Below are 284,400 nucleotides of genomic sequence, written 5' to 3'. Positions count from 1 at the left end.
ACTACACAGTAAGCTCGGCTAGCCTCGTGGTAACTGAGCCAAGTAGCTAATTCTAGTGAGGGCCATAGACTACACAGTAAGCTCGGCTAGCCTCGTGGTAACTGAGGCAAGCAGTTAATGCTAGTGAGGGCCATATACTACACAGTAAGCTCGGCTAGCCTCGTGGTAACTGAGGAGTTAGCAAATGCTAACGGGAGTCATATAATACACAGTAAACATGGCTAGCCTCATGGTAACTGAGAGGAGGTAGCTAATGCTAGCGGGAGAATAGACTAGGGCACTTTGTCATAAAGCTGGGGGGTTAGCTAAATGCTATCCGGAGAAATTAGCAAACAATAGCGGTGGCCAGGCGCCGAGTTAATTAGCCGCGGTAGCTAACACTAACACGATACCGGGGCGGCTCATATTACACACAACACACTTATACCCATATCAACACTCTTATACCCATATCACATTATACACTTCAACATTTACTTATTTCCCACCTGGATAAAAGGATGAAGAAAGACGCGTTCAGCAATCATCTGACAGGCAGTACCTGTTATCCCAGAGCCACACTCTAGCGCCCCGCATTAAGTTGGGGCGTGTCTAACGTCTGACGTCACACGAGCGTTCTTTTGGCAACATTTTACTTGAATTTCTTTAGTTAATGTAATGATGACAACATTTCAGTAATTTTTACTACAGTTACTACAGTTAAATTTACTGAATGTATTTAACTAAATGGGAAGACACACAATTACGCAGAAACTCCAAGTATTACACTGAATTATACATTACATTTTTGAGTAATTCTCAGAATTGATGTTTTCATGTAGAAATTACTTTAATTGTCCTTGTTGTATTTACAAAGTCAAAAAATCATTTTTTACAGTGTACTAAAAACATATAAACGTTTATGGATCAATATTATGAATAATCATTTAGATGTTGCATAAATAAAACTTTTACATCAGCACATATTTTTTAAATTTAAATATAAAAAATCTGTTTTATGTAACTAGGATACCTATAAAGTGAAGCAAACATATCAATCAGGGTACAGCACAATTATTATTCCCCTTCAATGTTTTGTGTTAATTTTTAATAATTTTAACATACATCAGTGTCAGACTATAATTAATAATTAATGACATTCTATAGTCTTTCTACCTAAAATGATTCATTGTCATGTTACAGAAATGATAATAGGACATTAGAGGACATTAGATAACCTTCTCTTTTTCAATGCGTTTTCTTTATTTTCATGATTATTTACATTGTAGATTCTCACTGATGGCATCAAAACTATGAATGAACATATGAAAGTTATGTACTTAACAAAAAAAGGTATAATAACTGAAAACATGTTTTATATTCTAGTTTCTTCAAAATAGCCACCCTTTGCTCTGATTACTGGTTTGCACATTCTTGGCATTGTCTTCAAGAGGTAGTCACTTGAAATGGTTTTCCATGCAACAGTCTTGAAGGAGTTCCCAGAGGTGTTTAGCACTTGTTGGTCCTTTTAACTTCACTCTGTGGTCCAGCTCTCCCTAAACCATCTGGATTGGGTTCAGGTCCAGTGACTGTGGAGGCCAGGTCATTTTTTGATAAGTACATAACTCCACATAGTTTTCAAGCTTTTAGTGAGAAACAATAACACATCTTATTTATTTATTAACCATTTTAATGCCTCATTGTACCTTACAGCCAATATTGTTTTTACATTTAAGAGACCCAATAAATAGATTAAATTCAACAAAGCAAAATTTAAAGCGCGATTTCTTTAACATTCTTTTAATTGGTTTAACATTCTTTGAGCGTGGTTTCTTTAACATTTTTTTAACTGGAAGCCCACTTTGTGGACCTGTGGCCCCCAATTTTATATTTGTATTAATGAGCACCACATTTTAAGATATGACCCAATCAAATAATGATAAATGAACACAACTGAAAATTAAATATAGAAAGCAAGATCTGATATTTTTCTATGGCGCCCCCAGCGCCCCCAGTTTGAGAACCGCTGTCTAAAAAATGCTAGCAAAAAAAATAGCTAGCTAGTGTGTGATTTTGGACGCAGCCATATACATTGTATATGTCTCAAGGGCTGGACGATATTGTAAAACAAAATAAGCAATTCTGGATTTTCATTTAAATATTTAACAACTTTAAAGAGTATGATTTAATGTGATGCACAAACTATTGTTTAATTTGTTTTATTTTGTTTATTTTATAATTGTTTTACTAATAGTAAGATTCCTGCCACATAAGACTGTCGGGTAGCCTCTTTATGTAAAGATGCAAAATCAAGATTATTTTTTGAGCGCATTAAAACAATAAATCGATTAAATAACTTATTTTGATTTACTTCCCAGGACTGTATGTGTTCTCGGTCGGGGAATTAACAGTTTTATTTCGGAATGGTAAGAAGCGGCGTGTTTTTTAGGAGTCTCGAGCGCATCCTCGTGTCTCTAGCTCAGCGCTCGCTCACAGTGGAAGAGAGAGAGAGAGAGGGAGCTGAAGGCAGAGGACTGGAGTCACCTAAAGACCAAACTCACTAAAAACAGGAAAATTACCCCGCAGAAGAAGCGCAGTGTAAAGTGTGCTGAGAGGTCAGTGGTCTGTGTGTGAGGGGTTTAAACTGGTAAAACTCTGTCTCTCGGTCTGAGCGGGAACACCTGACCGCGCCGGACATGCTGCAGGAGAACCTGCTGCTGCTGCTGCTGTGAGTTCAGCACCACGCGGAGTTTAGAAGTGAAGCGAGAGAAAAAAAACAGACTTTTATCATAATAAACAAGAAAACTAATATTAGGAAGCTTCTGGTGAGGAACAATGAGTGAGTTAGGTTAGCTGTAGCTGTGAGAGCTCTGAGAGCGAAGGTGGTCTGTGTGTGTGTGTGTGTGTGTGCGAGAGAGAGAGAGAGAGAGAGAGCAGTCCCTGAGGAGCGGACGGACTGAGCGATACAGGAGTGTGAAGGCGGAATACTGGATGAATGTTTGAGAGGCTGTCGACCCCCGCCACGTCCACCGGCCGGAGGGATCCGTACATGGAGTTTTTAACCTGGACCCGCTAGGATGGACGTGGTTGATGAAACGGAAGCCCTACAGAGATTTTTTGAAGGTAAGAGACTTGAAAAAAGGTCCACAGAAGTGTGTGTAAAGGCATGACACGATGGAAATACATTGGTAGAAACTACTGGAAAAGTTGTTAAGCAGTGTTAAGTTGTTCGTCTGTGCACTTGATTTTGGCTAATTAAAAAAACATGATAAAACTGAAATTTAACACAGAACGAGTTTGTTTGTTGCTTGATATTTTTTAAATTTTAATTTGAATTGTATATGGTCTTGTTGAAACTGGTTAGCAGCTTAATCCTCTAAACTAGGGGTGGGCAATGTATAGGGCTGGACAATATGGTATATAAAAATATGTTTCTTAAGTGTAAAAAAATCAATATGATAAAATTCCGATAACAATATATACAATAAAAAGCCACAGAAAGACTGCCAAGTATCTGTGCCTGCAAACCTCTTTAAATCAATGCACCCTGTAATGGATTCTGTTGTAAATATTGAAGATGTATTGAAAAATCAAACCACTGTTAATTATATATTTTTTCATTATATACAGTTCTGGAAAAATTAAGAGTTTTGAAAACCTCTGGAATATAATAAGATGGATGATCACTAGGAGTGGCATAAAATTATCCAAAAGCAGTGTGTAAAACTGGTGGAGGAGATGCATGAAAACTATGATTTAAAACCAGGGTTATTCTGACATATATTGATTTCTAAACTCTACTTTATTAATATGAAATTGTTTTCTTTGCATTATTTGAGGTCTGAAAGTTCTGCTTCTTTTTGTTATTTCAGCCATTTCTCATTTTCTGCCAATAAATGCTCCAAATGACAATATTTTTAGTTGGAACTTGGTAGAAATTTTGTCCGTAGTTTATAGAATAAAACAGCAATGTTCATTTTACTCAGACATATACCTATAAATAGCAAAATCAAAGTGGTCTCTTACTTTTTCCAGAGCTGTGATATTGATATTTAAATATTGTCAAATCTTGGCAATATTGAAAAAAAAATATTATTTTGCGATTTAAAAAAATTTACTTTGATTCATGATAATGCTATACATGTGATACACATGGCTGATGACAAAATCATGACACAATGACAATCTGACAGTTGAAATCTATACATCAGTATAGTGACATATTCCACCCAACACTTCATCTAGTAAACAGGACTAATTACTCTCTGTAATGAAGTGTGTTGGTCAGTTGGTGAGTGTTCCTTCCGCACTAAGGATATCCTTAACCCGCTTGGAAAAGTATATTTTGTATTACACTAACAAAACATATCACAATACGAAAAAGTATTGTCATATTGCCCATCCCTACTCTGAACCTCTACTCTAAACCAGAACGTGTTTTTCCCCTTTAGGCCACAAATCTGGTGCTTCGTTTGAGTCACAGATTTGACTGCTGAAGGTCATAAAACGCTGCTGATCAATGCTTTTGTTTTGTGCTCATGTTTAGACATTCAGCTTTCCCAGCATTAAGACTTTCCATCAGGGCCCTTGACTTTCAGCCTCCGCTGCCATAAAAGTGATGAAGGGGTTTGCTTCAAGGCGATGGAGGTTAGGGGGGGCTGGTTTGGATGGGGGGATTTTGGAGAGGGGGTGGTTGCAGGAGGGTTATGGTAGGGTGGCTGTTGTAAGATGTGCCATGAGGGGATTTTTGGGGCCCTGAGTCTGGACAGATTCACAGATGGCCAGTGGTTATGCGTCCCAGGGAAAGGTTAAGGTGAATGTGTTTGTGAAAGGATAAGGCTTAAAGTAAAAGGTTAGTGCTGAGATGGGCAGCAGAAGTGGAGAGATGCTGGAATAGCTGGATAGAGCAGAGGGGAGGGGGAATGAGAAGGATATGCTATAGGAATGTACACAGAAAAAAAATCCGGAAAGATAAATGGTGTGTTTGTTAAATCTGAGGCCTTAAAGGGCTTAAGCAGACTGAGAAGAGCGGGAGATGCTTTGCGACTAATGCTTTAAAATAATCTGACAAAATAGAGGACAAAGATAAAAAAAAACAGATCTTGTAATGGAGGAGAGGTCTTTCGTTCCTGTTTGTAACTACTACCACCACTTATGTGAGTATGCACCACTTAGTGCACATGCTGTTGGTTGTGTGCCATTTTACACTTTTAACTGTAAAGACCCAGATATACTCATTAGCGTAATCAGTAGAGTACTGACAATGTTGTTTTTTCAACCTCTTCTGTTTTTTTGCCTTAGTGGTTGTAAAAAGCAAGACCACCCCAGTGTTTTACTCTTTACTGTAACAGACAGATGTTTTACCAGGATATGGTGCATGATAACAGACCTGTGGTTAGATTTAGGGGTCATTCCCAGTGATAATGCATCATGGTCTGAGTACAGGTGTGATGAGGTGTTTATTTGACGGTGATCCGCTGTAAACATTGTTGACTGGCCGTGGAGTTCATGGCTGTCAAGTGCTGCTCTTGACTTTAACAGGAATTTTATGTGTTTACATTCCTACATGGGGAGTGAGAGAGATGCTCAGGCTCTGGGTTTCACTGCAGCCTCTCAGCATGGCAGGCTCTGGGCATGTGTACAGCTTAATAGCCATGAGTTTTGTGTATTTTAAGATTTAGTATAACATTGATTTAGTTTGTCCAGAGGTTTAACATGAAAAATTACCTTAGTGACGGTCTGGAATGGATTTAGCTTATCTGAGCATTTCACACTTGTAAAAGTAGTCCTGCCATGATGAACTATTTTTGTTTGGACAATTCATTCATTTGTATGCCACGGATATAATAATAATAACTTAATAATGCAATTACATTGAAGTCTTTTAACCCTCTATTGCATGATTTCTTTTTTTCGGGAGAATATGTGGATATAGCAAACTTCAATTTAGATATTGACTATTGATGTTATAGAGCAAGGAAACACCCAAACATACAAGGTAGGAGATCTCCAGAGGCAAAGATGAGAACCACTGCTTTATTATGGTTAGACTTAACAAAAGTGGTCTAACCTCACACAGCAATTAATAAAAAAAACACTGTTTTTGAATGTTTATAACAAAAATGTAAGAATGTAGAGTGAATATAAACAGTCAAATATTCTAAATATTCTATAAAATTGGATTTGATGCCTGAGGGCAATACTAGGCCGTAGAGGGTTAAGTAAAAAGAGCATTGGTGGTGCAGTGTCCTGTGCTCACTAGTGTGTTTGTGTGGGTTTGCTGCTCTGATGGGTTAAAGGCGGAGACCATGTTACATCTGTGTGTCAAACGTTAATATGGTTGTTTTAAAAAAGCAATACATTTTTAAGAATAAAAAATATTGGAATGCAATTCTTTAAAAATATCCTTAAAAAATAAAACATGAGAAAAATAAAAACAAATCAATATACCAGCTCATTAACATTAAAGGCTGTCATTGGTAGGGATATCGAGGACAGCAAAATGATAAAGGTTATGTCCATATGTTGCATGCTAAGTCAATAACAAAATTATTGTGACAGGCTAGAGCTGGGCAATATGACATCTGTTTATTGTATTGTGATACATTTTTGTATGGTTTCAACAGTATGCTTTTCTCAACAAAATGAGGATATAATTAGTACATTGTACATTTAATTTCAGAGAGTGTAAATTGAATGATGAGAATTAGAACAGCATATTTTGTTCACAACTAATCCATTTTGTCATTTTGAATGACAAAACATATAATAAATAAATATTGTGCATCATGAAAATATCATGATTTATTATTTGTGCCATATCGCCCAGATCTATGACAGACCTTTGTGAAATATCAGGCCAAAACTGCATTAATAATTGTAAAACAACTGTTTTTTGAAAAATATGCAGTGTGTGTTTAGTGTTGCTTCATTAGAACCAGATTTTTCTTTACTTTTGCCTTTTAATTTCTGTAACCACTCAATTATTAAACTTTACAATAGGTTAGCATTTGTTCACCCCTTGATGTGTCTTCTATATAGATGTTTTTTACTCATAGAGTACGATGTGTCCAGTAGAGTGATGATAGTTCTCTGATGTCTTACTCTAGTGTGAGCATGCCTGAAGCTGTAGAGTGTGCCAAAATATTAAACGCTGTAAGCTGTGTGGCCAATTGAGAAAGTCACCATACAACCTGTATCCGAGTTGTTCAGTAATAAATAACGATACGGATATGTTTTAATGTCGGACAACAGAGTCTAGAACAGGTGCTTAAAGACCATGTAATATTGGAGTCTGTTTATTGTTCTTAACAGGAAAGCATTATTCGGACATGGTTGAACTAGTCATTTTTCAAGCCACAATTTCCATATTCATGTGTGTGTGTGTGTGTGTGTGTTTGTGAATGTGTGTGTATCTTTGGGAGAGTGTGCTAGTGTTATTGGAAAGAACGCTGGACAACCATTGTGGTGTTCTGGCAGACAAAGGACAAAAGAAGGGGTGAAAAGCTGTTTGTTGATAAAGCTGATGTGACCTCCAGCTGAAAGAGTCTCGATCTCATTTCACTCAATGTGAGTGATCAACTTGTTACTCTTTTTATTAGTTACTCTTACACAAATCTATACATTTAAAACAATCTGAAGTTTATTAGTTTTGCAATTGAGTGTAGTAATACCATAAGCTTAAAAGAAGAACTTTTGCCTAAAATGTGTTTATTATTAGGATTATTAGGTTGAGATCTAGTAATGCAAGGCAATTTTTCCAAAAGCATCCTAATCATTTTAACTAGTAGAGCGAGTGTTCAGTGGGAGGCTACCTCCACCATTTAAAAATAATTATGTTACGCTAAGATGCTTTTGGGAAACCCAGCCCAATTGTGTTATCCAAAAATGATATTTTATAATAGTTAATTGAAACAATGTGAAATCTCAGTACATAAACTAGGGGTGCAACAGTTAGTTGACAAAACATTTGGTGCAGAATTTGATTGTTTTAGGTTAATATAGGTATGTCAAACTATCAAAATGTCCTGCAAAATCAGTCTAGGACCCTAAAAGTTTAGCTGTCAACATAAAGTAATGCATGACTTGACTCAGAAGCCTTACCAATAGGAAGCACAGGTGGGGGGCATAAAAATGATTTGTGAATAATCGATTCTTAAAAAAAAACAAACAAAAAAACAGCTTATTCGACTTAATATAGAATATATATATAAGTCATTAGTTACAGCTCTAACATGAACATGTCTATCTCTATATTCTGAAAAAAAGTTTTATCCATTTGTATTGTTTGAACACTAACCTACAAACAACTAATCTGCAAACAACCAGCAGCAATAAACTTGTCATGCAGGACACTTCACTTGAATTTAATCAAATCGAATCATATGCTATAGTTATAGTTGTACATATAGGCATATAACTATATCCCTATTCGATTATAAATATTAGATATAGATATTAGATCATTTAAAGTTGTTTGTGTGACCTAAGCGTGGGCGATATTTAAACATGATTTTTTGGAGACTACTAGATCTACTATAATGTTTTTTATATAATACTTTTAAAAATGCTGCACAAAATCTGGCATGCTGTTGTCAGTGCTTTTAGGCACTGTCAACAATTACAATATACTTAGAAAATGATTGTGTTTTGTGTGTCACAATGATAATAACATTTTGTTATATGGTCCACATGTATTGTGACTATAGTCTGTAGTCCTGAAATGATTTTGTTGTGATCTCATTTATTGTGAGCCAGAGTCATCATTTATTCTTTTTAATGAACTCAGGGGTATTAAAAAGATTGTTTACTGTACTGAAAAGGCTTTTCTACTAGATTTTGAAGCATTTCTGTTCCTGTATTCAATGACAGTTGCATTTGTAAGGTCAGGATATTAGATGATCACCCACCTCATCATCCCCAACTCCCTAACTCATCACAGAAAGTACCAGATGGACCACCATCATTTCAGAGGGCACTGGCTCACAGCTCAGTGCTGGAGGGCTTTTTATCCCTCTAGCCCGTTAGTATAGTGTCAATAGTTTCATGTCTGTTTATCTGCAACTACGTCTTATTCTAATGGCAAAACTTCAGTGCACGGACTAGACAGTGTGTGAGTGTGTGCATTAGTCAAGACTGGGTGAACTTAATGTGACTAAATGTATTCATTAGAAGGTCCACAAAGATTTGGACGTATTGTGTATATGTTGTTTGAACAAAAGTATGTGCACAAAAGTAAATAGAGATTGTGTCAAACATTTGACACAGTTACTTGAAGTAGTAAAGTAACTATTGCCTTCATATAAGTTGCCATTTTTAATTTGTATGGCATTTATATTAGCTTTTATTTGTTTTTAATAAATGGGGTTTTTAAATCTGTCAATGCACCAGTCCAAAATATTACTTATGTGGGGAGGATATGGAATGCTCCCACTGTTTACATTGGAAGGCTTAGTTGGAACACCATGTTGTACCAACTGTAACTAACCCCTATGTGTAAAGGCTGTTCTTGACAAAGAGATTGTAAAGAACCTCTGAATGCAAAAAATATATATTTTAGGTTATTTCAGACATGGTTCTTTATGAAACCAAAAGTATTTTTCTGTGGCGTTGTTGAAAAACCTCTGTAGCACCATTGTAGTCTGGCTAGCTCTCACTCATTAAAATATACATGCTTTAAAATTATATTATTACATCCATCAAAGCATGACTGCAGTGTAAAATTGTTAAACATGCTTAAACATAAAAATAAGATTTACTTGAATCTGGTATCAATTATTCACTTTTATACACTATACAGACAAAAGTATTGGAACACCTACTAATCCATTGTTTCTTATGAAATCATGATTATTGAAAAAGAATTCAACAAAATAGTTTATTTTCTGTACTGCCCAGGGAAGGCTTTCTACTAGATTTTAGAGAAGTTCTCTGTTGATTTAATTATATAATTATAGAGCTTTAGTGAGGTCAGGACATTTATATTCATCACCCTACCTCATCATCCTCCAACTCCTTAACTTATGTCAAATGTTTTGGATGGAGCACCATTATTGCTGAGAATACAGTTCCACTGCTCCACAGCTCAATGCTGGGGTCTCTATGGTCCTCAAGTTCATGCTGGCATGGCATTAGGCATGGTGGTAGTAGGTGCCTGTATATCTGCTTCTATTCGATTGGCAGTACTTCTCTACAGGAACTAGACAAGCTGTGTGTGTTAATTTGCAAATCTTCAGAAATGTGAGCAACTTTATATTGTATCAAACACAATAATATCGCCAAAAGTTTTGAATAACGTTATTGCTGTAACGATTTCGATGCAGGATGCAAATGCAAGTTGGCTTTATTTTTAGACATTACAAAAACAATAAACAAAAACAAAGACTATAAAACAAATGACTAACCAGGTCTTAGAAAAGCAAAGAAGTGAAATAAACCAACAAGCAGTAAAAAGAAAACAACCCAGAACTCAGCAGACAAAAACACAGCAGTTCAGTGGCTCAACAAACAGCAATAAATAAAAAAACAAACATCTGGACAGAGTCTAACAGGACAGGGCCAAACAAAATGCAAGACAGAGAACAAAGGAACACATGGGGATTTATAAACAGGCAAAAACAAGGGACACCTGGGGAAGTAACAAGGGGGTGGGGTTACAAATAAGACAGACAGGGCAGAGACAGAATAATAACAAAACAAGGCCATGTGCTTACAGAACACATGGAACACAAGACAGGAGAACAGAGAAAAAGAGCAGAAAGGACCAAAAAAAAAGAAAAAAACACAAGACTAAGAGATCTAAGGTGTGACAATTGGACAAGGACCCTGAAATATCGTGATATTATTTTAGGGCCCCCAGAGTACAACCTCAGTGTACAGTTTTTCTGTTTTTAGCCAAAGGAATATTTTACACTGTTCTTATTTCCTATTAAATATCTAAAAGAGACTACTAGTTTATATCTGTCCAGTATCATTTCATTTACTTTAATCCTGGATATATGAAGTGCATTATTAGCATCATGTTGGTTAATTAGGGGTGTGCCATATATAGCATGCAATAATATCACCAAATAAAATTTGATATTAATATTTTTTCAATAGAGTATTCTTAAAATATTGTGATATTATTTTAGGGCCAAATCGCCCACCTCTAGTATTCACTAAGATTTGGACATATAGATTACTTAAAGCAGTGAATCCTTTGTCTTGCACTTCATATCCTTAAGATGAATGCTCTTTGCATAGAATATATGATTCACGTCTTGTTTAAAAGTGGCTCTAAGAGGCTTATTGGGTTATGTACACTCGCACCCTAATGGACTGGACCATTCCTGGCATACCTTAGTGACCTCTGAAAAACAGAACGAGGTGAGAGTAATGCTTTTCACTTCGCTCTTCCAGTCCTTCCCTCGCTCAGACGCCATTAGAGTGACAGTGTGCAGACAATGTGAGGGAGATAGATAACAGACTTATACAGACAAACACATACATAGCCATGCAGTTCAACACACACACTTACGCATGCATTAAGCATGCACCCTCTGATTAGGGTGGAACAGGGCTACCGAGTAGTTCAGACACACACATTCATATAAAAATACACAGCATTATTGACACATTATGTTAGAAGAAAACTATACCCACTGAAACACAAACACTTACTGACACACACACTATCTGAAAACACACATGCAGAGGCAAACACACAGTAGGGAGTATCAAATGATAGCAGAACAGATCAGTCAATAGAGCAGTGTGGGAGTCAATGTTTTGGATGGGGGCCCATCTGTGTGCTTTATATCACTGTTTAACTTTAGTCTGGAGAGACTCACCTTGTCAACACTCTGCTTGGAACCCAACACGACTGTTTGTCCTTCACAGAGAAGGCTAGGAGGAACGCTTTCAGACTTCGAAGCACACTGAAGTAACGATCTTGCCAAGGGTGGGGCCAACAGCTCAGGTTGGGTGAGGTTGTGCATTGCAAAAGTATGTTTTTGGTCAGTCTGAAAATGCATGAATATGATGTACTAGAAGTAATCATGCCATCCATTTCTACACTGGTTTTAACAAGCCCTCATCCACTTGGCCTCATTCTTTTTCTGTGAGGGAATCCCTGATGCCATCTTAAACCCTATCCGGAGGAGATTAGTTTCTCAGGAGGTCCTGGGATAATTTTCTCTTTTATAGGGGGTCCTTAGTGATTTTATTCCCGCCCGGAATGACAAATGTATGTGTTTTTCTCAGACGTCCTCTGAGAAAATTACAGGCTAAGTTACCTACTGATTTCTGCTGAACTCTGTGGTCCTACAGTAAAGTTAGTCCCTTCCGGACACAAATCTCAGAGTTTCATCACCTTATGTTTAATAAAATAGCTATTTGTTCACTGCCACGCATCGTAATTACACTTTAGCCGCTTGTTTCCATGGAGACCCACGTAAACACTACAGCGAGTGGAAATGCTACTGAACACAATGTCATGTGACCGAGTAAGCCAAAAACCTCACTGGTTCTCCTGTTTTTTTAAATGTGCAGTCTGGATGGGCCACATGTTGTAGCAGTGTAAACACATCTGTCTCTCCAAGACAACTGTAACTCCCAGTATAACTAAAACACCAGTAATAATTATTGTTCAATGAGCAAATATGCAAATCTCATCCCACAAAGCAATCTGATGCTTGTATGGCTATTTGAGCAACAAGTGTAAATTCTTGTATCCATATCTTGTCAGGATACAATTCAGATATTAGTTTAATGAAGTGACCAGGTGTAAACAGGGTCTTAGGGGCCACCATGGGGTCACCTTTTGTGTCTTCAGTATGAGGATTATATCTGGATAAGGCCAAACCACATACACATTTAAGTGTAATCCCACCCCATTCCTATACATTTAAAACAGAAACCAATCCAATCACTCAAACTACTTCAGGAGGTGATCTCTCACACATTTGAGGCATGCTATAGCACTGTAAATAAATCTGTCCCTAAAAGATGCATTCAACAACTAAAACACCTTCCAGTTCTTACAACATGAGCAGTGCAATGAGCAAATTTGCATATTCCATCCCATACAGCAGGGGTCGGCAATTAAGTTTGGCCGCGGGCCAGATTTTTTCCAAGCCATTACATGGCGGGCCACAAGCACTTGGGGGGGGGGATTGGCGGGCGCGGTGGCGGGAGGGCGCTCTTAAAATGACAAGCAGACATTCAAGTGGGCTGATGTGGGTGAAATCTGTGGACTGACCATTGGGGGCGCTATTAATGATATACCTGTTTGTTAAATAAAAAAAACAAACGAATAAAAAAAAAATAACAGAATAAAGAAGCTAGCAGTTATCTAACAGCCCGTGGCTCTATCAAAAAATCTTTGATAAATTTTTCTGTTTTGGAAAATTAAGTTTCTAAATAAAGAGCATTTTTGAGACGGACAGTCCGATTTTTTTTTTCATTATAGTTCAACCTCACGGGCCAGATGTTTCTTGCTTGCGGGCCGCATCTGGCCCGTGGGCCGCCTATTGCCGACCTATGCCATACAGCAATCTGATTTAAGTCTGGCCAACTGGAGATGCATTTGCTTATCAATTGTATTTTTTTGTGTCTAAAACCCTGTCAGGATACAAATCAGATCCTAGTCACATGAAGTTACAGGTTGTCAACAGAGTTTTATGGACCACTTATTGAGTCTTGAGTATCATTATTATATTTGGATACAAAACCATTTTAAAACAGATATATTCAGTCACTCAAAACACTTCATGAGATGGATTAACACCAGTAAAATCTGCCATTCATTGAGTGAATTTGCAAATTCTGTCCCACACAGCAATCAAATCCAGTCTGACTAAACAAAGTGCATGAGACAACAACTATAATACATGTGGTTAAAGGAAACAATTCAGATTCTAGTCATGTGAGTTGACCAGAAATTAAACAGGGTCTTCGGGGCCGCTCTGACCCTGTTTACATCTGGTTATGTAATGGGTCTTGATTTTCAGGATTATAATTAGATAAGAAAAGTCCAAATAAACATAAACATGCAAACATACCCAAGACTTTAGCCATATTTTATGGCAATGTAAACACGTGTATCTCTCCAAAACACATATCTCCTTCCATTACAACCAAAATACTAGTAATAGTTCCTTCACAACAAGCAAATTTGCATATTCTGTCCCATACTGTATTGAGTTATTACAGATCACAGTCTAGATACTAATCACATTATGTGAACCATTGTAAGCGGGGTTTTAGTGGCAGATGTTTCAGAGGCAGCTTTGAAGGCTGTTGATCTCTGTCATTGCTACTCTGTCTACTCAGCTGCACAAGACCTCTTCTGAGAACTGTTTAGCCCTACATAATTTGTCATATCGGTCATATTTGTGTAAAATCTGTATTATAACTCTGCCCCTGCCTACATTCTATATCCCTACACATGATAAATGCATGTGTTGTATGGTGATTTGTGTTTACTACTACTTGTATGGCCCTGCTAAGTTTGAGATAGGATTAAAACAATAATAAATATGGCCAGACCATGCAATTATCCACAGGCTTTATGCATATTATAATGAAGGTGATCAGCATGATGACACTAGCCTAGCAGAGGGCAAGTCTGTTCTTGATTCTCACTCCTCCAAGGAGCCATTGTGCCATGTAGATATCAGAGGTACGCTGAAATGAAAGTTTTTAGTCTAAACTAAAAATTAACCATTTAGCCGAAGTCCAAATACCATTTTTATTTTTGCATGTGTTCATTACTAATGGCACCTTTTTACAGCTGCATAAATGCAAAAACCATAACTGTTTTTTTTTTCTTGTTTTTGTATTGTTTTTAACGTCCTAGCTAGTTAGATTGCATCATCAAAAATGTCAGTATTCTCCATAACTCGACACTCTTTCACTTGTTTGGTCAAAAGTTTAGATATACCTTCTCATTCAGTGTTTTTATGTATTTTTTGTGTGTCCTTTATTGTAAATTAATACTAAAATCAGAGGTGCTAAACAAAGGCCTTCCTTTCCTGGGCCAGTCCTAATGAGAGACAATTTCATCATAATGTTTTTGATTATTTTTGTGACTTCCCTTGAGGTTCTTGTTTTTTTTTATTAACTGACCTTTTTTTCTCTACTTAGTTAAGTAGTTCTTGTCATAAAATGAATTAGACCATTACTCAAACAGAGCTATTTACTGTATATCAACTCTACCTCTTTACAATTTTACAACTGATGCTCTCAAACACATTAAAACAGCAAGAAATTCAAGTAATTTACTCTTGGTAAGTTCAGCAACTCTGTTAACTGAAAGCCATTTCAGGTGACTCTACTTCATAAATCTGACTAAGAAAATATAACCAAGATGTGCAAAGCTGTCATCTAAGAGGTTCTACTTTGAACAATCTAAAGTATTACATATTCTGGTTGGTTTAACACTTATTTGTTTACTAAATTATTTCAAGACTTTAGTCTACAATGGAGACAATTTTTAAATTATAAAACAATACGGAATTTAAGGTATGTCCAAATTTTGACTGGAACTTTATGTATTTAAACATTTTTTTTCATCCATTATGGTTGGTTGCCATATATTTGGTTCATGCCTAGTAGATGTGATGTGACGCACTTCTGTGAGGTCCTCCTAAGGTAGTCAAGCACATCATGCCAGATCACTGTAGAACCACTCATCCTAGAATCACCGCTGCCCTCCTCAACCTGTTTGAAGTTTTGAAGTTGAACTTTTTAGAGTGGGTCAGGAATCTGAGCTACTTTTATGGAAGAACTTAACCCGCTTAGTTTATGTTAGGTTTCACCCTGCCCCAATAAGTCACTGAGCACGGCTAAAGGGAAGGTACAGGTGGTTCCTAATGTTTGAGATTTGGTGGGGGGTTTGGGGGAGGGTTGGTGTTGGCTGTGGCGTGTGCTCTCGCTCGTGTAACGGTGTATTGCTGTGACTGGAATGCATTGTTTATGACTAGCCAGGCATATGATTTGGTAGGAGCATTTTTCTTATTATAAAACAGAGCCAGTGAGTAATTTTCACATGGATTTATAGCAATAGTTTGTGACTAATCATTAAATTAATACTATTAATTACTTATGAATTCTTATATAAAAAGGATAAAAGGCCTTTTTTGATTATAATCACTAAAGTTGGGTCATGTTAAAGGTCCCACACAGGTATCGCCGTCTACAGTGTCTGGAATTAGTGTCGAACTGCTAATAAGGGCTGTGACTGGCCATATTCAAAGTGACTGGACTGGACAGGGGTTAAATAAGGGTGGGTGGTTGTTAGGTCTGATGTATCACTGGGGCTGCAGCCCCTTCCCTTCATGTATGTGGGTATGTGGGTCATTCCTGACATTTTACATACTTACTTTCATTACTTTTCTTATTCACAAACTCCTTTCTTTCTTTTCTTAATCCAGCTCTCATTGTCTCTCCATCTGTCCATTCCTCCCATTCAACTTTAACCTCTCTCTCACACACATACACAGTTTTTCCTTCTCTGTCTCTATTCTTTAGTTCTCTCTCTGTTGTGGTGTGTAGGTAAGCTGCTCAGGTTGGATGGTGTACTCAGTGCTGGTGGGCGACAAGAGCTCTGTGTGGTGGCCTGGTACAGCCCTGTCTCATGACTGGGGCCTAATCCCCCATTTCAACACACACACACACACACACACACACACTCAAAAATGTGCACACACACAAAGGATCGTAACCCCAAATCCTAGCACTATGGTCTGATGTGGAAAGCAGTTTGGAGTTTTCGGGGAAAAGATGTGACAGACGAGTGTGTATGTGTATATTTGCGAGTGTGTGTGAGTGCGTGTGTGTGTGTCACGTTTCAGCTCATCTTCAACTGTAGGTGTTTTACTGAGATCAGCTCACCATGCTGTGGCTACGAGCAGGTACCTGTCATTTTCTGTGTCTTCTTTTCCTGTCCTTCACACTCCCTCTCCTTCTTCCTGTCATTCAGTTCCTTATTTGCTTTTTACTAAGCTTTTGTTTGAGTAATTGTTTACTATTCTTCCGTCTTTAGATTTTTGTTGGTCCATAAGCCGTCGTGTTTCGGATTAGACTTGCATTAAAACGTGTGAACACTTCAATTATTTATCATCACTATCGCACAAAAATGTTTTGAAATATGGTTTTAGAACTTTACAGAAGAGAAGGAGAAGAGAAGGAAAAAAGTTAATTGGGTTAAGGTGAGAATAAAAAGATTGAAGGGGTTTAAGAGTATTTCTATTGGTCCATTCTTCATGAAATTTTGAGACAATATAATGAACAACTGCAAAAAGTGTTTTAAAAAGCAAAAATGGAAAAAGAGGAGATACAAGATTTTGAGTGACAGAGCCAAAATTTAGTACGCTGAAGTCTGCGTGTTGATTTATTAGTTTCATACACCACCATTATCCACTGTACTACACTCTAAGCAATAGGGGCTTTATAGTTTGTGTTTTTTGGTGCTATTTACAGACATTGTTAAAATATTATAAAATGAACCATCTATAAGAGTTCTCTGAAGTAGGGAAAATATTAAAATATCAAAGAATCACAATAGAAAGTTATTCACAAGATATGAATGAACACAGAGCAGTGTTGTACGCTGTTATTACATCCCAATGTTCTGATTGAATAAACAGTGAACTTTTATAAACATTATGTTTTTAATAATAGGGTAGTATTCCTAAAAATAGATTTAAACAGTTACAATATATCGCTTTGCTTACAGAATCTCAATATGTCGTAAAATATTAAATTGTAACCCCTGTATCATAATACAACCTAAACTGAAGAACAATTTAACCCTTTAAAAACAAGTACCAGTGAGTTCTCAACAGTCTAATTAAGGATACTATACTTATAGGTGAGAAGTTCTTACTTAGTTCTTGATGCAGGGAGCTTGGTATTGGTATGTTTGAGGTCAGAGCAGTTTGTGCTGTTCAGAGGTTTAAAACCAAAAGTGAGATAAGTTGTTATAAAAATTGTTTTAAATACCTTAGTATACGTTTTTACAATTAATTATTTCCTGTATTAGAAGCATATTATTGTGTGTGTGTGTGTGTGTGCTTCTCTGTCCAAGAAATGAATTGCATGCTGGGAAGTGCTAAGTGTTTACTGTTTGATAATGATATGGACTTTGCTCGATCATTCAGCATTCTGGTGTGAATTAGGCATTAATGATTAACACATACAAACACACACATTGTAATACTGTATTTAGAGTTTTTTCCATTTGACTGTGACTCTCTTTGTTTTTTCTCTGTTTGTTTTTAAAGTGAAAAGTTAATCTTGTGTAGAAATATAGCCTATTTTTGAAAGAAACAATTTTCTCATATATCCATCATTCTTTCCTATTACCACACAAATATACATTTTCACTCATACACAGTTCATTTTGTTACACGTCATACTGTGTGATAGCTTATTATCTGACAAACATTTTATTTAAAGAAAAATGAATGGATTTTAACAGAACTCTCCCAAATAGTGTGGGTGAAAGAGAAGAGGTATGGAAAAAGAAGAAAAAAGACATATGAATGTGTGCAGGAAGTAAAGAAGAGAGGAAGAGAAAGAGATGTACAGGGATACAGTGCAGAGAATATATGCCTTTGTATGTTGCTGACAAAGAGTAATGAAGTCAGTGGGGTAAAACACACTCTTTCCACTGTCTCGGGCATCATGAACTGTAAAAAAAAAAAAGATATAACTGAGATTCTAATTTTTACTTACAGCTACAGTTGAACAGTTGTGCACTTTTAACAAAATGTACCAATGGCATCCATTAGTGACACTGTAGAAGAACCACTTTTAAATTAATAAAGAATCACCATTAAAAAGTAAAAGGGAGAAAATTGATTGAAATAAAATGATAAGCTAGAATTGTGTCTCATAACTTTTGCCATGTACGTTTGCTATCCTGAACATAGATAGGGTGGATGTGATTTCTGCCAGAGTCGCTTATCTGTTCACACCAACAATTTTAACCAGATGCTGCCACTCATGATCATTACCACCCACTGTTCTGTCCACTGTAGGTGGTAATGTCTTTAATGATGTATTCCTGGTACACAAGTAATGCCTTGTGTTTAGGGATGTTACATGCCCGCACCAAGTTTCTAATATTTTGTTACTTTTTGAGATTATAATAGAAATGCTTCAAAATGACTAAAAAAAAAAATCATATTAATTTTTATAAAAAGTTGACAATTATTTTGTCCTACAGCAACTTATATATACAGGGAGAGTCAAAAGTAGTAGGAGACACTTTTACATCAGCAATGAAATATGACAGCTTTCAAGATGGCGGACATGTTCGGGACATAAGCCTAAAAGATAGGCCCCCTCACCCATTACTTGCTGATATATTCACATACTGTATTTCATTTTCCCTTTCGTTTCCTTTTCATTTTGTTTCCCTTTTGTCTCTGAAATAAAACTTTTGATTCACCCTGTGTATATATACAGCTCTGGAAAAAATGAAGAGGCCACTTTAGTTTCTGAATCTGATTCTCTGATTTCGCTATTTATAAGTTTATGTTTGAGTAAAATAAACATTGTTGTTTTATTCTATAAACTACGGACAACATTTCTCCCAAGTTCCAAATAAAAAAATATTGCCATTTAAAACATTTATTTGCAGAAAATGAGAAAATATGTGCAAGGAAACATTGATATATTTGTTTTGAATACAGTATCTATTTATCTATATGTGTACATACACTATGTCGCTCACACTCCAGCTCTGTTTCTGTTTATCTTGCGTTGTTGTCCACCAGACAACTCCAGCATTGAGATGCAGCTCTGATCCCGCACCCCCAATCGACCCCTCCAGCGGTGAAAAGAGCAGTGTGTGTGTGTGAATGTGCTTCATGAGGCCTTTGCTGACAATCAAGCCTCTGTCTGGTCAGCACCACAGCTGGTCACAGCCCCCTTCAGCCACACGCAGTCCCACTAACTCAAACACTAATTAAACAGCTGATTTAGCCTCCAGACCTTTACAGGCTTTGCCTTAAGTGCACAGATTACCTGTGCCAAATAAGACTAGATAATGGATTGGGTTTGATTAAAGACTTTACTGGACTTGGCTTCTATGATTGCAATTTCTTTTCATAGTGAATTTATAATTTTCATACAACTGGAGAAGTTCTAGTTCCAGTTCCAGACATAGTCCAAGCTTCAAAATCTAACTGGTTTTTAAAACATGAATAATTTCGGTTATAACAGCTGATAAAGCTGAGTAGACCTCACACTAACAACGATTTCCAGTATAATTAGCTGATCAATTATGATGTTGATTAATCAATCAAAAAAATAAAAAAGTTCCATTATTATTTGTCAGTAACTCAATAAACAAAATATTCAAATGTTTGTGAGAACTCCTTCTAATTAATGCATTCAGCTATTTTTAAGTAAATTTTTAATTTTAAGGCCAGATTCTCTAAAATAATGGTGTTCCATCCAAAACCTTTGGGATGAGTTGGCGATAAAGTGGGGTAATAATAATTTAACATTGTGACCTCCATAACACTCATGTTACTTAATACAATCAAATCCACAGACAATTACTACAAAAGCTAGTAGAACGCTTTCCTTGAATTTTTAGTACAAAATATTTCTGTACAGGTTGAAACAAATGTGGAGCCAGTTAGAAGATCCCTGAGCCCCCTGTGCAATTCTGTGGCCCCATGTTAGCCAACAGTGCTGAGAAAGCCACTCAATATTTGTTCTTTCAGATGGCTTGATTTTTTTACCAAACTGATTTCTTCAAAAATTAAACAATTTAAAAAAACTAAATATAACAAATAATGAAAATGCTACACAGTGGCAGTGTAACAAAGCTTCGCCGCACGATGCCTCACAATAGAAAAATTTGATGATGTGCATCGTAGGAACAAACGATTCCATGTTCTGTTTATGAAATGATATGCAGTCACACAGTCACCAAAAACACAGTCCCGCTAGTGCAGGCCAGAACCAGCGGGCATAAGCAAAGGGAGGAGGATATGTCAGTCTTTTTGACTGAAGCCAATCACACAAGTGTTTTTTTTCTGTTATGTGGGGGAAGGGGGGGCTCTGCAAAAGTTTTGTCTCTCTAGGATTTGACTCTTGTATGCTGTAAGAGATGACTGATCCTCCACCCAGCCTTCACAGGCCAAAAGGAATGACATATTTCCAATAATTTAGTGGAATGAAAAGTAAGATTTTTTTTTTAATGCAGCCGAATTCTAGTAAAAATTCACAAAAACAGAAATACTTTAGTAAACATACACATATACCAATTTAAGTAGACTAATGAATAATATTTTCTTTGTTACTTCGCTTAGACAATTATACTGTCACTCTAGATTGTCTAGATAAACAAATGATTAATTGAGAAATAAAACAGCGCAGTAGTTTGTGTACGCTGAGAACATTACAGGGATTTATACAAGGTGCATTTTTCATTGTTTATAAGGAGAAAAATTCTCCTTAATTTTTGTCATTTAAAAAATTTTAAAATCCAGAATTGTGATATATGGAAATTATGAAATTGTGAGCATAGTACATCATTACACTCCTAAACAGACATTCACAACTGTTGCAGTTTAAGGGAGGATCAGCATTAAGAGACAGAAACTGCCACATACTGATTACGCCTCACATCCGTATCGCACACAACTATTTACCCATTTTTTCTTTACTATGTCCCTCCATGTTTGTTTTGCAACCTTTATGAACTAGTAACTGGAGAGGGCGTGTTTCTGTACATGTTAAGTGAGTTTAGCTCACTTCAGCAACAACTTACTGTTTGGCATAAAAAATCCTGTAAGCATCAGTCATAAATTGGGTGACAGCAAGTCTTTTATAATTTATTTGGACTTTTATAGCCATATAGATCATGCTTAGGTAGTGCTACTTGTACTACATTAACTTGGAGTTAATTTTGTATAGGCTAGTGAACGTTAGCATAATCAGTAATCTGTAAAGCGGAGGCATCTGAACTAAATATTATGCTATATTTAGGCAGCTGAATTCATGATTACATAAGTTAGAAGGTTAATGACGTAACTGGGGTGATTATGGAGTTAACTCCTGCACTTACCTTTTACTTTCTCTTCACCATGTTTTCACATCACCATGTTTGCTGCCCTTTTACATCCTCCTCTTCTCATTGCCCAATCACCTTCTAATCTTTTTTTTCTGCTCTGGAACATCTATTTCACCTCACTCTCCTCCTTGGACTACACCAACTCTTACAGCCACCCCCCAACCCCCCTTCCTTTCAGCCGTTATCAGTGCTGGCAGTGCAGATTTACTGGTTCTGATGGGTGGGGTGAACATCTGGGTCTTATTAAAGAGCAGTCATCCCTCTCCTGCCCTCACTGCCCCCTGGCATACAGTCAGTGCTGTCTTACCCAGCCAGTGAGTTATACTCAGTGAGTTCTGTGTGGGAATTCGTAGAGATAAGGCCTTCTGTTGTGATGACGAAGTTCGGACTTCCTGGCAGCTGGTTATGGGCAACATTTTGAATAATAGTTCTGAGTTTTATTCGGTTTAAAACTAATGGAGACTGTCAGCAAACTGAATGGATTTACGCAAAGGCAGCGAAGCAATGAAGGCAGTGAGACATTTGTTATTATACAGATAGTTCAGTAACTATATACCTTATTTGAACCACTAAACATTTCATTTCATTTGTGCAGTTCTAATTACTTTTAGGTGTGTTTGCTTCAGTTATAAAACAATAATAGGTAGTTTCTGGTGTGCTGAAGTTGGTAGAGAAGATGCAGGTTCAGTACTTGATCTAGCTAGATTTACAGAGTCTATTTACACTTGGCATCAACATCCACTTTTAATGTTCAGATTACATTTGGATTTTATTAATTGCATAAAAAAACTGGTGTAAATATCCCCAAGATGCATTTTGATTAGATTCAGCAAACCACGCTCGGACATGGTCAAATATATCTCATCTATATTATATCTATATATAAGTGTGAATGAAATGTGTTTTCTGTGATTGGACTCTGTTAGGCAGAAATACAACAAAAACAAAAAAATCCTAATACAAGTAGTCATAACTGTGGATCTCTTGTTTGCTCTCTCTTTCCCCCTTTTACTGTGTTTGTATGTGCATAGAGCTGTTGTGGGAATATCAGAACATTTATCGTTCCACCACTTTCTAAAACCTCCACAGTTCCTATAAACCAGTTTTTCTCAACATTTGCCATTCTTTGGATGGAAAACATTATTTTCTGCCCCCAAAATAGCTTTCAAAATGAGGCAAGTTTAACTTTGTTGACCATTTTTATTTCCGTTATTCTTCAATGTTTATCTAATTTATTCCACTTTATTAAACTTTCTTTTCTGAAATTTGTCACTAGACTTCAGATGTAAATAAAAATAAAAATTAAATTGGCAATCACTGCAAGAACAATAAGCTAAAAAGTTGATTCTGTGCAGAAAAAAAACAAATACATACAGGTTTTTCTGGTATGGTAAACATGAGCTGGTCAGTTTGTGAGTGCTACCCTGCATTAAGGCTGCCATGATAATATTTTGCAGTGCATATCTTTGCATAACAGTCTGCATTAATGCTCTGCTTTCACAAAGCCCTAATGAATACTGCTATACTGTCATCTAAATTTGGTATGTTTTATACTGTCAGCTCCCAGTGTTAATACATTAAATGCAAGTTGATCTCCAAATCTCCTTAAAGCACTGTTTTTTTCTTTTGTCTCTGTTCAATATTTCTCCATTCTAGGCTTTCTTAGATACTGCAAGTTAAATGCTCTGTGATTAAAACCAATCAGCATGAAAGCGCAGTGTGAAAGCAGCATAATGTGAGCAGTTTTTTTACTGTTCCATTATCTAGGCACTGTCAAAATACAAATTAGTTCATGTCCTCTCGTCATGCCTCTGCACCCCCCAGGGGCTCCAACCTGCTCAGAGTCTCCTGAAGTGGGAACAATTTGATGCGAAACAGTTGTTTACCTGAGATTAAATGGAAATGATGCAAGTGTTTGTTGTGTTTTTATGTGGGAAAGTTAAATTTGATCTTTTTGGTCACACTGGGGACATATTTTAGTCATAAGTGTAAACATAATCTAGTCAGAGTATATCTAGGTACTACTTGGATACAAAACACATGTTAATTCCAGATGTAAACAGGCTCATAGAGAGATTATGAACCTGTATTTGAGAATGAAAATGAGAGCATTGAGGGATAAAAGAGAAGTGAGAGAGAGACAAGAGAGAGAGAGATATAGAGAGAAACAGATTTTTTTTCCAAACACTAACACTGAAATTCTTTGCATACTCGGCTGGGTAGAAGCTTAATCTATCAAAGACGAGAGTGCTGGGTTTTAGGGGATGCCTGCCCACCCACTCCATGACTCCCCCTGATTCTTTCTGACCCTCTGCAAACCCCCTCAATCCCTCTCGCTCCCTTCCTCCATCGTCCCACTACAACCTTATCCCTCACTACCTTGCTTTTTTCTTTCTTAAATAAGTTGTATTTTCTGCTCTTGTTTTAGATTGCTTTATTTTTATACATTTTAATGTAAATTATCCGTATAGATTTGTTGTGGTACAGAGCAGTGTGTCCTATATGGCTATTTCTGTGCCAGTTACTTAAGATGTGTTTTGAAATTGAGTGATTATTGGACACGGTCATGCGTTGAGGATTTGGGGGGAGATTGGGTATAAATGTAGGCAGGGGATTGAGGGGGGTGAGGTTGAGAATAACATGGCGGTGTTTAAATTGATTTAACTGATTATAGTACGATTTGAAAAGACTATAATACAGAATTGTGACATTAAGCGGACAGGTTAAAGAGATGTATGACTGAGTATGAATAATCAGTTAATTGCACTGAAATATGAATTCCCCCTCTTTTAAACTGACATCATATCTGACTTACTCATGTCCTGTGCTCATGAATCAGCCTTTGATGCCCTTCCACCTCGTCTGACTCAGATCACTGTAGTCCAGTTTCTATAAAGGGATGAACAGGGAAACCTGAGTGAACTTGTGTAAAAATGTGTGGGACATAAATACATGGATATTTTCCAACATTTTCTTTCTGATTAAAAATGAATTGCTTAAGGGCTCGATAAGTTTTACATTCTTGCCACATTATTCATTTTGTGGAAATGAGAGAATTTCTTTCCACATCATTATTTAATTCTTGTTCTTTCATGATCAGTAAAGGTCCAGAACCACATCCTGAACTATTTGTATCCATCAAAACCATAACAATGTCTCCTTTGCTAAAGTTCATTGGTTGTTCAGCTCTTTGTCCACACTTTTTCTTGTGATCACTGAGGGTGCTATCACACTTACCTTGTTTTTTCTGGACTTTTGGACGTTTTAGTTTGGTTGGAAGCAAAGTAGCAGGTGTGAATGGGGCCATAAACCACGGTCCAGACCAAAGGACCAGAGTTTGGTCTGAACAAAAGAAGTTATCTTGATCCAGATCTTCTGAACCATGGTCTGGTTAACTTGCAGTGTGAAAACAATGTTCTACTTTGTTTAGACGTTTTGACCAATTTTAGAAAGCTAAATTATTCTTTAAACAGAGCAGAGGAAAAAAGAATTGATATTGTGGCGAAACCTGAATCCAATTAGTGTGCAAGTGCCTAACACAAACTCTTAGACTGATAATTGATTTATTCACAGTATCAGTAGATTAACCCTTATTTATAAACAGAAATAAATAGAAGCTGAAGATAAGGGGTGGGGGGGGTGGGGGGGGGAGTAAACAAAGGGCAGTCCGACTCTTACGGAGAGATAAAATTTGTCACAACACCTGGCAAAGCAACTTGCCGAACTCATAACTAACATTCTACAAAACCAATTAAAATTAAGTATAGAGAAACGCAGCCCACAAAGATGATGACAACAGGATGTAGTATAGTTCTTTAGTCTGCTCACTAAACTGCAGTGTGAAACTAAAACTAATCGGACCAAATATACACAATATAACAAACCCACAAACCTTGGTGCAGATTCTGGTCCAGTTTTTTGGGTGTGAAAGCGCCCTTAAATACTGGTGTATAGAAATTTGGCAGTAGTGTAGGAAAAGTTCAGGTATGTAGGTTAAAAAAAAATCTGAAAAAAAAAGAACAAAAAAAGGACAATTAAGACTGGGTTTAGATTCAGAGCAGACTCTGCACAGTAGAACAGCTGCCAACTACTGTGGACAATTGTGACTTTTTTCTTTTTAATTATTTTTATATTTTTACTTCACTTATTTTTTGACAGAAGTAACCCTTTCTTTTACTTTTGTAGTCTACTATACTCAAGGCTGAAAAGAAGTTTATCGTGACCTGATGTGGCCATGAAAATATTTAATCCTTGCTGATGTTTTAAAATTCCTGGATATTATTTCTCATTAGTGCTGATGAAAGGCTTGTGTTATGTGAATTATGTACTGTAGGAGTTTCACCCCAACACTCTTTGGAATTAAGATTTTCTAATGTGTTTTGTTTTAAGCTTGAACGACTTGGTTGTCACAAAATATCTAATGTAACAGTAATTTCATAATTTTGCAAGATATCGGATTTTCTTTCGAATCTATCGAATTCCCGGTCTGACAGCAGTGATTTTAAGCAGCATTTGTCTTTAGGTTTTACACCTGCACTTTGTAATATATTTGGACAGGTGTGAATACGTAGAATGTGTATTCTATGAGAACATGATCTCATGACAATTGAAATCCAACTACCATGTACTCTCCACGTTTGAGCTAAATGTCTTCATGTAGCCATGTAACCTTAACATCTCTGCTGTTGCTTCATCTGTTGACTTTATGTATATTAAAAAGTTTATACTACCAATTCTATACATCCACACCTTTATGCATGTACAATTAAGGCAACATGAAACATTTGAGCTGTTAGAAATGTTTCAGTTTGATAAATCAGTTCTGTAACAGAAATAATCCATTCTACTGATTTACTTTACTCACGTTTCTCACTGCCTAATGAGATGTTATATCAAGGAGAAATAATTTATCCTTAAATCTACTCTACATTAGATGAACAAATGTTCTAAATTTGATGCCACTAATTTAAAGCATATAATTTGGTGATATATATTTACTCTCTTCTGTTCTTATCTCTAGGTCATGATATTAACAGCTCTTTGGAGCCAGCAAACATTGACACCAGTATCCTGGAGGAATACATCAGCAAAGAGGACGACAGCACAGACATGTGAGAAGCTCTGTCTCTTACAGCACAGTCACACACAACCAGACCAACACATACAATATATAGTGCATAAAAATATAACAAACAGCCTACTGTTTACAAATGGTCAGCACATTAACTGTAATCCTTCACTGCTAGAGTTTAGACTCTGCCCGAGGCATCAAGTAAATTATGCATAAAATTATCTTTTAAAAAAGTTTTTGTTTAGAAAGTCTTCTATATTCCTAAACATTGTTTATTATATAATAGTAGATGGAAGTAATTGCAAATTATGTTATTGTTCTTGGTCTATTTTGGTTTAATGATTGTGCAGTGCATAGCCTTATAATAAATATTAAAATGTTAATATGTGCAGAAAGTGTTTTATATTCTTAAACCATGTTAAATAATACTAGATTAGAGGAGAGTAATTCAGACATCATTCCGATGTTTAGGCTGTGAATTCTTGTTTGCATGGTTCATGTTTTATCTTTCAGAGATCTGTTCTTAATAAACATTGCTCTTAAATAATAGGTCTATGTTTCTTCAGAGTTGCAGTGTTAATTAACATAATTCTGAACAGATTTGCTCATTAAAACAGCCTTAAAATGTTTTTAAAAAGCTCAGTTTTAACACTCTACTTACTAAAAAAACGTTGGGTTTAAATGAGGCTCGAGTTAATCATGACAGTTTATGGGGCGGGGTGGTCTGGCTCAGGCAGAACGTGCCAGGTCTGTCTCGATTTTTTTGGGCCGGATCTAAACTCTTTTCGCTGCCCCACCATTATCATAAATAATTAATAATTAAATATAGCTATTTTAAGAGAATACTTAAGAAAATGAAACTATGATAATATTTTGTTTTGATTCACTGTATCAGTTCTTCATAATACAGTATTGTTTTTTAATGTTCAGTTTACATGTACAAATAGGAGGCAGACAGTGGTTCAATCTTTGATTGCACTGTTCTAATTGCTTATAAATGTGTCTTTTACTAAAATTTCTTAAGAATGTAGTGCCTTGGTTACAGTATATTACAATATACTGGACCATAACTCCTATATTGTACAGAGCCTTTATTAAATATTTGACAGAATACTCCAGGATTAATCAGCCTAACTTCTTCTTTATTCCTACCTTATGCAAGTGCTTCCTGCTCTTTTCTAAGCACAGACAAATGATTGGTTAAAAAAATGGTGCAGTATTTCCATAGCAAGAACTATTACAAATTACTTTAGCGCCCCTGTAGAAACACACTACAACATGTGATGTTGATATGGTCCATTGCCTGGCCATACGCTCATTACTCAGCTCCCTTTAGTCATGAAGAAAATCATAGGCACTGTGTTTACTTTACATCACGTCATACCTAATGTTTTGGCTCTTGGTTTGTTTGTAGAACGATTACGATAACATAGGTATGTATAAAATTGTTTCTCCCGCAGCTGTTTTTCGGAGGTCCACAGCAACCCAGGGCCTAACTACTCATCCCCTCAAGCCGGAACGTCCTCATCTGGGGGGGTAGTGTGTGGAGTGAGCCCCCCCATTGCCCAACGTCAAGGCACTGCACCATCTCTGCACCCACCCTGCCAGAACCCATATCCCCCTCCTCCCCCACTCGGCCTCCTCAGACACAACCACCCCTGCCTGGGGCAACAGCAGGGCCAGCCCCATCAGCACCACCAGCAGATCCAGCAGCAGCAGCAACAGCACATCAAACCAGAACACTGCGCTCACTACGCACCTGGGTGAGAAAGAAAGAGAGTGAAAGAGATATTAGACTGCAAAAGTGTGGTATTTAAACACACACTGATAAAGGGAAGGAGAAGTACGATAAGGGAAAGAAAGAACAGAGCAACTGAGTAGTTTAAGGGCTGTTTGTGGGCAGTTAATATTACAAAGTAATGACAAATTTCACTGTATTGACCAAACCTAGCTTATAATACACTGTGAAATTAGGCTTCAGCACATTAGTAAACAAATCTACAAACTATTACACTTTAATCACTAATACACTTTAATTACACTAATCAAGCAACATTTGATGCCTTTATTTTTTTTCTATTTCAGATTTACTTAAAATGATGTGTTTTCGCCAGTTTAGTCATTTCTCTCGCACTAAATTAGTTAGGACCATAGACTGTGTATAGCTGGACAGAGCATCATCTCTCAAAAGTGAAGCCACCACAGGTCGGGCGCCCCCTGCTGTTCGGTTTCAGAAAGCTGTGTAACCCCACCCATCCCCATAGGTTTCAATGGCAAAACAGAAAACTTTCAATCACGTTTTTTTCTAATATACTGTAATTCTACCTCCATTATTTAAATGCAACAGCTAGTGTAACCTCTGCTTATATTGTCAAATTTTTATATCCCCACAGAATTAGTTTTTTAAAAACGTCATTCAGCTCTATTAAAAAAAGGTGTGGTTATTGTAAAAGGGCTGGTTATGAGCGGGACCAATAACAGACCGTCAGCTCAGCTCTGCTCCGCTCTGCAGCCTGTGACCGTGAGGCAGCCCTCAGGGGCGGAGTTATTTAAATGAGTTGGCTGTCTCCACAGTCTTTCTCGCTCCTCTGGTCTCTACTGCGCAGACTCGGGAATCAGGATCGCCAACATGGAGGAAGATTTTGGATTCATTTTCATTGAATGAATGGGAACGGCGACACGGCATCCATCTTTTTTTACAGTCTCTAGTTAGGACTCATTTATGCATAAAATTAAATATGGAAAGCGTTCATGATTTAATGTGAAGTTTTTTGACTGTGCCATAGAGCCCAGTGTAATGTCTACTTTTGTGTTTTATAAGCAAACTTTTAAAGAACATTCGGTTTCAATCGCATTTTTCAAATACTAGTTGTTAGACTGACAGCAAAAGGTGGTACAAAAAGATTTGCGAAAAACAGAGCGCCACTATAAGCCACTACGAGCATAATGATTCTTAAACAGTCCTGTAATTCAGGGTATCCAGAGAAAAATGTACACATAACAAAATACACAGGGTTCTAAACATATTTATTTAATACAGTAGAGGCTTTTCGTGAACCCCTTTCAGTTCTGTCCCTTAAAAAAATACATTAGACCAGTCCCACATATACGCGTAAGGATGACAGAATGATACACAAATTTAGTGGCCTATTTTTAGAAAAAGGTCAACGACTAAACAGAGAGGATCACAGACATACATAGGGCAATAGGAAAATTGCCACCTGGCATTTGTACTCGGCCAACTGCTCCATCTACCACACAGGTTTCTGGTTATCCAGCCAGCTTAAGTTAGTAGCCATCTCTCAGTTCAGTTTTTAGTGAGGACTTTCACAAGATCTGATTAATAAAGGAAAGCTGACTGCAGTCACTGCATCTGAGTCAAAAGTACATCACTACTGTTTTCAGTAGTGTAGAATGTAAAGTCAATGTCTAATGTTAATGTTAGTCTTGTTTCGAGCTCAAACATTTTCTGTGTTAATCTAAACATTATTTGTTTTGTCCCTACACTTGCAGTGTTTTACTGCCTTAGGTACATTTTAACTGTCATAACCGCACCTCCAACTCTCCGACTAGTGGTCCTGCCTCCTACAACATGCCCCACCCAGTTTGCAAAATGACCTGAGCTAAACTTCAACAAATAAAGCTTAGGCAAATCTCAGGCAGGGAGCGGAGGGAGTGAGCCATGAGCAAACTGTGAGGAATAAGACAAATGGACCTGTGCTGATAACTTCCTGTGAATTATGTTTTTGACTGATTTATTGCACCTTTGCAGTCAATAATTGGATTTTTTTTTGTTGCATGGAAAAATGGAAACAGCAGGTAGGGTTTGTGTAGAGAAATCTTTGCTTAGGGTTTTCAATCAGGGTTTAATGCTCTGCACAATGTAATTTATTGTTATGTTCCCCAGATACTTCTAACAACCACCTCTTTTTATTACAGAACATTACCAGAGTCTCCACCAGACTCTAGCTCAGAGCCATACTCCCCCCAGCAAGTGAATGGTAAGTTCCAAAGAAATAGTATTGTGAAATGACTGATTATAAATAGAATATTACATCATAGTGAATAGCCTAATGGAATTACACTGACAAAGAAAGAAGGCTGAAATCAGTCTATTTTATCTGAAATCAACAAATAAAGTCCAGACCTGGACAGATTACTACAAAGATCTGTATTAAAGCTTTGAGTATATAATGTACACTATATGGACTCTTAATAATATACAGATGGGTGAAGATGACATAGCAAATAGAGACAACAAAAAAAGTTAAATAAATTATGACTATGAAAATATGATAATAGAATAGCCAAGGTGAGACACAGAAAGAAACAGACACTAGAGAGAAGTAGATGAGGTACCACCCACTTAGAGAACTTTGTGTACCAGTTTTGAATTAGCATGATGCTATATTATTAACGTAATACTATATAGTGTTTATCATCTAATAAATGTGCTTTATTTGTTGTATAATTCAGTTGTGCAATGTTACTGTTACATCCCACTAAGTCAAACACATTTGCGCTGCTCCCTGCACACCTGTGTTGGTCTTTCCCATCAAGGAGAAAGGTGTGGAATATTCTAATCTGATTGGCAGAAATCCAGACGCTTAATAATGGACCTACTATTAGCCATGCCTGGGAGAACTGAAACTGTCAAAACACTTCAGCTTTAATATAAATTTGACATTAGAATGACAAATGACTTGAGTAAAATATGAATTGTGCAAATAATACTATATTAAGTAATAATGAGAACATGCAGTGAGTGTAAAATTTCTCTCGCTCAGACCCGCACATGCTGAGGGCCATGACACCTGAAAACATGTGTCACATGACCACCCCGCCTCCCATGCCCCCTCATGGTCACTATCCCAGCATGCATCGGGACATGTACCTGAAACCAGAGCCCCTGATTTCACAGTATCCAATTGGGCCGGCAACCACTGGAGGTGGAGACATACAACAGAGTCAGATGCTCCATCAGCTGCTACAACATCCACAAGGACAAGAGTAAGAAAGAAAGTTAAAGAGACAGAAGAATAAGAATAATAGACAAAAGAGCTTAGAAGAAACTAATTTTCCTTTACCTGCTTTTTGTCTGTATAGCAGCATTCCCGCTCACCAAGCAAAGAAGAGGAAGCACTCAGATTCTCCCAACAGCACTCTCAATGCGCAAATACTTAGCGGCATTATTAAACAAGAACCAGGTACACAAACACTATCTCTCTCACATACACACACACACACACACTAACAGAAACACAAAGAGAAGACACATAAAAAAACAATCCACAAATATAGAGTTCCAGCCTGACCATTCACAACAGTGTTATAACACAGTGACTAAAAAAAGGATTTACCCCATCACCACTGAGTTTGTCTAAAGGGACTATAATACAAAGACACCTCCCTAGAAGTTACTCTCACTGGTTCAATTAGTATTCCTGGCTAAAAATACACCATAAGAACAAAATAACCCAACACACAACTCTGGGAAAATGTTATGGATAAGTATAAGTCAGAGGTTGTATACATAAAAATCCAAATTACTGAACATCCTCTGAATTCCAGTTAAATGCATCATTAAGAAATTTAAGTAGTGTAACACTTGTAAATCTGTCTATAGCAAGCTGTCTAGTGAGGGAGAACACCAACACACCTACTTACTCTTAAATAAGAGTTGTGTGCAGTGTTTTTTGCCCTCATGTCCACTTTAGTGGATAAAACAAATTATGCAGCCACTTTACATTACATGTTTTTATTATAATTGCTGTTATTTTGTAGAAAACTGTTTTACATTGTTATAAGTTTGGTAAATTATTGTAAAAAAAGGCAATTTATATTGAACACAATTCCATTTATAAAAGGAATAAAATTGGAAAACATTAAAAGGGGTGAATACTTTTGTAGGCACTGTAGCAAAAACATAGTTTGTCCAAATAGCACTGCAATATCTTCTGTGTGTAAAGTTCACTCTCAACACCTTACTACACAAGAAAAAAACTCAAAATGATGAAATGCTTGTTGCTAAACCCTTGATTAATGGTGTTATTTTCTTTAAACAGATTGTACTGTCATCTGTTTTGAAGGTTTGATGCAGGACGCAGAAAACTCATATTTGGACCCAAACTATCAGTGCATTAAATGGCAGCCACACCAACAGAACAAATGGACTCAGCTCTACGACGCCAATGGCAAAGAACTGTGCGTGATATCTCTGCTTCTCTTACAAAGAATGTGGCACTGTGTGACCTCCTACATGCTTTTAGAGTTAGCTGTATTATTACATGTTGAAATAGAGAGATGGGACGAAAGAAGAAAGTGCTTATGTGCGTAAGGGGTTTATATGAGATGGATGGATTTAATGGGGTGTAGGGAGGTATCAGGCAAAAAAACTGAAGGAGAGAGTGAGCGAGAGTGAGAAGGAGAGGATGGAGGGATCTGAGAATTCCAATGAGGTGAGCTGTGCGTAGGAGTAAGTGTAAGACTAGTTTCGACCGACTAGAAAAAGGGGGAGAGATGGAAAGGAGAGAAAGCTGATGGAGGGAGTGGTTTAAAGGTTTGCGTTTAACATGAAAGTGCAATAACAATGAAAAAGCCTCACACTGTTAAACAAAGAGACTTTTTATTTATTCATAATCAAATAGTTTATTCATAGTTTTAACCCATAGGGCGGTCATCAGGCAAAACTCACATGAGGGGAAAAAATAGCTTTGTGTCAAGCGACTATTGGGTCAGCACAATTTACCTTCGCACCACCCCCAGCACACACTGAACTACAAAGGTCCAACACAAAGTCTACACCTTTATATAATAAAATAAATACATAAATAAACAAAATCATTAGTGTACAGCTGAACCATAAAGAGCATATCATAAAAAAAGCCTAAGCCAATACGGAGACATAGTATTAAATAAAATTATAATAGGGCTCATGTTAAAAGCATTATTTTTAAATATCACCACCCTAAAGAGATTTCTCAGTGTATGTCAGTGTATCTGAGCACACTAAAACTGATCTAAATGCTTAAAATTAGCTGCATTCTGTTTTGATATTACTGCGATAATCACTTTTCTGGCATGCAATGCCAGTTTAAATATCTTACCCATATATGTAAATTGCATGGGCAGTAAATTAAATAAGTAACATGATAGAACTATAACTTTTGGCTTTTTTTTTTATTAATATTTTGTTTATGTTTTGTACTTGTGTTTCAGTATAGATGGATGTGCAAACCTTTCCTATTTTTTACATGAAAGTGAAATAAAACATCTGTGTCTTTCTTTCTCCTCACTTTTTCACTTTCTCTCTCTCCAGCCCGATGCCCACATACAGAGTAGATGCGGACAAAGGTTTTAATTTCTCCTTGGCTGATGATGCCTTCGTGTGTCAAAAGAAGAACCACTTCCAGGTCACTGTGTACATCGGCATGCTTGGAGATCCAAAATATGTGAAGACCAGCGAAGGACTGCAGCCAATAGACTGTTTTTACCTAAAACTCAATGGAGTCAAGGTGAAGAGTGAAGCTTTAATTAAGGCTTTATCAGATAAACTAGGTGTTACTAGATGATAGCGGTTATGCAAGTATCCTGATATATATATATGGAATTACTGTGTATGAAATTGAAGTTTGAGAGAAAGAATAGATAGATAATTAATGAATGATCAAGTCTAAGGTTGTTATAAAAAAATCAATTCATTTAATCGATTCTTTAAATGTTCTGGCTGCACAGTTGGAAGCAATGAACCAGACCATTAATGTGGAGCAGTCCCAGTCTGACCGCAGCAAGAGACCGTTTAAGCCTGTTCTGTGAGTTTCACATCACATATTACCACTGATTACAAACCATCAGAAAATGTATAGAATTTACTAGAATGTATTTAAAAAGTGTTATATATATATATATATATATATATGCCATGGTCACTGCCATCTATTATTGCCTTGGAATACCTGAAGAATGATTTCATTATTTTGATTTGTTGTAGGGTGACTCTGCCCCCAGAACAGGTGACAAAAGTAACAGTGGGTCGACTGCACTTTAGTGAGACCACAGCTAATAATATGAGGAAGAAAGGCAAGCCGAACCCTGACCAGAGGTAAGATTCCAGGCTCAAGCACATGGCAACATCTGTCCTTTTTATTGTGTAAACAATATATGATGAATGTACCAAAAATGGTCCATTACTTGGAATACAATCCATTAAAATGCTATTTTTATTAATAATAATAAAACTCCAACTTTTGCTAAAGTTACCATTTTGGACACACATCCGTCCATACATACATTCATTCATTCATTCATTTCTTCATCTATTTATTTATGGTATGGTTGTTTGTTTGGACATTGTATTTCATTGCCTTAGAAAATAGAATGTACATTTTTACTGTTACTATATGACACTGTAAAACCAAAAAACACCTCACCCACCATTTTAGAGGCCTAAATGTGTGCATGTGTGTGTGTAGGTACTTCATGCTGGTGGTGGCTCTCCAGGCTCAGTCCCACAGCCAGAGTTACACAGTGGCGGCGCAGGTGTCTGAGAGGATTATCGTCAGGGTAACCGCTGTCAGTCTGGCTGTGTCTGTCTGATCAACCTCCTCCAATCACTGTCTGTCTTTGTGTTTCAGTCATTTGACCCTGACCAATCACCTTCTCTCTGTCTAAAACGGTCATACAGTTCTGACACTCTTTCATGTTTTTATTTGCTTTAACTCCATTTTTATCTCTTTTTTCCATGTGTCTATTTCATATGCATTAAGAACTAGTTGGATGAATTGATGGTGAATAGATTTGTGATGTGATTTTCTGTATATTATACACTGTTCTGTGGTAGTAATGCTGTAGTATGTACCTGTGAATAACTGTGTTAGAAGTTATAGCTTATGATCCTCTCTTTGTTTTTCTGTGTTCTTCATCTCTATCTGTCACTCTTTCTTTTCTCTTGCCTCTCTCTCTCATTCTCTCTCTCTGTCTATCACACACTCTCGCACACTCCCAGGCATCCAACCCAGGTCAGTTTGAGAGTGATAGTGAGGTGTTGTGGCAGAGAGGTCAGCTGCCGGACTCTGTCTACCACCACGGCCGAGTGGGCATCAACACTGACCGACCTGATGAGGCCCTGGTAGTCCACGGCAATGTAAAGGTCATGGGTTCCCTTGTTCATCCCTCTGACATCCGTGCCAAAGAGAACGTGAAAGAGGTGGGTGTGTGTGTGCTCATATACCGGTCAGTATTCTGTTTTACAAAATGTTCTCAGAGGCACATCTTAAATGCACTACCCCAATGCAATCAGCAAATCATCTGAAGTGTCTTTCTGTAGGTGGACACCACAGATAACCTGAAGCGGATCTCTCAAATGCGACTGGTGCATTACCAGTACAAGCCTGAGTTTGCTGCCACTGTGGGTATAGATAACACTGCAGAAACTGGTAACCACCTCCACCTTTCAATCTCTTTTTATGATCTTAATATATGTCCTATGTGTATGAGGGAGTTTTTGATTAACATGGTAGTTAAGCTTGTTTTTTATTATACCATTTGTCTTTTCTTTATATAGAACCTAAAATCCAAAGAAGCTGGGACTTCTTTTTTACTTCTATTTTTACATTTTCTGCATTGTAGATTAATACTAAAGTTATCCAAACATATTAAATTGTTTAGTTAAACAAACCAGATTGTGTTTTATATTTTAGATTATTCAAAGTAGCACCTCTTGCTTGGATGACAATTTTGCACATCTTGCCACTTTCTCAGTAAGCTTTGTGAGATATTCACCTATGATTGCTTTCACTTAGCAGCTGTGCTGAACTTGTTAAGAGTTAATTACTTAAACTTCTGGCTCTCTTAATGTATTTGCAAGCATCAGTTGTAAAGTTGTGAAGAGTTAGAGTTGGTATACAGTGAACAGCTCTGTTTGAGCTCAACCGCTTTGTCCATTAAGGGTTATGGGGGGTGGGGGGGGGTGGGGTGCTGGAGCCTATCCCAACCTGGACAGGCCGCCAATCCGTCGCAGGACAGACAGACACAGAAAGACAAACAGACACATTCACACACACTAAGGGGCAGTTTCAATCAAGTTCCAATTAGCCCGGAGGACACCCACGCAGACACGGGGAGAACGTGCAAACTCCACACAGAAAGACCCGGGTCGCCCCAGCTGGGAATCGAACACAGGCCCTCTTGCTGTGAGGCAGAAGTGCTACCCACTGCACCACCGTACCGCCCACTACCCAACTAAATAAAGAAAAAAATGTAACCAATCTGGAAAAAAATCAAGAATTTTAAAAGTAAAGACCATCAAAAACTGGCTCTCACCAGGACTTCCCCACAAAAGGATTACCAAGAGTTACCTCTGTTGCACAGGATGATTTCATCAGAGTGACCAGTCTCAGAAACAGCAACCCAGATAAGAGCTTACCTAAATGCTTCTTTAAGACATTAAGAGAGAGCAAAGAATGGTTGGAAAATTACATGGTAATAATAAAAAAACAGCTTAGGAGCAGCAATTTGCAGCTAATTCACATGCCTGGATATAAGAAACAACCAATGTTAGATTTTAAACAGCGCACCAACTTTTTGGAATTTAGGTTGTAGAACAGTGTAGACGTATCAGGTCTTTGTAACACTGAATGAATTCACTTGAATGAATAACACTGCTGTATATTTTTGCTTCTTTTGTCTGTATCAGGAGTGATAGCCCAAGAGGTTCAGAAGATTCTTCCAGAAGCTGTGAAAGAGGGGGGAGATGTAGTTTGTGCCAATGGAGAGACCATCCCTAATTTATTGGTGGTGAACAAGGTATGCATTCCCACATTTACTTATCCTTACCAAAAACACACATATCTAGATATCCATACACATGTCTTTATTACACAATGTATAAAATAGTCTGCATTTTTCCATTTTCCATTTAACAATCAGCAGCACATATTATTTTGCACACAATTGCATTTCTATATAATGTATATTCAGTTGTATGACACAGATAAATGTATCGAATATTTATTTCATTTAGAGATATTAGTTACTTTCTCACAGAATTAAGGGTATGTTGGCCTGGGTCTGTTTCACAGGAGCGTATCTTTATGGAGAATGTGGGGGCAGTAAAAGAACTGTGTAAACTGACTGATAATCTGGAGACTCGTATCGATGAGCTTGAGCGCTGGAGCCGCAAACTTGCTAAACTACGACGCCTTGACAGCATGAAGAGCACAGTTAGCGGCAGCACAGTCAGGTAGATATGCAAGCACACTCACTGCGTGCCTACAGATTGCTACAATAGGGCTCTACGTCTTTTAAAATATGTTATAACTTCATTATGGGCCTCATTAGCAAACCTATTATGAATACCACTGCCAGAGTGCTTGTCCAGCGTGAGAAGAAGCAATTTCAACAGGTGTGTTATTTTGTGATTTCAGTCAGTCAGGTAGTCACTTTAGCAGAAATGGGAGTGGACCACTTAAGAAGAAATCCGTCAAACCAGGAAGTAAGGTATGCACTTTCTGCACTACATTTTTATAGCAAAGGGTGACATTGTTTTAGCTACAGTGAGGTTTCTTTTGGTAGTGCATGGGAAGTGGGGAGGGATAAAATGGAATGTATTTTGTGATTCACTCTGTACAAACATTTACAGTGCCAGAAAGCAGCTTTTAATAGTGCAGTAAGAGTTTTTGCCCACAATCAATAGAAACAAACTTTTCTTGACTTGACTTAAATAAAGTCAATGATTATATTTTGTGTCATTTTGTCCATCTTCTATGTATTATCAATTTAGACACAATTGGAAACAAAAACTACATTTATTCAGGACTGGGCATGTTTTTGTGACAAAGTAGTTCAGTTTTATGTCATTTGTTTATGATTTATCTAAACTGTTAGACAGCATTTGCTTGAGATGATAATTATTGTCCTCTCAGCCAATAAGCCTCATCAAAAATACCCAATATTGTGATGTTTTAGCTGGAGTATTACAGTTATAACTGTATTAAATCTAATACGAATATCAGTGGAGATCTTCAGACATGGTCAGCCTAACTGAAACTGACTTTACTGAATAAATCAGAATAGTAATTTATAGGTGTGTTTACAGAGTGTGATTCCAGAGCAGAACTGCTTGAGTCACAAGTTCATGCAGGGCACCATCCTAGCCCTGGTCATCATCATGGCCTTCAGGTGAGAGACAAGAACCCCCTTCTGATTGATCACTCTGCTGAATGATCCTGCGTGCTGAACATGAAAATAATGAGGAATTTTCACTCTTAGCGTTGTGTCCTCTTTTTCTTTTTCTCTATCCAGTGTCATCTCAATGTCAATACTGTATGTGCTAAACATGCATCAACATGGAAACGTAGCTGAAGTTGATGGGTATGTATACACTAGTGCACCAGTTTTATCTCATAATCAAGATCTTAACCGTGTTAGGAATAATAGTTTTACATTTCTAGAGGGCTTTGTGGCACTTCTTGGTAATTGTCTTTTTGTTGTGCAATTGAGTTATTATGTGCAAAGTGTTGTGGTGGGATGGGCATATTAATGTCCACTCATCACTTGTAATTCCTGTTAAGAATTGCATGTATTATTAATAATCATTTTTAAAGTGGTTCCTCAAAAAGATTTGCTTCTGTGAAACAAACACATATTTACTCATACATAAATCTTAATTCTTATCCTTGTATTATGCTTTTGAATATACTTTTCATTTACATATTCCTCCAAAGACTTCCTGTCTGTTTTTGCTCTTTCTTGTTCTCTCAGTCTTTCTCTCTGTGATTTATTTATAGCTCTTTACATTCCTGTGTTCTCTACATCTCCTGGATGCCTTTCCTCACTGCTACTGTCACTTTCTGTCCGTCTGTGTGTCCATGGTATGCTTTGTGTTCCTCCTTCCTGTTGTTTAATCTTCATTTCTGCTTACATTCCCAATGTACACTATATAGACAAAAGTGAGACACCTGCTCTTTTAGTGTTTTTTGTAAAATAATGGTATTAAAAAATAGTCCTACCTATATTGTTCATGACAGGCTTTCTATTAGATTTTGGAGCACTGCTGCAAGGATTTGATTTTATTCAAGGACAAGAGTGTTAGTGAGGTCAGGATGTTGGATGATCACCACCTTACCTCATCCCTAACTCCCTGGTTCCCCACTGCATCCCAAAAGTATTGGATGGAGCACAATCATTCCAGAGAACACAGTTTCACTGCTCCACAGCTCAATGCTGGGGGCTTTGTACCCCTTTAGCCCATGCCTGGCATTAGACACGATGCCAATAGATTCATGTTTATGTGTGCATTTACACATCTGGTTCAACAATGGGTGCAACTCAACATGCTGAATGCAATAATTAAACCACAAACGTTTGAACATATAGTGTAGTAGTGTGTATTTGTTACTATCACAGCCACGGCTGATTTATACAGGTGGTAAAGAAAGGTTCCTCAGGTTTGTTTGTTACAGTCCCAGAGGAGTGTAATTCTAAGCATTTTAAAGCCGTTAGTCTGCAACATTTTAATATACCTCCCTGAACCAGCCTATATAATACACAACATGAATTTACCCTCCATATCTCTTCCAGGTCTCGCTCTGCTTTGGGCTCATCTCGCAAAGCTGTTTATTCATCTCCCAGAGAGGCCATGTCCACACTCCCTTCAGGTTCCAAAATACCCAATATGAATACAATAAAACCAATATAATTAACTGAAATACAGTATATAGTCATATAGTCATAGTAATTTATATTTACATGCAAGTATTTCTTAAAAAAATGTCCGTGTCCTGTTCCTTAAAATGCTAAAAAAGAATGTCTCTCATCATGACAGTCTCCGCCTCTCCAACTGTGCCTAATCATCCAGCTTGCTGCCCTCCAACTGCCACAACCAACCAGTCAGCAACTGTCAGCTTGATGTCGAGCACAAACCAGTCTACATCAGGTAACATCATGCTTACTAAATAGGAAACTGATTATCAAGTCAGTTTGCAAAGCTCTATTACATTTAGAAACTGGGTGTTTCATGCAAAGACAGATGCCCGACCAATATTTGTCAAGCCAAATATCTCATCCAGTCGACAACTAAGAGTCAGGAGCAGTATCTACCTATAAAAAATGGGATCACATACAAAGAGAGAACCACAGATCCAAAACGCATCTTCTGCACAGCCAGAGACATTTATGAAAAGTCTGAAAACTTTCTGTTTCCCCTGTTATATCAGGAAATTACTGTTAAACACTAAAGGGAGCCTGTAAGGTGAGTCCTCTTTAAATGTGGGTGAATGGAACTAAAAGCTAAAAATAGTTAATTAATTAATTAATTAATTAATTAATTAATTAATTAAATAGTTAATATTTTTATAAAGTAAAATAATGTATGTAATGGAGGAAGCAAAGAAAGCATCCCTGTACAGTTTCTACAGAAAACATGTCTCACACAGTAAAGATACTAGCATCTCTGCTAGTAAGCTAATACTGGAGTTACAGCTAGAGCAGGTTTTAAAGGCTTATAACTGAAGTTTAAAACCTTAAAAATTATGTTTGCCGTGATGAAACATATTGATATTGTTCTGTGTTGAGGACATAAGTACATTTTTCAGTATTAAAATAATCAGACATTTAAAAAACTCAACTGCTCAATAGTTCCATGTGAACCGATTGGATTCTCTTTTCTCGTCTCTAGAGATTCTCTGGCATTGCATCACTTGTTTTCGCATGCTTTTAGTTCTGGTGTGTTCTCATTACAAAATGTGTTTTTGAAGAGCAGCCAGGTCAGTCTGCGATTTCTTATGGTGAAAAATTGTGCAATTCATCACCCTCTGTCGCCGATCAGTCATGTAGTGTAAAAGCCACAACTACTGAAGAACAATTACAGCATAACAAGTCATGTAGTGTGAACAGCACAACAACTTGTCAACTCAAAAAGTTGTATAGTGTGAACCTGGCACCAACATATCAACATCAGATCCTTTGGCTCAGTTGTGATGTGGGTCCAGCACAGATCTTACACAAATCCCAGGCATTCCAAAGGATAGACAGTGACACTGGTACACATATACCAAGCCATCTAAATGATGAAAAGAAAACAGGACTCATCAGACCAGGACTTAACTTAATTTACCGCCTTGTTAAAGGTGCTCAAGTCTACATGCATGATTGTTTCTCCTGTATCCAACAAGTCAACTCTTCAGTTACTGTGTAACAGGCATCCCAGTTCTTGACATATGCGGCTGCTACAGGATAATCAACACATACTTTCTTTATCTATGAGGGGTCTTTATGTTTTGGCTTATCTGATTATATTTCAGTATAATGGAATGAGTGAATGAGAGATTGATGTGGAGCCTACAGCTGAGCGCTACACTCAGGGGCGTAGCAGCAAATTCGGGGCCCTGTACACTCTCAGTGACAGTGGGCCCCTATCCATGCCAGTACACAAGGAACGTGAGCAAAAATTTTCATGGGCCCCTCTCTCTACTTGGGCCCTGGGTGGTCAGGTCCACTTTTCCCCCCACTACCACGCCCATGGCTACACTCAGAGGAAATGTAGTGCTATATTCATTATGGTTATGGCCTGTGTTTGTTCTACAGTTCATACTCAGCTGCTTGTGTCATGAAGAAAAACACATTCATGCTTTCACCCTTCAGTGTTCTTTGAATACATGGCGTCTGTATAATTAGCTCTAACACAAAAAACTCTTCTTTTAAGTATATAATTGATTCTTATAGTACAAGATTACATAATCTATTTCTTTTTGGGCCTTTCTCCCTCTTTCTTTCAGAAGTTAGTCCTGCTCCCACCCCTGCAAGTATTAACAAAAAGGCAAAGTCTCGGGTGCTGGATAAGGAAAGCAGGAACAGAAACCGGCTTAGCCACACTTCAGCCCCTCTCTTCCTCAACAAGGTCAAGAAACCCCCTCAGCCTCCTGACATGGACACCAGCAACCGCCTGCCTGGGAGTCAGCAACCCCTGCCTCGTAGACAACGCAGCATACACACAGAAGGTACGCTATTTGATTTATGCTTATGGGTACACACATACAGTTGTGGTCAGAGGTTTACATAAGGTTTTTGATGAAAATATAAATATATATACTTACACACTGCACGGCCAAAAAAGATCATACACTCCAATATATGATTGTAATGTAACTCTAGCTTTGATTACAGCACACACTGGGAGTGGCATCATTTCCACAACCTTCTGCAATGTCACAAGATTTATTTCTGTCTATAGTTGCATTCATTTTTCCCCCCAGATCTTGTATAGATGATGGGAGATTTGGTCCACTGGGCAAATGTCTTCTCCAGCACAATATTCTCAATCAGGTTCAGATGTCGTGGCCAATCCATGTGTGAACAAGATGTCTCATGCCCCCTTTCACAATCTGACATCTTGGAATATTGTGGCGGCTCTGGGTTGTGTGTGTGGCTGCCTGTAGGCATGTTTCTGTTCTCCTGTGTGCGAGGATGACAGGGCATCTCCCTTGGGAGGAGTTATGCAGAGAGGGTGGGCACCACTCTGGATCTGCCATCTGGGAGACACACAGCTGGGTTGGTGGCCTTTGGGCTATTTTAGCTCTGTGGGGATGGTTTTAGCTCTCCTAGTCTTGTTAAAGACTGTAAGTGAGTGGCAAGCCTGTTCAATAAAGGGGCTGTTGAGCATTCATCATGAGTCTCACGGGTCTTCCTTCCTCTTCCACGCCACATTTGGTGTCAGAAGTGACCCTGCTGGAAGATATTGAGCTGCTGGCAGGGGAAATCGAACGGCTGAGGAGGAAGACAGCGGACCAACGCACTAGAGGCAAGGCTCTCCAGCGGAGTGGACTCGGACCTGACGGCGCCAGCGGGCTGTTCGGAGGTCGTGTCCGGGAAGAGGACGACGCGAGCACGGCGGCGCTGGCTCCCAGAGCGGATGGCGCGAGGACGGCGGCGCTGACTCCCAGAGCGGATGGCGCAAGGACGGCGGCGCTGGCTCCCAGAGCGGATGGCGCGAGGACGGCGGCACTGGCTCACGGAGCGGATGGCGCAAGGACAGCGGCGCCGACTCGCGGAACGGACGGCGCGATGATGGCGGCGCAAGCCTCCGGGATGGCGGGCTTGACGGCTCAACCCCGCCTTACCCCCTACGACGGCAGCGCTGACTGGACAGCCTTCGAAGCTCAGCTTGAGATCGTGGCGGGCGGTGCGGGCTGGACGGACGCCGAGACGGCAGCCAACCTCTGCCTGGCGCTGCGGGGCGACGCGCTGAGGGTACTGATCGAGCTCCCCGCCGAGTGCCGCTGCGAGCTGCCTGAACTGACGCGGGCGCTGAGAACACGTTTCAGCCGCCAACCGTCGGAGGCGGCCTCCAAAATGCTAGTGGCGGACAGACGCCGACAGCAGGGAGAGACACTGGGCGTGCTGGCATCGGAGATGGCCCTGCTAACCCGCCAAGATTACCCAACGTTTCCGCGAGCGGCCCAGAGGAGGCTCGCGTTGGATCACTTTCTGCGCGCCCTCGAGCCGAGCGAGCTGCGCAAACACGTGAGGCTGGCCGACCCGCAGACCCTGGAGTCCACGGTGGTCCGAACTCATCCTCTCAAGCCATCCTGGACCGTGGGGGGCGTCGCCGGTTGCCCCTGATTCGCAGAGGTGGGGTCGGAGCCGGTCTGATGCCCAACTGGAGTGCTGAGTGATCGACGATACGCTGGACCAGCTGTCAGGCTCAGCCTGGTTCAGCTCGTTAGACCTGAGGAGCGGATATTGGCAGGTGCCCCTCGCGGCGGGGGATAGGGAGAAAACCGCTTTCTCGCTCGGCTCAGCCCTATGGCATTTCACGGTGCTTCCGTTCGGATTGTGTAACTCGCCGGCTACTTTTGAGCGTCTTATGGAGCGTGTTTTATGCGGGGTTTCGCGGTCGTGCTGCGTCGTTTATTTGGATGATGTCTTGGCGCACGGAACCGACTTCGACTCCGCACTGTCTCACCTTGAAATGGTGCTCGGCGCGATTCAGGCGGCTAACCTGAAGCTCAATCCGGCAAAGTGTAATCTGCTAAGGCAGCGCGTGAGCTTCCTGGGACACGTAGTGAGCGGTGCTGGTGTGGAAACCGATCCCAAAAAGACGGAGGCGGTCCGTGACTGGCCCACACCGCGAGACGCAAAAATGGTTCGCAGCTTCGTGGGGCTCGCCTCGTATTACAGGCGGTTTATTAGGGGGTTCGCGGACGTGGCAGCGCCGCTTCATGCTCTGACTAAGCCTAGTGTGAAATTCCGCTGGTCTGACGAGGCGGAGCGGGCATTCGAGGAGCTAAAAAGCCGCCTGTGCAATGCTCCGATTCTAGCGTATCCGAAGGTGTCTGAGAGTTTCATTGTGGATACTGATGCGAGCGACCATGGCCTCGGAGCAGTCCTGTCGCAGGTTCAGGACGGCTCCGAGCGCGTAATAGCGTACTATAGCCGCCGCCTGGACAAGGCGGAGCGCAACTATTGCGTAACGCGCCGGGAACTACTCGCGGTGGTCGAAAGCCTTAAACATTTCCGAGCGTACGTGTATGGGGTGCCCTTTCTGCTGCGCACTGACCACGCCTTGCTACAGTGGCTCATGCGTTTCCGCAAGCCCGAGGGCCAACTCGCGCGCTGGTTATCTAGACTCCAGGAGTTTCGTTTTGAGGTTGTGCACCGCTCGGGCCGTGGCCACAGTAACGCGGATGCTTTGTCGCGCCGGCCGTGTGTGGCCGCCGACTGCAAACATTGTGCTCGTGCTGAGGAGAAATCTGCTGAGACCGCACGCTGCGCTGCAATCTCCGGGGATGTTACTGGCGCTGTCGGGGTGGCTCAGGTGTCCGTAGAGCAGCTCTGCGATGCGCAACGGGCGGATCGCGAATTATCGTGGGCAGTACACGCGCTCAGTGCGAACGTCACACCGTCGTGGGGGGAGGTGGTGCCGCTGGGCCCGATTGCTAAGGCGTTGCGCTCCAACTGGGCTAGTTTTAGTTTGTCCGACGGCGTGCTGTGCCATACCTGGGAGGATCCGGCGAACGGGCGGCGCGTTTTTCAGGTGGTGGTACCGCGGGCGCTTAGGGGCTCGGTCCTACGGGGAGTTCATGGGTCATCTGAGGCTGATCACTTTGGTGTCACCAAGACTCTGAAGCCCCTGAGGCAACGCTTCTATTGGCCTGGGTGTAGAACCGACGTGGAACTCTTCGTGCACTGCTGTGATGTGTGCGCTGCCAAGAAGGGCCCCTCGAGGGCGCCCCGCGCCCCACTTCACCCTTACCAGTGCGGCAGCCCAATGGAGCGGGTGGCCGTGGACGTGCCGGGCCCCTTTCCGGTGACGGACTCTGGAAATCGCTTTGTTCTGGTGGCGATGGACTATTTCACGAAGTGGCCAGAGGCCTACGCGGTGCCGGACCAAGGGGCGGTCAGTACTGCGGATATCCTGGTGCGGGAGTTCTTTTGCAGATTCGGGGTTCCGGAAGAACTGCACAGCGACCAGGGGAGAAATTTCGAGTCGGAGGTCATGGCGGAGGTCTGCCGCATCCTGGGAATCCATAAGACCAGGACGACGCCCCTTCATCCGCAGAGTGACGGACTGGTGGAACGTTTTAACCGCACGCTGGCGGCGCAGTTGGCCATGGTGTCGGACAAGAACCAGCGTGACTGGGACAGGCACCTGCCGGTAGTGCTGCTGGCCTGTCGCTCCGCTGTGCAGGAGACGACGGGATTCACGCCGGCTGCTGATTATGTTCGGGTGCGAACTGAGGACGCCGGTCTCCCTGGCTTTTGGGGCGCCTCCTGACGGGGGCGGGTATGCTTCGGACACGCCCACTTTTGTCTCGGACCTTATGTCTTCGCTGGAATTAGTACACCGTCTAGCGCGCTCCAACCAGTCTGCTGCCGGACAGAAGCAGAAGCGTGCGTACGACACGCGCTGCTTTGGGGACCCGTTGGCGGTGGGGGCGAGGGTTTGGCTATATAACCCTCAGCGGAAGAAGGGACTGTGCCCGAAGCTCCAGTCGGCCTGGCTGGGTCCGTGCTTGGTGCTGTCCAGGCTGGGGGAGGTGGTGTATAAGATCCGGTGGGGCAGACGCACTATGATTGTGCACCGTGATAGGCTGGCCCCCTATAGGCCGAGACTGTCGGACACTGTGGACGGTGGTGCGGAGCCTGCCGGCCTTGCACTCGTGCCTGACCTGAACTCTGGCTCTTCGGAGCCGCTGGCAGGCGGTGCCGTGCCCGGCCCCTCCAGGCTGCCGCGGGCACGGAGGCCGCCCGCCCGCCTTAATGACTTTGTTTGCGACTGATTGTAAAAAAAAAAAATGTTCTGTTGTACACGGGGTTTGTGTTGGGTTGGTGGGGTCGCCGGGACGGCTGACCCTTGGGAGGGGGGCTATGTGGCGGCTCTGGGTTGTGTGTGTGGCTGCCTGTAGGCATGTTTCTGTTCTCCTGTGTGCGAGGATGACAGGGGTGGGGCATCTCCCTTGGGAGGAGTTATGCAGAGAGGGTGGGCACCACTCTGGATCTGCCATCTGGGAGACACACAGCTGGGTTGGTGGCCTTTGGGCTATTTTAGCTCTGTGGGGATGGTTTTAGCTCTCCTAGTCTTGTTAAAGACTGTAAGTGAGTGGCAAGCCTGTTCAATAAAGGGGCTGTTGAGCATTCATCATGAGTCTCACGAGTCTTCCTTCCTCTTCCACGCCACAATATGCTCGTGTCATCAGAGAAGAGAAAATCCATTGATGATATTTAGTATATTCAGGTAGTCAGCTGACCTCATTCTTTCAGCACATACTGTTGCTAAACCTAGACCTGATGAACTGCAGCAACCCCAGATAATAGCACTGACAGGCATGATGGGGCATCACGTTTATGATGGGTGCATTACTGCCTCTCTTCTTACCTTGACGCTCCGATGATTCTGGAACAGGGTAAATCTGGACTCATGGTCCACATCACTGATAAGTGCTTTTCTTAAAGCCAGGCGAACACTGTGTGATTCAGGTGCATTGTGGAGAGCTCACACGTTTGAATCATTTGTCATGTACAAACAATGCCTGTGATTAATATGCTCAAACTGTACGGTCTTACTGACATGCTGCGTATAAGCAGAATATGCAGAACATGCCCTGCAATAAAAAGCCACAGTTTTGTGCTGAAGTTCCACATAAAGCTTTAGATGGTGTTTTAATTCCAAAAGCCTTCAACACTACCAGAAATATGTGGAATGTGCTTAAAAGTTTCATAACTCCCCAAGTCTGCCAAAAAGAGTATTCAAATATCCAACCAGAAATCTGCCAGAAGTCAAGGTGTAGGGATATTTCATGCAGATACGTGTATGTTTAATTTTGACCCTCCACCAATGGTTTCTTTATGTTAAGGTGTATGTTGTATCTTTTTCAACATTGAGCATGTTAGTGACTGATCCAGAAAAGAACAGTTTAAAGAGATCCAGTATGAATACCCATGACATAGTGGCATGCCATTCATGGCCATGATGATTGTGTGCACTTCCGAACATAACTTTGTCTTTCAGACTGTTTTAGAACATACAGTAATGCTTTGAGAGAAAGTTCTCTATAATTAATTTATTGATGTGGTACCGTTTCCTCTATACTTAGGTGGAAATGTCCGTCCGTCTCTAAATAAACTTTACATTCTGGAGTCCAATCAGGAGTTGAGGACATTGAATTGTGCCTCATCAGACAGTTGCAGGTATGGAAGAGTCTCTGTAAGATTTAACCAGTATTTAGTCTGAAAACAATTACTGTGTATTACTATTGTAATAAATGTTTTCATGTGCAGTCTTGGATATTATTTAATGTTAGAGCCTCATGAGCTTGCCGGTGACCTTGTTGAGCAGCTTTCATTACAAGGATTGCCAAAAGTTCATCATTACAGAGAGATTGTTTGAAATCTTATTTTTCACTGTAACATCAGCATTGCTTTGGACAACAGCTAACAAAATCCTGAATTTCTCTATTTTCTAGCACCCTCATAGATGATTATAAAATGGAACAATAAACACAATTGGATTATTTTTGCATTGTTATTGGGTAAAATATGTATTTTGGGTAAAAGATGATCTTTATTATAAGATTTAAATCTTATAAATATTTGTTTTTTTTTTTTTTCATTAAAAAGTAGTGTACACTGGATCCAAGAGGAGTGCACAGCATCTAGTTCAGATTTTGCCGATTCCATAGACATGTCTTAGGGTTTTTTCATAACCTGTATCTTTTAAATCTGTATTAAATTATGCGTCCAAGAATGGCTTTGGGCTATAGGGGTTAACAAATGATTATATGTAGCCTTTGCTTAATTGAATTACTTAAGTAATTATTACTAGATAAAAAGTAATTCAACACTACTTAATTGACCTCTTACTCTCTTATCTTTTACTGTTTGTAGCTACACAATATTTCTGCACAGAAGTGAAAATTCATCCATGTCTCATATCACTCTACACATGAGGTGAGTACACTCTGGAGTGTCAGAACATATAATGTGACGTTCACTAAAGGCCATCTTACTCATTAGATGTCATTCTTTTAGATCCTCTGAAATTGTGTGGGTGTGGCAGTGTAAAGTCACTAGGGGGCGCTCATGTCTAAACAACACAGTTTCAGAATCTGAATTCTCTGACCAGAAGATTGCCTTCACAAAGGTAAGGCATTCATAATCTGCCTATATTTTGTATCATATTTAAAAAAATATTTCCTTATTAAAATTCCTGTTTGCTGTGAAATGTTTTTCAGGGGAACACTCACTCATGGTCAGTTCCAGTGGCATCCTTTCAAGATATTGCCTACCATTTTCGGGTGTCTCTGTCTGTGAGTCCCAGTTACTTTAACCGTTAATATTTAAAAACATTTTTTTACTGCCCACATTGTGTACTCCTGCATTATTATTCTGCTTACCCTCCGCTCTTTCTTCTGCAGGGTGAGGTAAGCTGCTCTGGTGAAAAGGAGAGGAAGGACTCTGTGCAGTTCTCTGATTACTTTGTCCTCATTCAGAGCAGGTGTGCTTGAGAGGAAGTGTCCAGTGAACAGCTTCTTTGAATCCATTTTTAATCTTCACTCATTTGCAGTGTGCTCAAGGTTGACTGAAAGTAGCCATAACGATGGAACACCTTTGAAAAATGTGTGTGTTTTAGAAGAGAATGTGACACATCCCAGTGTTAAAACAAGCACAGCTTTTTACCTGTAGGGGAATCTACCAGTAAATTACACACCTGAGAGAGATAACAGACTCTAAGCTCCCAGATGTTTTTTTTTCGGGTTTCTGTCTTACTGTTATGCCGATAACACAGACAACTGTATGGTGTGTGAGAGTGTGTGTGTGTGTGAGTGAGAGTGTGTGTATTAGGCACTTACTTAGGGACATTTTCCCCATTGTTCATCTCCGTCCATGGGTAATTCTGGGTATATTATAAAGATATGCTTTGTGCTGGGACACTGTCAGACTCTTAAGATCTGGAGGTGAAGAGTCACCGGCCCACGTAAGCATTTACTGGAAAGTAAACATAATTGAACTAGCAACTGGAAGCAGTCATCCAATGACCTGAATTGCATTGTTTTGGATATATCACACGATTTTGTACTAGTTGTTAATAGTTATTAATATTATTAAAAGAAGGCCAGAGCCTAAGCCATGGTATTAAACCATCTCAAAAAGCAACCACTGGACCTTAATTAAAATCACTGGATTGAAGAAACTGGAAGACATTACAGAAATACACTGGAAGGAGGTATATTAAGTCTAACACTGACAAGTGTCAGAAACACTGGATTATAACTCCATATTAAAATGCTTTAATGATGACAGATGTTGACAATTGACTTTGTTAAAGAAACATTGCCTTCTTAAAAAAATACATTTACTATCAAATGAACATCATGCTTTAACAGGTTATTTTTCTCTACTGAAATGTATAGAAATTGTTGTGTTTATTAGATGTTACATTTCTCTACATGTATCAGTGTGCGTTATGTACCTACAGTAAGCACATAATCTCTGTTTCTTTTCTTCCTTTTTTGTTTCAAAAACTGATTCAGAATTTTTCATTTGATCCATTAGTCTTAAGTTTTCCAAGGGAAAAAATCATTTATCACTGAAACTTTTCTAAAGTGCAGCACAATGTTTATCTCAAACGCAGTACTTTACTGCCAAGTTTGTACTCTTTTTACATGTATACTGTTCACAATAATGTAAAGATTTCGTGATTCATACAGGTTCAGTGCATGGATATGGAACATGGATGCAATATTTCAAAGCAATAAAATAAGCTGAGGCTGTGGAAGGGGACATATGCAGTATGTTTGGTGATTATGTTTATTAGATTGCTAAAATGATTATCTGTTCATCTGAGTCCTGCATTAGAGACCAACAGCATGTTTATAAGTGCCTCAGATATGAAGCTTGCTCATTTTCAGCTGAACCAATAAATGAAAGACACAATGAGAGAGCTAGAGGGTAACAGAAGATCTGAAAATGAAATGTAAGAAAAGTGTAGTTTATTTTGTTTCTCCTGTTTCGAAGTAGCAGTCGCATGCATTACTCAGTGGCCTTTGATGGAAGATGCAACGGGCAGCTCCACACTATGCACTGTAAATATATTTCTAACGGCTTCTTGTGTAGGCTGAACTGCTTTATAATGCTCTGGGGAGAAGGCAGTGTGATTTTATTGTATTTTTTATGTTTTGTAGTAATTATTATTCATTGCATCACTTACTCTTCTTTTTTTATAACTTACTCTTTATTAAGTATGGTCATGCAGAATTGGTGTGCTTGTACAATTATCACAATTTATTCAAAACTGTTTTCTTCTTAATTCTTGCTATTTTATTTTTAGAGCATTAAAAATTAGCACAAAAATCACAGTTTCTGTATGCTGTTTGTATTTAATTCCTATAATCTCAGCAGTTTAAAACCTTGTGTGCACTAAAGTATGAAATAGCTTATTTAATCATATCTTACTATTGTTCACATGGACCTTAAAAATGTCAGTGTTTTTTCCTTTATTATGACCTACATAATAATTTGTGTTCATATCATGGAAGTGTACTGATCTTGTAATATGAATGTATGTCGATATAATGATTAAATTAACATTTTTGAAAACCTGCCTGTCTGTTTGTGTTTACACAGTTTTTTTCTACAAGAAAAAGTGTATTTAATTAATCTATTCAGTAGCACTGTAAACATTATTCATAACAAAATAATTAACAAAAGGTAAATGCTACTGAAACCTGGGACTATCGAAGCTTATTAAACAAGAAAAATAAGCATTAAACATTGTCAGCGGTTTGCTGCTTTGCTTTCCGATCTGCTGAACATTCAAAAAAGAAAATAAATTCCGGCTTTTAATCCGTTTTTTTTTTTACTTCCCATTTTGTTTGGAGCATCATTAAAAAATGTTGGCGATGGACTATGGAGCGAGGTGTGTGTGCTCTGACTGTGAGACTGACCCTGTCTACTGCTCTCACTAAGATGACTCAGGGATTATGTCACACACAGCACCGTGCGCAGTGCCAATATTAATTTCATGCTACCAATATTAATTTCATTACTTACTCTTTTTTATAACGTACCTTCTCATCAAGTGCATTCAACTGGATTGGTGTGCTTGTATAACAAATCTCATTTATTTAAAACTATTTTCTTCTTAATCCTTTTTTATTTTAGGCTACATTCACATAACAAGCCACACTGCACAAATCCGATTTTTTGCTTAGATCGGATTTGGCTTGACGGTTCACATTCACAAATGTAAGTGAGCTGCATCTGTGTGTAATGTGAATGAATCTGTCCCTGAAACGTCTCATGCGCACATTGATACATGTATAACTGCCGACGTCTTTACAAACAACAGAAAACAGTATATTTGAGATAAAATTTCAAATGTGGAGCATCTTTTACTCAAGTGGATAAGTAAACCCGTCTGAAGTACATGCTCAGGTTGAGAAGGCGAAAAAAGGCCAGGTGTATGGCATCACATCAGTGTCAAAAGTCAGGGGTGCAAAAATACCAGGTGGAAAAAATTAACCTTCGTTTTTTAACATTTCGTGTGTGTAAATTAACCCTGACCCCGCCCCCAAACTGTCAAAACCACCCCTTTCAAAACTCGAGTGCAAAAGCCTTGCTCGAGCAAAAACAAAAGCCGCAGGTATTTTGCATAGCGCGCGAGGAGAACTATGAGTTAAAAAAAATGAACACTTGAGAGGAGAAAAATGAAGCTTAAGAGCAATATTTTGTTTTGCGCGAACACAATTCACATTTACATACGCAAAATTTTAAAACACAATGGTTAATTTTTTTCACCTGTTAATTTTTTTCACTGTGTTTTTGGGCCCCTGACTTTTCACATGACGTGACGCCATACAGGTGGCATGCTTTTGCTGAGGAAGCTCCATTGATTTGGGGTGAATTGAGCAGAACCTGAAAGGTCTTTTAAAACTAATGTTGCTTGAAAATACAGTTTTGTGTTGCCTCTTTATTAAAATAATCTGATTAAAGACACATAAATCTTTAAAAAGAAATAGAATTAAAAAAAATTATGCAACATTAATGTCAGTACAGACATTACAGCTGGCCGCTGAAAACTACTGATTTTGTACATTCATCTGTTAGAAAAGATGGTCCTTTAGTGATGAAGACATTATTTTTTGCATTTGTTAAAGATTTACGTGTCCTGCATCAGATTATTTTATTAATGTGTAGCTGCAAACCCTTACTTTTCAGTCAGACTTTTGTCTAATTGTTGAAACGTTGTGCTAGTGGTTCAGAGGCCAATATTTTAATCAACAACAATATTAAAAAACAATATTGTATCTACAATTTGTGTTCTTAGTTTTAGTATTAGGATCATGCTATTTAGTTTTATTAATGTTATTTATCTTTGGGACATATTTTGAAAATCCACTCATGCTGATCCTTTATAGTGCCAGAGTTAAATATTTGTCAAGTGTGCGCTGAATGAATTTGTAATAATATAATGACAACAAAACGATATTACACATGGTGCCAGCGGTTTTACTAGCTGACTTTTATTTTGACAGTTAAGTGCTGCGATTTATATGGAGTTCTCGCTGAGCACCGAGTCGAGGCAGGACTTTTATTATGACAGCAGTCGGCCGCCTGTACCGCCGTTGGTTCTAGACTGAGTTTAGGAGATCTGCATCTGGAGATGTTATATTTTGGAGCTTTGTTCCACAGCTGTGTGTTCAGGAGACTGTTCTGCTGGTGGATCAGGATCAGCGGATCTACTGCAGGTAGTCTACCGCACTGATTAACATTTACTACTACATACACAGAAACGGGACCCGGTAAAAGCAGAATCCGACAACAGTAAACAGTGGGTAAATTGGCTAATTAATAAAAAATAAGAAATTCTCGTTATCTGAGTGTTTTATTATTATTTTCTCACAAAGACAATACATGGAGTTCTGTTTTACATTAGTTAACCTAGGGTAATATTGTGTAACTATCGAGATCACAACGCTGTTTTGCTACCCGTCAATATGTGCTTCGTAAGGGCAGTTCGCATGTGCAGACCCACACTTGTGTTCAAACTATAATTTAGTTTTCCTTGGGTGCGTTAAACCTGCTTGAGTGTCAAAAAATAAAAATACGATTTCTTCTCACCCACATGACCATAATTTACTTGATACAGTGATTTAGCCTATCGAAATATCCTGCCTAGACTTCTGCTCTGCCGGGAGCATTTTCTAATATGGTGCTTTTTTGTATTTATGCCTTTAAATATTCACTAGAGTATCACGGTTTGACAAGGTAGCACAACTTGTTGGAACACCGGATTCCGCATTTTATTGAATCCAGGCAGAATGAGCAGCAGCAGCTTCATTTAGGAGCAGTTCATCTTCTAGGTAACCTAGCTTTGCTCTACAGTCTGGCTGTGACCGACAGAGCTCCTGTTTGTTTTAGGCCACTAATCCCTATAGACATAACAGTACCAGTCAAAAGACCCCCTTTAATACAGCTGGAGAAACATTCCAGGTCCCACCTCATGAACTGACTGAGAAAAATAGTGCCAAGTGTGGTTTTTTAAAGAAATGTAAAAAAAACTCGCTTTAGTAAAGCATGAATTTGTATTGTTTTTAGTCATTACATGCTGAAACATCTCTTTATTATCTGAAGTGTGTAGACAGATTTCTTTTTTGGCTTCATTTTTACTGAAAGAATGGGAACAACAACATGGCGTCCATCTTTTTTACAGTCTCTGATCCAGATTAAATACTGAGAAAGTGGCAGTTAGTCTGCTTATAATTGTTTATAATAGTGGAAATAAAGATATACTTCAAGACAAGTAATAACAGACATTTATAAGAGACACACATATATTAATCCCAAGAGGTGTTAAAGCAGTAGATATGACATACAGTGGTGTAAAAGTGTTTGCCCCCTTCATGATTTCTTTTTTTGTGCATGTTTGTCACTCCTGAATGTTTTAGATCGTGAAACAAATTTAAATATTAGTCAAAGAAAACTCAAGTAAACAGGAAATGCAGTTTTGAAGGTTTTTCTAATTAGTGGAGAAAAAAATACAAAGATACATGGCCCTGCCTGCCTCAGTTTAGGTGAAAATTCATGACTCCATCATAGGAAAGAGACTGGGCAAAAATGGCCTGCATGGCAGAGTGCCAGGACACAAAAACACTGATGAGCAAAAAATTAAGTAATCTCAATTTTGCCAGAAAACATCTTGATGATTCCCCAAGACTTTTGGGAAAATACTTTGACTGATGAGGCAAAAGTTATTTTTTTTTTTAAAGTGTGTGTCCCATTACATCTGTTGTAAAAGTAACATTTCAGAGAAAAGAACATCAGAAAAAAATCATTTTAGAAAAAGAACATCGTACCTACAGTAAAATATGGTAGTGGTACCTGGAATGACCTGGAAGATCTGCGGTGACTTAAGCTGAAACAAACTTGGGTTATGCAGCAGGACAATGATCCAAATCAACTGGCTTGAATCCTATTGAGATACTGTGGCATGAACTTAAAAGGCTGTTCATGCTTGAAAATCTTCTTATGTGGTGAAATTTCACCAGTTCTGCAAAGAACAGTAAACCAGAATTCCTCCACAGCACTGTACAGGTAAACACTACCTGTAAACACTTGATGGCATAACCAGTTGTAAGGTTCAGGTTTTATATATTTTTTCGCCCTTAATAATGAGAACCTACACTTACAGTAACAACTGCATGTTGTGATTACTTGTGTTGGAATCTGACTAATATTTAAATTTGTTTGATGATCTGAAACAATTAAGAGTGACAAACATGCACAAAAATGAGAAATCATGAAGGGGCAAAGTAACACTTTTTCACACTACTGTACTTGATTATTATTTGTGAAAATAAAAAAATATATTTAGGAAGAGCTTGCCGATTGTTCTGGCAAAGTACATTCACAAGACCGATACATCTAGCTGGTGGATTTGCAACGTAGTTACATTAATAAAAGTAAAAGTCTAACTAAAACATTCTTTTATTCTAATGCAGAAGAATAAATGGTTAAAACTGAGTTTGTAACAGTCAAAGACAGAGAAAATTCAGCTATTATAACAGTAAAACGTGCATGTTATGGTAAAAATAGTACTAATATAGTACAGTATATTAGTACTATGGTATGTAAGGGTAATATAGTATGTAGTAGTAAACTAATATACAGTATAGTACAGCAGCACTGTTTCAGCTATAGATATTTTGCAGCAGCAGCCCACTGACAGCCAGCACTATAAAGAGCACCAACTCTATGGGCCAGTTGTTCAGAGGTAATCTGATCGGATTTTGGTTATCGGATTGGATCAAATCTGGAAAACGGGTTGTTCAAAAGGGAAAGAAGCATTCTGAAATCGGATCAGATCACGTAATCCAATCCTAGTTTGTAAATGGATCAAACCTTCAGTTTCTGTTGTTCAAAACTTTTCAGTAGGATTTGGATAACTTTGATCCAAAAAAACAGGATTACCCTGATCCCAACAAGGGGTAGGATTTCAAGGGGGATTTCAGGAAGTAAATGTGGTAAAACTTTAAAATCAAAGTTTTAAAGTAAAAAAAAATACATTTGTACAATTTAGTGTATATACATTTACTTCTATTTTGCACTTGGCCTGTTTAACCGTTACAGTAATAAAGTAGACATTGGCTACCAATTAAGCCTTTTACTATAGTAACGTAAAAATAAAAACAATCTTGACCCCATTAAATAAACCCCCCAAAAGATTTCAATAACAAACAAAAATAATATATTCATTTTTTCATCTACGTCACTGTCATTCATCACTGTATATTAATGTCAAAGAAACATTTATCAGATATGAAGCTGTCAAAAATAATTTCGAACAATTGGCTCAGGTGCATCATAAACATCACAGAGAGGGACATTGCGTCTGGTAGCAACATTGGGCAGGACAATACATGCAAGTGTTATGTTGCATGCTCCCTGTGGTTCGACTCGCAAATAGTTAAGGCATGCAAAGCGTCTCTGCAGAACACTCGATTGCTCGTATTGTTTTGCAATAAGCAGTATCTTGTTACTGCAAGAAAAGGAGTCATCAACCCCTGTTGGTTCTTCTATCTGTTTTTTACATAGCTGGTAATCCGGATTAGGTAATCTGAAAACTGTGTTTCTGGATCAGGTTGATCCAATCCAATATTGCTTTGAAAAACTGGCTTAAAAGTAAGACAGATCACCTGATCCTGGATAGCAAAAAATGTGATTACCAAATCTGGATAATTTGGATCCGGATTACATTTTTTGAACAACTGGCCCTATATTATAATGCTTATGGAATTTAGAAAAAGATAGATACAGGAGCTTTTGTATCAATAGTTCTGCCCATATTGCAAAACTTCCTTAAGTCAATCTTATCATTTAAATGACCTGTTTGTTTTTTATTATACATTTTAATTTAATTCATTTCTCTTTCAGAATGAAGATCTAAGTTCTAAGTCTGCTCCAGCTCCTCGTGTTAACTTTCCCTCTTGGCTAAAGTTTATCTCCACAAACAACCAATCAAAACACTTCCCAAAGATCAACATTAAGCTGATGTAATAGCAAAAGTCCTCCAGAAAGGGTTCCACAAAGTTGTTTGCTGCATCTGGCAGACAAATGAAGCCGAGCCCAGGCAATGAGAGTACTGACCTCTGTGGGAAGAGTTTTACTCAACTGGATAATCTCAAACAAGACAAGCATGTTTACACAGAAGAGAAACCGTTTTACTGTTCAGAGTGTGGAAAGAGTTTTACTACACAGACTAATATCGAAAAACACCAGCGAATTCACACAGGAGCGAAACCATATAGCTGCTCAGAGTGCGGGAAGAGTTTCAATCAACAGGATCATCTCCAACTCCACGAGCGCATTCACGCAGGAGAGAAACCGTATTGCTGCTCAGAGTGTGGAAAGAGTTTTGCAGTAGAGACTTCTCTAAAAACGCACCAGCGCATTCACACAGGAGGGAAACCATATTTCTGCTCAGACTGCGGAAAAAGTTTTAATCGACACAGTAACCTTCAACTACACCGGCGTGTTCATACAGGAGAGAAACCATATTACTGCCTAGAGTGTGGAACGAGTTTTGCTGCACAGGCTTCTCTCAAAATACACCAGCGCATTCACACAGGAGAAAAACCATATAGCTGCTCAGACTGTGGAAAGAGTTTTAATCGACAGAATTATCTCCAACAACACCAGCGCATTCACACAGGAGAAAAACCATACTGCTGCTCACAGTGTGGAAAGAGTTTTAATCGACAGAATCATCTCCAACAACACCAGCGCATTCACACTGGAGAGAAACCACATTGCTGCTCAGACTGTGGGAAAAGTTTTAAGGCACAGGGTGAACTCAGAAGACACCAGCGCATTCACACAGGAGAGAAACCATATTACTGCTCATACTGTGAGAGGAGCTTCAGGCATTCCAATACATTACAAAAACACAAATGTACTAAGAGCAGTTAGGGTATCAGACAGTAACGAGGAGAAAAACTAAAGCATATGCACATAAACAAAATAGACTATTGCGTGTTGAACAGCAGGTCCAGCAAAAGGCTCAATCATGGATGATGCTCTTCCAACTTCCAAAATAATAAAGTAGAGTAACGGGGGTAACTCCGAACAGCCCCTCCTCCCAAACATTCTTTATTATATTGATTGTTTTATAGTTGTATGTCCTTGAGGGGTATATATAATCTTGCAAGTTGGTTATTATGGTGGTTCTTAAGTGGACACTCGATGGGTGCTAAAGTGTGGTAAAGTAATTTCAATTGTATTGTGCTACAACTAAATGTTTTTAGAGGGTTGCTATGTCATCCTAGGGTGTTGCCAAGCGGTTGCTGTGGTTCCCTATATTATTGTTTGGGTCACAAGTGTGTTTGCATCATAAATGTCACCACCTGGATTTAACTAAGCAAATAGGTGAGACTCCTGGTTGGATAGTTACTGCATGTTTGAAGAATGTTGCTAAAACTACAAAAATATGGTTAAGAACTGTCCAATGCATTGTTAAAAAGTGGGATGACAATGGGGAGACATTATCTTTGAGGAAAAAATGTGGTTGGGAAAAAATCTTAAATGATTGTGATTTGCGATCACTTGACTGTCTGGCAAATCAAATTGTAGAATACCAATTTTAGAACTCAGGGATATTTTAACAATAAAGGAAGTGCATTTCCACACATACAAAGCAAGGGGAACACGAAGGAATTACTGAATCTCTGTGATTGTTGTATAGAAAATAAGCAGCAAATGTATTTGATCTTTTTGATCTACATATAGTGTGAATAAAGATGTTATTGCTTTGATCAAACCTAGGAAAAGTGGAACCCAACATAAACTTGCTCCTTCTCTGGGTTATTTTATTGTTTTTTTTAATGTTCCCAATATTCATTTTATCACTTACTCTTTCTTTTCTATAACATACTCTCTCATGAAGTAGGGTCATAATGGATTGGTATGCTTGTATAACTATTTTCTTCTTAATCCATTTCATGTTTAGATCATTGAAAATTATTTTTAGAAAAATCACAGTTTCTGTATGTTTTCTGTAAAGTTTCTCATTTATATATTCTTGGCAGTTTAAAGACCAGTGTGAACTAAAGTAAGAATAACCTTGCTGTTCATGCAGTATCAGAATAATTTGTACTTTAGACGTTTCACTTGTTTGCTGTGAGATCTGCTGTATTTCACATGGGGTAAAGGTGATGAGTGCCCAAACCAGTTTATGGAGAGCTTGTACACTTCCTATCTACCCAGTTATATCAGATATAATCTGATTAAAGACACATACATCTTTAATAAAAGTAGCATTTTAAAAATGTATGCTTCTTTTAGAAACACGTTTTCTACTCGACGAAAACACAAAATCAAAGGATTTCAGACACTTTGTAATATCTGTATTAAAACTAGTGTGGCTTAAAAATGCACTGTATGAATACGCATTTTATGAATATGACTCAGGACACTTAACTCTTTAATAAAAGCCACTATGGTTCCATTTAAGGACATTAGCAGTTTGTCAAAATATTTTAAGTGTTGAGGCAACATGTTTTTGGTGCTTTAATACTATTAATTTAATTTAGGACCTGGTATTTTTATATATTCCTACTGTAATCCAGTCATTAGTGTTCCAGTAGCTGCAATGTTCATCATATGTGGCCCCATTGTGGTCAGCGCTGAATGCCTGATATATAGTAAGTGTCACCAGTGTCAATTTAGGATGAAATGTAATATTTAGTTGTTGTGGTAGTTCTCTTCTTCTTCTTCTTCTTCTTCTTCAAATAAGCCGTTCAAATAAAATGCATTTACACTAATGAGGTATTTTTAATATGTATAGAGTATGATTACAGTGCAAAACTGTATTTCACAGAAACTCTAATTTTATGACGGACATTACAGCCAAAATCTACTGATTTCAAGCATTCGCCTTGTAGAAAAGACATTTTCTACTGTATAATGGCAAACTTTATTTAGACTTTCGTGTCCTGATTTAGACTGTTATGAATGTGTGAGCGCAAAACCTTACTTCTCAGTCAAAGTTTTTTGGTCCCCAGCTAACAAAAACAGGTCCCGTTCTTATAAGACGTTTCTAGCGCCACATTCAGAGGAATATTATTGGACGTTTATATAAATTGATTAAAGGTCTTTTTACGGTCTTCAATGACATTTGCAGGACTACCAGAAAACATTTAGAGGACTGTCATGTCACAGTTTTTAGAAATTGATTTATAGAAAAAGGTAATTTTCATGATTGGAGGACAAATGAATGAATAGGACGTCCTTTTAAAGTATTCAATAATGCTAAAACAATTTAAACACAATAATTTGGTATGTTTTTTATTAAATATGAAAATACAAAGTTTCGTGTTGTGATCTGTGATATGCACGCTTGCCCCAACGCAGATTCAGTGCGTCTCTTCATGCTTACTTATGGTAAAAGAGCGCAAAAGAATAATAGTTTAATTATATACATATATGGGTTTATCTGAGATTTAACAATTAGAAAGTCCCTCTGACTCCCCAACTGCGCGTTTTACCGGCGGCCTAAATACCGCTGACTTAAAACAGGGAAGCTGATAATGATCACTAGATGGCGCACGTGTCGTTCAGTTCCATAGATCTACTTAGAGATTATATTAACTGATTAAAAATCATATATATATATATATATATATATATATATATATATATATATATATATATATATATATATATATATATATATATATATATATATATATATATATTTGATATATATATTTGATATATCTATTTGATATATATATTTGATATATATATTTGAATTATGGTCTTACATATCAGGCAGTGGGGAATGTTCTGTAGGTCTGAAACATATTTCAGTTGCAGTTCATAAACAGTATAATAACAAAAGTATCCTACATTTAAAATGTTAAACATTGTCCCGAGGTCGTCCCCCGAACCAACACTGAACGTTTCCTGGAGGGGCTTTTTACAACAAACATTTAAATAGAAAAAAAAATTGGATGCAGGATAATAGTTTTAAAAAATAATGTTCCATTTTATTATTGTAAAGCTTAGCATTAACTGTTGAAAGCATGTATTTATTTATGTATTTATTCGTTTATTCATGTGTTTTTCATGTGTATATATGAAATACTTGCATTCCTGTGTTTGTCTTAATACATTCATATTAAATGTACTTATTAATGTCAATTTGGTTAGCTAACTAACATCATGTGTTAATCCTGGGTACAATTCATGTAATAGCATTTTTTAGTCTTCATAGTAGTAATTCCCACTCTACCATCTTTTGTGCACTTTTATTATATACTGCAACAAAATAAAAACTTGCTGCATTCATGATATAAAGCAAATAATCAACTGTATTTTTTCAAATTGCATTTTGTTACCACTTTATAAAAGCTATGAATTAAGGCTATTAGAGCAATGGCGAGATGAACAAAATAATTAGCAGACGCGTGGAATCGAGTTCACAGAAGACTTGACTACCCTATCTTTTTTTAATATAAATATTGTATTTCTTAGGGTGAAATAATACTGAATCACATAAATGTTTGATTTTTGTTAAAAAGTGATGCGCTTTTTTATGAAAACTGGAATCATTTTATTTTAGTTGGTCAACTACTTGAATCAAATAGTAGACCATACAGTTATATTGACCTAATTAATAAATACAAAATTGACAAATACTCTACAGTGATAATACTCTACAGTGATAAATGCTATATACCAGTTGGTGCAAATTTACTGCTGAGAGGTGTAAACTTTCCTTGTCACTCACTTGATTTACTGGATACTTATATTGGGAGTATGCTTTCAGCTAAACACCAGCAAAATAATAAGCTAATAAGAGAATTATTTCAGAAAGACATTGCTACAATTCCTTAAGTAAAATCATTTTGGAATAGTATTGTAGAGTGTATAGTGTGGTCTTTACCTTTAAAATATTTAATTTCTAACAAAGTGAGAGAAATTAGGCTGAAATTAATATATAACATTTTCTTTTAAAGATTTTCTTTTAAAATATAAGTGTGATATGGAAACTGACCGCTAATTTTGTAAACGTGCTTCTGAAGATGTTACTTACTCTTGTTGCTTGCTATGGATATTTCATATCCATAAATGATATGTAAAAAAAAGTTTGGGAGAAGGACCACACCCAAACTCCACCTCTTATCAATAAACCACCCTATACATACCTGCTCTAACTACCTCCTTTTCGTGACGAAAGTTTGCATCCCACCTCCGCCCCAACAACCTCCTGGTTGCTCATTATCAGCCTTTGTCTCAGCTTCTGTAGCAGTTACATCTTTTACCTTTGTTTCCTTCCTCTGTCTCTGCTAGGTCAGTGTCCAGTAGCAGGTTGGAAGCGTTTGATGCCTCATCCATAATGTGAGAGGCCTGATCTTCCTGAGGGCAGTGAACTCCTCCATCTTCCACCAGTGTTTGGCAGCTTCTGATGCCTCATCCACAATGAGAGTGGCCTGGTCTTCCTTTTGGGGGCAGTAAACTCCTCCGTCTTCCACCACCAACTACATCACAATCGCGCAGAGTACAGGCTCCACTATCACCTCAGCTTCAGCCAGGTTGTTATGGTTGTTTTTTATGTAAACCTTTTTCATTTATTTATTTTATTTAAGGGTATTTTTTTTTTTTTTTTTTTTGTGGTTGATTTTTTATGTAATATTTTTTTTGCTTGTTTTCTCATATTTAATTATTTTTGAGGTTGTTTTTTTTTATTTTTTTCTGGGGTGTGTTACTGTACTTCACATACAAGACTTCAAAAGGACTAACAGACCTAAAAAAAGACCCCTTACACTGTAAATTTTGATTTATGCAGATTTATTTCTATTTTGTGTTGACACAAAACCACTTAATCCTACACTGTCCTACTTATACAGCCTCTTTCCTTGTTTTCCTAGTCTTCCTCGTCTTCCTAGTCTTCGTAGTTTGCGTGATCTTCCTCGTCTCCCTCGTCTCTTCTGCATCTTTTTGGATTCAGCTTCGGGTCTGCATTCAGCCTCCGTCTCGGCTTCCTTAGTCTCTGCTGGGTCAGTGCCCTGTAGCAGGCTGAGAGCTTCTGGTGCCTCATCCATGATGAGAGTGGCCTGATCTTCCTCTTGTGGGCAGTCAACTCCTCCATCTTCCTCCAGTGTTTCCACCACACTCTCACAAAGCTCTGTATTAAGGGTCACCTCAGCTTCCTCTGACTCTGTTAAGTCAGTGCCCAGTAGCAGGCTGGGAGCTTCTGGTGCCTCATCCATGATGAGAGTGGCCTGATCTTCCTCTTGTGGGCAGTCAACTCCTCCATCTTCCTCCAGTGTTTCCACGACACTCTCACAAAGCTCTGTATTAAAGGTCACCTCAGCTTCCTCTGACTCTGTTAAGTCAGTGACCTGTAGCAGGCTGGGAGCTTCTGGTGATTCATCCATGATGAGAGTGGCCTGATCTTCCTCTTGTGGGCAGTCAACTCCTCCATCTTCCTCCAGTGTTTCCACCACACTCTCACAAAGCTCTGTATTAAGGGTCACCTCAGCTTCCTCTGACTCTGTTAAATCAGTGACCTGTAGCAGGCTGAGAACTTCTGGTGCCTCATCCATAATGAGAGTGACCTGATCTTCTTCCTTGGGGCAGTCAACTCCTCCATCTTCCTCCACCAACTCCATCACAGTCTCGGAGAGTACAGGTTCAACCATCGGCTCAGCCTGCCTCTCCTCCACCGTTTCAGGGTCTCCTTCCACTGGAGTGACCGTAGTCTCCTCCGTTGTCGTCGGCTTCTGTGTTCTGGATCGGTACAGGTAGTAAAGCGATCCACCGGCAGCTATAGCTAGAGCTGCAATGCTGGCTGCTCCTAGTATCCCTCGAACTGCACACATGTTGTCGCTGCGAAGATCCGTTGACGACTGAAGTTTTTCGTGCTGCTGAGCCTTTTATAGTGTTGAACAGTGACGTCATATTTATATCCACAGCAGTAAATTAAACTGTGATGTCATTGACATGAACGTTCCAAAGTTGGCAATAAGCCAACAAACAATAAATAAAAAAACACATCCAAGTCCAAAATCTGATTAAAAGTATCTACCAACTTTTTTTTATTGTAATCTTTTATTTTTTTGTTTTTAATATGTAAATATTTATGTGGTTATTTTTTTGAGGGGGTAGGTTTTTTTTATGGTTGTTTTTTATGTAAACTTTTTTTGGTCGTTTTTTTAATATTTATTTTTTGAGGATTTTTTTGAGGGTAGTTGTTTTATTTTTAGTTGTTTTGTGGATGATTTTTAATGTAATCTTCTTATTTTGCTTTTTTAATATTTGATTATTTTGTGGGGGGGTTTTTTTAGGTTTTTTTTATGGTTGTTTTTAACGTAGTAGACTGATGCCAACTATGTTTTATTTTTTTTATTTTTTTGTGGTTGCTAAAACTATCCGGTTTATTTGTATTTTTCATAATTTAATGTATTTTTTTATTTTGTTTAGATTTTTTTTAGAATCTTTTTATTTTTTTAATTTCAATTATTATTATTTTTTTTTAAAGCTCCAAATCTTTTTAACATAAACAGGACAATTCCGTTTCCATGTTGATTAGAATAAAAAAATAGATTGAATATTTTTATAGGTGATAAAAACTAAACAACAAACTGTGCTGAATTCTTCACTACTGCTGTAACGCGTTTTACTTCACACATGACAACAGTTTAGTTTTAACTATGTGTAACTATAAATAAATAAAATTTAAATAAAACAAAAGAAATGCTTTTCCCAGCTAACTAAAAAAGGGTCGCCAAAAAGTTGCAAGGGACGTTCTTATTGAGCGTTTGTAGGACCACCAATAAACATTTAGAAGACTATTATGCGACGTTTAAACAAACATATTTAAACGTCTTTTATGGTCTTCCGTCCTTTAAACGTCTCTAATAATGCTAAGTTAAATTCTATCGTTTATTAGATTGTGGCATATAATAAACACAAGTAGATGCTGCAATCTGCTGTTTTTTATTAAATATGAAAAGACATATTTCTCGTGTATTGCGATCAATGATTTTCACGCTTGTCCCAGCGCAGTTTCAGTGCTCCTGTGAAAGAGCCTAAAAGAATGTTAACATTCAATGTGTTAATCTCCAGCGAGTCAATACTTCAAGGCCGTTTTTTATTCATTTTAGTTTAATTATACACGTATATGAGCTTACCTGAGATTAATAAATCTATCTACAGCGCTGTAAAAGCGCAAAACTCCCCTGATCTCCCAGAGTCCTGAATCCGGTCTAAACAACGCTGCGTCTTCGTACAGGGAGGCTGTTTCTGGTAATGATCGCTAGATTGCGCTTCTTTAACGTGTCATTCCATAGATCTAAGGGATTATATTATATATTTAAGGGATAAGGGATTATATTTACTCATAAAACTTCTAACAGGTGTGAGCTGTGCTCTAGGCCTGAAATATATTTTAGTTTTAGTTTAACAGTATACTAACACAAGTATCCTACATTTTAAATGGTAAAAAGGTACACGAAGTAACTTTAAAATGCGTTTTATTTTTAAGCATAGTGTCTGCGTTAACCTAATTGCAAAAGTAAGATATGAAATTAAACATAGAACACTAAAAACTAAGCATTTGTTACCTGTCCCCTCTCTAACTATAAATTATACCATGAAATATTATTAAAATCCTTCAGACAAGTAATTTTTTGAATTGTGCATTGTTGTGTGAATGCAAATTTAAAAAATCATAATACATTCATAATAAATAAGTTAAAATACACATTTTAGTTGTGTTACCGGAACACATTACCCCATCTAAACAATCTGGAACATTCTACAAGTCACATCTACAACAGGAGGTCAACTCAGTTGGTTCTTCTGAAGATCATGAGAAGAACAACATTAAGTTCCCTTATTTGTTTTTCAGTATATTTGATCTAATTGACTATGACTAAGAAGGTCTATGTCACTGCTCTTACCTAAATTAATTCTTTAATATTACTTGTTTATTTTTAAAATAGAAATTTTGGCAAAATCAGTAGAATGTGCTCAGTGTCCTCATGCTATTAGCATAGCCACCATTTAGCTATTTTTCATGTTTTTGCTAATTCTATGCTAAAACTCAGTCATGTTACTTTCAGTCCTGTACTTTTAACATAATAACAAGACTGAGTGCCAGTAACAGGAGTGAGTTCCAGTGATAGGAATGAATGCCAGTAACAGAAGTTATTTTTAAATGTTTTTTGTTTTACTGTTTTATTTTTTTGTGTGCACATTTATGCATGTAATTTCCCGGGGACAAAAATATATATCGTCATTATAATCTTATGTATTGCAATTCAAATGTTTATTATGTAATTGTTTTATTCTTGTAAAGTGTCTGTGAGTCTGTATAATTATATAATTATATAATAATAATTATTGTTATTATTATTATTATTATTATTATTATTATTGTACAATATAATTATAGAGCATCAACCACACAGGATTTTTTTACAGCTTAATATTTTATACAAAAAACTATATATTTTTTATAATTTTAATAATTATTTTTAATTAACACTTTTAGGTATTATTTATCTGCTGAAAGGCAACAATTTAAAAACACCAACAATAAAAGTGTGTGGAAAAAAATACAATAAAAAGTCAGGTTACAAAAGTGATTTTATACATCCATATTTCTGGCGAGTAAATTACGTGTGATGAATAAAGTGTGAAATTAATATTTTTTCCTATAATCATACCATCAAAATGTATGATTGTTGCCTCCCAAATTGTCCCACTGTTCTTATGTCCTGCATCAATATATTTTTGTCAGGTGATAGTAGAGATGCAGAAGGAAATTTCTGTCTATAACAACTTTGTATAATACGAAGACCGGGGAGGGGGGCCGTGGATAAAAAAAATAAAATAATCGAGTGAACGATATAGCAGTCCGTTCTCAAGATTTCTGTAATTCGAGCGAACGATTTTTATGCGCACTAAGATAAGAAGCTTGGAGAGAAAGGAGCATTTTCCGCTCTTGAGCTGCTACAGGGGTGCGGTGATGATACAGTTATCCACACTTATAACCTGCTGACATTAATGATCTAATGTTACAGTTAGATAATACAGTGCGCAGATTTTGCGTGGTGGCGGCGTCTCCACAGCCCGTCCGCTCCCCGCCATGAGACGCCTGCCTTGTGGTTTGAGCACGCGCAGTCCTTCGCGAACTTATTAACCAACAATTTACGCAGTCAATTCCAGTCATGAATAAAGGAAACAAACATTTTACTGATGCAGGATGACTGTCTCTGTGTTATTAAAACCAGATCAAATCAAATTTATGATGCAATGTAGAATTGTGTTTATTAATTTCTTATTTTCAACAAAAATATCAGGTAAAGAGGTATTATTTTATAAATATACAGCTAAAAGATTTAGGTCCAAATGTACAATGTAAAAGGAAATAAAGATAATACATAATTAATGCAATGTGTGACAGTAGAGCTGCTTTAAATCTGTAACACTATATCAAATCAAAATAGCTGGTCTAAAGTCTAATACAATGTTTAAGATGTTTAGTGAATAGGCAGTTCATATAATAATTTGGATCAATTTGATCATTTATTCCAACAGTGGCGTGTACAGACATTTTGGGGGGCAAGTGCGCACACACACACACACACACACACAGCCCCCACCGTAGGGGCCCCCTGACTAGCTGCAAACTTCCCATAGGCCTACAGCTGGTAATTGGGGCCCTTTGGACAGTAATTCACAGATAGTTAGTTCATAAATGGTGATTCTTGTATGTTTAAAATGGAAACAACGACAACACAATAAATTACAAAGAAATACAGATTCCGTCCACACCCCCTCTCTTTCGCGTTAAAATGGAATATTCCATCCATGCCATGTGGCCATGCCATGAACCGCGAACGCGCTGCTTGTGAAAGACGGAAATAAGGTGAAATTAAGTGTACAAGTGGGATGTGAGCGAAAAAAGAAAAAAGAAGGAAGAGGCTAAACTAAAAACAGATGCTTCTCCAAAACTGATAAGCTTTTTTAGTGTGTCAGCACCACCGGACCCGAATGTTTTGGTGGAGGAGGAGGACGAGGAGGTGCCATATCGTCATTTATGACCCAACATCGCGATGGATGGTAACCATTGCGATGCCACGCCCACTTTTTTGTTTTTCCAGAAACATGCACTGACCTTCTTTGGGTCTCCTTCACCTAAAACTTTAGCAGGGATTGTATGGAAAAATATCAAATCAGGTATATAACTTAAATGAATTAGAGTCAGGGATGAAAATTAAAATACCCTACTGCTATAAATATGCCTAATTGGCAAATTATTATATTATTATTAAGATATTATTATTTATATCTAGGTTACAGCTTGTCTTCCTTTTTTTCTACATGTCTGTATTAATTTTAAACATTTCATGTTATTCAGGCAAATAGAATAAGCCTGCTCTTGTGCGTTGGGAAACTTGCTCATTGTCAACCATTGTTGGGCACCTTACTTTGAAAAAGTAATCAGTTATATTTACTAGTTACTAACGGAGTTACCCCACTATAAAAGTAACTAGTAAAAGTAATTGACTTACTTTAAATTATGTAAATTCTATTATTATTAGAAAAATAACAAACGAAAATAAACCCAAAATGTTGACAAAAATATAATCTAATGAATTTCAAAACATAGAAATGAAAAACTTTAAAATGGTATTGATATAACATAATATAATATAACAGCTGCATCAAACAGTTTAGCGTCAGTCACAAGGAAAGCGCGTGTGGCATTGCATGAAAAAAAAAGTTTTAATAAATAAGGTCCTATCAAGTGAAGTAAAATATATGGTAGTAAAAAATATTAAATTCACATATTTATTGATATTTAAACAGGAGAAATCAGGCAAAATGCGCCGCACCGCACTGCGCTGCGCGCGCTCTCTCTCTCTCTCTCTCTCTCTCTCTCTATCTTCCGCAGCAGAGCTGAATTCAGCCCGAGGCTAGAAATAATTTGAAAACTCAGTTTAGTTAAATAAATTAAGATGAGTGAGGACCTGTAAACTTAATCAAATATTGTCAAATATAAAGGATAGATTGAGGTTTTGGGGAGCTGTTTCAATTATTTGAAACTGAAACTAACTGAAACTGATATTATTCTGTGCACTATTAGAAAGCTTTTGATTGTGTTTTAAATGAGTTTTTACTTTATATTAATTATTTTTTATTCATTTTCAATATTTTTAGTATTTTATTGATCAATATTTGTTTTTTATTGATGGGCCCCCAAGCTAAATTTGCCTTGAGCCCCCAAATTGCTAAGTCCGCCACTGTGTGTGCGTGTGTGGGAAGCAGAACTATAACAGGCTGTGTGTGTGTGCGTGCGTGCGTGCGTGCGTGCGGGGGAAGCAGTACCATAACAGGCTGTGTGTGTGTGTGTGTATGTGGAGCATCTGTAACTGTACATAAAAAGAAAATGTACAAGTCAGCTTTGGTAGAAAAGTGCTAACAGTGGGGAACAGTCAGTTTTCCACTTTGTTAGTGCAGTGCTGGTACAGGGTCGTCTGCCGTATTTGAGTCAGTTCACACCTGTGTTCAGAGAATCAACAGGTCAGGTGCGTCAGTCGTTCACCAGCACCAAAACGACTGCTCAGTGACACTGATGTAGAACAGTCAGAAAGTGACACTGGGCCAGCTGTGGGCCAGAAGTATTTTTCTGCTTGCGACTCTAAACCAGCAGTGCCGACTTAGAAACGAGTCCGGGCCAAAGTCGCTGGCTATATGGGGCAGTAGCTTTACGGCGCTAAAGTGGGAGTAAATCATTTGATTATGTTAAAAATATTAAGGTGAAACAAGCCGACACATTTTCAGGAAGACTAGATTATTATTATCAGTTTGTTTATTAATTTAGTTTGTTGAGCAGCTTCTCTCAATTCGAATCGGGTGTTCTCTCATCCATCACTACAGTTTCTTGTAAAGTCGTGACGTTTAAGTGTGTTTGAGCCAAAGAGAGACTCAAAGAGAAAAACATTTTTAAAATACTGTAACTCTTTCATGTGAATTTTAAGTCACGGGTCATATATTATCAGTTTTGTGTTTTGGTTTTATTTAGTTTGGTTTTAATGTAAAAAAAAATACTGCGTGGTGTGCTGTGACGTGACGTGTTGAGCTGAAAAGGGTTTGACCACGTAACTGAATTCCTATGTAGAGTGTTTTGGTTTTCATAAGTATCAGTCATTCATACAAACAATAAAACTTACATTTATTACTACTACTATTGTGTAGATTATGACTGGATCGAAAATAAAATTGTAGATATATAAAATAAATTATCATGCACTATTTTAGTGTAAAAGTTGTTTTCTTTATTATTGATTCTTAGTTCTTCAGTAAAGACAGTTGTAATCTATAGTAACAATCATTTGCGTGCTCAAAAGGGTCTTTTGCAGTATTAAGCCGTTTATAGATTAATGGAGAATGTGTTGAACATTTTATACAGCACAATTTACGTTAAACGCAGAACTAATTTATTATTATTTATTTTAAGTACATAGGTATATTTTGTATTAATCAGCAAAAATGGCTTAACGGCAGCATGCTTTCAGTCAGAAATTATACATTTCCAGAATGCTAGGAATTATTTCCTTTTACTCTTATACCTTTATCTAGCCCGCAACTAGCAAATTACATATATGATAGTTGGGGTTCTCACCACAGTAATTTGCACTGGAACAGAAATTATTTTTTGGTGTGGTTTGGCTACTATTGAGGGGCTGCATGATGTCACTTATTAAATAATTTTCACCTAATAACTCAATAACTAAAATTGTACGAAAAAAATATTTTAACGGCAAACTAGCATTAACGCAGCACTAACGAACAAGGTGCGATTTGGCCACAGATGAGGGGCTGCGTTACACAACAGGCATGAAAATAAATGGTTTAAATACTCTTTTTGCAGGCCCAGGATTTGTTTGGTGTTTTAATAAATTCCATTAACAAAAAAGACTGCCCTAAAGTCTTACAAGCATTTTTAGCTCTGATAATAAAAACACACTACCCCGCAGAAAATTATTTAAACTTGATATTTATTTTGTCATAACTTGGAAACTAAGCACTGAAACACTTACATGCACAAGCCTCAGGACACTCACAAACAGAAGCAACAATTCCAATCAACTCATAAATAGGTGAGTTTCCCGCCTTTAGGAGTGGGACATACCATTCTGAGTTTAGGGAAAGGGGTATAATAGTGTAGCCTTATGTTTCTACCATATGTTTAATAGGATTTTTTTATTGGTTTATGCTCCAGTGTTTATCATATACTTTAATGTGTTTCTGTTATGGTTCAGTGTTCATACTGTTTGGGTATAGAGCCTTCAAGTTCATGTTAAATAATTTCCATTTAAGTTTTTAGATGGATTTGCCTGGAGGGAGGGGCTTAGACTTTATAAAGTGGAGGTAAAGCAAGTGTGGGATGTGGGAGAACATTTTCTTCCACCCGGAGAAGCTATGAAGCTATGAAGCTATGAAGCTATGAAGCTATGAAGCTATGAAGCTATGAAGCTATGAAGCTATGAAGCTATGAAGCTATGAAGCTATGAAGCTATGAAGCTATGAAGCTATGAAGCTATGAAGCTATGAAGCTATGAAGCTCTCCGTCCAAGTGGTTCAAAACAAATTTGTGCAAACAAGCCACCCTGCTTGTTGTGCTCATGACAAGCCACATATTTAAGGTAAGTGTGCTTTGATATTAAGCACAGTTTTCCAGTGTTTGTTTGGAAACTGTTTTGTATTTATTCCGTGCAGTTAGGGAATAACGTTCCTCAAGATTAAAAGTCTGTCTTCAAAACAAAAACGAGCTGTAAATTTAACCCCTAAAGATATGTACCCTATTAAATTAACCTAATTTACAAATTAGGTGATAAAATTACTAAAGAAATATGTATTTCCACTGGTGAAAGCCTAGTCAAATTATATTAAGATAAAGTAACTGAAACATAACTTTACAAATGGGAAATTTACATACAGAACCAAGATGCATGTAAAACTAGAGATGTGGGGTCTGTGGGGAAGAGCATGACTATGGGCAATGTGGAGAGGGTGTTAAACCTAAGTGCTGCAATTTTGGAGAGTAGCATAAGGCTGCATATGGGTGTTATGGGGGAAGACTAAGTTCCTTTTGTTTATAACTGATGTGGTCAACTGCACAGCCCAGCCAGCAATACAGGAAAAAAAAACATTGTTAGGTCTGCAGAAAAGTTTCTCTATATTAAAGGTATGACATCGAAATCTATCAGTAGGGGCCTAGCCGGGCCTCAACTTGCTGGAGAAGCTGAAGGAATAGGCCTGCATAGCTTTTCCTTCTGTGAAACTGTCCCAAAGTCAGTGATCCCACTGTGGATGTTTCCAGAGCCTAGCATGGGTTAAAGCCTGCATAACCAGCTGTCTGCAGATCTTGGAAGCATATTTAAATCTGTTATGGTTGAGCACTTCATAGCTCAGTGCTATTATGGTGTATAGCAGATTTACACTGATGGTTCTAAACTGCCCACTATAGGTTCTACAGCAGCAGCCTTTTTATCTCAGATTTCCAGGTTTTTATTGGAAAGAGATTGTGATAATGTATCAATGTCCACTACAGAAATTGTGGCTTTTCTGCTAACATTGAAGTGGGTTTAGGATGTTTGTCTCTTAAGCATAGTCATCTGTTCAGATTCATTAGCTGCTCTACAAAGTCTCAGAACTGGGCGGTTGTAGGCCAGATTTATTTCTAGAGGTTTATCAAACACTGTTTAGGCTCCAACTGCAGCGCGTGTGTGTTCAATTTATGTGGGTTCTTGCACATATTGAAGTAGAGGGGATTGAAATGGTGGATATAGTGGCTTTTTTATTTTACCATACCTTTGAGTTAAGCACAGACAAAAGTGCTTATTAAGAAGCATGTGCTGGCCTTTTGCCAGAGTGAGAGCAGGGGACAAAAAGGTAGACATCTTTTTAACATCCAGGCTACGGCAGGTTCAAGTTTTTATATGGCTCTGGATTAGGTTTAGTACATAAGCAGGTACTGTGGTAACACTTTATAATACTGTTCCATATTATAAAGTGTTACCGGTACTGTTGTTTTTGGAGAATGTTGGGACGTATAATTTTATTTAGTTTTTTTTTTGTTTTAGTCTTTTCAATGCAGATCATTATCCAACATTCTTGCTTTACACTCCAGCTCAGTAGGTGGCGGTAATGCACCTGTAGTTGGCCTGTGAACTGCCAAAAATCGAAAGAAGGACAAGACCGATTCGAGGCAGGACTTTTATTTTGACAGCAGTCGGTTGCCTTTACCGCCTTTGGCTCTTAGGCTGAGTTTAGCGGATCTGCATCTGGAGATGTTAGATTTTGGAGCTTTGTTCCACAGCTGTGTGTTCAGGAGGCTTTTCTGCTGGTGGAACAGGATCAGCGGATCTACTGCAGGTGGGGAGATTTTCACCGCACTGATCAACATTCACTCATACATACACAAACACCTCCAGGCAGAAGGAGCAGCAGCAGCTTCATCCAGGTGCAGCGGGCTTATCCTCCTTTTTTAAGTTAACCTACCTTTGCTCTACAGTCTGGCTGTGACCGAAAGAACTCCTGTTTAGGCCAAAGGCGTAGGAGCGCGTTTGAGACCCTATATTGACTTATAACAACATTTGTGGAATTACAGTTAATCACAAATATATATATATATATATATATATATATATATATATATATATATATATATATATATATATATATATATATATTTTTTTTTTGTGTACTTCTGTTTTATTAGTTACATCCAACCAAAGGTTACATACATATACATACATAAACAACGTAAACACGTTAACAAGTTACTCCTCAACAAGTATGCGTCTGAATTATATACAGATGACAAATACACATATGACAAAAACGAATCAGTTAACCTATCACCTATTATTTTAAATAATATAACAGTTTATTGTAATTATTATTATTATTATTATTATTATTATTATTATTATTATTATTATTATGTATTGTCATGTCAATTCTCTTGTGTATTTAAGCAATAATACATGAGAGTACTATACGTGTAATATTGGCACAGTTCCATTATCGCTGTTTATTGTAATATTTTGAGTTAAAGAGGACAAGAAATCTGTTTGGTTATGAACAAGCGTATTAAAATAGTTCCATTATTGCTCCGCTTGTAGCTGCGCTGTAAGCTCTGCATTGTAGTATATTGTCTGTGTTGCGATTCATTCTTCTAATCACTGAGCTCGCGCGTAAAGCTGCGTACACTCCCTGCCGCCCAATCTAAAAATTAAGCCTAAACAAACTGAAAGTCCACATAACAACCAGAGCCAGTTGCTAACAACAAACACAGCACGTGAAACGCGCTTTCAAAATAAAAGTTTATTTAAAACTAATTCAGCTTTTTCTGCGTTGGTACAATCCCCACCCCCACCCCCTGCGTCCAACGCCGTATTAGGTCACTAATCCTTATAGACATAGCATATATACATATATATACAGTACCAGTTAAAAGTTTTCATTCTCATTAGTATTGGTTCTTATTTGCAATATTCACTACTACTTACTACTATTAATATTACACTTAAAAGCTTAGGAACACATATGCGGTTAGGTAATAGACATAAAAGTGTATGAGTGGAGTGCAGAGAGAACGAAAAGCAGTTAAGAGCTCAGCACCTCTAGATCTCCTTTTAATACAGCTGGAGAACCATTTCAGAATCCACCTCATGAACTGACTGAGAGAATAGTGCCAAGAGCAAATCTGGGATCAAAGCAAAATATGTGTGCTTGTTTTGTTTTTAAACAGCACAATAACATTCACATTTCTCAACCCATTTATTTTTATATTAAATGGTTTTCACAAAACCCGGCTTAACTTTTAATGTTGACAGTGATGAGTAGGAGTGTGTATCAGGGTTGGCTTTAAGCTAACGTGGTGGAAAGTAGTTCAGTGTTTTAAAGAAATGTGATAAATATTGCATGAATTTTGATTATTTTTCGTAGTTATTACATGCTGAAACATCTCTTTGTTGTCTGAGGTGTGGAGGAAGATTTTATTTGTGCTTTTTCTGTTGATCTTCTAATCATTTTGTATTTTCTTTTGCTTCAGGTCAGAACAGTGCTTGTCTTAAAAACTGATGTCCACTGAGATAAATGTAACAAAACCAGCAAATACAGAGTAAATCCTTAGACAGTGGCAGTAAGTCTGCTTCCACATTTTGTAACAGAAAAAAATAGAGATAAACTTCAGGACAGGCAATCACACGGACAATTATAAGATTATAAGTAATACACATTTATTAATGCCTAGAGGAGACTTGTCCTTGATACTGTAAAAAAGTATAAATATAGTATAAATCATATGGAACATTAATGAAATTAGAGTAAAATTAGCTGTAATAGTACACATACAATAGTAAACTTGTGAGCAGTTCTTATTTTCTGTTTTACCAAGTTAAGATGTTACAAATAATATGGAAATGATTTGTGAAAATAAAACATTATATTTAGGATTTTCCTGGCATAGTACATTCACAAGACCCATACATTTAGCTGGTGGATTAGCTTCTAATCCTTCTTCTAATCCTGATGGATGAGTAGTTAAAAACAGGGTATTTTAAACAGGGTCTTTTAACAGTAGAAATCTTCAGACATCTCAAATCAATTTCTCCAGAGAGGTATTATAGCAGTGTAAAAAAGCTTACATGATATGGTAAAACTAGTACTAACATATATATAGTATTGTATTTTAAAATTTAGATTAAAGTGAACTATAGTAGTAAAGCAGTGTTTTAGCTACACATGTGACAGTCAGCTCTAGAAGGAACACCACCTAGTCATAATGCATATGAATGTAGAATAAGATGGATACAGAAGCTTTTCTATAAGATGTTTTGCTAATGTAGCAAGAATTTAAATGGCCTGCTTGTGTTTTAATATAATTTCTTTCTCTTTCAGAAATTAAGTTCTAAGTCTGGTACTGCTCCTCATTTTAAAGTTTATCTCCCCCAACAACCAATCAAGACATTTCACAAAGATCAATGTTAAGCTATTGTAAGAAAAAAAAGTCCTCCAGAAAAGTTTCTGAACCACAAAAGTTAGCTGTTTCTCAGAGACAAATGAAGCCAAGTCCAGGCAACGAGGGTACTGACCTCTGTGGGAAGAGTTTTACTCAACTGTGTAATCTCAAAGTACACCGGCGCATTCACACAGGAGAGAAACCGTATTACTGCTCAGAGTGTGGGACGAATTTTACTACATAGAGTGATCTCAAAAAACACCAGCTCATTCACACAGGAGAAAAAACTGTATTGCTGCTTAGACTGTGGCAGGAGTTTTAATCGACAGAGTAATCTTCTACAACACCGGCGCATTCACACAGGAGAGAAACCATATTACTGCTCAGAGTGTGGAAAGAATTTTAATCTACAGAGTCATCTCCAACAACACCAGCGCATTCACACAGGCGAGAAACCATATTACTGCCCAGACTGTGGAAAGAATTTTATTACACAGAGTGATCTCAAAAAACACTACTGCATTCACACAGGAGAGAAACCATTTTCCTGCTCAGACTGTGGGAAGAATTTTAATCGACAGAGTCATCTCCAACAACACCAGCGCATTCACACAGGAGAGAAACCGTATTACTGCTCAGAGTGCTGTAGGAATTTTACTACACAGAGTCATCTTCAACAACATCAGCGAATTCACACTGGAGAGAAACCGTATTGCTGCTCAGAGTGTGGGAAGAGTTTTAATCGACAGAGTCATCTCCAAATCCACCAGCGCATTCACACAGGAGAGAAACCATATTACTGCTCAGTGTGTGGAACGAGTTTTTCTGCACAGTCTTCTCTCAGAATACACAAGCGCATTCACACAGGAGAAAAAACATATTGCTGCTCAGACTGTGGGAAGAGTTTTAAACAAATAGGTAAACTTAAAATGCATCAACGCATTCATACAGGAGAGAAACCGTATTACTGCTCAGACTGTGAGAGAAGCTTCAGGCATTCCAATACATTTAAGAAACACAAGTGCACTAAGAGGAGTCACAGAAATTTATGATGGCACTCCTTCCACCACCACAGGCTCCAATCCAGATTTCAGAAATAAATGTCCTTGAGAGTTACATAATCTGCTAAGTTTTTCCCGGTGGTTATTATGATGTTCCTTAGTGTACTCTTAATGGGTGCTACAGCATGGCAAGTAATTTCTATTGTTTTGCAGGCAGGTAACTAGATGTTTCTAGGGGGTTGCTATGGCATCCTAAGGTGTTGCCAAGTGGGGTTGCTGTGTCTTCTTGCATCATCACTGTATTTAAAACGTTGCAAAAAAAAAAGTCTAAAAAATATTATACTACTGATTTGCTTTGCCATAGAAAATGAGCAGCAAATGTATTTAATCCTTTTAATAGACTTATAATTTGAATAATTTATTCAAAATAATCTCCTTAATACTTGCTGTTTTTATTTTATTTTTAGATAATTAAAAAGGATCACAAATCACAGTTTCTGTATGTTCATTTTTATAATCTGGGCAGTTTAAAGTCCATTTTTGCAATAAAGTAAAAGTAACCAAGCTGTTCATAAAATATCTGCATTATTAGAGGGATTGTAGATCATGTGGGCTACAGTGCAGAGCCCAAAGACTGTACAAAGATATCAGAGTATAATATACAGTCTAAAAATATAAGTATAATAAGGTCACTTGATGTTATCCTGCGGTTGCTGCTGATATTTGAAAAAGTTGACCTGAACCCCATTGAAAACCACTGGAATGCAAACAAGAGGAAGATGAATGGTTTTAAGTCATCAAACAAAGCTGAACTGATTGATTTTTTTTGTGCCAGGAATGGCATACGGTTACGCAAAAGCAGTGTAAAAGACACATGAAAGCTGTGATTTAAATATTATGGTTATTCCTCCAAATATTGATTTCTTCACTCTTCATGAGTTTAAACACTAGCATTGTTGTGTCTAAATTAATATACATTTGTTTTCTTTACATTATTTGAGGTATGAAAGCACTGCATATTTTTCATTATATTGACTATTTTTCATTTTCTGAAAATAAACGCTCTAAATGACAATATTTTTCTTTGGAATTCAGGAGAAATCAATTTTAATTAAATATTTTTATTTATTTTTTTATTTTTTAATCCAGAGCTGTATATTCATATTTTGTATTATAAATTATGTCTGTATATCATGCAATTTTCAAAACTGCTAGTCATTCTTTTAACTAAGAGGTCTATAAGAACAAGCATTAACAAACAAAAGTAGAATTTTACTGCTTTATTGTGCCCTGAATTGCCTTAACTGTGGCCTTAAAATTCCACTTGCATAAAAATGAAAAAATGTTAGAGTTTGAATGTTTTGTACAAATGCATAATTTAAAAGGGATCTGATTTTACGGTTTTCATTCTAAGACTCGAAGCGCAAAACTCTTGCTAGTATTTTGACTGGAAGGAGAAGGAAAGGGAGGGGGGGGGGGTAACACAGGATTTGGGCAGGAGTTCGGGGCAGTTTCGCTGGAAAAGCGTGAAGCTGACCCCCCACCCCTTCCCACACAACGAGATACGGGAAGAGAAAGGGAGATAATGAAAGAAGGAGGAAGATGGGGAGGAGGTGGGTGCGAGGTTGTTCTACACGCAGGTAGAAAGTGGGAGTTTATATAGGGCGGAGAGTGGGACGAGTAAGGGCGTCCATCAAACTCCCAAAATTAAGTTTTAACTCCACATATAGCTGGACCCTGCATGGACTAGTTTTTGGGATTTTTTTTTCCTGTTGTTAAATTCAGCCTTAAAACTTTCAGAAACCTCAACTGATATTCCCCCTGCCTCAGTGAGCGTTGAATCGGTGGGGAACAGTGGGGGGATGTCAGCTGACAGAGGTGAAGCTGAGTGGTTAAATATGAGGTGGGTTTCCCGGATCTGAGTCGGTTCTTAATGTAAATGAGTCACCACATCCCACAATAACAAAAACACTGCGCAGTAACTCGTGAGTCATACGAACAAGACACCACTTTAATTCAGGTCATGGTCAACCGCCAGCCCTGTATTTACCAGCAGGACTACTCTTTCACTTTCTCTCTCCCTCAGCACACACTCCCCTTTCTTCCATCACTCCACACACTCCCCTGACTTCACACACTCCTCTCACTCTCCTCTAGCCTTGTAATATGGCCGTAGCTACATGTTTCCGGTTTTTCTGTGAGCATTAACTCTGTGTTTCAATATACGGCGGAGTGACTCGTTAACTGGGTGATCCGGTTCACTTCGCCTGCGCACAGTTCTTGTTTCAGGAATTCGGATCATCTAGATCACACACCCACCCTGCGTTCTTCCTCCTCCTGCAGAGTCAATATGGTGAACTGCGGCTTGTTGACGGTGGAAAAAGAACCTGGTAAGTCAACAGCAGGATCCCCTTGTTGCTGAACGCGGGCAACTGTTTCACTGACAGCTCAGGGCTGCTGTCTCGCTTATTTTTACAGCCGACATGAGAGCCACCCTCATTAATTCACTTGGGGTTTCTCACCTCTAGTTTAACAGGTTAATTAGGTTAAAAAGCGCGCATTTTCTGTAGTCTTAAACCAGTTTTTGTGTGTTTTCTCCTCAGAGTTGTTACGCTCTGTACCGACTGCAGAAACAAGATACTTAACTACATACAAACTGTCTATGTGTTAACATAAAGTACTGCTGCAGTAAAAATAGATAGCCTGCAGGTGGTCCTGATGAGGCAGTTTTCTTCAATATTCTGTGGAGTCATTGTAAACAGAACTCTGTTGTCCTCTCTGGGGCTAAAACACCATGGTGTGGAAAGAATTCACATTCATTTATCGGGCTTAGGCCATGCCACAGGAGTCTATAGTGCACTATAGTGCAAGTTTGGGCACCTCTGGTTTCCTTTATAAATCATTGGTTGTTTGGATCATTAATTTCAGTTAAAGCAAAAGAATGCTCTTATTTAAGAAGTGAAATGAAGTTCATGGGATTTACAGAAAGTGTGCAATAATTCTTTAAACAAAAAGATAAGGCAGGTGCATAAATTTGGGCACCCTTGTCGTTTTATTGATTTGAATACCAAGTGAATCCAACTATGAGAAAGGGTTAAGGCCAATTGCAAGTTTTTCTCCTTTCTCTAAGTTTTCTTCTCTGAAGAGTGGCAACATGGGAGCCTCAAAACAACTCTCATATGACCTGAAAACGAAAGATTGTTCAACAACATGGTTTAGGGGAAGGATACAAGCTGTCCCAGTTTCCACTGTGAGCAACATAGTGAGGAAATGGAAGACCACAGGCACAGTTAAGGCCTGAAGTGGCAGGCCAAGAAAAATCTGGTGGTAAGAACAGTCGCACAAACAGAGTCGCTTGAGGTAGGCACAAGCCAACTTCATTGTGGAGTAAGGTGCTGTGGACTGATGACACTAAAATGGATTTATTTGGAGGGCGGTATGCATGGTGGAAAAAGAACACAGCATTCCAAGACAAACACTTGCTACGTCCAGTAAAATTTGGTAGCGGTTCCATCATGCTGTGGGGGCGTGTGGCCAGTGCAGGTACTGGGAATCTTTTTAAAGTTGAAGGTCGCATGGATTTCAGTCAATACCAGCAAATTCTTGAGAACAGTGTTCAAGAATCAGTGACAAACTTGAAGCATCCAGCCCAGACTTAACTTCAACTTTGTCACTGAACTCTGCTTGTAGCAGACCCTTTTGGGATTGGTTGAATATCTGATTTAACTTCAGGTCAAATGTATGCAGACATTTTGTTTTGCATTGTTTTTGCTTTATTTTACTAAAATTAGAATTTATATATATGGCTCTTATTCAGAGAGTGCATAAGTAAAACTGCTAAAGTATAAATTAACTAACCAAGCCTATCTTTTTCTACCTGTTTCCTGCTCAGTTCCTCTGAAGAGCATAGAGGTGGAACTGCAGGTTCAGGGCCATGTAGCCACTGTGAGCTCCACCCTGCAGTATAAAAATGAAGAACAGAGCCCCCTGGAGGCCCTTTTTGTCTTCCCCATTCCAGCAGATGCTGCTCTCTGCCACTTCAGTGCCAAAATTGGAGACCAGGAGATAGTATCGAAGCTGCAAGAGAAAGAGCAGGTGAGTGAGAGATACAACCTTAGCAAGACACCAGAAGACACGTCATCACGCCCCTGAGGGCTGCCTCGCGGTCACAGGCTGCAGAGCGGAACGGAGCGGACCTGAAAGTCTGTTATTGGTCCCGCCCATAACCAGCCCTTTTACAATAACCACACCTTTTTTAATAGAGCTGAATAACGTTTTTAAAAATTCTGTGGGGATATAAAAATTTGACAATATAAACAGAGGTTACACTAGCTGTTACATTTAAATAATGGAGGTAAAATTACAGTATATTAGAAAAAAAACGTGATTGAAAGTTGTCTGTTTTGCCATTGAAACCTATGGGGATGGGTGGGGTTACACAGCTTTCTGAAACCGAACAGCAGGGGGCGCCTGACCTGTGGTGGCTTCACTTTTGAGAGACAATGCTCTGTCCAGCTACATTATTTTTCACACAGTGACAATTATTTTCTCTCTTGTAAGAGGGGCTTATCACTGGTTTGCATTCAGGCTAAATAATTATATTCAAACTGTGTATTGATTGATTGCTTTTTTGTTTTTTAAATGGTTCATTTGTTTATTGCTTTACATTGTTTCTCTTGAATACAAAACACTTAAACAGTAAAGAACTTTGCTTTTGGAGGCATGACTTCACCATTCTGTAATGCTTAGGAAACATATGACACACCTCTTTGGTGCACTGAGCTACCTTGGCTATGATCTTACTTTGGGAAACGCCTTATCAGATGCCCCTTTGCTAAGCCCAAAAAGCTTTGTGGCAGAACTATCCATCTTGGTCTACAGTTGGCCACACCTCTTCTGACCCCACACCCCACGGATGTGAACATGACCATTGTGCACAGTATTTGCTGGTGTAGTAGATGACTGATTGATTGTTTTTTTAAAGCAGCTCAGGAACAAAAACGCCTTTTCAGATGTAGAAACCAATATCTGGTCCTCCTGGTTGCTTGCTGCTTTTTACTCAATTTATCATGCTTATCATACTCTATACACTCTCCAAGCTCCCACTCCCAAAATGCACCTGTTCAAATTTTCAGCAAGCAATTAGAACACATTCCCACACTCACCACACTCAGTATTAAACCTTTATACATTTTGTTTCTACAAAGTTTTATCTAGTTTTATTTCGGTTACACTTTCTCGCCTGTGCCCATGTCTAGGGTATTAATGCTCCTGGTTTTGACCTTGCTTATGGTCATAGTGTCTACAGGTATATACTTATTTTCTTCCAATTTCTTCTTTTTATATTTTCATCCAGATTTTCGGTGCGTAACTCATAACAGTTCTCGAGTTTTATATGTTCTTTTGGGTTAACTGATAAAAATAGTTTTTATAAGCCCTAGTTTCCCTTTTTTCTGACAGCCACTAAACTGCATGTTCTTCTTCAGAACAGCTGAAATCCACCAACAAGCTGATTGGCCCTTTTTTTGAAGGGCAGGACTTTAACCACAATTAACCACTATGTTGATAACTTTACCATTTTAAATGAACTGTTTTTAAGTATGCAGTTATTGATCAGCTAGTTAGTTGCACACTGCTGTCCATAAAGCATCTGCTATGTGTGAATCAGGCCCTCAACTTAAGTTTCACTGGTTTAGTAGAGTAACACAAGCTAGTTCTGTGGGACAGGACTTTTGGGGTGGGGTAGATATAAATAGTTTTTTTTGCTTTGCAAAAAATTAAAAGATTAAAATGAGATTAAAATATTTACACTCAGCGTCATAGTTACGTTCATCTGTAAAAAAAAAAAAAAACATCAAAACAACCCTCCCTTTTTAAAGAAAGATTTTTACTGTATATTTTTTTAGCATGTCCTTTTATACTTAAAACATGTAAACCGTACTTCAGCTGGAGTTTTTGACCTATGTTTGTCACTTGTGTACTTCTGAGGATGTTGTAATATGTGTTTGATATGTTTGATTTGTTCTGCCTGTTCGTCAGGCTCGGTACGAGTATGATGATGCGATCGCTTCAGGTCAGCAGGCCTTTCTGCTGGAAGAGAGTGACGAGAGTGAGGATGTGTTTAAGCTGAGTGTGGGCAGTCTGCCTCCAGGCCAGAGTGCTGCTGTGACCTTCATCTACGTTACTGAGCTTTCTGTGCAGGCTGACCACTCCCTGCGCTTCTGCCTGCCTGCAGTACTCAACCCTCGCTACTTACCACCAGGTACCAAACTGCCTCAGATCACTGAACGACACATGCTGCACCTTTCTATCATGTACTAACATAAGATAATGTTGGCACCTCACTTACAATTAGAGTATCAATCAGATCTGAAAATGTAATATAAAAAATAACATGCCTCAGATGATTCAACCCACATCAGCAAGACTTTTTAGTTGACTGAACCAAACATAGTGGTTTATGGTTATTTTATTAAGGATATTTTCACACCTCTGCTTTGTTTGCTCTCTACCAAATCAGTTGGCAAGTTTCCAGAGACCCCACCTATTACAGAAGTTTAGGGAATCTCCTGCATTTTTAATATGAGCTCCCTAATGCCCGTAAGCTATATACAAAATTCCGTAAATCATTTTTAGAGCGAGAGAGCAAGTGCAAGAGAGAGAGTAGGTGAGAGAGAAAGGCACACACACACACACACAGATTTCTGTGTGGGTGGGTTTCAGGTTTCAGTTTGGTTTGATGCAGCTTGTGAGAGAGTGTAAGAGAAAGACATACACAGTGCAGCACAGTGTCTATAAAAAAAAAATATATATATATATATATATGTTCACAACAGTGACTTTTGTATTACGTGCAGTGGGTTAAATCACAGCAGAAAGCATGATCATACATATGACCACATAACCAGCTAGATAACAAGGAGCTACTGTACACTGTCTACTTCATTATGTTATGTTATGTTATACATACATATACATATATAAAGATAAAACACTGCTTGTTTACAAACTCAGACATCATTAAGCCCCCCAACCCCAGACCTAAAGAAAAAAAAGATATATTATATAGCAAGTGCATCACACTAAACCATGTGAGATTGTTCTCGTTGTTTATTGGTAAAACCTGTTTGGGGCTCAGGCAGGAAAGCAAATACAGGAAGAAGGTCCTGCCTTCTGGACTATTGCATTTTTGTTATTGATTTTAGTATGGTCCTTCCTAGTGGTGTAAAAACATATCAGAGTTGTATCATATTGCAGTGTTTTTAAGAGTCTATTAAATGTGAATGACAACCAATGAGAAGCCTAAGCTTACACTTCTTACCTAATAAAGCTCTAGACAAATATTTTACCTAATTTAAACCCTAGACAAATATTTAAAGCTGTGTTACATATGAAAAACACTTACTGTATTCCTCCTCAGACATGGTTCTTTATTGTTTATCATAAATGTATTATACATCTTCATACTAAACCTTTATTCTAATTCTTTTTTCTTAGGTAGCGACAGTGGTATAGTGTCAGAGATAACAGTATCAGAAAGTATCCCTTATTCTCTCTCTTTCACTGCCACTGTGAGCTCTCCCAACCCTGTCGCTAAAGTAGAGTCCAAGTGTGCTCTTGATCCTCTGGTGTTCCTCAACGCAGAACGGACCAGTGCAAAGGTAGGCTTTTGTATATTTATTTTAGGAACAGTGAAAGTGCATGTATACAAGAACGATGATACCTCAAATAAATTCATTGATTCACAGATGGGAAGGATCTGCACAATATTGATTTTTCTGATTTTCAAACACCATCATAATAAAAAAAAAATTAGAACTTCAAATCCACACAGTCTATATTCTTAAACATGGGGATCTCAGACAATGTGCTGTCATGGTTCAGATCATACCTCACTGGGCGCTCGTTCAAGGTGTCGTGGCAAGGACAGCTGTCCTCAGCCCACTCCCTATCCACTGGGGTTCCCCAGGGTTCAGTAATGGGTCCCCTTCTCTTCTCAATTTACACTGCCTCTCTTGGTCAGGTTATCCACTCACATGGTTTTTCCTACCATTGCTTTGCTGATGACACCCAGCTCATTCTCACCAGAAGATCACTCAATCTCTGCACGGATATCGTCGTGTCTCTCTGACATATCCTCATGGATGAAGGAGCATCACCTTCAATTAAATCTCTCAAAGACTGAACTTCTGGTTATACCAGCAAAACCATCTTTTCAACACAACCTCTCTATAAGCATCGACTCTGAAAAAGGTTGCTAGGAACTTGGGTGTTCACCTTGGGTGCTCTCCTTCACGCACCATGTGGCCTCAGTTGCTCGATCCTGCTCCTTCGCGCTTTATAATAAAAAATTAGACCGTTTCTGACGCAACAGGCCACCCAACTCCTGGTGCAAGCGGTCGTCATCTCACGCCTCGACTACTGCAATGCCCTGCTAACTGGCCTCCCGGCCTGTGTAGTAAAACCACTCCAGATGATCCAGAACGCAGCAGCACGTCTGGTCTTCAACCAACCAAAACGGGCACATGTCACGCCGCTGCTCATTGAGCTCCATTGGCTACCAATTGATGCTCGCATCAAATTCAAAACTCTTACAATCGCCTACAAGGCTCCTTCCTACCTGCACTGATCACTCCTGAAGACTTACGCTACCTCCCGGCCGCTGCGCTCCTCCAATGAACGTCGCCTCGCTTTACCGAACAAACATTCACACAAAGCAATCCAGACTGTTCTCATACAGAGTTCCCCAATGGTGGAACAAACTACCTTCCACTACCAGATCAGGAGAATCTCTCGCTATCTTTAAGAGACTCCTGAAGACAGAGCTCTTCAAAGAGCACTTACTCTCCTAACACCTCTAACACAATAACTACTTCTAACCCCATTTCCTTCTTCCCCTCCTTCACTTCTCTATCCCTTTATTTCCCTTCGACCTCCTTTAAGCCCTATCTAAAAATGGTTTACCTTAATTCCCATTACTTTTGTACTTCATTATTGTACGTCGCTTTGGACAAAAGCATCTGCCAAATGAAATGTAATGTAATGTAATGTAATGTAATGTGGAAACTACGCTCTTCCAAAACACATTTACATATTACCAGTGTTTAGCCACTGAATGTTTGAGCTGTAAATGTTTTTTTTTTATATATAGGGCATCCCTTCAGAACAGAGCTCATTTTTATGTCCCTCTGAAACAGCCTGCCTCATTGGAATAAAAGTTGGCAAATAAACATGTGTAAAATGAACTATTAATACTTATGTAACGTAAAAAGCTCAAACATTACAAATAAAAAGCTGAAGAAAAAAAATAATGTGAGAAAATGTATCTTATGAGCCCTTTAAACACTGACAACATCCACAACATGAGCATAATAGCAATTTGTGATTCTGTGATGGAATAACCATAATGATAAATATTGTGTGTGTTTAGGTGAGTCTGTCTGTGGGTCATAAGTTTGACAAAGACGTGGAGCTGTATTTATATTATGAGAATGCCCACCAGCCCACTGCTATAGTGGAGGCAGCAGTGCCCACTGCAAAGCAAGGTAAGATAAAAACAACATCCCTCATTGTAATATTTAAACAAAGATTTAAAGCAACATTGTGTAACAACTGTACCATAAAATAACAGAATCACAATCATTTTAATAGAGAAATCTGGTGTAAACTGGACGTTGAGAGTAACAAAACATAGTATTGAGTACAAACTTTTGTTGATTAGCCCCCAACCCCCCACCCCCCCCCCCCAAAGCAATAACAAGTTCAAAGTAGCTCCACACCTTATTGGTAGAATTCCATAGGCCCTGACATTTAAACGAATAGGTAGGATAGGCGAATATACTGCAAAAAAATGTATTTCAAGATGGCTGCACCTGAAGAACTATCTGAAGGTACTGTGTGTATAAACAGACTTTTTCAAAAAACTACCGGTGCACTTTCAAAGTTCTCAGTGCCTCATTTTAAATGTCAGAGCCCTTTTCTACAAATTCTACAAATTAAGTGTGGCGCTACTTTGAGCTTGTTAAGGTCTCATTGAATCGTTTTTCATTAACAGTCTCTTGCATAAATTAATGCCTTATGACTCGGTTATTGTGAGAAAGTGCTCCCATGCTCCTGTTTTAGGCTTGTTTTAGGCTTTTAGTTTGGTGGAGGAGTGGGTGGGGAGGAATCAATATACATAAAATGCAAATGTCCTGCCTCTGATTGGCTAATATAGCACGATAAAGCTCTTCCTGTGGGTGGTCTCAAGCCAAGTTGGGCGAGGCCATGAGTCCTAATTTACGGGTTGACAGTCCGGGGGCTTTTCCTGACGTTTTTCTGTCTGTTTTCTTTTATTTGCTAATGCAGGCAATTGAGGTAGAAGAACAGTTTCACCTGCAAGTACTAGAGCAAGTACTAAATTTGTACACCTTTAATGGTGTAAAAATAGTAATTTATTTGCATGGGCAAAGCTATGCCCCTATCTCTAGCATTATAAGTTGTTGGGAGCATCAGATAAAAGTGCTGTATTTTGGAATGCTGGAGGTGGGCTATTCTACAAAAGTTTATACTCATTATCATGTTTCGCTACACCCCAAATCCAATTCACACTGTATTTTTTCTTTAAGGGTGTATTGACATATTGATGCTTTTTTAGAGTTTGCAAAAGAGTTTAATAGCCTGAAATTGAAGGAGACTAGAGAAGCATTTTATTTCAATATCTGGAAGTGTTATAAGTATTATAAAGCATCATTTGATTCTTTGCTCTGTTGTCCTGTCTTTGTTCCATTTTACTTTACACAGCATGTTGTCATTTTTTTTTTTTAAGGAACTCTAATGGGAGACCCTGTAGTCATGCTGAGTTTGTACCCAGACTTCCCTGAGGCAGTAATGTCATCCATGTCATCTCGTGGTGAGTTTGTGTTCGTAATGGACAGATCCGGCAGTATGGCCTGTCCAATGCATTTTGGAACTGGTGCACAGGAACGCATTGAGAGTGCCAGGGTAAGACTCAACACTGAACTGACTGTTGCTTTTTTTTTTTTTTTTTTTTTTAAATGCATTTGAACAACATTTATTAGTAGTCTTTCTAAATGTCTGTAGGACACTCTGCTCCTGCTGCTGAAGAGTCTTCCCTTGGGCTGCTACTTCAATATATATGGCTTTGGTTCAAGCTACGAGTCTTACTTTCCGTAAGATACATCACATTTTCTACTGAATATACTGTGCTGTACAACATGGTCAAAGTTAATGAATTAAACACTCAGATTATTAGATCATTTAGGATTGGTTTAACAGACAGATTTCAGGTGAATTTTTCTTCTTTATGTGCTTCAGGACGAGTGTGGAATACACTCAGAAGACAATGGACGAGGCTGTAAACAGAGTAAAGGACATGCATGCAGATTTGGGTGGCACTGAAATTCTAGAGCCTCTAAAACACATTTACAAGCAGAAGTGCATTCCTAACCACCCCAGACAGGTAAAATCATCACAACCGATACATTCATTATAATCTATGTCATTAACTTGCTAGTTAGCAACATAAATACAACAAGAAGTTTTCCTTTACCTATAAATCAATCATTCTTTTAAAAAAATCTGTATGAATGCCAATTTTGGTTCACTGTAAAACAGGAGCTTGTTTTTACTGAAAGCAAAACATGGTTGGATACCCCATTAAAATATTTTTCTTTGTATTTTAGGTTTAATATCTATATGCTTCTTATTTTTCTCTGCAGGTGTTCATTTTCACCGATGGAGAAGTGGGGAACACCAAACAAGTTATTTCCCTCGTGAAAAAAGAGGCCAAGTCCCACAGGCACGTGCAGTTGTGGTTACAGATAAATTCATATCTTGGTATTATTAACAAACCAGAATACATAGAAAACAGTAAACTTTCCACTGTTTCTGTCTAATAGAAGGGTGGTGTAAGGGCTTTATGGCCTAACTCTTCTGACAACCATTAGTGTGATTCTTACAAACACTCACACTCTTTGTCCGTGTATTATAAAATAACCACGCACATTTTTAAATTATTGTATGCATTTCAAAACAAAGCTCAGCAAGCCTCAAAAAGTAACTATTGCTAAAACCAAACAAAGGTCAAGTGTATTTCACTACTTTGGCCCGTTGCCTTAAGCTCCATTTAATGTGTGAAGCAAAAAGAAGAGCTTAAATCCTGCAAGGATTTTACATTTCATATTCTTATGAAAAGAAAAAAAAATCTGTTATCTGATGAAAATTATCTGATGGTATTTTAACAGGTGCTTCACATTTGGAATTGGAGAAGGTGCAAGCACCGCCCTCATAACAGGAATGGCCCAGAATGGACGCGGCCACGCCCAGTTTATAACAGGATCTGACCGCATGCAACCCAAAGTAAAGCTGGAGACTTAATAATATGAACAATTATTGCATGCATTTTTTAAGTTATTGATTTTTGTTTTAATGTAATATCTGTAATTGATTTTTTTAAAGAAAAAAATAGGGGTTGTCCTTGTTCTGTGCTCTCTGTCGATTCACCAAACACCTTAACAACACCACATTTAATGTTTATGCCTCTGTTTTACTAGGTAATGCAGTCTCTCCACTACGCTTTACACCCAGCTGTAGATGATATTACTGATGTGTGGACAGTTCCAGCAGGCATGTCCACCACCCGCCTAAGCCCACCACTTAGTGTTATCTTCCAGGGTCAGAGGGCACTAATTTATGCCCAGCTGAAAGGACAGGTGAGAGCTTACATTACACTTACATTTACATGAAAGCAAACTGTGGATTTTTCCACACTGCTAGTGCAGTAAAAGCATATTTACTTAGCTGGTCAAAAAACTCGTAAAACAATTATATATTTCATAATAATGCTTGCTGTTTGTAGTGATATATTTTATATTGAAGGGAAAGCATTCTCTCTCTAAAGCAAACAGCATAAATGGGCCTTCTGTATCTAACATAACCCAGTATTGTTTTCTAACATAACTACAGAATATATTTTATATTAAATTAAACCTCTCTCTCTCTCTCTCTCCCTCTCTCCCTCTCTCTCTCTCTCCCCCTCCCTCCCTTCAGTGTAAGAGCTCAGACTCAGAGGGCACAGTAACAGTGAAGTACCGACTAGCTGGTCAAGAAGTCTCCAACACTCTCAGCTTTTCCCTCAAACCTGCTGAGAATACCGGGTAACGTGTAGCACTGAGCACATTTCTCGATTACGATTTTGTTTTTTCTAGTTCCTACAAAACAACAAAAAAAATGGAGAAATATTTATTTCTAGGAGAATATTTTAAATTTTATATTCATTTTATCTATAATGCATACATCATACTCCAAAAAAAATGTTATTGTTGTAATTAGTGAACAGTTATATTGCACTTATTGAATTCATAAAGTCAATAGAAAGGAATTTTAGTCTTAGGTTAAAAAATAGCTTAAAAATTAATCAAAGTACTTCAAAGATTCTTTCTTTCCTTGTCCTCTTCCCCTTTGGGTTTCTCACCTGTGGATCACTTCCATATAAAGTGTTTTCCATTCAGTGTCTTTTGTCGCAGGCCCTGTGAAATAGCAATGGAGTTTATATGCAGTGTAGGTTCGGCCTATGTTTGATCCCAGGTCTCACCACATGTTTGAATTATTATTGTTCAACTTATCCTTCCATTAGTACATCAGCTTAGTACATGGCCCTGCCTTAAATAAACATGTGGTAGCACATTAGGTAGATCTCAGCGATAAATACGATATGGATAGCTTGTGCTTACATCCCCTGCTTAGTGAGCCACACCATTGAAATACTGAGACGTTGTCCTGTACGTTCTTATATGCTAAAATGCATAGACAAATCAGGTACATCTACTAGTACTAACATTTGTTAATTTGGATTAATTACACTCACACAATATAAACTCTCTGTGTTTGTGTGTGCAGACTCTCCATTCACAGACTGGCTGCCCGGTCTCTGATCCGCTCTCTGGAACGGCAGGAGCAGACTGAGGGACCAGAAGCTTTAAAGGCCAGAGTGGTGGAGCTCAGTGTGGAGGCTGGAGTGAGCTGCTCACATACTGCCTTCATCGCTGTTCATAAGAGCAGTGGAGAGGCTGTGAAAGGACCAATGTTGAAGAGGAACATCCCGACACCAGGTCAGAGCTGCTTCCACAAACCTTCAGCACTCAATACGCTTTTATCTTATACATTAACAATATAAGCCAGCACATGGAAAATATAGTATCCTGTTTTTGGGTCATTTGTGTGTAGGAATGGCGCTTTATGGTGCACAAATGTTTTCGGCAACGCCATTATGCGCTTATGGAGGTAAGTGAAAGTTAGTTATCAATGCTTGCTGATATTCATTGTTCATTAACAAAAACTATGACAAAAAATCTTTGTAGACGCCTATTTTTCATCATAAAAACGGGACGAGAACAAAATAAATATTAATACTTGAAAACGAAAACTGTGACAAAATTTTATCCAGTTTTCGTCAGCTAATAAAAACTAAACTAAGTTTGTGATCTTAAATAACTTTTTTTTACTCAGTAAATGGCAACATTTTTAGCAAATGCATTTCTTGGGTGATTTCTGTTTAGGACCTGTACCAAGATCCGCACCACGAATGAAGTGTTCGTCACCACTGGGAGGTAAGTTTTTGCACGTTTAAGGACCATGGCAAAGTAACACTTTTTTTACTAAATCAATAAATTAAATAAGTAAATCTAACAAATAATAATATTTCATAACATAATAAAACATAAATTAGACTCATTAGGTAGCTGAAAAAACAGCTTGCAATTTTTTTGTAATAGAAAAAAGTATTTCACTTCTTGTATTTGAAATATTTTCCCCACTCTTCTTTGCAGAAGACCTTTAGTTCTTGGGTTGTCTTGTATGCACAGCTTGTTTTAGGTCTGTTTGCACATAGTGCGTGTGAGCTCAGGGACTGTAAGGGACATTCCAGAAGCTTTAGTTTATGTTATTTTAGGTAGTTCCTTTTGGTTTTCAGGTATAATTTCAATCATCATCAACTTCAACTTTTTAACAGATGATTTGACATTTTTTTCCAGAAATGTATAAATGTAATATATATATATATATATATATATATATATATATATATATATATATATATATATACAGTTCTTTATTTTCATGACTATTTACATTTTAGATTCCCACTGAGGTTATCAAGACTATGAATGAACACATGTGGATCTTGGCCTTCTCTCAATGAGCTTCAAGAGGTGGTCACCTGAAATGGTTTTCCAAAAGTCTTGAAGGAGTTTCCGGAGGTGTTTAGCACTTGTTGCCCATTTGCCTTCACTCTGCGGTCCAGCTCACCCCAAACCATCTGGATTGGGTTCAGGTCCGGTGACTGTGGAGGCCAGGCTCTTTTTGTTAAGAACATAAAACTCCACATGTGTTCATTCATAGTTTTGATGCCTTCAGTGAGAATCTACAATGTAAATAGTCATGAAAATAAAGAAAGCACATTGAATGAGAAGGTGTGTCCAAACCTTTGGCCTGTACTTTGTGTGTGTGTGTGTGTATATATATATATATATATATATATGCATGTACAGGTTGCATGTGTACACTTCTAAGATGTCAGCTGTAATTCTGTTTAAACTTAGCTCACTGAGTACCATAAACATTTGCTATCACTGAAACCAAAACATTTTACTAAAATTTAAAATCACCAGTTTCAATAGATAAATACACTATATTGTATGCTTCAATTCTCAAATATTATATATACATAAAGTGTGATGCTTCATATGCTGGGACACTGACATTTGGAAATGACTAACTACTAAACATATGGTATACTTATTAACACTTTCTTTTTATGTTTTTATCAAAAAATTCTCCTGTAGCATTTGGAAGTCGACCGAAATTGTGTAAGTTTGTTTTATTCAATGTAAAATCTTATTGATCTTATATGAATATATGAATATATGAATCTTATATGAATCTTATTAATGATTAATAATTTATATACTACTCATATGTACATAAATAACATTCCAACATTTTACTTACAAAATAGAAATACATTATATATAAATGAATATATATGTTTTTAAATATGGCTTTTTATATTTATATTATATATATACCTTTTTTTCTTCTTTCTATACTTACAAAGTTGGTGGCGGTGGCAGTCTTTTCAAAAAGAAAAAAAAGCAGAGAAAAGGTGTGTAACTTTGTTTATTCCTGCTTTGTGTTTATACTTCTTTTTTACATCTACTGGACAATAAAATAAGATGGGACTGCTTAACTATTGTCAGCTTCCGGTTTTTAGGTTAACGTAAACTACTGCTAACTTTTAATTAGAACTGGAGAATATCAAGTCAAGTCAAGAAGTTTTATTGTCAACACTGCCTATGTACAGGACATACAGTGAATTAAAATTACGTTACTCTCCTTCCCAATAATTACAGCAAGTACAGAAAATAGATATATAATATAAAACAATGGGAGACACAAAACAACAAGGACAGAGTAGACATACAGGTGCTGGTCAACGAATTAGAATAATTTGAAATCATGAAATTCTTTGAATGCATTTTTTGTGCAGAAAGCAAATCAGGTGTTCACCGCACCTGTCCTACTCGTTAGACTAATCACAGAACTCGTTACCTGGAAAAAAAATTTGCTCAGCTGAGCTTTCCAAAAGGCCCATTTAGGCCATTTAACTGTGACACTGTTGTTTTATTGAATTAGAATAATGTAGAAACCGTGTCATTGAATTAGAATAATTTTTATTATAATTACAATCATCACTTTCTCAGTATTTTGTGGCTGCCCCCTTGGCTTGTATGACTGCCTAAAGTCTCCGCTGCATCGATTTGACCGGCTTGTCGCAAGTTTCCGCACTCACAGCTTCCCAGGCAGTGGCGATGTTCTGCTTCAGTTGGTCCAGCGTAGTAGGCTTTCTGTCGCGAATTTTCCGCTTGACGATGGCCCAAAGGTTTTCAATGACATTGAGGTCAGGCGAGTTGGCCGGCCATGCCAAAACTTCAAGCTGTTTTTTAGTGAACCAATCTTTGGTCGACTTTGCCGCATGTGCCGGTGCAAGATCCTGTTGAAATATGAAGTCTTCTTCGCCGAACTGTTCCTCAACAGTCGGAATCAGGAACGTTTCCAGAACATCTTGATATACGGCAGCATTGACAGTCTTCTTGAGGAAGCAGAGTTTCCCTACACCTCGAGCGGACATGCATCCCCAGACCATAACGCTCTGGGGAAACTTGACGGATCTTTTCACGCACTCGTGGTTGTAGGTTTCGCCACCACAACGCCAGACACGAGGACCTTGGTCACCGAAGGAGATGCAGAAGCGTGATTCGTCACTGAAGACCACTTTCTGCCAGTCTTCAGCAGTCCACTCGCCGTGTTCTTTGGCCCACTTCAGTCGTTTCTCCATTTGTTTCTTGTTCAGCATCGGTTTTACTGCTGGAACGCGAGATTTGAAGCCGAGTTCGCGCAGACGACGGTAAGTGGTTGATCTGGAGACGTCAGCGCCGGTCTGCTTGGTGAGCTCGGAAGTGGACTTGAACCGGTTGCTGACTGCGATCTTTCTCAGCTGCTTGTTGTCGCGAGCAGAAGTTTTTCGGACGCCGGAACAGTTGGTGCGCTTGCTGCAGTTTTTCTTGAGAGCTTTGCAGACGGAAGACTGGCTGATGCCGAGCTGCTCAGCAATTTTAGTTTGGGTCAAGCCTTGTTGGCGAAGGGCTTGAATTTGAGCCATTATTCCGGTTGAGAGGTCGCGCTGCTTACCCATGATTGATTTTACAACTTAGAAATTCTACTCAACCCTGACTTTATACTACACAGTGAACACTCTTAACAGAAAACAAAAATTCGAGCATTTATTCTAATTCAATGAAATGGTTTCTCCATTATTCTAATTCAATAAAACAACAGTGTCACAGTTGCTAATGGCCTAAATGGGCCTTTTGGAAAGCTCAGCTGAGCAAATTTTTTTCCAGGTAACGAGTTCTGTGATTAGTCTAACGAGTAGGACAGGTGCGGTGAACACCTGATTTGCTTTCTGCACAAAAAATGCATTCAAAGAATTTCATGATTGCACTATTTCAAATTATTCTAATTCGTTGACCAGCACCTGTACATGAGACAGAAGACAATAGTGATATATATATATATATATATATATATATATATATATATATATATATATATATATATATTGATATTATATTGATATATTGATATTTAATCGCATCATAATGCACTTTATCATATCAACAATAAACTTATTGAGGATATCATCACATAGCTTAAAGAACACTGACCCAACTGTACATTTAATTTCAGAGAGTGGAAACTATCCTGTTAAATTGGATAAGATGCAATGGATGAATGAAGAGGTAGAGGAGGCGTGCGCTTTGACACCTAGTAAAATATTTTTCTCACTCTTTCAAGGGTGTTTATTTACTTCTAGATTGTCATTCTTTTATTCTTTATTTTGTGTTTTACCATTTAATTGTACTTTACGTGTATATTTCTTTGTTAAATATGAAAATGAATGACTCCTGTACAAGTATAACCAAGGTTCTCTTGGTTAGAGATACAGCGGTTTCTTCACTGGTAGATGTTTCATCTAGTGTTTCATCTAGGTGTTACAGGGTGTTTTGTTGTCAAAGACCCTTTTTGGGAGCTATTTACGCATAATACAGGACAACCACTTCACTCAGACTCTAACTAATAACACAACTACCATGTTAATCTACTAGCTATAAATTACATTTGCTGAACTATCTGTATATTCAAAACAATTTTTACTTATTTTGACCTGTGTTCCCCTTGCAATACCTCTGGGCTGTGATATAATATTTTTATATTTACATCCCTATCAGTGTGTAATTATGACGGTTGCTTTAATACTGTTCATATTATACTGTTGATATTATATTCTGTTATTGGAATTGTATCACATCTACATTAAATTAATCATAACATTATTGCAGTCATTAATTTTAATTCAGTTTTTTATTCAAACTTTAACATGGATTTTTGGAGATCTAGCAAATCTGCAAATGTCCAATTATTTTTTTTCCTTTTTATTACTAGCAGGTGCATTGTATTATGAAGGCAAAGCTGACTTTTGTAATGCTGACATTTGTGAAGGTATTTCAATAATACTTGAGAAAGTCTCTTTCTTTCTTTCTTGCTCTCATTCTCTCATACACACATACACATTTTAGTACCATAAAAAGTGTACTGTAGTTATCTAGATCATAGTTTAGTTTAGGTTAAACATGACTTTATACATGATAATTGAGTGTTTCATGTTTTAATACGCTTTTTTGGCATATAGAACAGTCTGAACCAAGTTCAGATGTGCAAGAAATTGGAGACCCTTTGCTGCAACTCGTCTCCCTCCAAAAGGCTTCAGGCTGCTGGGAAATGAACGGCACTCTGGCGAAAGTGTTTGGAAAGACAGAAGGAGAGGTGGTCAAGCAGACCCCTGCACAGGTAGGTGGTGCATTGAATTTAAAGTGAATGTAAATAATATAGACTTTATACTGTTTTTCCAGTGGTAGAGAAAGCTACTATGGGGATAGCAATCCAGTTTGAGCTTAACAGGCCACTCCATATTTCATGACCCTGTTTTCTTTATAATTTATTTCAAATTTTATCTAATTTTCTCCCAAATTTGGAAGGCCAGCTACCCAATCTACTCGTTATGTTTCCCCTATTACTAGCAATGCTGCCACCAATAAGAGGGTGAAGACTAGCTCTTGCCTCTTCCAATAAATGTGAAGTCAGCCACCACCTCTTTTGGAACTGACGCTGATGCAGCATCTTTAGGTAGCCAGCTCACTCAGAGGAAGGCACAGCTCCCCAGGTTCTAGCTCTGACACATCAGCTAACAGACACATGTGCTGACCAACTTCGCACTAGGAGAGATGTGGGATGGAAATGCCATCTACCCACCCAGAGAGGACAAGGCCAATAGTACTCTCTCGGAATCCTGCTGCTGATGGCAAGTAGCATGATACAGGATTCAAACCAAAATTCAAAACATGTTTAAAACCTGAATCCAATAGAAATATTATTAAAGAACTGAAAAAGTACAGTTTGTGTTTAGAAACCCAACAGCAGTAACAAGTTAAAACTGCCTTCCAACCAGGACTGATCAATTGGAAACTATAAACTAATATATTCATAGTTATAGCTTCTCAAGGAGGTACATATGTACACATATTTTACAACAACAGTATTTAATATCAGATTTACTCAATAACATTCACAAATATTGTGTTTTTACATGATTTGTTTGGTTTGTCCTCCTGGGAAGAGGTTCAGATCATTTTATGTAATTTATTGGCAGAAGGTGAAAAAACTAAACTGACAACGTCTTTATCACAGAAGTGGCAAATGATTATTAATTTGCTAAATGATAATCAAGAAGTTATAGCATCTCTAAATAATTATTCTACAATTGCTACAATTGGATGTTTCTTACAATCAAGCCATAATTTTACCAAGTTAGCAATTCAAAATGTAAAATGTATTATTGTATTGTATTTTTGTATGCAGACTGCTGAACAATGCTGAACAAAGGTGACAAAAAAGCTAGTGTGCCCTTCATAAGCCAAGAGTCGGTCTTCACCACTTTCTTTTCTGGGAATACAACGACCCAAAATCTTTTGGCGTAAATGTGACGCAAACGTAGAGCCACTAAGCAGATCTCTACTGGCATTAAGCTGTCCCACCACATGGATAAATGCATTTAAGTGTACTAAGCTAACTGTGCCGAGAAAACCTGCTTTGCTTCTGTTTTATAAGCATTGTGTGCAGAACCATGTTCAGTCCTGAAGTATAAAAGAGGCCAAACATTCATGTGTATGTAATATGGCTTGTATGGTTTTATGTTCAGGTGGATAAGGGGGTCTGGGCTACAGTTCTGGCTCTGATCTGGTTACATGGCTTTAAGATGGACGATCAGATCGAGTGGCAGTTTGTTGCAAAAAAAGCAGCAGCCTGGATCCGTGACCAGAAAGGTGATCCCCCAACTTTTTAATTAAATTAATTAATCCCCACTCATATGTCAAGAGACTATAAATATTTTACACTAAGTTGCATCATGCACAGTAAATACCTCACTACAATGAAATGCTTTTCAGCCTACTGTACTGATTTCTGTGTCTGTTTCAGTGGCCAACCTTTCTGAGTGTGTTCGTGAGGGCAATGCTCTGCTGGGCTGCCAGGTTAAAGAAGAGGCTCTTGGGTTCTGAAGTCTTCAGAGTTCTTCTGCACACAAAAAATAACTTTCAACATGCACTTGATTTGCTTAATGCAGTATTGCTCTTTACAATTTTACTTACCCAATGCCACTGATAAATCGGTTTTATTATTCTTTACTTAAATCAGGCTCGTAGCCATGGGGGATCGAAGGGTTCGTTCGACCCCCCCCCCCATCCCCCCCTCAGCCACCAGAGTAGTGACGAGTAAGAAAAATTGTTAATGTTTCTCTTTACACATTTTGTTCAGACTGTTTTACACCAATCCAGTAGGTGGCGGCAATTCCCCCATTTCTGTTCTTAGCTTGTGGAAAGAATCAGGGGAAAGTTACTTGACAAAATGGGTAAAAAAGAAGACAAGGAGCGAAAACGGAAGAAAACGGCGGTAACATTGTCCCAAAATATTGGTGACTTGTTCAAAAAAAGGCCCAAAATCGGTAAGCTGCTGAGTGCAGGGCTTCTATTTCTTTACAACTCCCCTGCGTTAACAGTGCCGGGCTCGGCTAAGCCCAATAGTATAATTGTACATGTAACACCGGATTATTACTGTTATTATTGCGATAACTCCAAAGTCTGGATTTTAGTTGATTTTTAAGAAATGTAGGTTAAGTGACAATAACATTCAGTCACTCACTTTGCAATGCTGACGATCAAGCTAGGGTGTTTTTTACTCTCAACATGCCTGTTGCTCCTAAGGCCATATATAAAATACAGTATACAGGTGCTGGTCAACGAATTAGAATAATTTGAAATAGTGCAATCATGAAATTCTTTGAATGCATTTTTTGTGCAGAAAGCAAATCAGGTGTTCACCGCACCTGTCCTACTCGTTAGACTAATCACAGAACTCGTTACCTGGAAAAAAATTTGCTCAGCTGAGCTTTCCAAAAGGCCCATTTAGGCCATTTAACTGTGACACTGTTGTTTTATTGAATTAGAATAATGGAGAAACCGTGTCATTGAATTAGAATAATTTTTATTATAATTACAATCATCACTTTCTCAGTATTTTGTGGCTGCCCCCTTGGCTTGTATGACTGCCTGAAGTCTCCGCGGCATCGATTTGACCAGCTTGTCGCAAGTTTCCGCACTCACAGCTTCCCAGGCAGTGGCGATGTTCTGCTTCAGTTGGTCCAGCGTAGTAGGCTTTCTGTCGCGAATTTTCCGCTTGACGATGGCCCAAAGGTTTTCAATGACATTGAGGTCAGGCGAGTTGGCCGGCCATGCCAAAACTTCAAGCTGTTTTTTAGTGAACCAATCTTTGGTCGACTTTGCCGCATGTGCCGGTGCAAGATCCTGTTGAAATATGAAGTCTTCTTCGCCGAACTGTTCCTCAACAGTCGGAATCAGGAACGTTTCCAGAACATCTTGATATACGGCAGCATTGACAGTCTTCTTGAGGAAGCAGAGTTTCCCTACACCTCGAGCGGACATGCATCCCCAGACCATAACGCTCTGGGGAAACTTGACGGATCTTTTCACGCACTCGTGGTTGTAGGTTTCGCCACCACAACGCCAGACACAAGGACCTTGGTCACCGAAGGAGATGCAGAAGCGTGATTCGTCACTGAAGACCACTTTCTGCCAGTCTTCAGCAGTCCACTCGCCGTGTTCTTTGGCCCACTTCAGCCATTTGTTTCTTGTTCAGCATCGGTTTTACTGCTGGAACGCGAGATTTGAAGCCGAGTTCGCGCAGACGACGGTAAGTGGTTGATCTGGAGACGTCAGCGCCGGTCTGCTTGTTCCACAAGTCGGTGAGCTCGGAAGTGGACTTGAACTGGTTGCTGACTGCGATCTTTCTCAGCTGCTTGTTGTCGCGAGCAGAAGTTTTTCGGACGCCGGAACAGTTGGTGCGCTTGCTGCAGTTTTTCTTGAGAGCTTTGCAGACGGAAGACTGGCTGATGCCGAGCTGCTCAGCAATTTTAGTTTGGGTCAAGCCTTGTTGGCGAAGGGCTTGAATTTGAGCCATTATTCCGGTTGAGAGGTCGCGCTGCTTACCCATGATTGATTTTACAACTTAGAAATTCTACTCAACCCTGACTTTATACTGCACAGTGAACACTCTTCACAGAAAACAAAAATTCGAGCATTTATTCTAATTCAATGAAACGGTTTCTCCATTATTCTAATTCAATAAAACAACAGTGTCACAGTTAAATGGCCTAAATGGGCCTTTTGGAAAGCTCAGCTGAGCAAACTTTTTTCCAGGTAACGAGTTCTGTGATTAGTCTAACGAGTAGGACAGGTGCGGTGAACACCTGATTTGCTTTCTGCACAAAAAATGCATTCAAAGAATTTCATGATTGCACTATTTCAAATTATTCTAATTCGTTGACCAGCACCTGTAGAGGTGTAAAAAGGGGGTTAACCTCTTAACACGCCAAATATCATATTTAATATCTGGCTGTGTTTATGAATACTTATAGGTTCAATATAGACACCCAATATGCCATTTTAAAGCTTTTCAGTTATCTAGCCTATTTAACCGTATTTCCTTTCAGAAAATAAACATTTAGGGCGAAATATGCCTAGTTTATGAAAGTTATGAAATATTATTTTCATATTTGCGTTTTTCGTACGTCCATATTTGATCGAATGCGGACATGTTATACACCATTCGAACCGTCTGCCTCTCCGGATTACGGAACTGTGTTTAGAGTTTAAATCTGCTTGTGTTTCGCTTTGTGTTTAACGTTAAGTTACCTCAGGACACTCGAGACACACACCCAACCCCCTCCAGCGCTTCCCCCACACTCTTACCTTCAAAACGCAATCCAGTCACCAGTAATTCTCACATATATCCAAACAGTGCTTTAAATAATTTGAGGCAGAAAAAAACAATATCAACTTTAACGCGTTATTAAAAGCGGATTATCGCATATGTAATGAATCAGCAGACCCTCACAGACCAGACGGTATGCAAATGAGCTCTGTCAGCCAATCAGGCGCCGAGTTCAGCGAGCTGAAGGGAGGGGGGGAGGGACGGGGGGGGGGGGGGCAACTAAGTCCCAGCACAGTTGTAGGAAGATTAGAATAAGACAGAACACTTCAATTTATATTATTATTAATTCATGTTTAAGTTTTAATGACAATACCGATAGTGAAGTAATTCTTATCTATTTATGTCAATAGTAGAGAGATAGACAATAAAGGACAGCAACATCAGAGACAGACAATGGAGGGCAGCAACAGAGACAAGGGAACAAAGCAACAGACAACTGAGGTGAGAAACAGAGACAGACAATGAAGTCACATCACAGATGTAGGAAGTTTGAGTAACACTTACATTTATATCAAATTTATGTTAACAGTGGGGAGCAACAGATGAACAAATAAGGACAGCAACAACAGATTCACAACAAACTTATAATGAATAAAATATGTCTAAATTAAAAGGTTTGAAGTGTGCTCGTTAGGGGGCATTGGAGTAGAGAGCCAAATGAAGTCCACTTTTGGGGGAAAAAGATCCCCCCCATAACAATGCTGGCTACGGGCCTGTAAATAGTATTAATATTGGAGATACAACCTTTATATTTGTTATTTTATATTCGTTAAGAGCCTGGTTACTTTATTCCTAACCAGTTTGTGCCTTTTTTGCTGTACAAAAGATGAAAGAATGTAACTATTATATCAGTTATATGTTGCTTTTACGGTTTTGGGATGTGTGTTCATAGCATGCAGTTGTGCCTGTGAAAATAAAAATTCTGCAGCATATTGTTTGTTTTTTATATCTTTTTTTTATCCTAAATGAAATGGCGGTATACTAAATTAGTAGGTTATGGATGTTTTTGTTCGATTTTTTTTTTAATGCTCAACATGATATAATTTGTTATTATACATCCATTACTGCGTTTCAGGCCTGCAACACATTTAGTTGGACAGTAAATCATTTCTTTTTACAATACTTGAGATTTTGGCAACATGGTTATTAAGTGATGAAGTGTTTCAGGTGTTGTTTTGTCCCATTCTTTCTGCAAACATGTCTTAAGGAATATGAAAAAAAAAACATTTACATTACATTAGTTACATTTTTTATTCAAAATTCTCCACACATTTTCTATTGTGGAAAGATCAGAACTGCAGGCAGGCCAGTCCAGTACTGGTACCCTCTTCTTTCCTTGATGCAATACCATTTAATGGGTGTTCAGCTCAGACTGTTTCCGCTGACCTTTATACACTAAAATGCCTCCTCTACATGCATTGTAGAGGTAGGAACATTGTTTTTAAACATTTCAATAATTTTCTCATGTATTTTGTTACAAACTGGAGACCCTCTGCCTATTATTTATTTGTCAGTACTGTTTGTGCCAAAATGTTTAATCTTTTTATCTCAATACTAGCACTAAATGTTTAAAATGTGTTGCAGACCTAAATATAAAACAAAATAAATTATAAGATAAAACATTAAATATTTTGGGTATATATTGTTTGCAATACAATATGCACCAGAGTAGAGTTGCATAATAAGCATTTTTTCTAAAATGAAATTAAGTTTTGCATTTTAAGTGTTACAATACTTTTAAGAAATTCACACAAAAATAATTGTGAGGTAAATTTTCAGAATTATTTCTCACATATCAGTTACACTGATACCTTGTAGAAGAAGAACTACTACATTAATACATAAAAAATTCCTATGCAATTAAATTCCAACTTTTAATCATTTCACCTGGTCCATTAATCATAGAACTTTCAAACAATGTAGACAATGTTTTAGATCATGTAATAGTGGATATAGAAGGTTTTTGTGCAACAGCAATGACACAACACTTCTTAACGAATACCTGTCAGAAAGAGCTTAAGGGTTGTATATTTATTGTACATATTATCAGTCGGAAAGTCTGAGTACACACATATGGGAGGACAGTTTATGAAGTAAGACACACTAGCCCCACCCTAAGAACTAACATAACATGATTTAGATGGTCTGAGTCTGGATTTATGTTACACAAATAGTAAAGAATATGTCAGAGTGTATTGCGTAAATGACAGTGGTAGACAGTATGTGAGGCAGTATGTGAACTATTTTTTCCAGTGTGATAAAGTTAACCTAAACCACTAATGTCCTCTTAACCCAAAAGAGCCTATGGTGACATGTATCACATACCTTTTAAAAGCTGTCTAAAGTTCCTGACAGCACTCTGTCCTTCACGTTAACTCAGTAATTCTCCTGAGAGCATCACTACAGGACAGTGTGTGAATGTGTGTTCATTCATCTGACTTTATTTACAGAAGGTAAATGTCCTTTTAATAGTGAATTCTTTGCTTCTTCAGGTCCTAAATGCATTTTAACCAAAAGGTTAAAATGCATTTAAATATCTTAATCTTAAAACATTTACAGTCATGTTCCCACAATAGCTCACTGAATTTATCAGATTCAATCATAAATTTGGTGACGATATTCAGAAATAGGTCAGGGCTTTAATGGGTGAAGTAATTTGTGTGAATTTTGGTTAGTTGATGTGTTTATATAAAATATGGATTTACATATTTTATGGGAAGTGCTGTTTAAAAATGTGTTAATTTGGACTACAGGGCTGCCAAACTGCTTCAATTTGATGTACAATAAAAATTGACAATGACAGAACTTTCAAAGAAACTCAGCAACTGTATATTTTTATAGAAGAAAACACCACTGGAAATGTAAATATTTTACTGTGAGTGAAATAAAATTTCCATAAAGATTAAAAGATCTACAGAGATTAGGAAAATCTCTTTCTATTGAAGAAATCTGCCTGAATACAGTTTATGCACTATGTACTTGCCCTAAATGCCCCACCCCCAAGTGAAAACGGCCTTTGTTATCTGTTCACTTTGGAAACACTCATCAACCAGGTCCTAATCAGCTCAGGCTTTGTTATTGAATTTAGTGGTGCTCAGTGACCTAATTGTTGAATCTCTTACTGAAAGAGAGATTAAAGTTACAGCGGAGACCCTTATTTACCCTTGTGAAAAAAAGCCCCTTGTGAAAAAGAAGTATACTTAAGTTTTGCTATTTTGGAACCAATAATTTGTACTTAATTACTACTTAATTGTAATTAAAATGATATAAATTTGCACTAAATTCATATTGAGTATAGTAGTCGTATGTTATTTTCGCCATTATTTAATATAATTTAAGTATATTTGTGTGAGCTGTCTGACTGAACATTAAAAATCTATTTAATATGTGATTAAAATATAGATTTAACATCACATTCATTTTGAGGAGTGTATAAAAACTGGGGAAAACAAAAGCAATATATCTTTCTGCAACAAGTTTTTTTTAAGTTCTTTTACCGACACTGAAGTAACTTAAGTAAACTTTTTAGGTATAAATTTAACACATAGAAGTTCATTTTCTCAGTTTTAATTTGTCAACACAAAATTATTGTTTTGTAGCAAATTTGACTGAAGTAGAGTTTTGTCGCAGAAATATCAACTCCTTTAGACTTATTTAGTAAAAGTATAGTTTTATCATAAAAAGCACAGTTTCATAAAATAATACTAAGCATATATTTTTACTAAGTACATCACCAGTATAAAATAGTAGAAAAATGTAGACTGAATTTTTAATCATTTAAAGGACCAATATGTAACTCATTTTCAGTAGTAAATGATAAAATGATCCGTATTTATCATCAGATATTAAGGAAACATGTTGAGTGAAAGCACTGGCAGCTCTTGACAGCAGGCCTTCAGCAGTACATTCCTATTTCAACACAAAGTGAACACAGTCCTAGAGTTTTGTGTTTGTTTTGTCCTCCTGCTGCTAGTTCCCCAACATTTACCCCCACCCCCGAAGTTGTCAGCACCCACCCTACACTACAGCGATTGGTGCTGCAGGAAAGGAGCTAGCAGAGCTGGTTCAGTTAAACTTCAGCTGCTACACAGCTTAAAATAAAATTATTTTATTTTAATGTTAAAAAATTTAAAAGCAAAAATTTAAGTTTTAAAAAATCAATAAAAATAAATGCAGGTTGCTCAAATTCGACCTGTTAAATCCACTGCTAAAATACAACATTCAAAATTCACTGTCAACATCCGGGACACACAGGAAGAGCAATCGATTCAGTCTTCGATCAAGCCAACAACCAGCCAATCACATCACGCTCCGAAGACAGCGCTTCAAACTTGTGTCAACTTGAGGCCTACCAGCTTTTCTTAAGATGCTAATTTGAATATCTGTGCTTGATGTAAGCACTAAAACCCAGGGGCGTGCAGTGAATATAGTGGGTACCCCTTCTGCAACCACCCCCCATATCCCCCCACCCCGCCGCCGGCCGACCGACCGACACAGAGATAAATATTACAATATTACAATTTTACAAACTACATAATTTCTCTCTTGACTTAGTTATATTTACTTAATACAAATAAACAGCCCACAAATACAGCTACAAACTACAAAAGTATACAAAAGACCCAATAATAAATGCTTAATTTATCTACAAAATCGTTCAACAAAGATCACTCATTTGTATGTCAACAGTCCACCAGGGCAGCCAAAACATTAGGTACACACAAAAACTCACCAGTCAGGTGGCCTATTATTGTGAATTAGTTTCACATTGAAGGACAGCTTTTTAAAAAGGCTTTTTAATATAGTATGACACAATATCTGCCATTATAGTTAGCTAACTGTTGAATTAATCCAGCATGAGCTCCGTTTATGACTAAGCAACGCATAACCCCTTCTTCAACACAGCGCTGAGAAGGGGTTACACAGCCATGACCCCGCCCCCGGAGTGAAAATCATGAATCTGATTGGTTACACTGTCCTTCGACTTTGCTAATAGACTCATTACTACACCCTTCTCAAAATCATTGACAGTATATATTAGGCTTGTTCGACTTAACCCGGCGCTGCGCAGTCCGATCGCCGCCTGGCTCGGTATGGTGCATGCTGGTTAGTTTTTTTTGTCCGACTTGCGTCTGCGCCTTCATCACGTGACGATGACTTCCGGCGTTATAGTCCCGCGAGTGAAATCTGCCTGCAGCCGTCTGACCCAGGCGCTGCAGTTGCTTCCCACCAACTGCGGGAGCCTAGAGCCGCCCTGATGACGACAGAGCTTAATCCCTATTGGTTAGAAGATCCACCGACACCTATCACGTGTGAATCTTTTTATTTTAAAATATATATCTCCTCTAAAACCCCTTAAAAAACACAGTATTTACACTGTCATATCTAGTTGCAAGACAGTTCATTTTCATGCAGTATTCAAAAATATTTATTTGTTCATAATCTGCATTTTATATCATAATAAAACTCAACTGCTATCATTTTTACTGTTTTATAAAGCGCCCTGAACTGCTCTTATTAATTATCTTTAAACCTACATAACTATTATACTGAGATCTACTTTTCTTTTCTTCTATTGTTTTTGTGTTGTGAAATGCGCTAAACAATTAAAGCTGTGTAAATGAGCATGATGTATTTATTTCCAAGAACAAAGGACAGAAAAGCTGGTCTGCAAATAAAAATTTAATCCCATTATTAATTTAGTGCTACACAATACATCTGTAACATGACAGTATGTTTTGTGAATATTTATAACAAGTTTTTATCTCAATTTAATAACACTCATGTTATCTCTGTTTCACTTTACGATTTTATTCACACCAGAAGTAAACAAACAGCGCATTCATCGCGAGATCCTGTGTTGTTCACGTGGGCTGCAGGTGGAGACTGTCCGACCTGACTTCTCCGCTCCTCCACCCCGCCCACCTGCACGCGGCTGCTCTCGCTGACCAGCAAGGCGAGGCGCAGCCGCATCTCGAACAAGCCTATTAACTGGACCAAGCCATCCCGCTGATTTCAACGGAGCCAGGTGAGGCCAATCGTGTCACTTCCTGATTGGCTTCTCATGGGGCGTTAACCGGGAAAGTGAGAGATTGCGCAGGCGCCAGCATGACGCGAATCTTCCGCGTGCCGTGCAAACAGCTGTACTGTTTATAGGAGCTGCACAGAACTATTCACTCCACAGTGAGAAAAGCTCAATTCCGTCCCAGAATGAGGCTTTTATTCAATAAACAGCAGATAAAAACTAGAATTACTGATATCCAATATTAGTCCACGGATTTACTGAAGAATATTCATAGTTTGTCTATATAACAAGCATTTAGAAACTCAGTAATAAGAATAATAAATGTGTAATATAAATTACAGTTATATCTATACATTATAATTCTCATAGTCTATCTTATTTCTATTTACTACTATCTTACTATCTACAATGTATTATAACTGTTAGTAGTAGTATTATATTTGCATAATCAGAGGTTACTTTGACCCTGCTCTAATTCAATCAGCTCTGTACTTTTAAATTAAGAGGAGCAACTTCTCCAAACATTACAGCACGGTATTTTGGGTCGCTGTCTTTTTATGTCATCGTTAGCATAGTTGTATAAAAATGTTATTTTCTAAAGCCATGAACAGATTATTAATCTTATGGATCAAATTGCAGAAAATCCGTTCTTTGTAGAAAAGAACACGGGTCGTGTCATAATTGAAAACGGCTTGGAAATACATTTATTATTGGTTCAAAGACACCCCGAAATGAATGGAAGTGAATGGATAGCTTTGCTCTAATGGTCCTCTCATTCCTCAGCAGCACACTTCCGGTGGCACGTTTTGGAAGGGAAAAGCTGGGGGCCTGCTCAAAATCAGGAGAAGGGTCCACTCAGTCACGTGGGGGCAGAAGCCATTTTAAAAAGCTTTAATTGGTTAAAACAGCTGTCAGTCAGGGGTACGTTTCCCAAAAGCTCAGTTGCTAACTACGTTAGCAACTTACATAGTCTGGACGATGCAGCTGCGACGCAGGTGTTTCCCAAAAGCGTAGTTGGAACTATGGAGGTAACCACCTTAGTAACTTACATAGTGCGAACCTTAGTTAAGCTACTCAGGTGTTTCCCAGAACCGTAGTTCCAGCGAATGTTCGCAACTACCGTGGTTCAGCTGCGTCGTTCCAACTACAGCTCTAGACCTGTCGTTAGGAGCTTAGTTCCTGGTTATTAGTGCAGACGATGGACGGTAGGATTCAGAAAGCTGATAAATTACATTAATATTGCTGCACGAGGATTTAAGATGTCAAGTGTACCTAATTTTTTGATGTTTGTGTTAATTACATTAATTACATTAATTGAGCCACTTTTACCAATGTGCGCCCAGGGAAAATAATAAAATTCAGTACTCAAATGTATTTTGAAAATGTAAGTTAATTGCCCATTTTTTAATGTATGTCTTTAACATTTAGCTTTTTTTGGCAAACATGAATTCAGTGTAGTGAAAAAAGTGCACTGAAGTGCTCTTTAGCTAAAATGTATTTTACAGTCTTGGAAAGATGTATGTTAATTATTCAAGCAGGCATCTCTTGAGTAAAGGTAACTTGTGCTGTGCACATTTATGAATTAGTTAATAAATATTTTTTAAACACACTGTGCTATATGCACTCTCTGAATAAGGCTATTAAACTGTCACTGGGGTAATACTCTAAAATGGCTTTAACGTAAACACCTGTACCCTAAGGACCTTTGATGGTATATTTGCATTGTTTGTACCCAGTGAAACAAATTTATCCATACAGTAGGCAAGAAGGTGTCTTTTAATAATATATTCATAACAAGAAAAAACTAAGTAAAAAGTGTCTTAAAATAAATAGAGGCATGCAATAAGCAGGTGTTTTGAATTACCTAATCATCCTCTGAAGGTAACAGGGCCAGACAGAGTGTGAATAAAGAAAATGTATCATTTAGCCAATACAACGTGTGTTTCTAGGCCTATACAAATGTTATCAATTAGTATTTGTTAAATAATATATTACAGGAAATAAGTAGAAATATGTAGGCTACATTAATATATATGTAAAAAAATACTAACATTAATTGCCATTATGAAAAAAAAACATCAAGAGAATAAAACCACGACTGGGATTCGAACTAGGTTTCCATCCGGTGTTCTGTCGAGTTTTGCAACCATGTCAAACCGTACTACCCTAGTGCATATTTAATTTTTAAATATAAAATTGCTAGAAAAAGCCCCATATTTAAACATGCTTTCGGTAGAATATTTGGAAAGCCTGAATCAAAATATCAGGAGACAGTTTAGGGTTATTAGAGGTGATTATAAACCTTATGTTTTTTATTGCTAACTTATTATTACTTTCATTATCATCAGCTGTCATTTACGCATTTGTAATACTAAATAATAATAAAAAAAAATAATGGCAAGGGGTTTCTGGTTGTTTAATGCACCCAAAAAGAACAGAATTACCATAAAAAAAACCAATAAATAAATAAAAAATGTTTCCACGCATGGGCGCTGGTGTTGAGAAGCACATCTCGATCGGTTGCACAATTCGACAGAACACCGCGCGCTGCACCGTCGTAGGCGCTCTGCTGAACCACTGAGTAACACACATTTCTCAGGTCTCATTTGAATAAGACTCATTCAGAATGGTGATTATTTTATTTAAAAAAAATTTTGCAATAGCAAATATGTGTATGTTTTTTTAAGTAACACTGTCTGTTACAAATAATAATTAATATATAGCAATTATTGTGTACATTTTACTTGCAGTTCATTGTTATTTTATCAATAGTATTGTTGTCCGTTATGTTCTGGTGATAATTACAATATAAATAGCCTAAATGATACATTATTATTTTTTGCATAATATTTTAAAGATTGTGAGTTTTGCACGTTTTCTGCTGGGAAAGTCTGGCCGAACACATCTGGAAACACCTTAGTTAAGACCACGGTGGTTCAAACCAACATAGTTCAGACTTCTGTGGTACCAACAAAGTACGATGGTTTCGGGAAACTGTCGTACTTCAGATGTTAGTTAGTTTAACGATGCATCGTACCACGTTAGTTTAATGCTAGGCTCCGTCGTTGTACGGGAAACGCACCCCTGATAAGAGTCCTGTAGCAACTGAAAAACACAGACTAATGCTTATAACTATGATATATATTTCCTGATTAAAAATTATGTAATTATTTACATGCATTTATAGTCACCCCGTCTCTGAAGGGTTAGGAGGGCCTCACTGCACACCACTACTAAAACCACATCTGCTTCTCATGAACATACTTCTTAGGAAAATGAGTTTCACAAGATTTCCAAAGAACAGCTGCTGACACGTATTACAGAGCATGTTATAGAATGCACAGTACCACACTGAGTACTGAGTCATTGTGGTTTGAAGATATTTAGATTCTGATAGTGATTTAATTCCTTGCTGACTTAAAAATAGGAAGATTAAAACTAAATCAAAAACAGACTGCCTTTGCTTTTCCAATGAAAGGTGGTTCTCGATGCAGGAGTGTTTACATCGGCAAAATTCCTGCTGTGGATCTGCTGTGAGATGCAGGTGATGCCATCCGGAGCTAATGCTATAGTGCATGAGAAATAGCACTATTCTATATTAGGTAGGACAAATGTGAATGAACATTTACACTGGAAGAAATAAAATAGACAGTTTTGTGAGTTTACTTCAGCTGCATGAATGTAATACACCTTTCTTGTCTTTATTCATTTGTGGAGTGAATTAAAAGAATTAAGGTGGATTTTGTATGTGTGTATGTATATTTATATATATATATATATACATATACATTTTATATATTTTAAATATTTATATATATTTGATCCCTCACTGATTTGTAAGTTTGCCCACTGACAAAGACATAAACAGTCTATTGTCTATTATTTTAAGGGTAGGTTAATTTGAAGGATAGGATATCATAAATAAAATCCAGAAAATCACATTGTTTAGATTACATAAATTTATTACCATTTTACAGAGAGAAAAAAATATTTGATCCCTCTTGCAAACAAGACTTAATACTTGAAGGCAAAATCCTTGTTGGCAGGTACAGCAGAGGTTTGTGCACATGAGAGGAGGGATTTTGGTCACAGAGGACGTGTTTGTTGGATCATAATAAAAAACATTTTGTGCTTGTAGGTTTGTGCCTGTGAGAAACCAAAACAAACAGAGGCAGAAAACGCTCCAAACAAACTCTTGACCTGAGACACGAATTACAAGTAGTCTGGGTCCTGATCTAACTTGTTGAATTATGGTCGGATTCGTCTGCACTTTTCTAGATGGTTCTAAATGGAGTTGCCGACCATTAACAGGGCGTTGAGTCAGTGTCAGGATCGTTTAGCTTAATGATACAAACCGGCAGAGGTCAGGTCGTTTCTGTAACATCCAGGAAACCTTGCAGTAACGCTCCGGACAGTGTGTATAAATCCCAGTGAAAAGGTTTTACACTGAATCACTTACTGGCAGGAATCACGAAGGGGGCTATCTGTGTACAGCCGGGCTGGGCGGGGTCGAGGAGCGAGGGTGGGCGGAGGAATTTTTTTGTTTTCTATTTTTTTGGAGGCGAAGAGATTTTTTTCTTTTGTATTTTTGGGGCGGAGGGATTTGTGGTATTATTTGTGGCTTTATGCGTCGCTCCAAAAAACATTCTAATAAACAGCTCACAGCTTCTACTTCTTACATTTTTACACAATTATATGTACTTTTTACAACGTAGATTTTAAAAATAGCCTCGCTACTCCTATTTCATTTCTGCTTGTTTTCATTATGGTTTCTCATCATTAAAAAAACTATTCACTTAAATCTCTCCATCCATATAAAGAGAATTTGATTGTTATTTTTTGATAACACAACTAAAAGTATTTCCACACCCAACGCAATACAGCGCACCTGCATATGTAAGCTTTTTTGTTATATTTGCATTGCACTATTTTTTTTTATTTTCAATGGGCACAAATGCAGCTAAACAGGTAGCATAGTACACAACTTTAACATTGTATTATAATATTATAGTCATTGTTGTTTTAATAAAATATATATTTTTGGGGGTGTGTCATTATGTCCTTAATTACATCACTTTTATACTGTAATGGCTTTTACTTTTGTACTTTAAGAAGTTTATTTTAACCAGTACTTGAGTAAACAGCTTGAGTTGATAAGTTCTGCAGACGTTTTTTAAACCGTAATATCTTTACTTCTACCTAAGTAATGAATGTGAATACTTTTGACACATATAAAGCTGGAAATTCTGGACATCCAGCAGGAATACATAATACACAGACGTTGCAAAAAGGATAAGAAAGTATAGAATTATACAGATAAAAAAAATACAATAAAATATAAAGTATACAAGTAGACTCTTTTAGTGTGTGTATAATAGAGGTAGTGCATTTTATCCGAGCACTACGTGAGTCTATACCGTCCAGAATAGGTGTTGTTTAAAGCAGGGTAAAAATAAAACCTGCACTCACACTGAATACAGTAAATGAATGAAAGGGGCGGGTCCCTCTCTCAGCGCGCTCTTCCGTGTTGTCCCGTCTATAAGAAGAGCTGCTGAATCACGGTGCAGTGAATCGCCCGGACTGCGGAGCTGAAAACGACTTCACACAGCTTTAACTAAGCTCTTCTGCAGCTGTAAGAGGTACATTTAGAGCTATAGTTTCTCTTTCATCTTCACTCAGAGCGGACAAACACCCCACAACCCCCCGTCCTCTCCTTTGCTTGGGCTGCGCTCCGTTTAATTTGATCGCTGAACCGACTCTCGATTCGATTCACTTCACTGTTCCGAACAGTGTTTGTGTTTCAGGGATTCAGATCGTGCAGATCACACACCCACCCTGCGCTCCTCCGCCTGTAGAGAGGGAACAAGATGGTGAACTGCGGCTTGTTGACGGTGAAAAATGAACCAGGTAAGTTATGAACTCAGAAATAATCTCCCTCTGCTTCTCGCTTAGTCATGAGACAAAGCATAGGGTAAACATTAGAATGCAGGGATTTCTATTGCGGTTATGGGAGTAAATCTTCACAGACGCAGATCTAAACAAATCTGCTATCTGTTTTTTTAAAGTTTAAAGAGCAAGAAACACTCGGGAAAATGTAACTCATGCCATTAGATGTCACTATATTTTGATTATATGACCTTTAACCCCTGCTTTCCCCAGCTATTTGAGTCTAAAATTAAGTTAACCCAATGCTTACCCTCGTGACAAGATCTTTATGGCTGTGTCTAAAACGCAAGAAATATTCACTTGATGCCTTGCTGCCCACACTATCTCACTTAAGCTGTCCATACATTACACAACTCTGAAAAGACTTTGAACCGACTGAAGTCTGATACCCTCTCACATCTAAAGACTCGTCACGGACTTTTTAGTCGCAGGCTAAGATTTTGCAAAGACTGGGGATCAATAACTGCAAGACTGCAACTAGATTCTTTCTGAGATTATTTCCCATCATTCCCATCAAATAATTAAATTACAGTCAATTCTGTGATTTATCAGGGACTCACCACATTTGTCCCCATCAGTTTATTTTTTTCTGCCACACTGTTTGTTCTTGATATTTTTTTACAGAATACATTTTGTGTTCAACTCTGTCTATAAGCTTTCCCCCCTTTTTTTGCTCTACACTCTTGTATAGCAAAGAATCACAGTTTCACTGCTATACATTTGCCTTTGTGTTAGTGCAAAATTAATGCAATAAAGAACATAATTATTGCAAAATGAGTATTTATTAAAGTATTTATTAAGTGTTTATTGAAAATACCACTGAACATTAAGACAAAGTTGTGCAGTATAAAATAACTATAAATACAATGATTTAAAAGTGGTACCTGTGTTTAAAATACTATACACATTCAAATACGAACCATATAATACCTATTAACTGCAAATTATGTTATTTTTTTAATAGTTTGTATGTGGACAGTCACGTGAAATATAGTCTTGCCTCTTCCTGTAGATCTCCTCCTATTGGTTGTTGACATTGTTCATGTCACTATTTGCGTGAGCCGAGTCTCAAGACTTGGGGCTTGATTTAGGACACTTCAGTGTGTCTTTGCTATCATAATGTTGGGAAAAGTATGTCTTCTGCATCTCAAAACGTGCAAGAAGGGCATGTATTAATTCACCATGGTGTCTTTTGGGCGTGATGTGCAATGAACCAACCACTTACATTCCGTTTAAGAGCCAGATGTGCTCTGAGCACGGATTGCTGTTTTAGTGGCGCAGCTACCTGAATGTTTCCACTAATGTTTTCAGCAGAGGAACCAATCTGCTTGTTCACACTGTGACGTGCATGAGCAGGTCATTTACAGGAACAGCAGGAATGACAATGACCTATATTTTGTGTTGTTCTGTTCTGACAACATACACACGCTATGGATTTGTGCACTGCTGCGTGACCATGTGTACATAACAAGTGGGGGAATACACACGCACCTGTGTTGGCAATTTACTGCCAATATAGCAATGAACATCTGACTGTTAACATATGTCTAAGGTTGTTTTAGTCAGTGGTGCACCTGTGTATTTCGTCGCCAAGATAGCAGTGTAGCAATGTGGCAGAAATTTACCTGAACACACCTCATTTCGAGACCACCACATCCATTGGTGTAGATGTATTTAAAAGCACTGTTGCTATTGAAAGGTAGGCAGAGTACGGTGGCCGAGAAAGCCCAACGCAGTGCAAATTGAAAAGCGCTGCAAAAGCACAAAACACATCCATCAAAATTACAACACAGGCGCAGCAAATAGAAAAACGCGCTGCAACTAGAAAAACGCGCTGCAAATAGAACCACAACACAACGGAAGTGAGTCACAACACAATGGAATTTTCCCGGGGGACCTTAAAATATACTGTACCAGCTAAGCTGCGTCTTCAGTAACGTCTCGGACTTCACTATGTGTACAAAGGACAATAAGTGGCAAACAAGGCGTTTTGTGAAGCAGAACTTTTAATAATATGCACACAACCGTGGTAATCACAGGTAAACATAACTTGCTTTTCAGAAGCTTGTTTGCCACTTATTGTCCTTTGTATACAGCTGGTACAGCATCTTTTAAGGTCCCCCGGGAAAATTCTGTTGTGTTGTGACTCACTTCCGTTGTGTTGTGGTTCTATTTGCAGCGCGTTTTTCTTTTTGCAGCGCGTTTTTCTTTTTGCAGCGCGTTTTTCTATTTGCTGTGCCTGTGTTGTAATTTTGATGGATGTGTTTTGTGCTTTTGCAGCGCTTTTCAATTTGCACTGCGTTGGGCTTTCTCTGCCACCGTAGCAGAGACCTTGTCAGACATAGTGAAAATGCTAAATACAAATGTACTACATTTAAAAAGGGTCTGTGTGTGAAATGTAAGAAATGCTGCCTGCCAGAATTCTGAGGCAGGAATCAAAGTTCTAGCGTTCTAGTGTTCTGTTTTATTAGGCAACAATGCTAAAGACAACACAGCTAAGTGCATATCTTATCAGTGAGCTCTCCATATCTTGACATCGTCAGGACATATTGAAAACACTGCCTTCTAGCTAATTGAGACAGTGTGGACATAAAGTCATCAAGTCAGCATTTCTTGCAGGTCAGCCAGAGCCATAATTAGGTACATTTGCTGCATGTAGCTTCTGTTGGGTCGTTCTAGCACATTCACACCTGAACATTAGATTGTATGAAATAAAACATCTTCAGTTAAACATTTATTAACAGCAAAGTGAGCCACTGTATCTTCCTATTTTACTGAGCACAGGTTTGTGTCTCCTGTCAGTATGATGTACCTGTAGCAGGACAATCTTCTTATAATTAACTTATCAAAGGTGACATGTTTTAAATGTGTTAGTTCTAATCACATGCATATGTTTTCTTTTCCTTTTGTACAGTCCATCTCATTCAAATGCATGCTTGACATAGTTGACTCTGACTGTATGACTAGTTACACACCTACGCACAAGTGCCCATATGAAATCAGGTCAACCTAGATTGTTTTTCATATTACCTGCTGTTAAGCAGAAAACACATTTAAACAAACTCTTGTTCACATAGATAACTGTATTATAATTTTTTTTCTGAAGAAATGCTTCTTACACCCTAAATAGGTCAGTGTATCCAATCTTATTTCTTTTAAAACGACAAAGAGTAAAGTTGATTCCATTTGTTTAATCAGTTGGCCAGTTTTTAGACAACCTAAGACACACGCTGCTGCTTAGCTGGAATAAAAAAAAAACTGCAGTCACACTGGCCCTTTAGGGATGAGACTGGACAACCCTGCCCTACTAATTAAAGCAATGCAAACTGCCTAAGTTGGTCCTAAATTATAACAGTGGGAAAGCATATTTTATGAACTACCGAAAAATCTTTTTAGTGACAAAAACTCAGCCAGTTTTGGACAACTAGAGAATGAATGAATAACCAAGCCTATATATTTCTACTTGTTTCCTGCTCAGTTCCTCTGAAGAGCATAGAGGTGGAACTGCAGGTTCAGGGCCATGTAGCCACTGTGAGCTCCACCCTGCAGTATACAAATGAAGAACAGAGCCCCCTGGAGGCTCTTTTTGTCTTCCCTTTGCCAGCAGAATCTGCTCTCTGCCACTTCAGTGCCAAAATCGGAGACCAGGAGACAGTGGCAAAGGTGCAGGAGAAAGAGAAGGTGAGTGAGAGAGAGAAAGATTGGAATACTAGATCATTTACATATGACTTGATTGATTAGTGTACATTATATGTTTGTATGTACGTACATTTTTTTTTCTGCAGCTGGTGTTTGATTTACACCCAGTTTTACTGGTTACTTTCAAAAGCAGATTGCGCCAGCCCTACAATAGAACCCTTACATGTACATACGTGACATCTGTCACAGACACTTGTAATGAATAGGAAATGAGTATGTTTTTACTTAACCACACCTCTGGAGTTACCTTGGCGATTGAACATACCTGAAGTAACAAACCGGCATACACACTCCCACTTTCAGTCTCTTATTGTTATTACAATGTTATCTCTTTGAGGTACAGTGAATTGAACCTGTAGATCTCCAGTTTAACATGTTCTGTCTGTTTGTCAGGCAAAGGACGAGTATGATGATGCGATCGCTTCAGGTCAGCAGGCCTTTCTGCTGGAGGAGAGTGACGAGAGTGAGGATGTGTTTAAGCTGAGTGTGGGCAGTCTGCCTCCAGGCCAGAGTGCTGCTGTGACCTTCATCTACGTTACTGAGCTTTCTGTGCAGGCTGACCACTCCCTGCGCTTCTGCCTGCCTGCAGTACTCAACCCTCGCTACTCACCACCAGGTACCAAACTGCCTCAGATCACTGAACGACAAATGCTGCCCCTTTCTGTCATGTACCAACAAACACCTTCCTAAACAACCTTTAGACACCCCTGGCACATCGTAGAGTTTTGGTCCAAATTTAAATATAGCATTGTATTTTTCCCCACAGCACTAATGTCACCAACTACCCAGGTGTAACCTTATAAAGTTCTTTTTTTTTTTGCTTACATATCACATTCATGCTGACCTAATAGGTTTTAGCCTGTGCAGTATGATTCTTTTGTATTTTTATTGAGGTACATTAAGTAACAGCATGCCACAGTGGGCTTTTGTGAGCGTGTTGTAGATAGCATTAGCACTGAACAGCTACATACAGAGAGACACCTGTGGAATTACGCCTTACGTTAGTGCAGTGTGTAAAATTATAAAAATTATTTGTACTCCAGTTTTTTTTTTCAGTTTTTCACATCTGATCCATATTAGATGAAGAAAAAAGTCATAGCAATAAATTATTTATGATAAAAATTATGCTCAATAATACAGTCAAATAATTATACTACATGCTGTAGTAATTGTGATGCATATTGATTGTATTGCATGGAAATGATAATGGTAAAATTCGCTAAGTAAAGGTAATAAAAAAGTCATATTTGAGTTCAATGTCACCTAAGACAAATCAAATAATACATGCTTTAAATTGTTTGATACAAAAATTGTGTGAAAATTAGCTTATTTTTTAATATAATAATAAAATGTCAGTTTTTCTTCCAATGTCATGCAGTCCTAGTAATAAATACATTTTTTAATCATACTAATAAATAGCAATTGTAATGCAAATAGTAATTTGAATACATACAAACGTAACATAGTAATCATTGTAGTAGTAATTGTTCAACCTAGTAATAGTAATAATGCATAAATTAGTCCAAAAGTAAAAGCAATTAATTTATAGTAACAGTAATACAAATAGTAATACATAGTAACATTAAAGCATAGTCATTGTACTACATAATAATAATAATAATAATAATAATAATAATAATAATAATAATAATAATAATAATAATACAAATTAACTATCATAAAAGTAATTGTGATTATAGTAAAAAAAATAGTAATACATGAATTGCCACATCACCAAACCATTCAGCAGCAATTAATTGTTGTAATAATTGAGTGAAAATAAGTGAAAAACTGAACTAGATAATAACAATGTAAAGTTAACCTGAAACAGACAAGAGAAAGAGATGTGCAGACAAGATAAGAACAGTCAGGCCGGTCACATATTTTGCAGACACTTATTTCATGCTCTAGCACACGTGATTAGCATTCATTGCATATCTTTATTACATAACTTAGTTGAACATGAACAAACCAGTTATCTGAAAGCAAAACGTATTGTTTGCTCAAAAATGAATGGTAAACCTGACTTCTCTTTTTTCCACTCAGGAACACAAGCAGGTGTGGTATCTGAGATAACAACTTCAGCAAGTATCCCCTACTCTCTCTCCTTCACTGCCACTGTGAGCTCTCCCAATCCCATCGCTAAAATAGAGTCCAAATGTGCCCTTGAGCCTCTGGTGTTCAACACAGACCGTACAAATGCAAAGGTATTTGTGTGTTTGTTTAAAAAAAGAGCAATAATGTGAATGTAGCTTAATCCTATTATACACATAATTTTTTTTTTTTAAGTACCAGAGTGTACAGATTCAAATTCAGTTCTTATTTTTTGAAAGACAAAGCGTTAAATCCTTTGGTTATGAATTTTTTAATTGTAAGAGGCAGATATTTTATTTTAATATAATAATGATTAACAGTTTTCATTTTTATGATGTTATGTTAATTTATGTTCATTTAACATGGTACTACACTATTTGGTTTTTAGTCTTATGTAGTTTTCTAAGGCATTTAGATTAAGATATTACAATTTGAGTAATGCAAAGAGAAAGAGTTTTAATATCTGCTAGAAAATCTTTCTGAAAGTTTTTTGCAATATTTACACAACTTAATCTTGCAATCTTTCTGATTCTGTTTGTGTGTTTAGGTGAGTCTGTCAGCAGGTCATAAATTTGACAGAGATGTGGAGCTGTATCTGTACTATGAGAATGCCCACCAGCCCACTGCTATAGTAGAGGCAGGAGTGCCCACTGCAAAACCAGGTAAGCTAAATATAAAATCTATCAAAATATCAGTTACATAATCAATTTTTCAGGTTTAAATGAGAGGTGTGTTTAACAGAAAGAACGTATCACACAAGGTGTCACGGAGGATATATGCTGTACTTTAATATATTAAAAGACTGATAGTTATAATACCAATTCATTTTGAAGATCTACCTTTTTTAAGTGTGAATCACAAGGTGTCCTTGAACAACATCTAAATATAAATAAATAAATATAAACAACAATCTATTTTTTGTATCTAAGGGCTAAAGTAATGTATATTTAGTAAATAATAAAAGTAACCAAAATATATTTCATTACAATTTTAATAAATACGAATAAATAAATAAAGCAACTAGCTTTGTTTTAAAAAACATATTAACCACAGGAAAATTGTTTAAAAAAATATATAGAAGTAACATAGAAAAGTAATTTACCTTTATAAAAGGTGCTGTCAGTTCTCAGTGATCATTCTTTTTTTTGTCTTGATTTCTCTTTATTTCAGGAACTCTTATGGGAGACCCTGTAGTCATGCTGAGTTTGTACCCAGAGTTCCCTGAGGCAATAATGTCATCTATGTCAACTTGTGGTGAGTTTGTGTTCGTAATGGACCGATCTGGCAGTATGGGCTGCGCAATGCATAATGGACCTGGTGCGAAGATGCGTATCGAGAGTGCCAGGGTAAGACTCAACACTGAACTGATTTAATAACTACATATTCTTCAACCAGAGAACAACCAAAACAACACCAAAGAACTTGTGACATTATAATCCAAACATTACCCTTTGCATATTTGCAAACAGAAACATGTTGGCTAATGACATGCCTGCAAAGAATGTTTTGCAAGTTCTGACCATGCTTTCAGTATGTGGTTTCTGTTTGAGAAAAGACAGTATGACTGTGGGATGGGTAAAAACTTTGGCTGGAGTTAGAAGGACCTACCCTTGATAAGCAGATGTAGGGTTGAAAGATTTCAAAATACATTTTTTACAAGTGATTTCACAAAGCAGCTTTACAGAATTGCAGTAATAAGACAAAAGGAATCTGCAGCCTCTATGCAAGGGCAGAAATTAATAAACCAAAGACTAAACTGAGCTGAACTGAAGATTTCAGCTTAGACTAGGAGCCCTTCTGATCAATTTAAAAATATGAGAGTGCTTCTCTGTTTTGACAGATAGAAAATGCCTTCATGGTGCCAGAAATGTACCACTTATTTTTTTGAGACAGTACATTTTTGTTTTACATTTGTTTTCTTGCACATTTTCTTGAAATTATCACCTGTATTTCACAGTGACATATCAGCATAACAAGATTAACTTTGTGTAGAACTACAGAACAAAATGCTACTTTTTATTATTTTATTTTATGGTTAGGTTTGTTAACAACCAATTTAATCAAACTGCAGGAGGAAAATACTCTGTGAGAAACTGTTTATATAACATCGCATATAAAAGTGGTCCTACCAAGTACGAGACTAATTGTTTATGCAATTGGATCTTTTCAGTCCTATTTATTTAAGATCCCGATGACAGTTTTATTACTTTGCAAATAAAATTCCTACTGCATCAAGTCTCATTGGTAATGGCAAATCATTAAAGGCACTGATATATATATATATATGTATATATATATATATATATATATATATATATATATATATATATATATATATATATATATATATATATATATATATTTATATATATATATATATATTTCAACTTTATACATATTTTGTCTGATGTTTATAGGATACTCTTGTCCTGCTGCTAAAAAGTCTTCCGATGGGCTGCTACTTCAATATCTACAGTTTTGGATCACATTACAAATCATTATTTCCGTGAGTAAACATCTGTATACATCTGTTAACACTGTATTAATAAATGTTCTTGTGAGTGAAATAGTGGGTGTATGTGTGTTTTCTAATTTCAGGAAGAGCGTGGAGTACACTGAGGAGACAATGGACCAGGCTGTGAAGAGAGTAAAGGAAATGCAATCAGACATGGGTGGGACAGAGATTTTGGAACCTCTGAGAAACATCTACAGCCAGCAGTGCATCCCTAACCACCCTAGACAGGTAACATGATTACACCTGACACCTCCCTACTGCTGCTTTAACAGGTGCTTTTCTTTTGGTATTGGTGAAAGTGCAAGCACTGCCCTCATCAAAGGCATGGCTAATTAGGGAAGTGGCCAACCAGTGGTTCTATTCACTCAAATTTTGTTTTTCCAACATAAAAGTGTCTTTTTATCTACATAACCCCCCTTAAAGTAAATTAATCTCAAAATTAATGCATACACTCAAACACAACACTTAAATGACTTGAAAGTAACTGTGTAACTCAAAGTGCAATGAGATTAAAGCCTGCTTTAATGCAGGATAAATCAAGAATGGGTATTTCTTGGTCATGAGCTTCCCTATAGTCAGGAAATGAAATTGATATGATGAGCCACCACTAAAGGACAAGCTTTACACCAAATGTTAAGTGCACCCAGGGCTAAACAACTATTGATGACCTATTTTCCTAAAACCTGAACTAACAGACACTTGAATACCACAACAACCTGCTGCCTTGTATGCAAAATTTCCTTTATCAGTCTGGTTTGCTGAGCTATTGCGATGACTGCAGCCTTGCACCACAACAGAGCTACATAAATCTGTGGCTTAGCATAGCAGGACCTGTTGCTAATTCTCTCAACTACTAGTTGACTTAATCCAAAGCACCTGAGCCACTGCACCTGTAAGAAATCCCACCTGAAATGTCTCTGAAATGGGTATCAGGTGTAGACAGTCTTCAGGTAAATGGTTTCACTAACCAAAAAGCAGAAAATGTGACAAGAACAATTTTCCACAACTTGCAACAGCATTGTTCTTTAATGTTGTTACAGTGTCATCATTACAGTCCATCTCGCAGCCCTGATGGTTCTGTTTGTCTTTTCTGCAGGATTGTGTTTAGATTTTAATATGTAAATGTAGGGTAGTCAAGTGTTTCATCTGCTACTTCGGAGTATGTGTTTCTAACCAACCACAGCTTTGAGATTTGAAGTTTGTGTACTGAAAGTCATGCGTCATGTTCTTTGTCTACAGGTCTTCATTTTCACTGATGGTGAGGTGGGGAACACCAAAGATGTTCTTCAGCTTGTGAGAAACAATGCTGATCATCACAGGCATGTGCTGTTTATTAACTAGACATTTGTAAGGCATCTAAATGGTTTATAAAAATATTTAGTGAGCAAGTGTGTAATTACAACAAACCTAGAATTTAACTGACTGAATGTAACTTTTTATTTTTTTTTTTAACAGGTGCTTCTCTTTTGGGATTGGTGAAGGTGCAAGCACTGCCCTCATCAAAGGCATGGCTCAGGAGGGACGTGGCCACAACCAGTTTATCACAGGCTCCGACCGCATGCAACCCAAAGTAAAACTGTACACGATTATATCAAAAGGCAAAAAACTGTATTTACAGTCCCCTCCAAGCAAAGTATTTGCAACTAATTTTAAATCTTTATTCACTTTAATTTTCTTTAAGGTTTCAATACTTTATCACAAAAACAAATGGGCGGGTTCAGACAAAAAGGTTCTATCTTCTGAATTGTGTATTAGATCCAGTAGAAATAAAGGATTGGCCTCACTGTTCAAATACTTTTGGAGGGGAATGTATATATAAAAGTAGACAATATTCTTTCAAAATTGAATATATACAGTATTGTTGTGAAAATAAGAATAAATGAGAATTATAAATGTTTTTTTTTCAATCAAAAGTCAAAAGATCAAAGGAATATGACTTTCTTTAAAAAAAAAAAACTTTTTCTCAGTTGATCCTCTTATCTTCTACTATTTACCTTCCATGCCGTGGTCTATTTTTGTGGTTATACAATAGTTAGGTGTACTAAAACCTTCTACTCAGTAGTGACCTAGTATGTGCAAAAGAACTTCTGTACTTAAATGCAGAAAACTTACATGCTGATAAATGAGCTCTGATATGATTTAGAGCTTCTGTGATCCAGTAGCAAATATTTATTTATTCAGCTATGTGGATTCCTAAACATGTCACACTACCTTTACATTAAAATGAAACAGGGATTTACAAAACATTGTGTGAGCTCATTAGAAAGAACGTATTTGTAAGCCTTTTTAAGGTATGTTTCTTCTGTTTTTATTCCTAGGTAATGCAGTCTCTCCGCTATGCACTGCAGCCAGCTGTGATCGATATTACTGAAGTGTGGTCAGTTCCAGCAGGCATGTCCACCACCCACCTAAGCCCTCCACTTAATGTACTCTTCCATGGCCAGAGGGCACTGATTTATGCCCAGCTGAAAGGAGAGGTGAGAGCTTTTATGACACTGACATGAACATGAAAACAAACTGTTGCTTTGTCTGAATTCAGGGTGTGGCGTTTTAATAGCCTTCTCCCTGGTCCTGAAGCTTAAAAATTATTTCAAAAATAAAGAGGAAAATGAGAAGGTTCAGTGTTGCTGTGGGACAGTGCTGGTTAAACAGCTGCTTCAGTTATGAGTTTTAATAGAAGTTACACTAGAAAAGAGTGAACATTTTACCATTATTTCCTCTGTTTGTAGAATCAGACCCCGGACTCTCAGGGGACAATAACAGTGAAGTACCAACTAGCAGGTCAAGAAGTCACCAACACGCTCAACTACTCTCTCAAGCCGGCTGAAAATAGCGGGTAACTTTTAGACTTCATCCATTTTTATCTCCACTTTTTCTTCAGAGGACTTCTCTATAAATATTGTCTGTTTCTCTGCATATTCTATTTGCCTATGTTTACTCTGACCTTTAATGTTCAGGACCACACAGGACCACCACAAAGCAGCTATTATTTGGGTGGTGGATCATTCTCAACACTGCTGTGACTCTGACATGGTGGTGTGTGAGGTGTTTGTGTGGGTTGTGCTGGTACAAGTGAATCGGACACAACAGTGCTGCTGGAGTTTTTAAACACTCGTAGTCCACTTCTACCTACATGATCCACCTCACTACACAGTTTGTTTTGGTCATCCTCTGATACTTCAGTGGCCACATGGTGTAAATAGCAAATAACATCACCCAAATATCTGTATTACTCATAGTTATGAATTTGGCACAATTAATATTCATAAAAGAAATACATACTCACAGGATTCACATGTGTCCTGAAAAATCTGGAAAGCCATCCTAGTAATCACCCACCATCCAAATAATGTTGTATTGTGATCCCTGATGAATCGGTTGAGGGCTCCTGATAAAAACTTACATAGTACACCTTAAAGACTGCTAATCTGTTTATAATCAGTCAATAATCAAATCCATTTATAATCTTTATTGGCCAAGTACGAAAAGTACAAGGAATTTTTCTTGACGCAGAACATATAGAACAGAACATATTAATAGATGCTTCAGATGAGTCAAAGTATACACACAAAAGTCCAATGTAACATTATGTCAGGTGTAGGTGTTACAAGCAAGCAACAATACAAAATACAAATTTACCAAGTGCAAGTAAAATTTGCAAAAGTATATAATATATAATAGAGTACAAAGTGGAAAACAAGAGAATATACAGTAGTTTAGACAGATTATATAATATAGTGTAGTATAATATAAAATGGCATAACAAAGTGCAGATGCAGCAAATACAAGTAGTTGAAAGGTTTAAATGAGGTTAGATAGCGCACTTACTGTTTCCTAATTGCCCCGTAAGGCTTAAACTCAAACTCTGTGTTTTTGTGTGCGCAGACTCTCCATTCACAGACTGGCTGCCCGGTCTCTGATCCGCTCTCTGGAACGGCAGGAGCAGACTGAGGGAGCAGAGAAAGAGGCCTTGAAGGCCAGAGTGGTGGAGCTCAGTGTGGAGGCTGGAGTGAGCTGCTCACACACTGCTTTCATCGCTGTTCATAAGGGCAGTGGAGAGGCGGTGGAAGGACCAATGTTGAAGAGGAGAGTGCCCACAGCAAGTTAGTGATTTCATTGACTGTGTTTTTTTTTGTTTCATTGTACCTTTGTATTGTACATGAATACGTCATACACACAGAGAATATATATATATTTTTGTGTGTTTCTGTTTAGTGAGGTTTAGAAGTATGCCTATGGCAATGGCCTGTGCTGCTCCTCCAATGGGTAAGTTAATGCAGATTTTTACTTCTTTTGTAAATGTAGGAGTTATGATGAACATTTTCTTCTTGAAAAAAAAAAATATATATATATATATAGGTATCAGGCGTAGACAGTCTTCAGGTGAATGGTTTCATTGCCAAAAAGCAGAAAACATGACAAGCACAATTTTCCATATATTGCAACTGCATTGTTCTTTAATGTTGTTAGGTTTGTTTTTTAGGTTGTGTTTTTTGTATTTTTGTTTTAGAAAAGAGAAATAAAATGTACTGAAATGTTTTGTATGACTAAAAAACAAAGTCAAGCCTGGGATAAACTACCATGATAATTTGATATGTTTAAATAATCAATAAAATAACATAAAAAATGTAAGTGCTGTAGTGAACGCTGCTGATAAATAGATACATTGATTTGTTTGTGACCTAAATGTTTACCCTTGATAAGTAACTAAAAACTGTAAAAACAGTATTTTTTTTGTTTTTTTAAATCCTGAACCTTTCATGCTATGTTTTATTTTTCCTTTTTTTTTACATGTTTCAACAGCAAGGGTTTTGCGTAAGTATTCACACTTTAATTGAAATAAAGAAGTTATACAGTATACATGATTGTATAATTAAATGCTTATAAACTTATTACTGAGGTTTGTGAATAAGACATGGCCACAGCCCATGCGCACTTGCCCACTATTTGCAGTTAGATGATGCTCTGTTTATAAAAGCTTGTAATGCTGCTCTGTCAGGTGGACTAGTATGCTATACCCGCATCATGTCATACAGTGCTTAGTGAACTCCATAAGTCCCAACTTATAAAATAAAAAAAACAGGAGTCCCGTTTGTATTAGCAATCTGTTCTTGTTAATCCTCAGTTATTTTATTTTATCAGCAACTGTTCATAACTTTCTATCTGACTTGCACTTGCAGTTTTCTATAATGCCATTATTTATTTAAATCTCTTCACAAAATAACACTAGACTCCTAGGACAGTTCCAAAAACAACAAGTCTTACATTTAATAAAAGATTTATGCAACTTATGGCAGAGATTTGCATATTGTACTAGGTGATGTACGTCTTGTAAGTACATTTAATAATAGTGTAAATAAAACAGGATTTAGGCTTTGTATGTATGTTATCATGCATGAGAGTTCTATAATTTTTTTTTTTTACTAAAGAATAGTGGAAATCCTGACTTGTTACACATTCCTAAAAAGAAAAAAAAAAAAAAACTTTTTTTTTTCTTTAAATAGGTTCTGCACCAAGGAAGGCTTTACGTATGTAACCTATTTTGCACTGACTTTAGAGCTGCAACTAATGATTATTTTGGTAGTCGACTAATCTGACGATTATTTTTTCGATTAGTCGATTAGTCTACTGAACATGAAAATTTAAAAGGATTTTTAATGTCTAGATGTTGTTTAAACATGAGAACAACTGACATTTAGTGAATAATTATGTTCTGTTTATAATAAATTTGTTCTGTTTGGGCACATTTGGAGACAGAATAAATTCAGTGTAACCTGTGTGAGTGAGCCCTTTACCTATCTTCCATTGTGCTTTTGTTCCCAGCACTTTGTGTAATGCAGTACTGTTACAATTTAACGATTAGTCGACAATGAAATCCGTAGTAGACAAATTTAAATAATCGACATTGTCGATTATATAGACTAATCGTTGCAGCCCTTACTGAAGTAAAGTGAAGTTAAATTACAATTAAATATGATTAACAAGTAGTTAATTGACGTTTATAATGCTGTTCTGCTAGGAGGACTAATGTGCTACACTAGCATAATGACTTACAGTGCAAAATGTAAAAAAATTACATAATTCACTACTGATACAATACAAATATTTGTAATGGATGAACAGAACATTTGTAAATAGTCAGAATCTCACTTGTATTAGCAATCTTTCCTTGTTAATCATCTATTGTTTCTTTGTTTTCCTTTTTTTGGATTCTCTAATAGGTGCTGCACCAAGGATGGCTTCATGTATGTAACATATTTTGCATTAACTTAAAGTGGAGTAAAATTACAATTAAATATGATTAACAAGTAGTTCTGTTAATTGACGTTTTTAATGCTGCTCTGTTAGGTGGACTAATCTGCCACTCTGGCATCATGTCATATAGTGCATAATGTTAAAAACAGATACATTATTTAATACTGATACAAATATATGTAATGGATGAATAGAACATTTGTCAATAGTCAAAACCTTACTTATATTAGCAATCGTTCCTTGTTAATCATCTGTTTTTTCTTCAAACTAAAAAAAACATTTTTCCTTTTTTTTTATTCTTTAAATAGGTGGTGTAACACAGATGTATTTTGGTATGTAACATATTTAGCACTGTCTTGAAATGGAGTTGAATTACATTTAAATAATATGATTAACAAGTAGTTCTGTTAATTGATGTTTGTAATGCTGCTCTGTTAGGTGAACTAATGTGCTTCACTAGCATCATGTCTTGCAGTAAATAATGTAAAAACCAGATACATAATTCACTTGATACAATGCAAATATATGTAATGGATGAACAGAACATTTGTCAATAGTCAGAATCTCACTTGTATTAGCAATCTTTCCTTGTTAATCATCTATGTTTTCATCAAGCTGAAAAACATTTTCCTTTTTTTGGATTGTTTCCATAGATGTTCCACCACAGAGGAGTTTTGGTATGTAACATATTTGGCATTGTCTTGAAATGGAGTTAAATTACATTTAAATATGATTAACAATTTATTATTTTCTGCTAATATCAGAAGTCATATTTTTTAATAGGAGGAGACAGAACATCCTGAAATAATGTCTTATGTTACAGTGGGCATGAAACCAACAGAAAGCTTTAAACAACATTAATTATTAGGCTGCTACAGTTTAATGTAAAACACTAAAACTGACACATTGTGAAGCCGTTTTATAGTCTGTATAAAACAGATCTGACTGTGCAAACATATTATTATATACTAATAATTCTGTATTGTTTTCTTGATGGGCTACATGACTGCACTAAACATGGAAACTGTCATAACTGTCAAACAGTCATTATTATTAAGCATTTCATGCTACCGCATACAGATGATTATTGGGCTGCTGTAACTCTTTACCAAAAAGTATCTGGTTTATTGGGAAATCAGTTTGCAATTTGCTGTTTAAAAAAGCTTAGTATGGTCAGTCCTTGACTGTAAATACTTATATTAAGAATATATTTGTAATGAAGAAGTATAATCAATATTAAATTGCTTTCTAATGATCCTTTCTGGACCATTTTGTATTTGTAACACACTAGAAAACTATTTCTGGCGTGTTTCTGTGAGATCTTCTAGTATTAGTTAAACAGACTATATCGATATACATTCTGTAGAATTAATGCGGAGGCAACTTAGGTTAGAAATGTTTACAAATGATTTTGCTCTCTTTTTCTTTCTCACACATACACACACACACACAGACACACACACACACTCCACATGCTATTAAAATAATCTGTGTATATTTCTTTTGTAGTTAGTTACTATACCCACATATCCCTGTAGACATTGCTTTACAGGTTACTATTAATCGAACTAGTGTAAATAAAACTTTGGAAGTGCTGTAGTGAACTCTGCTGATAAATAGCTACATTGATTTGTTTGTGACCTAAGTGTTACTACTACTACTACTCTAGATGAGTAGTAGTGAGTACAGTATTTTTTTTTGTTTTTTAAATCCTGAACTTTTCGTGCTATGTATTATTTTTCCTTTTTTTAACATGTTTCAACAGGAGGGCATATGAGTAAGTATGCACACTTTTATTGAAGTTAAAAAGAAATACTCAGAAGTTACATTGTATACATAATTGTACAATGAATTAATTATAAACTTAGTACTAAGGTTTGTGAATAAGGCATGGCCAAAGACATTGCCAGTGCCAACTTGCCCACTATTTGCATTTAGATGATGCTCTGTTTATTACATTTTGTAATGCTGGTATAGCATACTAGTCCACCTGACAGAGCAGCATCATGTCGTACAGTACTTAGTGTTAAATCCAACTCCATAATTCCCAACTGATTCAATTCCGTAGATAGGAGTCCCGTTTGTATTAGCAATCTATCCTTGTTAATCCAGAGTTATTTTATTTTATCAGCATCTGTTCATAACTTTCTATCTGACCTGCACTTGCAGTTTTCTATAATGCTTCTGTTTAAATTCACAAAATAACACTAGAATCCCAGGACAGTTCTAAAAACAACAAGTCTTACATTTGATAAAATATTTTTGCAACTTATGGCAGAGATTTGCATATTGTAATAGGTGATGTACGTCTAGTAAGTTCATTTAGTAACCATGTACATAAAACAGGATTTAGGCTTTGTATGTATGTTATCATGCATTAGAGTTCTATAAAAATGTTTTCCTAAAAAATAGTGGAAATCCTGACTTGTTGCACATACCTGAAAAAAAAGATAGATCTGACTGTGCAAACATATTATTATATACTAATAATTCTGTATCATTTTGTTGATGGGCTACATGACTGCACTAAACATGGAAACTGTCATATTTAATAACAGTAATTATTATTAAGCATTTCATGCTACCACATATAGACGATTATTGGTCTGTTGTAACTCTTTTCTGAAAAGTATCTGGTTTATTGGGAAATCAGTTTGCAATTTGCTGTTTAAAAAATGGTAGTATGGTCAGTCCTCGATTGTGAAGAACATATTTTTGTTAAGAATATATTTGGAATAGAATAGTATAATCAGTGTAAAATTGCCTTTTAATGATCCTCTCTGTACCATTTTGTATTTGTTTCTGTGAGATCTTTTAGTATTAGTAGAAGACTATACACACTATACATTCTGTAGAATTAATGCACTCTTTCATTTCTTTTTCAAAGGTCTTGTATCCTCCTGTAACGATTGTGAAGACATCTCAGGTTAGAAACGTTTACAAATGATTTTGCTCTCTTTTTCTCTTATCACACACACACACACACACACACACACACACACACGCTAATAAAATAAACTATGCATATTTATTTTGTAGTTAGTTACTATACCCACATGTCCCTGTAGATATGCTTCCACCTGATGTTGTTGAGGACCACTTGCTGGAGCTCATTTCCCTTCAGAAGGCCTCAGGCTGCTGGGAAATGGGCAACGCTCTGGTGAAAGTGTTTGGGAAGCCAGAAGATGAGGTAGTCAAGCAGACCCCCGCACAGGTGAGTGGCGTATTGAAGTACTTGGTTGCAACTTGGCGTGCATTATACCTTACTAGTTGGACTACAAAAAAAAGATTTTACAGAGATCTTTTTGCAACAGTGAAGTAAACTTCTGTGAGCTTATTCTACACTTGTAGTGTAGGTGCAGATGTCTTATGCCCAAACATACGTTTTCTTGTTTCTAATCTTTTGTCTAATGTTCTGTGCAATACTGTGAGACCACCATAGACCATCATAATGTATATCATGATTTCCATTCAAAAACACCATTAGGTACCCACATATTCGTTTAATAGAAAAGAGCAGGGCATATGTATTTAGCATGTAATTAGCTGGAAATCTCAAGAGCTAAAGGTTTTAGTATTTAGTGAATTCACGCTTCATCTTTATTGCAGACAGTTTTTTTGGGAGGATGACTTTTTGAGTTTTCGTATTCCTTCAACGCATTTTGTGTTTCACACCCTGTGTAACCCAAACACAGATTAACAGAAACATCTGTGAAATTGTTCAGACATTAGGTCAGAATGCATTTTGATAACCTCACTCACAAAGATTAAAGTTTGAAGTGCATGATGTAGGTTGTTGCTGTGGGGGTAGTGGTAGTGGTTGACCATGACCATGATGTTTAACATTTCCATGCTTAAGTGAATTCTTATATCTCGCCAGAAGCACTGACTCCAAATTCAATCCATGAAAGGTGGTCTCTGACAGTACTGTATATTTAATGAGATATGCATATTATTTGTATTTATGTCTTATATGTTTTTATGTTCAGGTGGATAAGGGGGTCTGGGCTACAATTCTGGCTCTTATCTGGTTACATGGCTTTAAGATGGATGATCAGGCTGAATGGCAGTTTGTGGCCATGAAAGCAGTGACGTGGATCCAAAACCAGAAAGGTGATCTCTTGATTTTAACCAAAAAAAAATCTCTAATTGCAACAAAATAATTTTAAAATTTTATACTTATTCCACCCAAGACATTGTTTCAGTTGTTATATGATTTCTGAGCAAATTAAATAATACACTGAGGGATTATATTCCTGTTTAACTGTAATGGTGATATCTGTCTGTTTCAGTGGCCAACCTTTCTGAGTGTGTTCAGGCGGGTAATTCTCTGCTGGGCTGCCAGGTCAAAGAAGAAGCACTTGGACTCTAAAGTCTTCACTTCTCTGAACTCTGAATTCTCCTCTTGTGTCATGCTGCCAAATAAAACCAGCCTCAAAATGTTTACAGTTATTTTTTTGCTAGTAAATTCTGACTTGCACTAAACTATTCTAATACTCTGCTTCTAAAGATTATTTTATCTTCTGAATATGTTTTGATAATCTTGTAAAAGTAAAGGGCCTGTTCTTATTTTTCATGCCTTGTCTGTAACATTTAGAGCTGTTATCTAAACCACTGCAGCTATCTATAGTCATATTTCTAAAGTGATGTTATTAACCACATAAATCATACTTAAACAAATAAACTTAAATAAAAATCTATACCATGGTTTTTGGAAGTTCTTTCCTTTTAACCCATCTTTGTGTAGGCTATTTTAAAAAATGATCTTATAACAATATACAAGCAACTATATAAATTTAATAATTCCTTTTGGAATTCCCTGGATTTATGAATTGATTACTTAATCACAGTGGTCTAATTACAACTAAAGATAAACACAATCTAAGGCTAAATTCAGACTGCCAGCCAGATGATAACAAATAACAGCAGATTTTTGTAAATCTGATCATAGGTTTTGATCAGGTTAGAGGTGGAGGTGGTTACAAATGCAATTACAACCCGTATTTATACAGATCCATCTCAATCTGGATGCTTGGATCCTATAAATTAGATGTCAATGTGTATTTTTGTACTCAAAACGCAACAAACATCTTTAAATCCAAAGTGACAGAAGTACGGGGATCCATTGTTGTGGAATTTAATTAGACTAAATTCATACTTTGGCTCGAGCAGCATTAGCTGCAGCTCTCCATAGACTTTAGTATATGAAGTTTTCTTTGAGCTGTGAACTTTCACAAGGTTGGGGTCTGTACTCTTGCAGTTTTGCAGCTGCTGCTGCTATAATGTATAATATTTGTTGTTATTCTAAAGTTTTTTTTAAGAACAATGTACATTTATCAATATTAATGCTTCTATATCTGTATTCTACAGTCACCAACATTTTTCACAAAAATACCCTGAAATATTGTGATACTATTTTAAAGCCATATGGGCCATCAGGGTACAACTGTCCACTATCCACTTTACTTAACTTCAATCCTGGATATATTGGAGTGCATTACATTTTTTACAATCTTGTGATAATCCCAGTTAGGGGTGTGCTGTATTATATTGTATGCACTAACAGAGCCAAATATAATATTAATTTTGTTTCACTAGTGTATTCTTACAGATATAGCTTTTATATATATTTTTTAAATTAATTGTTTAATTAATTATTGTAACGTAAAAATACAACGCAATATCTTGATATTATTTTAGGGCCATATCGCCCACCCCTAGTGGAAACACATTTACCTATAGTTTTAAATGGGGGAGCACTGTCAATGTGTCAACATATTATAAGAAATTGTGTTTATTATTGTAAATATTGTGTTACAATATATAGTGAAAGCATAATACATAAAAAAACATATCAAAAAATCTGTACAAGGTTATATAACTCTCTAAATACTAAATACTTTTTTAAAGCTTTAAAATAAAAGTATCTATCTATCCATACACACACATTATCCTTTTTTAATTTGCTGCAGCAACTTTCTGGTGAGAGAGGTGTTTTTCATTAAGAGAAACAGTGCCAATTCTGTGCAATTATTCTGTCTTTTATTTATGGGTTATAAGGTAATATTAAAATTTCTTATTTTGTGGAAAGGCTTTATATATTTTTTTTCTTTACTTTTCTTCTTTTTTCTGTTTTGGTCCTTATTTTATTTGTGTGTTTTGTTGTATTTATCTGGGTAGTAGATCCAGGCAAAAATAAAAGCGAATTGAAATGGCTAAAATGAAAATGCAAATATCTTTTGACTTTTCTGTTTTACTTACATGTATGAAAATATCATGATGATATAAAATTACAAAAAAATACATATAAATCACTCAATTTGCAATTTACATATGAACTCGTTCTTTACCCAGTTTGCCCTAAATCGTTTGTTTTTCTCATTTTAGCAAATGTTATAAGAACAATAATAAATCTAACAAAGGACACATTTCTGAGGTTTCTTTAAAAGCGTTGATTTACTATCTGTTCAGTTCCACAAATATTAAAGTTTCACGCCTCCTGTTTAATCACACACAAAAGGCTGAAAGGCCCTGGTGGCAGAGGGAAAGGGCTATATATATAGGGTCCACCAGCACTTAGGGCCCAAAAGGGTCCATATCATGTCTCTGGCCTCTGGGAAATAAAATAGATAATAAAATAAAAATGTCAGTTTCTCTGTTCAGACAGACAATTAGTACAGAGTTTGTTCAGTTTGAGTAACACATAGCTAAGTGAACCATTTAGTGTAAAATTTTGGACATCAGTGAAAACTATAGACATAAATAAGATATAAAAGAAAGAATACAACATAAATTGGTAATTAGTTCTACACACGATTAGAGGATCACAAACTCAGCTGTGATTGGTGGAGCTGGTGTTGTGCAAAAAACAGCAGAGCAACACCACTCCAAAAACTGGATGATGAAAGAAAGACTCCCCTTCTTAAAGCATATAAATATTATAATAGTTCTATATGGGGGAAAGGACTTCATGCAGGAATATGTTTAAACCAATTTACTGACTGAAATACAAATTGGGCGTTTGCTTTGCTTAGACAGACTAGTTTGATTACTGATCTACATGTGTGACCTCTCATACTCCGTCCCGCCCCAAGGATGGACACCACATGGTTTGGATGATGGGTATTTTTATTCTGCAACGAGTTCAGCATTCACATAACACATCAGATCAGTTTCTGGTCAGCTTAGCCAGCCTAAACAGAGTTAGCTATTGTTAGCATAGACTGTCTATGATTGTTAGCAACAGAGACATGTGGCCTGTTAGCTAAATCAGCTATCTTAATTAGCTAGCTAATTGGCACACAAAAATGACTTAATCCATGTAACTAACACATGCACGTTCATTATATAGTCGTTTAGAGCTGTTAAGTATTAAAATATACTAGCGCTGAGTACTTATTTTATTGTTTTAGTGATTTTTACTGGAGCTCTGTAGAGAGCCAACTCACCCACAGCAGGGATATCTCAGACTGCTGGGGGTCTTCCAGCATGCACTCCTTTTATACTAAAAACTGGCAGCATTTGACCAGCAGGTGGTGCTGAACTCATTTGCAGTAATTTCATTAAACTATTTATATATACTTTTAACACTGTTACACATGTTTTGTATTGTATTATATCTTTAAGGGGTCTTCATTTACGGCCATCACTAGTTGAAACGTTATATATATATATATATATATATATATATATATATATATATATATATATATATATATATAAACGTTATATATATATATATATATATATGTATATAAACGTTTTATAAATATATATATATATATTATACTTCGTGTAAAATATAATTTTAAAGTCTATTATGCCATATGTACACTCTAAACTGGGGACGAAAACACAAAATGGCAGCGCCCTGAGTAGAAAGCTTTGATACGAACCAAGCACCCAGCTTTTGCCTTCCTAAAATGAGCTGCTGAGGCTCGAGAGGACCATTTGAGCGAAGCTGTCCGTTAACTTTCATTTCTTTCACGGTGTCTTCGGTAATAAAAGGTGTTTTCCTGCCGTTTTCAATAAACACACAACTCATGTTCTCTTCTACAGTAAAACGACTTTCTGTAATTTGATTCACAATTTATTAATCCTTTCCTTATATAGAAATCAACGTTTATCCACAACAGCGCTAAAGATGACGTAATAAACATGCGGCCCAAAACACTGTGCTGTAATGTCTGAAGAAGAAGCTCCTTAAAATCCAAAATCACAGAGCTGATTTACCCAGTGCTGCTCACTCAGAACCGTCTGACAGACACGTGCCAATAAAACGTCGCTTATTTTTAATCAGGTTAAAAATGTTGTAAAACTTCCAATTGTTTTGTTCATTTTTAAATGTAAACCTATTCATGTAAACCCATTCCTCAAAAAGATAGGTAATCATGATTATAATTAATATTTATTTATTTTTATTATTATCATTATTACAGATGGGCTGAAAAGTAAAAGATAAGAATCAATGTCTGGCTCAACGGAACTGTTCCATGCATAGATGCAGTCAAAATAAAGAATTCTCCAAGCCATGAGAAGAATAATAGTTTATGATTAAAACTTTCTTATATTGTCATATAGAATTATTATACAGCGTTTGAGAATGCATAGTATAGACTGTTTATAAAAAAATATATATATATTCACCAGTAAATATGTTATTGATGTCTGATGTCCATTACAGCTAGGTGCAGTTCCATATCCAACCACTAGTGCGCTAAGGAGGGATGTTTTGATGTTCTGAACTGACAGTATTTGGGAAAAAAGTAAAAAGGTTTTAAAAATAAACGAAAAGCTGGATTTTCCTCACAATTCAGAAGGTTCCAAAAGCAAAAAACTTTAGCACAAAAAAAAACAACAAAAAGAAAAATGCAAATAAAAGACTAGTATAACCGAGTTTTTTTTAACAATATATTTTAATTTTTTTCTGTTTTGAATTTGCAACATACACTTTTTCTAATTGCTTCTTAGTATGCTGATCACAGATTTTATATTTTTTGTGTAAAACGTTTGGCACAAAATTAACTAATTAATAGATTTTACTGTGTAGGCGTTTTAAAATTACATTCAAGTGTTTGAACATGGTGTGACATGGTCCATCAATGAATAATGAATATTACTTATTCAAAAAAATCCTAGATCCGTCTTTCAAACCGTGCTACCCTAGTGTATATTTAACTGTAAAAATGCAAAAGAAGCACCATGTTACAGCATGTTCTTAGTAAAAGTCACAGTATATGTAGCGTTAGTATAGTTAGACCAGTGTTTCTCAACCAGGGTGCCGCGGCACCCTGGGGTGCCGTCTGGCTTCATCGGGGGTGCCGTCAAAATATTGCGCCTCACGTGCATATTTCCTTTCCAGAGTCAGCTCGTGTCGGGGTGTGTCCCAATTCACAGGCAGCATACTCTGAAGGATGCGACCCACAGAGGCGGTGTATTACTGCGCAGCTGTGACGCAATCTGTCTTCGAATACAGCCTCTGAAGGATGCAGCCCCTAAATTGGGACACACTGTAAAGTTTTTGTCCCCCCACGCGATGCACGCGCTATTTTATTTCATATTCCGCCAGCAACACCCCTCGTTCTCACCTGAAGTACTGCGCCAGCACCCCCCCCCCGTCCGTAAACTGGGGTGCCTTGACATCTCGCATATATTTAAAGGGTGCCGTGATAGAAAAAAGGTTGAGAAACGCTGAGTTAGACAGCATAAATCACTGTATCATGATAAAGTTAAAGCAATGAGGGGTTATAACAAACTATACTTTTAGATTTTTAAAATATTAATTCTTGTATTTATTATTATTAATTTTCATTGACACTTTTGTGCAATTACAGCAAACCCTGGTTGTAACAGATTTATTATAAAAAAAAACGTGTGGGTCAGCGCATGCGCGGTGCCTTTAGGAAGCACGTATCGATGGGTAGCATGATTCGACAGAACACCGGACTGTGGATTATTCTCTCGGCGCTGTTCTGTTCAGCAGTTTTATGAGTTATAACGGTGCAGCTCCTATAAACAGTACGGCTGTTTGAAGCGCACGCCTGAGATTTGCGTCACACTGCGCATGCGCAGTCTCTCGCTTTCTCTTTTAACAGCCCGCGAGAAGTTGGTGAGGAAGTGAGACGGCTGTCCTCAACTGACCCTAACGAAAACTGCGGGATTACTGTCCCAGTTTACACCAGCCGCCAGTCTCTCCCGTTAACCTCTAGTTTGAGGGTCTGTGTTGGTGATTATAATCCACAGCGGTCTACAGTCTACGGCACCATGAGCGGAACTGCGCTGATCTACGATGAGGAGATGAGCCGCTACCAGCTGCTCTGGGACGAGTGAGTTCACCCCGTTTACATGAGGGGCGCGTTAATATAATCCACCTGCAGTGTGTAAAAGTGTGTAACAGTGGTGCAGCACTGTGGTGTAAATCTGACGGCCTGTTCTGTGTAGTCCTGTGTGCGCGATCGAGGTTCCGGAGCGCCTGACGAGGAGCTACGAAGCTGTGAAGAGCGCGGGGCTGGAGAAGCGCTGTGTGCCTGTCTCTGTCCGCGAGGGAACGGAGGAGGAGATTCTTCTGTATCACAGGTATAAAAAGACCACCTGGAACCAGGGTTGCCAGGTCCCAAAAAAATATCCAGCCCAAACTCAGTCTAAAACCCGCCCTTCAGAAGCTTAAACTAGCCCCACATTCTGTCACACGTTTGAAGCAAAAGGCAAAACAACTATGCGTGTATAACAGGAATTAACAGTATTGCTATTCATCTTAAATTCAGTAATAATATTTTAACGTTAGTGTTTTAGTTATTTTATAACAGTTTCATATCCCAGTCAAGAACACCCACGACTGGATTTTGAAACAAGCCCAATTTGGCGGGGAAAACCGCAAACTTGGCAACTCTGCCCGGAACAGTATCATCACTGCACTCTAGCTCTATAACTAGCCCACTGACTGAGACAAAAAAACAGTCCTGGTCTCTTCCCAGAAATAGGCCCTACATATCTCTGCATGTATCTACAGTATGTGACGAGATCTAGCAAAACTTAGTTGTTGAACATGGCTGGACTTTTCTAGTGGTGTGAGGACTAAGTTCAGCCCTGGATTTTTTTGACCAGCCCACTACAATCACAGCTCCCCTTTTAGCCCCACAAATATTCACATACACATGAAAATGAACTGACCAAGTTAATGGTTGTTGGGGGTTTCTCCGTCCCGTCTCAGTAAAATTCTAGAAGTAAAGACTTAGACAAATAAGTCTGCTGTATGTGATTGGCTAATGGTCGTGCACTGCAGGTACTGTTGAACAATGCACAAGTATAAGAATACTTTAATCAGATTTTATTTGTAGCTCTTTCAGCGGCCCACCAGGAATTGGCCTAAGGCCAGTTCATCCCTAGTGGTGTCCAAACCTTTTTCAAAGGGGGCCAGATTGCACCATATAACAGATAAAGGCCTGTCTATATTTCCAAAAATATTATACATAAATTATTCATAAATTTGTGTTCAAATTATGAATAAAGAAAAACATACAGAACAATTGTGTGTGTTAGTGTTAGGTTCAGTGTTTAACACTACATTTAATTTTACTACAATAACTGCAACAAGATACCAAAGAATAAAAAAATACCACAGCATACTGCAGCATTGTAAGACTGAACATTTTCTTTACAACCTTAATGCATAGCAATGCATCTTTAAAACAATACAAGTATGTTCTGTCAGTATTTTTCATGCAGATTAAATGTTATTTCTCGGTTGATGAATACATGTGGAACTTAATAACAAGTATTAAACCCAAACACCTGCATGAAAAGTGGGTTGTTTTGTTGTTAAAACATAAGATGATGGGTGCAGCTTTGCTGCATACTGCAAACAGCCAGTAGAGACACTACACTGGTTCAATTTTGAGAGATTTACTTCCGTACTTTCTAAAGTGATTGGTTCAGACTAACATAATCTCCTTGATGTTCTTAAGACCGACAGATACCATTGTTTAAGCTTAATACTCTTACTTTGGTGCATTCTGTTGTGTTTTCTGTGCAGCAAAGAATATCTAGAACAAGTAAAACAGACACCTTCCATGAGCGTGGAGGAACTGAAGACCTTCACTCAGCAATTTGGAGATGTCTACTTCCATCCTGTAAGAAACAGTATACAATGTAGGAAGTGACTTTATGTGCTCACTAACAATTATTTTGTTTGATTAAAACTCAAATACTGTGACTAAATGATTGAAAAATGTACAAATATATTAGAAAATCAAAAGCAACAATACATGGCATCAATCAAAGCTAATAAACACTATGCCCTTTTCTGTGTTTTACAGTATAGTTGTTTTGCAGTCCCAAACATGTCTTTTCATTTCAAACTTGTGTCATATTTGTAGAACATCTACAATTGTGCTAAGCTGGCTATTGGGGCCTCACTGCAGCTAGTGGACAGTGTAATGAAGGGGAAGGTGAGAAATGGAATGGCCCTTGTCAGGTGAGTGGAGAGAATTCCATCACTTTATGCTTTTTTTTTTATTATGGATTTTGAATCCGTGAGTGTTTAAAGATGCTTGCAACATAGTACTATAAAGACATGCAATAGTGTGTCTATTGGGTCTTTTCATTTAGGCCAGGTCCACACTACATGATTGGGGATCTTGGCCCTTACACAGTCATGTAGTGTGAACTGCTGAAAGACGCTCACCTATCTATCACGGACTGACTGACAGACCAGTTGCAGATGCCTATCAAATATTTGGCATGCTAGATATCTGACCCAGTCGGCGACTGGGAGTCAGGAGCAGTGGCTACATGCTGCCAATGGAATTAAGGAAAAAGAGCAAAAAAAGTGTAATTTGTGACCCCGTGTCATGTATTGTGAAACAACAAGGACTATTACAGCACAATGACTGACGACTGAAAAAGTGGTGTAGTTTGAACCTGGCATTAGTCACAAATTATGTTTTCTCATTCTCTGCTATTTGTTCTTTCTTAATTGATCCTTCTTAATTTTCCTCAGGCCCCCTGGTCATCACAGCCAGCGGAGCGCAGCCAATGGTTTCTGTGTGTTCAACAATGTGGCCATTGCAGCTCTCTATGCCAAGAAGCACTACAACCTAAACAGGTATAAGAATGGAGTGTTTAATAAGAGTACAGGGAGTGGACTGTTACTATTAACAGGACTAAACTGTTACTAGAAGAGATGTGTAGCCTGAGGTGACTCTTGTGTTTTCAGGGTGTTGATCGTGGATTGGGATGTTCACCATGGGCAAGGTGTCCAGTACTGCTTTGAAGAAGACCCTAGGTAAGCGTGTTCACAGCAAATCAGAGCAGCACAAAAGAAAACCACAAATAGAATGAATGAATATGACCACAATGAATATGAATATGAATATGAATCAATGAATATGTTTTACTCACCTAACTAAGCCTCTGCTTCCTCTCCCATCGGTCTCAGTGTGCTGTATTTCTCATGGCACCGCTATGAGCACAAGAGTTTCTGGCCCAATCTTGATGAGTCTGACTATAATACTGTGGGTAAAGGCAAGGGAACTGGCTTCAACATCAATGTGCCCTGGAACAAGGTACTTCCCTCAACTTCATACACACTTCCTCCTGACATCTTTAGCTTTATTCCAAGAATGATCTGAAAATCACTGGTAGCAGCCCTACAAAATAATATTAACCATTAGTGATGAGGGATATAACAAAAACTCATCTCAATATGCTTACGAGAAATGGTATGAACATTTTAATGAAGTCTTATATTGAAGTAACATTATTATGTAAACAGCAGAAACTATATAATATTAAACACATATATTTACTGTTTAAATATTTTTCTGTCATACATACTTTTTTCAGAATTACATCACATACAAATAGCAACCTTTTTAGCAGGTGTGGTATGAAATGTAATGTTTTTTATGGATATTTATGATATGTTACCCATGCCTGTTAACCATCCAAACACTAGTATTATTGGGCTTAGGTTTTTAATCAAGTCAATTTACTTAGTAACTACTATGGATTACGTGAACCTAATATATTTGTTAATACAGTAAATTATAAAGGAGTAAATTAAGTATGTTGTCATAAGAGTTAGTGCCCAGGAGTTAATTTTTGCAGTAGTATAATATTAGTCTGACTAGTGGCTTTTCAGTTATTATTCATAATCTGTACATAATTGTACATACACTATGTGGCAAAGATTTTTCATTTTAATTTAGTTGTAATTTGTCAGTAATTTGTCAGTTAATAAATAACATCAATATTTATATAATCGTATAGAAAGAAGAGTGATGTGTATTAAAGTCCTGTGCTTTAAAATAAACTTCACATTCTGCATTTAAATATAATGTGCTGAATTACAGGCATAAGCACTAAACATTTGAGCGTATTAATTGGTGATGTAATTAAGAGCACATTTATTTGCTTGGATGAATCAGTTTTGTTCATATTAAAAGTTTGTCACTTTTAAACAGGTGGGAATGACCAACAGTGACTACTTATCTGTATTCTTCCATGTCCTTTTGCCTGCTGCATATGAGGTAGGTAACTGGAAAAATCTAAAGTCTAATGATTAATAACTAGATGTTGCATTTGCGTTGTAGTGTTTATGTAAACGTGCAATGGTGTATTTACTGACCATAGTATTGACTATTGTTCCAGTTTGATCCTGAGCTGGTGCTGGTCTCTGCAGGATTTGATTCTGCCATAGGAGACCCAGAGGTGAGATACTGATGTTTCTAGAGCTTTTCAGACAATGTTTAGGCAGTATACAGAAAATATTATTTATACATATGTTTATACAGTACATATTAGGAAGATTGTGACTCCTTTTTTTTTCTTGACCAGGGTCACATGTGTGCCACTCCAGAGATCTTTGGACACCTCACTCACCTTCTCATGTCCTTGGCAAAGGGTAAATTGTGTGTTGTCCTTGAGGTGAGAGTAACATACAGTACACTGCTGTAAATCTTATTGTTTTCTAGATTATGTTAATGATTAACTAATGCATGTTTTTTTTATTTTGTTTGGTTGTTTTCTCCAGGGCGGATACAACCTAACCTCACTTACTCAGTCAGTTTGCCAGACAATGCATACCCTGCTTGGAGACCCCACACCTTTACTGAGTGGTATTGGCTCCCCATGTCACAGGTGGGTTTAAATAGTTGCTGCCCCAAGAAAAAAATTGAAAATTTAAAAAAATTAATTTGCCCATAAAAAATATCTTCATTTTTGTTGTTTTAAGTTCTATACCTCATTTAAACACATACAGCTGTATTTGACACCAATTAAAATACCACCTACAGGTGTAGGTGATACAAAACCCATATTCTCTGCAGTATTGCATAAATTATTTACCCTACTGAAAACGTTGAGGGATACAGGACACTTGGAAAAGCTGCCTGCTTCCTCTCTAATTCACTTAATAATTTCAGATCAATAACAGGAATAGGAATTAACCCAAATTCTGCGGGTTTGAAAAAAGACGTGAAAACTAGACAACCATAATGAAATGACAGGTTTGGAGGCCATTATTTTTTGTATTGAGGATTTGTATTGATTTCAAAATGAAGTCCAGGAAAGAGAAAATTGTATGATTTTATTCATTATATTTTGACAGTGGCAGATTTACTTGACTATTTTTCAATACATTCAATTACAATTTATGGGTGTAATGTCAGACAGACAATTAACAAAATTCCTGGCCTGTTAAGGGGTTAAGTAGAAGAAAGTTATTTGTTCTCCTGAAAATTCCTGTTTTTGGTAAATAAATGTTTTTTTAGACAGTGCTGATGTATAATATATATATATATATATATATATATATATATATATATATATATATATATATATATATATATATATATATATATATATATATAATATCTTATAATATATAATATATAATATTATATATATATATCTTTTTAGTAAATCAAACATGTTTAAACATGGTTAAGTCTTTGTAAAAGTATACTTAATATTTCTTAAATGTATGTAAATGATTTATTTAATTTGTTCCTGAACATTATTTACTGCTGTTCACAGACCTCCTATAGTGGTTACATCTTTGTATAAAGTAGGGATGTCCCGATCACATTTTTTCGCCATTTAATTTAATTAAAATTTTAGTCATTTAATTTTTAGTATATATACCAAGTCCCAGTTTGATATTTTGGCAATACAGAAAAAAATACATACATAGTTACGTTTTTCTTTAATTAATAATAAGAGTTTAGTGTTATAATATAATATAATATAATATAATATAATATAATATAATATAATAGGGTAGGTTTCATGATTTAAAAATAAGAATACTGTATTATGCTGAGTTACTGAGTTTAACTGAGTGTGGAAAGTGGAAACGTGCATGCGTGCGTGAGTGAGGGAGAGAGCATGAGACGGAGCCTTCGTCAACATGAAAGCGCAAGCATTCTCTGTGCGCTCGTGCAGTCTATGGCGTCTATAGTCTATGATGAACACGTGGAGTAGCAACATAACATTGCAGTTTTGATACATAAATGGTCTGAATCTTTTTCACCTAATTGCAGTCCTTTGAAAATTTTGATTTGCCCTGATTTCCAGTCATGTGATCAGATCAGCTTGGCTGAAGAATTAGCATCTTACCAGTACATTACAATGAGTGTACATAATGATATAATAATTATATTACACTTTAGTGCTCTGGAGTCTGTTGTGAATGTTCGAGCAGTTCACCGGAAGTACTGGAACTTTTTGAAGTATGCAGGTGAGTGTACACTGCCTTTTTAGTTTGAAAGACTCATGTTTGCATTAAACTTTATTGCATGCTAAGAAAACAAACAGTGAAACATAAGTGTGTCTCCCACAGACCTCGTAAATGTGTAAATAGCTTTTTAGCTCATTTTGTCATAGAGGATCAGATGATCAGTGTTCTTGTACACATGTTAACCTATACTAAACATAACCTAGATTGGTCTCAGTTGAGTAGCTCAATCTGACTTTTGCAAATAATCTGTTTTTCTAGCCGATCCCCAAATTTTAGAGCCAAGCACCAAGCGCCGCAGATTGGAGAACACGGCTGAAGAGAACAAGGAGGAGGAGAACACCGAGAAGGAAAAGGAGGAGAAAACCGAGGAGAAGCCTGAGGATATTAAATGGCCTGAGCCCTTACCCAGGCCTGCTCCTCCTGTGCAGACAGTTGTGGCAAGCTCCACAGAACTGGAGTCTCTCCCAAAGGGCTGCCAGATGCTGGGTAAAATCCCACAAAAGTGTATTGAGGAAGCAGAAAAAATCAGGTTAGCAACTCACCAATGCTGATAATTCCATTTACAACAAATTCAAAAGCCTCCAACTGACTTTACACAAAGGGTACGAATCACTGGGCATCTCACAATACAGTATAATCACGATAGATTGTCCATAATGATGATATCACAATACTGTGATTCTTTGAGGCTCGATATATCGCAAGACAATTCTCAACAATACTTCACAGCATCTTCGTTACTGAAGAATATAAAATACTCCTAAATAAGCAAATACCAGGAATTATGGATTTATTTCTGTATATTTCACAGAATTTGACAACTAATATTTTTCGCCACATGTTTACCCTATTTATTAAATTAGCTCCACCAGTAATGAAGCATTAACTTCAGTGAGTCAAAGTGGGGGGCAGCCTTTTTCAATAAAATATTGATGTTTGACGCCAATAATTGATGCGATTAAAGTAATACAATATATTGCAATATCAATATATTGTCCCACACCTACTGTACATGCTTTAAAAGATACAAATGTTTGTTCCTTTTTGCATATATACTATTTTGCAGTAAGCAAAGCCATGCGCAATTACAACATTAACAAAATTAACATGTTTAAATGCAGCAAAAGCATGGGAACAGATTTGAGCATTTAAGTCAATAAAAAAACTAATTCATAAATACACCAGATTTATTAGGCTATAGTTGTGGAATATATAAATATATATGTTTTTTTATGTTATCGTACTTTTGTTGACTGATAAAACAAAAACACTGGTCACTGATTGGTCCCCAACAGCGGTTTACTCACACAGAAAAAATAATTAAGTTATGAAATACAATTAAAGTTAATATTTCAGATAAAAATATAAACCTATTCTTTTCTTTAGGGGTTAACCTAAAATTTCAGGGAGCATCCCTGACAAAAATATAATGGTCATCACTAAGGAACTCATCACTACTACGTCAGTAAAAGCATAGGAATGTCTTCTCAGTAGTGATCCATTGATGATTCGTTCCAGTGATAAACAGGCTGTATTTCTTAAGACATTGGCATAGACAGAATCCCATAAAGAGATTTTTATGTATCGATAGCACTTCACAGATCAATATCACATCTAGATAAACAGTTAATGTTTTTTTAGAAACTATATCGAAGTAACCAGACTTTTTAAACTATATTTTCTCTCCCTAAAGGAAAGAACATTTTCAAGGTTTGACTGATAAGACGTCATCAGAGTGCTTCCAGCACATTGTTTCAATTTTGGAGAAAGTACAAAACAAAGAGGTATGTCTTTTGGATATTGTTTATTTGTTTATTCTGAATGCTAGATATGTTTATCATGATCAGGTTTGCACATAAGAATAGTTGGAGAAATTAAGTCGCCGGTTCGAACCCCCGCTCATGCAGCTTTGCCATCAAGCTGCTGGCGCTCAGAGGGAGCAAAACTGCTCACTCCGGGTGGATAGATGACGCTCTCTCCCCACATCACTCCTAGGGTGATGTCTGCAGCACAGGGCGTCTGTGAGCTGATGTATCAGAACCGAGTCGCTGCGCTTTCCTCCAAGTGCGCTGGCACTACCGAATGCTACCGATTCTACCGAAGCACATGCTTCAGAGGAAGCATGTGCTAGTCTTCACCCTCCTGGTGTGTTGGGGCATTACTAGTGATAGGGGGAGTCCTAATGAGTGGGTTGGGTAATTGGCCGTGTAAATTAGGGGGAAAATGGGTGAAAATTATAAGTAAATTATATATTAAAAAAAAAGAAGAAATGTGTTATATCATGATAACCTGGCTTGTAAAGCTTGTACGTAACTAATGTACAGTTATTGGCAGGTGCGTAATGGCATGGTTGTGGTGCCTGATGTGTGTGCTTCTGTGAGATTTGCTGTTCAGCATGCCTTGAACTCCCTCTCTAAGAGGTATGCACTTTGCTTTATATTCTTTCTTATTTATAAAGGGCCTTATTTACCAACCATTCTTAAGAGTAAATTTCTTCTTATAACCTGCTGACACCATTTTTACAAAGATCCTGACATTCACCAGCCATTTCTTATTAGGAATTTCTTCAGTTTAGGGCAATGGAATGTATCATAATAAAAGCACTGACAGAAACAATTCTGCAGTTCAATAACTTTTTGTTCTGGCTTTTACCAAAAACTAATTTAATAAATATTTTAGAAGGTATTGGTAAATAAGCCCCAGTGTTTTTAATGTAGAAATATATTGGTTTTAGATTAAATGCTTATAAAAATGGACACTACATGAATATTATACTGATACTAACATGTTTCAGGGTTTTGGTGGTGTTTGTGGGGGATGAGGATGTTCAAGTTGACACAGGCAGTGGGTGTGTATTTTGACTTCTATTCAAAACTCTTTTGGTGTTTATTTTAAAATGTACAATTTCTTATTTTATACAGATAATGTTTATATTTGTATTGTATTAATGCGTGAATGTATTGTTTTAAGTAGTTCATTCAACAGTATAGATCATCTGCACTAGACATTAGAATGTTTTTCTTTTTCTTTTTGTCAAATTCTAGACCTCAAGGCTTGTTAAGCACTTTTCAATTATTTTCTTTTAACATATTTAATAAAATTATTCCGGTAGGCATTTTAAAACCACATACATATTTGATAACAATTATTTGAACACTTAGTTTCATTTTGAACTGTTATCTAAAATAAAGTTTTATATGTCTAAGAAAGTACAGTTATACTGTGTGTGTGTGTGTGTGTGTGTGTGCAGGAAAGTGCTTTTGCTGCAGATCTGTAGTAAGGAGCCTGGAGTGGTGAAGTCAGACTACCATGTGCCTGTGTGTCTGAGCAAGGTGAGCTACAGAAAGGCATATTATTGAAGCTTGTTATTAAGTATCATAACTTTGTGTTAAGAAACTGTAAGTAAGGGGTGATGGGACTTTTTAACATAAAAGTTCAGCCGGTTTTCAATCATAATTTAGATTATTTTTGTTTGTGAAAATCTAGCAAATGAGCTAGATCACTTCTGAGAAATCTTTGCATGTCAAGTCAACCGAAAAGCTTGGAACTATGTGAAACTCTTTTTTTTATCTCATGTTAAAATATATATACAGTTCTGTAAACAGTTAAGAGAACACTTTAGTTTTTTAATCAGTTTTTCTGATTTTGCTTTTTATAGATATATGTTTAATTTTATATATGTTCGTATTCATAATGTTTTAAGAGTTCAGAAATCAATATTTGGTGAAATAACCCTTGTTTTTAATCCTTTCATTCATCTTGGCATGTTTTTCTCCACCAGTCTTACACACTGCTTTTGTATAACTCCTGGTGCAAAAATTCAAGCAGTTCAGCTTGGTTTGATGGCTTGTGATCTTCCATATGCCTCTTGATTATATTCCAGACATTATTTTTAAGTGGTCTCTTATGTTTTTCAGAGCTGTATACAATTATTATTATTAATATTCACATCATTTGATGAAAAATAAATCTATGGTCTCAGCTGGCCTTTTAAAAATTTTAATTGATTTTAATTTGTCTTCTAAAGCCTTGCTGTTTTCTCACTGCCTGTGTAGTATGGTCATTAAATAATGATGACAGGATGACCTTGCGTTATATCTCTTTCTCTCTATTTTTCACAGGCTGGGCACTCCAGGGCGAGTGTGATGCAGGCACTGATTGGTCTGCTCCTGCCCCTGGCTTACGAGTTTAGTCCTGACCTGGTGCTGCAGGTACTGACGAGCAGTTCTGGGTTGGAGATGCCTGTGTGGGCACAGGTCAGCTCCCTGCTGCAGGGATTAGCACAGGGCAGGACACTGGCCCTACTTCAGGTCAGTCAGTGCTTAACATTTTTAGGTTATTTCTATTTCCAATATTAAAACCTTTCCAATTTTAAAACTTTTTTTTTCTAAAAAAAAAAACAAACTAAGCTTTAACCTCCTAGGACCTGGCATCATCACATTTTTGTTTGTCTAGACCACAAAACTAAATTTTGCTCTACAAGGGCCTGGTGTCCCCTTATGAGGCCATTGTACTGTTACCTAGTGGTGGAAATAAAGTTTAACATGTTACAGAAATTTAATTGGACTGCAAAAACAGTGAAAACATTGTCTTTGTGTTGAAGCAGCACTTCACATAAGCCATGTGGCTCAAAGGGGCACAATTGTTATTTCTACTTTTATTTTGCAAAAAAATAAACGTTTTGCACATTATTACTAATTGCGACATCATTGTGTTCTATTGAAACATAAAACTAAAATCCTCATATGTGGACATCATTTTTCTCAGAAACTTTATTATGTAAAAAAAATATTCTTTGTTTTTACACAAATCAGGTACCAATTAACCAAAATAGCAAAGAGAAATAAAAAATGCACGCCATGCAAGAGTTCTTAGGAGGTTAAAATTTTTTATTAGGTTATTTTACTTATATATGAGCACCTAGAAGTAGACTTCATGCTATTCTAACACTCTGCTACCTCTCTGGACTGTATAGAATCAGTGCCAACTGTACTATGACTTGTATATAAAAGGTTTTCATATCCCTTGAACTTTTTCACATTTTATCTTCTTACAACCATAACCAAATGTAATTTATGGTGAAACCAACACAAAGTAGCACATAATTGTAGAGTGGAGTTAAAATGATGCATATTTTTCAAAATTGTAATCAAATAAAAATCTAATAAGCGTGACTTGCAAAAGTGTGGCTTAGTAGAGCCACCTTTCGCTTCAATTACAGCTGCAAGTCTTTTGAGATATATCTCTCTCAATTTCTAGCTACGCAAAGTTGGTAATCTATTTCCCAGTCTCAAGTGTTTAGCTTTTTGTTTTCCACAATTCAGTTCATGTTCTAGTTCACAATTATATGCTACTTTCTGTTTGTCTAGCACTTTAAAATCTCCTTAAAATAACATTTAAGTTTGTGGTTGTAAGGTGACCAAATGTGAAAAAAGTGAAAGAGGTAAAAATATTTTGCAAGCCACTTTAAAAGTAACTGCTTAAACTGAAGAGTAAAAATAATGTGTTTTCATGTTAGATTTTATTTTAGGTTTTTCACTCCTATTTCATTTTTTAAATACATTTTAACAGTTGCATTTTGATTGTTCCAGCTTGCTTACACTACTCAGAAGGACTAAGTCGTAGCTGTCCAAAGAAAAACACTCATCTCTAAAACAGCAACTTTACAGGAGAGAGAAAAAACCTTGTGAACTTTCAGTGGAAGTCAATGTAAAAAGAGTTTATTTCAGGTCATTTTGAAGAGTTTCTATTGGTCTGTTCATCAAGAAATTTTGGCACACTGTAAGGACATTTTGTCTGTTCAAATTATGCAGTAATCTACACATCGTCAAAAATGGAAAGGTTTTTAGGACAGCGACGAAATATTGTAATCAATAATTTAAGCAACAATGGAGTTACACTTTACATATTTTGCATTATTAAACAGGGCTGTGACAAAGACATGGTGGGAGCTACATGTTCCTCTCTGTCTGGTTCTCCTGCTCCTATTCTTGGTCCTCTGGGTCATCCTGTGGATAAAGATGTAGAATTTATTGAGAAACAGAGACAGAGACTGGAGAAAAAATGGGGCTTGCTGCGCAACTCTTGTAAGTTTCTTGTATTTTTAGGAGTAAAACAGTAACATTTAATTAAAGCTCACAAAATATTAATATGATTGTTTAAAAAATATGTTTTGATTTATTCCTTTGTTGGGTACAAAATGTACAATGTTAGTGTTTGTATGTGTGTAGTTTCAGAAAGCGGAACAAAGAATCAGGATGGATGAGCAATGAACAAGCACCAGTTGGTCACACCCAGATGACAAGACATTTTTTTATAGTGTGAGTGATGTTCCATAATAAAAATGACCTTTTAGTTTCTGTCATTTCTTAATCTATATTTTCCTCATTTGCTTTTGGTAGAAGGTATGTCTATGAATTTATTTCAGTGATTTAGTAAACTGGTTTGCTGTTACATACATTTTTTGAACAAAACTGTTTTTATTGAGCCTTACCCATTACTGTCAGTTCATAAGTATTATGAAACACTTCCTGATACAGAGGAAAATTACTGAACATCTGTCATCATCTCAATGTCTTTAGTGGTGGATATGTCCTTTAGGGACAAAAGTAAATTGTTTTAATTGCAATAAATAAAAGCACCTTAAGATCTTTTATTTACAATTTAAAGTAGTGTTGTTGTTGTAGTAATGTTATAATAAATGGCATCAGTGTGCTTCTGCCACTAGTCCTGTAAAGACAAATATTAATTCTAAAAAACAGCACTTGTGTTTTGTAATAGTTTTGTATTTTTGTATTGGAATAAGTAATAGATTTCATACAGTGATCCAACTAATCCAACTAAAAGAATGAGTTTTGCTCTGTAGTATATTGTGTTATTTCCGATAAAAAAAAATCTGTATTTTTTCTTAATCAATATTTAGCATGATCAGTAAGTTATCTATTTTTTTGCTATCAGTGATTCATATGTAACTATGGGTGAAATCCATATGCGCTTTGTGTCGAGATGGGCCCCAGGGTCTCTTCTTGGAATTGGTACAAAAAACGGTATATGTAATCAGTATTTTGACTGTTTGAGATATGTAGGTGCTTCATGATGACTGACTATGCATTTTAACAACTGATGGAAACCTATGCTGCTGTTTAAGATAATAACAGGCTTTTTAAACAAGTTTAAGGCCAGTGATTTTAGTTTTAGTTTGCTCAACCCTGAGGATGTACTGGTGGGTTGAGGTCTAACATAAAGACTTGTTAAAAACTATGGTGAGCTGAGCAGAACGGGAGTAGCTGGGAGATGCTGGCTGAGAGCTTCCAGCATGTGACTCAAGGGAAAACTGTTTGCTTTCTGACCAAACCGTGGAAGACAGACCATTAAGGTCATCATGCATAGTCAGAAACTCTTCACACAACTTTCTTTGTTTTGCTTCTTTCTTTAACTTTGATTTATATTTTCCTTATGTTTTTTATCCATTGCATTCAAATCCCTGTTTTTCCAGGACATTCTTTTAAATAAACTGGCAAAGCAATTTTTGGACTGAAACTCATTTTTGCTTATATTTTATCACACCAGATACAATATAAATTGCAATTTAATTTCAAAATACAACTTAATTTCATTATGGCTTTATAGTATTGTAAGATTTTTTAAATGAAATATAGCTTTTTATCTGGGAGGTAAGTTTCAATCTTCAAACATAATAGCAATGTTGAAAACAATACATTCTAATGGTATACTGTACAGCTCTGGAAAAAAATGAGACCACTTTAAAATAATGTTTTTTGATTTTACTAAATTCAAAACCTCTAGAATATAATCGAGAGGAAGATGGATGATCACAAGCCATCAAACCAAGCTGAACTGCTTCAATTTTTGCACCAGGAGTGGCATAATGTTATTCAAAAGCAGTGTGTAAGACTGGTGGAGGAGAACTTGCCAGGATGCATGAAGACTGTGATTAAAAACAAGGTTTATTCCACCAAATATTGATTGCTGAACTCTTAAAACTTTATGAATATGAACTTGTTTTCTTTGCATAATTTGAGTTCTAAAAGCTCTGTATCTTTTTTTTTGTTATTTCAGCCATTTCTCATTTTCTGCCAATTAATGCTTTGAATTGACTTTTTTTATTTGGAGGTTGGGAGAAACGTTGTCTGTAGTTTATAGAATAAAACAACAATGTTCATTTTACTCAAAAATATACCTACAAATAGAAAAATGGCAAAAACTGATTCAGAAACTGAAGTGGTCTCTTACTATTTTTCCAGAGCTGTACATCAACATAACACAGTGTTGAAATGAACAATAAGTATAAGAGATCACACACTGCATTCTTGAGCTTTATTGTGATGTTTTGCTCTTTTGTGGATGTTCTGAGGATCGTGTCAGCTGGAGGTTTCTCCGGGTCTGCAGGATTCATTAGGCGGTGCTGTGGGTGGGGGCAGTGAAGCATCTCCGGAGACTGGTCATCACCCCCCCCCCCCCCCCCCTCTTCTCCTCCTCCTTTTTCCAATCACTTACACGCGTCTGTCTATAGGAGCTCACTCAGGCCTCACCAGCCGGCCATTGTCTCCTCCACTGTCCTCCTCCTCCTCCTTTCCGCCGGAGTGAACTCAGCCCAGGCAGAGATGACCGCTAACCCGGCCCGGGCGAAGAAGGACGAGGGCTTTCTGGGGAAGCTGGGTGGGACGCTGGCTCGGAAGAAGAGGTCAAAAGAAGGTAAAGCGGCGGATTAACGAAGCCTGACAGCAGAGTCGCGAGCAAGCGAGGGTTTACTCCACGCATCCCCCAATACTGACCACTGAGCACGAGGCTGATATTACAGTCCGACAGCCCGAATCAGCTCCTACTGTTTAGAAACCTGTAGTGTAGTGAAGTGTGTGTGTGTGTGTGTGTGTGTGTGTGTGTGTTTTAGAGCCCTGGCTGGTCTTCATCACGGTGAAGCTGCAGCGGTTCCTTTAATATCAGTGAGAACTCTGGAGAATAGGAGGACAGGGTCTGTGTGTGTGTAGTTGTTTTAGTTGTTGTAGTTTTTGTGGTTGGTGTTTGTGGGTGTGTGTGATTTAGCCTGGTTAGCTTTCTGGCTCTGTGGTAAAGTAAAGCAGCTACATCATCACATGTAGCTACACCACTGATCCCAGAACCGCGCGCGTGACAGACACACACACAGACTGACACCGGCGTTGATGAAATGAACAGAAATAGACATGACACTATGTCAGGAATGCGAGACTGTCCAGACAAAAGCTGATCCTCTGTGTGTGTGTGTGTGTGTGTGTGTATGTATGTGTATATATATATATATATATATATATATATATATATATATATATATATATATATATATTATATATACATATTGCACCAGGAGTGGCAGAAAGTTATCCAAAAGCAGTGTGTTAGACTGGTGGAGGAGAACATGCCAAGATGCATGAAAACTGTGTTTAATTCCACCAAATATTGATTTTTGAATGAATATGAACTTGTTTTCTCTGCATTATTTGATTTATTTCAGCCATTTCTCAAATTCTGCAAATAAAAATGCTCTAAATGACAATATTTTAGTTTGGAATTTGGGAGAAATGTTGTCCGTAGTTTATAGAATAAAACTGCAATGTTCCTTTTACTCAAACATATACCTATAAATAGCAAAATCAGAAAAACTGATTCAGAAACTGAAGTGGTCTCTTGTTTTTTCCCAGAGCTGTGTGTATATATATATATATATATATCAAGTGACAGTGAGTTTACAGTGTTGTGGACATTTAATTCCGCACTCTCTTGGTGTGTGTGTTTTTGTTATGTGAACAGCTGCAAAGTGTGTGTGTGTGTGTGTGTGTGTTTTCTTTCTCACTTTGTCGCCCACCCCCCTCAGGCCCTGTATCTAACAGTAGTCTCAGTAAACTCAGGTCCCAGCAGTGCACTGCCTTACCACCTTATATAACTTAAATAGCTATAAAGTATACATAACTACACACTTTCTCATTTAGTGTTTTTATTTATATTTTTTATTTTTTTGAATACATCCACACTAAGTATGGGCCCTAAAATAATATTGCGATATTTCATGGTATTTTCGTGATAACGATATACTTGGTAATATGACAAAACATTGAATAAAAACATATTTAAAGAATATACTACTGCGACAAAATGAAGGTTTAATTTTATTATTATATACAATATGATATGGCACACTACTAACTGAGATTAAATTATATTAATGATATTAAAAACAATTTGGATATGGCACACCCCTAATCCACAGTATTCATCAAGACTGTGAAGAATCAAAGTGTTCTGTTTTATCTTGTAAAACAGAAGTAACTCTTGGTCTTCCTTCCTTCCTGGGGCAGTCCTGATAAGAGCCAGTTTCATCATAATGTTATTCACATTATTCACACATCAATGTCAAATATCAAGGGCGCAAAAATACCAGGTGAAAAAAGTTAAGCAGCGTGTTTTAACGTTTTGCGTGTGTAAATTAACTTCTTGTGAGTACAAATGTGAAACTAGCAAAAAAAGGGAAACGTGCATGCTTAAGAAAATGTTGCTCTCGAGCTTTATTTTTCTCCTCTCGAGTGCTTTTTTTCCTCGCGCTGTGTGAATTACCTGCGGCAACAGTTATTTCACACCCAGGCAAACAGCGCTGGAGAGCGGGTTGTTTGCATGTTAGCATAGCCAGTTATCTAACTCTCCTTTTGTCCTCCTTTCTTCTCCGGCTCCTGAAGGTAGGCGGTCCGTCACAAACCCTGGAGATATCAGCCAATAGCGTTTGCTGAGGGAGGTGACCCCAGCCCCGCCCCCAAACTGTCAAAACCACCCCTTTCAAAACTCGCGTGCAAAAAACTCAGTCGAGCAAAAACTGCCGCAGCAGGTAATTCACACAGCGCGCGAGGAAAAAAAAAGCACCCGAGAGCAGAAACATGAAGCTCAAAAGCAACATTTTCTTCAGCGTGCACACAATTCCCTTTTTTTTGCTCACTAGTTTCACATTTGTGCTCACAAGAAGTTAATTTACACACACAAAATGTTAAAACACGCTGGTTATTTTTTTCCACCTGGTATTTTTGCACCCTTTGACATTGATGGGACACCATAATTATTGTTTTTGCGACTGCACTTGAGGATAATTTAAGTTCTTTAAAGTATTTTTTTCTCTACTTAGTTGAGTAGCCATAATATGGATTAGAACATAACTCAAATAGGGCTATTCTACGGTGGTCGAGAAAGCCCAACGCAGTGCAAATTGAAAAGCGCTGCAAAAGCACAAAACACATCCATCAAAATTACAACACAGGCGCAGCAAATAGAAAAACGCGCTGCAAATAGAACCACAACACAACGGAAGTGAGTCACAACACAACAGAATTTTCCCGGGGGACCTTAAAAGATACTGTACCAGCTAAGCGTCTTCAGTAACGTCTCGGACTTCACTATGTGTACAAAGGACAATAAGTGGCAAACAAGGCGTTTTGTGAAGCAGAACTTTTAATAATATGCACACAACCGTGGTAATCACAGGTAATAAACATAACTTACTTTTCAGAAGCTTGTTTGCCACTTATTGTCCTTTGTATACAGCTGGTACAGCATCTTTTAAGGTCCCCCGGGAAAATTCCGTTGTGTTGTGACTCACTTCCGTTGTGTTGTGGTTCTATTTGCAGCGCGTTTTTCTATTTGCTGCGCCTGTGTTGTAATTTTGATGGATGTGTTTTGTGCTTTTGCAGTGCTTTTCAATTTGCACTGCGCTGGGCTTTCTCGGCCACCGTACTATTCACTGTATACCAACTCTACCTTTTTACAACTCAAGGTCTCAAGGAACAAAAAGGAAAGAAACAAACAAAAAAGGCTGTTAACTAAAAGCCATTCCAGGTGACTGTACCTTATAAAGATTATGAAGATTAACAGGTTTCACACAAGTTGGTCTTGAGCTGAATTTTTTTGTAGAGAACACACACAAAAATGTTGTAATAAAACATTTAAAACAGCAAAAACAATACAAACAACACCAATAATAACTACTACAACAATAAAATACTACTACTAATACTACTACTAGTAATAATAGACGTTTACTTGTAAATATAGACAGATATCATATTGAACAGCAGATGGCGCCAGAGCTCCATGCACATCAAAACAGTAACTTTTTAAAGTTCTCAAATGAGTACTTCAGTTGTTTTAAAGTTTTAGACGGCTTTTCTAGGGACAGGTTCAGGAAAGTATTCACACAGTGGGCTGGGGTTTCCCCAAACACATTATTAAATGGTTGAGTAAAGACAAGACAGTTAGGCACATTTAAGGCTTTAAAACCACTCACAGCCTTACTTAATAGTGTAAATACAAAACACATTCTGTACTGTTCTGTGCTTATATAGTAGTGAGTTTTCTGGACGCAGTCTGTGGCTTTCTGGCACATAATACTTAATTATGGCAGAACTTACGTTTAGTGCATAGAGAATGTGGTGATTAGATATACCAGTGAGCCCAGTTGGATAACACTGTGAGGACTAGATTTTAAATTTTGGGATTCTTGTGATTGTTAGATGGCAAATTCCTGGAGACACTGCCAGATCACTGACACGTGGCTGAGACAAATAAAACATGAGCTTGTTTGCAGAACCTTAAGAACTATATGGCTAAGTCTAAATTGTAGCTTTTAGGATCTCCCATATAACACTGGGGTGTTACACTGAAGGGTGCACCTTCATTATCTTGAATTGAATGTTTAAAACTATTTCAGAGTTTTACAGACTCAATATATATATATAGTGAGTCCAAGAAGTATTTGATCCCTTGCTGATTTTCTTCGTTGGCCCACTAATAAAGACATGATCATTCTATACTTTTAATGGTAGATGTATTCTTACATGGAGAGACAGAATATTAAAAAGAAAATCCAGAAAATAAATCTAAGGAATATATATTAATTGATTTGTATTTCATGGAGTGAAATAAGTATTTGATCCCTTAGTATTCATTAGCAGTTCTGGCTTTTACAGACCAGTTAGACACTCCCAATCAACTTGTTACCTGACCTGAAGCCACCTGTTCTCACTAATCACTTGTGTGAAAAACACCTGTCCACAGAATCAGACAGATCACACAGATTTCAAGTCTCAAACATGGGTAAAACCAAAGAGCTGTCACAGGACGCCTCAAGTATGCCAATGATCATTTGAAAGATGAACCAAGTTATTGGGAGAAGGTTTTGTGGTCAGACGAGACCAAAATTGAACTTTTTGGCCTCAACTCCACCCGCCATGTGTGGAGGAAGAAAAATGCTGCCTATGACCCCAAGAACACTGTGCCCACCGTCAAGCATGGAGGTGGAAGCATAATGTTTTGGGGGTGTTTCTCTGCCAAGGGTACAGGGCTACTTCACCGCATCACTGGGAAGATGGATGGAGCCATGTACCGCACAATCCTGAGGGACAACCTCCTCCCCTCTGCCAGGGATCTGAAAATGGGCCGTGGTTGGGTCTTCCAACATGATAACGACCCTAAACATACAGCAAAGGCAACAAAGGATTGGCTCAAGAAAAATCACATTAAGGTCATGGAGTGGCCCAGCCAGTCGCCAGACCTCAATCCGATCGAAAATCTATGGAGGGAGCTGAAGGTCAGAGTTGCCAAGCGACAGCCCAACAACCTTCATGATTTAGAGAGGATCTGCAAAGAAGAGTGGGCCAAAATTCCCCCTGGTGTGTGTGCTAAACTTGTGGTTAACTACAACAAACGTCTCACCGCTGTGCTTGCAAACAAAGGCTTTGCCACTAAGTATTGAGTGTGTTTGGCAAGAGGGATCAAATACTTATTTTCCTCATTGAAATACAAATTAATTAAAATATATTCTTTAAAATTATATTCTGGATTTTTGTCTTGATATTCTGTCTCTCCATGTTAGAATATATCTACCATTAAACGTGCAGAAGGATAGTGTCTTTATTAGTGGGCAAACAAAGAAAATCAGCAAGGGATCAAATACTTCTTGGACTCACTGTATATATATATATATATATATATATATATATATATATATATATATATATATATATATATATATATATATATATACACATATATATATATATATATATGTATTTGTAAAAAAATGCATAAAGTTTAGTTTCTAAAAATTTAGTTTCTTAAAAAATTGGTGTGCAGAAAAGAGATATTTTCTAATGTAAAAGCTGGCCATCCTGGTCCTCATAGATAAGCATGGAGGAAGTGTTTAAGTGTAAATGTCAATCAATGGCCAGAATAAATATATATGCAAAAACACAAGTCATTGCCTTCCACCTACTTTCAGTCGCTCATTCTGAATAGTTTGTCACAGTATTGTCGTCTAAAGTACCACTGTAAAAAGTAAGTCTACTGCTTTACTTTTTCTCATTGAATAAATATATTTAACTACATTCTTTTTGTTTAGAAACAGATGTTTCAATTACTTTATTGGAGAGATATATAGATTGACCTTTATTGACATTACCCAATATAAGGCAGATGTAGTTATCTTTTTACATTACAGACTTCTTAAAATTCTTTATTCATATTGAAGTAAAGTCTTTGTTCCAGTTAGATGCTTCTTAAACAATTTGTTTATCTGATGAACAGTAGGCTAGTTACATACAGTAATACAGGGCTGTTCATTCTTACGGACAAAGGGCCCTTTTAATGCAAAGAGGAAGCTCGCCTGATCATCTGAATTAAAGACTGAGACCAGTTGATTAAAAATATTGAAAAAAAAAAATCCCCCGAAGTAACAGATATTGGTGGTGGTAGTATGTTGGACTGGGTAATTTACAATCAATATATTCAAAACCATTTCATACCATATTGTAATATTGTATCTGTTATGCAGTGTACCATACTTATCTATTCAGAATAAATATTGTACATGGGTCTTTGTTTGGAAATGGTTTGGTATTTTGTGTGGAAATGGTTTAAAAATGACACTATTTGACTGTTTCATTTCATTGATCACTATTAGTAAGACAAATTGACGACTGATTAAACTGATGAAGTGTAGAGTGTTTTGTTTATAAGATTTGTGAATGAAATGACTGGCCAGTGTCATTTTAGGGTTATCATAGTTTCTACAGAGGATTTTTTTGGAGATTTTTTTGTAGGCTTAATTCAGTTTTTTGTCCGTTTTTTCTATCCTGCATTGACAACAGAATAATGTAAATACAAAACTGTGTAAATTATGTTGTAGAAACATCAGAAATAAAGAAACAGCATGATGACTTTTTTAATCTCAAACAACATAATTCAGTGTAACTTGCGGAGTAACCATACACAGAAAGCTAATTACTATTTAAACATACCATATGATTCATATATGTTTGTTAAAAATAAATACTGATACTTTAATGTTATACTTTCTTGAGGTTTCCATCATATCACATTGCATATTGCCATTTCTCTGAAATACATTGAGATATGAGCTTTTTTTGTCAGATACTAGATTATTCCACAATGTGCTTTTCTAATTACAATATTGTAATATATTACAATAACAATATATTACTTCTAGAACATTCAACTATAGCATGTATCATAAAAAGACCAATTATGTAAACGTATGCATTGCCTTCTTTTGGATCTACATATAGAAACATTGTCTTCCTGTATAACCAAAATAGTTTTTTTCAGACTGTACCCATTCTCCAGCCAATCCTAAACTAATCAGAATTGAAGTGCTCTGACTTTGACTAATTACTTCTGCTGCCTCCTTAGGCGTATAAGCATGTTCATTAGGATATGAAATGGCAAACACTGATCCTGGGTCAGCACTTTGGGACCACTGTTTGTTTGAATTACAGTCACTGTATTGATTTGGACTGGCGGTAAGTAATGTGCTGCTCTCTGTAGGCCTGTGACAGCACAGTCAGATTCAGCCACTTTCTTCTGACTGCAGTCATTGCTCAGCAGCACTCTGCTAATGGACTTGAACATGAAAGCGGTTTCAGATGATTATGCTTGCAGTGCTTTTTAGAGATTTATAGTACTTCATTAAACGCCTGAAGATACATGGAGATGCTAAATGAATAAGTGTGAGGCATAGCTAAATAGAATATGCTCTTAAAAGCAGATTAAGATTTTTGTCCTTTAGGTATAACACTAAAACACTTCATAACTGCATAATGTACAAATTAGGTTTTTGTTAGTTACTGAACAATTTATGTGATAATGAGCAAAATGTTTTCTCTTTAGATAAATAAAAACGTCTTTGCTTTACATGGCCGTAATCATAAAAAGAGCATTTCATTTGATTAATTTATAATGTAATTTTGACACACTGTAAAAAGCAACTTCCACAATATGTTAAAATGTGAAAAACAGCAAAGATTGTGAAATAAGTGTTTGTCTGACTGTGAACTAAACATAAGTTATTAATAATATAATAATATAATAACAGTATAAATAATATAATCCTGGACTTAAAAGGGATTGCTATTGATCTGCCCATTTTTTCCAAGTTTTACCTTTTTTCTAAGCTTACTTAGGATTTTTAAACAAACCCAAAACTCAGATTTATGAATTTGCTTCACAGTTTTATTAATAATTAGCAGCACTAGTCATACCTCTGGCCACTTAAATACCCACTTGTTGTATTATCATGCAGTCCATTTCCATGCACATTTCCAGATCAAAATTACTGATATTAGTGAGAAATAAAACGCTACCTGTGCAGAGATTTTCCTTTGTAAGTGTGCTGCAGCGTTCTTCAGGAGTCTTGCTTATTTTGGTCCGGTGTCTTCCTCTCCCCACCTCTCATCTCCTCTCGTTTCCCCTAGTGAAACAGGAGCTGTAAAGGGTGGAGGGTTGTGACATGGACAAAAATATCATACACTGCACTGGGTCCACTGCCATAGCCTCACATAGCAACCCACCACATGCACACACACACAGACACCTTCATACACGCACCCGTTCTCTCGTCAGTCTTTCTGAAAGGACCTGCTGGATCCAGGACAGTTGTGTGTGATATGGCTGGGCTGCTGTGTGGAACTAAAAGAAAGAAGCAAGGTAGAGTAGTGACAAAAAAGGGATTGGTTGTAATTCTAATTGTAAATATTTCTGTGAATGGATATCTAAATATGTGCTTGTTACAGTCTATACATAGCCAACTGCAGATGGAATGCTTGATGTATTTATGTATTTATTGATCGTGTGATCCATTAGCTGCACTGTGGGGACTGATATTGTACACCGTCTACACAGAATACACAAGTTTACTGTCACTTCTTCTTTTTATTCTGATTATTTTATGCTTAACAAGCTGTAATTGCCAGTAGTTGTCTGTTATGTTTCAAATGAGCTTCTACCCAGTACTCGAAGGTCCAGAAGTATTTATCTATGACAATCTCTTAGGGAGGAAATAGTATAATTAGGACGCCTGATTAGACTGTAATTATGAAGGAAATGCTGATTTGGTGCAAGATGCACACTCCCTCTGTAGACTGTTTACTATAAGGCTGTGATTAGATCTGAAATGTGTGAGAACAACGAAAGAATGTTATGTAGCGAGTCGTTATATGGGCATCAGCTAACACTCACTAGTTAAATCTCTGCAGTTTAATAGAATTAACCTGTTTTAGGTTCTGCTGTATGACCTCTCACCTGATAACCTAAAGGTGCCCTACAGTACTCCGATTAAGCACTAACAGCTGGTCAGGAATCAGGAGCTGGATTCACAAAAAAGTCTTAAGAAATAAATTGTGGTTATGTGCTTTTTTAAACAAAAAGCACAGAGTTAAGTATATAATTATTTATTTTTAAAATCTGCAAGCATATGGTATTTTCAAAATGTTGCCCTTAAATATTTAACCTATTCATTTTATTACTTGGTAACATTTTACAATAAAGGTACATTAATTAACAGTACTCATGACGGAATGTCTCAGCTAAATGTTAATTTACACTAGTAAAGACATTATTAATCATTACAACATTTTATAACTATTGTCTTAATTAATTATTATTTACATCATTCTTAAAGCATTACAGTTTAGTAATTTTATTGATGTCTTAGCAAGTGTTAATTAATAATTAGTTAATATATTAATTTCTTTAGAACAATTAATATACTGTTAATTGTCACCCCATATTGTAAGGCGTTACCCATTAATCACTATATATTATAGGGATTGATGTCTGATTTAACAGGAATTAATGTAAAGACTTTTTTCTTTTTTTTTTTAGTAGATTTTTGTAGGTTTTGTATGTTTTTCTTTATTTTTACATTAACTTAACAAAATAATGTAAATACTGTATCTGTAAATTAAAATGAAAATTTTGTCTTGAAAATCTTGCTTTATGATAAGTTGAAAAATACTAAATAGTGTACACAAAACAACTTAATAATAAGAAATAATGGCATTTTTCACGAACTTGTGTGGTAAATAATTTTTTATGAAAGCTTGAGTGAATTTGGATCTGGATTAGAGCATATAATAGTAGTACTGAATGAAGACACTGGGTTCTGTGTACAGTTGCTGGAGATTCTGTATCTCTGATGTCACTGTCTCATCAGAGAGGGGGTGTGTGTGTGTCTGTGAGTTTGGGGGTAATGAGAGCAGCAGCATTCTCTGATGTGTATCTGATACGTCACTGACTCCACTGCTCCATAAGAGGATCTGGCGGTAGCAGCAGATGAAATAGTTCCTGCTCACTGTGGCAGCCAGTGAGGAAATGAGTAATTGGATTACACCCTGTTGCTGTAGATAGATGTTAGTGACCCTTACAGAGAACGGGAAGAGAGAAATACGGGTTACTGAGGATGTAGCATGTAACTATTGGTTATTCTCAATCAGACACAAAATCGCTGCTCTGATCACGTTCACCATGTTCAGGCTGATAACTGGTGCTCTCTTCCTTTACTGCCAACTGTAGCTTTTTAGCCTCTGGGTCTCTATTACCCACCTAGCTGCTGAATAATGTGTAGAATATGAAGCTAAAACTCTGTCTCTGTTTCAATTTACCTCAAAAGCAAAACCAAATGTGCAGCAAAAAAGACTGAAGAAAGATTAAGAGCTTTTATACCTTTCTCACTTTGGAAATATCATTTATAATATGACTTCTTAAGTTTGCCTTACCAACATTAGCTTAGCTAGCATGCTATGTCACCATGCTACCTGCTCACTGTGGGGGTTTCTTCAGCGAACTCTTACTCTATTACAAAAAAAATCAATAGACATGGACATTCTCTTGTTTAGCAATAAAAAAGCTGAACAATGCCATCTTTCTGAATGCTAACACAGTTTAGTAAACTCTAGTTGTGTGGGTTTTGTGGGTTCAGCCACAATTTACACAGTTTCCTTAAGCTGCAACTGATAACACACGATTATAACACAATGGTATTAAAATATTAAAGCTGGAGTATTTATTCTATATAGTTTCTTGTTAGGAGAGGACAGAAATATGAAAAGTTAGGACTGACCCCCGAATCCCAATTCTAATCTTTTAATTACATATAGCTACTTTTTGAGTTCATTTTATACTTTGCCAACTGATTTGTTCGGTGATTCTGGACAGAATCTGGAACCAATCTTAACCATAAATAACTGAATAAGATGATAAATAAATAAATGAATGCATTATTATTACTGTTATTATTTTAAATATATAATTCTGTTTACCAAAAACATAGTGTAAATGCTGTAAACAATTTAGGAAACCTACTACTACTACTACAGCAATTACTACAACTAATATAACTAAGAATAATTATAAAACTAATACATTACTGTGGTAAAACTAATCCAGCAATCCTGTTAGTAATTTTACTCAGATATGGGCAGAAAATTCATCCCAGCATGCTAGGTAAAGTGACCAGCCCATTTTAAAACACAGCAGCTTGTGTGTTCTGTCCAATAGTGACCCAGTGACTGAAAAATGTCCAAATTAGGGTGTGAAAGAAACTGACACAAAAGCTTTTAAAAAAGTGGATCTGAGAAATGTTTAATAAATACAGAAGTAGTATAAGAGATCTGCATTTTACATGAGCTCAAACTCAGTGAGGTCTGCATGTTTTGATTTTATTTTATTTCTTTCTAACTGGAAAATCATGGCAATTAAAATGTCATACAGTTAGCAGTGCATGTGGTGAGAATGAGAAAAGTAGAATAATGACAAATAAACCCACAGAATTAACTTAATTACAGAACAGCGGTTCTCAAATTGTCTTAATTGAAGGCCCCCTTTTGTGGGTTGTAAGTACCACTGTGGATCCACCAACGCCTCACTCTACTCGGGACAAAAAACAAAACCTGCAGGCTTTGCAAGAGAAGAGACACAAACTGTAATGTTTTTCAGTGCACATCATTGCGACCCCCCCAGTTTAAAAAAAATGTTATTTGAACATATAACATAATCTAAGGTATAGTTCTCTCAGATTTCATGTCTCAGCCTAAATATGAAAACATTTGTGAGTATCATTTTACGACTCAAATTATTTATCACCCTAATTTGACTTCATATAATATAAATTTTAGACTGAACAGTAAACTAAACACTCAGTAAATCACACTTCACGTGTTTTAGTATATTTTATTTAGTTTGCTTTTTTCTTTTCAACATAATACACAATAGTAGAAAACATGTTGTCTTTGCTGTTTGTGTCTTGTCTTTAGTGAGTGACCTTCATGAAGAGGGTAAGAATGCCATCAACGCTCCGCTCCTCCCGTCTGGTGTTGACCTGCTCCCAGAGGACATGCTGCTAGGTAACACACTCCTCCTTCCCATCCCTCATTTACTGCCTTACTCTCTCTGTAGCAGAACCACATTCACTTATGCTATGTCCACAGGTTAGTGAATTCCCTGTAGAAACCTGGTTCCTATCACTCTGCTTTAGTGTGACACATTTCACATTGGATTAAAATGCATAACTTGAACTCGAAGAATCCATGCTACTGTAGTACGACTGCACATGCAGATTCATCAATTAATTTCCTTATGCCGATTTTACTCTGAAGTGCAACTTGTTGTCCTGTAATCATGAATCTTTTAGTGGTTGTGGTTTGTTGGTCTACACAACTGATCAATAACACAATCATGAATTACATGAGATCTTACAGGAGGAACCCATGAAGATCCTATCTGCTCTCTGAAATCATGTCCAAAAGGGATGTCAATAAGAATCAAGATATACATATATTGTCTGTGGACCGATTTGTAACTGGAGCTTGAGAGGCATTGGTGAGGACTTAACGATCACTCAGTTAAAGTTTTTTAGCCTTTACACATAGCAACTGATTCAGCGCAGAGCAAATGGAGATTTGCATTCAAACTGAGGCTTTTGTCTGCAATCACTCAATGGAAAATCAGTGGGAATCTAGTTACATTCTATTCCCACCCTAAATTACATTGCAAATTTTATAATCCAAAATTTTTTATAATCAAAAATCCAGTCCTTGAGTCTGTTATTCTTAAATGTTTAAACCAAAACAAAATAAAAGTATCAATCCTCAGTACATAGTCAACAAAAACATAACATGTATTTTTAACAGTTGGCATGCAATTTGACTGTACAGTGAGGAGCAGGTTTCTAAAGCAGAAAAGAAAACAGGTCACACTGCTTGTTTTAAGGACATTTTTGGTGGGCAGCAGCTGGATGACAGCGAGCAAGAACTACACCCACTGTTCCTCAGAATTACCTCTGAGTCACAATGCTATAATCCTTAAAACTGACTCATTAGCAAATTATTATTATTTTGGAGGGGGAGGGGTTGGATGTTATATTTTTGTGATGGAGCATGTGCTGTGAGAGTTTATAAAAGAACATTTGTGTGGTGTTGCTGTTTTTACAGAAGAGAACGCAGAGAGGAGCATGTTGGATCCCACATCTAGAGAGGATCCCAAATTTAAGGACCTGCAGAAGGTATGTTTGTTATTACCATCAGATGTTTATCATTTCATTTGGACTTTTGAATGTCTATAAAAGACTCGGCTAAATGAAATTTGGTAAAACCATATAAGCCAAACTAGCATTTTTCATAAATCAGGTACAGTTTAAGTTTTGCTTTACTGAAAAGATTACTGAGGCCACTAGAAGCCATATTATGACAAAGCTGCTTATTAAACACTTTAATCCTGTTCCTAGGTTCTAATTGACTGGATCAATAATGAGCTGGAAGAGGACAGGATTATTGTTAAAGATCTAGAAGAGGATCTCTATGATGGGCAGGTGCTACAGAAACTGTATGGTAAGAGAATATATAAAGCATTTTTTAGTAGGAGAAAATATTAAATGATCAGGCCATTCAAATAAAATAAGAATCATAAAGTTATTAGGGAATAAGGTAATATTAATCCTTTAAACCTTGATGAATGAATACATGAATAAATTCTTTAAAATAATATGTGCAACCCCAAGTCCAAAAAAGTTAAAGTAAAAAAAAGAACATGCTTTGTAAAATATTAATAATTGTGTAATTTTACATTTAGTATTACACAAGTTTAATAATAAGAATCCTACTGTTCCGTGACAGAGAAGTTGTCAGGCCGTAAGCTAAATGTAGCAGAGGTCACCCAGTCTGAGATTGGTCAGAAGCAGAAGCTGCAGACTGTTCTGGAAGCAGTGAACGAGCAGCTCAGGCCTCAGGGCTGGACAATCGAGTGGGGAGTTGACTGTGAGTAAGAATGCCACCTCTACCACATTTAGTCAGATCACTGCAGGAATAACTGACTCATCCTGGCCTCTCACCCTTCAGCAATCCACTCCAAAAACCTAGTGGCCATCGTGTTTCTGCTGGTGGCTCTGGCCATGCACTTCATGGCCCCCATCAGGATACCTGAGCATGTCTCTGTGCAGGTGGTGGTGGTAAAGGTATGTATATGTGTGTCTAAGGCAGATAGTAGCCTCATTCAACAGTACAGATTTTTCTATCTTTGATGTTCTTCATTTTCTTTAGAAAAGAGAGGGAATTTTACAGACGTCACATGTGACCAAAGAGCTCACCACCACTACAGAGTAAGTTTAGAGTTTGATTGTATGTAACACCATCTAGTGGTCAGTACAGACTTTAATTTTAAATTTGTACTTCCCTGCTTTTTCTTTTGCAGGATGATGCTGGGAAGATTTGGTGAGTAGATAGTTTTGTAATAAAAATACAGGACTGCTTCTGTTACGGGACAGACCGAACTCACTGCGGAAATAAGTGTTTTTCCAAAGTTTCACAGCCACCTGACACACACTCAGTACTGTATTGTAACATTTAATGCATCAATAATATGCAGTGCATTTATAAAGCATGTATATTGTTGTACCTACAGAGAGAGATGCCTTTGACACCTTACTGGACCATGCACCAGACAAGCTTAATGTAGTCAAGACGGTAAAAAAATAATTGTTTAAATAAAAAATATCTTAGACTAATATTGAATATATTCAATATGGAATTAAAAATGCATTTCTTGAATAATAAGTTGAGGATTTGTTTTATTTCTCTTTTAGTCTCTGATCACCTTTGTAAATAAACACCTGAACAAGCTGAATCTGGAAGTGACTGAGCTGGAGTCACAGGTGAGGCACTCCTCAGAAACATATTCATTTATTTATTTATGGTTTTTATTATTATAGTAGTATATTCTAATATACCTCTGACGTTTCAAGGCTGACATTTGCTGTAATTGTGTGTTTGTGTTTTTTAGTTTGCAGATGGTGTGTATTTGGTGCTGCTAATGGGTCTGTTGGAGGACTATTTTGTGCCACTGTATAACTTTTACCTCACGCCAGAGAGCTTTGAACAGAAGGTGAGTGTCTAGACATATATCCATATATTTATGTCCACATGTATCCTTTCTATAAAACAGAGATATGATCTTAACATGTCCACATTTGTATTGTGGAGTATGAAAATACATTTTTCTGTCTTTTAGGTACATAATGTGGCATTTGCATTTGAATTGATGCAAGATGGAGGACTGAAGAAACCCAAAGCTCGACCGGAAGGTACAGAAAAGTTGGAATATTTGGAGAAATTCTAGCTGTCAAAAGCATAGCTGTCCTGTAAATGGTTTTGCTTATTATTTTTTTTGTACAGTCAGTGAAACGGTGATGTTAAATTGAAGATATAACATATGCTTAGTGGAGCTTGAGGGTTATATAGGCTATAATAGTAGCATATATATTGCAGTGTCTGCTTTGTTCACTAGATGGCGACATTGATCTTATTTTACAAATAATACATCACGTTCACTTTTTCTGTTTTTTGTTTGAGAGTATAGTATATATGATTCTTAAGTAGGTGAAAACCCAGTGTCATTTTAAATATGAAGCATTCTGGATTTAATTATACAAATATCATTTTATTCATAGAAATATATACATTACACTTGTTAACTCTGGATATATTTAAAAAATATATTTTAAATTCCAATGGAAAATTTAGTCTATGTCAAATGGTATTAGTAAGCCTGCCATGATAACTGTTATTTTGAAGCTATATGTATTGTTTCAGAAATAATTGTGATAAACAATATTATTGTCATTAAGACTAAATTGTCATTAAGACACTGATATAATGATAACATAATAATAATAATAATAATAATAATAATAATAATAATAATAATAATAATAATAATAATAATGCAGTTACTTCCTTTTAAAGAGTAATATAGTTTAAAAAATAAGAATATTCATACATTTGATCCAGTGGTTAAATCTAACTGTTTTATTACAGTTTTTAACTGACATAAAATTCACAAAATGCACATTATTGGTGGTAAATAAACATATTTGCCAATATTAAGGTACATCAAAATGTATTGAGGACATGGCCAAATATTTCTGTATAGTACTGTAAGTAAATAATGTAATTAGGGTCTAGATTTTAAGGGTAGTATGTACCGTATTTTTCGGACTATAAGGCGCACTTAAAAACTTTTAATTTTCACAAAAATTGACAGTGCGTCTTATAATACGGTGCGCCTTTTGTATGGATTTTACTCGTCAGGTTGTAAGGAGCAGTAAACACACACTCCGTGCAGCGTTATAGAGAGTTTCAGTGCTATACAGAGTCCAGAGCCGTGCAGCTCCGAGGCTGGAGCAGCAATAGCATTAGCTAGATGCTAACCGCTAAGCTAGCTAGCTTATTCACTGAGATCAGTATTATCTAAATTTTACTCGTCAGGTTGTAAGGAGCAGTAAACACACACTCCGTGCAGCGTTATACAGAGTTTCAGTGCTATACAGAGTCCAGAGCCGTGCAGCTCCGAGGCTGGAGCAGCAAATAGCATTAGCTAGCTTATTCACTGTTCAGAGATCAGTATTATCTAAATTTTACCCGTCAGGTGTAAGGAGCAGTAAACACACACTCCGTGCAGAGCAGCAATAGCATTAGCTAGATGCTAACCGCTTAGCTAGCTAGCTTTTTCACTGTTCAGAGATCAGTATTTTCTAAATTTAGCACTTTTAATACTGCTGGAGCAGTATTATTAGAGTTAGATGCTAATCGCTAAGCGTTCACCGTTCAGAGGTGAGTTATCGGCCTGTAAATCTGTGCTGCTTTGCCTGGCTAGCATTAGCTAGATGCTAAGCGCTAACTCTCTCAGAGGTGAGTTTTATCAGCCTGTAATCTGCTTGTTTACAGTGTTAAAACAAGCTACGGGGGACGAATCGCTAGCTAATATCTCACAGTCTTACCAGAACACGCAGGATTACTCAGTGTAACGCTGTCGTTTAAGTTTGGGTTAACTTTACTAGTTTAGGTGACTAGCTAGCGTGCTAGCGGATAGCTATGCTAACGCTGGTGCAGCAAGCCTTAGTGGACATCTGGAAATCTAAGCTTACTGTAAATAAACTGAAGCACGTTACTCACCCAAATAAACAGTTTTCAGGAGAGGAATCTGTGTAGATTAATATCCAGCACTCGTTTGACTTTGAAAGAGCTAACGTTAGATTTGTATACTGAGACGCTCCACCGGCAAGCGACCACCCCTGGTGGGGGAAGGGAAACATGGCGCCACCCCTGTTCACTTTGATATAGGCACCCTTTCTAGTGTCACTTAACGCGCCTTATAATGCGATGCGCCCTATGTATGGAAAAATAGCAGAAAATAGGCGTTCTTTGATAGTGCGTCTTATAATACGGTGCGCCTTATAGTCCGAAAAATACGGTACATTTCAAATATTACAATTTTCTTCTAATTCTTCTGGTTTTGGTGTTTGTTGTAGATGTTGTGAATTTGAACTTGAAGTCGACTCTGAGGGTCCTGTATAACCTCTTCACCAACTACAAAAGTTCGGAGTGATGAAGAGAAGACAGGATAGGAAGTCTTGCCATGAACCCTTGAACCAGTGCCTCACTGATGCCATGCACACACACTTACACATGCGCACACACACACACACAGACACTGACACACACATACACATCTGCAAGTACACACACACACTCATGCATTTACTCAGTCACATGCTGCCTGTATTTAAGAAGTGAGTGCTTTATGTTGTATGTCTTTTTATGTGTTAAGACTCAACTGCTGTATCCTTTATGGACGCCACTGTGCAGAAGCTCCTAAAGGAGATTTAAATGCTGTACTGTACATAATTTATTTGAACAAGGCACTGCTGTGTACTATGCTACTAACTCCTTTAGTATGAATGTTTTATGGCCTGTACGCTCTGTGTATAATGTGAGAGATGTTATATCTTTATTACCACAATAATAACCATGAATGTTTTTATAGCCTATGTTTTTTGTACTGTCTTTACTTACATTGTAATTATTTCATTCAACTGGTCAGCCTCACTAGCTTCATAAGAGAATTTAAAAAAGCAGTCTTTTGTAAAAGTAAAAAGAATAACAATAACTTAAAATATTACAGTGATCATGCTTTTATCTGTGTTAGCAGTTACACATTTAACATTAAGTTTTTGACCTCGCATCTAATATGTTGTTTATAACTTTTGTCCAATGGACAATTTTGGACAATTTTTTTAGTTTTTCTAAGTAGACTGGCTATCGTGTTTCAGACTTACTAAAGCTTAATTTGTAAATAACCAGAACAATATGAAAACAGGGCATTGCTGCAGTAATCTAACTCTGATGTAATTATTGTATGAACCAACCTTTTTCATATGAGGAATGTGTGTTTCTTACTTTAACAAAAATTGAACATGAAGAAATGATTTTCTTCTGTTTTCTTTTGTCTGTATAGTGTACATATTTATATAGTGTACGACTGGTAACAACCAATTATAGTGCTAAAGTTTTCACAGTCGGCCCTGTTGCAGAGAAGTTATTAAGATTGAGCTTTAGGGCAGATCATCTAGCAGCTTTAAGCATCCTTTGGGCTAAGTAGAAAGTCTGATTTGTCAGGGTTCATCTTATTCCATTTTATTAATCTAGTTCCGATGATAAATATATAACTGTGCATGAGTTTCTACATAACAATGGAATCAGATGCCATGTTTGCGTATCACATAGCATATATAACATGAATTGGAGACATCCCAGTACAGAACCTGCTGTATGCTGTATTTTACTTGGGACACTATGGGACCCAGTCTCGGACTACACATAATCTGAATGAAGACTTGGCTAAATCACTGTCTGGTAAACTGACCCTATATGTACCATATGTGTTAGTATCAGTTTTACATTTCCAAACTAATATAAATCTGATCATTCTCTTTTTTTAGTTTTTTTTTTTTTAATGAGCAACTTAAGAAAACCAAATCGGACATTTTCCTTTAAGGTCATTAAAAGAGCAAATACAGCCTTGTTTTGTATTCTATCCACACACACATTTTATATTCCACGCAGAGACACATTAATAATTCACTTCAGTGTGTGGGGTCGGATGGGAGTAACATCATTAGAGAATTTGCTCACATCCTTTACGTTTACTGCCTCATCTCATTCAGACCGTATTTGTCAGGAATATAGATAGATAATTGATTAATCCAGTTTTATGTCTCAGATGCATTTTTACAGATGATAGCTCTTCATCATGCTGAGATTGCTGTCTATGATAAAACCGTTTAACTGTATGATGTATGTATGAGTGAGCTTCATAAGTAAATTACTGTAAATGTGCCGCCCAGCTTTAGGGCTTTAGGTTAGGTCAATATTGTGCTGTGGTATTATGTGGTTGGAAGCCTAGCTGCCTCTGAGTTTGCTTGGCTGACTCTGTAATATAAAATCAATAATGAACTTTAATGATGGAACAAGTAAGTAGTACAACAGGGTAGAAAAACACTACAAGGACAGAGTAACAAGCAAGGCCACAGATGGGCTACGTTACGACAGAATCCAGAAGACGATAGCACAAAAAAGCCCTCATAAACCAGTAGTAAACAAACAATACAAACAGTATTGAAGGGCAAATAAAAAAAGACAGTGTAAACATGGAGACAAAAAGATCATTTATAAACATACAGGAAATGCTTGTTACACAATTACAGATCTGTTGACAATACTTCGCAAAGTTGTTTTTGTTCAAAGACTAATGAGTATAAAACAGATGAATATAGTAGTCAATAGTCAGGTGAATGGAAACGCTGCATTCCAATGTGTGCAGTCGAGGTTTGACGGGTCCTGAGCAGCACTGTCCTGTAAAAAATCTTTCTTAGTATCCCGTCGGTCACACATTTGGAACAGTGTAACAAGGCTTAGTAGTGATGTCAAGTGAATGTTACAATGATTACACTGAGGCACAAGAGTGTGCTTTTTTATTTCTTTACAGAAATATTACATAAATTATTTTTACATTTTTACGTTTTAACCCAAAAGAACACAAAAGATTACTTTGCATCACAGACCCTTTAAAAGCTGTGTAAAATTTCTTACAAAACTTGTGTGAATGTGTATTTGTTAATTTCACCTTATTTAAAGAATGAAGGTGTACTGAATAAGTGCTGGAGATAAAATTAACGCTAGCTCCATTGAAAATGCTAGCTCCTTTTGCTTCTACAGCTCTGTTTTAACCATTTAACAATTTAAATGCTTTAATAATTAAAGAATGTTTTACATTCCATATAACTATATAGTTCTGACATGATTACTAGAACAATTTAAAAATACATGTTATAAAATTGTTTTACCATTTGTGTTTCATCAGGATTTTAAACTTAAAATATTAAGTTTTTCTGCAATGTTTTGCTCTTATTTTTTTATTTACATTTTGGATGTGGGCAGTAAATTTGTGGGCAACTGTGGGCTGCAAAGGATACATCAGATGCGTCCTTCAAAATCACATGAAGGATCCTTAAGTTTGCAACAGCCTTCAATTACATATTACTAGGATTTAACCGATGCTTTGGAACATCAATAACCTCTGAGTGTTTGGTGTGGAGCGTATGACAGTAAGGTGCATTATGGGAGTTGGAGTTCCTGGAATCAAAGGAGACGGAGATGAGGCCCAAGTGTGTGACAGGTGATCTTGTGATGCCACAAACATGAAAATGTTTACATATAATTGATAAATGATTTGTAATGTAGTTTTTTTAGAGATGATAACTGTTCATCAAGCTGTCTATGATAAAACGTGTATGATAAAACTCTAGAAGCATGTACGGCACCGCTGTGACTGAGCTTTATAACTGTAATAACTGTAAACATGCAGACCAGCTTTAGGGCTTTAACTGAGGTCAGTATTGTGCTGCAGGAGTGTGTGTGTGTGTGTGTGTGTGTGTGTGTGTGTGTGTGTGTGTAAGCCTGGCTCCCTCTTGGTTAAGGTGAAGACTGCAGCTCTAAACTCATGTTTATTTGAGGGCTTAATCGTGCCTTGTCTATTTGCTGAGTTACCATGGTAACCTCCCTGCCCAAATTACTGCTGCTTCCTCGTCTCGGGGACTCTGACTCTCCTCTCCTGACTTACTGCGAGCAGGAGAAGCAGTACTGTATTCTCTCATCAGTCTGAGACAATGAACAGTTAACAGCGAGCAATCGGAATAGTAATGTTATCTAAATATTTTGAGCGTTTCTACATTTGGAAAGAGAGAAAAGAAAAAAAAACTTCCCCAGAAACACACAGAGGATCTGACTCCTGAAACTGAGTGACGTAAATATAATAAAAGTGGGTTGCCAAGGAGCCAGAGACTATGCGAGCACTGCCATTTAAAGAAATCAGCCTCTTGGGCTGCAAGTAATGAAGACTGTGAGCGCAGTACCACGCTTTCTACGGTCAGAGCTGTCACTCACTGGAAAATGATTTATACCAGATTTATTCAACAGAGCTGCTTTTGATTAAAATAAGGTATAGCAAAGTAGCAGTTTGTGGATAAAAGCAATATTCTCAACCAATCCAAACCCCATTAACACTTCAAGTCAATCTCTTCGCTCTGTTCTGTTTTACACAGCATGTAAGGATCATGGATTCCCAGTAAAAAAGTCGATATCCTGAAAAACTTCCCTTTTCACACTTTATAAAAACACTACATTACTTTACTACATAAGGCTCATAATGTAATATAGAAACATCTGCAGGATATCATCTGCATCTTTATAAGTGGAGTTATGCTATAATTCAATTTTAAGCCCTTCTACTGCACTTAAATACTTAAATAACCCTTTCCTCTCACTTCACTTTTGTGTCAAAGAACTTCTCCTCCTCCACCTCTCAACTTCCCTCATATTTCACCTTTATCACTCCATACTAACAAAACAGAAGCTGGTGTCAGGTATCCTGGACAGGTCAGATGTTTGTTAATATAAAAACAATAATAATGAACTTTAACGTTGGATCTGGTAAGTAGTATAACAGAGTAGAACAAACACAACAAGGACTAGTACAAAACAAGGTTAAAGGGTCAATAACCAACCAGCAGAGACTCAACAGGACAGAACTGAAGGCTAAAGACAAAAAGAGAGAGTAAACCAAGAAATAAACAACACAAAATAAAAGTTGGCAATACTTCGCAATGAGGAAGTCAACCAAGGGTTTTAAAGACTATTGAGCAGGTAATAATCAGTGTAGAGCAAGCATCCTGGAATTAGAGGAGAAAGAAGTAAGGCTTAAAAATGGGACAGTTGCAAAATATGGAGCTTAAAAGTTTTGGATCCTTCTGAATTTTTTTATATTTCTGCATAAATTTGTTCAAAACTTCAGATCACATTTTCTTTAGGAGATCAGCATGAACCAAATAAAGTCTGTAATTTATTTATTGAGGAACATGAAGTTTGTAAATAGCAAACGTATGTAAACCTTTAGGATTCGCAGATTATTTGAAGATGAAATTGGAGTAAGGTGTTTTTTAAACATTGTGATGGTAATCAGGTGGGTGCTCTGTTTTAGGGATCTATCAAAGTCTGATTTTTTTCCAACATATGTTGGTTGAAGTGAATCATGGCATGAACAAAGGTAATTTCTAAAGACCTCAGAAGAAGAGCTGTTGATGCTCATCAGGTTGCATTTCAACATTTCATTCTTTACCCTGTAAAGTATCATGGTAGTATCATGGGTTGGGTCTGCTTTGCTGCATTGGGACAGGTTAGGTTGCCATTATGATGGAACCAATACATTTGAATTATACTAGCAAATTCTGAAGCAAAATCTGTCCATGGAACATCTGTCCATGAGTTGAAGCTCATAATAATGTGGATCATGCAGCAGGACAATGACCCTAAAATCAGAGGTAGTTCTACCATAGTTCTAAATGCTTAAAACAGAATAAAGTTAATGTCTTTACCTCAAGCCTTTTGAAATGTTGTGGGTACAGACCTGATGTAAGCAGCTCATGGAATGAAACCTACAAACATATCAGCTGTTTTATACAGAGGAAACAAATCAACATTTACTGAAAACGCCACAAGGGGGTCAGATACTGAAAGCAAAGGTTCACATACTTTTTGCCACTTTCATTTTCCTGCAAAATTATAGGCAACATTTATGCAAACTTTTCAGCACAACTGTTAATGAATCTTAAAAACATTTAAACACCATATAAAACTTAACTTGACATGTTCCTCTTTTTATTCTACTGAGTATGATTTTATTGTAAGCAGCTGCATTGCTAAAAGAGACACAAAATTTCACATTTAGTGAGTAGCTTCCGCTTAAACTTTACCACACAACTAAAAACAGGAAGCAGTATTTCTTCCCTGTCACTTCCTTACTCTGCTGTTTCAGCTAACCGAAACTTCAGACTTCAGTCCTTTCTTGTCTCTAAAACGATAAAAAATATTTATTTTCCTGGTGAGTGTGTGTGTGAGTGTGAGTGTGTGTGTGTGTGCTGTGGGATTTGATGGTGGCGGTGTTAGCTGGCAGACAGGAGGGACGGCTGAGGGCTCGGGGCAGGACCATCGTCTACACGCTGCTGCAGCAGTTCTCCACGGTAGGCTCGTTCATTCAGACGTGTGTTGAGACATGGACTGAAGGCTTCTGTCACCTAGTGGGAAATAGGCCTGACAGCCATCAACACACACACACAAATAAACATCCCTCTCTCCCTCTAACTTTTGCCCTCTCTATCTGTCTCTGTCTCTTGTTCCCTAATTCTCTCTCTCTCCCTCACTCACTGACTCTCTCACACTCACTTACACCATTCTTTCTCTTTATGGTCTTTCCATCCATCTGTCTCTTCTTTCTCTTTCAGTCTCTATCTTTTTTATTACCTTCCCCTCTCTTTTCTCCTGTCACTCTCTTTTCTATCTCTATCTTTTTTTCTGTTTCTCCTCTATCAATCTCTTCTCTCTCTGTTTCTTCATATCACCTTTCTCATTTCTTTCCTTTCTGTCTCTCTCTTTCTTTAAATATGTCTGTCTCTCTCTCTTTGTCTCTCCCATCTTTTTTTAGCCGAGTTAAACAAATATATTTGGAAATACCTGGAAGTATATTTATTGAAAAGAATGATCCAATATTTCATATATATAAGTGTCAAAAGTATGTGAATCTCTCTATGTCCCAAAGGACATCAGGGTAACTGAAGGCCTCTCTCACATTGGCTTATGTTAATGTTCATGAGTTCACCATCAGAAGAACACTAAACAACAATAGTGTGCATGACAGTGTTGAAAGAACTTTTGCTAAAGAACACATGGACAAGCCAGAAGAATGTTTTGAGGATGGATGAGACCAACATAAACCTTTTTGTTTTAAATGAAAAGTGTTATGTTTGGAGAAAGGAAAACATTGCATGTGTTTTGCTGCATCTGGGCCAGGAGGCTTGCCTTATTGATGGAACGAGGAATACTTTTATTATAAGAAAACTCTAAAAGAAAATGTCAGTACATGAACTGAATCTCAAGATGCAGCAAAACATTGACCCTAAACACAATTTATTTTACAAGAATGGTTGAAGAAGAAAAAAGTTAATGCGTTAAAATTTCCTCCGAGCTGGTGTGCAGGACTGATCAACAGTTACCATAAACGTTTAGTTGCAGTAATTGCTGCAAAGGGGGTTCATATCAGATAGCAAAAATGTCTTTGCCACTCTCAAATATGTAATATTTGATCATTTTCCTCAATAAGTAAATGATCAAGTATTATATTTTTGTCTCATTTGTTTAACTAGGTTCTCTTTATATACTTTTAGGTCATGTTTATGCAAAAATGTAGAAAAAAAACCTTCCCCACATTTCTCTCTATTAGTCCACTTTTCTGTCACTCTCCTGCTTGTCCCTCCATCCATCGTTTCTTATATCTGTCTCTCTGTCTTTTGTTTTTCACTCTCTCATATCTGTCTCTCTCTGCCGATGTCAAATTTTCTGTCTTTTTTCTCTCCTGATTTTCCCTCCTTCTGTCTCTATCATTTTTTTGTATTCTTTTCCTCTTTTCACCATTCCCTTGTTTCTCATCCCCTCCCTCCCTTTTTTCTGCCTTCTTACACTCCCACTGTATCTGTCCCTCCTTCTCTCTCACTCTCTCTCTCTCTCTCTCTCTCTCTCGGTCATGTCTCTCTCTCGCCTTTTCCTCTGTTCAATCTGTTGTGCCCTTTCTCTCTGTCTGTCTCCATCTCTCTCTCTCTCTCTATCTCTCCCAGAGCGAAGTTTTCACAGGTTGATGTTTTGTGTGTCAGTGTGTATCGTGTCAGTGCTGCTTGGCATGTATGATGTTGGAGAATAAAGTGGAGGAGAAGAAGTGCAGTACCCTGCCTGTTTCCACAGGATCATTTTAGACAGAGATGTCAGCACTGAGAGCCTCACAGCTCCGGGTTCAGGGCTACTCTGGCGACTTGGGCTGGAGTTCAGTCAGTTTTCATCAGCTGGATGTGACATCTTCTTAAATCAGCAGTATGACAATAAATAAAATCAGATTTAGTAAACAACAATGTCGGTTTAAAACTACGAGTTTTAAAGAACTGGTCTCATGCCCCAGTTTTTTCAGTTACTGAAATTCTTGGTAACATATTGCAATAATCCCAAGAGTCTCACAAAAACATAAATAAAAAAATATGTAGTTGAAGAAATATCATTACTTAGTTTTTTCTTTTTTTACACTGACAGGCTAGAAGTCATGGGAGAGGAACTAGTATCTATGTACTGGCAGTATGACAGCATTAGAGTGGGAAAATGTAGCAATGCTGGCTAGTGTTCAAGTTTACTCACAAGATAACACCTCACAACTTGTGATGTGGGTATTTCCAGGTTATATCTTGAGGTAACACTTCATGATCAGTTTACAAGCTACCTTGTGTTTTCATGCTGCAGTTTTTAACATGGTTATTATTCAGTTAACAGTCCTAATGCAGAAACCAGTATGAATTATTCAGTAAGCGTTTAGGTTAGCACATGTGAAATTCCACAGGGCTCTGTTTTAGGGTTGGTAAAACTGTTGGTAATTGTGGAGGTAATGTAGTTAGTGCAGGGTTAAAGGAGTTAATTAAAAACCCATTTACTTGATTTACTAGAAAGAAACACAACATTAATCCAAACAAACCTTCCAAATGTTCTTTAATTTGTTTAATAGTAACTGACCAGACTGGATTGAAATGGACTTTGAGCAAGGCTTTGAAGCAACTGCATCTTTTCAAGGTGAGTGCTTTATTGTGAGGATTTTCTCTTTAGTCAGCCACTGTTTTATTAGAGTGAGTGAACATCAGAGAGCATGTGCTGGTCTGGACTTTCTTTAAGAAGTCAGTCAGTGAAGGATGAAATGCACACGTCTGCAGACTGCTGACATGTAAAAAGTGATGCATCGCTGAACAGTGTTCATTATACAGGAGAACGGAGGAAGATCATCCAGCCGACGTCTTTAAACGATCCCAAACTGGCAAAGCTAAAGGAGGTAAGATTCTCATTTGCCCTTCTTTTCTTCACATTCTGCCCCCTTGCCTTCACAAACTCCTGAGTTTAATTCTGAAGTCTAATTTGAACAGACGTACACAAAATACATTCACATGGTCATAGGATTTTCTCATAGTTCTCAAACAGTCTAAAGTGCTACCACCAAAATCTTTATAGGCAAGTCAGTTTACTGCCACTGGAGAGTTTTATCCACTAAAATACTCTTAACTGAAAGTCAAATGACTGTTTATATTTTAAATCCCTGATATCAAAATGATAACATATCAAAAACCTTAATGAATGGTTTGCGGAGTGTGGCTTTATAGTATAATACACAAAAAACATGATGCTTCAGCTTAGTATGGCTACTGCACTTGCGCAGATCTCCTCATCAAAGGGGCATACTGATCTCCCCAGTAGCACATTGACCCGCCTCCACTTAAACTGTCTCTGCAGGCAAGTAACATTATTATACGTTATCTTGGCATATTTTTTTTGTCATATGACATCATGACCAACATTCAATCTGATATTAAGGTGTATTGATGTTGATGGCCAGCTTGGGTAAGTAAAAAAGCTGATTGGCTCTTTTTGTTGAAGGGCAGGACTTTATCCTTAAACGCTTGTGTTATGAGCACTCTCAGTCATAATTCAACCAATGAATAACAATCCAGTGGATGGTGTCCTTAATAATAAATGTTTCCCTGAAATTCAGTAAATTTCACTTTGTGCACAGTAAAATTAACTTTTTTACTCTCTGGGAATTATCCTAACAATCCTTAGTGAGCTTAATTAATTATTAATTGACATAAGTTAAGACATTATTAATCATTACAAAATTACAAATTTTAACTAATGTCTTAATCCACTATTATTTACAACATTCTAAAGCATTAAAATGTTGTAATGTTTAATTAAAGGCAGTTTAATTAAATAATTAAATAATTGAGATATTATTTTGTTTGTTATTTTCATAAGTACTGTTACAATTGACCCTTATTGTAAAGTGTTACCAGTTAAATTATCACCTCATGTGGTAGATTTTTGTGACTGTAGTGAATGTAAACATATATTGTCTGAGCCTGTATTAAATTCAAACTCTTTAAGAGTTTAATTCAGTTTTACTGTATGTGTGAATGAGTGTGAATTGCCTCGTTTACACTGTTCTGTAATATTCTATGTGAACTTATTTTAAAACATTTTTTAATTCTCTGAGCTGCAGAATTTCAGCTAAAGTCTGCTCCATGAGAATATAACTGTGTTAAAGGTGTAAATAGTTACTAACCCCTTTAATCTGCTGTGTGATTGGCAGGTGCTGGTGGAGTGGATCAATAGCACTCTCAAGTCAGAGCACATAGTGGTGCAGTCGCTTGAGGAAGACATCTATGATGGACTTGTGCTCCATCATCTTCTCAGTATGACTACATTGATATTTTCCTTTATATCTGTGTGTACATGTGCAACAATAACCAAAAGCAACTATTTTACATAATAATAATTCCATTGTGTGACAGTAATCTGTGTATATGTGTGTTCTGGCTGCAGGGAGGTTAGGAGATGTACATGTAGAGGTGGATGATATCGCACTGACCACTACTGCTCAGATGAGAAAGCTGGAGTTGGTTTTACAAGCTCTCGACCAGAAACTCGGACTCAGTTCCCAAGATGACGATGCAGCAAAATGGAACGTCAAACGTGAGAAAAACGATCATTAAATCTTTAGGTCATAAAATTTATTTATATGCAGGATTCCATTATTTAAAAAGTATCTGACTTTACCTAATACTTATTATACTTATTATATAAGTTATTTCCGAACCTGCAATGTGATTGGCTGAGAGGCGCTCTATGAGTGACATGATCAGCCGGTAATGCACTGTGACCGAAGCTCTCCATGTATTATTCCCCAACATACAGGAAACTTAGCAACGATGCTGCGCTTACAAACCAAACAGTGCATCAACAAACAGAGCAGCAATGGAACTATTTTAACTTGTGGAGTTTTTATAACAAAACAGATCATATTTCCTCCTCCTCTATAACTCAAAATCTTTTAATAAACAGCGATAATGGAACTGTGGTATAATCGCAATAATACACTCGAGGTTCGTGCTATACTGTGTACTATTGGCACTGCTGTGCTGATCTACGGCAGCAGTGCCACTATCACCTGTTATAGCACAAACTTTAAGTGTATTATTGCTTAAATAAAGCGACATTTACCAAATTACAACATAAACACAATTATCTCTAAAATTGCTAATAAATAAATAAAAAATCCTACTTACAAAAATTTCTATAATAATTTTTATGAAGTTCAAAAAACATCAAAAATTAAGATAATTTTTTTTTCATTAATACATTTGAGAAAAAAAAAGTTTTTTTTGCGAGATTATTTATTGCGTAGCGTATATTGTTTACTGCATAAAAAAGACAGAAAGTAACAATGGCAATGCTGAAAAAAAATAAACATGTTATTTTGCCTCAGAATAAACCACTCTGCTAAGTTAAGACAGTTAAAACTGTTATGTGTGGTTGGTTTCACAGCTGTGAATCAGTTGTTCTGGATTTTGAATGAGACACAATGTTTACAGGTTTACAGTAAATCCCTTACTGTACCAAACTCTCATTATTCAACTTTGATAAAGCAATTTTGTTTTCTATAATACATTTAAATAATACTCCCAAAGACAGTTTTTCAGTTACTATACATGATTATGTAACTACTTGTCACACTATTGCATCTTCCACCCGTCTCTGTCCACCCAACGCACTACATTTCCCATGACCCCTTACTTCTGTAGGACTCACATCACCAGTTAACCAGTGAGGAACTGCAAAACACTGTCAAAGCCAGGCCTGAACTATTCCTTGTCTAATGAGCAGATTTATTAGTGTTATTAGTGTGTTTTTAAGACTGTGCTTCTCTACCCAAAAGTCCTCCACAGCCGAGACCTGCTCGCCACTCTGCATCTGCTGGTTGCCATGGTGAAGAACTTCCAGCCCAGCCTGCCCCTGCCCCCAAATGTCAGCGTGGAAGTCGTCTCGTTAGAGGTGAACTTCATGAATATGCTAATGTATGGATATTAAAAGCAAATACCCCGGTCGGGTGATGTCAGCTCTAGAGCCTGATGTTGTTTAAATGAAGTTACCCTCCAATTAACTTTTACTGCTGCGTTTCTAAACCACAGGTCAACAAGAGCGGCATCAAATCTGACAAACAGATAGAATACATCACATCGCAGAGGTACAACTAATCAGATCAGACTGTATCATCTTATGAATATATAAGTGCATAAATATACTGTATATTGTTGCTGTCATGTTAAAACCTTAAACCATGTTTTATGCATTTTAATTCTACTTGAAAATGCCAGCTGCTCTTTACTGAGGCTGTGTAATGGCAAGAACCTGACATGATATGTATCACAATACAAGAGTTAATATTTAATATACACATATCATCAAAAAAATAGATGCACAGATGGATTGCAATGCTATTCAGAAAGAATATAAAAGGTTACCAGGAACAATACATGATTAGGCAACACATTCAGGACACTGTAAAAAACATTTATTGTAACCTTTACAGCAAGTTAAAGGAGAACTACAGTGTAAAATTGACTTTTGGTGTTTTAAAACATGATAAAGAGTACAAACCTTTGGTAAATAGCTCACCTCTGTTCTTCAACAGCTTTCAAAGATCCAGTATTTTTTACAGTTTGTCCAAACATGCTATAGAATGGATGACATGGGGCATATTTAGCCCCTGCAGATAAATCGCGTTTTACACTGTTGTCCAGGATCAAAGCTACTCCTCACCTCATAGAGGTAGAATCCGGAGAGCCCTGACATTTAAAACAAGGCTTTAATAACTTTAAAAGTGCACAAGAGGTTTATTTAAAACACTTTATGCTACAACCCATAGCGTAATCTAATCTTCCATCATCTTTCGCCTTTACCTTAAGGACATTAGATTACGCTACGGTGAACCTGGATAAAGGTGTAAAAAGTGATTTATCTTCAGGGGAAAATATGCCCCATATCATCCATTCTAAACCAAGTTTGGACAAACTATAAAAAATTACTGGATCTTGGAAAGCTGGTGGAGAACGGAGGTGGGCTATTCAACAAAGGTTAGTACTCTTTATCATGTTTTACTACACCAAAAGTCAATTTAACACCAGAGTTCTCCTTTAACAGCAAAAATCTGATAATAAAGTATTGTAAAATTACATTAATTCACCATGGAGAAAGATTACTTTATATTACTATTAAAAACAATAGTAATTTACTGTACATAATAACAGACTATTACAGCTTTTTAATAGTTTTTAAGTTTTGGCATAAATAAATATATTTACATTACTTAAAAGGCTAGTTATACTAGTAAGTGTAATTCTGTAAAATTATAGCTAGTGACAAACTCTAAATAAAGAGTGAAATACTGGCAGGAGAAACACTGCAAAGTTACTACATTGCAGTCAGGATAAAATCACACTTTGCAGTATAAAAAATGGCAACTTTCACTTACGGCCTACAACACTATGACTAGACATTATACAAAATATAACTGATTTCTCCAGCAAAAGTAGTCCCGGTAAGCAAGAATCCACAATGATGGTGAGTTATGGGTGGTGAAATACGCCCATTATTTAAATAATGGATGTCAGGGGCCATTCAGAAATATTTAACTTTTGTGTAACATTTTAAGAAATTAAGTTACAGTTAAATTTACAGGTGGCAACTGTTAATAGGGAATCACAAGATACATTATGTTCTACAGTTTTGCAGCGGAATCTTGTTGAACAGTTATTTACTGAATGAATTTTCTGTAAAAAATATAGCAATAGGTTATAGTGTATTCTTGGTGGAGACAACAAATCAATCTGTGTGTGGAGTTACTGTCTATTGTCTATCAACACACCACACACTCCCTACTGTGAATTCTGTAGAAATATTTAACCTGCATAGGATGGATTATTGCGGGATTGTGTTAGAATCCTCTAAAACACCATATCATGCTGTGACAGCTGGCATGTTGAGTTAAACTTGTGCTGCACATGAATTATACACTGGTTCTGTATGTGTAGCTCAATAAATCTCACCCATATCCGTCTAAATTTTTAATAACTTATTTTTAACCTTTAGATAACCTTTTTCTTCCATATGGATTGAATTGCAATCTGACAATTCCTTCTAGGTGTCTATGATTTTTTTTATGATAAGTGTATGTGTAACTGTCATATTACAGTAAGAATCAAAACAGATAATAAAATGACTGTTTTGGAGTTACAAGGTTTAATGACAGTGACAGCATGTTGTTGAAGACATATATATGCATTATAGTCACTCATATGTTTGATCTGATTACAGTGAGGATGGAGATGGAGGATCTAATAGTGAGTCTAAGTATTTTTTATGTTTTTTTTTTCCATGACATGTCAGAAAATAGCTTTTCAACTTTGCCTTAACTCTCTCTCTCTCTCTCTCTCTCTCTTTCTTTCTCTCTCTCTCTTTTATATTTACAGAAGACGATCCCATAGATGAGCTGCTCAAACTTGATGCACACAAAATTGCTACAGTAAAGAAGGTAGGACACTACTGTACTAGACATACCATTAAAAAAGCTGAGACCAAAATGCCACAGTTGTGCACTATTAACCTAAATAAGTTATCTGAACTCAGAAAAATAAGGCAATCAGTTTTCTTAATACTTTTACGTTTATAAACTCAAATGTCAGAAGTGTGTAATAATTAAACTTTTAATTAATTTTTTTTATTGCTATAACTTAATTGCATTCATTTTCAGGCCATTTTGCACTTTGTCAATAAGAACATGTCATCACTGAGGCTGCAGGTTGTTGATGTGGAGCAACAGGTAATTGAACTTTGAATTCTATTGCAGGTCTGCCCAATTTTATTATATTTAGTGTTCAATTATTGTTTAATCTTTTAATACTTATTTGTGGTGTATTCTCAAGTTTAGTCCACTTTCATTAACTTAAATAACCAGCTTTAAATAACTTAAGTTAACTCAATAAATTCTTTCTTACACAGTGTACGCTACATGATCTGTATCTAATCAGTTTGCAGATGGTGTGTTCCTGCTTTTGCTGATTGGTCAATTGGAAGACTTCTTTATTCCACTCTATGAGTTCTACCTGTCTCCAAATGGGGAATCGGAGATGGTAAGGCTCATAAACACCTGTTTGTTGTCTATTAGGAAGCATGTCAGATATAATATTACATAAAATACCCAGCAAAACTTTGGACACACTTTCTTATTCAATGTTTTTTTCCCCTACATTATAAATTAATACAATGTAGTCAGCCAGACTATGAAGGAACACATAAGCAATCATGTAGTAAACGTCACCCTGTGAAGTATTTAGTTGTTTTGATGAAGTGCTGTTAACTTGTGGTTTCTGAGGCTGGTAAATCAAGCGAATTTATCCTGTGCAACAGAGGCAACTCTTGCTCTTTATTTCCTGCGGCAGTCCTGATAAGAAATGGTTTCATCATTATGTTTTTGATGGTCTTTGCTACTGCACTTAAAGATACTTTCAAAGTTGTTGAATTTTTTAATTGACTGACCTTCAATTCTTTAAGTATTTTTTTATTTACTTAGTTGAGGAGTTTTTGCCATAATATGGATAAGATTTTTTTTAATTAGTGCTGTTTACTGTATACCGACTCTACCTCTTCACAACTTTACAACTGATGCTGTTAAATACATTAAGAGAGCAAGAAATGCAAGTAATTAACTCCTGACAAGTTACCTGACGCCATACCAGGTGACTACCTCATGAAGCTGACTTTGAAGAATTTAAAATATAAAACATTTTTTGGTTTGTTTATCACTTTTTGTTTACTAAATAATTACATGTTTGTCTTTACAGTTTTGATGACTTTAGTATTAATAGAATTGAATTTCAAGACATATCCAAACTTTTTACTGGTACTGTACATATGATTATAAACATCATTGCTCTTTTAAGACGCTGATAACATGTCCATGTGATGCTGGTGCAGGGAGCTCAACTGGGAAACAGAATGTTGGTGCCATGTGTGGGCCTTACATATGGATGTCACTGATGGGCCCTGATTAGGTTCAGGGGGAACCAGAAAGGGTTAAACATGTGCCCATCTGAGTGGAACACTATAGAAAGGGGCCTAGATAAAAAGTAAAAGTACATATACACATCTATTCAGAGCCCATGGCCACCTGGAACCCACCTAACCCATGTTTCACCTGTGTTCCCCCTATAATAATGTTGGTTGGTGAGGAGCTTGGCTTCTTTCTTGTTCTTGAAAGAGTTAGAACTAGAGGGGAAATTGATATTATCTTAACCATGTAATGATAACACATCATAAACATCTACTTTCACCTTTTTGTTATTAGAATTCCTTGTTTTTCTGGTATGTAAAGGCCTGTTACATAGTTTTTTCACAATAATGACAATTGTTCATGTAGCTATTTGACTGATATATGTAAATATGCCTCCACACCTGTGATAATGCAACATTTCTCATTTTTTTCAGAATTGTATCCAACATAAGCTTCTTCCAATTATATTTAGCATCTGTTGGGATCACACTATGTGATTATACAGAACTCCTGGAGCATATCTATTGTCTTCTATTGGTTTACAATGATCAGTCTGCACCGCTTATATTAGAGCAAGAGACAGGCTGTGTGTTGGGATGACAGATGTCAAATCTAGCTCTAGCAGCAAATATTCATATAGCCCCAATGGACTGGCATCTGCACACTTCAACAGACTAACTGTTCCTGGACCTGTTCATTGACGACATACAATTTTCAACATTGAATTGTTCGTTTCTTAAGGAATAATATATACATTTACAATTTCGGTCATTAGCAGGCGCTCCCAGAGACTGTAAAAAAGAGGGAATCGGTTCCGATTTATTCGATGAAAATGAAGCCAAAATCTTCCGCCATGTTGGCGATCCTGAAACCCGAGTCTGCGCAGTAGAGACCAGAGGAGGGGGAAAGACTGTGGAGAGACAGCCTACTCATTTAAATAATCCCGCCCCTGAGGGCTGCCTCCACAGAGCTACATACAGTAGGTCACAGGCTGACGATCTGTTATTGGTCCCACCCAAACAGTCATTGGTCCCACCCCGGCTAGGTGTAACCCAGCTCTTTTACTGTAACCACACCTTTTTGAACAGAGCTGAATAACGTTTTAAAAAACAAATTCTGTGGAAATATAAAACATTTGACAGTATAAGCAGAGGTTACACTAGCTGTTGCATTTAAATAATGGAGGTAGAATTACAGTATATTGGAAAAAACGTGATTAAAAGTTGTCTGTTTTGCTATTGAAACCTATGGGGATGGGTAGCTGTGTAACCCCCAGCTTTCTGCAACCGAACAGCAGGGGGCGCCGAGGTGTAGTGGCTTTACTTTTGAGAGACGATGCTCTGTCCAGCTATACACAGTCTATGGGCGCTCCTATACAGAGCGACTTTCAATGGTTCTTCATTGTTTACTTTAAAATATCCATAGCTAGTTTGTAGAGACCAGGAGCAAGAGATCTTTCAATCTTTGATAATGTTTAGAACCCTAGGAGATTTTTTTATTAATTATTTTTCTGTAGCATTAATATTATATCCTTAACATTAAAAGGTTATTAGTAATATTACCTTTTCTAATTAATTCATCTGTTTTAATTCTATCTAGCTTCACAATGTGACACTGGCGTTGGATATCCTCAGTGACAGAGAAGTACAGGTTTCCGGTATTAACCCAGAAGGTGAGTGAGAAGCTACACTTGGTCCTTTTATGTTTATATCACCATTTTATCATTGTATTATTGTGCATTGATGAAACATTTATGTCATAATTATATCCTACTTTATTTACTGTTTTTCTATATTATATATAAAAGCTTTAGAAACATAAAACAGGGATTTCCCCAAAGCGATCATGTGATTGGAAAGCGGCCGATTAAATAAGTTTCAGATCAGTACACAGCACAGCACAGCACTGCTAACACACTCCTCTACCTCCAGGTGTGTATCTGTGTGCACGTCACTCTTAATTAGTCTCCCCAGTACATAGGAACAAAAATCAGAGTTTTGATATTAAGCTACTTATCAATTATTTTAACAGGGATATGGTAAAATGCATGTTTACTTGGAGGATTGTGACAAAGTATTTCTGTTTGATATTTCATTTTAGAGTTTTTAGTTTTGCTTTAGGTATGTTTTGATACCGTTGTTTCAATAATATATATATATATATATATATATTTAAAAACCACAAGGGACAAATTGGACATGTTTTTTCTAGTCTTTTTTATTATGGCATTGCCAAAGTATTGAAACGGGACTCTGTATCGGCAGATACTTAAAATCTGATGCCTCGCACTCAGGAGCAAAAAAATTGACGAAGACATCCCTAATATAAAAACAATCTAAAACAGTAACTTGCAGGAAAAGGCAGTTTTAGACATTTAACTGAAGTCAATGGAAAAAAATATTTGATTCCAATTTATTATGAAACATTTCTAATCCTGAAATTTTAAGTGGTTTTCTGTAAATATTTAATAAACTCTTATCAGAGTATCAGTCACACAATAACAATATGTATGTGTATTAGCTGTAGTATAATTTCCCCTTTTAAGTTCATGCCTCCTCCTTCTGCTCCATTCAGGCAGTGTTTAATTGCATTAGATCATGATATCATCACCGTCTCTGGCCTGGGAATGGTTGTTTGCAGTGAACTCTGAGAATCTGAGCTGCCTTCCCAGTTTAACCAGCAGCTGCCAATCTCATGCAGTGATCAGTAGCTCTCTGTTTTCACAGCTGCAGCTGAGATATTGTTTGCTCTGGTTTCAGCAGGTTACCTGCCCTGACAAAAGCACTGCTTGTTTTTCCTCGGAAATGTATCATATTATATCATATCGACCTGATAAATCCAGCCTCATTACAGTGAGAAAGGAGCAAACTGTTAAACAGATAATATTTGTATACTTTAGGCACAAGTGTAGCATCTCAATATCCTAACAACTTGTAATATAGTGAAAAATGTCCCTAATGCAAACCTAACGGGTCCATTTCCTCAGAGAAGAAATAAGCCTTGTCTTTTAATGGAAAATCTCCATTTAAAATATTGTCCAATACAAACCTTAATCCCTGCCCTAATAAGTAAAATGGGTAAACAACAATACATACAATATCAATGTCTAAAATTGTGCTTAAGATGAATTAGCAATGCAGTAATACCTTTTACAGGCCTTATTCTAATATGTCCTTGTATTTGGGTCATTCTATGGAAACATCCATTTTTGTGTACCTTAGCTTTTACAGATATATTACACTAAACCTAAAAAAATGTAACATGTTAGGGTTGAAAGTTATTGTAATTTAAAGAACTTAAAATGAGGTTATTTTAACAATGACATCCTCTTAAGCCATCAGTATCAGTGTAAAATTAAGTGACATATTTTAAGGTAAATAACATGTTTTTTCTACAGTTTTAAATGCAATTATCTGCACATGACTACGAATAATATAATATATATGAAATAAAAATACAAATGCCAAATAAACTTAATAGAAAGTAAAGTCGTGGTCCCCAGGGTTCTTATCACTGTGTCACACAAGCAAAAAGTCTCTGTTTGTATATTTCTTAAAGATGCAGGAAGTGAAGCACATTTTAAATATAGAAATATAGGAAACCATTGAATGAGAAGGTGTGTCCAAACTTTTCGGTACTGTATATCATGATTGACAACATGTAGTTTAAAGCTTTAGTTGCAGCCATTTTGTAAAATGCATTTTTCTTAAAAAAAAAAAAAAGTCACTGGGGCTACCTTTTTTTTGGTATCCACATTAAAATAAGTATGCTGTAATTTATGTATATTCGTACAGACCAGAAATTAGGTATTAACATTCTTTATATTTAGATGTAAAAAATATTTTAACATTTTGGACGTTTCTATAGAATGATCCATTTCTCTTTTTCCATGTTTACATTTTTAACATAATTTGAGTCTGGCAGTTGTTCTTCATATTGTAATAAAAAGTCTTGATAAATGGATCAATAGAAATTGCCTCATTTCTCTCCCTGTTTTGCTTTACACATTTACATGATTGCTTTGCACTGTCAGACCCCTGAGCATTTCTATGCAGATAATGCAAGGCTAATTGAGATCGCCGGCTGTATCGAAAGCGTTTAACTGGCTGTGAGATGTGTCATGAAGCAATTATACAGCATGTCAATAGAGAATGTGGATTTGTACTCACTACATATGAATACATATGAATATCTCGGCCCTGAAGTGCAGTCTGTGTGTGTAATATCAATCCCTTTAACCAGAGAGAAACGGAATAAGTCGTATGCGCTTTGCTAGGAATCACTTTTCCCTGGGAGGTCATGATTGTTTGTGATGGTCTGTCTCGTCTCGGAGATGCCCCCGGGTTCTCTGCGGCGCTCTGGGTGACGGAGTGAACAGACACGAAATGAAAATGAGGATGATCTGTATGCTAATACACGCGTTTCACTGCTATAGAAAGACATATAGAATGAGAAACTGGACCTGATGACCCACAGGGTGTCTTTTGTATGTGTGTGTGTGTGTGTGCATGCATGTGCTCTTGATTGATTGATTGACTGAGAGTCTTGGTCCACACGTTGACTGCATCTTTAGTATTCTGTTTGCGTCTTTATTGTGTGTGCATGTGTGCTTCAATCACCTTCAGTGACACTTTTTCTTTCCATTCCGACAGATATCGTGTCGCAGGATGTGTCCGCCACGCTGAAAGTGTTGTACGCCCTGTTTAAGAAGCATAAGAACAAGTAATCCACAGCCAGGCCCAATCTGCAGCCTCCACAGATTACATTTCCTGTAAATGTCTGCCTCGGGTTAAGCATCTCTTTATGTTAGAGGGCAACTCTAACATTCAGCTGACATTGTGAATGGCATTAGAGCAGCAGATCAGTGGCAGTTGTCTAGACTACAGAAGCATTAATGAACACAAGAGACCATTTGTCCACTCGGCTCATTATGCAGACAGGGTGTGGATGCTGACAGCATGTTCACTGATTATCTTCTTTTTCTTCCTATATTCAACTGTCCTGCACATTCTCTTTGCTGGGATTCTGTCTTGAAAGTCTTACTGTTCCCAATGAATCTCCTAGAAACACTTTTCTTTCCTGTCTTAAATCAATGCTTAGAAGATTTTTTAAAAGGGCAATATGTCAAACCATAAATTAAGCTCTGTTAAAGGATAAATCCAGTGTGAAATGGACTTGGACTGTAGTGAAACATGATAACGATTATAAACATTTGTTGAATAACCCACAGCATTCTAAAATACAGCACTTTTAGCTGATGCTCCCAACAGATTTACAATTCTAGAGATAGGGGCATAGAGTTTTCCATGCCAAGAAATGGCTATATTTGCACTATTAACAAGCTCCACACTTCATTGGTAAAATTTTGAGAGCCCTTATACTGAAAACGAGGCACTGAGAACTCTGAAAGTGTTCATACACACAGTTTCTTCAGGTACTTCTCCAGATGCCATCTTAAAATTAAGTCTCGATAAGTCAACTGACAAGCATGAGCAAATAGGTAAGATAGGGGAACAGCATGAATTCAAGTTGTTATAAAGATCTTTTTAGCAACAGCTGGAATTAATTTTGCAATCAGTTCTTCAACGCTGTGTTTGTGCTCCGAAGTTGACTTATCATGACTTAATTTCAAGATGACGCAGGTGGAGGTGAGCTATCCTTATTTCTCCTTTAACTAATTTCATCCTTAAAAAAAAGGTGAATGTGTACAATGCCTGTAGTATGTCTGTACAATAAATTTGCAAAATGTTCTACGCATAAACAGGGATGGATTACTGACTATGCCAATGGAATCAGTGCCCAGGGGTCTTTATTGGGCCTTACAAGACACCTCAGCAGTTATGTTAAACCCCACAGTAAATGTTAAAGTAAAATAAAGGATTGATAATTTTCTAAAAACAACAATAAAATTGCATTGGGTATGAACATTCATTTGTGTTGTCATCAAATTAAGAAAGTTTTGGAAGAAACTACATGCCTGAGGCACCTCCTCCCCATCTAACATCCTATTAAAAACAATCTATCTTGCTTTTATATTCATGACGGGTCTTTGTAAACCCTCCACCACATAATTTCCTCACTTTAATGCTGTTATCTCTCCTTCCTGAGTCTATTTATCAAAGAAACCGGACTTGGTTCCTACTAGAATATAAGCTGCCCGAACCCCAGCCCTTCCCTCCAGTCTCCTTCCAAATAATTACATGCAGATTGCATGTTCCAAACTAGCAAATGCCAAAATGTGTGTAATGATTTGTGACTGTCCCAAAACTGGTTTTGTTATGTCATTTGTGGTTTCCAAACGTTTTAAATCTTTTCTTGCTTTTTGATAATAAAAGTAAAAGCAGCTGATCTGAGATTAGTATGTTTTGTCCCCAAATGTTTCTAAATAAAAGTGATAAAAAATCTGATCTCTGATCTCACTGCCACACCTTCATACATTTTAAACTGCATTGTAACTGCTTTTTTGTGAAGTAATATCACAGACATGCTGTATTGCATTATTAGTTATTGCTAATATTTTGTGAAACCATTAGAATTTGTGAAATGGAAGAATCTGGAAAAGACCTAGGTCTGCTGTTTGGGATAATTTTGATAAACAGTGGTGGAAAATGAATCAAACACCTCAAAAAAACAAATATTTTTCTGAATTAATTGGCTTATTTAATTTGATCCCCCAAAAGCCACACTTCAGCCATCACTCGTAATTTCTCAGGGTGCTTACACACTGCATGCGGGATGCTGCGCTCCTTTCCGCTCTGCTGGACGCTGGACAGTTGTGGTTGCGTTGTGCTCCTGCTGACGATGAGCGTCTCCTGCTGATAATACGTGGAGTTTTTTTTAAAAACACGTCACCAGTGTTTTGGAGTTTTGACTCTGCCACTGGAGAAACACTTAAATGCAATGGGAGTCAGCATACAGCAGTGCTGAAGCAAAAGCACCTTCAGAGTTGGAGGCAGGATACAAGGTGCTTTTATTAATAGCTATATAGAAAACAAACAAAGTAACAAATAACATTAAGACAAAAATAAGGCCAGATAGACACAATTATATACTAACAAAAACATAAGTCAATAAAACAGAGTACAGATAACAAACAGTACCAGATACACGGTAGGTCAAACAAAGCACACCACACAACAAAGGAAAACATGGGGTATATGTAGAGAGGTGAGGAAACAAGAAACACCTGGGAAAGGTAATGAGGGGGCTGAGTAACAAACTACACAGGCAAGAAAACACTGAGGACAGGGTGTGAATAGGGCGGGGCTAGGATGGAGACAAGACCTCAACAACAAAGGTCCATGTGCTTAAAGAGAGACAGACAGAAAAGCAAGAAGGACCAAGAAAGGAAGAAAAAAAAAACAGACAAGGACTGAGGTGCGACAACGGTGAAAAATAACAGGCTAATGAACTGTTTTTCATTTATTATATTTGATGAGTGGTTTTGGGGGGCTTGTGCGCAGTGGATTCATAAGACTGTGTTGGCATTAATCTTTGTAGAGAACCAGTAGTTAAAAGTAAATTTGACCTTATACTGATCTTATCGTATATTTGCATTTTGCATTTTTGTTTATTATCAAATCAAATCAAATGTATTTGTATAGCGCTTTTTACAACTGGTGTTGGCACAAAGCAGCTTTAAACATGGTTACAGGACAAACAATCAGGCAAAAGATTAAACATAGAGAATACAGAATACAGAACCCCCAGCGAGCCCGGAGGCAAGGAAAAACTCCCTCAGAGCTGCAGGAGGAGGAAGAAACCTTGGGAGGACCAGGACTCACATTTAAGGGGGGACAATCCTACCACTGGTCAAACGGCTTTTAAATTAATTTTAAAAAGTCTTTCATACATCTACATAGGTTTTATATATTCAGGAGTATAGCAGCACCACTCATGGCTTATAGAGTAAGATGTGCGATGTTACTTGCGATGTGATCCATTAAAATGGCTGCATCTACTGACTGTTGAATGTTTTTGGTTTTTAGCCTTTTCTGAAAAAAGCAAACACATTTGAAATGCATACAGTAGATTAGTGAGGCTGGATTATACCTGTGTGATTCATAATCTTACTACAGCAGATTGGACACATTTATAATTTCCTATTCTATTGGCAGTCTATAAATATCTGCTAATATCTGCTGCAGTCATTCCTGGATCCCAGTATCATAGTATGCTATGAATCACCCAGGGATAATCCACCATTAAAATCTAAAAAAAGAAAAAATACACCAATAAAAAGCCTCTCTTACTTCCAATTACAGGTATTGTTTGTGGTCTTTGTAAAAGAGAGAGAGAGGCAGAGGAAGGTCAGAAGTACTTGTTTTAGGAAGGTATACAGCAGCAGTGGTGACAGGAGTCTCAGAAGAGTTATCTTTAAAGCAGCAAAAACTGTCAAAAGAATGTCCGAACAAAGCGAAGCGGCCAGACGAGCACATGTGTCCCTAACTCTAAAAGTTTGAGACTAATTTGAGATCTCCGCTGAGGTTCTAATTCTAGGCCAGTGCTGCAGACATGCCACAGCTGGCCCTGTCAGTGCCCTCTGGAAATACCCCTCAGAACAAGTAATCCACAGCCAGGCCCAATCTGCAGCCTCCACAGATTACATTTCCTGTAAATGTCTGCCTCGGGTTAAGCATCTCTTTATGTTAGAGGGCAACTCTAACATTCAGCTGACATTGTGAATGGCATTAGAGCAGCAGATCAGTGGCAGTTGTCTAGACTACAGAAGCATTAATGAACACAAGAGACCATTTGTCCACTCGGCTCATTATGCAGACAGGGTGTGGATGCTGACAGCATGTTCACTGATTATCTTCTTTTTCTTCCTATATTCAACTGTCCTGCACATTCTCTTTGCTGGGATTCTGTCTTGAAAGTCTTACTGTTCCCAATGAATCTCCTAGAAACACTTTTCTTTCCTGTCTTAAATCAATGCTTAGAAGATTTTTTAAAAGGGCAATATGTCAAACCATAAATTAAGCTCTGTTAAAGGATAAATCCAGTGTGAAATGGACTTGGACTGTAGTGAAACATGATAACGATTATAAACATTTGTTGAATAACCCACAGCATTCTAAAATACAGCACTTTTAGCTGATGCTCCCAACAGATTTACAATTCTAGAGATAGGGGCATAGAGTTTTCCATGCCAAGAAATGGCTATATTTGCACTATTAACAAGCTCCACACTTCATTGGTAAAATTTTGAGAGCCCTTATACTGAAAACGAGGCACTGAGAACTCTGAAAGTGTTCATACACACAGTTTCTTCAGGTACTTCTCCAGATGCCATCTTAAAATTAAGTCTCGATAAGTCAACTGACAAGCATGAGCAAATAGGTAAGATAGGGGAACAGCATGAATTCAAGTTGTTATAAAGATCTTTTTAGCAACAGCTGGAATTAATTTTGCAATCAGTTCTTCAACGCTGTGTTTGTGCTCCGAAGTTGACTTATCATGACTTAATTTCAAGATGACGCAGGTGGAGGTGAGCTATCCTTATTTCTCCTTTAACTAATTTCATCCTTAAAAAAAAAGGTGAATGTGTACAATGCCTGTAGTATGTCTGTACAATAAATTTGCTAAATGTTCTACGCATAAACAGGGATGGATTACTGACTATGCCAATGGAATCAGTGCCCAGGGGTCTTTATTGGGCCTTACAAGACACCTCAGCAGTTATGTTAAACCCCACAGTAAATGTTAAAGTAAAATAAAGGATTGACAATTTTCTAAAAACAACAATAAAATTGCATTGGGTATGAACATTCATTTGTGTTGTCATCAAATTAAGAAAGTTTTGGAAGAAACTACATGCCTGAGGCACCTCCTCCCCATCTAACATCCTATTAAAAACAATCTATCTTGCTTTTATATTCATGACGGGTCTTTGTAAACCCTCCACCACATCATTTCCTCACTTTAATGCTGTTATCTCTCCTTCCTGAGTCTATTTATCAAAGAAACCGGACTTGGTTCCTACTAGAATATAAGCTGCCCGAACCCCAGCCCTTCCCTCCAGTCTCCTTCCAAATAATTACATGCAGATTGCATGTTCCAAACTAGCAAATGCCAAAATGTGTGTAATGATTTGTGACTGTCCCAAAACTGGTTTTGTTATGTCATTTGTGGTTTCCAAACGTTTTAAATCTTTTCTTGCTTTTTGATAATAAAAGTAAAAGCAGCTGATCTGAGATTAGTATGTTTTGTCCCCAAATGTTTCTAAATAAAAGTGATAAAAATCTGATCTCTGATCTCACTGCCACACCTTCATACATTTTAAACTGCATTGTAACTGCTTTTTTGTGAAGTAATATCACAGACATGCTGTATTGCATTATTAGTTATTGCTAATATTTTGTGAAACCATTAGAATTTGTGAAATGGAAGAATCTGGAAAAGACCTAGGTCTGCTGTTTGGGATAATTTTGATAAACAGTGGTGGAAAATGATTCAAACACCTCAAAAAAACAAATATTTTTTCAGAATTAATTGGCTTATTTAATTTGATCCCCCAAAAGCCACACTTCAGCCATCACTCGTAATTTCTCAGGGTGCTTACACACTGCATGCGGGATGCTGCGCTCCTTTCCGCTCTGCTGGACGCTGGACAGTTGTGGTTGCGTTGTGCTCCTGCTGACGACGAGCGTCTCCTGCTGATAATACGTGGAGTTTTTTTTAAAAACACGTCACCAGTGTTTTGGAGTTTTGACTCTGCCACTGGAGAAACACTTAAATGCAATGGGAGTCAGCATACAGCAGTGCTGAAGCAAAAGCACCTTCAGAGTTGGAGGCAGGATACAAGGTGCTTTTATTAATAGCTATATAGAAAACAAACAAAGTAACAAATAACATTAAGACAAAAATAAGGCCAGATAGACACAATTATATACTAACAAAAACATGTCAATAAAACAGAGTACAGATAACAAACAGTACCAGATACACGGTAGGTCAAACAAAGCACACCACACAACAAAGGAAAACATGGGGTATATGTAGAGAGGTGAGGAAACAAGAAACACCTGGGAAAGGTAATGAGGGGGCTGAGTAACAAACTACACAGGCAAGAAAACACTGAGGACAGGGTGTGAATAGGGCGGGGCTAGGATGGAGACAAGACCTCAACAACAAAGGTCCATGTGCTTAAAGAGAGGCAGACAGAAAAGCAAGAAGGACCAAGAAAGGAAGAAAAAAAAAACAGACAAGGACTGAGGTGCGACAACGGTGAAAAATAACAGGCTAATGAACTGTTTTTCATTTATTATATTTGATGAGTGGTTTTGGGGGGCTTGTGCGCAGTGGATTCATAAGACTGTGTTGGCATTAATCTTTGTAGAGAACCAGTAGTTAAAAGTAAATTTGACCTTATACTGATCTTATCGTATATTTGCATTTTGCATTTTTGTTTATTATCAAATCAAATCAAACTTATTTGTATAGCGCTTTTTACAACTGGTGTTGGCACAAAGCAGCTTTACAGAAACATGGTTACAGGACAAACAATCAGGCAAAAGATTAAACATAGAGAATACAGAATACAGAACCCCCAGTGAGCGCGGTGGCATGGAAAAACTCCCTCAGAGCTGCAGGAGGAGGAAGAAACCTTGGGAGGACCAGGACTCACATTTAAGGGGGGACAATCCTACCACTGGTCAAACGGCTTTTAAATTAATTTTAAAAAGTCTTTCATACATCTACATAGGTTTTATATATTCAGGAGTATAGCAGCACCACTAATGGCTTATAGAGTAAGATGTGCGATGTTACTTGCGATGTGATCCATTAAAACGGCTGCATCTACTGACTGTTGAATGTTTTTGGTTTTTAGCCTTTTCTGAAAAAAGCAAACACATTTGAAATGCATACAGTAGATTAGTGAGGCTGGATTATACCTGTGTGATTCATAATCTTACTACAGCAGATTGGACACATTTATAATTTCCTATTCTATTGGCAGTCTATAAATATCTGCTAATATCTGCTGCAGTCATTCCTGGATCCCAGTATCATAGTATGCTATGAATCACCCAGGGATAATCCACCATTAAAATCTAAAAAAAGAAAAAATACACCAATAAAAAGCCTCTCTTACTTCCAATTACAGGTATTGTTTGTGGTCTTTGTAAAAGAGAGAGAGAGGCAGAGGAAGGTCAGAAGTACTTGTTTTAGGAAGGTATACAGCAGCAGTGGTGACAGGAGTCTCAGAAGAGTTATCTTTAAAGCAGCAAAAACTGTCAAAAGAATGTCCGAACAAAGCGAAGCGGCCAGACGAGCACATGTGTCCCTAACTCTAAAAGTTTGAGACTAATTTGAGATCTCCGCTGAGGTTCTAATTCTAGGCCAGTGCTGCAGACATGCCACAGCTGGCCCTGTCAGTGCCCTCTGGAAATACCCCTCAGTTATGCTGGAGGAGGCCTTAATGATGTCTCACAACCCCAAGAGTCAGGTGTGTGTGTGTGTGTTGGGTTCTGACCAGATAAGATTGGCGGCTGCTGCTGCTGCTGTCTAAATGACTGAAAACATCAGAAAGGTTCAGACCACAGAGGCTTTAAAGTGTTGACCGTCAGACCTCTCTATAGTATAAAGGCCCTGAACAGCACACAGTAAAAGAATGAAGAAAAAACTAAAATACTCTCATACGTACAAAAGTGAGTCTAATGTACACCAAAAAGGGTCATATTGCTTTAACTCAATTAAGCTGTATGCAACTTATGGAATAATATCGCCAACAATTTTTAAATATCGTGAACAATAATATACCTTGAAATATTGTGGAGGGCATTTTTAGCATCACGATATTCTGGATCATTGACTTCTGTTACAATCTGAAAAAATATATTTTTTTAATATCTCATTCAGGAAGTAAAAAATTTCATGTAATTATAGGACAAGTTCTTGTAAAATTACTTATTACTCCGTTTTAAAAGAAGTGTATTACTTTTTTAAGAATTCAAATATGTTAAAAGTGAATGATTTCATGTAATTGTAGGACATGTTCTTGTAAAATTAATAATTATTCTGCTTTATAAGGACAATATGATACTTTTTTAAGAATTAAAATCTGTTGAAGTGAAAGATTTCATGTAATTATAGGAGAAGTTCTTGTAAAAGGACTAATAGTTGTTAATTATAGTAAATACAATAACTGTTTTTTACAGTTTATATCTAAATGTCAGAAAATTAGTTTTTTTTTTCTTTTTTACCATTTTAACAGTGTGTGTCATATTGTATGCAATAATATAATTTATTTTCATTTTGTTGCAGTAGTGTATTCTTGAAATAATTATTTTAATTCAGTGTTTCGTCATCTTGCCAAAAGTATCGTTCCAGCAAAAATACCATAAAATATCATGATATTATTTTGGGGCCGTATCGCTCACCCCTATTTCACACTATAATCAATTCTTTTAATTTACCTGGTTATTTTAGGTATCTTCAGTTTTAAGATATTCATTTTTTTCATACAACTACAAAATGTTGTATTGTATTCTCAAATAATTTAATAAATACAGACTTTTATCAGAGACTTGTGGTAGCACAAAATAAAGGAAACTTGTTCTTACAGCCTACAACACACTGGTGGTAGGTGAGGGGAGAGGACATGTTCACTATGCAAATATATCCTTGTTCCAATGAGTCAATAAGAAGATTTCAAAATCAAACACTCACAGATGAGCCTTAAAAGTCGCATGAAAACAACTTGTTTGCTTAAAATACAAACACGATAATGCTAGTTTAGCTGACACAAACTCACTTTTTAGAGTGTATGTTTCCAATTGTCATTTATTCATCACACACAGGTGAAAATGAACATAAACAGTGTTTAAACACAAATGGAAAGAGTTATAAATATCTTTATTTCTCCCATCTGTAACAGTACAAAGTAAACAATTGCAAGTACAATTGAAATAAAGACTATACATTCTACCTAATAGCAAAGCACTAGCTCACAGATGTGTGTATGTGTGTGTCAGTGTCTGTGTGTGTGTTGGTGTGTGTGTCGGTGTGTGTGTGCATACACGTGTGCATATGCTGTGCAAGTGTGCGTGTGTGACCATCCCACCTGCTTTAAGGTACCAGTAGCTACAGAGCTGCTGTCTACAGGTGTAGAGTTACTAAGGCAACTGTTACCAAGACAACCCAAATGTAAAAGGGTGAATGGTGAGTCCTTCATTGCGGTAAACCTCGCACTCTCAGTTTATTCACATACAGTATGTTCACTTTCCCATTACAATGTGTAAATCCCTGTTTAAACCAGGCCTCTGATAACAGAGCCCTATAGCCGCGTTTTAATCATAGACAGATATTACAGGGGAATTCCACCAGTGCTTCAGAACTTCTATATAAATAAATGTCTGAGATTTGGTGTGAAATAATCTGTTTTAGAGAAACTTCAGAGTTAATAAAATGTGCACATGTCTAATAGTCATCGTAGGATGTGCATTGTCTTGTGCAAATTATTTTCTTTTGAAAAATTCATCCAAATGTTTTTCATGACATACAGTACCACTCAAAGGTTTGGAAAAACTCTCTTTTTAATGTCTTCTTTTTCCTTATTTTGTAAATGAATAGTAAAGTCATCCAGACTCTGAAAGAACACATAAGGAATCATGTAGTAACTTAAAATTGTTAAACAAACCAAAATACTTTTTAGGTGGTTATTTTCAGGAGTGCTGTTACCTTGTGGTTTCTGAGGCTGGTAATTCTGATTAACTTATCCTGTGCAACAGAGATAAGTCTAGGTCTTCCTTTCCTGGGTGGTCCTGATGAGTGCCAGTTTTATCATATCGTTTTTGACTCCCTTCCTTTCTTAAAGTGATTTTATCCTTTACTTAGTTGTGTATTTCTTGCCATAATATGCATTAGAACATTACTAAAATAGAGCTATTCACTGTATACCAACTCTACCTCTTCACAACTTTACAACTGATGCTCTTAAACACATTAAGAGGACAAGAAATTTAAATAATTAACTCTTGATGAGTTCAGCACAGCTGTTAACTGAAAGCCATTCCAGGTTACTCTACCTCATAAAGCTGACTGAGAACATCCAGCCAAGATGTTCAAAGCTGTCATCTAAGCAAAATGTGCTACTTTAGATAATAAAAATAAAACGTTTTCTGGTTTGTTTAACACTTTTTGTTGAGTAAATAATTCCATGTTTTTTATATTGTGGATACACATTGTGGATCATTAATATAATACCCTGTTGGATCCCTGTATTTTTTAGTATTATATTTCTCAGCAATATAAACATAGCAATGTCAGTTTTTCCCAACATAGTGGACCATAGTCAGAATTAGTCTTAGTCTAAAAAAAAGGTCAGTTTATCAATATGTTAGAAATTTTAGTATTTAAATTAAGTATATTAATAACGGAGAGGTGCATGTGGAGCAAAAATATTTTTACTAAAGAAAACAAATTTTTAAATATGTACCTCTCATTTAATTTTTTTTTTCTCCCCAATTTACACGGCCAATTACCTAATCCACTCATTATGACTGTACGTCTCCATCTTGAATGCATCCTGCATTTTTAAAACGAAGATTTACTATTTTTTTTATGGCTATAATTGTGTTGCAGTATAACACGCCCTTATCAGCACTACTGTAAATGTATCACTTTACACCAAACCATTAAAAAAAACTTTTCTTTTCTTTTTTTAACCTTTTAACATTTAATTATGCAGTAGTTCAACAAATCTGAGGAATTCCCCTTAGAGTGCTTTTTCAAATTAAACAGCAGTCTGTGTAATAGCTCATAATTCCAATCATCCTCTCCCATTTCCAATTAAATTAGGATTCTGCTACAGATGTGCTCGAAATTCTCGACTCTCTCTCTTTCTCTCTTTATCTTCCACCGTCCATTCATGAGGAGCTCTGAGAGTAATTTCCCACCTCTCCTCTGCTTTCCAGCCAGGCCAATTATTGCAGTGTAGGGAATGTCAAGCTCTAGCATGAGATGAGATGACACCGTTCCACTGAAGAAAATGGTATAATTGGACATTGGCTCTATTTTGAATAGTAACTTTGCCTGCAGTGAATTCATCTACCATTTCTGAAGCTTATTGATCATTACAAGGGATTACAGCACTATAGTCGTATATAGTGAAGAAGAGACACGGCTGACAGAAGCTCACAGCTAGCTAGTATAGGCATCGAGAGAGCGTACTTCAGTGTCCTGCTTTAGATCAGCGCAGTGCCTTTTCCTCTACTGTACTGTTTTTGTGTTCTTTGGCAGTGAGTTAGGAAACCGCGCCATGTCGATTTGGGGACGCCAGTAAAAAAGAAATCCCTCACACTTGAACCATTAAACTCTTAAGCTTTACAAAGGACACGGAGAATGAGTTCCAGAGTGTGTTCATCATCATATGTACACTCCAAGCTTTTCAGAACATTGCTTAAAAATACAAGAACTATATTGCATTGCTTGTAGATCGTCAAATTGAATGTATGACTTTGGGTGAAATACAAAAAAATTAATATAAATATTCTAAAATTGTGAGAGTCTATACTGACCAATTTTATGGATCTTAATAAGACCAAATGTTTTTTGACAAAAGGTTTTGAATGAGAGTCAAGTTATTTTCCTAGTGCAATTTAACCAAGGTGTTTTGAGGAGATGATAAACTCACACCGGTGTCCAATCTCTGAAATTACATCTATGGGAAAGTGTGATTAAACAATAAGCATACATTAGTATGTTTAGAGGAGATCACCAGGGGTGGAAATACAGAGAAACTGTACTGAAGTGATAATATGGCTACTGTCTCAAAAGCTAAATATAAACATATTTAAATATGTACACTTGAAAACTATGAACCCTTTACTCTGACAAGAATTAAGCCTTGTTAATTATGTTTCCTATTTTATTCCATTTTCATTAAAACCCTGTTTAGGAAGTATTAACAATCCTTGTCTGGGAGATTAGCCCTAATTTGTTTTGTAAAAAGTGGTGCATGATTTCGCTTACACAAATATTTGGAATTAAACGTTTATTAACTTGGAATAAGGGCATTTTCACACCAGCACTATTTAACCTGTTTAAAACAGACTCTGGTTTGTTTGTACTATAAACTGTGTATAGCTGTATAGCATCGTCTCTCAAAAGTGAAGCCACCACAGGTCGGGCGCCCCCTGCTGTTCGGTTGGAGAAAGCTGTGTAACTCCACCCATCCCCATAGGTTTCAATGGCAAAACAGACAACTTTCAATCACGTTTTTTTTCAATATAGTGTAATTCTACTTCCATTATTTAAATGCAACAGCTAGTGTAACCTCTGCTTATATTGCTCTGCTTTTATATCCCCACAGAATTAATTTTCAAAAACGTTATTCAGCTCAATTCAAAAAGGTGTGGTTATTGTAAAAGGGCTGGGTTACACCTAGCTGGGGTGAAACCAATGACTGTATGGGTGGGACCATAGACTGTGTATAGCTCTGTGGAGGCAGCCCTCAGGGGCGGATTTATTTAAATGAGTAGGCTGTCTCTCCACAGTCTTTCTCCCTCCTCTGGTCTCTACTGCGCAGACTCTGGTATCAGGATCACCAACATGGCGGAAGATTTTAGTTTCATTTTCATTGAATGAATGGGAATGGCAACACGGCGTCCATCTTTTTTAAAGTCTCTGGTTTGAACCTATTGTGTGGTTGGTTTGAGCAGGTAATCAACAGAAAACAGTTATCTCACTCGAGTTTGGACCAAAACAATCGTACTGAGACCAGCTATTGGAGGTGGTCTCCGTCCAGTTCCAAACAAACTCCAGAGTAGTTTGTTTGCGGTGAGAACATGATCTGGTCATGTTTGAGCTAAACGGCTGTTCAGGTACAGTTTAATCTGATATATTATATAATGATTATTACTACACCTATGAACAAACGCTGTCTTTGCTTCTGATTTCAGTGACCAGTGTTTAAGCAGCTTCACACTGCACTAATATTTAAACTGGTCTGGAACACAACATCTTATATATCTTATATATTTACTTTTTTGCTCCCGCAACAGAGAGCTCTGACCAATAAGAGGAGACAAATCGCTTGTGTGGTTGGTTGGGGCGCATTTAGACGATGCGTTTAGATTTGTGCCTGTGTGAAAACAAACCAAACCGAGGGTGAAAACGCTCCAAGTAAACAAACTCATCAATTGATTTGGACCAGAGAAACAAACTACAGGTGTGAAAACGCCCTAAAACTAGTTTTAGTGTAGAAAAGGTGAAATGGACAAACATTTATAATCATCTTTTCTCAATTGTCAAAATACAATTACTCAAGCATTTTCCATCCCTGGTGATTACTTAAGAAATAACAGCACATTTAAATACCTGAGTACTAGGGGTGGCATGATCTCACTTTTTCATGTCCAATTAGAATATTTGATATCTCCAAACTCTCTGTCTAAATGCACTTTGCTTATCATAGTCATGTAAATAACATAATGCGCAACATTTAACTACCATATGAAGCCTAGAATACTGGCATGTAGGCTTGATCACATACAGGCTTTGGTTCTGAAGTTAAGAATGCATTTACAGTGTAGACTAATGAATCAGATTAGATTATATTTTTTTCTTCTGATATTTGATCCAGGGATTTTTATTTTATCCAGTATCAGATCAACACAGAGTACTAGTTTGGTGCACCCTTAGTACAACCTGTACCACGGTCTAACGTTATAAGCAAATGTATGTATTTTGGGTAATGTATGTATTTCCGTCCTCAGACTCCTTTCTAGTGTATAAACAGCAGGTTATCACCAAAAAATGCTCAAAAAAAAAAAAAAAAAAACGTTGTGTAAAGCTTAATTTCCTTAATTCCAGACAATTAATCATAAAAGGCCTGTACCCACAGACATTTCATTTTTCTCCGTCCCTAAATCTGATGCAATCTGATGTGAAAATGCTGCATTTTTATCTTTCCACTGGAACACAGGTGGGGTGTCATAAATTACAGGATGGCAAAAGGTGAATTTGAAACAGTGATCACCAATATTCATCATTTATTAAAGCCCGAATCAGGAATCACTGCACGTTCCAGGCCATTGTTAGCACTGCCCTACCAGTCCTAATATCAGAATGGCCTGGATGGCTGCTCTACACGTGACTGTCCTGCTAGCTGTACTACTCTAAGCCTACTGGCCTGTAAACTGTTTTCCGGAGCAGTGCTGCTGTTCCAGTGGTTCCTGAGTGGGGCTTTAAGTATTTGCTTCTCATAATATTCCCTGACTAGTATACATAAACAAGGTACAAATAAATACTCCTACCACCACACATTATAGTAATTAGTCCATATTAGGTCACAAGGCAGTGCAAACACTATAAATATATCGTCAAATGTGTCCACGAACGATCTGGACTTTCTGCTCCTCGCTGTGAACTGGTCATGGTTGAAGAAAGCTACACTTGTTTCTTTACTCAGAAGAACTCTGACATAGTTTCACTGCACTCAGCTCAGTTCATGTAGGATTTCTCATCTCACCTCCGTTCCTTCCAGATCCAAGCTCTGCTGTAGGTCCTTTAATTAACCGGTTCTGCTGGGTCTGTAACCCCAGGTGTATCAGTGATTCTCCAGCGTTTGCTCAGCTTGGTTCTGAGGGGAGGTCCTTATGGAGGAACTGGAGGGTTGTGCTTGAAGAGAGTGGGCTGACAGGGAGGCACATCTGAACCAACACTCTTCTGGAGCATGAGCCACGTTATCCATCAAATACTTCACTGGTGATTTCCTGCAGTCAGTTCTATAGAAACATGGAAACAGATAATCAGTAAAACTACAAAGTAGACCTACGTTCTAGCATATTCCAATATCTGACAAATGCTGTATCAGTTTGTCTTTTAATAATAACTATGAAATAAAGACTATATGAGATTAAGAAATTCGACATAATAGCAAAACACTAGCTCACAGGTGTGTGTATGTGTGTGTGTCAGTGTCTATGTGTTCAAAAGTAGGTCTGCAAAAAGTTTCAGTCAGATGTAAGTAAAAAAAAAAATATGATTTGAGACTGGCAAAAGAAATGTATTATATTAACATATATAAATATATATATTTTTCTAAATGTAAAAAAACCAAGTGAGTCATTTAAAAGAAGTTATTTTCAGCAATTATGGCCTGGCAGCAGTAGCAGCAGAAGCCACTTAAGTAAGAAGAAAACAACAACAACAACAACAAACAACAACAAACAATAGTAATATATATAAAAAGCAGTTGATGTACAACAATTAAAAACAATAGATTCATAGCAAGGTACATTTCAGTTACAATCTATGTAGTGTTCATTACCAGTGAAATATTTTGGACACAACTCTTCAAATTAAATGTGTTTTCTTTCTTTTTTATGTTTTTTTTTTTACATTTTATTATTAAATGTATTAAATGTATTAATGAAGACTATATTAAAGTTACACTTAAATTCCGTGTGTGTCCCTTAATTGTTTTCATGTCTTTAATATTAATCTACAATGTAGAAAATAAATAAAGTGAAGAAATAGAGAAAAGCATTTGACTGGTACTGTAGTTTTTACATCCTGAAATATCTTTCAGTCTTTGGAGTAAATAACTGAAATGATGAGGTGCCAAAAATGTGCTGAAGAGACCTGCTGTTTGTAGCAGGTTTTGTAGGTAGGGTGGTAACTGATCAAATGTCAACTTTTTTTTTCAAGTCTCCAATTATGCTTTTACCCAAATGCTCCAAATACTCAAATGTATCTCTAGCTAGCTTATCCACTTTATATATAGGCATTTGTTTTTAGTCAGCACTTAAAGACTGCAAGGGGCTCAGCTGTTCAAACACCCAGGGGAAGTTCGTTCCACCACCTGGGTACCAGGGCAATCTTGACGCTTGTCAAATATTGATGCTTGTCTTTTATGTGTCTTGAAGGATGACAGGTCAAGTTGAGCTGTACTTAAAGCTCAAAGGGATGGAACCGCTCAGTACTGCTGCAATGCTAAAATCCTCTACACACATACACATTCTTAACCCTGCTATTGTGTTTGTCTTTGTGATTATTGGGCTTCACAATCATGCATATATCTTAATTAATTATGTAATTTCATAAAGTGTTAATATCTTCAAGTATCAGATGTGCTGGTATCTGAGTAAACATTCCTATGATATAGAAAATACATAAAAACACATAGAATGAGAAGATGTGTGTCCAAATGTTTTAAAATAATTGAATAGTTAATTTCTTTTTTTGTCCTTTTTAAGACTTATAATTAGTTAATTTGAGAAAAGGACAGTACATGGTAATTAAAACCTCAATTGTTTAAAAAACATTGGGATGCTGTGAAAAAGTAAATACATGCAAATAAGGACAGAATGTAATGAATTGCAAGCCTTAAATAACCATAATTTATTTACAGTAGAACATATAACACTAACTAAATGTTATAAGTGTTTAATATTTAATAAGTTACCATACCATTTCTTAAAAAAAAACACCTTACTGAGAACCTGATGGGAGCAACACATCTCTGTTGGTACTAATAAAAAAACACACACATTTAGAGCAATTGCTACTAACACACATAACTGGATATGAAAAAAGAGCATTTTAGAGAGGCAGAGTCTCTCAGAAGGTTCATCAATCTGTGAAAAACTAAAAAACCTAATAATCTAACAATAAATATTTCTCAACATAAAATTGTGAAGAATCCCAAGGGAAAGAAAACAGTTAGGGAGTAAACTGTTAATAAATAAGTAATTGTTGACTTTATATATCTTTTCTTTTCATATTCTTCAACCTCACACATTCAGAGTCACTCTCCACCCACAAAACTGCTGAATTCTGGGCACCCCGTCTCGTTTCATAGAATTACAACTCCACTCCATGTATCTTTCTATCCCCACACTCAGTTTCACCACATCATGCTACAATATTCCTTTTAGAAAACCCTAAAACTCTCATTCCAATATCATTCCATGTCATTTTCATCAACAAATATCAGTAATTATGCTTTCATACTGCTTTTTTGACCATATCTGCTGTTGGACATGTTGTAGACACCATACTGGCTTACCTATCAATATCCAGTTTTTGGTTATTCAAAGATCTTGAACTAACCAGGGCAGGCTGTGGTCATGATGGACAGGGCTGCATTTATTCAGTTCAAGAACACTGTGTACATCTCTAACCCACACAAATTGTTCTTCTCTTTTTCTCCTGCTTTCAATTCCCCCACCACCTCCACCCACTTAGTCTTTCACTGCAGATGGTTTCGTTAGGAGGATGTTTTAATGGTAGGAAATTACACTTTATTTTGTGCTTATCTGGTGATGTGACAGCTGGTTTTGATGGTACAGTTCAAATAAAACTTTACTCGACATTATGATAAATGATATTTGTCTGCTTATGTATAAAATAGACCTACTGAAGATAATATGTTGCAGATACAGTACAACACAATACAGTGGCAAGAGGTAAAGCATATTATGGTTTATTAATTGCTCTTAAAATAACTGGTGTGAGCACAACAGTGAGCACAAGTACTTAACATTTCTACAAGCAGCTACGCCAAAATACTGCCCATAATTATCAGAAGAGAATGCAGTTTTAAGATGGGATTAATCAATCATCAACCAACCTTTATCTTAACTCGGAAGTACATTGAGGGCAACCCTCATTTTTAATGTAGCTAAGCATTTACAAAAACAGGGATTGACATGACAAAAAAACAATGACTACATTTAATCTTTTTAAAATAACAGTGAACAAAATATAAAAAATAGATACAAAATAAAAATAAGAATGAAAATAAGAATAAAAAAATCATAAAACTTGGTTTAATTTATAAGAAATAATAAAAAAACTAACAAAAAAAACTGTTAAAATTAAACAAAACATAAATTTTACATAGTACAATAAAATTAAAAATAATAAAAATAAATACATACAAAAATAACAAAAAAATAAGAATAAAAATAAAAACAAAAACCAATTCAAAATAAGTTTAAAAGCAATAATACAAAACTATGAAAAAATAAAAGAAATAAAAAGGAAATAAATAACTAAGTAAAGAACAAAAATTAAAAATAAAAGTTAGTAATAAATACAATTAAGTAAGGTACAGGTACAGGCTGTCTGAAGGTGGTTAAATAATAAAAGTTTAAAATGATTCATGTAATCTCTTTAACGTTGCCTTCTTTAAACAACTAGAACTCAAAAACTCGATATAGACTTATTTTTCTATTGTTTAATTTTCTCCTCAATTTAGAAGACTAGTTACCAAGTCCCGGAGATTCTGATAACAGTGCTGTTGTACTTTCCTCCATTGACCATCACAAAATTGAAAGGGGAGCTCACACAGTTTGTCGCTGCATTCAGTTTATAACCAATTGTTGTCTAGGGGGCCCCAATTAATTGGTTTGCTTGCCTTATTACAGCGGGCCTGTATATGGCCTACCCTATCACTAGTAATGGCCCAACAGTAGGAGGGTGAAGACTAGCACCTGCCTCCTCCCATACATCTTAAGCCACCCAAGCCCTTTTTTTAAATGCTGTACTTTAATTTATCTCTTTAATCAAGCAGAATTCCCAGCATCTGGATTAGAGCACTTGTAACTCCACTTCAATGAGCAATCAGGTGAGCAATCAGATCTTAATAACTACAGACCCATTTCAAAACTGTCATGATTAACTCTAATTTTAAAATCCTTAGTTAATCAGGACCAAATGTTTTTTGCATTCCACTGATCTGATTTTATGAAAAAAAAACAAAAAAACACAAGCACCATTTCATCAACTATACTTGTTTAAATCATCTCCCTTTGGTGATTAATAGAAATAATCATTGTGCAGACCATTTAATTGATCTCTACAAAGACCTTAATACATTTGATAATTCTCTATGTTTTTGAAGTCCACAATTTATGGGCTTTGACTAAAGTTCTACAAGCTGGATTATAAATTATCTCTAGAAAAAAAAAAAACAATGCATGGTACTGTATAGAATCAGAAATGCTATTTAAATGTCATTCATTTTTCATCAAGATCTTTTGTTGATGAGATTTAGACCTCTGTGCAAAGTCTTCTCCAGCACATCCCAAAGATTCTCAATGGGGTTAAGGTCTGGACTCAATCTGAGCACCATGAATTCTGACATTATCATCTTGAAATGCCCAGTGCATACTGAACATTTATATTATTAAGTTATACTGACTGAATTTACTTAAAAGTTGTTTCAATAAAATACGATGGACTTAGGATGTATCTTATGTTTGGCCAAGATAGAATCGATGAGTAATAACACTCTTTTCATTTTCACCTGGCACCATCTATTTGTATTAGGCATGTCTATACCATCATGTAGTCATTCCCCAAGCTACCTTCAATTGGGGGAACATTTAGGGAGAACTTTTTCGTCTCACTTTATAATAAGTGTCTCCAATAACTGTGTATTTAAACATAAGAAATCACAGAGTAACAGGGTGACTACTGGCAACGTACTCATTGGTGCAGATTAATTACACATTGTCACTTCTGGTGCTGAAAGCGCTCCTGTTTCTCCCACACACAGCTCTAACGGAGGTTCTCAGTTAAACAACTACACTACCCAGAACGCACCACCCGCTGACATCACACACACACCCGATCACGTGACATATCACCTGCTTCCTCCAGGAAGTCTCGAGTACTGATTACCTGCACTATTTAAGAGCTTCCCACGCACACACCTCTTCCGAGTATTGTTGGTTTATCCTCATTACAAAGCGCTACTATCTCTGTCTATGTTTATCTCGTGTATGACCTTGCCTCTTGTTTTTTCAACGTCGATTTTTGCCTGTACCTCTGATTGTGGATTTTCTGCCTTTATGCATTATCTCTACTGCTGGCTTTTCCATGTATGAACCCTGGACTGTCTCTCGTTTATGGTATGGTTTTGTCTACGTAGCTACTGTTTTCCGGTGCTCTACTGTTTCAGTTCACGACTTCCCCTGTATCAACCAAACCTTTAATAAACTGTGGTTTTATCTGTATCTGCAAGTGTCTAAGTACTGTACGAAATATGACACACATATGTATAAAGGTCAGTTAGACATACCGGAATATTTTATCCATCTTCTCATAGTCAAATCTGAATAATGATTTTTAGTATCTCAAACGTAATAATTGCATTATATATATAAACATGCACACAGCTTTTTCTACATATACTTTTATATGTAAAACCTTGCAAAATGTAATACCTTGCAAAAAATAATGTGCTATCACACACTTCTTTATAGCAAAAGTGGTATTTAAATACACCTTTAATTCAGCTATTATTTTCAGTCCAGGAGACAATTAAAAGTGATTAAGCAGGAACAGAATTATCGTGCACAAATGAATTTCAGGTATCAGGGAGAACATGCTGTGACAATCCCAGCTGTTTCAAATCTGTATCAGCATATCACTTATTTGAATCACTGAACATCTATTTAAGTACACTTGTTGTACATATTAGAACTCCCTGCATATTAGAACTCCCTGTAGGTCTGTCTCTTTGCTTGCACAGAGCAGCTTGCACAGAACCATTTACATTGTAATTGCTGTTATCCGGCGTACAATTTAGCTTTATTTCCCTATAATGATTCGTGTGCTAATAGAGCCGTTTGCATTACTTAATCAAACCTGAATTTGACTTTGTCCTTACCTGCTGCCTCATTTTTCATGAATAATCTGTTCCACACACACATGCTTATCTACGCCTTAATTATCATCTCAGTTATTACAGCAGGAGGTCTGAGAGGCCTCGAAAATAACTAAATAGGGGTGCTTATGAATGTGGTTCAAAAATCTGTTTTCTAAAAAGAGGTCAGGGCAGAATAAATGTAGCAAATGACGCGGATGAGGAATGCGTGCCGTACAAATCTGGAATATCTTGTATAAACATGTATTATAATTTGTTTGTCACAGTAAGGGAGCAAACTAATAGACGATTAGCATACACAGATTAGATACACAAACTAAAGAAGACGAATAAAAAACAGAATCATGCTGTCATAGCAATCCTACTTGTCCAGACTTGTTATCCTCTAATCTGTTTTTTTCTAATCTGTTCAGAGTGAGTAGATCATTACCATTAATCATCAAATATTTCATGCAATTTAAACGTGTTGGTAAACAATACCAACTTATAAAAACAAGGCACCCCTTGAAAAAGAAAAGAGTATTTAAAAATATTTTAAGAAAATATACTTAATATGGAAAAGTATATACTTTTTTAATATTAAAATATGTACTTAAAAAAACAGGATCAGGTTACATAAAATAACAGTAATGTTATTGCAGCTGATGCTGGATTCTGTTAAACCTAACTGTACTTCTTAATAAAACATTTAAATTAATATTTACAAATAAATTCTGAACAAATTTTGGATTGCTTATGCTTAATAAGCCAAACAGACTTATATAGTTGAGATACACACTCTGTTAATTTCATCACATTTTTTGTATATTCTGAGTGAATTTTATTATACTGACAGAGAAAGAGTTATTTCAATGAAATATATTGGTCTATGTGTGTGTCTTATATATTTTTCTAGTTTTCTCCTGGCACCATTGATTTGTATACTGTATATTTGTATACTTGCCCCTAGCTCGCCACCACTGTGTAGTAATTTCCCACAGGGTACTGGATGTAATTTTTTAAATTGTGTTTTATGATTAACTCACTTGTCTCAGTGTTAAAAGCTGTAAAAGTAATTTACCATTTTCTGCACTGTTGGGTGTGACTATATGCTAGTTAATTCTGGTTCTGTTCATTCATGCATTACCACAAGATTAAACTGTCAGCTTTTTAGCATATTAATAATTGTTAATAAAGAAATGAAAGGCTAAAACATTCTTTTAAAACACAAGGTCATTCACCTTCACTAAAATCTTAAAATATTAATTTAAAAGTAAAATGACTTATAATTAAGTTATTCTAACCCTATGCATTTGATTTTGTTCCGCAAATCTTACCTTCATTTAGTTAAGGCAATGAGTTGCTTTAAATGTATAATGTTTGCAGTTTGGCTGTAGGAAAGGCTATAAATGAGAAGAAGCACCACAATCTTTAGTAGAAATTAATCTTTACATATCATACAGTTTGAATATACCAATCATTCTAGAACCATTCTAAATTATCACTAAGCTGTTCTGCCAAAAATGAATCTAGTGATGATTCATTAATCTTAATATTCTAAGATTATTGTAAAACCCTATACAGGGTTGCTGACTTGGTTATTAATGATATCCCAGCTCCAAAACCAAACATTTATGATCATTCTACCTTCATCCACTCTCCAAGCTTTTCTTCTAACTTTTCCAATAATTGTGTCTGAAGTTGAGCTCTTGTCAGGCCTTGTGTGTTTCGTTTTGATTTGAGGTGTATTTTTAGTCAGGGTGATGGCATGTCCAGAGTTCTCCCTGATCCCTTCCTTCAGCTAAATCAAGCTCAGTTTCTCAGTGGGTTTGTGGATGTTTGTAACTCAGCTGCTGAAACTGACCCGTGTGCCCGGCACTAGTCTGCATGGGCACTGCCAGGATCTATAAACAGCCTATTCCTGTTTTCCAGTATTTTTAACTTTGCTTATTTACAAAAAAAAGAAAAACATTAACTGAGCCTCAATCTGGCACAGTTTTTGCTGGTTGTGCTAAAGACACTAAACTTAGCAAGAGTTACAAAGATAAAGAAAGAAAGGAAGAAAGAAAGAAAGAAAAGACAGGTCAACAAACAGACATGTTTCGAGAAACAACAGATAAAGGACAAGATAGACAAAAAATGAAGGGCTGTAAGAAACAGAAAGATAATAGGAACAGAGTGTCAGAAGAGAAAATATCACATATACAGATACAGAAAAAGGAAGAAAAAGGATGTGAAAAAGAGACATATAGAGAGACATATATCTAAAGAGATAGATATAGTTAAAAAAGGAGAGAAATAGAGTAACAGCAAGACAGACAGAAAGAAAGAGAAGGCACAATGGAGGGAGACAGAAAGAGATAAATTGTAGAACTGTAAAGACAGAATAGAGAAGAAAAAAAAGTCAGTCAGAGAGACTTTAATACTGTATCGTTGCACGTTGCGTTCAGTGCCCACATTGGTGTCTCTCTGGTGTCTCCCTGGTGCCCTTCCAGTGTCTCTCTGGTATCTCTATAGTGTTTTGCTGGTGTTTTACTAGTGTCTCTCTAGTGCCCTTCCAGTGTCTCTTTTTTGCACTCTGGTTTATCTCTAGTATCTCTCTGGTATCTCTCTAGTGTCTTACTGATGTCTTACTAGTGTCTCTCTATTATCTCTTGCGGCCAGCAGAACAATATTTTGTGGCCTAGTACTTGAAATCAAATTTTACTGTTAGTGCACCCTCGTACACGATACGTGTCCACTAACACTTAAGCCTCAACGCATCCTATATATTTTAATGGAGAGACCCGCTGCATGCCACGGTGCATGATGCGTTGCATTGAACGCAGCCTTGCCGTCCAGCAAAAAAGTTCAGCAGAGCTCAACTTTATTTCAATGAATACGGCATGGCAGAATGCACTGAAGAAAAGTGCTAGTGGGCGTGTACAGTGAGTCACTGTCCTGATGCGGCCCAGCCTTCCCCAGACTTTACCTCCAGCAGCCCCCAGGTACAATGAGTTTGAGACCCCTGCTCTAGTGTCCGTCTGTTGTCTCTCTAGTGTCTCTCTGGTGTCTCTCTGGTGTCTTGTCCAAACTCAGACCGACCAGATCAGACAAGATCAATCTCAGTGTCCTCAAAGAAGGTTTTCTGATTTCAGACACCCAACACCCTGTCCCTTACAGTAACACTTTTATACTAGCATATAAAAAGGCAGCAGCTGATCATCGCTGAGAGATCAGTGATGGAAGTCGTAGCTCAGAGCAGCAGATCAGAGGTGAGGGACACTGTGTCTGTGTTTAGCCACTGCTCTCTCCATGCATGACGACACGGGCTGCTGAATAAAACAGCGCAGAGCACTTTAAAGCAGCATGTTGTTGAAGTGGTGCAGCAGCAGGGGCTGTGTTCAGCGCTGTGGAGTGAGCTGCTGCACACTGTCCCCTGTGTATGGAAACACTCAAACATGTTTTGCTTAAGTTGCCAGGTTGTCAGGATGCTTACGAACGGGAGAAGATGTGCAGCTCGCAGAGGCACACACATCACACCCTTTACAAGAGCGCTGATATTATTTATGGCCTGTTTTTGGATCTTAAATTCAATAATAACTTATGACATAATATAAAGCAGACATGAAAAGGTGGTTTTTTTAAAGATTTTATAATTCAAGTATTTGAAGAAGATCAAGTTGGTATTGAATAATAAATATAACTGTATGCTTGTAAATGATCTATTATTAGCAATTTGTTATATTAGCCATGAATGTTTCTCATTGCCCTGAGCTTTTATCACTGTGTTGCTAGTACAAGCCAGATATAAACGTTTATATTATTACTGCATCGTTCTACATGCCATATACTGTAGTTTTCTAAATAATTTAGGAGCATGGAATCTGTTTCTATTTTACATTTGTTTTTACAACTTCTTATAAATTATTTATAGATGATAAATCTACAGGGTTCTGGCATCACTTCAAACTCCTTTTAACAGCAATTGCATAACAGTACAATGGAATTCAGCCACGTTAAAGTTTACCCACTTGTTGCGATAAACACAGTAAGTACGCATTCACACTAGTGAACAGTGCAGAGTGAGAGTGTCTCAGCTATAAATACTAAGATATAAGGAAGTGCTGTTCTTTTACCATTTCTCCTAACACTTTCTTCAAGCCCAAGGAATCAAACCAACAACCTCCTGATCCTAAGTCTGCTTCTCTAACCTTTAGGCCAAGGCTGACCTTTTAAATTATTAATAAACACTGATTCTGATCTTTTGAGCAGCTCTGTACACTGAAAAACAGCTCTGTACCCCTGCAACGCATTCGCAGTTCCCATGCATTTCCCTTCAGCCAGACCACATACTGTGTGGGGGCAAACAGCAACTAACCAAGAGCAGAATAATGCTGCTTCCTGTCATCATTCCCAGGGGTTGCCTTTTCTCTTCTTCTCCCAATTACTCTATACAACAGCAGCTCACCATGAAAAGCTTTCCCCAGTGCTTTCTCAGGCCTTACCCATACCAGGAAAAGAAAAACGGCACATAGCACCCTAATATAGAGGCATTACACTGGCATGTCATATTCTGCTCCATTTAAGCTCAATGCTTCAATTCCCAAGCAGATCGTCAGCAATAACATCAGGCATTAGGTCGAATTTTAGCGGATGACCTCACTTACAAGTCGTGACCTCTTCTACCAGATGTTTTCTTCAGAGCAGAAACTGGTCCAGTAAATTCCCATAATGCTCCCTGAGGAAAGGGCTTAGCTCTCTCAAATGACCTCAACCAGACAGTTTGGTCTGAAGCTGTTCAAAACACTGTTTATGCTTTAAAAAGAAGTCTCCATAGTTTTAGGGATTTAAAGCAACATTTTTTAGTATTTGTACCTTTAAATAACAGCTTAATTGTGACTTGTATAATAGTGATTTTGGTGACTGCCGTTTGTGAGAACAGCATAACGTTGTGTAATCCAACTCACAGTTGTGTACAATCCTGTGATATAAAATTAATTAACGTGCCAGTCTACGTGCTTCTTTCACTTTAGAGGCTGGTTCTGTATCTCTCAGCTTGTCCACAAATGCATGTGTAGAGAGTGCCCATGAGAGAAGCCCAGAAGAGTGATTTGTATGAATGCGAATATATAATTTCAACAGCAGCACAATACAATAGTGACCAGCTACCAACATCATAGCAATCATATGAAACACATAGCAACATTTATGCAACAACCAAGCAACCACTTGGCAACCAGGTAGAAACACCAGAAAAAAACTGCCTGGAAACACCAGAAAACAACTGCCTGGAAGTGAGAACCTCTTTAGCTACACAACCGTTCAGCGTTCATTTAGGGTAGGATATTTTTGAAGTGAAAATGATTTAAACTAATCTGGCAGGAAGCAGAATGAACCTGCTACAATAAATAGACCATTTTAAATACAGGAAATGCTCATTATTAGAATGTAGCAATTATCATAAAAATATTCAATCTGTTCTACAGATCTCAAGCTGAACGGGTTATAACAATCTAAATAGTAACGATAATAATTTTAGTAAAAAATCATGGTTACTGACATTGTAGTACATGAGATGACAGTGCCATTCTCTAAGACTGCAGCAGTGTGTTTAATGAGGGGCTTCTGCTGACAAGACAAGCTTAATTAGACGAGAATTCACTGGCACTAAAGAACTCCTGGAACATCTGTCTTATACTACTAAGGCCCTTTTTCTAGTGTACGTCTCTCTCTCTCTCTCTCTCTCTCTCTCTCTCTCTCTCTCTCTCTCTCTCTATCTCTCTCTGTGCTCTTTTGGAGGCTTTGGCTTTGAGTATGCATGTGTGTGATCTCCCCTGATTACAAATCCAGTCCAGCTTTATAGGGCCGTTTGTCAAAGCGATCCTTTCATTAATTTATCACAGAGCTCCAGCAAAAGTGGCTGAAAGGCAGGAGCGCTCCTGCCGTGTGTCGAGGTGTCCCAGCTGGCTATCGCACAGATAAACTCTGTCTCTGTGTCAAGCCTTTAATTAATTATGTGCTTGTGCTCAACTACCTCGTCAGTCTTAAATGTTTTTTTTTTTTCTGAAGTGGACTAGAGAGAACCCCTCCAGCCTTTCCCCCAATAAATCAATGTCCCGGTACTAAACAAAACAAAAGACCAACAGAACATGCAGAACGAGACAAATCACTGTGACTGACAGCCCGCTGGGTTTCATTTTATTCAGAATGCACAGTCAATACCTCTTTCAGAAAGCAAGGTCTCCTGCACTGGAGCATTTGTTTATTTACTTATTGTATGAGCCGTATGTGTCAGAATCAAGGATAGCATGACAAAAAGAAATCTTAGGCTGCTACATTTCTGAAACAAGCCCTCGTTCTGAAAACAGATGCACATAATGCAGGTGAAAGAAGGAAATTTCAAGATGGGTCAGGTGCTCAGAGTGAAACATCTGGTTCAAGGCAAATTATGTAGAAGGTTGCTGTATTTTTGTCCCCTGTATGTGTGTGTGTGTGTGTGTGTGTGTGTTTGAGGGAAGGAGAAATGGAAAGAAAAAGAATGCTGAAAGATAGAAGAAAAAAAAGAAAGAAAGATAGACAAAAATTAAAGACAGAAAACTCTCAGAAATAAATATTCTTGAACATCTGAAAAGGTCCTTATCATGCGGATGTTCTTTAATCTTTGAAAAGGCTCTTCTATCTCTCATATCTCATTAACAAAAATGATTCTTCAAAGGGAGTGTGAATTCTTGTCTCTGTGATCTTTAACACACATGGCTTTTGATCATTACCCATAATCAGTTTTAAAAAAATCTCAATAAAACAAATTTCTAAATTTGTCTAGAAAAGCTAAAACAGTGAAATGCTACAAAATCTTGAATATTCAGCCTGATCAGGACTATGTTGTCCTTTCACACGAGCACTGTGGTAATAAAGATGTAGACACACTTGACAGATCCCTGCAAAAAAAAAAGTCACCTAAGGTTCAGAGTCTGCTTATAGTTTCTTCCTCCAGGCCATCAGACTCCTCAACACATATGGATTAAACTGAAATCCTCTTACACCTCCAACGCACACACCAAAATTTCTACAGACGCTCCCAAAATGTACCTCCTTTTAAATTATCAGAAATCTTTGCAGTCTTCATGCATGTAAGCTGACTGCATATACAGTACCTATATGTTACCAGCATTTTACACACCCTTTTTTATGGAGTACTGTGTCGGCACTGCACTGTGCTGTCTATTCATTGTGTACCATATTTCTGGCACTATAAGGCGACCTAAGAACCCTTGTTCTACTTTAATGTTGCACATTACTTTGGGCAGTAGTCTGTACTAAACTGTTTATTCTGTGATGCACCATGGTCCTAGAGGAAATGAGTTTTGCTCAGTTGTTTAAATATTAACAAACTTAATGACAAAAAAGTATAATGACTTGACTTGGATGTTTTTGTCTGATGCTAATTTAAACTGTTCTTTGATGGTCAAGATATTTACAAAACTGGCCATTTAGGTGAAAACATACCCTGCCATGGGTAAGCTAGCTGTTTAAATAGCACTTGATCTTCATAATGTCTGTTGCATTTGAATTTGGTCAAGCTTGGTCATACTGGTGGTCTAGACTAGTCATACTTGCAAACACATCTAACCTATCAAACTGTTGGTTAAGAGCTACACCAATCAATCAACTTGAGCAACTTGGCCAGCTTGAACTGGCCAGGCTGTTGTTGTTTTAATAGATAAGTCACTTTGTATATTGGAATTTATATGAGATGTTGGATTATGAGAGTAAAGGTACAGTAACAAAAGTGTTAAATGTTGATTGTCAATGCAAGTAATTGATTCCTTCATTTTACTCATTCAAGCAACCTCTGATTGCCCTAAGGCCCTATACTCTTGTTGATTCATGCAACGTAAAAAGAGGTCTAAATGGTCTAAATGGCTTATGGTAGGACTTGAAGTCCATGTCTTTCATAGAGTTCCACCCAAATCCATAAGAGTGTAAGTAAAAGAAAGGAGGTCAAGAGCAGAAGAGAGAAACACAGCAACAGGTGTGAATAAGCCCTGATTTCCAGTGCTCAGTAAAGCCCTGTCTGGCTTGTCAACTCACCAAGCGATTGATGTGCTGTGTGCAGTCTGCGTCGGGCTGTGGGCCTCGGCCTTCAGGCTGTGTCTGGGCTGGTTGTGACAGTGCTGTTGTTGGTAGTGTGCGAGAGCTGCTTGAGCTCCAGGCTGAGGCGGCTGTTGCGTCTGGCTCTCCTCCTGCTCAGCTCTGTGCCACTGACTGCGGGCTTGTTTCAGCCAGCGGCCCCCGAGCCCCCACTTCTCCAGGTACACTCGGCACACCTCGTAATTCATGGCCGAGTAGTAGAGGAAGTCCAGTGCCAACAGCACCATGACGAAAAAGCCATAGATCCACACGCCGACCAGCGCTGTGTAATTACTGAAACAGAACACAGGACCAATGAGACAGCATCACAAATATGTTGCATTACATTTTACATTTTAATATATAATATTCTTTTAATTTATTTCATTATTTTTGCCTTTTTAAATCATCACAAGATGGTATAAAGAGAACTGCTGCTCTTTCTTGGGTGAATGTGATCAAAACAACATTGCACCCAGTTATACATTACACAGCATATTTAATTAGTTTAACAATGACAAAGTATTAACAGCTGTTGAAACATATTTTTCCTAGTGAGGGATATGGTGGGTCAGAGGGCTAACTTGGAATCATTTGGTGCAAGGATTAAATACCCCCTGGACATCACAGGTAGCACACACACATACACACCCCCACACTGTAAGCCCAGATAAGTTGAATTTACTTTAAAAAATTGAGGAAACCGGTTGCTTTAAAAAAGTTAAGTAATGGGTAATGACAAGTTAATGAAGTTAGCATAACTTAGAACATCAAGTTATCACAACTAAAGGGGAAGTTGATTGAACTTTTTTATTTTTGTTATACTATAAGATCGGATAAGTTGAGTTTACTTAACTTTTTTAAGGCAGCCAGTTTGCTCAAATTTTTGAGTTGAATTTACTTAAAAATTGAGAAAACCAGTTAAGTAATGGGGAATAAAAACTTGAGTTAGCATAAATTAAAACATCAAGTTATTACAACTAAAGGGGAAGTTAATTTATTTCTAAGGTAGCCCCGGGGGAATCACTACACACTGATGGTGAGTGATGGTGAAACTGTTGGACACACCCAGTATGCAAATAGATTGTAACAGAAGCCAATGGAAAAGAAGCTGCCAATGAAAACAGACTAAACTCAGTTATTATAAGTTGGTTCAACTCAAAGATCTCAGTTTAAATGTATATGTGCCCACAAATCTTTAACTAACACAAAATAGTTGATTAATGTTTAGTTCCAATTTTATGTAAAACAAACTTAAATCATTTGAGTTTAAACAAGCCCATCAGCTGGCACATGCTGGAATGTGGTTGAAATAATGCCTGTTGTAGTTATAATATCCCTTGTAAAATTTAAAGTTGTTTATTTAAATATAATAATAATGTACTTGAATTTTAATCCTTAAACTTTACAGTATTTCAGTATATTTTGAAAAAGTATGCTTTATTTGGCTGTGCTTATTTTGTACTGGTCATGTACTTAGTATATATATATATATTTAAGAGTTATTCTATAAATATATATGTCTGCTAATTTGTGATATTTGCTAGCAAACATTACATTTGTGTTGATCATACAAATTAAATCTGTGCTGATGAACCTGTATTCATGAGTTAAAACTAAACTTACTACTAAACTAAGTTTTCTTTAGTTCTGTGTAGGTAAAATAACTTTAACAGCTAATGCTTGCAATGAGATATCTTGCTTTTGTTTTTACCAGTTTATGTACACTCCTTAAAATGAATGTGATGTTAAATTTTTACTCTTATCACACTTTTAAATAGTGGTGAAAATAACATATGTTTAGTATACTCAGTATAAATTTAGTGCAAATGTATATAATTAAAATTACAAACAAGTAGAAATTAAGTACAAATTAGTGGTTCCAAAATAAGAGACTTCAGATTTCAGCATAGTTTAAGTATACAATTGGAAAAGTTTTTGAATCAGCATTCTGCCAGATTTTGATCATAAGACCACATAAAATATCAACATATATGTTAGAAAAATAGAAAACAACAACAACAAACTAGAAAAACAGTTTGTGAACAAACTTTGAGTTGTCTTCTTTTTGCTTCACTCTGAAGAACTGTTCCAGCATGTAATTGTTTTTTCAGTGTTACTGGTTCTATATAAAACTATTGTCTTTACCAAACCATAGAAGCAGTATGCTTTTAAAGAATGAGTAAAATCAATATCCTAATATCAACGCTGATTCATCTTTCAAAATCAAAGCATAATTCAACATTAATGCAACCAAAATATGACGTTGATTCAGGCATTAATGAATGCAGAAATGACAGCTGGGCATGTTAACACAGGAAAAAAAAACCACAAACTCTTCTTACGGACAGAGACCAGAGTATAAATTAAACTCATGAGGCCAGTGTCCAGCACTGACTGGTGATTTACCATATCAAACACACCTGGAACAAACTATTTCATTTTATCTGCCTACAAAATCGTGTTTTTGTTCTACCACAGTAACATAAATTATGATGTACTACTAAAACAATGTGTGTGGGTTATCAATATTTTAACACATTCTGTGTGAGATTTGTGAGAATGAAGTCTATCTGTGTTGGAAACACATTTAATTACAACACATCCATGTGTGAAAAATCTAAAAAAAAATGCTGCCTTGTGTTAATGCATGGTAGAACATTAGATGTTGTGTGTTAACAAAAATATCACATTACACAGTTTCAGTCATAGTGGATCATGGCAACTGAACCTTTTATTTTTACACTTTAAGGCATTCCAATTAAGAAACACCTCTCAGCTTCAGTTGTTGTCATTAGACTGGTTATGATGGTGTTCAACAGTGCCAGTGTACTGCAGCAGGAGCACTCGTACGTACATAAGGGCTGATTGGCCGGTGTGTTTATGTCACAATAGGAATGTGGGGTGGGCTGGTAGCTAGCATGCCGCTAACACAGCACAATGCTACCTGTCTAACTGTGAAATCAGGGCAGAAATGTGAGTCCAGACACATCCGACAACAGAAACTGTCTCATATTCTTTCCTAGATGCTTTGTGTTTCCAATTTTGGTGGAGAAAAGAAACATAACCGGCAACAGGGGTCTGCAATTAAGTTTGTCTGCGGGCCAGTTATTTTTCAAGCCATTACATGGTGGGCCACAAAAAAAATCTGTTTTGGAAAATACAGAATAGTACAGAATAGTAGCTCTGCAGCCCAGAGGGTTGTTGAACCCAATTATAGAACAGTTGAATTCAAAACAGGTAAACCCAAGGAAAAAGGAAATAATTAAAAATAAATACACCGCTCCTCACACAGCATCAAACTCGTCAGGGTTGGGTTCAATACACTACCGCTGGCCTGGCTAGTAAATTGGGACACGGCCGGGCAAAAAAAACACCCTTTTAAGGAGATAGGGAGCCCAAGAATGGGCAGAAAAACAAGTCATACTGAGCGCAAGAGAGACGCAGGGGAGGAATGTCATCAAAAGCTCGCCAGAGAAGCATTTTATTTATTTATTTTTTCATTATCGTTCATTATAGTTCAAACAACCTCATGGGCCAGATGTTCCATGCTTGTGGACAACATCTGGGCCATTGACTGCTGATTGCCGATCCCTGATTTATAACAATATCCTTACAGTGGTGAGCCACCCTCCCACACAACCCTGTTCCAAGACTTTGCTGCTTCCTTCAAACTTGTGTTTAATGTTTGTTTGTTTAGCTTAGCTAAGTCTCTGTCCTAGTCTGTGTCTACCTTTTTGAAATGACTTAAATCTGGCAAAATATCTGGATTACACTGTTTTATAATATTATAATGAACAGACCATCAGAAATGCTCTAAAACTCTACCTGCTCTAAAACTCGAACTCTATCTAGCTAGGCTCTATTTTCTATTGACTCTTCTTTGTTCTGATGACAAACAGTGAAGATGTGTGCATTCATTACAAGGTTAAAAGCACAGCAAATGATCATATCAGATGGATTTCACCGTAGCTAAAAATAGTGTCTTCCACGTCATGGTAGTGAATGCAGAAGACAGAATGGAACTGTTCTTCCACTGCCATCTCTACTGTGTTTGTCAATGAATGATATATAATGTATGAATCCAGTGACAGACAGAGCTTTATTGTTCCTCAAGGGTGAGATTTGATCAGCAAGGGCTGAGATTTTCTTTTAAGTTGTGATGAAAAATGAGACCAACATGTTTTGTATTCAGACTATTAAGTAAACAATTACATGAATTATGCATTTTTGTAATCAGGCAGCAAAAGTGATGCTTTATAAAGGCTCGACCTACAAAACACACAATCCAAACAGCTCCTTAATTCTCTGGGTGACGTTTCTGCAGATGTGAATTTTGTGATCTAATTAGTCTATTTCTGCCGAAATGAAGAACAGAAGAATCAGTTCAAACAGTTTCCAATTACTGGCCAGGCGAAGTGGAAAACAGAAATGAAAGGAGTGAAATATTTACAAGTATTTGGAACGAATTATGAAAAAAAAGGCAAAGAATAAAGCCAGGACGCTATTTGAACCTGAATTAAATACAAGTCATTTTTATTTTTTTTTTCTAAGAACAGTCATTTGGTGAGAAATGGTAATAAATCACATATTCTAAGTTAAGTTGAAAGAAAATGTGGCGTCTTACAAATAACTGTGTTAGAATTTACTAATTTAAAAACACCACAAGCTCCAGGTCTTTAGAAACAAAGACAGACTGTCTCAGCCGGTCTAATAATAGCTTGATAGAACATAATTGTGATGCAAAAGCAAGTTTAACGATTTAAATATGTATCTACCAAATTATTATGCATGAGCTAGGTCTGACAGATGCTCCAGTTTCCTGGCTCTTCACTTTCGGAGCTGGTGATGAGTGGCTCCATGGGCATTTTAACCTGAGGGCAGTGGTAAATATCATGTCCAGCTGACCACAGACGAGGATGAAATGGCCTCTCACCGGGTTGTCCTTCTTCACACAATGCCTGAGAGCAGAGTAAGTCAGCACAGTCTTGTGTGGCCATTAGTGCAGGACACCAGCTGAGTGGGAGATCACAAAAGCACTGCAACACTTCTAGGCTTGCTTATCTGTGACAAGAATAACTTCACCATTGGAAAGGCGTGAAAAGCTTAATCATTCCGTTCTGTTGTTTGTATGTACCTATTTTTTTTATTTCCAAAAATAATGGTGCTAAATAATGGATTTAGCACTGTTTCTTTGTACCAAGAACCTTTTAATAGACAGTTCTTTAATGGACCCAAATTATACAAATTTTCTATCTTTTTTTTACCCTGTGGTCCATTAATGATGTGTGGTGGCCTAAACTGGTTTACACTGCTACAATGGACACCTTTCGTGTACTCTGACTTTTGCTATGTCCAATTGTACATGAAAAAAAACACTGTACTGACTAGAGGTGTGCATGTTGGGTCTTCAGCACTGAATTTGGCTGTGGTTTCTGCCAGAGATTTGTTATTCGGTTCTAGACACAACTGATATGTCTCATGTCTCATGCTATATAATTCCTCACCTGTCCATGCAAACATGTCTTCATAGCTATAATAGATTTAATCCTCATCCTCATTTCATTTTTTTCCCATTTTCTCCCTATTTTACACTCATTAGGAGTCAACATATAGCAATGTCCCAACACCAGGGGCGTGAAGACTAGCACATGCCTCCTCTCTAAGTGAAGTCAGCCACCGCCTTTTTTTTTAAACTGCTGCTGATGCAGCATTGCCGAGTAGCATCACAGCGCAATAGATCAGCTCAGAGACGCCCTGTGCTGATCAACATCACCCTTTGGAATGATGTGGGGTGAGAGTGTCATCTACCCACCCAGAAAGAGCAAGGCCAATTGTGCTCTCTCGGGGCTCCGGTAGCTGATGTCAAACTGCATGACCAGGATTCAAACCGGCGATCTCCTGATTATAGTGGCAGCCAGTGCTTAGTCCGCTGGACCACTTGGAGCCTTCCTCATCCTCATTTCTAAAAAAAAGTTTGAACTTAAGTTATTGGTTTTCACTAGTTAACCTCTGGAATAAAACTGTGTGGGTAGTTGTGCCAAACTTACTGTACATATAATAGTTTAAAATGGTAGTTGGTCCAACTTTTGTCCTGAGGGCCAACAAATATGCGTGTGGTGGTATAGTCACCAGCAACAAGATCAGCAACGGTTTCCGGAAAACCTGGTGTCATGGTGTGGAGTGCAATTTTCTGATGCCAGATCATCATTTGACAGCCCAACCTTATGGTCTTGCAATCCATTGCCCTGTCTTTTCTAAACTCACACTCCAATAAGCTATTTCAACAGGACAATGCTCGTCCACATACTGCTGGAGTCTCAAGAGCTTCCCTTAAAGACACAAATGCTATCCCACCACCAGCCCTATCCCCGACTAAAAATGTGTGGGATGCTATTGGAGGTGCTCTGAACACTCCACCCCTACCACAAAATCAGCAGTAACTGTGCAAAATATGATGAATTTTTGGAGATGTCTGGCATATTCCATTGCACACGCATTACGCACATTTTGCTGTATGTTTAGCTCAACAAATGTGACCAAGATTTATCGATTTATTATTCCGAGTAATCTTTATTTCCTATCCGAACAGCATTGAAATCCTTATTTCCTTTTGGCTGTAACTATTTCTCTGACGATGAGTGCATTTCAGATCCAATTAAGATTTCTTGGTCTTAGAGAACATCACTAGACTTTGTTTGCACACTGATTTCAGTCATTTTGGGACAATGCCTGTTGTAAAAATACTTCATTATATTGTATAACCTTTTGATAACCTAAATAATGGTGGATATAGCACATGTTCCATGTTTTCATAAACAGTTTTGGTGACTCGCTGAAATGACAATGGCTACGTCAGCAATGGGATTCTGAAATGTCAGCTTCTGTTGGTTTCAGACTTAGCTCTTTATCATGTTTTGCTATCAGCACCGTGTAGAGGGCTTAGTCCAGACTTTGGTAATCTGCACCACATACATTCTAAATGTCATACGCCTGAAAAGGCAGGTAAAAATGGACAAAACAGGCCCTCCATCAATCAATCTGAAGTCCTGCTATTTGCTGTGTTCTCAGTGGGAAGGAAAGGGGTCGTAACCTTGCTGAGCAGTGCAGCCAGCGGTTAGAAAAGATGTAGTGGTGGGATAAATGTGCATCATAGGAACCGTTAGCCTCTGCCCTGCACTGATACTACAGGCATGTGATAAAGGAACTGGCTGTGACTCTGTGAGGAAGGAAAATCAACAAAATCAATGGGAAGTGATGTTTCAAAGCCTGTGGATTTGGTTGTCTTGATTGGTTTTGACAACAAATCAAATATCAGGTGAAACTGGAAGAACTTACTTGTGTGAGAATCCTTCCAGAGCGGTTGTAAGGTTGACCTGCATGATGGTTTGAAACTCTGTGTCATTGCAGCAGTACTTGAAGGCGGTGTTGTTGTGGTAACAGCAGAACATGTAAGTCTTGTTGTCAGAGAGTCGAGGACAGTGGAATCCAAAGTGAAAACGCCCCTTGTGGTCGGTGTAGGGTTCACACACCCGGAAATGTGCTGAAAGAGCTGCAGAGGAGCACAAAATACAAGTTAACACGGCTATTCAGTTCCACAAATTTAGAATATCATGTTATGTGTATTCTGTAATTCTCTGAAGAAAGCTAAAGAAATCAGATAATGCATACACAAAGAGGATATGGAGAAAGCAGGTGCATGGGATCTGACCTAATAAGAGTTTATTTTTAAATTTAAAAAGAATCTGAGCATGATATTTAAGATATATTGATACAGACAATCTATATATCTCCACTCCCAATGAAGAAATAAACAAACTAAAGAGGCTAGAAAAGATCTGGTAAAATATGTCAATTAATAACTCAATTATTTCAGTACTTTTTATTGTCTGAACCAGACAAGGTTTTTGAACCTAAGCACGTTATTAAACAGGTTATATCAAAATAAATGATGAGTCAAAAGAGGTTGAGTAAAACATGACAAATGATAGCAGATATGTTTATTTTTTATTTGCACAACATATGTGCATTGAGCCGCTTCTGGTGGGGCTATGGTAGTTGCACAAATATACCAAACTAAATTTACTGAATAAAAGAGATGGTACACACAAAAATATACATAAAGAGGAAGTCATATACAAGAGAACTAGAAGATTCTCAGTGGTAGAAAATGATATTTACAGCTTTCTTTGATTTTACCAAATTGAAAACCTCTGGAATATATTATTAAGAGGAAGATGGATGATCACAAACCATCAAACCAAGATGAACTGCTTGAATTTTTACGCTTAAAGTTATCCAAAAGCAGTGTGCAAGACTGGTGGAGGAAAAGATGCATGAAAACTGTGATTAAAAACCAGTGTTGTTCCACCAAATACTGATTTCTGAACTTTTAAAACTGTATGAATATGAACTTGGTTTCTTTGCATTATTTGAGGTCTAAAAGCTCTGCTTCTTTATTTTGTTATTTTAGACATTTCTAATTTTCTGCCAATAAATGCTATACATTTGTATTTGGAATTTGGGAGAAATGTTGCCTGTAGTTTATAGAATAAAACAAAAATGTTAATTTTACTCAAACATATACCTATAAATAGCAAAATAAGAGAAACTGATTCAGAAACTGAAGTGTTCATTAATTTTTTCCAGAGCTGTATATAAAATAGTTTAGTTGTTAAGTATCTTATAGTAACTCAGTGGTGATGTCCATAACTGTAATATTAAAATTATATATATATATATATATATATATATATATATATATATATATATATATATATATATATATATATATATATATATGCAATATAATGACTGTATAAAATCGCAAAATCTTTTTAACAGCGCAAAATCTTTAAAAAGATGTTGCAAACCACAGGTCTAGCACCTCTGCTTATTTTTCTACAGTCACTGGTTCACCACATTACAACTAAAATTAGCCTGTGTACCTCTTACTGTGAGTTGCTTACATGCTCAAAATTGTGCTGTATTACAGAGCTCAAGACAGTAAATCGTATAAGACTGGTGTGAATTCTGTGAACTATACACGCACATCTCAGTAATCAATAAACTCTTACAATAAGAAAGTCTATTATATCGTAGCGAAAGAGTTGTCAGGGTCAATCTTGAGAGATATTGAGAGAGCCTAAAAGCCTGATCTACTTGAACCATTACACCCCTTTTATACCTAGTTGCCACTGAATAGGCTTTATATGCTTATTTTTTTGCACAAGCTTTATATATTTATTTAAGTGGCATGGTAGCTTGGTGGTTAGCACATTCACTGCTGAGTGCTGGGGTCTTTGGTGCTAGTCCCTATCTGGGTGGTGTTGACATGTTCTTCTCAATGACATGCTTGTTTCTGGTTAAGAGTTGTCTGCCACTACTCGCTGGTGTGTGTGCTGGTTGAGCGTGAAGGATTGTATATAGAGAGTGTTTATTAAAACACATTTGGTTGGTTTGAAAAGCATTACCGTATTTTTCGCACTGTAAGGTGCACCGGATTATAACGTGCACTATCAATGAATGTCTATTTTCTGGTCTATTTTAATACATACACTAGTAAGGAACAGGGGTGTTGAGAAACCTGCAAAGCTAAGCTAAGTTAAAAAAAACTGCAATTATTTAAAAAATTTTTTTTTTAAGTCAAACGCGCTTTGGGTATTAATCTACACAGATTTATCTCCTAAAAATATTTATTTGAGTGTGTAAAGTGTTTCCATTTATTTACAGTTAGCTTAGATTTGCATATTTCCACTAAGGCATTAGCGGCTAAGCATTAACGCTAGCCACAGTTAGTGGATAATACCACCTTACAGCACTACACTGAGGAACCCTAAGTGTTCTGGTAAGCCAGAGCAATATTAGCTAGCAGTTCATCCCACGTAGTTTGTTTTTGTGCAGGCTACAGTCCGATAATAATCACCTCTAACCGGCGAAAGAGCTAGTGCTTAGCATGGTTAGCAGCTAATGCTAATGATGCTGGAAAAACTTCAATAAAACTCCTGTATAACTCTGCACTTCAGTGGAGTGGCTTTACTGCTCCTTACAACCGGACTGGTAAAATTCATACATAAGGCGCACCTTATTATAACATTGACGATTTTTGGGAAAATTAAAGGATTTTAAGTGTGCCTTATAGTGCGAAAAATACTGTATATAAGGTAAGAATAACTTCTTTCATCTTCTTACATTTCTATTACAAAGTTACCAGTTTAGCTCCAGACAATGTTGAATCCACAATGCCGTCCTTACAGTTAAGAATTAGATATTAATTTGGCACATAATATCGAGGCTGCACATTCGTGGAATGGGTTCCCTGAGGAAATGTCCACACTGAAAGCACCATTCTTGTCTAAGCCAAACATAAACACTGACCAGATACCAAACCAAACAAGACTGAGGGAACAGCAAACATTTAGAGAGATTTAGCTCTGTCTGTGTAGCTCTTCTCAATCTCTAACCATCTCTATCTCGAAGAGCTGTAATTTTCTCCAGCCTAATTAGCTGAGAAGAGTTCATAGGAAGCCTAGAAAGCATGGCCAGAGGAACACAAGTCATTACCACTCAGATGAAAGTGCCGCAACACCTGCTCTCTTTGATTGCATTAGAGCTACCTGATGGAAAACTGGTGAAGAATAACAGAGAAGTCTTGGAGATAGACTCTATTGCTCTGGAGTGCTTTGTTTGTCTTTAATTTGATGAACAAAAGGGAATCTTTTAAATCAGGGAAGCTTTCTGTGTTTAGGCAGATTCATGTGGATTTTAAAGGACAATCCATCTGCACACTTCCTGCATGCTCAATTCATTCTGACGATTAAATATTATTTTAAATAGTATCATAAGCAGATAACTGTTAAAATGACCAACATACCACACTTTGCTCTACCGCAGATTTTAACCGGGTCTCTTTCTCTCATCTCTCTATCACAAGGTTCAGTGTGTCATACAGTGTATCTGAAAGACAAGTATGACTCACTCATGACTTTAAAAATGAAAGTAGAGTAGTCCTCCATTACATTTTATCTATGGCAGATGATCTTGTTAAGCCTGGACCTTGAGCCTGAGTTAAGTAGCATATGTCATCAAATAAATGGAGCCAGACCTGAGGAGAAGCTAATTAGTAGGTAAGGCTGAGGAAAGATTCCATTATAGTACGATTATGATTTATGATTTAATGAAATAAAGATGCCACCCATTAAGTGATCATTAATTCATAAGCATACGAAAATAGAATCTTTAATCAGGCTTTTCTAATCAGTATAGTCACTAAACCCACCAGTTGGACAAAAGAAGAAAAGGGTCTGGTTCGCTTCGAGAAGCGCTTCTCACAGAAGACATAGGAAAAGACATAGGAGTTTCTGCATTACTGAACCATATAGTAGTGCAGGTCATTATACAGTAGATAAAGAGTTGATGGTAGTGAAAGACAGACAAAACCTACTTTGAGTTCCAAAACCATATGCATTTTACATTTTGTATGTATTTAAGTTTTAACCACATGGAATGGCAGCAATTAAAAAAATCAATGAACGTCTCTTTTCTGGTCTGTTTTCATACATAAGTCGCATTTTTATGCATACGAACAATGTTTTTCTTCGAATTCAGCAGGTTATCGCTAGTAAATGCCACCTAACAGTGCTACACAAAGGAAACCTGAGTGTTCTGTTAAGCCAGAGTGATATTAGCTAGTGGTTCGTCCCACAAAGCTTGTTTTTAACATGGTAGCTAGTTTTTTTTATGCAGACTACAGTCCAATATATTTGCCTCTGAATGGCGAAAGAACTAGCGCTTAGCATGGTTAGCGGTTAATGCTTATACTGCTCCAACCTTGGTGCTGGAGAAACTTCATTAAAATTCCTTTATAACACTGCACTTCAGCAGAGTGGCTCCTTACACTCTCCTTACAACCTGACTGGTAAAATTCATACATTAGGTGCACTGGATTATAAGGCGCACTGACAATGTTTAGGAAAATTAAAGGATTTTAAGTGTGCCTGATTTAACTGAGTGATTTTGATAATAGGGAAATGATGGCAAATCTCCTGCAATCAACTCTCCACCATTTGAAAATACATTTTAGATCAAAAATTCATGTTCACTATTATAAGACAAAGGGCCTATTTCAGTGATCTATAGGCGAACCGCCAACTGTCTTACCGCAACAATAGGAAATGTATGCCTTAAATGTGTGCACTGTTGTGTGCCCACATGTGCATAAATAGCAGGGGTGTATACAGGTGTTGAGGACATGCCTGTCTTGACAATTCACTGCCAAGATAGCAATAAACGTCTGACGGTTGACGCTGTCTAGTTAGCATAATTGTCCAGTATTTCATTGCCTAGGTTTTCAGTCAGTGGTGCACCTGTGTTTTCTATTGCCCAGATAGCGATATGCTAACAATGTACCTGTACACACCTCATTTCCATAGGAAATATTAGATATACCAGATACCAGACATTGGTATATTCACAAGGGCCTTTGCTTTTTTTAAACAATGCAGGCAGAAGTTGTGAAACAGACCTTTGGCAGGGTGTAAGATAGCAACGAGCAAAGTCGCAAACCTTTTGCTCTGCGTATCCATAATGATACACCACAATTTCTCTCTGTGAAGAGCTTTAAGGCTTTCATCGGCTCAAACAGCTGGTTCCCCTCACCACCACTGTGAACCCATCCAACTTTATAAGTACCTCTAGAACATAGTGTTTCACATAAACCCATAAAGATCTGAAGAACTTTGTTTACATCTTATCCATGAAATTATGCAGAGATGTTTCTAACAATCGGTAGAATGTTCGTTTTAGAATAAACATTTACATAAACATATTTTTTTTAGAACAATGCTGTTCTCATTCCTGGTTCAGGTGAATCACTGGTCTGCTTGTTTTAGAGTCTTCGTCTGCTCCAAACATGCCTGATCTATGTAAACTAATTAAAATCTAATTAGTCCTTCCTGAGGTAAAGCTGGGAGAGTTACAGCAAAGAGAACATTACAACAGGACAGCACTACTCCAGAACCACTGAACCCTTTGATTCCCTAGTTGAAGTAGAAGTTCTGAAAGTTTTTGCAGTCAGGGTCACCTTCCTGTTTGATAGAAATAAATGGAACCCTCCACATAATTTGCGGCCGCGTATTGCAACAACCCTAGCAACTACTTGGCGTACCCAAGGGTGCAGGAGTGGGTTTGACATTGGGGGGAGGGGGACACATTTCCTAATATGAATCAAAGCCAACTCTTCCTCGGAAATATTAGCTATAAGCTAACTCCGCTGTAGGTAAGGTATTAATATTTATTATTCATTATTGTAAGTCACTTTTGGACAAAAGCGTCTGCCAAAAGTAATGTAATATTTACTGATATTAGGTGGGACACAACCCCTATACTTTTTAGCTCAAACGGTTTCAGTATCTTGAAACCTGCAGTATACATTATGTGCAGAAAAATAAGCAGGAAATGGAACAAGAAGAAGCAGAAGGATAAAAAATAGAGAAAAATAAATCAGATTACATTATTTTGCAATGCGCAGCTATAAAATAATCCTCACATATTTTGAAAACGTCTTAAAGCATGGTAATATTATACTGATGTATTATTTAGGCTGTGAGTGTTGATTTGACACTGGAGACACTCAACTGTGTGTCATTCATGTTCACTATTGTAAGAAAAAGGGCCTATTTCAGTAATATATAGGTGTGTCATCAACTGTGCTCTGCATAGCATGATTTAGGGCACATCAGTGTATCTTTGCTACTGCAATGACGGGAAATGTACGCCTTGCATTTGTGCACTGTTGCGTGTCCATGTGTGCATAAAAAGCAGGAGTGTACTTGCATTTCGGACAAGTGTGTGTTGACAATTTACTGCCAAGATAGCAATGAACGTCTGATGGTTGACGTCTGTCTAGGTTAGGTATTCTATGAAAATATTTGCTATAAGCTGATTCCACTGTAGGTAGGTATTAATAGTTACCTCTATACCAGGGGTCTGCAATTAAGCTGGGCCAGATATTTTCCAAGCCATTACGTTTTTTTCTGTTTTGGAAAATGAAGTGTAATGGGATGGAGTGCTACACACTAGTAGCTCTCCAGCCCAGAGGGTTGTTGAACCCAATTGCGAACAGTTAATCTCAAAGCAGGTAAACCTAAGAAAAAAGGAAATAAATAAATCTAAATATATAATATATATATAAAAATACACATCGCTCCTCACGCTAGATCGAACCCTTGTCTTCAGGGTCGCAATCCAATACACTACCGCTCTCTGGCTAGTGAATTGGGATACAGCCAGGAAAAAACAAGCTTATAAGTAAATAGGGAGCCCAAGAACGAGCAGAAAAAGGAAAACGGCAGAAACTAAATGTCAAGCATGACAGAGAGACAGGGGAGAATCTGCGATTCTGCTCCACAAGACTACAATACCCAGAACACACCACAAAGAGACTCTGGTGATCATGTGACTTTACCAGGAAGTAATTCCCCTAATTACTAACACCTGTTTCACACACTATTTTAGCTCTCTCAGAACTCTCATTCCTTGCTGAGTATTGTTCGGTTCGTCCAGCTTTACAACGCGCTTCTCTGATCTCTATTTTGTTACTCCGTGTATTACCTTTTTCCGTGTACCCCGACCTCGATTTTTGCCTGCCCTGTTTCCTGCTCTATTTGTATTTTTCCGACCATTGGACTGTTTATTCTACTGTGATTTTTGCCTGCTCTCTGATACTGCCCTGCCCGTGTTAGACCCCGGACTGTGTACCCTGTTACGGTATGGTTTTCTCTGTATGCATCTGTTTTTTGGTATATACCCTGTTTTGTCCGACTACTCTCTGTACTGCTCCTTTTTCTAATAAATACTTTTATTTACGTCTGCATTTGTCTGAGTCCTGGTTAATCATGACACTTAAAAACTTCAGTATTAGTTAGGTGGCAAAAAATCTAGAAAAAAAGCAGACATTGGAACAAGAAGAAGAAGAAGCAGAAGGATAAAAAGTAGAAGAAGAAAATAAATCAGATTACATTACTTTGCAATGCGCAAATATAAAACAAATCCTCACATATTTTTAAATGTCTTGAAGCATGGAGATAATATATTTATGTTATACTGGCGGCCACCATAGTAAAGAATCCTCATAAAACTTTCAAAACCAATATATATATTGTTTATTGTTCATCCTATAAGTCAAGAACCATTGAGGAACTGTTAATTTTGAGAGTGTATCTCGTACATTAGCATTATGCCCTGCATTTCAGCTACGTGAGTCTTACCTGCTGTGGAAAGTAGAAGCAAGATGACGGCCAGGATGTTGAAGGACTGACGGCTAGTGACACTCATCTTCTTGTCCACCCTCAGGGGAGGACGGAGGGAGGAGGATGGACAGCTTCAGCTGAGCTCAGACATCATGTTTCATGTCTGAGTGACTCTGTTCATGGCTGCAGCAGCTGACAAACCACCTGTAAGGATAGAAGGTCCAGCTGGTCAGGGTGGGTTTTGAGAACAGTACATGTTGCACAGATAAAATACATTGGAATACCGAATTTGGTGGTGATTTTTCTACTTTATTTTGCAGAAAATGTCTTGTGTAAAGTGCTTATATTTCACACATGGTACATTTGTACTGTGTAATAGTGTCAAGGTTAGAGCCTGTTCTCTCATATGCAAATTTAAAGAGAAAAAGTGCTTCAATTCAAAGTGTCTGCTATAGCCCTTACTTTTGCTATTATGTCTAGTCATTTTGCAAGACTATTAGAGGTCACTACAGCCTATAATTTAAGCCAAACTGCTCACAAAAGCTTAGACTACTGTATGTCCTTTCAACAGTAATTGAATGTTATAGCAAATTACAATATAGACCAGAACGCTTCAATTCTGGACCTTGAGTCCAGTTTCCTGTCCTGTATTTTGTTATTACAGATAGATTTGACACTCGTTAGATAATCACTTATATTAACAGCTCAGAGAACTACCCGTGATTACATTCAAGCTCCAGAGTTGAGGAACTCATACTTCCTGCAGATGACACACAGAGGATTACAGACTAAATGTGGTCAGAAAGAGCCCTTTTCTGCTACAAACAACAGGAGAGTTTTCAAGAGATTCACTCTTTAACTGAAACACATCAGCTTGTCTAAATCACATTGCTTTCTGTAGCACTGCTTTCTGTCCCTGTGGAGACCAAAGGTCAGAAGCATCAGATGCGCAGAACTTCCCAGTTCATCTCGTGTCTCCAGCCCATATATCAGCTAGGTCCCTCTTGAGCTCTAACAGATAATGGGGTGTGTAACTGCCAGAGCTGTGAATGTCTGATGGCTTCGGATATTGCATCCATATCTAACAGGCTGTTAGGAAAAGCTCTGCAGTAGCTGATGCATGGGGGGAGAGTTTTTCCAGTTAAACTAAAGTTTTTATTTTATTTGCCACGGTTCAAGTTATGGAATGCACTTCAGAAAGTGTTTTGGACATAAATCAGAGCCATCAATAACAGACACACCTCCAGCAACTCTAACTAGTATAATAAAAGCTTACTATAACTTACATGGAATACAAATTTTTTTTTGTTGGTAAGCATTTTTTCCTTATTTTATTGCTATATTCCTATTTAGTGTTTTGTTTAACTGAACATAACACTGTTTTTTTTTTACATTTTTATACAAATTACCATTATGCTGTCAAAATCCTTGTTTTGTAATGTCCTGTGAATACAAAAATGAATTAAAAATGAAATAATTGTCTCAAAACCAAAATATGTGCTACAAACTGCAGCATTTTTACCATTCACCTCACAATCTTATGTTTAGTGGGCAGGCACTACTTGTGGAATTACCAGTATAAAAACTGTGTTGGGTGAGAGAGAGAGAGAGAAGCAACAGTCATAGTTACTCGTAATAATGTTTTATCTAGAGATATATTTCCACTTGTTTGATAGTATCCGATCACAAAAAAGCTAATATGGACAAAATCTACTTTTCTGACCACTGTCTAATGAGTTTTAAGTGTGCAACAAAACCTTATTGAAAAAAAAAACAACAACTAATTTCTCATTGGCTCCTGGCATTTAGCTATTTTTGTGTCTCCCTTCCTCCCTACACTCCTCACCTTTCCTTAGGAATATTTCTGCATTTTTAGAACAAAGTTGGCTGCTTGGACTTAGTGTTGAAGGCTGTAAGAGCAAGTGACCATTTACTGTGCTGTATGCTGGCTAAGAAATTGCAGTGCTGCAAAATAACATGGCTGTTCTGTAACAATGTCTGTGCATTATTCATATATAAATGAAATTAGATCATGTTCTAAACAAAGTTTTCAAATACAGTACTGTGAAAATGTTTTAGGCACCAAAGTAAATTAAACTAATCCACTTATCTCAGCAATATGAGTGTTTTTATCTGAAAAAAAACAACATATGATTTGAACAGATGCAAATAAACATAAATACAGTAAAACATAACAAGGAATTCTCATTGTTAACTAAGTATTTTATATCCTGTGAGCCAAACTGAAGAGCAAAGTGTAGTTCCAGATTTCTCCTGGATGATTTCCCTTAGTCAGCATGTGTATATTTTCAGTTCCGTCAGCAGCTCACCTGATTTACCAAATTTACAAACCAGGTGTTGATATGATGAGGACTAGAAATAACTCTATTAAACTCAGATGAGGAGAGATTAGGAGATGTTTTAAGGAAACCAGTGATGTAAAGCTCTGCTTTTTAAAATAAAATTGCTGTTTGTATTTATTGTATTTTTAGTGTTTTACTGAGCTAATAAACAGTTACTTCACAGATAAGACACTTATTCCTTACTGAAATTCCAACAGGTGCCTAAAACTTTTGCACAGTACTGTATATTGTTAAACCAAATAAATGTCTGATACACTTTATGAGATTTTTTTCTTAGTTTCTTAGTTGCTCTTCAAGAGTTGTCAGCAGAACAAACAATATGCATTTTACTTAACTTAAATTAGAACACTTAAAAAAATAACTGCTACTGGTGATTGAGAATTTCAATTTTCAATTTGGTGAGTCTTTTTTTTACTTGTACTTATAATAACAATAATCTGATACAAGATATGATTACCTCCTGTCCAGGACACCAATGCACTGCAGGTAAATGTTTTTCCTGTTTGATTTGTTGTCTCATAATGTTATTGCTGTTTATAAGGTATTTCAATTGCAAGTGTGTATAGAGAGTGCAACATTAATAAACTTGCTTTGCTGTATTATGAAGATGGCATAATGTGTTCATTTCACTCAAAGAAGTCTCAAAACACATCAGGTTACGATCATATCTTATGAGCCTCAGTCATATGTGGCTGCTCTAGCAAGTAGCAAAACATATTTAGGTGCCACATTTTCACATCACCCGTCGTAAATGTGGGAGTGATTATAGTAATATGTAGGACTATTTCAGAGCAGACCCAGCAAGATAAAACCAGGAAAAATTCATAACTTCTCAACCGAGTGGCTTGAGGAGAACACTCCCACTCAGTGTAAACCAACATATATTTAGATTTACCTCATATATAGATAATTTAGAAGTGTTATTTAATTCTTTGATATATACAGTTATCAAAGGCTCCTATAGAAGACAGTGGATAACTATCAGGGCCAGGCTGGGATGAGACAAGCGCTGATAAAACAAAGAGGCTTCATTGAAAAGGGACACATACAAAAGCATGGTGAAAAACATGCATGGACAAAACGTGTCAAGGCAGTATCAGAGGGCAAGGCAAAAATCGTAAAGGATATATATCAAAAAGGTCAAAGACAAAAAAACAGAAATACAGACAAGATAAACACTTTGTAAGTGCATAGACGGAAACCAGAACAAATACTCTGCAAAGAGTGTGTGTGGTGAAGGAATACATATAGGGAGAGAAACAGGTGTGATCAATACTCTGGTGATTGTAGTCTGGTAGGTGTTATGGGATGTGTCATGTGACACATCAGTATATTCATATTTCATTAATTACACACATTTCTCCATTTTGGCACATGTTGAAATTTTAACACTGTGTGAAAAATTGCAAAGCAGTCTTTGGTTAAGAAGGTCATATGATCAATAAAATTAGAATCCTATGATATTTCCAGTCTGTAAATTTGTGGAGTTTGGTGTTTTCTCGCTGTGTCTGTGTGGATTTCTTATGGGTACTTCAGTTTTCTGGATATGCTAACCTGCCCTCTAGGTGTAGATAAATGAGCAAATGAGTGTGAGTGTTATATCCTCTGATTGTCTGGCACCATGTTCAATATTTCCACCCACCACACTCCGAATAGAAAGAACTAAATATGAATCTATGGATTATTGTTTTAACGTATACAGGTGTTCCAAAGCCTTCCTCTGAGGTAACACTTTATAATAAATTTAAACACAGATGTCCCATAAATTTTGGTGTGCCCGTGTAGTGTAGCTTTATGCATTATAATTTGCTGAACAATGACTCATTAAAGGTATCCTTCTGCTAAAATCCACTTTTCTTGTTCTTTGTGAAATAAAATATGTCTCTATGAGTTGTATATGATGCTGCATATAAAACTCTTCCCCAACTTCCATTGTCTGCAGTAGCTAGTAAAAGAAAATATACAGAAAAACAAGTTGATCAGGAAATTTCTCGGCCAGTTTACCTAGCACTCAGTGCTATATCTTTATAACTAAGGCTGTATCTCTGAAAACATTTTGTTCTTTGAGTTTTAGAGCTTTAAAATTGACTATGGGGGAGCCAGGTCGCATTCTCTGCTGCAGTGCCGTTAGCCAATCAGAGGCGATATATTTGCTTGTATGAATACTGGTGAGCAAGAGCCGAAATCCTGTCTTTCTTCAGAGACCACTCATTTTTTCACAAAAAAAGTCTTAAATGCCATTCATTCATACTAGAGACAACAATTAGACATAAACAAAATGAACAAAAAACTATGGAATGAGACAGTTAAATGAATATATAATATGTGCAGGATGGATCTGGGGTTTGTACATTGACATGACAGGTTAATAAAAGCTCCACTTTAAAAGCTCCACAGCCTGAGAGCTCCACCCTCTGATTCTGTGTCCTGTATAACTTCAAAACCATCACTCGCTTGGTGACAGTTTGTCATGACTCTGCTTTGTTCATAGTTTCTCTTGAACTTCACAGCAAACTGGGATAACTTATCGATTGATGAAACACAGTTTCAGTGGCCACACGAGAGACAGCTTACATGTCGGGTTTATAGTGCAGAATCTCCGTCCCAACAGTTCTAACAGACATTTTATAGTTAGGCATGAAATCAGGCTCCAGACAGTCTTGGTCAGTGGTCTAACTCTCTGCTTGGAGCTCTGCCTTTTAGCAGGTTTCATCTCCAGCTCGAATATAATACACCTCTTTCAGCTATTTGAGGACTTCAGAGGGCAGAATGTCACTGGATAAGGTGGAGTGGTTAGGTTTTGATCTAAGATCTGCTGGTAGGTAGCAGACCAGAAGCTGGGTTTGGAAACCACTGGTTTTAATGGGACATGACTGAAGAATTGACACTTTGAGGCAATGTGGTCAGTGTAAATATTCTGTGCCATCAAAATAACTCAACATACAGCAATTAATATCCAAACCACTGTACACTCCTAAGTAAAAATGGCCAAATTGTGCCCAAAGTGTTATTTTCCAGCACTGCCTTAACTCTCGTAGGCATGGAGTTTACTAGAGAGTTACAGGTTATCTTCTTTTACTCCTCCATGACGACATAACAGAGCTGGTGGATGTTGGAGACCTTGCGCTTCTCCGCCTTCTGTTTGAGGATGCCCCACAGATGCTTAAAAAGGTTTAGGTCTGGGGACATGCTTGTTATATCCATCACCTTTACCTTTCACTTCCTCTGTAAGGCAGTTGTCATCTTGGAGCTGTGTTATGTTAGAAAACTGCTATGTTAGGATAATGCTTTGCTTCAGAATGTCACAGTACAAGTTGGAGTTCAGCTCCCCCGTCCCAGAAACACTCACACAGCCCAAGATCATGCTACCACCACCATGCTTGACTGAAAGCAAGTTACACTTTCCTTTGTGCTCCTCACATGGACTGCACCACACATGCTGAACACCATCAACAAGTTTATTTTGATCTCGTTAGACCACATGACATGGTTCCAGTAATCCATCCAATTGTAACTAAAACACCTATTTTTACAGGCCTGCTTCTCATTCACACCTGAGACCTTTTAACATTAACGAGTCACATGGCATTGGGGAGGAAAAAGGGCTAATTGGGCATTTGGTTTGGGTTTGGCCATTTTCAGTTTAGACATTATTGGCTGTGTGTTAAGTTATTTTAAGAGCACAAGAAATTTACACTGTTATACAAGCTGTACACTGTGTCAGGCCAGCCACTTCCTTTCTACCTGCCATGGACTCTAATTCAGTGACTCAGAACTACACTTTTCAGAATTACCCTGTGCTCTCTTCCCTGGACTCTCCCAGTCATGTGCCACTGCGTCTCACAAATTCTCCTTCATATTAATTAGTCTGATTGTTCTCACCTGTGCTGCCCTGTATAAATACCCCTCATTTTCTCATGTTCTCTGTGCCCGGTTCTGAATCTAGTTTCCTAGCTCTTCTAGCTTGTGTTCTCTTTATCTCGGACGCAGTTGCGAGTATTTAATATCAAACAACAAAATCAATCAAACAAACAATACACCAAAAACTTCAACAACAAAGAAACAAGCAGTAGATTTGGACTGAAAGAAAACAAAGAATTACACACAACCTGACTGACGTTGAACACTCACAAGAACCGACAAGGGAACACAGAAACAAAGAAGCTATATATATATACCCAGAGGAGAACAGGAAACACCTGTGGATAGGTAACAAGGGGGCGGGGCTACAAATGACACACATGGGAACACTGAAGGCGGAGACATGGGAGGAGACAAGACGTAAACACAACAGGGCCATGTGCTAAAGAAGCACATGGGGGAAGGATCGGGAAAAAACACAGAGATATATCAGGAAAGACAAAATTAATACATTTGCACACTGTATAGAATTAAGCAATAATTTACTCGAGGTTCGTGCTATAACGTGTAATATTGGCATTGTGGCCTCGTGCCTACAACCGCGTATTATTGCAATTATACCACTCTCATTATCGCTGTTTACTGAAAGATTTTGAGTTAAAGATTACGAGAACATATGATCTGTTTGGTTATAAACACTCTGTGTCTTAAAATAGTTCCATTGCTGCTCTGCTTGTAGCTGTGCTGTTTGGTTTGTAAGTGCTGCATCGTTGCTAGGTTACCTGTATGTGGCGTAGATATACGTGGGGAGCTTCGGTTACAGTGCATTACCGGCTGATAATGTCACTCATAAAACGCCTCTAAGCCAATCACGTTGCAGGGTCGGTGTGGCATAATGTTGCACAGTGTCAGTAGTTGCACATTGTAACTGCAAGTGTAATCAACATACTGGACAACGGTGATGAGGTACTCAATAAAGAGAAACATTGAATTGTTGGACAGAATATTTGCATTTCCGAAGATAAAAGTGTTTCAATAAAAAAAAAACTGTGTTTAGACAGTCTGTGTGTGTGTAAAACAGTCCTGATAGACCAGAGTTTTGTGTTTTCCGAATTTTACTTGACCATATAAAAAGCTTTGTGTAAACACCCCCAGATGGAGCTTGTGCTGGTTATTATTTACTGGTAGATTATTGCTGTGTTCCCTAGCAGTTTAAACAGTCTGTCACATTTTCTTACAGAGCCGTTAGGGGGATCCGATAGAGCCGTTAGGGGAGAACTGCTTAGTATTTTATGTAGGAAAGTAAAAACGCAAACAGCCTTTAAGTGCTGCTAGATTTCTGGGTTCTGTGTATCATATTGTTCAGTGTGTATGCATCTGTGTGTGTGTGTGCTTGCCTATAAAAGAGCTCCACTAATGAGGCAGTGATAGAACATGACACGAATAAATAAACAGCGCACCTGTTCTATAGTGCGTGTCTTCGCTTCCCTTCACGTCGCTATTGTTGCCACTGTTCTCTGGATGGCAGAACATTTACTGAACCTGTGTAAGCGTAGAGAAACATGTTCCTCTAAACATACAGTCCATAGGGTTACATCTGCTGGGTTCCACCTCAGGGAGCGAAGCATAATGTTTTCCCCTGAGGTCTGAGCAGGCCTCGCGCTCTGGCTGCCGTATCAACCTCTCTTATTCAGCCAGAAGGAAGAGCACAGCCCTCTCGGCGCTGCCGCACACAGTCACGATTTGTCCAACATATTTCAGCCTAGAAATAGCACAGTGTGTGTGACACAGGGGACAGCAAATGGAAGAGGGAGTGCGGTCCATATATACAGCAAACAGAAGGTACAGTAACCTTCAGCACTACACGAATACTATATGAAATACTGTATGCTAATGAAGGCACAGCACTGCCTGTAAACGCAGACAGTTCCTACAGAGAGAATTGGACCTACTGGAGCAGAAACTCACTAACGTGAACGCACATCCACACACACACACAGAAATCCCTCACAGATGAAGGACTCTGTGTTGTTGTAATCAGGCGACAGATGTGACAGGAGGAAGAGTCTAAAGAATCTACACCCTTGAGTATTTGAAAAAATGGGAAAGACGCACAGTCTAATAGTCATACTCCAGTGGTAGCCTACTGTAGCAGAGCTGAGATGAAATGGTGGGAGAGGATGCTATAAGCAATGCTGGACTGTTTTTCAGTCAATCTGACGAAGGATTGATGCCGTGTAACAAAGAAGGATTCTTAAAAATATGATATTTTTATGTGTTTCCATTTATCTGTGTATACCCTATGTTTTCTGACCACTTTAGGATGACTTCTGAATTCATCAGGCACATCAAAAAGACAAAAAAGGACAAAAGACCATCCTTAAGAAACCAATTTCTGTTATTTTAGTCACTTATTTCATATTCTAGCAGTTTACACGTGATGTCTAAACTGTTTTTTTTTAGTAGGGCAAAAAAAAAAAAGTATATTATATATATTATATATATATTTTTTTTCACTACATGTTACATTAAACATACAAGACCAGTCAAAAGTCTGGACACACCTTAAAATCACTGTTTTTTTTGTAATTCTAGAATGTTCTGAATTGTAGATTAATATAATTAATATAATGGCATGGAATGGAATATAATGGAATTACTCAGTACAAAAAAATGCTAAACCAAGCAGAATGTGTTTTAAATTTTAGATTCCATAAAGCAGCACCTCTTGCTTTTTGGCATTTTCTCCATAATTACTCATCATTACATAATTAAGTAAACAAATACTTTAAGAAATGTACTCTCTGAATGTCAATCTGAAAAATTTCTAAACTTTAAATGTTCAGTTGCAAGTTCAGTCGCAAAGAACATTAAAACATTATGATGAAACTGGCTCTCATCAGGACTGCCCCAGGAAAGGAAGAGGAAGAGTTTCCTCTGTTGCACAGGATAAGTTCATCAAAGTTAACAGCCTCAGAAACCACAATTTAACAGCACCTCAGATAAGAGCCAGATATGGTTTGTTTAACACTTTTAAGTTACTACATGATTCCTTATGTGTTCCTCCAAGAAAAACTGGTACTGTTTACATACTGTACACCGTATAAAACCCTTCCATGGACAGTATATACAGTTACTTCAACAAAAGCAGGATAAACTTCTTTTTTAATCCCTTTATTTTCCCTTGATTTTGAAAGAAACAATGAAAGACCAGATGTCCTTGTATAATTTGTTCATGAAATCTATTTATAGTCTTTCCTTGCAATCAATTACTGTAACTGTTGCTAATGTGAGTCGAAGCATTAATCACATATTCACAAAATAAAGGTGTCTAAAGGGGATTAGTGTGTAATTGCATGAGGTTACATACTAAATAATAGAAACCCAGGAATTATATACAGCATGTAGTGTATAGTGGGGAAGCTTTAGTGAATTTGTTCTCCAAATAGGAAGCTATGCAGTACTTTTTTCTGTTTCACTGGTCTTTCAGAGCCTGATTTCTGTGTTAGGGTCTCATCTGGATCATGTTATTTAAAGAGATTGCTCTGAATTATGACATGTTTGTAATATTCAGGTGAGCATCAAATGTGGATCCAATAAATGAAGTTTATCCATCCAAACCACTGACTGTACAACTGTGTGTTTGTGCAACTGTACAGTTCTGTTTGTAAAGGTTAAACAACATGAGTTGCTGATTTATTCTATGTGATTCACAGTCATTGATCCGTAGAAGCTACTTAGAATCTAAATTCTGTTTGATTCTAACTAAATTTCTACTGCTAGGCTGCTTCATTTTGGTTAAATAATACATTTGTAGCATTGTTCCTGTGTTTCCTCAATTATCACTGTGGCAACAAGTCCTGTGAAATTCCGTCTAAACAATACACTGTGCTTAGTCATGGGTCTTGGCTCTGTACTTCTGTTAATTACCTCAGACAGTGTAGTGTCTATCAAACAGCAGTCTGAAGCAGGATGTACAGTATGTTTTAGTGGCTTCATTAAAAACAGCAAATAACTTTCTGAAAGATTAAGGTCATAAAGCCCCTCCTTCCTTGTTATCAATTTAATTTACAGGTGAAAAATAACAGAATCGATTTTGAGTCACTTTTAAACACTTAAATAAATAACTAAATAAACAAATAAATATTAACTCTCCCTAAACTGCACAGACTGTTGAATTACAGGCATGAAAAAAAAACCTGACAGTCAGACTCGGCAGAAGAACTTGTCAAAACTGTCATACAAGCTGGTGATTGATGCCTTAAACAGCTGAATTTATGTAGTCAGTCATCACTGGCCTAGTTGTCATTTGTCAGTTCGAGAAAGCTGTCATTGGTCCGTCAGTCAGACAGATTCTGGTAGTTTTTTAAAGTTTATTATTTCTTAAGAAGTTTCACATAATAACTCACTTCATAAGTTTATTATAACTACCACAGGTTACAATCAACTGTAATGACTATAACTGTATATGCTAATGGCATGTACAGTATATCAGTGAATAGGGACCACCAAAGGAAAACGGTTTTATTTGGGGGTGTGTTGGGCCCTAGTTGTGTGAGGTGGTACTGGCTGTTTAGTTTAGATCAAGCCTCCCCAAAAAAAAAATCTCTCTCCACCCGAGCCTGTGCACGTTCTGTCCGAGCTCGATCTGGTCTGCCCCATACACTGGTATTATGAGCAATAACCTGATTTAAACCTGACATTTTTAAGTAAGTAGAGCATGAATTTTTTATGCTCTACTTACTAAAAAATGAAATTCATGATTTCTGCCCCCACAAGTTGCCATTGTGTTGCCTGGCAGTGCACAACTAATAGTTGTCCTGTGGACAGATTCCCCACCTGAGCTGTGGATCTCTGCATTTCATCCAGAGTCACAATGGGCCTCTTGGCTGCATCTCTGATCAGTGCTCTCCTTGTTTAGCCTGTAAGTTTAGGAGGACGGCTTTATCCTGGTAGGTTTACAGTGCTCCGTGAGATGTTTAAAGCTTGGGAAATCTTTACATATCCTAAGTCTGCTTTAAACTTTTTCACAACCTTATTCCTGACCTGTCTGTTGTGTTCTTTGGACTTCATGATGCTGTTCACTCCCTAATATTCTCTTAACCAACCTCCGAGGCCATCACGGAGCAGCTGTTTTTGTACTGAGATTAGATTACTTCAAGTGGACACCATTTAGTCATTAGCAGTCATCAGGCAACTTCTGAATGCAATTGGTTCCACTCAGACAAAAGGGGACTGAATACTTTTGCACACCACATTTGTTTTGAATCATGCATAATTTCCTTTCCACTTCACGATTGTATACCATTTTGTGTTGGTCTTTCAAATAGAATTCTAATGGAATATACAGTATTTATGTTTGTGGTTGTAGTGTGACAAAATATGGAAAAGTCCAAGGAGTAAAAATACTTTTGCAAGCCACTGTACGTTTTTTTAGTTCATTTGTTGTAATTAAAGGTCCTGGCAGTTTAAAGCAATATTTTGGGTACCACTTTAAAATAAGACTACCTTTATAAAGAGTTTATAAATGGTTTACAATTAGTTTATTAATGGTTACTAATTAGGTTGTAAATGCCTTAAAAATCATTAATAATCAGTTATAACACATACTGAGAAAGGGTAACAATGACCTGTTTTTTGCCAAATAATGAACCCACAGCCATCTATATTGTTGCACTTTCTACGTATGTGTTATAACTGATTATTAATTATTTTGAAGGCATTTACATCCTAATTAGTAACCATTAATATACTAACTGTAAACCATGTATAAACCCTTTATAAAGGTAGTCTTAGTTTAAAGTGGTACCATATTTTGTACACTGGATTTTGTGACTGGACCTGAAGAGCTTAAATGGCAAAAAATATTTAAACAATATAGGTGTTTGAAAACTTTTGACCAGCAGTGTATGTCACAAATTAAACTGGATACATGACTGTAATTTCAAAAGCTGTAATACAGTAATTCACCTGTAACAGTGACTGCAGGAGTTACACTGTTTTTGTGCAGGTTGTTAATGTGTAACTATGCATATAATTAGAGACATTTAATATAAGGTGAAACCCATCCTTTTATATATTGAGTTCATTTTTAATATGGACTCAACTGCAGACTTTAGACACATTTTCCCTCACTGCTTTGTGCTTTTGCAAATAGTGCCACAGGTGTGCAGTGGGATTGAGGTCAGGACTTTGCCCGGGTCTTTTTTTTGTTTTGAGCTACTCCAGTATTACTTTAGACTGTAAAAGTTCTACTGCTTGAAATTGTAAGGCAAGTTTGATCATATTTAACTTCACATACAGTACAGGCCAAAAGTTTGGACACACCTTCTCTTTTTAATGCATTTTTTATTTTATTTTCATGACTACTTACATTGTAGATTCTCACTGAAGGCATCAAAACTGACCTGGACTCCACAGTCACCGGACCTGAACCCAATCCAGATGGTTTGGGGTGAGCTGGACCACAGAGTGAAGGCAAAGGGGCCAACAAGTGCTAAACACCTCTGGGAACTCCTTCAAGACTGTTGGAAAACCATTTCAGGTGACCACCTCTTGAAGATCATTTAGAGAATGATGCCAAGAGTGTGCAAAGCAGTAATCAGAGCAAAGGGTGGCTATTTTAAAGAAACTAGAATATAAAACATGTTTTCAGTTATTTCACCTTTTTTTAAGTACATAACTCCACATGTGCTCATTCTTAGTTTTGATGGCATCAGTGAGAATCTATAATGTAAATAGTCATGAAAATGAAGAAAACACATTGAAAAAAAGAAGGTGTGTCCAAACTTTTGGCTTGTACTGTATGAACTCCTCCATCACAAGCAATGACCCAACACTAGGAGGGTGGGTATGTGTATACATGTAAAGTTAGAACTGCTGATTATGGAGCATCACTGGGTCGCCAGCACTCTCAGAGGAAAGCGCAGAAACCCGGCTCTGATACTTCAGCTAACAGATGCCTGTGCTGACTGACATCACACTAAGAACGATCTCCCCGCTCAGAGTGAGCAAAGCCAATTGTGGTCTCTCAGACTCTGGCTGCTGATGGTACAAAACCATAGTGACATTTTGCTTTAGTTTGCTGGACCTTTACATTTTTAACACATAACAATGCTTTATAATAATGCATGACACTACCTCCATCAAGTTTCACAGTATGGATGTCATTTCTCAAGAAATAAGCAATTAAGAGGTGTGATACAGTATATAGGTCTGTCCATCTGTCTAATCGATCTGTTAATAATACTTTGTAAAGAGGTTTAGGCTTTAGGTCAGTGTGTGGATTTAATGATACATTAAAAGAAAAGAGTTGATGATCCAGAGAAATTTTGTGACTTTAAATGTCAGATATAAAAGTTTAAACTCTAAAGAATAAATGTTATTAATGTTGAAATGGACACTGTTCTCTATAACTGTTGAATATGATTATGTATCTTATTTAGTTTTATTCCTAGTTCCTGATATTGTGGATTTTTGCAGCTTTACACCACATAACTGTAACATAATCCTCTTTATCTCCACACCTGGCATACGTTGCTTTGTCCCTGAGGCATATTCAAATAAGTGCACCTAATTGGACACCCTACTGTTGACACAGCTGCCACAGTATTCATTGTTCACTTAACAAGTCCATTTTTAGCCGTCCCTATCGTGGAGCCATTGTCCCCTTATCCATGACCATCACAGAGAACCGCATGGGTTCTTATTAGTGGAGAATGTGGATTTAGTTCTTTCAGTCTTCAAGTTCAGCTGCTTTAACTCAACTAATCTGACAATACTGTATGTTTTCTTTAATCTTATTGGTGTCAGTTCTGTGAGCTGCAGTGTTAGCAGCAATTGCTAATGACCTTATTCTTTTGAGATCCAGTGACATTTGAGGAAAAAACAGAAATCCAGCTTCAGAATGACAACACAAATTCAAGAGTCTATTGACAGGGTTGCTAAAATTAGGATTCTTATAAACTACTTTAAAACCAACCGTTTTAATAAAATCTTTATATCAAATCTATGTACAGGGAAATCACTTTAAATGTGTTTGAGCTCCCTACAGAACTTAATTTTAGATGTAGTTCCAAGGGATTAAAGCCTGTGGCACAGTTGTGTACTAAGCTCCTGTTTATAATCCATGCTGGGCCATAAGATAACGCTCTATCCTCAAGTCGGAAATCTTTTAAGGGTATTAAATACATTTTTGCACTTTTTTCCCACAGCCAGATGAAGTTTAAATCTTTTCAGACCTGTTCACTTTACTCCTATTTAGGTTTTAGTGGGAAAGATGTATAAATAAACATAAATAAATGCATAAATTAATTAATTAACAACCAAGCTCTCTGTAACACTTTAACACGTCTAATATGGCACCATTTTAAAAAAAGTTAAAATAATGGCACACATTATTCACAAAGGTTACTTATATGAGTAATAAAAAAAAAGAAAACAGAGGATTATCATAAATAATTAGTTTGTGACACTAATAATTAATTCGTGACACTATCTCTCCATAAGACACTGTAAGTGTCAGGGAAAAATGGCCTCATGAAAGAGTGAAGACCTGAATGTGTCAGTGATTCAGATAAGCTTAGTGTGTTTATTTACAGATTACACACTGAGAACGCAGAACAGCTGAACTTAGCGTTTTCAACATTTTAATGTGCTGTTGGGTGTCAAAATATGACACATTTTCTCTGGTTCTTTTTGGAGTAGATCTCATTATCAGCTTGTGTTGCTGGCACTTTCTCTGTTATCAAATCTCCCCCTGGCAAAAGCACTGAATATTGCTCATCCTCCCAAAACTGCATGCATGTTATTTTATCTGTAGTTTTTCGCCCTTTCATCCTTTTTTTTTACTTCAGCGTTCAGTCTCTGCTGTATGTTGTGAAGTGCAGCCTTTTTTACATGCACACAATATGTTTAATACTCATCTTCTTATTAGCAAAACTGTGTTGCTTAAAAGCTTAAAAACAAAGCCACCAAGTATTCTTCTTTTTATCTTTTTTCCTCTAAGGATGTCAAAGCTTTGGAAACTTGGGAAACATAGGTTTGGTTGTTTATTTTGCGTCTGCCTCAGCTTGTGCCTTTGGTGTAATGTAGTGTAACTCATTAAAAGTAAAAGCAGATCTGTCTGCACTCTGGGATTTGGACTAATACAAAACCCTATTTTTCCTTTATGCATATTTCACTGAAGATGCCTACATTTTGACATCTGAGATGGCTATGTGAGATAGACTCTATATGTGTGTGTTGAGTTTTTTTTTTATTTAATAAGGTTATTATATGTGTTTTTTTAGGTTACCAATATTCTACATTTATCATTCAACATTTTATATTTCTCTTCAAGATCCTGTACTGTAATGTTGGTCACACTTTATTTTTTAATGCATTAATTACTTGCAAAGCATTGCACACTTTTTAAAAGTTTAGAAGTTTAGACATTAATGTAAAACTTTTGTCTAAAAATTGTATTTGTCAGTCCTGTCATTATTGTTGTCTGCCTGCCACAGACTCTAGTTCATTCACTACAGACTCCACTTCCCAGGGTGCACCTGCGTCTAACCTCCCGAACATGCCTGATCATGTGACGCATCGGTGTTCTATCTCGCCGGCCTTGTAATCAGGTTTACCTGGTCATCCTAGTATAAATAGCCCACTGTTTCAGTCTCATGTAGCCCAGTATTACACCTATTTACATAGCTCTTCTACACTGCGTTTCTTTCTGTCTGTTTTGATGTCTTTTTGTTATCGACCTTTTCAGTATTTTTGACCACTCTTTTTGTATAGCCCTTTGTTGTTTTGTTAGCTTTTTAGTTGCTGACCTATTTTGTATTTTTGACTACCCTTTTGCCTTGCCTTTCTACTTATTATTGGATATCCTCTGTATGACCTCCTTGCCTGCTTACTCTGGTACGATCCTTGTCTCTGTTGCCCTTTTGTTACTGACCTTGCCTGCCCCTGACTATTCCTATAATTTTAGCCCTTTACTTAATAAATTGTGTGTTTGGTATCTGTGTGTGTCTGTTATCTGTTTGGCCACTGTGACAGTAAATCATCTGCTGCATTATTATAGTTCTATTATTATTATTATTATTAATTCTGTACCAAAATTCAGCTACAAAGTACCACATGTGAACAATACATAAGCCTAATTGTCCTATAGCTTCCATTTTCCCTCATGATCTAATATTACTAAACAAATGACAATAATAACCACAGTTTATTTAGTATAGATGACATGAACATCCAGCTGTTCTTTTTGTTCTTTTGGTTGGAACACAAAGCCCAAACATTTTTCAGTTTCACTTGTGTTTACCCCAAAACCAAAATTTACATTATTTAAAAAAAAAAGTTGTTCCATGTTTGTATGGGTGTGTTATTGATTAGTTGTTGTTCTTTTTGAAAATGCACTATTCTGAACTAAACTGATTTAACCAAAGCAAGCCCAAAATAATTAGGGAAAGAATAAAACAAAAGTAATTAACTGGACGCTAATATGGACACTTAATTAATTGTAATATTCATACTATTTAGCTACAAATATATGTTTTCTGTCAAAATAGTGCATTTGGCATTACCATGTGGTAAAAAGGGGTTAGGGCAATATTACTAGGATGGCTGGATTGAATCATGGATGATATTGCTTGCCATCAGCGGCCAGAGCCAGAGAGAGCACAGTTAAGTTGTTTGGCACAGGTGTTTTTCAGATGATGTGTTGGAGCTGGGGAGCTGTGCATTTCTATAAGGGCAGTGGCTACCCAGTGATGCTGGAACTAGTACTGGGCACTACTAGAGATGGGGAAAGTTTATATGAACAGACTTGGAATGGGTAAATGGCCTTCCAAATTAGGGAGAATATGGGATACAAAAATGGGAAACAAAATTAATACAAATTTGGCTTCCACCTATACTTGATATTCAGCATCACTCAGTCTTGCATTTTTGCCCTTCATTTGTTTGAGCAGCGCACCTTGTGTCTGGACAGCATTCTCTGGATTTGCATACGGAGTCTGTCTCTGACACGTTGTATCCTCATTACCTTGTAGAGGCCAACAACAAATCATAACATGCCAATCAGAGTCTCCGTGTCTCTGTTATAGACAAGTCCAAAACAGCGAGCTGAAGAAATGGATGGATGAAATCAGGACTCAAATTTGTGGGTGGGTTTGCATGTACAGCTCTGGGAAAATTAAGAGACCACATCAGTTTGTGAATCAGTTTTTCTGGTTTTGCTTTTTATAGGTATATGCTTGAGTAAAATGAACATTGTTGTTTTATTCTATAAGCTACGGAAACATCTCTCCCAAATTCCAAATAAATATATATTTCCATTTAGAGCATTTATTTGCAGAAAATGAAACAATGCAGAGCTTTCAGACCTCAAATAATGCAAGAAAACAAGTTCATATTCATAAAGTTGTAAGAATTCAGAAATTAATATTTGGTGGAACAACCCTGGTTTTTAATCATAGTTTTCATAGTTTTCATCTCAGCATGATCCCCTCCACCGGTCTTACACACTGCTTTTGGATACATTTTTGCCACTCCTGGTCCAAAACTTCAAGCAGTTCAGCTTGGTTTGATGGCTTGTGATCATCCAGAGGTTTCCAATTTGGTAAAATCAAAGAAACTCAAAAACACAAACATTTTTAAGTGGTTTCTTATTTTTTTCCAGAGCTGTATGTTACCTCTGAATTCTATACACTGTATCTGGATGATGTGTTTGGATTCATATCCATTGCTATGGAATCAGTCCTCCTTCTGTCTGTCACAAATCACAGCTACAACAGCAGGAGTTCAGACACATGGGTTCAAATGTTAACATGCAGGTAGATCCCATGTTGGCATCTGTGATTGTTAATGGATCTCCCACGATGAGGACATCTTCAAATAAACTCTCTCTACTGTTACAGAGATGCACTCTCTGGGCGGTTGTATAGGCAGGACTATCGGCTGACAGTGTTCAGAGTAGAATCTGATTGAAAGCGATGGGAGCTTTCAACCCCAATCAGATCCACTCCTCTCAATTCCGAAGTTATTTCCTGTCACTAGATGTCCTTGAGGAGAGCCAGGCATCTGGTACTGAGACTACAGCAATGAAAAGAGTAGAACTGACTTCTATCAGAGAGTCCTTAGGCAGAGGAGGCCTTCAAAATAGTCTGGACTGAAACTTAGGGAAGGAGGTATATTAGTTACATATAAATACTGTAAAACTGTACTCAATTCCCCTATTTGAAGGTCCAATTACAAAACACCTATTCAAATGAACTTATATCAATAATAATGCTTCCAACACTGAGAGGGGGGAAGACCAACATACTGTATGCCTCCTCTGATACAAGTGAAGCCAGCTGTCAGCACTTTTTTTTTTAACTACCGCTGGCTGATACAGCATTACTATTCAGCCTTTAAGCTTTGAAGAAAGCGTCAGATCCCCAGCTCTAATACAGATGTCTGTGCTGACCAACATTACCATACAAATGATAAGGGGAGAGAGCACCATCTACCCAACCAGAAAGAACCAGGCAAATTCCGCTCTCTCAGACTCTGGCCACTGATGCCGAAGCAGCATGAATTGAGATGGTAACCACTGATCCTTGGATAATAGTTACAGTACAAATGATTAAACTAGTAGTCTGCTCCAAACACCATCTAATTTTTTACACAGTTTGCAAGGATGCTATTATTGTTGTGTGAGTGTGATGTTAGTTATGGGCTACTGAATGAGGTGTAATTCCACAAACAAGCACATAAAATGTAAACTGGGCCGACCTCAAAATATCAGTATCATTGTAACCCCCCACTGTTTTAAACTCTCCTCAGAAAACATTCAAGAAATGTAGGGATTTCCTCTTTAAGAACAATTACAAAGAGAGAAACAGTTTTAGCACAAACGAGATGTAAATGTGGTCCACAAAGATGGCAAAAACTGTTCTTATTACAGCCAGTAAGTCTGACTAGTAGTGCTCTACATAAATTCCAACTCTCAGACATTTTTTTTCTGTTCAACAGCAGGTCCTCAGCCTGTGACGTGTTTAATTGCATGATCAGATTTGAGCTGATTTTTAATGAGGATTTTATTACTTTACTACAGCAGGCAGTGATCCGTTAGAACTGTAGCCAGGGTTTGATGGGTGTGGTACACCAACGCTAATGACACTCATTGCCATGCAGGCTTCAGGCAGAATATGTGGGGCTAAATGAGAGTGGGAACCAAATGACGTTAGTTACAGGCAGAGCGGACGGAGGGAAACGATCGGGTTATGGGCTTCCGCTCAGTTTTTGTGCTCCATTGTCTGTTAAATCACATCTCTGGAGATGGAGGAATCAGACTGATAATGTGTGTATATGGTGACTGAGAGCTATCTCTAATTTGTCTGTTATGTAAGAGACATACCATGCAAATCCTCAGTGGATACCGGATCTGAACGCTTTCTCTCTGTATAAATCAGCTGTGCGTGGCACATACTGTAGCGTAATGTAAATTGTTATGGCTGTCCTTCTCCGATCAATAAGCGCAGTGTGTGAATGGCACATCTCTCTCCGCATAAATGAGGATTTCTCTCCTCTGAATTGTAATGGCGTTTAATTCTGACTGGTGGTGAGATGTTGACAAAAGCAGATGAAAGAAAAGACTCAGCTGTAACAAAAGCTGCAAAATCCATCTGTAATGGTCTTGGGTGACAGGCGTCCCCTGTGTCTGCCACTAGCGTGCATACCAACAAAAAATATCAAACTATGTTTCCAACTCCCAGGTGAAAATTAAAGTAAAGCCAGTAAAGCTGCCCTGAGGCCGGGCTCTCTATTACACACTCGTTCTCTCTCTAGAATTTTTTATTCATAAAATTCCGCACAGCTTGTGGAGAGGGGTTAGCTGCATTAGAATCTAAAATTACCCTGGTGAATAAGAGCTGTTTCCTAAACTCACATTTCAGAATTTCTTTAAAAAAAAAAAACACACACACACACATTCAATCTCTGCATAAATATTCTAATATTCTCCTGATATTTTTGTTCTTTTATTTAAATGAAAGATTTTTCTATTTGAGTGCACTGTGTGCGTTTGTGATGTCGGAAACAATTAATTTTTTATTAATACTTATATTCAGCCTACAGTTGCTACAGTTTCAGTCGCATCCTTGTAGAATCCATATTGGTAGTGCTAATATTTGACAGTTTTTCTAACGTTATTTTATGTGTTCTCTTATTATTCTTAATTACTTTTTAACTATATTTTAAAGTTTATGTTCTATTTTTATTATCTATGCTGCTTACCTTTGATCATTTTTACTGTTATTATGGTTTGCTAACATTAGATGTCTAGTCTTGGATTTAAAGCAACAGTTCTCAGATAAAGATTTTCTTTTAAATTGAAAAAAATAAATAGTGTTACTGAGTGTTGAGAGAGCATATATTATAATAAATGGCATAATATTCATTCTAAAAATGTCTGCTAAGTCTCAGGATCCTCATTTAGCATTAACAACTTGTGCTGGTTACCTGAGCAAGTGCAGTACTGCTAGTGGTGCTGAAACATGATCTACTGCGAACATAGAGAAATAAAAATGGCAAACTCAGTCTTTACCTACTCAGTCATGCATTGGTAAACCAAAGAAATGCAAAACTTAAAAAGAGCACAACTGAATCCTCACTAAAACCACCAGACTCATTCACTGTGAAAAACCTTGGACTGTCACTTGAACTATTATATTTGTACTTCTACCTATTGCTGTTGTTGGATGTGCTTTCTGCTAGTGACATATGCAGACAGTTTGTGGTTTTGACCTTGACTTTTTCTATTTGTATTGAGTACAATCAATAAAAAAGAATTCATCATGTCCTGCATTGCATTACCCATGTCAAGCCAACGGCTGATCATATGTAAAAACAAACGCCTTTGTGTGTTTGGTGAGTATAGAATTGATTAGATAGCATTAATAAGAAGAAACAATGCCCTACTGTCTGTAAAAAAAAACAGCAAGTCATTAACCAAGTAATCATAAATAAGAATAAAAAAACTAAAACCTACACTACATTCATTTCTATAATAAAAATGATAAAAATCAAATATTTTACCCTGTAATGATCATGTTCCATTGCTTCAATACATTGTTAAACAAATCAAAATAATTACTTAAATTGTTGTGCTTGTTTAGCATTTCTAACCTTAAAAAATCTTTGAAAAAAAGCTACATTTGATGTAAATCAGTTAAAGTCTGTGCTGTAATAAAAACAGTTCCCCTGAAAAAGGCAGCATGTTTTCAATGGGGTCTGTTCTGTGTGCGTGTAGCTCTTTTGTTCGATGGGCTTCTCTTTTGTAGATGCCAGTATGAGGAAGCCACATGATTGTACAGCTTTGTTTACCACATTCCATCCCAACAATATTCATTTGTCCTCTACCTCACAACCACGCACATACACTTATGCTCTCAAAGAGACGCCGCTGTTCCACCTGCTGTTTAACTCAGGTGAGGCTGAGGAACAAAGTCTGAGAAATAACTGAAAAACACATGGTGTTTATGCAAATTTATGCGAACTGTTGAATGGATTATGTTGGAAAAAAGGCTGATATTTAACACAGTTACTGCAGACAGTCAGGGGCAAATCGATATTCTGAAGTAAATGCATGTTTGAAAGTTGACTTCACAGAGCAATTATACGACAGAATGACTAAACGTACGTCATACGGTCATACAAATATAGGCTATTAAAAGATTAATGACATGGAAACCAGAGATTTTGGATATTTGAAGTTTTTAAATTCACTCTTTAATCTGTAGTGTCCATATATTATATTGTAGACATTTATGAAAACATATATATGTACACTACTGGCCAAAAGTTTGGACACACCTTCTCATACAATTCGTTTTCTTTATTTTCATGACTATTTAAATTGTAGATCCTCACTGAAGGCATCAAAACTACTGTCATTTCTAGTTCAAAACTTTTATGTGCAATATAACAATCCTGCAATTCACAGTAATATGTAGTGTATATATGTTGATCCCCTAGCAAACACACAATACTCATAATTCACTGAGTTGTTTTGTTTAAAAAGTTGTGTACAGCGTCTCTAAGGAAGGCAGATGTTTGTATTATTTATGTGACGCAATCTACTGTCACACACTAATGAGCTCACACATGTAACTAGCTGTCCAAAATCCTTCAATAACTTGTCGAATTCTGTTTCCTATAATAGTGCTCTGAATAATGATCTGGATTTTCTCATGGAGAGGATGGTCAATAGGGCAGAGTTTCCAACACAGCTCTAGGCACAGGGCCATGTGTTAAAACACACATGACAAAACTAATCAAACAGACAAAGCCAGCAAACAGGGAAGACAGGAAGGCAAGGCGGGATTACTCACTACAGACACAAGGCAGCGCTATGAATTACAGACACAAGACAGGTTTACACACTACAGACACAAGGTAGGGTCACACAACACAGACACAAGGCAGTGCTATATGTTACGCAGGACAGGGCTACACATTACAGACATAAGACATGGCTATGTATTACAGACACAATGCAGGGTTTTGCATTACAGACATTTATGATATCTAGGATTTAGACCCATAAGCAGAGCTCAGGTAAAAAGAAAATACAAATAAAAAAGCAGGACGTAGGCTTTATAATTAGTTTCAGATAGTAATAAAAACAGCAGATCCAGGTGACAAAACTAATATTCCATTTGAACTGGGATATTAGAATCTCCTGGTTTCACGTAGGAAAACATCAGACACAAGGCAGAGCAATACATTACAATAATTTTCTGGTTTTAAGAAAGAAATTTTATTTAAACTCCTACAGGTAGAATATCCTACTCAAAAAGTTGGGATAACCTCACCAACCACGAGTTCAGAATCCAGAATGGCTATACCTGACATCCACTGAAGTAAAAGCAGTAGTTTTACACAGGTTATTATCATTTCTGTTTATTGCTGGCGGTATAACCAAAAATGTATATCACAGTATTTTTTTAAGATTTTGATGGTTTACAGTATATCACAGTATTTTTATTATTATTATTTATTTATATATATTTTTTGCATGACTGGGATTTTATATAGGTTTATGACTTACTGCACTGTTAGGAGTACATATAATATAAAACACTAAGGCTTTAAATTAAGGCATTGCGTAGTATTGACTTCATTAGCAGAAAAACAGCTTAGGAATGTAAACAATAGACCTTAAAAATAGATATGCCAGCAACTTTAACACTTCTTTCTTTACAAAACTAAGTATTTCAATAAATAGTTCAAGCCATTAGAGTCATTACAGTAATAATCAAAATTCCCTTCTTTCTTCAGTTAACTAATCCATTCAGTTAAGTGTGCATTATTACTATCCTTTAAGCTACAATATTAATAAACAGTGGCTCTGCGTGGCTCTGCAATTTAAACCGCAAAGGCGGGAATGTGTGGGGGGGAGCGAGACCCGGCGGACCAATCACAGCTGTGGCTGTCCAGGTAGCATGACACATAGAGCTGAGCTTCCAGTGCATTTGCTTGTTATGCTTACTGGCTAGCGTTTGCTAGTGAGCTGTCCCACCGTGTTTCTTTGGTGATGCTGTTCTACACAGCGCTCCGCAGTGCCTCTAGTGGTATGTGAAAAATGCATACAGGTTCTTCATTGCCCTACGGTATACCATATGAACCGGTATACCGCCCAGCACTACTTTTTTTGTGTCCCATTAAACCAGCTGCACAAACTGCCAAACATTGGTCTATTGACAATTTTTTTCATTGTGTCTTTCCAAGCTCCAACATCTAAATACAAAGTGAATATGAGGCAGCATAACTATAAGCTTTCAAGGTTTTGTGTATTCTTTTTAGGGCTGCACAATATTGGCAAAAACAGGCATTGCAATATTTTTGGCTGCGATATTAGCTGCGATTTTAACAGAAGTCAATGATCCAATATGATGATCAGTCATGTTACTAATAAGGCTCTCCGTATAATATAATAAAATAAATTATATTAGTCTTATACAATCTTTCTTTCATAGATATTTAATGTAAAATCAAAACTGTGAATTTTATTTTTATTCCAAATGGCAAAAAAGGTGTACATTGCACATCCTGTGATGTAACTATGACACATACCCACATTACAAAGACGATGCTGTACAGATAAATTGTAGAGCCCTAATTCTTATGAATATCCCACTGTGAGATCTCGTTAAAAAACACACACACACAAAAAAAAATCTGTTTTATGTTCCCTTATGGTCGGACTAAATCTGCTTGTCAAGATAATTACAGTAAGTTGATTAAATCTGCGCAAACACGCACAGACTCTCAAGGGCCATCATGTCTTTGCCTAACACCACCCCACAGACTTCAGCTTGGGGCAGAGATTCAGTTAAAGGGAAAATGCTCCCTGAGTCATTTTCCTAAGGCAGTCTGTATGTCTCTCCAGCCCTGATGTGTAATCAACTCAGTTCATTATATGATCATGAGCTGAGAATAGAAATATATTGTCCTACATAGAACACAAGGGCTCAATTCACACTCTCTCCTATACCACATCACACTGAGCCAAGTGAAGGAGAGAAGTTATATCAGTATCTTCAGTGTAAGAGTATTCTCTGCAGGATGAGGTGTGTGCATGCTGATAGCGAGATTTTAGCTTGTTGAATATTTTACATTCACACATTATTTAACATTGATGATGAAGCTTGTTCTCCAGCATTCATATATTATGAAGGATTCACAGAGTTGAGGAACACATAGGGTAGTAAGAATGTCTAAACAGAGAAGATCATTTCATGAACATTATCGTCCAGAAGTCAGGAAAATTGACAAATCTCGTCTTTCTACCCTAAAACTACATGTTTTTCTTCCTGTCCGTCACTCTAAATAGATCTGACCCAAAGACAGAGAGCATGTCTGGCATCTAGCGAATGCTTTTTGGAGTGACAGTTTTATTTTCTTGTTTTGAAAGGGGAAAAGAGTGAAAAAAACTAATGTTGCCAGTTAGAATGCATTACCAGTAAATATTAAATGCAACAAGGACTGTTTACTTGTATTTTATCAATTAAAAGATTTAAAAAGGGATATAATCAAGGAATTAGGCTTTTTTATCATAGGAAAGTACAAAATAACTGTAATTGACTCTATGCAGCATATTGTGTTGTCCATATTTGCAACAAGCACTATATGATTATTAATATTTTATCATAAGAGTTTGTATGATAAGATACATATTAAGAGCTGTGAAACTGCATTACCCACAATCAGCAACACAGGGAGATATTTACATTACAGACTGTCCTTACATGATATAATGAGGCTAGAGGCAGAGTGAGGTAGAACAAAGTAGGGGTTTACAGTAAACACACACACCAAATTACATCTAGACCTGGGAAAAAAAATTGTGCCTTAAAAAAACCTAAACTAATTTAGGTTCTTTATTTGTTGGATTGTATATAGATATCAAAATATCCAACAGCGTTATCACTCATTAACACACATTTTTTGCCACCCCTATTTACAACACCCTCATAACACACTGTATCATTTCTATCACGCAACAACAATTTATTTGTAAGAGGTTTTTACTCCAGGTACCTTATCTTAACATTTTTTAGCTGAGTAACTTTTTATAATCCACATTACTTATGGTGTAATAAAAGTTATAATTCCAAAAAAATATGCTAGATAAATGTTAACCTCATATTTTTCTACTAAAAATAGTTCTAGTTCTAGTTGATCTAATTTTTAAGATTTAGACAGTTAGGGGATTTTTATAACACTCTAAGTTCATCGTTCTCTGTATATTATCACTGCAATCCATCTCTTCGTATAGATGAGGTGGGAAGACTTCCCTTATGTTGGTCTACTGGTGTAATTATATATGCTGTAGGTCTTCTCCAGCTGCACATGAAAGCTCTGATTATTCATTCATTCACTTTAACCAAAGCCTGTGAAAAGCTGGCCTGAATAAAAACCTGATTTCTATGCATATGCATACGTAATCCTCTTCATCTAATTCGGTAATTAATCAGTATATCAATGCGTAACTCTGGTAGATATCAGTATATGATATCTGTGAGAATGCTGATAAGAAGAGTCAGCCAATTACACATTAGTTTATAATTAACGCTGACTATAATTATCAATACTGTGGAGATGAGACCAGAGCCAGCTTTATATTCAGCTCTATTTTTAAAGGACACTGTTCCCTGTTCTTTTCAACTATGGCTGAATAATTGTATGATTGGTTGGAATATTTTTTTTCTCAGTTTATGAAGAGAATTCTCTTGCCAGCTTCATGCTATTACCTTAGAAACAGAGCCACTTATCTATTTTTATATTTAATTTAATGAACAAAAGAAATTCTCCTCATAATCCTCCTCACAATCCTCCCTCTTCACGAATCAAGATCAAATGCTGTAACAACTCCAAATCAATACACACACTACAGATCTGAGACTTTTCCTGATAGATGCAGTTAGAGGGTTAATTGAGCGTTTCCATTAAATAACCAAGTAAGATATATTTTGTTACTGCTGTGAAATTTATTTTAAGTCTAAATAAAATACATTTAAGTATTTTATACTGCTGTCAGGTGATTAAACATATCTAAACAATTGCACGATTTGTGATGAATTAATCTAAATGAATTACCTTTTATCATTTTTATTATCAAAGTATTTAAAACTGTACAGTTGATTAAAAATGTATCTGAGGAGTAAATAAGTGAAAGAATAACGGTCTTAAAAGCTCCCTGTAATGAACATCGGTCAGTAAGAGATGCTGTAAACACTGTATGTCTCTTTTATATATAGACCAATTTTTATAGCTGCACCTTTATTTACCTAAAAATGACTAAAAAGTTGTAGAAAACAACTTTCACACATTACAGAGGTTATTTTCAGGAAATTTTAGGCTACTCAAATATGTCTTAAAGAGTATTTCAAATACAGTCTAATACATTTTTACATTAATTGCTGAAATATGTTGCTCTATTATAATAATAAAATTGCATATATTAACAGAATACATTTTTACTTAGCAAAGTTTTTACTTAGCAAAGTCCAAATAATGTTTATATGCATTATTTGTTATGTAATTAATTAATAAAAGTGAACATGTTAATGTGACAGCCCTAGATGAAAAAGGTGTGAAAAAAGTTGTCCAAATAACACAAAAAGAAAAATTGATTTATTCTAAACAAAAATGTCAATATATGGTTATTTACTGGAGGATCTCAAATAACTCCAATAGATGACTTCTTTACAGGAGAAGGCAAGACTTCTTAACCTATAAAAGGTTTTATTAATTCATAATTCAATTCATATTTCAGTCATTTTTGGAGCATTTCTATTGGGGAAGTTTTAAACATAATATATGTTTTGCATGGCAGCAAAAATACATCTCAGCATTCTTTATATTCAGTTCCAAAGGATGGTGTTTTTTTCCATTAGTTACCAGATTTACTGTAAGTGCCTTTAAAAATTAGGAACTAATTACATTTTTAATGTCAAAAAAGAAATAAACAGTGACTGATTTCACAATTAAGGGAGAAATGGATGACATATAGTTATTTGTTGGAAAAGCTTAAATTGGAAAAGCTTAAAATGTGATTGGACATTGCTTTGGTAGTTTTGGTATATCGGTTACAGTTGGATATTTTCTCTCATAAAATTGCTATGCCGCCTGTCTGTCTGATTCACTTGAGTTCTGCCTCAGATAAAGTGATGTGAGATCAGCGTGGGGATTACATTAGCGCCATTAAATGGAAAACAATTAGTGACCACAAAACCATCCTCTTCACTATACACAGTAGTTGCAAAAGGGCTACAGTAATGCAGTCTTACTGCATAACAATGACTTTAGGTGGAAGTGGAGAGATAAGTGGATGCTAATGCATTTCCTTTCTTCATTATCAGTGCAGGAAATAGTGAGGTTCATAGCCATCATCGAAAACAATAATTAGAGACAAAGGCCCATTGAAGTGCTTCTAATTGTTGCTTTAGTTTCAAGATCCTCAAATCTTTGACGCTAAAAAAGTTTTAAAATAATATCCAGTCTAATGAGAAAGTGTAATACACAGATATAGTCTCAGTTTAGTCACAGTGTTAGGATACATCAGGCATTATAATCAGTCACTGTGAACATTGTGGAAAATCTGCTCTCATTTCCAGCCTATCAAGTTTTTCTCTAAACTATTAACCCTTTGAACTTTGTGAAGTGGTCTATATTTTAAAATAGAGTTTTAATAAAACTAATTTTGTGGCCAGTTTTAAATGCTTATTTTTCAGATGTCTTTTCCACACAGCTGCTCCATACTTTGACTAAAAAGCTGCTCCAAATATTTCATACACTGAGGAACAGATCTGGCCTTGTCACTGTCTGTGCACATAAATCTAAATGCTAAATACTCCCCTCTGTAGTTACAGAGATTTTTCAGCTTTGGGGCTTTTGGTGTCTGACTTGTGCTGTGTTGTCCTTTACTGACAATAGCCTGTCAATCTGAAATAAATTTAAATTTAAATGTAAGCTCTAAAGAATGTGATGCTTTAGCCATTAAAGCAGAACTTCAGTGTAAAATGGACTTGGGGTGTAGTGAAACATGATAACAATGCACTGAGTACTTTGAAAGTGCACAAGTAGTTTAATTAAAAACACTGTTTTTACACACAGTACCTTCAGAAAATTCTCCAGATGCCGCCATCTTGAAATTAGTCATTATAACAGAGGATCATGAATAGGTAAGATAGGAAAACAGATTACAAAATTAATTCTGTGGAAATGCATGACTATATTATAGAAATATTTTCAGTGGGAATACATGCATTTCCACAAAATAACTTATTTGCCCACTTTCAGAGTTCTCAGTGCCTCGTTTTAAATGTCAGGGCCCTCAAATTTCTAACAATGAAGTGTGGGGCTACTTAGATTTTTTTAAGGGGGAAAAAGTTGCCCTTTTTTTGCATGGGTAATGCTATGCCCCTATTACTAACATTGTAAGACTGTTGGGAGCATCGGATAAAAGCGCAGTATTTCAGAATGATGGGGACAAATAAAGGAGGGCTATTCAACAAAAGTTTGTACTCGCTATCATGTTTCACTTCACCCCAATCAAATTTCACACTGGATTTATCCTTTAAGTGTGATTTAGATGTATATATGCATACATATGAAGTGTATTGTACATGTAAATTTAAAACATACATGGTTGCGAAACCCTCTATTAGAATTTTTTTACTGAAAATGTTACATTTATGTTGAGAATCTAAACTTCAACTGAAAATCATAATTGATCACATTTTACAAAAATACAGAGAGTGACTGAAGCTGAGACACTAAGTTAAAAGTGATGTTACCATAGCAGTTAAAATAAACTATATTTCCGTATGGTATATGCTATATTTTACTGGTCACATGCCCATCTTCACAAGTATTTGGACAAATGCTTTTGTACAGTTGATACAGTCGATACACAGCTTGTCTAGTACCTGTGGAAAAGTATCACTAATAGAATATAACTCTAAATAGAAAAAAGGTCATAGAACATTTTACCTTGATTACGATAAATATATGACTATTCTGATTATAGATGGACACAGACTTTTCTTTGGTACTGACAGCTTGATTTGGCCTAGTGTTTGAGGATTGACATGTGGAGCAGTGGAATTGTGTTCTTTGCACTGGTGATGCTCCTTTCCATACCTTTAGGAAGAGGTGGAAGTTGAGGAGTTATGGATGAGGTGGAGCAATGAACCTCCTACATTCTGACCTTACTAACAGTCTTGTTGCTGAATGTGGTGAAAGCCTCACAGCAATGCTTAAATTTTTTTGAAAGACTTCTCTGGACAACAGAGAAAGTTAAACTATGTTTAAAAAACTCCTGAAGACAGAGCTCTTTAAAGAGCACTTACTCCACCTCTAATAAACTAACTACTTCTAACCTCATTTCCTTCTTCCCCTCCTTAACTCCTCTATCCTATTATTTTCCTTTGACCTCCTTTAGGACCTGTCTAAAATGTATTTTACCTTTAACTTCTATTTACTTTTGTACTTCACTATTGTAAGTTACTTTGGACAAAAGCATCTGCCAAATGTAATGTAATGTAAAAGAAGGATGAATTCTTTTTAACTTCCTTTATTTCATAAAAAAACATTAAATTATCAGGTCTAGGGGTGTGCGACATTGTATTTTACGCAATAATTTTTCAATATCGTGAACAATATTATACCCTGAAATATGGTGCCATATCACTCACCCCTACATATCACATCAGGATACTACTTTTTTGTTGTTTTTAGTAAAAGGAAAAATCACACTGTTCTCATGTCCCATTATATATCTACTAGAGACAGATTATATCTGTCCAGTGTCATTTATTTTACTGTAATCCTGGATATATGGAGTTATTTCGAGTACATTATTAGTATCATGACATTCTGGATCATTGACTTCAGTTACAAATCTGTATTGTAGTGTATTCTTGAAATATTTTTTTAAATTCAGTGTTTTGTCATGTCGCCAAGAGTATCGTTATCACGGAAATACCATGAAATATCATGATATTATTTTAGGGCTATATCGCCCACCCCTAATGAGGTCTAGATTTTTTCTAGCAGTTCACAACAGAACACAAGATGCTTTTGGGAAACTGGGTCCAGGTTTTTTGCTGGACCACCTAGTGGGTCTTGAGTTACTTGAGGGTATCTGGAGAGTGGCCACTAATCTCTTTGATTGCAGAAACGAGGGCAAAGACTTCCAGTGATTGCTGAGATGAGAGTTTGAAAAATTTATATAAGTAATTAACATTGCTTGAAACCTTATTATAAGACTAAAGAAGTGATAAATAAAGTTTCTAAATGCTTTTTTTCCCTTGCTTTTAACTCTCAAATTTAGCGCTGATGCAACACTGTTCATCAAATCTGCTGCTTAGAACTTGCCACAGCATAGCCCAGAATGTGTCTTTAAAATGCAGCCAAATAGGCTGACTTTAAAGCTGATGTTTGTGATGTTTGTGTGTGCTAATGTTAGATTAATCTGTTACTGGCTGTGCAAGGAGAGCTGTGGAGCAATGAGAGTCAAACATGAGGGTTTCTTTTCCCATCTTTACTTATAGTTCCTCTGCCCTTCCCTATGTAGCTCCATAATGTCAAATAATAGAAGCCACATGTAAAAATGATCTAAAAATAATATATTTACATATAATATTTACATTGTACTGTAATGTATATCTATTGCCCACATTTCCAGACTCTGTGGGAAAGCCTAGTGCCTATCATTAAGACGGGGTCACATAAAAATGCTGTATGAAACATAGTAGACATACTATTTCCAGGACATTACTTATGAGTCTAAGTTACTTTCAAAGACATCTAATAAGAAATATGTATATTTTGGTCCCACGTGAATGACAGTTTTCCCATAGCCAATTATAAATGATGGTTGTTGCGAGAGCTTTGCGGCTGATGTGATCAGGAAAACTAAGCATACCTGCTTTTGTTTTTGTTGCATTTTCAATACCACCCTCTCTCAATTCAAATGCATGGTGTATTATCAGCTAGCCTCAGATTCACTGGCTCCTCTACTCCTAGTATCTGTACGCATGGGTTTTTCTATATGGTAGCTCAAAATATTGAGTCCAAAATATTAGCATTAAAACAGCAATTCCCATTAACTGCCCATTTTAGCTCTGCTATTGTAGATCACTGATTTATGGATATACAGAGCAAAAAATGCAAATTAAAATTTGGTTAACCAAGTGTTGCAAACTTCTCAATTGTTCATGATGACCCTGTTCTGTTCCAAAGATACATTTTTATTCTCTAAAATTATTTTATTACCTTATATTTTGCCACAGCAGGGCGAACAGCATAAGATTTACCTTAGCTAAGTTTGTAGACAATATGAGCAATATTAAATGAAATTATTATGATTTCATAGTATTATTTTATTATGTACCTCTGAACATGCAGCAAAGTGTCTTCAGACCTCTAAAATATATCATATTTTGAAAACATTTTTGTAATTTAACTATTTAAATTTAATTTAACATTAACAGACAGCACTGCGGACATTATCACTGTATAAAATGTATAAAAAATGTATAAAGTGTACAAAAACAAAAAAATACTTTACAGTGAAGGAATGTTAACCTGTAATACTAACCAGTGAATGTTATTTGTAATTATGTATTTCAACAACTATGCTGTGGACACAAAAGACACTATATAATGATGTAGACTTGGACTGCTCTAGATATAGGCTCTGGATGCAAAGCCAGGAAACATGGTATAGATATGACCAAAGCATTCAATTAAGGCATCATTACAAAAGGTGAGCAACTAACCAATACAGAGTATGGCACTAAAAAGTGCTAAGAAACATAAGAATTCTTGTAATGCATATGCATTAAGTAGTGCTAAAGTGCTAAAGTGTTTATGTGTCAATATTACATTAAATTACACTACATTTAGAGGATGCTTTTATCCGAAGCGACTAACAAATAAAGATGTACATTTAGTAATAGAGGACATAGAAGTTAAAGACGAACACACTTTATGTCAGGGACTAAAGGAGGCAAAGGAAAATAGTGGGAGAGAGGAGGAAAGGAGAGGAAGAAGTAGTTAGTTTGTTAGAGGTGTTAGGAGAGTAGGTGCTCTTTGAAGAGCTCAGTCTTTAGGAATTTCTTAAATGAAGCGAGGAACGCTCCTGATCTGCTAGTGGAAGGTAATTTGTTTCACCATTTGGGAACTGTGTATGAGAACAGTCTGGATTACTTTGTATGAACAAGGTTGCTATCAGGAGGTAATGTTTTTTTTGTTTTTTTTTTAAGTTCATCTGGGTTGAAATCAACTCTACAGTTCTTTCCAAGGTCCCTCTGTCCAACTGTATGAAAGAAATGGACCACAAAAATATACTTGGTCAGTTTATGTCAGACAGTAGAACTATAAATGTACCTAATAATGCCAGAATGACAGGTGCAGGTGATTAGTGCTCTTTGCCACTCATTCTGCTGTAATGGTGCTATTCGGTAGTCTCTGTGGACTGACAGGAAGTCAGAGAGACAACTGTCATGCTCCGAGGAGCATTTCCAGTGTGCAGAGAGAGCGCATGCAGTGTGAAAACAGAACAATTAAAGGCGAACTCATTATAAGCAGGTCATAACTGCAGAGTCTGAAATCAAAACACGAGGGGAATCTTCCATCTCATTTTCATGATCATACCCAGTGGGCCAGAACACACTCTGACTTTCTGGAGGATCTGTCTGGAAATTTAAAGCTGTGCTCTTACAGCACTTCAAGCGAGCTTGTGGTGCTGACTGATTGAAAGGCTGGAGCGACTTGAGTGTTCCAAAGTGTCGAGCCAATTCATATGATGGACGTGGAAAATGCCTACTAGAGTAAGAGCATTTCACTTCTACTGGCTTTTTCACAGAAACAAAGCCAAGTCAAAAGTGACCCTTTTTGTTAAAGTACTGTAAGTAGATTAGGTTTGCAGGTCTTTGTATTAGTTCTGATTTTACATTGAGGTACAGCAAAGCCCACAGGAAAGAAAATGTGATTTCACCTGATTTAAATGTGCACATCTGTTTCATTTGTAATCTACCATTTTCGTCTGCCTAATTAATGATTAATATAAGAAACTGGCACTGGTTCAAGTCAGAAGACTGAAGACCCTGAACATCAGTACACCAGTGTCAATATCTCACATTATAACACACAGACCTCAAGTGTTTTACTGTGATTATACCACAGTTCTGTTATCGCCATTTATTAATAGATTAAAAAAAAAAAGGATTTGTTGTTTACCAACATTCTACTAGATAAAATAAAATATACATCCACTACATCTGTCATTCTCTGTTAAAACAACTTTAGAATATTCTCATAAAGGTCACGGATCATTACATACATTTATAATCATCAAGCAAGAACCAAAACATCAGGCGATGTTGCAAGTTGCATATATATTTTATAGATGTTATAAACTTATTTTTAGGTAAAGCTGAACTTTCTGTACTTTGCTATGGGTTTTGTTTTTTTGTTCTTGTAACGCTAGGTTATTCGTTATGGTTTGTGTGGCTTTATGTAATACAGTAAAACAGAGCATTGTGCCATTATTGTGCAATATTGGCACTTCAATAAACTAAGTATACTGTAATTGTTCTGATATTATTTTTTACTGTGGAATAGAGGTATTGTACGCAATAATTATGGCAACATTTTTGAATATCGTGAACGATATTATGCCCTGAAAATATTGTGCCATATCACTCACCTCTAATAATCACATTGGGGTACTACTTTTTTACTGTTTTTGACAAAATAAAAATTCACACTGTTCTTATTTCCCATTATATATCTACTAGAGACAGATTATATCTGTTCATTCATTTGTTTATTTTACTTTAATTCTGGATATATGGAGATATTTGGAGTGCATTATTAGTATCATGACATTCTGGATCATTTACTTCTGTTACAAATCTGATAAAATTCTTGTATTTTTTAACATCTTAGTTAGGAGTGTATCATATTATATCATATGCAATAATAAAAATTAATTTTCATTTTGTTGCTGTAGTGTATTCTTGAAAAAAGAAACTAGTGTGGTAACACTTTACTTGGATTTGATGGCCTCTTTGATGCTCAACTGACATTCAACTAACATTCAACTACATGTCTATTAAATGCAAATTAACTAAAAGGTGAAACTATTTGATTCTCTATTGAATATAACCCTACATTCAACTCTAATCCAAACGCTTATCTTAATATTTTAGGATTGGGTTTAGGGTTAGATTTTAAGTTTAGGTTAAGGTTAGGGTAAGGGTTAGGTGTAGGGTTAGATTTTATGGTTGATTAAGGGTTAAGGTTAGGGTTAGGTGTAGGGTTAGGTTCTGTTTTAAATTATTTACATTCAACATAGGGTTAAGTTAAATTTAACGGACATTCAATTCAGTGTTAGTTGAATGTCAGTTGAGCATCAACAAGGCCATAAAATAGACCATCTAAGAAAATACTAAGAAATATCGTGATATTATTTTAGGGCCATATCGCCCACTCCTAGTATGCAGAGTTTTTTTGTTTTAATGCTTATTTTCTTGTCAAAAATAACTTAATCCTCATCAACTCAGGATCAGACTGTGTGAATGAATACTCCTGCATACGTGTGCACCCACACACACACACACACACACGCACGCACACACACACACACACACACACACCTTTATTTGACGTCAGTGACTCATCCACACACACAGCTGAGGATTTCCTGCCAGTCCGCATTTAGAAGTCTGTCAGTTGATGTCTCCTCCCTCCTTCTCTCTATCTTTCTCCTAGTCTCTGTTCTCTCATCTCCACCACTCTTATCACTGTCTGTGCTTTTTTATAACAGCTTCTCTTGTCACTGTACATCTTGTGCTCACCCATCTATTTATGCTCATCCACCATTGACTCGTGTAGGGACAGTCTATGTGGTGTCTCTATTGACTGGAGCTTGATAGTCAAAACTTTGCAGGGCAGTGTGTCCCCAGGAGTAGAGAAATAATCTGATTTTTTTCATTAATCCGATCAATGTTGTTTCAATGCACTTGGGTAATCAGATAATGGGAATATTCTGGGTTTACATGAATCAGGCAATAATCGGATTTCCTCTTTACAACCAGCCAGTAATTTCACAGACCCATGTTACATGAACTTTAAACTTACTGTTCTGGCTTTTTCTTAATAATATCCACGTCACCTGCAAATATGGATCTTCATTATTTAAATGTTTCTAACAGTATGCAATGCTGTGCTTCTTTAAATTAATAAAGTGTTCTTTAAATTGCCATAAAGGCAGACATAAGCACTTTGTCAGGTTATGTTTGTGCTCATGCCAAGACTGAGAAACCTAAATAGAAATCATAGTAAGTGTATACATGCTCTAAAAAATGTGGTTACTAGGCTAAAATCCTGCTTCCTTTATCAGACTTTTAAACCAAAATTCAAATGCAAATGCCTAGTCTAATTTAAGAAACTGAAGCATGCTGTTTACATGAGCAGACAACATGAATAATCAGATCAGATTACTGATTGCATGTTAACTCTGTTAGCTAATTTAACAGAAATAGTGCTATGTTAGCAGCTGTTAATATAAGGTGTGATTGCTGGCGTCTCATTTCTTTAAGCTCCAAAGAAGGGGCTAGTGGTCAAATTTGAGATTCCCAAGTGGTACATTCACCTGAGCACTGATCCTTTCACTGAGAGAATATCAGTTTGATCCCCACAGCCATCCACGGTCAGATGTCCAAAGGAACATAATTAGCTTTGCTCTTTCTGGTCTATCTGCTTCTCTCTATCTCTGATTCATCACTCAGTGTGATGCCAGCCAGCAAGGGCATCTGCTAGCTGATGTAAAAGAATAGGCAATTAGGGTTCTCCTCCAAGCGTGCTGAGCTGCCCAATGACTTTGGGTTAATGGACTGATGTGTCGTTTGAGATAGTAGTTTCTGATTCACTCAGTGCTTCGGAATTCAAACAGCTGACATGACTACTGATGCCGCACTATCTGAGACAATTCTCTTCATGATTTACAAGATTTAATCATCTCAAAGTCTATAAAAGCAGCACATGCCATCAAAGAAACTAAATGGATCTGCTGCAGTTTGAATGCTGAGCCTCTCTAGTAGTGTTGTTTGGAGGTTAATTAACAGGCAAAATAAATTAGGTGGAGTCCTACTGAGATGAAAATGAAGCCCTCACTGCTCATCACATTACAAAATTCACTTAAGTAAACACAGGGCACATGCAGGGGTGTTTTAGAGCATTATTCAGCATTTCACTAAAATAAACAGGCCTGAAGGGACTTGTGAGCTTTATGACTGTTATTTTCTATTTATAAAGGATCTGTGATGAGTAGTAGATGGGATGTGTTAAGACTAGGGCTGCATGATATTGGAAAAAATTTACATTACAAATGTTCTTTTTTCAAAGATATATATCGCGATATTAAACAATGCAGGGCTCATGATGTCACCAGCCCTGCCCCCACCTGTGCCCTGTCTCGCATCCGGACTAATCAAGAGCTGAGTCAGCGCAGAGCACTTAAAACCCAAGGAAAACAGCAAAGCAACAGTAATCGGTCATTTAAACAGAAATTTAAATGGCTATTTATAATGTAAATAAGAGTTTTTTTCTAGGATTAAAAGCGTGAATTCAGCTGTAACTGTAAATATCTGCGCAAAACTGTGCTGGACTGAGGTGCACAGCTTTGACACGTGCCATGCATTTACCTCCTGTTTAATCCTGCCCCACCCCACCCCCCTTTGCAATCCCCCTCCCCCTCGCGCTTCTCAGGCAGCGGTAGCCAGTCATTTCCACAGACACAGAGACAGCACTGTGTATCTACTTCTTGTGTCAAGAATCAAAATATCGCAACATGACCTGTTTGATTTAATTGCCTTCAGTGACATTGCATGTCCTGCAATATGTCTATTGCGCATGCGCACATCGTGATGACGATGCTTGAACGATAAATTGTGCATCCCTAGTTGGCACACCATGACACACATTGACTTTTGCCATGACCTAAGGAACCTAAAAATGCTTTACTGACCTGCAGGATATGTGTGTGGGGTCTTATAAATTGCATGTGAATGTTATTTAAGCCAGAGTTGCTTGTCTGTTTGTATGGAAAAATCCAGCTAGACTTCGCCAGTAATGATCATTACCACCCACTGCACTGTCCACTGTGGGTGATAATAGCTTAACGTACTACCGGTAACTACATAACACTGCGGATCGAGGAACTGTAAATGCCTGTACATACATACATACATACATACATGCATACTACAGAAATGGTATCTCCCTATCTAGCACCCACCATCAGACCAAATCAAATAACTTCTTATAATTTAATTTAGAATTTACATAGCCTTGCCATGAGTATGCTGGCCAGGGTTCAACCTTACTCACAAGATAAAACCACACAATTTTCACAGCACAAGTGTGGGGTTTTCCAAGTCATCGCCTGAGGTAACACTTGGGATACATGGGATAAGTTACTATCCCAAGACTTTTGGCATGTCAGTGTATTTGTGACGATTTAAAAAAAATATGACAGCTTACAGTGTGAGTCAAAGATGGTGTTTTTTTTTTTTAAAGAGTCAGACACTTTTCAATTCAGGTCAGAACAGTGCATGCAAGTTATTAATAATGAACATATTCAAATGTTCTTAAGAAGTGATTTCTCTGTATCAGCATATATAAATCTCTCTCTCTCTCTCTCTAGCACTTTCTGTAAAGCTGTTTGTGTCTAACCCTATCATTAGTGCAGCAGACTGACATGGTGGAACACACAGGCATCCTCTTTTTGTTTCCTCTAAGCCTTTAAGAATTCCCTTGAGTTGTGTGTATCCATGTGTGTGTGTGTGTGTGTGTGTATGTTTCACACTACACACATGTGTGTTGCTGTACTGAGCTTTCCAACATGCCTGTTTCTAAGTTACCAACCCAGCACTGTCTGCCAATCCAGCCTAATTAGCTCAGCAGCTAAAAGAAAGCTCAGCACAGTGCACGAGTGAGTGAAGGAAGAAAGAAGAAAAAAAGATGGTAAACACACACAGTGCACCTCCTACCTCACTCACACACACACACACACACACACACACACACACACACACACACACACATACACACTAACAACAATTAGCAACCCCTCCTAAAAAAACAACAACCAAAAAAAACCCTACACACACACACACACACACCTGGGATAGAAAGCGACAGTCAGTGAGCGAGCGACAGAGTGTGAGAGTATGAATTTGGCGCGTGATGGTAAAAGAAGGTGAGGAGGGAAGGATTCACCTGACTGAGAACAGGAGGAAGAATAAACAGTATGAAGCACATGACCTAGTTTAGCTTTCCATGCTACATGTTGTTGAATAATAACAGATAATAATAATTAATAATAATATCAGTATTTAACAAGCTGTCTTACAGTTATTATTATTATTTCTATCGTTGATGATATCATGTTCATCATATCAGTGATATTTAAATTGCTGCTTATTGAATTTAAATGTTATTAATTAGTCATTTGTTATGATTCACTATGGAGAAACAACTAGGACACCTGCTTATTCATTATGTACATTTTTAAAATTAAGGATATTAAAAAAATAATTGTGTTGGAGAAAAGGCTTTTTACTAGATTGTGAAGCATAGCTATGAGCATTTGATTGAATTGAGCGACAAAAGTGTAAGTGAGGCAATATCTCACTTACGCAATATTTATATATATGAATAAAAAATCATCAGTGATGATCAGATGATTTCGCAATGAATTATGATTTTAACAAGATAATTTCTGATATGTTAGAATGCATTATTTACAGCACCTGTGAGTCACCATCGCTTTTCAAATAAAAAAACAAAAAAGTCCATTGTAAATATTTACTGAATACTGCACAGTTTAGCACCCCATCTGATTGAAATCTGAGTGCTTTATCAAAAATTGATAATTCAGTATAAATAGTAAAAAGAATTTCCTCATTAATTCTATACATCCCTATGCATTATATAAATTGACAAATAATGTTTTTCACAAGTTTGTAGGTACAGACATCCATTGTGGGCGTTGTTGGCAGTTTTCCTGTGGCTTTGGTATTGTTCATATTGATATCGCTGTTATCTTATCTTTGATATTAGCCATATTGATATTAGTATTTATGCTTATACTTTACATTGTTCATATTGATATCAGCATTGTATCTTATACTATACGTTGTTTATACTGATATCAGCATTTAGTTTTTTATTTTACATTGTTCATATTGATATATACATTTAATCTTATAATTTACATTGTTCATACTGATATCAGCATTTAGTCTTATTTTTCACATTGTTCATATTGATATCTTTATTTGTCCGCTCACACGGATTTTCCTACCATTGCTTTGCGGATGACACCCAGCTATATCTGTCGTTCTCACCTGAAGATCACTCAATCTCTGCACGGATATCGCAGTGTCTCTCTGACATATCCTCATGGATGAAGGAGCATCACCTTCAATTAAATCTCTCAAAGACTGAACTTCTGGTTATACCAGCAAAACCATCCTTTCAACACAACTTCTCTATAAGTATCGACTCTCTCTCTCTCTCACCGACAAAGGTTGCTAGGAACCTGGGTGTTCTGGTTGATGACCAACTCTCCTTCACGCACCATGTGGCCTCAGTTGCTCGGTCCTGCCGCTTTGCGCTCTATAACATCCGAAAAATTAGACCGTTCTTGACGCAACAGGCCACCCTCCTGGTGCAAGCGGTCATCATCTCACGCCTCGACTACTGCAATGCCCTGCTAACTGGCCTCCCGGCCTGTGTAGTAAAACCACTCCAGATGATCCAGAACGCAGCAGCACGTCTGGTCTTCAACCAGCCAAAACGGGCACATGTCACCCCGCTGCTCATTGAGCTCCATTGGCTACCAGTTGATGCTCGCATCAAATTCAAAGCTCTTACAATCGCCTACAAGGTGATGACAGAACAGGCTCCTTCCTACCTGCACTCGCTCCTGAAGGCTTACGCTACCTCCCGGCCGCTGCGCTCCTCCAATGAACGTCGCCTCGCTTTGCCAAACATTCACACAAAGCAATCCAGACTGTTCTCATACAGAGTTCCCCAATGGTGGAACAAACTACCTTCCACTACCAGATCAGGAGAATCTCTCGCTATCTTTAAGAAACTCCTGAAGACAGAGGTTAGACTACTTCTAACCTCATTTCCTTCTTCCCCTCCTTAACTCCTCTATCCTATTATTTCCCTTCGACCTCCTTTTATCCCTATCCAAAGATGTTTTACCTTTAAACTTATTTTACATTGTACTTGACTATTGTAAGTCGCTTTGGACAAAAGCGTCTGCCAAATGTAATGTAATGTAATGTAATTTAATTGTATATTTTGTATTGTTTATATCGATATTGTTATTATATTATCTTTTATACTGTTTAAACTGATATCTGTATTTAAGCGTATCTTTTGTATTGTTCATATTAAAATCTGTATTTAATTGTATATTTTGTATTGTTTATATTGATATTGTTATTATATTATCTTTTATACTGTTTAAAGTGATATCTGTATTCAATCGTATATTGTTCATTTTTATATTGTTATTATCTTATGTTTTATATTGCTGATATTGATATCGAAATTGTTTAGTATCAACCACAGTTAAATCGTGTACATATTGTCCAGCTTTACGCTGAGCGTTATTCGGTAAACTGTGCCAACAGGTTAATGTTTATCTGCTGTAGAGAGTCCTGTTCTATCGGCAGCACTTCTCTACAGTAATAAATGTAACTTGCAGTAGAGTAACTGAATGTATTCATTAGACGGGGTGTTCACAGACATTTGTAGAACTTGTCTAAATGTGTGTAACAAAGCGGTGTAGAGCTGCTGCTCTGTGTTCTAACGCTGTTTGAGTTCAGGGTTTCCCACAGTTGCTCTCTCTCTCTCTCTCTCTCTCTCTCTCTCTCTCTCTCTCTCTCTCTCTTATTACGAAGAGCAGTGTGTGCTTACCGCCGTCTCCTCTGTTTACTCCACACGCGCGGGGGAATCCCTCTCTCCCCTCTCTCTCTTTCTCTCCGGCTGTGTGTCAGTTACTCCTGTGCTGCTCCTCAGTTCGGGGTCCGGCGCGGTGGTCAGCAGCCATCTGAAGAGCGCGCGCTGAACTCTGTCCTGGAGCGCGGAGAGCACGAGCGCTCCTCCAGCGAGGAGAACAGCAGCCAAGTCCACCACCAACACCACCACGCGCTCTGCTCTGAGGAGTGGAGCAGAGAAAGCTAACAGCGAGAGAGAGAGAGAAAGAGAGAGAGAGAGAGAGAGAGAGAGAGAGAGAGAGAGAAAGTGAGAGACAGGGAGAGAGAGCGAGAGAGAGAGTAAAGTGGTGGGAGGGGGATGTGCACTGAACTGACTGTTGAAGAGCTTGACTTCATGTGTATTGCCTGTAAGTGTGTGTGTCTGTGTGTCTTCCACTTCCTTCATGCCAAACTGTTTTTAAGGTTCTCATTAACCTCAAGCCACTTTATTCCTCAGATAGACCGGCATGTCCTCTGTTGACTGTATCCACCCACCCACACACACACACATGCTTAGTGGCCTGAACGCTCTGGAGAAGACATTATAGAATTACCATGTGGAAAAGACAATGCAGAAGAGAGAAAGCAGCCTGTGTGCATGTGATTATTTTGGTTTTCATGTGTAAATGTGTGTGTGTGTGTGTGTGTGTGTTCAGGGAGACTGTACTGATTCTTAACAGAGGAAACTACTGTTTTGATAGTGCTCTCTTAACAATGCAGGTACTGAGGGTAGTTTGAGTGATGCCATAGCAGGACAGCCTTTTATTTCCAAAGGTACCAAAATCTCTCCAAACGTAGACTATTTTAATCGACAACAGCAGACACCTTCAACAGAAAACAGTAGACAAATATAAAAAACTACAATTGACACCAATATACAACAGTTGAGAACTGTGAAAGAGAAATGTATGTGATTACCACAGCCATGAGCAAACGCTATCTCTGCTGCTGCTTCATGCCGTTTACATGTGCAGTATGTGCAGCGCTCACTGTTCGCAGCCGCGCAACTTTACATGTTTACTACATGTACATCTGTGCTGCACTTCCCATTGATAATGCTGTGTTTGAAAGCGCATTCTAGCATTCTAGCATGCTGGAACGCAGAATCTTCTCGCTATATTTACTTTCTTGCTCCGTGCCAGACAGCTCTGACCAATCAGAGGAAACAATGTGTTTGCATGGTTTATTGGTGCACATTTTGGTGCGTTTAGGTTTATGCCTGTGTGAAACCAAACCAAACAGATGGAGAAAACGTACCAAGTAAACAAACTCATCAACTGATCTGGACCATAGAAACTAACTACAGGTTACAACTACAAAAAGATTACAATAGATCATTGCAATAGATAACAATTATAAAAGACTACAATAGATAACTACAGTATACAATAGACTAAAAATACTACAGTGGACTACAAAAGACTAAAAGACATAAAACACAAAAGTCAGTAATCAACTATAGCACATTACAGTAAACTACAGTGCAATAGGTTAAAAAGAATCCTCATTAGACCAATACAATAGACTACAGTAGGAATTTCATTGACAAAGAAACATTTAAATGAATGTAATTAATGACACTAATGACACTCATCACTAAGTTTTTTTTACCAACATATATACTGTGTAGCATTGCTGTCAACAATGCTCACCGCCCCCCACCTCTAAAGCACCTTTTAATGACATATTAAAATATGCGAGGAGAACATATTCATATTTAATACATATTTCAAACCATATTTCACAGATGTGCAGTGGCCACAGAAAAGAGATGCTAGATCTAAAACCGTAGAGTGGAGACCTTATAACATTACACAGTCTCGATTTATTTTCACCCTCAGAGACTTGACACTAAGGTCAGCCACTACATCTTCTCAAACCGCTGCTCACATGGTGTGGTAGACGCTGACCACACTGACACACCACTGATACTGCTATCTTTAAGCAAAAGAGATGACTCAGTGGTATTACTGAGTATATACTGTATATAATATAAGCTTTTTAAGCAGTTACAGCACTCTCCATATACTGAAATATCAATATGCACTATAACAATGTTGCATATTAATGCAACAATATATTATTTTTCATAGATTTTAAAAACATTGAAGTTGTTTGTTCTATAACCAGTTTTTTTTTTAAGCTACTGGGGCATCATGGCCCACCCCTGCCCAAAAACTTGATCAGTTTTGGGGTACAGTGGTAGCAGTGAAGCCTCAGGAGTTAAAGCTCCAGGTTATTGATGACAGGGTTCTGCATTTGATACTAGGGTTTAGCAAGCTGCCACTGTTGGGCCCTTCTGCAAAGGCCTTGACTGCAGTGATGGTTTAAAAGTGGAGGCAGTAAATATGTGCTCTTGTCTTGTTTTGTCTTGTCTTGTCTTGACAACCTCTTATACACAAAGTTATGACCTTTATGCACTCTCAATGTAAGTCCACTCAACAACTCAATAACTAAAAATATTCCAATCTCTGTTTGCAGTAGTAACTATTATCATTCCTGTTTTAGATAACTTGTCTGTGCCTGAAGGGCTTCTGGATGAAAGTCATGGACTCAGTCCCAGGTGATAACTATAGCTGACATGAACATCTACAGTATGAATGCCATCTGTACACTTAACCCCAAGTTGCTCCACATTATGTCCCTGAAGACACTGCCAGCTGTCCCTGTGGCTAATGGAAATTGCACTGGACACAAGCATCTGCTCCTGTGAAGCACAAAATATATTTCATTGATTGTGGTAAGAGAAAGGCAAAGCTAAAACTTAAGAAAACTACTGTAAAATATGTATAGAAACATGTCTGGGAAATCTGTTTTATTCATTCATTTCTTCATTGTCTTTTCTTTTTTTTCTGGTCAGGGGGTCTAATTCTATTCAGAATGACTGGATGCAAGACAGGAATACACCCTGGACAGGTCTCCAGTCCATCAGAGGGTACAACACCTTAATCACTCACACCATCAGACCTATGGTGAAGTTTAGCAATTTAGCCAATTTACTTACCATGTGTTTTTGTAGATGGGAGGAAATCAGAGTACACATAAGAAATCCCACACAGACACAGTATAAACTTGTATGTTACAATGTTAATTCCGTATCTTGAATATAACCTATTTTTTAAATAATAAACACACAAACACAAGCAAACCAAAATGCCATGTATTATTAAGTAAGGCTGCACTATTTACTGCTCTACAGTAGCTATGTCAATGCAATGTGGCCTTGCACAATATTCACAAGGACATGTAATGCCATGAAAGGCTAATTTATTAAAATTTTACATTTTATTTGCTGCTTGATGCAAGAAGGAACATTCCCACTGTTCTAATTTTCCTTGAAATCTGTCCAATCTATTGTCTTTTTGCACCATTCTTAAATACACTATGTGCATTATTAATATTATGACATGTTAACCTATTGTGAAAATTCCTATGTTTTCCTGTATATTTTTATTTATCTCTAAGGTTTTCACCACATTCACCCATTTTCACCACAATTTGGTAGAACGATTACCGAATCCCTGTTCAGATGACAGAGGTTGGAGGGTGGAGGGTGGAGACCAGCACATGCCTCCTCCGATACACCTCTTTTCGAGCTGTTGCTGACTTAGCATCACTGGGTAGCCAGTGCACTCTTAGAAAAGGGCAGCAACACAGCTCTGATACATCTCCTGTGCTGACCAACATCAAAAAAGGAGAAATGGGAACTCTGGCTGATGATGGAAAACAGTATTATCTGGGAATTAATGCTGAATGAAAATGAAAATTCAGTTGCTAAAAATGTATGTAACTCTTTTGAAATGTAATGTTTTTCTGCATAATCTGATCTTCATCCAACTCAAGGGTATTGCCAAATATAATGTGCCTAAAAGAATAATAAAGAAAATTGTGATCATCCATGTCTTCAGTGAGAACAGACATAAAAACCCTATAATGCCAGTGAAGTATGTGAACCTTTGTGTTTAATAGCTCCTAAATTGATTGATTTACATTAATCTGGAAAGGGTAACAAAGTGATTTCAAAGTCTTTAGTAATTCAACAGTCTACAGTAAGTAATCTACAAATAGGACTTTGGGACTGTCGCTGCTCTGCCAATAAGTGGACACCCAGTCAAAATGACCCCAAGAGCACAACAGAGACTCATTAATGAGGTAAAGAAACAACCTGAGAGACAGAGAGATTTCAAGATGTCATTGAAACAGGGTAACATCTGTGTTCATGAGTCTACAATCCATAAAACCTTGATCAGGAAGGATGTTTTTGGCAGGAAACAATGAAGGAAGGCTCTGCTTACTAAAAGAACATTGCTGCATGCCTGAAGTTTGCAAAAGAGCTCAAAAGCACTCCACAATGTTACTGGAAAAAAGTTTATTGTTGCACTTTACCTGGCATAAAAACCACTGCACATCAACATAAAAACATCATCCCAACTGTAAAATATGGTGGAGGAAACATCATGATTTTGGTCTGCTTTGCTGCTGATGATTTCTCAAATCCAAATATTCTACAAGATAATGTGAGAGTGATTGTACATCAGCTAAAACTCTGTAGAAGTTGGGTAATGCAACAGGACAATGACCCAAAACACTGAAGTATGTCCACAACTAAATGGCTTAAAAAAATGAGATAATAAATATGACTAAATGAAGAAGTTCTGCCAGGAAGAACAGTGTGCAGGTCTGATCCTCAGCTACAGAAAGTGTCTTGTTGGGGTTATTGCCGCCAGGGGGGGTCAACTAGCTATTGATTCCAAGAGTTCTCTTCATTTTTTCTGCTACCATCCATGCTACCAGTGTTGATGAGTGTGTTCAATATAAACCTGCAAGACATTATTTTTTGTATATCGTTATTTTAGCCACATTATATTTTTCATTACCCTTGACATGGATGAAGATCAGATCACATTTTATGGCATATTTATGCAGAAAACTATGAAATTCCAAAGAGTTCCCATACTTTATTCTTGCCACTGTATATCACAGAAAAACATACTGCAATGTCAGTTATTTTTTACAGTGTCAATATTGTACAACTAAAGGTATGTTTTTTTAGAAGTGAAATGCAATGCTTTAAACAGGGAATGATATACTGTGCCTCTGGAATAAAAAAATACAAACTGTGCTTTAACAAAACCAGCCTTTAAAGCGGTTATCTCTTGGAAGGAGATTACTAAAGCTCTAGCTGACTTCTTTAGAGAAAAGAGCCCCGAGTTGAAGAAACCTCTCCGCTGGGTATTGTTGTTCTCTCGCACACCTCTCACAGCAAATTCAGGTCATACTCTTCATCTCCTCTTACAACTCATGAAATATTGAAGTTTGAAACTTGTCGAGGAAATCTTGCCTAATAGGTTATTGTCACTGAGAGAAGGTAACACAAGGCAAAGTGGGATTATTATTTAGATTTGTGAGGACTAAACAGAAAATCTCTGTTCTGATAATGTACTGGGAACTCATATATGGACCAGTTTTGTAAAAAATAAAACTAGATGCTTTTTGATGTCAGTCAAAAACTGGTTGTAGTAAGTGATTGGTGATTATTTGCTTGATTTCAGGGCTGCATTAAACACCAAAGTTACACAACAAACCCATAACTGGGATGATCTCTGTAATGCTGAGTCTTGGGCAGAGGAAGTGGTGAGTTTTTGAACTGCTAGCTTTATGGATTGGATTTCTGAGCATGGTACCCCATGACTGTAGGATCATCTTACACTCAGAGCTATTAAAGCAGAGAACCTATTTGATACAGATGTTCTGCTCTATATCCAATCTCCTTCCTCTGCTTTTTAGTTTAGGGAGAGATCGAGAGAGAGAGAGAGAGAGAGAGAGAGAGAGAGAGAGAGAGAAAGA

General features: G+C 37.0%; 10 protein-coding genes across 28 annotated transcripts; 8 read left to right on the top strand and 2 right to left on the bottom strand.

Annotated features, from left to right (window-relative positions):
• The first annotated feature begins 2,479 nt into the window (after positions 1-2,479).
• On the top strand, positions 2,480-51,404 carry myrf (myelin regulatory factor). Of its 11 annotated transcripts, none has more exons than XM_049474392.1 (27): positions 2,480-3,102; positions 27,078-27,168; positions 28,589-28,891; positions 31,068-31,129; positions 31,916-32,138; positions 32,235-32,335; positions 33,194-33,332; positions 34,447-34,642; positions 34,863-34,939; positions 35,119-35,229; positions 35,600-35,699; positions 36,133-36,333; positions 36,454-36,562; positions 37,822-37,931; positions 38,207-38,367; positions 38,552-38,624; positions 39,223-39,305; positions 39,429-39,497; positions 39,914-39,997; positions 40,707-40,783; positions 40,951-41,061; positions 42,902-43,123; positions 48,719-48,812; positions 49,509-49,571; positions 49,653-49,764; positions 49,856-49,930; positions 50,039-51,404. In XM_049474392.1, the coding sequence occupies exons 1-27, from the start codon at positions 3,057-3,059 to the stop codon at positions 50,126-50,128; spliced, it is 3,183 nt and encodes a 1,060-aa protein (XP_049330349.1). In that variant the 5' UTR covers positions 2,480-3,056; the 3' UTR covers positions 50,129-51,404. The 11 variants fall into 11 exon arrangements, with proteins under 11 accessions (XP_049330349.1, XP_049330351.1, XP_049330350.1 ...); XM_049474394.1 differs by lacking the exon at positions 2,480-3,102 and adding an exon at positions 4,759-5,135 and having other exon boundaries at positions 32,238-32,335; XM_049474393.1 differs by lacking the exon at positions 2,480-3,102 and adding an exon at positions 4,759-5,135 and having other exon boundaries at positions 42,905-43,123.
• A 2,822-nt stretch (positions 51,405-54,226) lies between these two features.
• Positions 54,227-60,896, top strand: LOC103024067 (zinc finger protein 239-like). Its single transcript, XM_049474389.1, has 2 exons — positions 54,227-54,370; positions 58,056-60,896. Exon 2 carries the CDS (start codon positions 58,236-58,238, stop codon positions 59,088-59,090), a length of 855 nt encoding a protein of 284 aa, XP_049330346.1. The 5' UTR covers positions 54,227-54,370; positions 58,056-58,235; the 3' UTR covers positions 59,091-60,896.
• Positions 60,897-63,954: 3,058 nt separating this feature from the next.
• On the bottom strand, positions 63,955-65,023 carry LOC125799000 (aspartyl/asparaginyl beta-hydroxylase-like). Its single transcript, XM_049474390.1, has 2 exons — positions 64,493-65,023; positions 63,955-64,324 (listed from the first exon to the last, which is right to left on the bottom strand). Exons 1-2 carry the CDS (start codon positions 65,003-65,005, stop codon positions 64,019-64,021), a joined length of 819 nt encoding a protein of 272 aa, XP_049330347.1. The 5' UTR covers positions 65,006-65,023; the 3' UTR covers positions 63,955-64,018.
• Positions 65,024-75,752: 10,729 nt separating this feature from the next.
• On the top strand, positions 75,753-79,695 carry LOC111193110 (zinc finger protein 239-like). Its single transcript, XM_049475059.1, has 2 exons — positions 75,753-75,757; positions 77,276-79,695. Exons 1-2 carry the CDS (start codon positions 75,753-75,755, stop codon positions 78,219-78,221), a joined length of 951 nt encoding a protein of 316 aa, XP_049331016.1. The 3' UTR covers positions 78,222-79,695.
• A 616-nt stretch (positions 79,696-80,311) lies between these two features.
• Positions 80,312-103,123, top strand: LOC103024697 (von Willebrand factor A domain-containing protein 5A). 5 transcript variants are annotated; one of them, XM_022672384.2, is made up of 23 exons: positions 80,312-80,560; positions 82,063-82,265; positions 84,210-84,432; positions 85,668-85,831; positions 87,601-87,715; positions 88,978-89,153; positions 89,253-89,341; positions 89,487-89,631; positions 89,891-89,970; positions 90,416-90,530; positions 90,725-90,883; positions 91,221-91,327; positions 92,070-92,281; positions 92,397-92,453; positions 92,729-92,779; positions 94,013-94,036; positions 94,285-94,332; positions 96,477-96,557; positions 97,233-97,289; positions 97,480-97,637; positions 99,046-99,169; positions 99,324-100,130; positions 101,760-103,123. In XM_022672384.2, exons 1-22 carry the CDS (start codon positions 80,521-80,523, stop codon positions 99,401-99,403), a joined length of 2,508 nt encoding a protein of 835 aa, XP_022528105.2. In that variant the 5' UTR covers positions 80,312-80,520; the 3' UTR covers positions 99,404-100,130; positions 101,760-103,123. The 5 variants fall into 5 exon arrangements, with proteins under 5 accessions (XP_022528105.2, XP_049330342.1, XP_049330344.1 ...); XM_049474385.1 differs by lacking the exon at positions 94,013-94,036; XM_049474387.1 differs by lacking the exon at positions 96,477-96,557 and having other exon boundaries at positions 97,236-97,289.
• Positions 103,124-113,754: 10,631 nt separating this feature from the next.
• Positions 113,755-133,425, top strand: LOC103025216 (von Willebrand factor A domain-containing protein 5A). Of its 3 annotated transcripts, none has more exons than XM_022672408.2 (25): positions 113,755-113,855; positions 114,007-114,123; positions 117,641-117,843; positions 118,255-118,477; positions 119,908-120,068; positions 120,503-120,617; positions 121,126-121,301; positions 122,373-122,461; positions 122,554-122,698; positions 123,710-123,789; positions 123,926-124,040; positions 124,789-124,947; positions 125,200-125,306; positions 126,356-126,573; positions 126,686-126,736; positions 127,274-127,285; positions 127,975-127,998; positions 128,692-128,715; positions 129,034-129,057; positions 129,379-129,402; positions 130,491-130,502; positions 131,613-131,651; positions 131,794-131,939; positions 132,715-132,838; positions 133,018-133,425. In XM_022672408.2, the coding sequence occupies exons 2-25, from the start codon at positions 114,084-114,086 to the stop codon at positions 133,095-133,097; spliced, it is 2,391 nt and encodes a 796-aa protein (XP_022528129.2). In that variant the 5' UTR covers positions 113,755-113,855; positions 114,007-114,083; the 3' UTR covers positions 133,098-133,425. The 3 variants fall into 3 exon arrangements, with proteins under 3 accessions (XP_022528129.2, XP_022528131.2, XP_022528130.2); XM_022672409.2 differs by having other exon boundaries at positions 113,756-113,855; positions 114,021-114,123; XM_022672410.2 differs by having other exon boundaries at positions 113,755-114,123; positions 125,206-125,306.
• A 5,378-nt stretch (positions 133,426-138,803) lies between these two features.
• On the top strand, positions 138,804-152,989 carry hdac10 (histone deacetylase 10). Its single transcript, XM_007235102.4, has 20 exons — positions 138,804-139,050; positions 139,166-139,300; positions 140,757-140,853; positions 141,100-141,197; positions 141,723-141,827; positions 141,939-142,007; positions 142,161-142,287; positions 143,188-143,253; positions 143,375-143,434; positions 143,561-143,650; positions 143,757-143,863; positions 145,396-145,463; positions 145,722-145,992; positions 147,157-147,247; positions 147,798-147,883; positions 148,258-148,311; positions 148,714-148,795; positions 149,585-149,773; positions 151,390-151,549; positions 151,694-152,989. Exons 1-20 carry the CDS (start codon positions 138,989-138,991, stop codon positions 151,726-151,728), a joined length of 2,052 nt encoding a protein of 683 aa, XP_007235164.2. The 5' UTR covers positions 138,804-138,988; the 3' UTR covers positions 151,729-152,989.
• Positions 152,990-153,962: 973 nt separating this feature from the next.
• Positions 153,963-172,167, top strand: parvb (parvin, beta). 2 transcript variants are annotated; one of them, XM_049474384.1, is made up of 13 exons: positions 153,963-154,178; positions 166,103-166,192; positions 167,279-167,349; positions 167,572-167,674; positions 167,960-168,100; positions 168,182-168,297; positions 168,383-168,441; positions 168,534-168,553; positions 168,744-168,805; positions 168,925-168,993; positions 169,122-169,223; positions 169,350-169,422; positions 171,649-172,167. In XM_049474384.1, exons 1-13 carry the CDS (start codon positions 154,088-154,090, stop codon positions 171,723-171,725), a joined length of 1,074 nt encoding a protein of 357 aa, XP_049330341.1. In that variant the 5' UTR covers positions 153,963-154,087; the 3' UTR covers positions 171,726-172,167. The 2 variants fall into 2 exon arrangements, with proteins under 2 accessions (XP_049330341.1, XP_022541122.2); XM_022685401.2 differs by lacking the exon at positions 153,963-154,178 and adding an exon at positions 162,343-162,497.
• A 5,332-nt stretch (positions 172,168-177,499) lies between these two features.
• Positions 177,500-193,683, top strand: parvg (parvin, gamma). Its single transcript, XM_007235101.4, has 13 exons — positions 177,500-177,753; positions 180,327-180,391; positions 180,580-180,644; positions 181,956-182,058; positions 182,189-182,338; positions 183,582-183,697; positions 183,835-183,890; positions 186,020-186,045; positions 186,175-186,236; positions 186,456-186,524; positions 186,733-186,834; positions 189,354-189,426; positions 192,407-193,683. The coding sequence occupies exons 2-13, from the start codon at positions 180,349-180,351 to the stop codon at positions 192,478-192,480; spliced, it is 939 nt and encodes a 312-aa protein (XP_007235163.3). The 5' UTR covers positions 177,500-177,753; positions 180,327-180,348; the 3' UTR covers positions 192,481-193,683.
• A 7,914-nt stretch (positions 193,684-201,597) lies between these two features.
• Positions 201,598-278,880, bottom strand: shisal1b (shisa like 1b). 2 transcript variants are annotated; one of them, XM_015601831.3, is made up of 5 exons: positions 278,495-278,877; positions 236,739-236,924; positions 228,811-229,024; positions 221,434-221,766; positions 201,598-207,487 (listed from the first exon to the last, which is right to left on the bottom strand). In XM_015601831.3, coding segments are annotated over exons 2-5 (615 nt in total). In that variant the 5' UTR covers positions 236,806-236,924; positions 278,495-278,877; the 3' UTR covers positions 201,598-207,486. The 2 variants fall into 2 exon arrangements, with proteins under 2 accessions (XP_015457317.1, XP_049330340.1); XM_049474383.1 differs by lacking the exon at positions 201,598-207,487 and having other exon boundaries at positions 221,430-221,766; positions 278,495-278,880.
• Between the last annotated feature and the right edge of the window lie 5,520 nt (positions 278,881-284,400).

The sequence above is a fragment of the Astyanax mexicanus genome, chromosome 2, assembly GCF_023375975.1.
Source record: "Astyanax mexicanus isolate ESR-SI-001 chromosome 2, AstMex3_surface, whole genome shotgun sequence".
Taxonomy (NCBI): domain Eukaryota; kingdom Metazoa; phylum Chordata; class Actinopteri; order Characiformes; family Acestrorhamphidae; genus Astyanax; species Astyanax mexicanus.
Note: the sequence above shows the minus strand (reverse complement) of the source record. Positions and strands in the feature narration are given on the sequence as shown.

Excerpts from the sequence above, each read along its gene's own strand:
- myrf (XM_049474391.1), top strand. The coding sequence starts at position 5,087 with ATGGAGGAGAGGTCTTTCGTTCCTGTTTGTAACTACTACCACCACTTA. Across the intron at positions 33,333-34,446 it reads GACGCCAATGGCAAAGAACT|CCCGATGCCCACATACAGAG; the intron begins GTGCGTGATATC and ends CTCTCTCTCCAG. Across the intron at positions 49,765-49,855 it reads AGAAGATTGCCTTCACAAAG|GGGAACACTCACTCATGGTC; the intron begins GTAAGGCATTCA and ends AATGTTTTTCAG.
- LOC103024067 (XM_049474389.1), top strand. The coding sequence starts at position 58,236 with ATGAAGCCGAGCCCAGGCAATGAGAGTACTGACCTCTGTGGGAAGAGT.
- LOC125799000 (XM_049474390.1), bottom strand. The coding sequence starts at position 65,005 with ATGTGTGCAGTTCGAGGGATACTAGGAGCAGCCAGCATTGCAGCTCTA. Across the intron at positions 64,325-64,492 it reads CAGAGTCAGAGGAAGCTGAG|GTGACCCTTAATACAGAGCT; the intron begins GTGACCTTTAAT and ends GAGGAAGCTGAG.
- LOC103024697 (XM_022672384.2), top strand. The coding sequence starts at position 80,521 with ATGGTGAACTGCGGCTTGTTGACGGTGGAAAAAGAACCTG. Across the intron at positions 84,433-85,667 it reads CCCTCGCTACTTACCACCAG|GTAGCGACAGTGGTATAGTG; the intron begins GTACCAAACTGC and ends CTTTTTTCTTAG. Across the intron at positions 99,170-99,323 it reads CTGGATCCGTGACCAGAAAG|TGGCCAACCTTTCTGAGTGT; the intron begins GTGATCCCCCAA and ends TGTCTGTTTCAG.
- LOC103025216 (XM_022672408.2), top strand. The coding sequence starts at position 114,084 with ATGGTGAACTGCGGCTTGTTGACGGTGAAAAATGAACCAG. Across the intron at positions 120,069-120,502 it reads CAGACCGTACAAATGCAAAG|GTGAGTCTGTCAGCAGGTCA; the intron begins GTATTTGTGTGT and ends TTGTGTGTTTAG. Across the intron at positions 131,940-132,714 it reads TCAAGCAGACCCCCGCACAG|GTGGATAAGGGGGTCTGGGC; the intron begins GTGAGTGGCGTA and ends TTTTATGTTCAG.
- hdac10 (XM_007235102.4), top strand. The coding sequence starts at position 138,989 with ATGAGCGGAACTGCGCTGATCTACGATGAGGAGATGAGCCGCTACCAG. Across the intron at positions 145,464-145,721 it reads GAACTTTTTGAAGTATGCAG|CCGATCCCCAAATTTTAGAG; the intron begins GTGAGTGTACAC and ends CTGTTTTTCTAG. Across the intron at positions 148,312-148,713 it reads CAAGTTGACACAGGCAGTGG|GAAAGTGCTTTTGCTGCAGA; the intron begins GTGTGTATTTTG and ends GTGTGTGTGCAG.
- parvb (XM_022685401.2), top strand. The coding sequence starts at position 162,365 with ATGCACACACACACAGACACCTTCATACACGCACCCGTTCTCTCGTCA. Across the intron at positions 166,193-167,278 it reads CCCAGAGGACATGCTGCTAG|AAGAGAACGCAGAGAGGAGC; the intron begins GTAACACACTCC and ends CTGTTTTTACAG. Across the intron at positions 169,224-169,349 it reads CAGAGAGCTTTGAACAGAAG|GTACATAATGTGGCATTTGC; the intron begins GTGAGTGTCTAG and ends TCTGTCTTTTAG.
- parvg (XM_007235101.4), top strand. The coding sequence starts at position 180,349 with ATGGACTTTGAGCAAGGCTTTGAAGCAACTGCATCTTTTCAAG. Across the intron at positions 180,392-180,579 it reads AGCAACTGCATCTTTTCAAG|GAGAACGGAGGAAGATCATC; the intron begins GTGAGTGCTTTA and ends TTCATTATACAG. Across the intron at positions 186,525-186,732 it reads TTGTTGATGTGGAGCAACAG|TTTGCAGATGGTGTGTTCCT; the intron begins GTAATTGAACTT and ends GTATCTAATCAG.
- shisal1b (XM_049474383.1), bottom strand. The coding sequence starts at position 236,805 with ATGAGTGTCACTAGCCGTCAGTCCTTCAACATCCTGGCCGTCATCTTG. Across the intron at positions 229,025-236,738 it reads GCTTCTACTTTCCACAGCAG|CTCTTTCAGCACATTTCCGG; the intron begins GTAAGACTCACG and ends GCTCCTCTGCAG. Across the intron at positions 221,767-228,810 it reads CTGGAAGGATTCTCACACAA|TAATTACACAGCGCTGGTCG; the intron begins GTAAGTTCTTCC and ends GTTCTGTTTCAG.